The following is a 264,599-nucleotide window of genomic DNA, read 5'->3' on the forward strand; positions in this document are numbered from 1 at the left end:
AAAACCAATTGCAGTGTTGCTAGAACAAGCAACCTGGTCTGGAAAAGCTAGCCCAAAATAAGCAATTTGCCTCACCCAAATAAGCAAAAATAAGCAATTTAATTTTTTCCTTTTGTTGTGGATATATTAGCATAGAAATCATTAGCACACAGTTAATTAACAATTAAGTATTTCGTTTTTAGTCCCTGGATTTCAGCAGCAAAACTTTTGACCTACTGTTGCCAAATTCACAGTGTGATCTATCTGGATGTAAAACTTGGATTTGCACCAAAAACTGTAGTGTGAAAGCATCCTGAAATATCATGACCCTTAAAATTTCATTAAAATACAGCAAAGGCGTAAGTAGCAGGTCTTTAGCGTATAGTTTTACCTTCTCAAAACTACAGTCTCTGCAGAAATTCATTACTCTTAATTAGCATTTCTTTGTAAACAGCATTAACCCTCATCATTTGCCATAGAGGAAAATCTCTGCGGTGCATTTTACACTTACAGTCGCAAACGCAGCAATTTGTTGCAGTTGTTTCTTGTTATTACTTCAGTTGTTCAGAGAGAGAGAGAGAGAGAGGAGGGAAAAATACGAGAGAACATTCCTAGACATTGCTTTGTCTTCACAAACCCACACCCAGACACCTATTATTCACTATTATCTTTTAACAATGAAATTTACTGCCGTTTGTATTGTCTTTAATGCAGCCTGGAGGTAATATCCCATGATTCCCCAGTAGACAGCCACTTCAGTGAGCTCTTTAACTCTCTTTCAACTGCCTTCTCTCATTTATTCATTCATTTTACAATAACATACCCTGAATTTAACAGCCAGCAAAAATCTGTGTTTTTCTTTTATTTAGTATTGTGTGGTGGTTAGGTGTGCTAGCGTGTGTGTTTTGCTTGTTATGTCATGTACTGGGAAAAAACTGTGAGTGTGAGTACAGATGCCAAGTGCTGGTGTTTTTTGTAATAATAAATTATTATTTTGGAAAAAAGAAAAAAAGAAAGTTTTTGCATGAAATTTCTAGATGTGGTAAATGCTATTAAAAGACTAGAATCAATCAAACGATCGATCTTGTCTATCTATTGGTCTGTCTGTCTATAAATTGATATATATTTATTATTTGTATTATGTATTTATACATTTATTATAGCTATATTATAAATCTATAAACTGATATATCTATAGATTGTGTGTGTGTGTATATATATATATATATATATATATATATATATATATATATATATATATATATATATGTATGTATTAAATACAAATATAAATGTCTTTCTATTATTATTATTTTATATTATTAATAAATTATCTTTCTACTATGTATCTATAAATGTATTTATTATCGTTCTATCATATATATATATAAAAGTATTTTATCATCTTTCTATTACATATCTATAAAAGTATTTTATCTTTCATGTATTTATACTTTTATTGTTTCTGTATCTATCATATATTTATACATGTATTAAATTATGTATTTATAAATGCATTTATATCTACCATTATGAAATATTTATAAATATTTATTTTATCTGTATCGCTATTATTATAAATAATTATTCTAGCCTAAAAGTATTATAGTCTGCAATTTAGAAAGACCATATTAATAAAAATGTACAATTATCTAAAAATGTTTTGAATAATAAAATATTTAACAAATTAGCTTGTGGACAGAAACTGATCTCATTTTACCAGCCATTTTAGATATTTTAAAGAGACGTTATTTTAAAAGAATAAGCAATACATAAATTATATAAATAAATAAAAACATACTGAAATTATATAAATAAATATAAACATACTGGAATGAAAAGACTTGATTTACAAGAAAATTGATATTTGACGGCATAGTGCTGCAAAGTGATATGATATACTAAAATTACATTTTGTATTTAAATCCAAAACCCCTTTAAACAACTTTTTTAATACTTGTATGATTATACATGCACTGTTAATGACCTCATATTATTGAGAGACTACATGAAATATTTGTACTTTATAAAATACATTTGTCACATTGCAGAGCTATTTAAGTGAACTGCAATAAATTGCAATCAGCTACAGCATCTAAAATTACACACTTTCTCTTATACATTCATACAAATTTAAACCTAAAATGTGATGTTGAGAAAAAAAAAAAAAAAGACATGTCCATATCATTTGTCAACTACCCAAATGCAGTTCTGCACTAAAAATAACTTCAAGCTATGGTGAATGTATATACACTACCGTTCAAAAGTTTGGGGTCACTTGACTGAAATGTTTCTCATGATCTTAAAAATCTTTTGATCTGAAGGCGTATGCTTAAATGTATGAAATTAGTTTTGTGGACAAAAATATAATTATGCCACCATATTAATTTATTTCATTATAAATCTAAAATTTAATTTAAAAAAAAGTTTTTGAAATTGATGACTTGGACAGAATAATAAAGAAAAGCAGCCAATAAGTGCCCAACATAGATGGGAACTCCTTCAATACTGTTTAAAAAGCATCCCAGGGTGATACCTCAAGAAGTTGGTTGAGAAAATGTCAAGAGTACATTTCTGCAAATTCTAGGCAAAGGGTGAATACTTTGAAGATGCTAAAATATAACACAGTTTTGATTTATTTTGGAATTTTTTAGTCACAAAATTATTCCCATATTTCCATTTCTACTATTCCATAGTTGTGATGACTTTACTATTATTCTAAAATGTGAAAAAATTAAAATAAAGAAAGAATGAGTAAGTGACCCTAAACTTTTGAACGGTAGTGTAACTATATTGCTCCCCTGCTAAACAGCATTTGGCTGAAGCAAAAGGGAGACGTTGTGCAGTGTTGTGTTTTGATGACAGTCAATCGTTCATGGCCATGGTGGCATAATCTGTCCAAACAACTTCAATCTGAAGAGGTCGAGAGTCATCGATCCCGGTCATGGTTCATATTTCATCCCTGGGAACGATGTTTTTATTGACATGGATCTGCTGTTATGGATTATAGGCTTGAGAAAAGACATTTGGGAGAGTATGAAAGCACACCCGGCTCTAATGTCAAGCTTGCATCTTCTCTATATTCGTCCACTCCTCCTTTAATCCTTGTCTTCTTGTTAGCCTTAATCAGATTCAGTGTTTTTAATGGAACATATGCTAATTATTCTGTTTTTTTCTCATTTCCACTGATCAACTAGTCCACAGCAGTGATTGTGTTTCATCATACACTCACCGCAATTCCACCCCTAAAAAAATTCACTAATCATAAATGAAGTACTTTGACTACTTTCCATAAAGCCAGTTAGAGTGGAGAGGACTAATCAAGAGTAGATCAAACGACTCATCTTTAATTGAAGTGCAAACCGCACTTTTCTTTTACCCGCAGAGTAGGGCTAATTCAGGCTCTGGCTCTAAAGGGCCTGCTTCTCTTCCTCAAAGTCCTGCAGGTCCACGCAGTATCGGACAACAGATGAATCGCAGTGGTCGTGGTGGGAAATGTAGTTTTGAAGGCTGCTACTCAATGGCTTTGGGGGGCTGGAGAGTACGAGACTAATTAGGTCAGTTCCTCTGGCAGCTGCAGGTGAGAGGTGCTTATTCGTGTTTGCTTCATGTTGAACACCTCAAGAGACAGCCGGGCTCTAGAGTGTTGGAGCTCTAAATGGATTTCTGGGGTGATATGAGTTTAAGGCTTTTGAAGAGACTACAGAAGCACATCCTTATTACTATTATCCCAGACCCATGTGTACATTTTTGAATTGTAAAACTCTCCTCTTTACCGAATAAAGGTGTGGTCCCATTAGATTTTTAGGATGTGAAAATATTTCAGACTCCGCAACGAATAAGGGCAACAGGATATGATGCCCCATTCTACACTTTGCTGGGTTCAATACAAGTTAAGCTCAATCAACAGCATAATGTTGATCACCACAACAATTTATGTAGACTCTTTACATAAAATGTAAGTCTCTCCAAAGCAAACATCTGGCTTGGTTAGTGTAGGGCACTTACAATAGAAGTGAATGGGGCCAATCCATAAGCATTAAATAAATCACTGTTATAGCCACAAGATGTTAACAATATGCTTGTTAACATGACTTTAGTGTGATAAAATCACTTACTAACCTTTTCTGTTTAAAGTTATGTCCAATTTTACAACTTTGTTGCCATGAAGACATAATGTCAGTGACAAATCATAAGTCTACCTAGAACAGTAGTCCACCACAAAAATTACAATTTAAACAACTTTGCAGCTCAATTAATACACAAGTTTCAACAGAATAATTATTGTAAGTGCTTTTATATATTTTTTATGGCCACAATCTCTTCCATTGTAAGTGCCTCACAGTAACCTTGATTTTTTTATTTTTTATTTTTTTTTAAGAAAAGGAGGGACAAGTCATAATTAATGTTCATGGTAATCAACATTACACCACATGCTATTGATTGATCTGAACTTGTATTGAACCTGGAATATTCCTTTAAGTGTAACGTGTAGTTGCAGCTTGTATAAAAGTGTAATAAAGTAACTCAAAGAACACTGCTGTCAGCTTGTTTTGGATGTGCAGCTGACATAAACAGGGCTTCCACAGTCACGGAAAATTTGGAAATATCAGGGAATTGTGTTTTCCAGGCCAGGAAAAGTCACAGAAATTTATAAAATGTCAAAAGCAATGGAAATTTCTACATAGTGTATACAGTGCTGTGAAAAATATTTGCCCCCATCCTGATTTCTTCTGTTTTTGTCTCATACTAAATTGTTTCAAAAATTCAAGCAAAATGTAACATAAAACAAAGGCAATCTGAGTAAACACAAAATACAGTTTTTAAATGATAATGTTATTTATTGAAGCAAACAAGTTATCCAAAACCAACTGGGCCTGTGTGAAAAAGTATGTAGTTACTAAATCCCCAAATCTATGAAACTGCATTCATAATGGGGTTTAGCTGGACTAGACACACCCATGCCTGATTACTGCCAGCCCTGTTAAATCAAATCAACACCTAAATATAATTTTTTATGCAGCATGAAGTTGGCTAAAAGGTCTCACCCAGTAGCACACTATGCCAAGGTTGAAAGAAATTCCAGAAATAATGAGGAAAAATGTGATTAAAATACATAAGTCTGGGAAGGGTTACAACGCTTTTTCAAAGGCTCTGGGACTCCAAAGAACACAGAGCCATTATCTCCAAATGGAAAAAAAACCTGAGACAGTAGTGAACCTTCCCAGAAGTGGCCGACCTTCCAAAATTCCTCCAAGAGCACAGCGACGACTCATCCAGGAAGTCACAAAAAAGCCAAGGACAACATCCAAGGAACTGCAGGTCTCTCTCGCATCAATAAAAGTCAGTGTTCATGACTATCAGAAAGACACACAAAAATGCCATCCATGGAAGAGTGGCGAGGCGAAAACCACTGCTAACCCAGAAAGACATTAAGGCGCGTCTGAATTTTGCCAAAACACACGTTGATGATCCTCAAAACTTTTGGGAGAATATTCTGGGACTGATGAGTTGAAAGTGGAACTGTTTGGAAGACAGGGGTCCCGTTACATCTGGCATAAATCAAACACAGAATTCCACAAAAAGAACATCATACCTACGGTCAAGCGTGGTGGTGGCAGTGTGATGGTGTGGGGATGCTTCGCTGCTTCAGGGCCAGGGTGACTTGCAGTAATTGAGGGAAACATGAATTCTGCTCTCTATCAGAAAATCCTAAAGGAGAACATCCGGTCATCAGTCTGTGAGTTGAAGCTCAAGTGCAACTGGATTATGCAGCAAGTCAATGATCCAAAGCATAGGAGTAAGTCCACCTCTGAATGGCTCAAAAGAAGCTAAATTAAAGTTTTGGAGTGGCCTAGTCAAAGTCCTGACTTGAACCCGATTAAGATGCTGTGGAAGGACCTTAAATGGGCAGTTCATGCTCAAAAACCCTCCAATGTGGCTGAACTAAAACAGTTCTGCAAAAAAGAGTGGGCCAAAATTCCACCACAGCATTGTGAAAGACTGATTCCGGTTATCGGAAGTGTTTGGTTGCAGTTGTTGCTGCTAAAGGTGGCACAACCAGTTATTAAGTTTAAGGGGGCAGTTAGTTTTCACATGGGTGACATAGATGTTGGATAACTTTTTGCTTCAGTAAAAAAAAAAAAAATCTATATTTGAAAACTGTGTATTTTGTGTTTACTCAGGTTATTTGAAGATCTAAAACAATTTAGTATGAAAAAAACAAAAATGGAAGAAATCAGGAAGGGGCAAATACTTTTTCACAGCGCACTATCTCTATAATTTTTTTTCTAGCTTTTCTCTCCTCTAAAATATTTAAGGAGTTAGATATTGCTCTTGTGAAGTCAAGTCAAACTTGCTCACAAACCATAGTGATGTCCGATTTGTCAGTGAATCATTCTTTTAAGTCAATTTTTAAGTCAGTCTAAATCAGAATGATTTTTAAAAATATGATCCAGAAATCACAAATGCCTGGAAAGGTCATGGTAATTCAAAAAGTCAAAAAATGTGGTAACATTGCATAAAGACTATAGCATGCAGTTGACCCATACAAAATAACATGATAAATATTTTAATAGAAATTATATTTAGTAAAATTAATCGCAATTACAATGTCAAGTGAACTAATTGACAATTATTATGATTTTTGTCATAATCGTGCAGCACTTATGTCAGTCATGCATGAGCATCACCACGCTCATTTGACCAGTTGATATTACTGGCTTTATCTCAATAATCCCCTGAAATTGGATTCTTTCACTTGCGGAAAAAATAAATGAATCATGGCTGACTGCGAATAGCGCATTTTTACAATAACATTGGTAACTGAGAACTTGTTTTTGCGTGATACTGCATCTCTAAGTGGCAGCGCAATATAAACAAATGCTACTGAGTGCAGCTTGAAGGATCTATTTCTGTCTGATCTGACCCTTAAAAGTTCTTTCACTGGTGGAACCTAATGTAGTGGAGTTGATTTAATCATAACAAAGAATACATTTGAGCTGTATTAGACCAGATAATTTAGATGTAACCAAATGAAGCAATTTTCTAAGCTATCTGACACATTTTTACAGTGTAAGGCTGTTTTTAATGAATAAATTATAAATCTCAAATAATCATGAATTAAAAATAAAATACAAATACTATCTATTCCACTTTACAGCAACACTGCAAACCATCCAGCATAAAAGTTTGTGTTGAGCCAAGATGTGAATCCATGATGTTTAGAACCTCTGTTTGACAAATGTCTTGTTGCTGTATGAATTCACAGAACAGAGTTCACCAAACTTGAAATTTGGTACGTAGTGAGACAAAACTTATTGCATCTTGAACATACGTATGAATGGAAGTGAATGGAACACCAAGTCTTGTGTGACCACACTTTCAGTTTGTGTAAGATGTTGTAAGGTGAGTGAGGTAAAGACATGTACCAAAAGTGTACAGTTTGAAGTGTACAGACTATAAAAACTACAGCAAAACGCTTCAAGTTTCCATCTCAGTTTTATTACTCAAAGAAAAGAAAAAACCTACCAGTTTGTCCATAGGGGTGTTATATTCAATGTGGCATGTGCAAGGCTGTGATTAGTGTCTTTTGCCATTTTAAAACAACGTTCAACATCATTGATAGCTGCCAATTTGTGATTACGTTACCTATGGAGTTGCTAGCAATGTTTAAAAATAGATTTGAAGAGGCAGCGTTTTATTTTCAATTGATACGTGTCATTTTTCATCATTGTATTTACAAGCATGCTTGCTTCGGATGTGCATAAGGTTACTTCTCATTTTCTTTTTCGTCACTAAAAATGTCTCCACGTAATAACAATGCCAGAATAGCAAACGCTAAAGCCTTTTTACAAGTCTTTATAAACAAAGGTAAAAACAGAAGGGGAAGTACTGTAATACTGTGTTTATAGCAACATCAAATTAACACTTTTTTTTTTTTATTTTTAAGTTAAGGAGCAATAGAGAAAACTTTGCCGTGGGACAAATTAAGATGTACAAAGAACGTGATTAAAATACAATGGAAAACAAGAAAACCAGATAATAAAATGAACACCAGATAATAAACATGGGGCAGGGAACGACAATAGGTGAGAACAATATTTCTACACTTTCTAAAAAAAAATATACAACAAATTAGAAAAAGGAAACAGGTTGATATAGAGTCCCATTCTTGTAATGACAAAACAACAAATGTAGTTTATTAAAGAAGCACACTTGTCTTATTTGGAGTCCTTTTTACATTGTCCACAAAGAATTTGTCTCTTTTGTCCCAGGATCATGAAGAAGTTCTATGAACAAATTTGTCTAGAGACTCGTCAAGACTGTTGTGCTACTGAGAATCACTGGCGCACAGAATCATGTGGGATCAGCAGATAACACTCAATAATCTAATAATAATAATAATAATAATAATAATAATAATAAAAGGGAGATGAGTTTTAGAGAAATGCAGTGTGCTTCACAGAAAGATAGGTAATTCATCAGGTAATGTAGTTTTATACATAAAAAAAAAAATATTTCAGTCTCAAAAATGTGTGGGATGTAGAAGTAGTCAAAAAAATGAGACTTTTATACAAGTTGGTGTGCGGTGTTGAAAGGTCGCCCACAGCAGTGCTCCAGACACACACACTCACACACGTGTCTCATGAGGACTGCAAACACACTGCACCTCAACACACATACATGTACATACACACTCAAGTCCTGTACACGAGTTTCAGGTGACTGCTGTGCACCTGCACCACTTTGCCTTCGAGAAAAAACCCAACGATCCCCTCATCTGTCTGTGGGGTGATCTGTCTGTCTGTCTGTCTTGGTCGTGGGACTACAGAAGGCAGATGTTCATCTCAGTACATGATGGGAGGTTTGGAGAAGGGTCTGTTTTCTGGAATAAAAGAGGGGGAAAAAACAGTTACTAATCTTATACAAATGAAGTTGCATTGAATTTATTACAATTATAAGCATTATCTCTTACACAGCATATATAATAATTCGTACGAGATGATGAAATAATAAGATTTGGCTCATACGCAAAGGTACGACTTTTACACCAACCTATCGACAAACAGAATTTCCAATCGATACAAAACAGGCATCAAATGTTAACTAGCCTCCTATCCAACACTTTATTTTAAGCACAATTTTTGTTGCTCATTCCATATTTAATTCTGCAATACAATGACTAATGTATTTTAATAACCTGTAATACGCTTCCCTTGTCTCGTTCCAAACCCTGATGTTTCCCTTCCATGCTACACATTGTTTTCCTATTAAAATCATGGTTTTACAATTAGGGTTTGGGTAAGGAGTTGGTCTTTATTGATAAGTTTAGGTTTAGCATTTCAGTTAGGAGATAAACTTGGAAAAAGTAAGAACACTCTTTCCAAACCCAGATGTTTCTCTTTCTTCTGTAGTACACAACAGTGATTTTCCTATTAAAATCATCGTTTGGTTTAGGGTTGGGGTAAGGGCTAAAATCCAAATAATTGAGGCCCACCTGAAAACTCAAAACACTTAACTTTTGCATAAAAATGTTAAAATTCATATTTACACCACCCCTGAGAGAATCATGCCAATACTTTTCAATCATCATAATTAAGAAAGGAACAAAAACAAAGACATTCATGTGTTTTATTGTGAAAACTTAAAGGTGCAGTATGTAAAATTTTTCATGTAATATTTGCACTTTTTTTGCCAATGTGTGAACGGCTTGTAACGCAACTTAAAAAATGAGCCCTTCCCGGACTTCCTAGGTTGCCTATTAAAGCCTGTAGACTGATTTTCATGCGAAGGGAGCGGGTCGCTTTTGTCGGGAAAATCCAAAGGATGTGACATTTATGCGCGTTCCCGAGAGCCTTGCCTCAGACAGAAGCTTCTCTTCCGCTATTCAACAGCGTCAACAGATAGTCTGCAACACTAGGTAACGTTATCTTAGAGATGGAATCCAGCAAACGTCCAGCTCCCAAAATTAGCTAACAGCAAATAAGCTGGCTAGCTAGCTAACGCCGACATAGACTATCGTATAAATGCGATATGTCAGCATGATGTCAGTGAATCACGTTCAGTCTCTTTGTACGTTACGTCATTGTTTTGGTCGATGCTCGCTCGCGTCCCTATGGAGTGTGTGCGCGAGCATGAGCAAAAGGTAGCTGACTTCAGTTCCCTTAATGGCCACAGGTGTCATTAATAACAAGGGTTTCTGAATCTTACATAATGCACCTTTAAGTTTTGAGAATGGATCATGTTGTGTTTGCAGTGGCTGTGAAGCACTAAATACGACAAACAGCCACTCGCTGAGGAGCGGGAGCGCTGCACTTAATCCCAGAGCTCATAGCACACTGTCATACAGGAAGCAGTTCATTAGGACTCGAGTGCTTTTACACATTTAACATGCTCGTTTCCGCAAGCACCAACAGATGAGCCCATATGTATGCAGAACGTAAACAAAACAGCACTCGAGGTACCCAGAAAGCAAGCAAGAGAGAGAGGACAGCGTTTACACCTGTGAATGCTCTCTAGACCAGTGGCTCACAACCAGTTTTGCTTCAGGACTCACATTTTACATAGTGTGTTGGATCGCCACTCAACACCCAATCAAAATTGTTTACTGAACAAAAAAACCAAAATGCCTTTAAAGGAATAGTTCACCTAAAAATGATAATTCTCTCATCATTTACTCACCCTCATGCAGTCTCAAGCTCATATGACTTTCTTCAGCGGAAACACAAACAAAGATATTTTGATGGAGACATGAGGTGAATATATCCATACAATGCCAAAGCCAATGGGGTCCAAGCTCTGAAAAGGACCATATGACTCGAGTGATTTAATCCATGTCTTCTGAAGTGACACAATCGGTTTTGGGTGACACATGTGTACAGTGCTCTGCACATGTGTCAAGCACAAGGATGTGTAATCGAGTGTCAAATCATGATCGCCAATGATAATGCAGATGTCAAGATTTATAGTGAAAAAGGAGTCTGTTCTCACCCAAAAAACGATCGTATTGCTTCAGAAGACATGGGAGTAAACCAGTCGAGTCGTATGGTCCTTTTTGGAGCTTGAAAGTTTTGGACACCATTGACTTGCATTGTATGGATATATTCACATCTCCATCAAAATATCTTTCTTTGTGTTCCACAGAAGAATGAAAGTCATATGAGTTTGAGACAGCATATGGGTGAATAGCCTAAATGATGGGAACATTATCATTTTGGGGTGAACTGTTCCTTTAAAATCAAACATTGACATTTATAGATATTACCCCGAACTGTATAGAACTTTATAGGCCCAATTATGTGCTACAGTAATTTATTAAAATGACACAGGTGTGATTTACCAATCTAACACGGAACACACACACACGGAAAAAAACAAAACAAACATTTACAGCTTTATTATTCTTGGTTAATGTAAATTTCAAAATATAATAATCCATTAATGCATTATGAACCAACAAACTAAAAATGAACAATTGTTTTTAAAAGATTAATAAATGCTGTAACAACATTGTTCATTGTTATTTTACGATACCTAATGCCTTTACTTATTTTAACAGATAGAACCTTATTGTAAAGTGCTACCAATAAACTTCATTCAAGATAGATCTCTGAAAACATGTCGTAATATCTTTTTGCTTTTAAAGAAAAAATAATCTTATTTTAAGGCTGTTTAGCAATTTTATTTGAAAACAAAACAAAAATACTTAAGAAATATTTTTTTGCAGTGTATTGTTGAGTTTATTGGACGCATGGCCTTTGTCAACAACTAAAGATGTGCGACGTGTTTTCTCCCTTTTAAAAGTGACATTTATTTAATCTCTTATTCAAATCATGCACACATATGGTTTCCCTGCTGTCCGTGACCCTACCAGAACAGATCTGCCACCCACCAATTAATGAAACTGCCTTAGACCACCCCAAATCTATAAACTTTTAATCATGACTTTGGAAAATGCAATTGGTCAAAAGGTTATATGAAAGTTACATTTTGACTGGTGTTTTGAGAAACAGTCTGTAAATGTAGTGAGTGCTTTCTCATGTACAGCATGCTTTGTTCATAAACATACATGGAGCGTGCATGCTAAATGCAGGAATGTGTGTGCCGTATAAATACATCACATATGACATTCATATTACACATGAATTATAATGTAAGACTGGCACATTGAGGTCTGCTAGAGATTGAGAGATGCTGTGAAGACATAAATACAAGGGTGGTATTTCACTTGCTCTGAAATATGAGATACAAGTAATATCCTCAAGTGCTATTAATTGAGTCCGATGGCTGACAGCAGACTAAATCTGCCATGATGAAGCTGCACCCAGGAGACAGAGGTGTAGATAGTTTGTACACTTAAGACAGAGACCTGACAGTGCAGTACACTATCAGTTTAGTTACACAGGGGCTGGGCCAACATACTAATATTAAATGCTTTATTAAAAACCATACAATAAATCATACAGTAAATTGAGCTAAAATCCTATTTTGATAATCGATTAAGCTTTCATTTACTTGTTCGATTAATTGGAAAAAGGCAAATTATACTTCCAACATTTTATGAAAAACATGTTATCTTGTCCTATGTTCTTCTTCAAACTATGCAAATTTAAGGCTATAAAAAAAATGTAAATGTTCAGTATACATTTTGTGAACAAATATCTAAAATATTATAACTTTCTTTAAAACATGCAGTATATTTATATATATGCATATTTGTGTTAAATAAAATGTTAAAACATAATAGTACAGACCCAAGTAATGGATAATGACCAATGTTTGGTGTAATCTGATTAATGTAATCAGTCACTAATCAAATTACTTTAAGTAAAAAAAGTATTGTAACACATTACATTTAACATTGTTGTAATCAGATTACAGTTACTGAATTCCAGTTTAGATAAATACTTTTAAGTATATTACTTGGGTTAAACATTTCTAAAATTATTTATGTATAAAACATTTAAAACTTGAATTTGTATGTTCATATATATGTCTGTTTGTGTTTCTGTGACAGCTGAAGGGTGTGTGACAATGGAGGAAAAATAGACATTATTTTGAGTTCGTTGAGCGGGAAAAAGTGTTTTAAAAAAGAAACTTAAAAGTAATGTAATCAGAAATGTGATTACTTTTCGCTAAAGGAGTAATTTTTAGGTTACTTTTGAGTAATTTACCCAACACTTATAAAGACATTGACGTAATTTTTTATTTATTTTATTTTGTTGATTAATTTGTGCAACTTCCTCACTAGAGTCACCCAGTGGCGAATTCTCAGGGCCAGCAAAGTCTTCTCATGCCAAATAAATAAATATTTTTCATCCTTTCATTCTCAATCACCTTTTTGCCTATGTATTTTTAATCGCTTTCCACTCTTAATCTACAAACAAATAGAGAAAAACGAAAAGTTTATCCAGTCAGAATTTATTCCTTGATGCGTACAAGCAAAGTGTGAAAACTGTTTCACAAATCACATGCAGTGCAAAAAAATTTCAAAGCAGCGAGTGAGTCTGAGCTCCACCCCCTCAGGCCTTCAGAATTTCCACAGAATCCCTAAACAGTACAAATGAATGGGCAACTAAAGTCAGATTGTCAGATTCATCAGCCAATCAGATTGATTTATTGGTTCTTGGTGGGTGTGATCTTTAGGATATGTCCTAGTTGAGGCCTTCTAGCTGGCCTTGAGTGACGCAATCACGCTTTAAGTGATGTACGTAATTTGAAAGCGAAGAGCGCGAGATCTTGCTGATGAGTCGACTGCCGCTATCGCCGTTGAGAAAGAGATCCTTATGGATTTAAAAACTTAATATGTTCTGCATGATCATGTGATTGCTTAATTTATTAAACAGGAAAGTAGGGCTGATTTTCACTTCAAGTAAATTGGTAAGTGCTTTTTGCATTGTTATAGCAACATCAGGAGATTTCTAAGTGTAAATTAGGCTGCTTGAGGATTCAATGTCGGATCAAGTTTTGAAAGTAGTGCTGCGTTCCATTCAACTCGGCAAGTCGGATTTTACAACTTCCTACTAGGAAAAGTGCAATGGAATGCATCTTGAAGTCAGAATTACAACTTGTAGGCTTGTGCAGAAATTCTCAACTCTGAATTCGCCGAGACGTAGGGGCATGATGTCACACAAACATGTCGACACTCAGGAAGATATACAAAGTAAGTGATAAACATTCACTTTAAGTAATATCGATAAATGTGTTCGTTTCCTCATTACATGATATTAAAGCTTGTTTAACAAACGCTGCAGAAACAGGTGTATAAAACATAATCTCTTTTGATAATCGTACACCTGTAGCACAAATGCTAGAGCTGCAGCATTGTTTATCATTTGGGTTGCTAGGAGACAGCTCTAATGAGAGTCGAACCCCTGCTAAGCTAATGGGAGCGTTGCAGTTCCGAATATCGTGGAATGGAATGCATTTATGGTCGGAGATCTCAAGTGGGAATATCCCACATCCAACTTGAATAGAACGCAGCATAACCGTGTACCCTGATGAGATGAAATGAAGTGTATTGCAAGCAACATTTAAATCACAAATATTACTAGATAGATTTTTTCCAGGTATTATAGACCTCCTTGGTAGATTCATATGAAAAATTATGATTTTTGAATGTCTGTTCGGGAGACGTTCATTTCACAAAACAGTCATTAAATTAGGCTTGCGTGAGCATTAAGTGTCATTTCAAGTTCTGGTTTTCGTGCGTGGACGTGTTTTTAAAATGTCAATTGGTATTACTAGTTAGCTGCGACATAATGTATGATGCCCAAAGGCATAGGGTGTCTTATTAATTGTGAAACTGTGTTTTCTTAATGGCATGAATCACACTGAAGGCCTAGACGTTAAATGCACGGCCCGCCACTGGCGTCACCAGACAAAATGTAAAAAATAGACTGTTTTCAAACAGGTTTTCTGAACACCCCCCTCCCCCCCTCTTTTTTTTCCCCCATTGGTTTGCCCCAAAACTAAAGCAGTCGGTTGAGCCAATGTTGCTGTGATCGGGATGATTAAACAAACAGAGTAATGCTTTAAAAAAGCCACAGAGTTACTCATCCTTGAGTTTCATCCTCATTAGATCACAGCACGATGCCAATTAGTAGGTCAAAAGCTTTAGGATATGAATGGCACTGTATATGTAATAAGCACAGTGCATATGGATGTGGAAAAGGTCACAGTGAATCTACACAAATCATTTTTGCCCTGACTGTTGGCACATCTGCAGAATACTGCAGAAAAATGTACATATGGTAAAATGTGTTAAAAGGAATTAAGCACAACATTCTTACTGGTAGCTGAAAGCAAAATATTTAATAAACGAACACACAATGGGTTAAGTGTAGAACGCTGCAAAAGACACACGTTTAGACCGTTTGAAAACTGTGTTTTCAGTTTCTTAATGTCATCGTTTTCAAGTATTCAGTAATGGAAAGCATTTTTGGTGGAAGAAAATACTGTTCCAGTGTGGATAAGAGGCATAAACGTAGCAAAATCAATGGGTAAATTGACATACATTTTCACATTCAAGACAACTGGGTGATTTAAATATGAATGGATTTAAGACAGGGCTCTATATTTACTTTTTTAGGTGTTAGCACTGATGCTAGTGAACTGAAAAATTTATCAGCACACATTCAAATTTATAAGCACACAGAAGAGTGTGGTTGAAATGATTTTGTTTGTTAAAATTATTTATTACTATTTGTATTATTTACTACTATTTACAGTTTTGATACAATTTCATATTTTTCATGATTTGATATAATTATATTTTTCTATTACTATAAATATTAATTACAAGATAAATCATGGTTGTGCAACAGCCTCATAATTTCCTTGATTGGGCATTTAACCCCCCACCACAGGATATGTATTTCCTTACTTCCTGCTATGTAATAATAATAATAAAAATATATAAAAAAAAAAACAATAATACTTGGGATTTTTAATCATTTTATTATCATATTAATTGTAAAGATTTAAGAATAGACCTCTGAAAAACCCATGTCCATCAACCACTAATCTGAAAAAGCTATTTAGAGGAACACATCCTACGGTGCTTCTCTGAATCTCAGAAACATGCTAAATCCAGTGTTTAAGCTCATCCTTTGGAAATGTAGCAACTAAATGCTCACAGACTTTGAGGGCGAAGCGTAATAATCATTGAGGGCAAACAATAATATTTAGTATTTCAATTTGTCGTCAAATATCATAATTTTTTTAATCGCAAATTTGAGCAAAAGTGTTGCACTCTATAGCCGTGATTTAGGAACAATTTAGACAGAAATTTGTTCTCTGCTTGTTTTGAGATTGAGCACAATTGTAATGACGCATTTTTAGAGCTTTGGGGAAAAACACACTTTCAAGCAGAGTTCAGTTTGCTTCTCCAACACGTTGCGGCTTCTTAATTACATTTTCACCTCACCTTTCTCCTTCAGTTCCCTCTCTCCCTTCACCATTCCACACTTCTCTTAATCGGCTTGTTAAATGATGTCACCTTCTTTTGTGTTCAGCAGTTTTCTGTTAGCACCACTTGTCTTGATTAATCAGAAAAGGCACGGGTCATCGTGATGGCCCAAAACAGAGGTGCAGCCTGAGAATGCGCAAAAAGCTTTTAGCCCGACAAGCACGATCTGGGCAAGGACAATCAAACCTAATGAAATCAGCTGTCACTGCCAAGCTTGCAAAACTGTGAAGTCCGACTTGGGAGAGAAGCATAGGCTAATTAGATTTTTGCCGGCTGTAATGGATAAATGTGGTGAGGCTCGGGGAGGGGCGGAGCGGACAACAGACTTCATACACAAACTCCCCAGGTGGGTCTGCTGCCAGACTTTGAAGCTGATTGTGCACACACCTTTCCTCTTTCAACCTGATGGAACTTCTAGATAAAGAAGTGTAGAGATAAAATGATGATCTGAGACTGTAGGATCATTACACCTTGGGTTTTCGCTTCCTGGACAAAACCGAGCATTCTGTAACCAATTGATTTGATGTGATACATTATTTTAAATATGTTTGTTACATTATTTAGTTTGTTGTTTAAACTGAATTAGGGCTGCATGATTAACAATTTTATTAGCTAATTATTATTTCCCTTGATATTGTAACTTTAATTATTCATTTTGATTAACAGTATCCAAATTATTAAAAAAATTACCAACAATGCTTTTGCTTTGGTACTAAAGCTATGTGTTCGCAGAAGCAAGTGCTCGTAGCAAGCACTCGCGTCTGCGTACGCGTATTTGCATAAAGTATGTTTCTTGCCTTAAGCCCAAAGTATACTTCGTTCAGACGTGAACGCTAGGTGTATGTGAACAGGAAGTGTGACGCAAATTCCATCATCAGCAGAGTGCTTGAGCACTGAACGCATGCGCCCCGTTTTTCTAACCGTGTGTACTCTGAACATTGCTTTCACGAAGAAGCGCTAGAAGATGTAATCACAGATAAACAACACGAGATGAAGGTAGAAACAACCAACAGTGGATGTGCACATCAAAAGCGTGTGTTGAGGAGGTCAGGAGATACCTAGATTTGTATAACTCGAGTCTGAAGGAATACAAAGACATCTTTATCAGTCTATACTCCTGCAGAGAAATAGTTCAGTATCTCAAAGCAGTTGTAGCATGCATGTGAAAGGCTAGTGTTTGACTGCCTTTTAGCCCTGACTATATTCGCGTCAAACCCGAAGTATACTTTGGGCTTTAGTTTACATTTCAGGGACTTTATCATTTATAGCATTTTAATGAAAATGCATGCCTTGAACCCAGCTGAACATTGTGCCAAAGGGGCTGTTCAGACCTAACGTGTTATTGTGCTAAACAAGCTAGATGTAGTGCAACAAATAGAATGCAGGTGTCTTGAAATGTTGAAAGTTTAAGTTCTTTTTAACTTGACACGGAGTGGAAAAAACATTGCGTGCAACGGTATAATAAACATGTAAAAAACATGCAAATGCACGCAAAACAAGGTTGGTGTGCCTAACAATGCCTTTTAGCCCTGACTATATTCATAATATAGCACTGCCTCTTGTATCTTATTCTTTCAATATAAACCCTTGACACAGTGGAAGTGAATTAAATGCAATACTGTAATCAACACTTTTCAAAAATATATATTTTTTTTACTTGTGGCAGCTGTAATCGCAATCTCAAATTATTTACAATTAATTATGTAGCCCTAAATTGAATTTTATTGACTTGAACTGTACTGAACCTTATGGTTTTTTAAAAGGTCTTAAAAGTATTTTATTTTATTTTTTTCTGTTGTAGGGCACTGTATGAACATTACTATATAGAGAGAGAGGTCAAAGAACTGTATCAAAACGATCAGAGAGATTATTTTGCACCTCGTGTTAGCCTCTGCATTATGGGTGCACAGTCTGATCTTTGTGTTTCCTGGTTCTGCTGGTTGCTCTAAAGGTCAGGGGCATTGTGACGGAGCTCTAACACTAATCCCTTCTGTTATGCTTACATTAGTGACAGCTCGACTCTGAGCCTCAGCAGTGTTCAAGCAGACTATGGAATTACATCGAAAGGAGTTAGAGATTGCTTGAATTGAGACAAGACAAGAGTCTAGAATCTGGACAGCACTTTCTTGAACTGGCAATCTCTAATCTGATTGGCTGACTTTAAACAACTTCTTTTTTTTTTTTTTTATTTGTATCAGTCTGCATGGAAATAAAGTCTTGTTACCAACAATGAGTGTATTTGAGGTTGAAATATTCTGTGAGTTTGCCAAATTAATGTTTTCACGCTGGTCTATTATTGTGGTATAATCCATTTCAGATAAACTCACCCCTAAACACCACGTAAAAGCAAAATGAACAGTGGTTTATCGCTTGAAATGTTGGTCAGATAGCTCTTCCCATCTAAGTAGGTGGTTCTTGGCCAGAATAAGCTGCAATGTTGACGAGACCTTTTGCCATTGAGTACTAAACTTTTCTCAAGTCACGAGTTACTTGAAGCCTTATGAGATACGGCAAGTGCATGCTCCATTCTGTCTCCAAGATGTCGGCGTACAAAATAACAATTGATATATTTCTGTGTAGTCTAAGGCTGCATGTCTTTGATCTGCGGGTTTTGTACATCTGTAGTTAAAACTTAAAGACTTTGAAACCTGAGACAGGCCACAGATTTAGAGTACACATTGACTCAACCGGAAAACCTAAGATCACCCGGCGATGACCCCCTCAAACTGTGAGTGAACCCTGAGGCTGTCCCAAAGAGAAAAGACAATATCTACTCTGCAAATGCTTCAGCAGTGCTCTGTTACAGCACCGCTGTCAAAGCCTGAAGAAAAATGGACGTCTCTTTATTTGCAGACTGTGAAATTGGCTATATGGGAGAAAAAACATTTTCACCGTAGCACTTTGCAGCCTATTTCCGCTGCATCTTCTGTAAACATATGTATTTATTCACCTTCCCCCAGCCCCACATTTCAATAAGATGTACAGCAGCGGGTCTTTAATTCGCCATCAGACGTGTTGATAATAGGTCCCATTTATCAAACGCAACTTTGGGCCAGATTTAGGAGGCTGGCTTATAGGGAAAGAGGGAAGACAGATGGAACAGGGATAAGAATGAAACTGTATGAGTGTGTGCAGAATGGGTATAAAGCGCAAATACATCTTGGGGAAAAGAAGCGTGAAAGGCAGATGTGAAAGCACCAGTTTGTAATCTCCCTCCTGAAAGAGTTGGACATCTTCAAAGGGGTTCAGTAAGACGTAAGGCAAGTTCAGGGATTGACTCTGGTTACTTTCTGGAAGTTTTGTGAAGGATGATGGGGGTTAAGCCCCAATCTGGGACCATATGTACAGCACATGGCTGTTGGCATCTACCCTTCATTTAAACTTTTAAACATCCTCAGAGGATTACAACAGCTGATGGTATGATTTCAAGTCTTTAGTAGACAGTAACTCGTAAGTGTTATACAAATAGAGCACAACAGTCTGGTTTTGGAAGTAAAAATCCCATTCATTTTCCCATAGGCGAGGTTGTAATTGATGGTATATGCTTCAGCTGAAGCTATAAGTCTGTGTTATTTCAACTTCATTTTTAAATTGTGTTTAATAGCAGAATTTCTAGTGAAGGATAATACTACTCATGATCCAGCAGAGAAAGATCCACCAATAAGAGAATTGGCTAGTTGCATATGACAGCCATGTTGATTTTCGGTTTAGTGAGTGTGGGCATAGTCAATTCCGGTTTCGCAGGGCGCCAGTCAAGAGGCGCACATTCAAACTGGTGCAATCTGCATTCATGCTGCTGATAGAGACCATTTCCATTGTCTCTTATCATGTCTCCTTTGGAAGTCTCCCCTCACAGCAACAATAACTAAGCGAACGTCACTAAAGCCCTGCTCGCACCGCGACCTGATTTCATTCATTTTTAATGAGCGCTCGTACAGCCGAAAGTGAGCATGCATACAGCTGTATCGTGGGAGCTCAGAGGCACCATCTTGCGCACCGAGCCAATTGCGGCCAACTTAGTGTGCCATATAAGCTCTGCAGTGACCGCTCACTCCCATGACACACTGTGGATGATGCAATCGGTCTCCCTATGCTCTTAAACTACTTGTAGTTCATTCCCTCATGAAAAATGTTAAGTTTACAGTCTTGTACCTTTTTGTCATTTTGTTCAGTTTTCAACCACTTGTTGAATATTTCAACCTCACAGGAAAAACTTATGGGAAAACCCCTTCCGTGGACTCTTATAAGTATAAAAAATACATGCACTCACAAATATTGGGTAAAAAATTATAAATTTTTCTATATTATCCTATTTTACCTATACTTTTCAGTATTGAATGAAATGTTTATTTCTTGTTGCCATTCAATCTGAGATTTACTTCTTTATGAAGGATAAATGCAATATCATCTTAGAAAAAAAAAGGTATCTTAGAAGAATTTAGGCTGCTTACTAGTAGAGATATGCCGATAATTGGTTTGACCGAATTTCTAACCGATATTTACACTTTTCCACTTAATCGGTTATCGGTTCCTTAATATCGGGTTTACCATTAAAGTTGGGCACAGAAGACTACATTACATATAATAAATAAGTGAGGGGCTTTAAACAAGTGTATATTGCAACTAAAACTATTCAAATTAATTCTTTGTAGACTGTGCGATATTAGTTTTGTAAAACAGTTCACCAGAGGTTAGTGATAAATTATTAAGTTGTTAATGTACACAACACAACAATTATCAGTATTGTATCGGTCATTAAAAACCAATATTGGTCTATCTCTACTTACTAGGATCTGGAATAGTAATTTAGTGTGCATTACATATGTGACAAGAAGTAGGGCGTGGACGGGCTGACATGGAGCATGGCCGGCGCTGAATCAGCTGATCAGCGGGAGAGCGAAATAAGGGGCAGCCGGAGACACCGGTTCGGGAGAGAGAGAGACACGTGGCCGTGCTGTGTGTGTTTGTTTTATGTTGTTTAAGTTTATATTTGACATTAAAATTTACATTGACTGTTCTGCCGGTTCCCGCCTCCTCCTTGCCTGTCCTTTAACTGTTACAAGATCCAATATGTATAACTTCTTACCTTGTACAGCTGAGTTCTCCTGCTGGTTGCCGTTATGTTCAGGCTTCACCTCTGGTATCACTGCCTCTGAAACCAAGTAAGCCATTCAGTTAGAGCTTTCGCTACACATCCTTTATCAGTAAAGCATGACATTGAGTTTTTAAAATGGCAACACAAATGCCAGTTGAAGTTTTTTTTAATCTACAAGTACTATAATTTGTGCAGACAATGGGTCTGGTCACGTTAAAGTCAATATAAAATGGCATTCAAAACACATTTAGTTCTGTAATGTGACATGTTTATGACTGAAACAGAATATTCAATGAGGGGAAAAAAATGTAGGGTGGGATTAAATTCTATCCATCAGAAATTTACTGAATTGTGAAAAGTGTGCGTTTATATACCAGAATGGAGTCAGAAGTTAACCGGCATTAAATTACTGCATTAATTACTGGCCTAGAATAGTGCCAAAATAGCTATTTAGTTAATGGTTAACATTAGTTCCAACCTCGGTGACTATTTTGTACTTCTAAAACATTGCAGTTCTGTTTTTGCAGTTCAAAAGAACAAAGCTCACATTTTACACGCATGTACTGTATATAATAGAACATAACAAATTCATATTATGCATATGTTGGGCAATTCCATGGAAATGTCAACCACATCATGGAAAAATAAAAAGATTTAACCAAAGAAACAGCCCCCCCCACCCCCCCCCACCCCACATCATGCAGCATTAATGGATATCATACCAATGTCTCAGAAGTCAAAGTCTGCTGGTTTCAAAGAGTTTTGGATGGTTTCCCTCATCATGTTGCCTATAGCTAAGTGCCACTTTCACAACTTTCACGTCCATTTATGGTGTCTTTTCCACATTAACATGAGAACGAGAAAGAATAAAAATTAAATATCACGTTCTTAGGAGTGCCAACACTTCTACCTTGCTTCTAGTAATTGGCAGATAAATATTGGCAGCAGATACATCACTGCATCCCTAAAGAATATTGTTCTTTGGCATGTGTACTGATGAATCGTGCACAATAAGACCAGGAATGTGTATTAAGAAAGAAAATATGGTAAATTTTGATTTCATGTTGTCTTTAAGTCATAATATGAAATAAGTGTGATTTGGTAATTATTTAAAATGCTACCAAGTCTAGCTAGTTTAGTTGAGTTGAGTTGAAATAATGTAAATCGCAATAAAAAAAAATAAAAAAAATCCACAGCAAAGGCAGCCTTACACGAATAAACAAAGAAGGAGCAGCTTTATGTGAGAAAAGATGTGACATAACGGCAGACATTCAGAGTTCGGCTGTTTTTCTGGCATTCCCCTCTGCTTTCCCAGATGAAAGGCAAAAACAAAAGGCATTTTTCCTATTTAATTCATGTCTAATCAGCCCTGGCCTATTAATTGCCCCAGCACTCCTCAAAACGCTCACAGATGTCTTGCGATTTTTGTTTTCTCCATTCAAATTGTGCTTCTGTTAAGATATTCACAATTAAACAAGTGTAATCAAAACAACAGCGAACAATTAGGAAAATGGATTGGCCTTGATAAGTGTGCACATTTAGAGCGTTTATGATAAACATCAGGCTCCATTTCCCCAGCTGAGATTATGATGCTAATGCATCGCTAATAGTTATGACCGAGACGGAAATACCAGTATCAGCACTGATAAAGAAATATGAGAAAGAACAGAAGGTTGGATGAAAATACTGACGGGCAAAACAAATGGAATTTCTGAACAAGCAGATCTATAAAGATATTGTGAGAGTATATCACAGGATAGACTGGAAAGGGAGATGCAGTACATCTTCACAATAAAATCTAATCAGAACACATTTGAGGTTTAATGTACAGCAATGTGGAGCAAGATTTTCTACCAATTAGATTTCACTCCGGAGCCGGGCTACCCAGTTCTACACCACAGAAATAATAATAATAATAATAATAATAATAATAATAAAAAACAAGTTACCGACTCTGCACAGCCAATTGTCACTCTCTCTAAATGTATCCTTGGGGGCCGTTCACACAGGACGCGATCTTGTGATCAAAAACCGCTAGATGTAGCACAATTAAATGGAACAAAATGCAGGTGTCTTGAGATGTGTTTTAAAAAGTTATTAACCTGACAGGGCACCTTAAAAATGTGACGCTCATGACGTGAGATGATGCAAAACAGTGAGTGACGTGTCGTGACAGTCAAAGATGTCCTCTTCATTTCGCACATCATTTGTATTACTCTGAAAATATTAAGAGCTATGAATGGTCACTAAGTTATTACATTTCTAATATGTATTGAAATATCATGAAATGACACCACAAGCCTTGGATTTTTGTGCATCTGTAGTTTCATTTGATTCAGAAGTTTATCATAAATTTAGGAAAGTACAGAAATTTAAGTTTAGTTAAGTTTATCATAAATTTAGAAGAAAAAATATGTTCACACCGGTTTTATGCACAAATACGTGTAATATACAGTTGAGTGAATCTCATAAAGAGGTGTCCGGGTCATGTTTTACCCCTAAAATCTCAGGACCCTTAAAGTTTTTTTTATATATATATATATATATATATATATATATATATATATATATATATATATATATATATATATATATATATATATATATGTATTTATACATCATGGTAATATTTGTTGTACTGGCTTTAATGAAGTGAAAATTAATTGATTTTAATGTAAAAAAAAACCAAACAAAAAAAACATCAAAACAGTATTTTATTTCTAAAACAGAAAAAAAATTGCTGCAGTAGTAAGACTAAATGAAACAATACTAAATGCACTGAGTTTTGGGGATTGAGGGGAAATGTTCTTAACTGTTCTAACTGTCCTGAAAATCATGTCACAATGCAAAAGTTCTAAGAGTTCTAACAGTAGACTGCAAAAAGTTTTTTTTTTTCTATTGGTTTTGGGGTGAAACGTGACATGTTTCGTGATATTTTCCCAGTTAGTGAATGAGACCCGTTGTTGTGTCAAAGAGCAGAAGCTCACCATTGAGACTCATGCGGAGGCTCTCAGGAGATGTGGCCTGTTTGAGGGCCTGCTCCACCTGCTCTCTCCTTTTGGACTCAAACTCCAAAGCCTCCTGAAGTTTCCTTTTTGCCTTCTTTTCCTTCTTCAGACGCTTCTGAATGGTGGCTAAGGAAGAGAAAAAAGAGGTATGATTAAACATTGAGACGTAAAACACTTCGCTCGTTCAGCATGGTGTCTGAGAACACAAGGAGATGCCAGCGTAGACTGACATTCACAAATTAGACGCTTGAAAGCACTCATTATCACTAGCAAAAAAAAAAACAAACAAAAAAAAACATATGGTGTGCTACATGCAACAGATATCAAAATAGATATATAACATTTTAAGGTCTTTAGACCGTCTTTCACATAATAACATAAATGGAATAATGTAAATGTGCCCTTGTTAGTGGTGCTTTCTAAGGAAAGCATTACTATTATGCAACTAATGCTCCTATTTAGGGAAAAAAAATCCCATAGGAGGGACCTGAGCGATATCAGAGACTATTTAGCAGAGACGGGTCACTTCTATTAAAACGAATGGGAGAAATTGAAACGGTGAATGGATGTAGAAAGGAAGTCCCGCCCTAAAGCTAAAAGAGCAAATACACATCTAGATACACATTTTGCCTGTCAATCAACTCAAGAATGCGCATTAGCTTTACAAGCCAAGAAATTTTAGTTTTTTAGCTTGATCTGAGGTAAAGAAGCACAATTTATGATACCAGTGTTGTCAGATTTTACTGCTGATTTGAAATATGTTCTTTTTGGAGATTTCGGTCTTTCACCATTAAAGTAGATAGGAGCTGCACTAGCATGCCGCTTCTTTACATAGAAAATAGCTGCCCGAGAGCGTTCCAAAGATGGCTGCCGAGTGACCTGACTTGCTAAAAAGACTTTGGTGATATCTGGGGAACAGAATATCATAGAAACGTGAATGTAGTCTCTTTTGAATTGGACGATTAAGAAACCACCCAAAGCACCCTAGTCTTGGAGCAAAGTTTGTCCTTATTGCCCTAACTTCTGCCTTCAATAGAATTGTGACTTAAGTTTTCATGTAACTATTAAATATAGTTCAATAATAAATAAACAAGTTAATATAATCCTACTATGGTGCATTTACGGTCCAACAGAACAGCTGTACACGCACACCTATTACCAACATGTCATCTTAACACAGCATGCTGTTTTCACACAACACAATCTTTGAATATGTGCACACATAATCAAGTTTGTGTATATGTGGATTCACAGCAATTAACAGCCCTTTGAAACATGCATAGTCTGGCAGAAGACCATTAAAACAAGTTCCCTATGCATTCACTCAAAGTGTTAAATGCATGTCCCTTCCTCCTCACACCTCTAATTACTCGCCTTTGATTGGCCAAATCATCCGTCATAAAAAACAAAAAACAAACAAACATGTATTTAAATAACATTAAATGCTACATCAGCTTTGGCTAATAAATTATTGAGGTGTTTGTACACACTGTCAGAGTTGCTATCCAGCTGGATAATTGGCTTAATTTCTTGGCACATTTGGCAGGATTTAAATTGGCAGTAAATCCACTGGTGACACAGTTTGGTTGCGATGTAAGGAGAGAATTGGTGGTGTACACTGATTAATTTACAAGTTGTTTCTGGAGTGCTGTTCATGCATTCATATGTGTACTAAAACCTATTTATGACCTAAAGGGTTACCACACCTTTTAAACAATACCATTTTGCCAGAATGACCAGTCATTCGAGATTATTATTATTTTATAAAGAGATTATTTGAGATGTAAATTGAAAAATTTAGGCCACATTCACACTAATTAGTTTAAGTTTGAAAACTCCATTTTCAGTTTCCTATTGTCAGTTTTCTTCTAAAGTATGTGGCAATGGAGAGCATTTAAGAAATGCTCGATTTTCAGTGGAGAAAAACGCTGTTCCAGTGTGGATAAGAGGCGTAAATGCAGCAAAATCGATACGTTTTATAACAAAAACGTATTATTGTGAACATGGCCTTATATTCATGATTAGCTGATAATTATTTTTGTTATGGCTGATAACAGATGTGGTGGTTGATATTATAAATAGTTTAAAATATACTGATAGAGATTAGAGGTCTGCAACCCAACCCAAGCCTGAGGTTTGTGTCGGTTTTTCAAGTAGCCTATAACTGGTTTTAAAAGAATGGGAGAAATTGGAATGCCCAACAGCTAACGGATATAGAAATGTAAGTCTGCCTTTCAGGTAAAAGAGCCAATCATCTTTTAGATACAGATATCACCTGTCAACTAGCTGAACCTGCCTGACAAATAATTTGATTTAAGCATAATCTGAGGTAAAGAAGCACAGAATATGATACTATTGTTGTCAGATTTTACTGCTGATTTTAAATATGTTCTTTAAAGGTAATCTTGACCAATCATTTTGGAGATTTTAATCTTTCCCCATTTAAATACTGTAACTAGGAGATGTACATTTATGCCGCTTGCTTACATAGAAAATAGTTGCCCAGCCTGCCCGGGAGCGTTCCAAAGATGGCCGCTAAGTGGACTGACTTGCCTTGAGAAGGACTTTGTTCTGGTTTGGTTCGGGTTTGTAATCAATAAAAAACTAAGTTACTATATATATATATATATATATATATATATATATATATATATACACTCACCAACCACTTTATTACATGCACCTGTACACCTACTTATTCATGTGATTATCTAATCAGCCATGTAACAAATCATGCAGATATGGGTCAGGAGCTTCAGTTAATGTTCACATCAACCATCAGAATGAGGAAAAAATGTGATCTCAGTGATTTGGAGTATTTCTGTAACTGCTGATCTCCTGGGATTTTCACACACAGTAGTCTCTAGAGTGTAAAGATAATGGTGCGAAAAACAAAAAACATCCAGTGAGCGGCAGTTCTGTGGACGAAAACAGCTTGTTAATGACAGAGGTCAGAGGAGAATGGCCAGAATGGTCTAAGCTGACAGGAAGGTGAGAGTAGCCCAAATAACCACAAGTGACAACGGTTCTATGCAGAAAAGCATTTCTGGATATACAACACTTCGAACATTGAGGCGGATAGACTATAGCAGCAGAAGACCCCTCCGGGTACTACTACTGTCAGCTATGAACAGGAGACTGAGGCTGCAGTGGGCACAGGCTCACCAAAACTGGACAGTAGACAATTGGAAAAACATCGCCTGGTCTGACGAATCTGGATTTCTGCTACGACATGCAGATGGCCCACTGCAGCCTCACCCTTTCTGTTCTTGGCTGACAGAATGGAACCCAACATGGTCTTCTACTGATGTAGCCCATCCGCCTCAAGGTTTGACAAGTTGTGCATTCTGAGATACTATTCTGCTCACTACAATTGTACAGAGGGGTGATCTGAGTTACCGTAGCCTTTCTGTCAGCTCGAACCAGTCCAGCAATTCTCCATTGACCCCTCTTATCAACAAGGCGTTCACGTCCACAGAACTGCCACTCATTGCTTGTTTTTTTGTTTTTCGTACCATTCTCTTTACACACTAGAGACTGTTGTGCGTGAAAATCCCAGTTACAGAAAAACTCGAACCAGCCTGTCTGGCACCAACAACCATGCCACGGTGGAAATCACTGAGTTCAAATTTATCCCTGATTCTGATGGTTGATGTGAAAATTAACTGAAGCTCCTGACCCATATCTGCATGATTTTATGCATTGTACTGCTGCCAAACGATTGGCTGATTAGATAATCGCATGAATAAGTAGATGTACAGGTGTACCTAATAAAGTGGGCCAGTGAGTGTATATTTTATACTAATATATATATATATATATACACGCACACACACACACACACACACAAATACTGAGTTTTAGTGGTACTTTTAATGGTAGGGTAAGGATTAAGGACATGCAGTAGTTAGTCTACGGGTCAGTCCATCTCAAGTGGTCCAATAATTGTAAAGTTGGTTGCTTGACCATTTTTAATTTTCCAAATTTTTTTTGAGTGATAACCTCTATGTATTGGTATTGCAAAACCACCAGTTTATTAATTTTATTTTACTTGGTTTAACCACAGCTGCCATCTTTGTGTCATGGCACATGGCAAATTTTGGTTAGACAGCTGTTTACAGAAACCTCAATATCTCGGCTCAGGATGGTCCTAGCTCTTTGGAACAAAAACTGATCTCTAGAGCACATTACAAGGTACATTTACATATATATATAAACATTTTGCACATTCTTGTTCCTCAGACTTTGAACTTAAGTCCTAATGTAATGCTCAAGATGCACAAAGTTCCACTTTTAGGGTCAATTTATAATGGGAAGTGTTCAAGTCTCAGTTTGAATTTTTTTAGGGGGTACCTAGGTAAGTATAGTGTGCATGCCGAACATTTCAGGTTTGTGACTACTCTTATTTTTTATTTTTTTAATGGGGGCGAGAAAGTGCAATTTTTTTAAATTCCCCTCACTCTCAGGTTGAATATCTCTGGTGTGGGACAAGATAGGAACCTGAAATTTTCACAGAAACAAGTCCTCTATAGTAAAAAAAAATGTTTTTATTTTTTTATTTTGAGTTTGAGATTCCACTGGTTACAGAACTATGGCTAGCAGAAATCTGGGGAAAAGCCATTATTCATGCATTTTGAGAAGTGAACAGATGTAATACAGTATAAGCATAACAAATAATACAAATGAACAGTATTTTACAGTAATTATGTTTATGATTGACCTACAATAGCTTATGCTTGTCATTGAGGTCTAAAATGTTACTACTTTTGATATTGGCAACAGTGAAGCATGATCTATCACAGTGTTCTTCCAAAAGTTTATAAACAAAAGCGTTTAGTTTTAAGTAACCTTAATGAACTGTATGTGGAGTTTAAAATCAGCACCCAGAGTTAAACATTTTGTGAAATGAGGCCAAAATGGTGTGCTGGCAGGAGCATCTGTAACACAATGTCTGCACACAACATCAGAACATCAAGCTGATGGTTGAGTCAGCAAAGCTAAAAGTGGACTACAATGACCTGCTGGAACTTCTGGTCTGTGACTTAAACAGTTATGACTGCATGCTCAACAAGTGTGACCAGTGTCCAGGTATAGAGGCTTTATTGCAGATGCTTGAAGAGTCAAACAAAGATGACACACTTCCTGATAACATCACCTTTAAGCAGTGAGCTATGACTGACAGAGCAGATATGAACACTGTCATTCTCCCTAGGGAAGAATTTTCTGTTTCTCTGGCTGAGCAACTCAATGCATTAAAGACACACCATTGGTTGAGGACATAAGCGTGGAAAACTGATGTTTTTGTAAAATTCTTCCACCCACCTGGACCAAGAACATCATTCAAAAGGTCTACTGAGGACAAAGTGTGGGTTCCCATGAACATGTTCTCAGAAAACTGACACCCGCCGAATTGACTTCTGCCACCAGACGCTCCCACAACATTTCCGAGAGACTGAGTGAGGAAATCTCACAGCTTCTAATAAAACATGTACATGCAAACATGTAAAATACTGTTCATTTTTGTTATTTGTAATGCTTATATTACATCTGTTCGTTTCTCAAAATGCATGAATAAAAAAGGCTTTCCCCAGATTTCTACTAGCCCTAGCTCTGTAACCAGTGGAATCTCAAACTAAATTTTTTTTTTTTTAAAAGCAGAATGTTACCATAGAGGACTTATACCTGTGAAAATTTCAGGTTCCTATCTGGTCCCGCACCAGAGATATTCAACCCGAAAATGAGGGGAATTTTACATTCTCGCCCCCTTAAAAAAAAAAATAAGAGAAGTTGCAAACCTGAAATCTTCTGCATGCACACTATACTTACCTAGGTACCCCCTAAAAAAAATTAAGTGGAATTAATAAAGTGGAACTTTGAGCAATCTTGAGCATTACATTAGGACTTAAGTTCTAAGTCTAAGGAACAAGAATGTGTAAAATGTTTATATATGTACATGTACCTTGTAATGTCAAGATATTGAGGTTTCCGTAAACATCTGTATAACCAAAATTTGTTGTGCACCATGACACAAAGGTGGCCGTCATGGTTAAACCAAGTAAAATAAAAAAATAAAAATGGTGGTTTTGCAATACCAATACATAGAGGTAATCGCTCCAAAAAAAAAAAAAAAAACTGGAAAATTTTAAATGGTCAAACAACCTGTATTGGACCACTTGATGGGCTGACCCCAACGGTAATTATAATTACCTTTAATTGAAACAATAGATGCCTATGGTATTTCTCCATTTAGTAAATTTGGGTATCTGTGTGTACCTCGGCTGTGCAGTTCAGAGGTGAGTTGTCTCTCCAGACTCTCTCTCATCTCTCTTTCTCTGTACAGCTCCATCTTTAACTCCTTGCGTTCCTGCTGCACCTGTTTCTCCTGCACGCGGGCATTATCCACTGCCACCTTCAGCAGACCCTGTGCCGCCAACATAACAAAACACACACAACAATAAACATACACAAACACGCACGTAATGCACGCTATGCAACATGCATACTGTATATTATACACATTGATATGCATACTATCATACACAAACACACAGTGGTTGTACCTGGATGTTAGTGAGCAATGTCTCGACAGAAGAGAGGCCATCACCAAATAGGAAGGGGGTGGGGAAGCCGGAAGGAAAAGTCTGAGAGCCCAGAGGAAGTTTCTCAAAGACTGGCTTCTGGATGGGCAAAGCCAACTGAGCCTCATCTGAAAACAAACACACCAAGTATAATTGAGTGATTTTATATTATCCAGTCAGCACATACTGTACTGCGTGTTACAGAATAATGGGGGTGTACCGTACTGACATAGTAATTTAGGCCAATACAGATTAGCCGGTAATTTGTTTTTTATTTTTTATTTTTTACGAGGTTAGGGCCAGGTTTGAGATGGGTTTTCAAGTATAACTTCAAGTTTGAGTCAGGTTCAGTTTTTAAATTAATAATAAATAAATACATATATATATATTATTATTGTTATTATTATTATTATAAATATTTGGATAATATGACTAAATTTATTTAATATATAATATATATATATTTTTTTTATGTAACTTGTTTTGCACATGCACTTTCACAGACATGTGCGAACAGTCAAGTTAGTGCTACTTTTCAATTGTTTTTCTATGTAAACACGCTGAATGGACGCCTTTGTGTGCCGCGTTTCATTTTTTTTTTTTTTTTCAGCATCTACCACTATTGCAAATGCATGATGTGATGTTTGTGTTATTTTAACCTCAAAACAATTAACATTCACTGTGAATAACTTCTGAGGCTATATTCATCAGTACTGTTTCATTCTTGTTTTTAAGCAAATATAAAGCACATGCTTGGTTGTATAGTTTGCAATATACATAGACCACACATACACATGCTACAGTGGATCCAAAAAAGGGGAACTATCCTTTCAATCTATTACTTGAATGCACGCACAATCCATGTTTTACTCCTCAAGCCCCGTGCAACCCCTCCCACTCACACAGTGCCAGGCCAAAAACTATTGCCCCACAGCTGTAACAGCTAGAACTGAGACTGAAGAAGAGAAAGAGAGAGAGGCAAAGAGACACAGCAGTCATGATTCACCCCAGCTAATCTGGCCAGGGCCTCTCTCTGCGCACGTTGACACAGCCCGTCCAGAGCTCCCTACGCAAGACAAATAGGACTGCTGGGGTGGGAATTGTGATGACAGTGTATCACGGGTCACATCGATTTCCCTGCTGCGCGCTCTCCCGCGCTCCACCAGATAACCCTGCACTCCTTTCCACCCATTGTTCATACCCCACCTGTCTCACCTGCCATAAATTTTCCCCCCTTCTTCCTCGCCACTGCAAAGGGCATTAACGAAGAGCCAGGTGGAGAGGACGACGACTCCTTTCCTTACAGGTTGACAGTGTGTGATTAAGTTTTTGGTGCCGACTGAAAGTGGCAAGCATATGAAGGTCACACAGATAGAGTGTGAAGAGGAAAGCGCATGAGAGAAAGAGTAATAGGGTGAGAAAAGGGGTGAGTGGAAGGGGACGCTGGAGAGAGAGGTGTGAGGTGAACTGCGAGATAAAACTGCAGAAATGTTAAAAAGCGCATGTGAGGGTGTGTTTCAACAGACACTCCTGTGCATCTGTTCTGTTCCCTCAATTGCAGGCAATTTTGGCATTGTAAATTTCAACAAGTAAACATGACATCCAAACTCTTTTTTTAAAAGCCTCCTGAAGTGAAGGCGATGTTTCAGGAGGGCAGAAGTCAGACTGAATCTGAACTCACAATTCAGTGGAGTAAAAAAAAAAAATGTAATCTTAGAGGGAAAATAGAACCTATAAATCCAAATTGTTACTGTTTATGCAAACCTGATTACTTCCTGGTTTTAGCACGGGTCTCCCAAGCTGCTGATGCAAGGCTCTTTCAGTCATGTCACAGGAGAAACTGATGCAAAAAAGTCAAATGGGAGATGCCGCTTGTCAGTAACTCATTCGGAAGCAACATGCTGACTTCCTGTGTGATTATGTTGGTTGCATTCTGGTCTGGCTCCAGTCTGGTATCAAACATCCACTTTATCATGATGCAGTCAATTCCTGATAGATAAAATCCCGCACACTCATACGCCACATTATGGAAATAAAGTGGGTTGTGAATGCAGTTTCATGTTGACTTAAAGGACTGGGTCCTTATCAACACCACCTCAACATTTTGTAGTTATTTGTCGCTATACCAGCAGGGGACTCAAATTCAAGCACAGGGAACTAAAAACTATACATCTCAGGTCAATATAAAGGTAGAAAGGAGGTTAATGGCCTCAGGCTCTTGAAAGCCCTGTCCTCCTGCTGGCCCCTGCACACCTAATTGCAAGTCCCTTTTAAACGACAGATTTATCTTGCTGCAGCTGCTGATAGTGCTCACTTCAATTCATTTTATTCCATCCAGCAAAGAGGGTGGAAGAGCCCTCGGCCCATGACATTTACAAAGTGCCCCCGTTCTGTCTCCCCTCACTGTATTGTGCACGAGTAATGATACTGTGTGGGTATGTACGCAGGTGAGTGCTAGGCCAAGCACAATGGGATCTGTTTATTTGTAGGGTTCGTTGGATTATTTATTTTTTATTTTTTTCCTCTGGGCAGAATACAATACAGCACAGAAGTCATTTTTTGCAAATGTAAACATTTTTACAAGATGCAAGTATCGGAATACTTAAAAATAACTGACCAGTAGAACGAAACAAACACATTCATCCACTCAACACTGTGAAAACACCCCCAGCTGAGAGTACAAAGTGAACAAACAGATGAATAAATAAACTAACAAAATGGAGGGAAGTGCTTTTTTTCTTTTTACTGACCATTGCAATCAATAATTCATCTATCAGACCTTTTATTTGCTGTCAACTAAAAATAAAGACAATATGAAGTTACTGGAAAAAGCTTTCTTACCGGTCAGAAACAAAGAAACTCGAGTGCCGCCTTGGCCATCAGAGAGAAAAAATAGGGAATGGAAAAGAAAGGTGGAAAAAGGAGAGGGGCACAGCTTTGGTTCAAGATTAGCTTGCAGACCGGAAAGCTTCTTTTAGAAAAAAAGTGCAGAGGTTTAAATGCTTGTATGATTTCAAAGCAATCCATTATAAAATAAAATCATTTCTACATTTCTTCCTTGTTCATTGTCGCATGCAAGTCATACACTGATACACAGCTCCTCGCATCTCTCCCTTACAATGACTTCTTAGTGGGTGTACGCCCTTCAGCAAAGAGACGTATATACAAACATATTTCATGTTTCTAGATCAATTCTACATGAATAATACTATTTTAAGATCTTAATGGAGGTCAAAAGACAGAGCCACAGTCCAGGATTTGAAAACTCTACCTCATCATGTCTCTTCCTCAAACATTTCCTCTGAAGACACATTTTGCTTAACAAGTTTCTTGAGATAATTTCCACCTTCACAGAGAAGGTGGCTCCTGCAGCATGTTCCATATGGATGAACAGATGCCGGGGATTGGAACAAGAGAAAGAAGGCTATCTCCCTCAGCGCCTTTAACCCTGATGTGATTTTCTTGCCCTCACATATTTGTTAGTTTTTATTTTGTACATGTGTCATAGGGGATGTCTCCTGAATATTCAAAGGGATCCAATTAGGGGGTAATTTAGTGTGTGTCTAAGGGGCAGTGTTTTTGTCAGGTACGCGTACATGAACGCACACGCGCAAACACTCTAATATAGGTTTGTTTACACAAAGATTTACATATGAAGATCAAGGCACAGCACTAATCACCATAATTGCAAATGTAAATGTTAAAAGATGGGCATCGGCTAATTATGAGGTTGTTTTGAACGTGAAATGTGAGGCCTTTTTTAATAACATCAAAATGAGAGGAAATATTAGTGACAAGTGTATAGTACAGCAGAAGCAAAAAGTTGTAGGTGCTGACTTTGGTATAAATTTAGCTTAGGCCCTGTTTGGCTCTGTTTAGATTAGGTTAAAGGGATAGTTCACCCTATAATAAAAATTCTCTCATTATATACTCACTCTCATAATATCCCAGGTGTTTATGACTTTCTTTCTTCACCAGAACACATTTGATGAAAAATATCTTAGCTCAGAAGGTCCTTAAAATGCAAGTGAATGGAGATTTCTCCTTTGAAGCTCCAAAAATCACAGACAGTCAGCATAAATGTCATCCATACGACACCAGATGTCTTCTAAAGCGACACGATTGCTTTTGGTGCAAAAACAGATTAATATTTAAGTACTTTTTAACTATAATCAAATGCTTCCAGTAAGCTTCACGAGAGGGTGGTCTCTAATGTGACGTATTTGCGTTGCCATTATACCGATGTAATCTCGTGTTCTCAACTCGAATGAGACATCCAGGATAAGCACAAAAAAGCACCATTGTGAGTAAAGAAACAGATACAGATCTAAACCAAACCAACAAAGCTGCTGTACAGCGTTCCTCCTTCTCACTTGTAAACAGCATTCCTCTTCCGGCTGTGACACATCTGCATCAGTTCTCGCGTGTTTCAAATGCCAATGCGATTACATCACACGCGTGTACCGCTGCAGAACGAAAGCATGATTTAGTTAAAAAAAGTACTTAAATATTTATCTTTTTCGCACCAAAAGCAATCGTGTCGCTTTAGAAGACATTAATGTAACAGCTGGTGTCATATGGATGACGTTTATGCTGCCTTAAAGATGAGGGCTATTTGAGTGACTCTCACGAAAACATGTCCATGTAATTTCACCCCAAAATTAAAAGAAAAATGATAGTTAAATTTCAACACTGAACATTTAATAATTTCAAATCTTATTCGTCAGGTTTTACTAAACATCATAATTGTTCCCATGTCAGGTTAAGTGAGTATCTATTACTTGATCTGAATGTGTTGTGCATCTGGAAGAATGATTGAACCACTGGAACCACAAATGTTAGAGGAGTAAGCAATAATGACAAATCATAATGTAAAGAGAGAAAAAACAAGAGGGAGCTAAAGAAGTAAAAGCTGAGAAAATAAAGGTGAGATTAAACTAATGAGCAGAACAAGACAATATCAGATATTCTATCCGAAGCTGATAGCACATGGACTCTGATGGTGCATTAGCCCACTAGACGAAAGAGCTTTAGAGAGACAGATTGCCCCTCTGCCAGCTACACATTTATTCCCAACAAGATGGCAGTGTTTGACAGGAGGCACCAGGGGAGCCCTAAAGCATGGGATCCAAATGCCTGGGTGGTATTTATAGCTGTGAGAAACAGTCCAATCAGAGCCAACTCACACAGGATAAACTAGACAGAAGAAAACCCTAGAGGAACAACTCATGGATACCCAAACACACAGAGATGTTTAGTGCCCAGTCTATATGATTTTGCTATAGTTTACATAATGATAAGGAATTGAATGTACTTGTGAAAAATACCACATGTCAGATCTTTTGAGTCACTGATAATTTGGATACAGACAAAAACAATTCTTCAGCTTGTTGGCTTGAATGCTGTAGCTGTTTTATGAAACTAAAATGCATGGAACCTGGAAGGCCGCTACAATGAAAATGTAATGATATGCACCACCTTGCTACCGCTAAAGTATAACTGATGTTATTGTACATTATCACAACTCTAACAACTCTTTGGCTGAAATTGATTCAATCATGTACAGTGGTTCCACTTGTTTGAAATTAATTTTCTTGAATTAAAATTACCCTATAATTTTTTATTTGAATAATTCAAGTAGAGGGAACCTAACTGGATCAAGTAAACCCAACAAAATGCAGGCTCATCAAAATAACTCAGATGAAACTCTTTTAGAGATATGCTAGCTAGAGCCAGAAAATGTTAGCATGCTAAATACATGCGGGTAGGAAGCACTACTGAGTGCAACTTGGTCACTATGCTTTGGTAGCACAGCAATTGATCAGTGGATAAAACAATATGTAGGATACTCAAAATGTATTGGTCCTCAACCTCAAAACTCCACTCTTCAACATGACATTTGGGGGTAACCCCCCAAAACTACAACACAACAGACATCATTCTAAATCACAACATAAAACATTAAAATTTATCAATTTTGCACAGACACATAAAATATAACTTAATTTTAACATGCAAAACTTGCTGGGAACTAGAAATTATCTGTCCAGTTTCAGTTAACCAAACAAAAATATGTTGTCACAAAGCAAATGGGTTAAGTAAAGCTAACATGTCGCCTTTTTTTTTTCTTTTTTTTTTTTTTTTTAAATCAACTCTTGGTCCCTTGATTACATGATTTATAATTTTTTTATTGTTATTATTTACTTACATATATTTTTTTGAGTAATATGAACATGGTAGGATTAAGTAAAACTGATAATAGTGAAAGTTCTTTTTTTTATTTTTTATCTTTTTATTTTATTTATTTTTTTTTGTCAACATTCAAAAGGTCAGATTTCCTTGCATTGATGCACACACGATGTTTTTTTGAACATTCTAAAATTATGCAGCTGGAATAACCAGGATTATCAGGATCAAATTGAGAATTTGAATACTGATGTAAAAGAATCTTCGGCATGTTGACTTGTCACTTGCTGTAACGAAAATGTAACTGCCGCCAAACTGCAAGCGATATTAACACCAAAGTCAGAGGTAATATAACACAGGGTGCGCTCCCTATCACCTCTTAATTTCAACTTCAAAAAATTCTCCAGGGTTACACTTCCAAAACTTGAGGTCCACAGGACCCCTGATGCACTGGAGCACGGAATAACAAGCTACATTGAAACCAGGCCCCCCAAAAAGGAAATGCACAAAGCACTTAATGAGCTCAATCAAAGCACAGGACCAATGTTTGTTAGTGAACCCCCATGATACACACACATACACAAAAAAGATGAAAGCAAGACAATAAAAAGCCAAAGCAGTAATAGGTTGAAGGAGGAAGTGAATGAGAGGGCATTAGTGTATATTACATTTTGACAGCCATATGTGGACTAGACCGCAGAATAAGTTCTGGCTGTTTTGGAAGAAACTGTAAAAGATGGCTGGAATGTAAAAATGTTCTAACTTTTTTAAACTATGAAAACAAAGAACAAACAAAATGAATCTGAGAGCATTCTCGCTTATCTCTGACGTGTAAGAAACAACAAGCGAGGGCAATTTAAACGAACAAATACACCTGCAAATAAACAGGAAAGTAAACAAACTAGAAAGGAGGCCAGGCTGCATATTCCTGACACTCCAGCCCTGAGCCTAATGAATATGTGTACATGAAATGAGCCTTAATGAGTGCTTCCTTCTCCCCCAATTAGCATGTGAAGAGCAGTAGGTGGAATATTAAATGAGAGGAATACTAGGTCAACACTGCAGCCCTTAACCTGAGCGCAGGAGGAATGGACCTGCAAGATGAACGTGTCTCCAGAGACACAAAAGAGAACCGGAGATGCCAACGAGAAAGTTTAGCGCATCCATTCTGAAGTTCTTTCATTTCTTTATTAGGAACTGTGAACCCATTTGTAACCTATTTTATGGGACACTGCGATTGGAAGATCAAACAAAAACAAAAAAATATCTTTAAAGATACCATGATATCATGGGGGGGAATTGTGGAACACAAAATGTTACCACAACATGTTTGTTACCTTTGAAACCATCTATACTTCAAAGCTAACAGACTCCCTAAAAGTTGACAATAAAACTAAAATAAAAACTAAAAATAATAATAATCATTTACTTTTAGAAATAGTTCACCCAAAAATGAAAATGTTGGTAAGTCATGGTAATGTAGTTACAGTAAGTCACTTAAATAGAAGTGAATGAGGCCAGTCCACAAACATAAAAGGAATATTCCGGGTTTAATGCAAGTTTAATACAATTACTAATTGTTTAAACTTTTCTCAAAAATACATATGTGTACATACATGTTGCTGACATTATTGTAGCACAATTTGTGCTGAATACAGTATAATTTGACTTTTGCGATTAATATGGTGTAAGTAACTGAAATAAGCACAAATGTCAGGGCATGTCAAAACATCTCCAGGATCCAAAAAATGCCTCAGACTCCAGAGGGTTAAGCTCAATCGACAGCATTTGTGGCACAATATTGATTACCACAAAAATATTTGACTTGCCCCTCCTTTTCTTTAATAAAAGCAAAACACAGGGTTACAGTGAGACGCAATGGAAGTGAATGTGACCAGTCCATAAATGTTAAAATACATGTTAACATGATTTTATTGTGATAAAATCACTTAAACTTTTCTGTGGAAAGTTACAGCCAATTTTACAACTTTGTTGCCATGACGAAGTAACACAGTAAACACAAAAACCCTAAAACGACTGTAAAAACAACAATTTAAACAACCTTACAGCTGAAATAATGTACAAGTTTAAACAGAAGAATTAATGTAAGTGCTTTTATTAAATTATAAGCTTCACATTCTGCCTTTAAACCCTCCAAAAATTGTCCTCAGTCACTTCCATTGTAACACACATTTTTGCTTTTATAGAGAAAAGGAGGGACTTGTCAAAATTATTTTTTGTGGTAATCGACAGTATGCCACAAATGCTGTAGATTGAGCTTAACTTGTATTAAACCCTGAATATTCCTTTAAAATACACACAGTTTCAAGTATAGCCACAAGACGTAAACGTAATGGCCTACATGTTAACATGATTTTAGTGTGATAAAATCAGGGATTTACTGGCGTTACGCTGTTTACCAGATTACAGGGTTTACTGGTGTTACGTTGCCATGATAACAAAGATGTAATATTGAATATAACTTTACACAGATAAGATAAATAAGCCTTTTTTTTTTTATCAGACTAAAATCATGTTAACATGTATATTGTTTACATCTTGTGGCTATACTTTTGAAACAGTGTGTACTTGAATGCTTACGGATTGGCCCCATTGACTTCCACTGTGCCTCACTGTAACTGTGGTTTTTGCTTTTTTTTAAATAAACAAGGGATGAGTCAAAATTATTTTTGTGGTAATTAACATTATGCCGCAAATGCTGTTCATTGAGCTTAACTTATACTGAATCTGTAATATTTAGAAAAGAATTTAGATTTAAGAAATAAGTAATATGATGACAGAGTTTTCATTTTTGTGTGATCTAAGTAGCTTTGGGTAATAGCGACCATACAACTGATCATTTACATTATTTAATACTGGAGCTGGCTTGTGAGACTTTCTTTTATCAGTATGAGTATCTCTGTTAGCCTTGGGGCAACTTCAGATGTGATACTGACACCGTTAGCATGCACAGGAGACTGAGCAAGCCTGAGAGACAAAAACCTGTTCCAACTTTTCTCTCAGAACCAGAGCAGAACACGAGCACCTGTCCTCACCCCTCTCTTTCTCTCTGCCTTCATTTCTGTGTGTGTGTGTGAGAGAGAGAGAGAGGATATAGTGAGCGCTATCATTTATCACTTGTGTTCTCGTCCAAAAATGTCGCTTTTGTGGGGTGACTTTCAACCGTGCTAACCTTGCCCCAAATTGCTAACAGTAACAGCTTACTTTTTCAACACTGATCTTACTTGCCTAATATTTGTTCCTCATCTTTAACACAAAGTGAAACACTGCGTGCTGTAAGCAGACCCTCAATCCCTCCAGCCAAAGAGCTCTTGAGGGCCACTGGGGCCCCACAAAGGGTCTTGGTTTAATTAAACCATCACAAATGCACTTAGAACAGCAATCAACGTAATGATCAAAAAGGGTCTTCAAAGCCCGTGGATGGTCCCCTTTGCACATATCAGAAGGAGGAGCTTGTGAATAAACAAACAGCAATGAAAGTTAAAAATACGAGGCTCAAAAAAGCCGAGCACATGCAGTTTGACGGCCGATCCCTGACTTGGACCATGGTCAAGCGATTGCGGCTGAACGAGAGGTTCCTTTTACGTTTGTTGTGACTTATTTACCAGCACGATTATCTCAAAGGGTGAAACAATGGCACAAATTTCTATCAGAAATCATTACAGGCCATTTCAAATAATTTCCGCGCAGTTAATTTCATAATAGAGCAGGGAAAAATTGATTGTAACCAGATGCCACAGATCTACTCTGGAAAACTGGACAGAGCAATTACACAGCACAAAGTCTTGGCCTACCCACGCCTTTTCTCTCTCAAACACACACACACCAACGTTATGCTAAGTGCTTCTATTGCCAAAGTGCTCCACATCAGGTTAAGCCAAATACATTAGCACATTATCATACAACACGTATGATAGACTGCAAACCAGTCTTTGTTTAGAATGAAGTGATTTTTTTTTTTTTTTTTTTAAGACAAAAAGCTAGAAAAATAACCAGGAAAACTGCAACATTTTGGTGTCTGTGTAGCATGTCATTATGTTGGACAAAGTGTTCAAAATGTGAAATAAGTGTGATGCTGCTGTTGTAGCTACTGTAAACATTAGTTTATGATGCAAATATTGATAAAATGTTACTAATAGTGTTTCCTTCACAACTTACTATGTACAGATACCATCTATCATACAATCTAGAACTAGTTAATTTGAGCAAGTCAATTCATGGCTATCTTTGAGATGGAATACTACAATACTTGGTAGATACTGCATGCTGCCTACTATATTTTAAACAGTATGTGAAACAGGATGCAGTATGCAATGATAAACATTTTGTTTAGAATAGTAGTGTGCTACATTGTTGTCACATGAACTTACTACGATGCATATTTAAATCAGTGTGGTATCCAGTCATCATAAAAAAAACAACTTTTTTTTATTTTATTATTCAGCATCTTATGTTATAAATATCAAATATGTACACTACCGGTCAAAACTTTTGAAACACTTACTCATTCTTTATTATAATTTTTTTCACATTTTAGAATAATAGTAAAGTCATTAAAACTATGAAATAACATAAATGGTACTATGGAAATTATGTTGTGACTAAACAAAATCCAAAATAAATCAAAACTGTGTTATATTTTAGCATCTTGAAAGTAGTCACCCTTTGCCTAGATTTTGCAGACATGTACTCTTGACATTTTCTCAACCAACTTCTTGAGGTATCACCCTGGGATGCTTTTTAAACAGTATTGAAGGAGTTCCCATCTATGTTGGGCACTTATTGGCTACTTTTCTTTATTATTTGGTCCAAGTCATCAATTTCAAAAACTTTTTTTTAAATTAAATTTTAGTTTTATAATGAAATAAATTAATTTCAAACATTTACTAAGCACACGCCTTCAGATCAAAAGATTTTTAAGATCATGAGAAACATTTCAGTCAAGTGTTTCAAAACTTTTGAACGGTAGTGTATTTAATAAATATTAAAAATATTAGCATCAAATATTTAATAACTTGATTTTATAAATGTTTTATTATTCCAATTTTTATTATAAATAAAAAACTTATTTAAAAAGAAAAATATAAAATATGTAATTATTAAACAATATACAGTAATAAGTTAGTAGTTAAGTAGTACCACATTTTTATATGATCAATGTAAAATATTTATGTATTAAAATTTTACTTTTAATATTACTATAAAATATTTAATAAAATGTAAATATATACAAATATTAAAGATTTTGAAATATTTATTATAAATATGTCCAGAGTTTTGGCAGTGTAATGTAACAATGAGTTAAAGGGATAGTTCACCCAAAAATGAAAAATCTCTCATAATTTACTCACCCCACTGACATCCCATATGTGTATGACTTTCTTCCTTCTGGTGAACACAAATTATGATTTTTAGAAGAATATTTTAGCTCTGTAGGTCCATACAATGCAAGTGAATGGGTGCCAAAAGTTTGAAACTCCAACATCCACATAAAGGGAGCATTAAAGTAATCCATACAATTCCAGTGGTTAAAACCATGTTCAGACATTATATGATAGGTGTAGGTGAGAAACAGATTAATATCTAAGTCAGTTTTTACCATAAATTCTTGTCCCTGCCCAGTAGGGGGCGATATGCATGAAGAATGTGAATCAGCAAAAACAGAAGGAGAAAGTGAAAGTGAAGGGAGAAGGACTTAAATATTGATCTGTTTCTCACACACACCATAATATCACATAAGAAGATGTGGATTTATCCACCAGAGTCGTCTTGACTACTTTTATGTTGCCCTTATGTGGATTCTGGAGCTTCAAAATTTTGGCACCCATTCACTTGTATTGTATGGACCTACAGAGCTCAAATATTCTTCTAAAATCTTCACTTGTGTTCTGCAGAAGAAAGAAAGTCAAGCACATCTGGGATGGCATGAGGGTGAGTAAATGATGAGAGAATATTCATTTTTGGGTGGACTAACCCTTTAAGAAGTAGGTATTAAAAACTGATATCACTTTTGGTTCATTTAATACACTAGAAATGTAAGGTGAAGTCGAGCACATTACATTGTGGGATACAGTATCACACACAGTGTGCTCTGGTTGTATACTACTAATTTTTGCAAATGTCCAGTAGTGGGCCATTCGGGTATTCCATACATACAGAAAATGTGAATACTATGCACAGCATTTAGTTTACATCACAGCAGTTTACCACAATTTACTACTAGCTATTTCTAGTCAGAAGTAGATGATATTAAGAGAAGGAATTTCTCATTCTAGAGAGCATTTTATTGGACACTAATTTTGTACGTGCAAGATGCATCATCAATATTTTTAGTCTGTTTTCCCAGAAGAGCAACACTGTGAATTTTACGTTTGTGTATCTACTAAAAGATTATTTTGTGAATATTAGGCAGGTGGTTTTAATGTTGTGGCTGATCGGTGTAAATATAATTTTGACTGAGGTCTCTAATTAGAATAAACGATTTTCTTACATATGTTTTATGTGGCTTTGTTACACTTTTCCACAAAGGCCTGTGAGAATCAGTGGCCTGATTGTAAGATTAATGTTAGTATGAACTAAAATGGTTTGCATATGAACCAAAGCCATACAGAATAATATCATAATTTCCTTTCGCTCTTTAATGGACGAAAGGAGAGACCCTGCCTGCAGTGAGAGCAGCTCCTGTTGGCATTCAACCAGCCCTGAGTGAAAGAGAGGTAAAGAGAAGGAGTGATTTATGGAGAGGTAGAGAGGGGGTTCACTTGCCAAAGTCCCATTGAAACACAGTGCTCCTGGCCCCGGGCTTCACCATTCATCACCACGTACCACCACGTCACTTTGTTTATCATCACCGCTACACGCACACACAGGCCAAACAGTGTTTAAAATTCAACGGCCCTTTCGTGAGGATTCTGAAAAATGGGCGCCGTGTAATCTGTGTTTGTGAGTCTGATCTTTTTCGGAAAGATTAGTAGATGTTACCAAAATGTAAGGAAAGCTAAGGCAAGCATCACTATCAATAATACTCAAATTTAGGGTTAGGGATTTGAACAAACCCCTAATCCTAAGAATTAAATTTAATGGTGCATAACGTGCCCTACACGTTTGTGTTACAGACATAAATTATACCTTAAATTGTGAGGTTTGTTAAGGAGAGATCAGACTTACAATTTTCAACTGGTGGACCATCAAATGTGCAAAAAAAATCCCATAGACTTACACTGAAGGCGGGACCCGAGCCACTGGCAACAGAAAGCAACAGTCTGGTTCCAGAAATAAAAATCCCATTCATTTCTCCACAGGCAAACTGATTTTTGACAATAACTAATAAACCTTTAAGAACAGACCTACCGTGAGCTCCGTGGTATATACTTACGTTGCCATGATGTGCTACAAGTGATGCAATCAAGTCTCCCTACACTCTTAAACTACTTTTATATTTGCATATATCATTTTGTGATAAAAAATAAAATACTGTATATCACTTCTATACTTATCAAAAACTTTAAATCAATAGTTTTTATTTTTCCATCTTTAAAAAATAAAAACTGTTGTTCTTTAAAATGCAGAAAGTACGGTTAACTACACTGCATCTGGTAACATGGCTGGTTCTAACGCACTTCTCCTTCATTAGCTTATCATTTGATGAACTGCTATATTTGTTTACCGCCTGCTGTCTGTGGGTGGTAATAGTTAACTGTATTAGGTGAATACTGTAGCGCTTAGTTTTGCGAATAGGGCACAATCTACTGTATAATAGACCTACTGTAATTTATAGAGATCAACCGATTTGATTGTTTTGCAGATTAATTGGCACGAATAGTTCCTTTTAAAACTATACACAAAAATGAGTGATGGTAGTTCGCCGATAGTTTTTTATTTTAGCCAGCGTTAGAGGGCTTAGGAGTATGACTGCAGACTTTGGAGGTAAAATATAAATAATCACTGACACCTCTTGGGGATTTGTGTATCTACACCAATCAGCCACAACATTAAAATTAACACTTGCCTAATATTGTGTAGGTCCCCCTTGTACCGCCAAGACAGTGCCAACCCACATCTCAGATTAGCATTCTGAGATGATATTCTTCTCACCACAATTGTAGAGCGGTTATCTGAGTTACCGTAGACTTTGTCAGTTCAAACCAGTCTGGCCATTCTCTGTTGACCTCTCTCATCCATCCACAGAACTGTTGCTCACCGGATGTTTTTTGTTTTTGGGACCATTCCGAGTAAATTCTAGAGACTGTTGTGTGTAAAAATCCCAGGAGATCAGCAGAAATACTCAAATCAGCCCATCTGGCATCAACAATCATCCATGCGATTATCTATTCAGCCAATCGTGTGGCAGCAGTACAGTGCATAAAATCATGCAGATACGGGTCAGGAGCTTCAGTTAATGTTCACATCAACCATCAGAATGGGGAACAAATTCGATCTCAGTGATTTGGAGCGTGGCATGATTTTCTCCACATCATGTACAGTAAGTGCTACTTTTACAACTTTCATGTCAGCAACAGTGGTTTTTCCTCAATGTGAAAGTGACAAAGAATAGGATTTAAATATAACATGTTCTGAGGAGTGCCAACCCTTCTACATTATGTAGCTATTATTATTTCTGGATTGAGTATTTAAATTCACAGTTTATAAAGAGTGTTTGGTCTCCAAAAAACTGTAATATTATCACATTGCTTTATCTCTGTGACTGATTTAGACCGGGCAGAACTGTAGACCTAACGGCACATACATAAAGTTAACCATTATTGTTATTCTTCCTGTCAAAATTTCAATGACATCTGTGACTAATCAGTGCTGGCAAGTGACCATGGAATAAGCGGGATAATCTACAGCTAGGTGTGCGATTTGAATGCACTTTGCACAGGCAACCACCCTCCACTTCACGTTGTGCATTCAAATCGTTAAATGCACACCTAGCCGTGGATTATCCCTCACATATTTACTTTATAGTGTTTTATAGCAGTTGGTTGTAGATGATTGTAACAGTGCATATTTGGATTTCCTTTTTTTGTGAGCAGCTGGGAGCCCAGACATTTCAAAATAAGAGTCACAGGTGTACTTTGGGAGTCCTGCGTTATGCACAAAATCGTATTTATTTTCTGGTTATTATTGGGATTTTGGTCATACAATAATCTGCATCTGAGATTTCATTCAATTTGGACTCTTGTAGCCTCTATGTCTGGACCGCACTTGACCAAGGATATTGTGATACACATTCAATATATACATTTAAAAAAACTATCAGGAAATCAATTGGTAATCAGCTTTCTTCAATCACCTTAGTTATTGGTACCGACAAAATCCAATATCGGTCGACCTAATAATTTACATAGAAAGGATGTGTGTTTGTGCCTAAAAGAATGACAGTTACTTAAAATACTTAAAATACTCACAGTGCAGTGAAATTTTAGTGCATTTCATGCCTGCTTAAAAGGAATTGCAGCTGAATAAGATGCAGGGGTTCACACTAAAATAGCATACTGATGTGTCCCAACTGTTCAGTTAATTCGACCGTAAGCTTCTACACACAGGTATTAAACAAAGGCTTGAACAATGGATGAAAACATCAAGTGTATGTGCGCACATGGACATTGACCTACGCCATTTCCACAAAGTCCAGCTATATTTTCTCGACCCTACAGTAAATGCTGTGAGCTGCACTTCCGAAAACAGGAGCACTTTGCGGTATTCACGCATTATGTGTGTGTGTGTGTGTTGGGGTGGATTCTTTTCCAGACACATTAATAAAATATGGTCTGAGGCCAGGTGCACATTGAATCTCTTTAAGAGAGCCTGGGGGCATCTTTTCATCGTCTCCTCCCAGCAGCACTGCGTGCGTGTGTGTGTGTTTGCGGCCGCCACCTGCTATACCAACACACACACCTGAATGGAATACACAAGCTACGCTCCAGAAACAGTGCCCACACACACCATGACATCCGACATTGCAGCTCGCACACACCTGCGTATCTTTATGTGTCGTGGAAAAAGAAAAAAACAAACACTTTCTTATAATGATGAATTACACACTTAGCCACTCTAACAGCTCTTTTACATGAGCACATACACCACACGCCGTAAATATGAACTTCATACATGTTCAGTTAAGCTCCTAATTAAGTCATTAATTAAACAAGAAGTGCTGTGACGCTGATACGCCGCCAGTCTGAGCCAACACGGGTATAAATTTAACTAACGAGCTTTCGGTCTGCATTAAAACGTCATGGTGGCACATGATTTCAGTACACTTGGCAGCGTATCTATGAATCAGCTGCAGTTTACTACATTATTCCTGTTTAGACATTAGTCTACACGTTACACCATGTCCAAACCAGGCGTGAAAAAATAAAGTGCAGAGCTTTGTCCCAAAAAGCTGTAAACACAACATTTGACAAGGCATTTCGTCAGCTGCTTGGTTTCAGTTTTTGTAGTATCATGCTGGGTAGCTCCACCCACTAACAAATCCCATTTGTCCAAAATCCGACTCCACTGAGCAATATATTGCACATCAAATATGTTCTGATTGGCTGGGATTGGGTGCGTTCCATTCTGAAGTGATCATCTCTATAGCCTTTTCCTTTGGAAGACTTCATTTATGCCATTTGAAACGTGTAATTGGTAACTAGTGGCAATGTTAATTCCAGATATCTATAATGTTATTATAACTAGTCAGAAAGCTTTTTAAGGTAACTTTAATTACTTTTCAGTTTATTGATATCTGAAATCTATTTTCAGATAATTGTAATATCAAATCTGCCATGTTGAATTGTTTTTGAGATATCAAAAATGAGCATTTTTACTAATGATTCAATGGTTGATATCAGAAATGATCATTTGTACTAGTAATAAGTGCATAGCTGATATGTGAAATTGGAATTTTAACTAGTAAGAAATTAATTATAGATACGTTATTGTGTTTTAAACAGGAGAGAATTTCCACTAGTTTCATTGTGAAAATGCAGCTACAGATATAAAAAATAACGGCTTTAAGTGGCTGATATTCCATTTTTTATATCAAAAATTGATATTTTCTGAATTAATTACGTAATTTTTTATATCAATAATTAATGTTTAATTTATACTAGTGCAAATGTCATTACTGATATTATTTTTTTTTTTCACAGTTAGCATTTTATCTAGTGAAAACTAAATTATAGATCTATATAATTCATATCCTGCACATGTCTAAATGTCACAAGGGCTTGCGATACACTTGCGATTTAGATGTAATGCGGCGGGTGGTAAACATTAAAAGACACAAACATAGGACTAACCTTTCTCTTTAAGGATTTTCTTCATGTTGATGCCAGTGTCTCGTTCTGGAAGTTCTCCATCAGTCGGGTTCAGAACTTCAAACATGGGTTAAAGGAGAGTGCATCCATTAAAAAAGTGTATGTATACTCATATATGTTTGTGTTATTTTGCATTACATTGCTTCATGTGGCAGGTGCGGTCGCACCAGTGCAGATTATAGTTTGTGAGCAGGACGTTAATGCGGAAAATAAAAATGACTGAACTACACAGAATTACAATACAAAATTCCAAAACAAATAATCACCACACAAAAATCATTGCGTCTGCAAGAGGTCCTCAGTAATATAGTTTCTGAAGTGTGTGTGTGTATACTGACCCAGGCGTTCAGGGCTCTGTGTGTGTGGGTTCGGGGAGCTGGACACACTACTGCTGGGATGAGAGGAGGGCTGTGATCCGGGGCGAGGGGTGTCCTCCAAAGAAGGAGCAGGAGACGGACTGTCCTGCACACACTCCTAACACATTCACACATTCTGCTCACATATTCAGTTTACACAGTGATTTTAACAATTGTGATCTTTCTTATGCCATCATTTCTTTATTTGAATTTTTTTAAGTAAAATCACAAATGAGATGTACCATATTTAATATCTCAATTGATTCTCGAAGACAGCTATAAGATTACATAGAAAGGTGTTCACTGCTTCTTGGATGTTTCTCGTAAGGAAAATACCCCAATAATCTAAAATGTGACTCCTCTAGGGTTTCAGAAAAGATCAGTGCTGTGCTCAGATTTGCCAGGATACCAAAGTCTGCAATCAAATGCAAGAGATTTCAAAATGAACTTGCATATCAATATGAACCAATTTTTATTTCTCCCATTTGAATGTCAGGAGAAACATCTGAGACAACGTTGATACTTGAAACATTCAGTACTGTATGTGAGATTTTTCCCCATAGTAAACAAAACATAGGTGCAGAAGCTAGCACTGCTTTTGAAATGATATTTCGAGTGTGTGTCTGTGTATGTGCGTGACAGTGAATGAGTGCGTTTGTGTACTTATCGTAGTGTTGGGACAAAATTGTCTCCAAAAGTGAGCTAAGTCTGACAAAACCTCCCTTTAGGGACATTCAGAGATGTCCTTATTTGGAAATAACTATACATTTTGTTTTCTTTTTTTCTAAAAAGGCAAAAAATATACATATATATTTTACGGTTTGGGTTTGGCGTATAGTAATAATAATTAGCTTTATATAAAACAATAGATGCATATGGCATGTCCCCATTTAGACAGCAAAGTTAATCTGCGTGTGTACTGTACGCCCCGGGCTATTCCTGCATCTTATAGAAACACACAAGTTTCCTCATCATAGAGTAAACTGACAGAGCTTCTCACACTCTCTTCTCAGGGGGAACATGGCAGAGAGATAACAGCTAATGTTTGTCTTGAAACTCTGCATCTAATATTCCCTAATACACACTCCACCCGGACCCAACACACAACATTTATTCTGTTATTGCTCCACTGAGTATTTCAAATCAAACTCTCTCTTGTAGAAATTAAGATGCTTATGGTATACGGCTCACTCTCCCAGGTGTTAAATGTCTTGTAGAGCGAGGCAGACTTGTATCTAACGTGTCACTGGAGCAAGACAGCAATCCAAGAGGATGTGCAATTCTCTGAATGATTTGCTGTGCGCACGTTCAAAATTAGCTGACTCTGATACTGTCTACATGACAGGTCTGAGGGTATATTAGTTTGCCTGTAAAAGAGAGTCATAGGCTTTGTTCACACCATGGTTATAGATTTGAATTTTTATTTTTATTTAATTGTTACTTTTAGTTGGATTTTCCAACCTACAGTTTGAGCAGTTTCAGTTTAATTTGAGCTCTTTCAATGGTTTCTAGTTTTAGTTTTTCAGTAGATTTAGTCTTTTAAGTTTAGGTTTCTATTTTCGTGACTGCGCTAGGCACAGTGCAACGTGCAAAGACAGTGCACAACATCTTATCTCATTTTTGTGGGGGGCGCTAATTCTAAGTGCAATTTTTGTGCCAGCTCAAAGCGCAAGTGGTAGGGTGGGAGTGTTTATGCAATCTGTGGGTGTATGCACACAACCTGTGTGTGTTTTGTATGTTAATAAATTGGCGCAAAGCACAATTTGCTATTTTCCTGCTAAACAGGTCATTGTGATAATACGTTTCAATACCACATGTTTTCAGCGCAAAGTCTAAAATCAGTTCCTACATTTGCAGTTTGGAGAATTCACCAGCAGGTGGTAATAAAGTTTTATGTTCCACTAGATTTTCAATCACTGTTATTGCCATTTTATGAAACAAAACTGTATCAAATTTGTGTTTCTAGAGGTGATGGTTTATTTTTCAATTATTGAAAATCGTATTTATGATCTGTAATTTGTATTGGTATTTTTCCACCTCTTGTCATAGAGTGATTTTTAAGTCACTGCAAAAAGGGGCCGGTAAAAAGAAGTTGGAGTGGGCAAAATGTTTGGATTTGGGGAGGTGGTAATATATCATTTTTTTGACCACTTCGTTATTTTGATTATATTTTCGTTTCGTTTGAAGTGTAATTTGAATTTTGAAATATTCTTGCTTTCATGTTTACGTGTTTCAATAAATTAATTAAATTTTTAAAGCAAAATCGGGCAGTAGAAGTGAAGTGCATGCAAAAAACAATAAAGAAGAAAAAAACAATCCCTCGATCCACAGCCTAGCCTGAAAGCCCGATACAATCACTGTTAATACTAGCCAGGATTTGTGTGTCTGTAAATCAATTTGATTAATAACACTTACGTTCTCTATAATTTAACGTAGCCTACGTATAAGTCCTGATAAGAACATTTTCCATATGTATAAAAGGAGCATGTCACCAGAAATATGCCAGACATTACACAAGGACGCAGTTAATGCACAAAAGAATGCATGAAAGAAGTCCATATTTCTATTCTTCTAATTGACTGCATAAAGCCCATTTACACTACCAATTTCTTATGAATGTGCTGTTTTTGTTTATATCACAGGTGCTTGACAGGGAATGGACTATATAATTGGACTCAGACGTGCAATAACCGGAGAAGAATTACATTAAATTTAGTTGCACTTGACTCAGCCCATTAGGGCTTTGTGCGTACAATTTCACCAAGCCCACTTGCGCCTAAACTTAGCGCATGATTGCATGAAAATACCAAAACTTAATGGGCATGTCCACTGACTTTGCGCATATGACACATTGCATAGCGCTGCGCTTAGCACTCTTAAAACAGGACACTTAGTATTTAAGGGCAGTCAATGTTTCATGTGTTAACTGATATAATTTTAATGTTTTATGCTGTTAAAGGAATAGTTCACCTTAAAATTTACATTTTGACATCCTTTACTAACCCTCATTTCATTCCAAACCTGTAATACTTTGTTTCTTCTGTTAAACACGAGGAGAAATTTTGCAAGAATGTTGACGCAGCTCTTTTTTTTTTCCTTACAATGAAAGTGAATTGTGACTGAGGCTGTCAGTCTCCAACATTCTGCCTAACATGTTTTGTGTTTCACAGAACAGATATAGGCATACAGGTTATGATGACAGAATTTTCCTTTCTGTGTGCACTATCCCTTTAAATTTCTCAGGGCCATTTAGTGTTACCACTATCTAGTGTCATTTTCATGTTTAATGGAGGCGGGTTGTATAGGTTTTCATTTGAAAATATACTGTGTATCAGAAACTACAATTAATTTGTGGTCATTTGTATTTTACTTAGTTTGGGATTCATGACAATATATTAAGTTTTAGTTTTTCAGTTATGTTTTTATTTTACTTAATGGAAATATTTTTATAAAAAAATTCCATCCTATCTTTCCACACTGACAGCTACTTTCAGTTGTTGTATGAGAAAGTCTCTTGGCATCATGCTGGTGTTCGCATTACTATAGCAACTGATGTAGATACACCGGATATTGACTACTCTGTCTGATCAAACTTATCCGATTTCATCATTTACTAAATGAACAGTCAGTTGTAAAAAGATCAGATTTGAAAAACAATTAAGATTTGTGTGCAGTGCAAACAAATCCATAATAAATGAGTGAAAATGATGCTTGTATCTTTTCTGCCACTAAAGCCACAGGTATTCCAGACAAACTTTATGGTTGTGTGTGTTACCTTGATGACAGACTGGCCCGCTCTGGACAGGGGGCTGTGCATCTGAGCGGCTGCGGCCATGTTGGCGATGGTATTCAGGTGGTTCATCTGGTTCATCGCCATGGCAACAGAGGCAGGCGGCAGACTGACGGGCAGCAGGGGGTGGGGCATCATCATAAACGGCAGGTCCAGCCCTGAGAGAGACAGACAGAGGAAGAGACAGTGTGTAACTTTTTACATGTTAAAATACTTTCTCTTATCCCAGCTTAATATGCAGAGACAACTAGAAGTATGCAATTTGTAAGTTAATGTTTTCAAACACTGTAAACACTGTGTCTCTGTGGCACTATAAAAAAATCCCTTGTTTGTTTTGAACAACCCGTCCAGCCTGACACTAGAACATTGACTCAACCAATTTCATGAGTTGGGGTGGGACTATCTGTTTATTGGTTCAACAGAAGACAGGTGGCGTATTTGAAAGGCTGTTTGAAAACACAATTTGTTTGTTTTTGCAATTCCTTTTGGTGGCGCTAATAGCACAGAAATTACACACTTCATCTTTAAAATATAAAACTACATTTGTAGTGCAGTTGTAAGAATACAGTAGTAGAATTTGATTATTTTAATTAAATTAATTAAAATTATAATTCAATTATAATTTTATAATTATAAATTATATAATAATTATTATTTAATATTATTTAACAATTATACTGTATAATATAATAGTTTAAGGGAGGAATTAACCAATAATATCACTTTTCACAAGGGATAAATTAAAGTCCCACCCCACAATATTTGTCACTGAATATTCTGGGAGGAAAAAAGGTCACATTGCGGAAATTAAAAATATTGTGAATGCCATTTCATGTTGTCTATAAACACACACAAAAAAATATCAAAACAAATATGAAAATGATTTCATAGGCATGAACAAAGAAAAAAGCAGACAACAGAGAACAGACAAATCCTTGAACGGGACAATACAACACTAGCATGACATTTGCAGCTGATAAATCGGACAGCACTGAATCAATGCACCTGGTTATAAAATGAATGAGTGAATGTGATTAATGAATGACTCACGGTTAGCCAGGAGATGGCTCTGCTGTAGGGAAGAGAGATGAGACCCTGAGAGGCCGTGCTGAGCAGAGAGGCCGGCGTGAGCCAGACCATGCTGGGCTGCAGAGGAAGGGGGGGACTGGAGTTTCTCTTTATCCCAAGAAGACTCACTACCGCCTGGGGACAGCAGAGACATAGAGAGGGCAGACTGAGTGGAAGAGAGCCTGGATGTCTATAAAGAGCCTGAACTCCACAGTTTTCCAGTATGTTGCAATGTGTAATCAGAAGACCAGATCAGAGTAGAATATGGACAAAATCCATTGGAGGTAAGGACAAGACAACAGGATTTTCCATGCTCTTTTAATATAAAACCCTTGATGTACTCAGAAGTCCAATTCTTCATAGTTCATAGTAAAATGATGACTGAGACTGTCATTCGGGCCAATATCTTTGAGTTTGGAACTATCCCTTTAAAGGGTTAATCCTGCTGCCAATCACTCTGCGCTCATCCCAGAGCAGGTGACATCTGGGAATTAATAACTGGAATGAAATGCAGCAGAAAAGCTCGTCGTGAGGTGCCATAAAACAACTTAAGTTGAATTAGCTGAGAGAAGAGCGAGACCGAGTGAGCGAGCGCAAAGCGGAGGAGAGGAAATCATTGTCTAATTCTGCCTAATAAGCAACGGAGGTCCTACGAGTGATCCAGCAGATGGTGTTTTTGCAACAGATTGCAGTGAGTGATTCTTTTAATAATAATGCGAATTAAAATCTCTCTCTGTAGAATGCGGGGGCGCCGTTCATCAGGGAGCCATTTGAACGAGCACGAGAAAACAGCCTGATAAAATAATGGCTGTGCCCAAACACCTGAGGCCGAACCGGAGCACGTGCATACGTGTTTGTGTGTGATGAGTGGGGCGACTGATGAAACATAAAACGATGAGGGAGAACCAGGCATTCATGACATCTGATATCAGTAAACAATCCATCAGCAATACACATCCTGTGTAATGAAGTCATAACAGCATTTGAACTGCTTTAGAATGAATTGTGAAAGCCATCACTGCATAATGATGCATAAATATCACTTTAATCAGTTCGAGTCTCCCTTGAAAATGATGGAAAATTATAAAATATATGTAACCATAAACTGAACAACATTCCATACCGTATTTCCGTGAATTGCTTTGTAATCTTCTTCTAAAATGTATTCTTATATTTTATAAATATTCCCACCGGTACTGTTGTTCCATAAAGATGCAGTAAAACATTTATTGTTTATGTTTCAAGGCACTGTAAAAGATTTTTAAATAAAAAGTTGAATAATAAACATTTTATTTTCACAATTTTATCATTGATATTATTATCATTCTATTTTGTCCATATATTTACAGTATTATTTTTTATAGTTAAACTAGTACAGTATGATGCCAAGGTCATGGGTTCTATTTAATTGAATTATTAATTATTCCATTCTTCTTCTTTATCTTATTATTATTTAGTGTTCCTATAGCTCAGGTCATGGGTTTGATTTAGTTTTATTAATAATAATAAATCAATTATTATTATTATTATTATTATTATTATTATTTCGATTACTACTACAACTACTTCTACTCAGTAGCGGATTCAGGCATGGGCGACATGTGCAGTTGCCCAGGGCGGCGACATCTTGCGGGGGGGCGGCACGAGGCACTCATACAGACACCCCCCCCCACAGTCAACAATGCAACGCCTCAAAGGGCGTATTGAGGCGAGTTTTGCCCAAGGCACCATACAACCCCCCGCCCCGGTAACAACTTTTAAACAATCCCCCCCCACAACAACTTTGGGGGCCTTATGAAGCGGGTTTCGCACAGGTCACCATACAAGATAGAACCGCCACTGCTTCTACTATTATTATTATTATTATTATTTTTATTATCATCATCAGCGGTTGACCAATCAGATTTTGCCGATACCGATAACTAAGATGGAGGATTTGTTAAATGTTAAAACATTTTCTTAGTCTTTCCTTACTGTGACAGGCACAGACAGAGGCCATAAGAGTCCAAATTGAGTAAAATCCCAGATGCGTGTTTTTTTTCTTCTTTGCATTCAAAATCTAAATAATAACCAGAAAAATAAAATAAAAATTTGATGCATAATGTGGGAATTTCAACTATAAACAAGCCCAAAATACACCAGGGACTCTTATTTTGAAATGTATGTGCACACAGCTCACACAAACGCAAAAGGGAAACAAAAAATGCACTTACAATCATCTACAATGTATTATAATAGAAACACTTAAAGTAAACATAGTCATATGGGCTAAAATATACTGTATGAGCAATAATTCATCAACAGTAGATCATCATTCATTTATAATAGATCATCAGCGATCGCTTGTCAAATGTCCACAATTCCGCTATTATAAAATACTTTTTTCCCTTTTCTATATCGACGCTATTAGTCAAAATCGAAATAATTTAACAATAAATAAAGTTATAGAAATAAATGTTCAATAATGTCCTCTTCTTTCTTTCTTTTTTTTTTTCAAACATTTCGTATTAATTAACGTGATTTAGTTTATAAACAGTGATTGTGATGGAGACTTGGCTCTATTACAATCATCTATTTGTACATTTTCAACAAATTAAGCCTTTTATGACCTTTGTACTAATCAGATGAAGAGTTTTGGCCACAGAGGAACAAAAAGGAAAAAAAACAAACTATCAGCAACTATCTGCATGTAATTTTACCGATAACCGATCAAAAAACAAATATCGGCACAGATTAATCTGTAAACTCGATATATTGGTCAACCTTTAATTATTATTATTGTTTATTGTTCCTGTAGCTCAGCTGGTAGAGCATGATGCTAGCAATGCTAAGGTTATGGGTTCAATTACCTGGGAACACACATACTGACAATGTATATTTTGGAAAACAATTGAAAAACAGTGTATATGGATGCAAAAAAAGGTTTGGTGTGAATAGCCCCTTAATTGCGAGTATATGTGTACATGCAGTATGTACAGTATATACAGTATAATGTCAATAACTGCTTTTGACAATGTAAGGCTTGTTTTTTTGTTTCTGTTTTTTTTTTTTTCATGGCAATAAAGCCACTTGAATTATAGACACAGAGGAACAGAGAGCAAAAGTGCTTGCATTGCAAATTCCACCTGACCTATATTTGCTCTTGTCTAATGTAATTCATTTCTGAACATACAGTACATGCAGATCTCAAAGGTCCTGTGTTTTAGTCTAGGTGTTAAATGTGGATGTACGCATAAGTTTGTCTCACACTGGTCAACACTATCTGCAAACGGCCTCCAGAACAGACATGTTTCAGAGAGATGAACACATCTCTACACGTCTAAATCGGCATTTCTCTGTTGTATTACATACAGTATACAATAATTTACAGATCTGACCTCCGTGACAGGCTAACTGCAGTGGAAGTTGGATGTCTGTGTGAATGTGAGTGTGCATGCAGTATATTAGAGCTAGTGCAGAGCTGAACTATACACAGCTCCGGTGCTGATGGCCCATTTGGGTTCGGTCCAAGAGCTCCTCTTGAATTGGCTGCTAAAGTAATTAGCCTAAAAGTGATGCTAGCCAGGAGAGAGAGAGAGTCTGTTTCTCTGTCCTGTCCAGCCGTCAGTCATGCTTTGCAAATATGTCCATCACTGCGTTGCTCCTTAACCACACGCTGACAGAGATGCTTAACTGCATCATTTTTATAAAGTCTGCCGTAATTACGACACGCATGCATGGGCACATTCATGGAAACACTATTACCCATACACAGTACAACACTTTCCCCAATTTTAACACAATTAGATGAACAACTTTATAAAACGGATAGGTACGCTTCTAAAATCTGAGAGGATGAGCCTTGTTTGAAGTCATTGTAAGATAGGAATATATTGTACCAGTGTCTACACATAAGCTGAATTAATATTATCTAGCAAATTCCACATATCTATCATTATCTACAATAACGAACAACTGTACATTACTTGTGGAAATAACTGTTAATTGTGATTATTATTATAAATAAAGGGCTCTTCAATTGGTGTGTGGACAGTTATCCCATCAACGTGTGCAAATCCAACAGCTTTTGCTGTTGCACACTGTCTCCGTATTTTTGTCCGTGTCTCCCGCTTAACGCGTTTAGATGTGTGTGTGTGTGTGTGTGTGTGTGTATATGCATATACATATATATACAGGTGCATCTCAATAAATTAGAATGTCATGGAAAAGTTCATTTATTTCAGTAATTCAACTCAAATTGTGAAACTCGTGTATTAAATAAATTCAATGCACACAGACTGAAGTAGTTTAAGTCTTTGGTTCTTTTAATTGTGATGATTTTGGCTCACATTTAACAAAAACCCACCAATTCACTATCTCAAAAAATTAGAATACATCATAAGACCAATAAAAAAAACATTTTTAGTGAATTTTTGGCCTTCTGGAAAGTATGTTCATTTACTGTATATGTACTCAATACTTGGTAGGGGCTCCTTTTGCTTTAATTACTGCCTCAATTCGGCGTGGAGGTGATCAGTTTGTGGCACTGCTGAGGTGGTATGGAAGCCCAGGTTTCTTTGACAGTGGCCTTCAGCTCATCTGCATTTTTTGGTCTCTTGTTTCTCATTTTCCTCTTGACAATACCCCATAGATTCTCTATGGGGTTCAGGTCTGGTGAGTTTGCTGGCCAGTCAAGCACACCAACACCATGGTAATTTAACCAACTTTTGGTGCTTTTGGCAGTGTGGGCAGGTGCCAAATTCTGCTGGAAAATGAAATCAGCATCTTTAAAAAGCTGGTCAGCAGAAGGAAGCCTGAAGTGCTCCAAAATATCTTGGTAAACGGGTGCAGTGACTTTAGTTTTCAAAAAACACAATGGACCAACACCAGCAGATGACATTGCACCCCAAATCATCACAGACTGTGGAAACTTAACACTGGACTTCAAGCAACTTGGGCTATGAGCTTCTCCACCCTTCCTCCAGACTCTAGGACCTTGGTTTCCAAATGAAATACAAAACTTTCTCTCATCTGAAAAGAGGACTTTGGACCACTGGGCAACAGTCCAGTTCTTCTTCTCCTTAGCCCAGGTAAGACGCCTCTGACGTTGTCTGTGGTTCAGGAGTGGCTTGACAAGAGGAATACGACAACTGTAGCCAAATTCCTTGACATGTCTGTGTGTGGTGGCTCTTGATGCCTTGACCCCAGCCTCAGTCCATTCCTTGTGAAGTTCACCCAAATTCTTGAATCGATTTTGCTTGACAATCATAAGGCTGCGGTTCTCTCGGTTGGTTGTGCATCTTTTTCTTCCACACTTTTTCCTTCCACTCAACTTTCTGTTAACATGCTTGGATACAGCACTCTGTGAACAGCCAGCTTCTTTGGCAATGAATGTTTGTGGCTTACCCTCCTTGTGAAGGGTGTCAATGATTGTCTTCTGGACAACTGTCAGATCAGCAGTCTTCCCCATGATTGTGTAGCCTAGTGAACCAAACTGAGAGACCATTTTGAAGGCTCAGGAAAGCTTTGCAGGTGTTTTGAGTTGATTAGCTGATTGGCATGTCACCATATTCTAATTTTTTGAGATAGTGAATTGGTGGGTTTTTGTTAAATGTGAGCCAAAATCATCACAATTAAAAGAACCAAAGACTTAAACTACTTCAGTCTGTGTGCATTGAATTTATTTAATACATGAGTTTCACAATTTGAGTTGAATTACTGAAATAAATGAACTTTTCCATGACATTCTAATTTATTGAGATGCACCTGTATATATATATACAGTGATGTGAAAAAGTATTTCATTTCTTCTATTTTTTTTTCATACTGAATTGTTTTAGATCTTCAAACGAGATATAACATAAAACAAAGGCAACCTGAGTAAACACAAAATAGTTTTCAAATATATATATTTTTTTCACTGAAGCAAAAAAGTTATCCAACACCTATATCACCACCCATAAAAAACTAACTGCACCCTTAAACTTAATAGCTGGTTGTGCCACCTTTAGCAGCAACAACTGCAACCAAACACTTCTGATAACTGGAAATCAGTCTTTCACAATGCTGTGGTGGAATTTTGGTCCACTCTTTTTTGCAGAACTGCTTTAGTTCAGCCATTGGAGGGTTTTCTGCCACAGCATCTCAATCAGGTTCAAGTCAGGACTCAGCCACTCCAAAACTTTCATTTTTGCTTCTTTTGAGCCATTCAGAGGTGGACTTACTCCTATGCTTTGGATCATTGACTTGCTGCATAATCCAGTTGCGCTAGAGCTTCAACTCACAGACTGATGCCTGGACGTTCTCCTTTAGGATTTTCTGGTAGAGAGCAGAATTCATATTTCCCTCAATTACTGCAAGTCACCCTGGCCCTGAAGCAGCAAAGCATCCCCACACCATCACACTACCACCACCACACTTGACCGTAGGTATGATGTTCTTTTTGTGGAATTCTGTGTTTGATTTATGCCAGATGTAACGGGACCCCTGTCTTCCAAACAGTTCCACTTTCAACTCATCAGTCCCAGAATATTCTCCCAAAAGGTTTGAGGATCATCAGCGTGTGTTTTGGCAAAATTCAGACGAGCCTTAATGTCTTTCTGGGTTAGCAGTAGTTTTCGCCTCGCCACTCTTCCATGGATGGCATTTTTGCCAAGTGTCTTTCTGAAAGTGGAGTCATGAACAGTGACCTTTATTGATACGAGAGAGACCTGCAGTTCCTTGGATGTTGTCCTTGGCTTTTTTGTGACTTCCTGGATGAGTCGTCGCTGTGCTCTTGGAGGAATTTTGGAAGGTCGGCCACTTCTGGGAAGGTTCACTACTGTGCAAAGTTTTCTCCATTTGGATATAATGGCTCTCACTGTGGTTCTTTCGAGTCCCAGGGCCTTTGACAAAGCGTTGTAACCCTTCCCTGACTGATGTATTTCAATCATCATTTTCCTCATCATTTCTGGAATTTCTTTCGACCTTGGCCTAGTGTGCTACTGGGTGAGACCTTTTAGCCAACCTCATGCTGCATAAAAAGTTCTATTTAGGTGTTGATTTGATTGAACTGGGCTAGCAGTAATCAGGCATGGGTGTGTCTAGTGCAGCTGAACCCCATTATGAATGCAGTTTCATAGATTTAGTAACTAAGGGGGTAAATACTTTTTTCACACTGGCCCAGTTGGTATTGAATAACTTTTTTGCTTCAATAAATAACATTATCATTTGAAAACTTTGTGTTTACTCAGATTGCCTTTGTTTTATGTAAAATTTTATGCTAAAATGCTTTACATATTTTTTTTTTTTCACATCAATCTACATTCCATACCCCATAATGACAAACCAAAAACTAGATTTTTGATAACTTTGCAAATTTGTTAAAAAGAAAAAACTTAAATATCACACTGACATACTGTAAATATTCAGACCCTTAACTCAGAACTTATTTGAAGCACCTTTGGGAGCAATTACAGCCTCAAGTCTTTTTGGGTATGATACGACAAGCTTTGCAAACCTGAATTTGGGGATTTTCTGCCATTTTTCTCTGCAGATCCTCTCATGCTCTGTCGGGCTCTGGCTGGGCCACTCAAGAACATTCACAGAGTTGTCCCTAAGCCACTCTTGCGTTGTCTTGGCTGTGTGCTTATGGCCATTGTCCTGTTGGAAGGTGAACCTTTGGCCCAGTCTGAGGTCCTGAGCGCTCTGGACCAGGTTTTCATTGAGGATATCTCTGTATTTTGCTGTGTTTAGCTTTCCTCCAACCCTGACCCATTCCCCAGTCTCTGCCGCAGAAAAACAACCCCACAACATGATGCTGCCACCACCATGCTTCACCGTTAGGATGGTTTTGCGCAGGTGATGAGTGGTGCCTGGTTTCCTCCAGACATGACGCTTGAAATTGAGGCCAAACAGTTCAATCTTTGTTTCATCGGACCAGAGAATCTTGTTTCTCACAGAGTGAGAGTCCTCTAGGTACTATTTTGCAAACTCCAAGCGAGCTTTCATGTGTATTGCACTGAGGAGAGGCTTCCGTCTGGCCATTCTGCCATAAAGCCCAGCTCAGCAGAGTGTTGCAGTGATGGTTGTCCTTCTGTAAGTTTCTCCCATCTCCACACATGATCTCTGAAGCTCAACCAGAGTGACCATCGGGTTCTTGGTCACCTCACTTACCAAGGCCCTTCTACCCTGATTGCTCAGTTTGGCCAGGCAGCCAGCTCTAGGAAGAGTCCTGGTTGGTCTAAACTTCTTCCATTTAAGAATTATGGTGGCCACTGTGCTCTTGGGAACCTTCAATGCAGCCAAAATGTTGCAGATGGTCTGAATACTTTCTGAATGCACTATATATATATATATATATATATATATATATATATATATATATTAGGGGTGTAACGGTACACAGAAGTCACGGTTCGGTACGTACCTTGGTTTTGGGGTCACGGTTCGATACGAGTTCGGTACAACAGGAAAAAGCAACAAATCCCAAATGCTAGGTTAATTTTCATTTATTTTGAACAGATAAATTACAGTTTGTTCCACCTAGTGGCATTTAGTCCTCCCCTGAGGTAGTTGGTACAGTACAGCCTCCTTTAGTGTATTAAGCATTAAGCAGTAAACAGAATGCACTCTTGCATAGGCCATATTTTTTTGTAGGGTTGATAAAAAACAAAAGGTATTTGGTCACAATCAGCTACAAAACTGAAAAGCATATCTTGTGTTATAAAAGTACAAAATAAATAGAATAATGAAAAATAAAACTTGTGCATTAGGAGAAGCCATTCTTGTTTTGGGTTGGTGCATAGATGGTCTCTTCTTCTTCTGCTCTTTTTCCTGTTGTGGCAGTTAGCAAACAGCGTTGCATTACCGCGCGTGCCCCCTTCTGGATTAGATTGGAGTGGATCGCCTGTGACTGACTCAGATGTGTTCTTTGTCTGACTGCATGCACCAAACTGTGACGTCAGTACCGTGACGGTTCGGGACGAATACATGTACCGTTACACCCCTAATATATATATATATATACATACATACACACACACTGGTGGCCAAATGTTTGGAATAATGTACAGATTTTGCTGTTTTGGAAGGAAATTGGTGCTTCAAAGTGGCATTCAACTGATCACAAAATATAGTCAGGACATTACTGATGTAAAAACAGCACCATCAGTATTTGAAAAAAGTCATTTTTGATCAAATCTTGACAGGCCTCATTTCCAGCAGCCATCACTCCAACACCTTATCCTTGAGTAATCATGCTAAATTGATCATTTAGTACTAGAAAACCACTTGCCATTATATTAAACACAGCTGAAAGCTATTTGGTTCGTTAAATGAAGCTTAACATTGTCTTTGTGTTTATTTTTGAGTTGCCACAGTATGCAATAGACTGGCATGTCTTAAGGTCAATATTAGGTCAAAAATGGCAAAAAAGAAACGGCTTTCTCTAGAAACTCATCAGTCAATCATTGTTCTGAGGAATGAAGGCTATACAATGCTTAAAATTGCCATAAAACTGAAGATTTCATACAAAGGTGTACACTACAGTCTTCAAAGACAAAGGACAACGAGCTCTAGCAAGGACAGAAAGAGATGTGGAAGGCCAGATGTACAACTAAACAAGAGGATAAGTACATCATCTAGTTTGAGAAATAGACGCCTCACATGACCTCAGCTGACAGCTTCATTGAATTCTACCCGCTCAACACCAGTTTCATGTACAACAGTAAAGAGAAGACTCAGGGGTGCAGGCCTTATGAGAATATTTGCAAAGAAAAAGCCACTTTTGAAACAGAAAAACAAAAAGAAAAGGTTAGAGTGGGCAAAGAAGCACAGACATTGGTCAACAGATAATTGGAAAAGAGTGTTCTGGATCTTAACCCCATTGAGCTTTTGTGGGATCAGCTAGACTGTAAGGTGTGTGAGAAGTGCCCCACAAGACAGCCACATCTATGGCAAGTGCTACAGGAAGTGTGGGGTGAAATGTCACCTGAGTATCTGGACAAACTGACAGCTAGAATACCAAGGATCTGTAAAGCTGTCATTATTGCACGTGGAGGATGTTTTGATGAGATCTCTTTGAAGTAGTTTAAGAAGTTCTGAACAATTTTTTCAAATTGTAATAGTAATTTTTCACGTTATTAATGTCCTGACTATACATTGTGATCAGTGCCACTTTGGTGAATAAAAGTACCAATTTCTTTCCATAAGAGCAAAATCTGTACATTATTCCAAACTTTTGGCTGCCTGTGTGTGTGTGTGTGTGTGTCTGTGTGTGTGTGTGTGTGTGTATGTATATATATATATATATATATATATATATATATATATATATATATATATATATGGTATGAGATGAATTAAAAAAATAAATAAATAAATAAAATCTCAAACACATAACATCCAGTGGCTTTAATGACACTTATTTTAATTTGTGTCAAGTTTTTGTCATCCCTCAAAAACATTAACACCTAAACATTAATATTTACCTCCTGAACACATTCTTGTATGTGATTCACGCTCTCATTCACACATACTCTCTCTCTCTGTCTTTACAGTTTGAGTTTCAGTTAAAGCAGGGATAACATGAAACGGTTTATAAGAGTAATAATAAATGAGACACATACAGTATTACTCCTCAATGAAGCTCTTGTGAGGCCTCCAGGGAAAAATAAACATGGTCATAAGGTCTGATCATGTAGTAATAACCTTTTTGTATTTGCCATAATGGCTGCCTTCTATCTGACATGCAAGCACTGACACAGAAATGTACAATGAACATGATACAAATAGCTGATAATTATTTTGGCAGATGACCAATCTGGTATCTAATATATAATTTATGTATAATGAATAATAAAACAGAAAAATTCAGATTTAATACTATGATGGCCATTATTCTATTCTGATAAATTTACAATGTTTAGCTAAATGAAAAAATAGCATTAATTGCATACTTCAAGTGAAATCGAAATGTTGGAATGTACACTAGAAAATAAAAGTAGAAGATGGATAACTGTTTAGTACTTTGGAAACCTGCTATAGATAAAGATGATGTTTCAATTGGAAAAATAAGCTCCCAAGTCAATATCGGCCAGATCTGGCCAGTCCAAATGATAAAAAAATAAATAAAAATAAAATAAAATTGCAAATATGGATATCCCTACTCCAGATATCCCTTCTGTCTAACTTATTTAATGGATTCATGTGTAATAATAGATGAGAACTAGATGACATTTGTAACAAAAGAAGTAGTATATTGTTTAAAGGGTTAGTTCACCCAAAAATTATCATTCATTTACTCACCCTCATGCCATTCCAGATGTGTATGACTTTCTTCTGCAGAATACAAACAAAGATTTTAAAAAGAATATTTCAGCTCTGTCGGTCCATACAATGTAAGTGAATGGTGATAAGACCTTTGTAGGTCCAAAAATCACAAAGGAAACATATAAGTAATCCACAAGACTCCAGTGGTTAAATCCATGTCTTCAGAAGCAATATGATAGGTGTGGGTGTCCTTTTTTACTCCAAATCTCCACTTTCACTTTTACATCTGAAAGTCACATGTGGTGTCTGTTTAGTTTCACTTTCTCATCACACTTTCAGTAAAAAAAAAAAAAAAAAGGACTTAAATATGGATCTGTTTCTCAACCACACCTATTATATCGCTTCTGAAGATATAGATTTAACCACTGGAGTCATATGGATTACTTTTATGTTTCCATTATGTGATTTTTGGAGCTACAAAGGTCTGGTCACCATTCACTTGCATTGAGGACCTACAGAGCTGAGATATTTTTCTTAAAAATATTTGTTTGTGTTCTGCTGAAGTAAGAAAGTCATGCACATCTGGGATCTGATTTCCCACAGAAATCCTTCATAACAGATGACTGCGGAATGAGTTCCAAAATTGTTATTTGTGTTCGCTATTCACTGAGACACTTCAAAGTTTCCACTTTAAAGGGGTTACTACTTGGCAAAGTATAGGGTTTAATATGACCTATTTCGGATGGTACACATGCTACATTTGTGTGGGAGAGCAATAAAGGCAGTGCCCTGGGTAGGGCTGCACCAGCTCTTTGTAAGGTCTCGCATAAGTTGGGAAGTAAAGTTCAAACTAAGGGCTTAGTAACTATTAGTTAGTTTGTAAATAAGTCTGTGCTTAATTTGGTTGCACCATCTGCTCTCAAGGCAAGACTTAACTAGTAGGTTGTAAGCTCTCCATTGTTGGGCCTCATGTGCTCAGATAGGAGACAAAGGCAGGCCTACACACAGTCATAAAGCCTGACTGCGGCCTGTAGGAACACTCAAAGCCTGATAACACAAAAACGGCGCCAAAATCAAACAAAGGGAGTCCAAACAGACTACAGATCCCATCAAGCCTTGCTCACTTTACACCTAGGTGTGAAATTCTGAAGGATCGAACCCTCAACCCCTATTGGATGAAATGCACAACAGAATGCGTCCTTCAACCATGATGTCATTGAGAGTATAAAACCCCGGAGATTCCTCCTAAGCCTGGCTTCCAGGGTCAGTATTCGCTGCGTCTAGTTGCAGCCCTGCTGCTCCCAGGTGTAGTCTCGCTGCCCACAGAAGTAACGTACGTACCTGAACTTTGGCCATACAATCTCCATCTTGCTGGACAGCTAACAGATCCGAAGGAAACCGCTGAGCAATTTGTGTCTCACCCTTTTGCCTGCAGAAGTGAAGAAAGAAGATTTCTCTTCCTTCTTCAACCGAGTCGACTTCGCTGATATCTCCGCCAACCCGCCGAGAATCAGCTGCCGTACTGCCTGCCGACAGAGCAAGGAAATGGCCTCCCATCATCACCCGAGCTTCAAGGAACCAAGTCGGAGTCAAACGACGGATGAACACACATTCTACCCGTGTCCTCACGAGACTCAGGTAAGAGGTTTACGTCTGGACAGAGATAGATTATTATAGTGTGTTATTCTTGTGTATCAAGGTTATTGCTTGTACAGTTTATGGAACGCCAAGTCTACTCATTGCTAATAATACTTAAGGTATTAATGTAACTTACTGTTACCACAAATGAGATTTGCTGTGTTGTAGTCCAACCACGTTGGAGTGTTTGTGCATTTCCACCATCGCGGGTGGGACCGGCACACTGAGTTTATCCATTAAAGAACCAACGATAGTGGTGGACAGATTACGAGTCATTCACTACGTCTCTGAGTGATAAAAGTAAAGGTTACCGTCTCTCCCACAATCGCTAAACCGGCTTCGGTTACCCTGTTCTCTTTCTCTCGTACTAACTGCACACACACACACTGCTATACTGTCTGGTTATTAGTCCCTGATTCCAGGGTGGTGCCCCGGCAATACTGATTCTTATTAATATTCTATTGATTTTGATAATTGATAGATATCTTTGATGATTTTTGATTTGAAGGATTAATAAGCTAATGTTGATTCTAATGAATGTTCTGTTGATTTTAAAAATGTATAATTATATTTGATAATTATTAATTATTGATAACCAAACCCACTCCTGAACAAAGCCCCAACACCATAAAGTAATGTGTAGTCACATAATATGACGTTTACCTTTATTGATTCAAAAAGCAGCCTTCAAATTTGTACACAGAACTGTTAATAAGCCATGCATTTTAGTTTGATCTTGTTACAGTTGATGTTCAAACCTTGTTTGCTTATGTAACTGTCAGCTGTAATAAATTATATCCCCATTAAAATACGATACGTAATAAAAGTAGATTTGATAAATAGTATTTGCCCTGTGTAAATAACAATATATAGGAACTCTATCTAAAATAAATAAGGGTGATAAATACTAATACACCAGGCTGGAAAAATAGACATTTATTCATTTTAATATACTATATATATATATTTTGAATGTGTTGAAACTTGACACCGGGCGACGCTCCCTGAAAACTGCACCATTAGAATGGTTTCATGCTGAAGAGCCACTTAAAATTAAGTTTTTTTTTTCTTTCTCTCGTAAATGTAAACGAGTGTAAATGTCAACATCATACTGTATGTAGAAAGGATTGAAGCCTGTCATGCAAAACATGAGCTCATTGATGTTATAAAATATCAGTCTGCTTTTTTATTCCAACTGTTACTCCTGGTCAGAGGCTTCCGTAAATATTTAGTTTATACGTAGGGTTACGCTCACCTACACGATCAGCCACAACATTAAAAACACCTGCCTAATTGTGTAGGTCCCCCTCGTGCAGCCAACACAGCGCCAACCCACATCTCATAATAGCATTCTGAGATGATATTCTTCTCACCACAATTGTACAGAGCGGTTATCTGAGTTACCGTAGACTTTGTCAGTTCGAACCAGTCTGGCCATTTTCTGTTGACCTCTCTCATCAACAAGGCATTTCTGTCCACAGAACTGAAACCCACACTGGATGTTTTTTTGTTTTTGACACCATTCAGAGTAAATTCTAGAGACTGTTGTGTGTGAAAATTCCAGGAGATCAGCAGTTACAGAAATACTCAAACCAGCTCATCTGCCACCTGAGCTTGCCCTCACATACAGAGTCCCACCATGCACTGCCTAGAGACTGCAGTAAATGTTTGTGTATGTTAATAATATAACAGTGGCCAGCACATTATCATTAAGGTCAAAAGTGTGGTGAATTAAAAGGCCCACACTGCATGACGAAGCACAAAGTATGGCTCGGAAAATCAATGGCAAAGTACAAAATCAAAAGAAAAGTGTATTCCCTTTGATCAGAGAAATATACAAATATTCTGGTGTTTCTTTGGGTGGGTTATTATTTTTGTGGCCCATGAATCATCTTCTCAGCCATGTTGTTTGGGCTTGTGATGGGTTTAGGGTCTTCATGCCCCCGTTTGAGCGGTCGCATGTGTTGATGTCGGCCCTGTCTGTGTGTGCCATTGTAAACAGAATGTGCATGTTTATCTCTTCAAGCCTCTCTATGGTCAGTGGAAAAGCAGAAAGTGTGCGTGTGTGTTTACTCCACCCCAAACAAAATGCTGGGGCAAACGACTTACTCTCACACACTTAACAACTGCGGCCTTATTTGTACTTGTTTCACAATGTGACTGTAAATTCAGAGTGACAATAAGGTCTCGACAACACTCTATTTAACCTACTGTACATAGTGCAAATGTCTTTTAATAATTGATATCAGACTTTGTGTTTGAAAATGGCTCTTTAAAAATGGTTTTGTGGCAACAATTGCTTATTTAAATGTTTCCATGCTGTTCTAGTCTGGTTTGGTGCTGACTTAGCTGGTAGACCAGCCATGCTTTTTACCAGCAAAATATAGCTAATGAAGCTATTTGACCAAGAAAGTCTTGCTGGTGAAGCAGGTTAAGAATAGGAATGTGCAAAACTAAACATATTCAAAAATGAGCACGTTTACATGCACACCAATACGCTGATTACTCAAAAGAAAAAAAAAAATTCTGACAGGGGGCCTGGGTAGCTCAGCGAGCAAAGATGCTGACTACCACACCTGGAGTGACTCCAGCCAGGGTTCCTTAGCAAACAATTGGCCCGGTTGCTAGGGTGGGTATTGTCACGTTACCTTCCTCATGGTCGCTATGGTGGTTCTTACTCTTGGTGGGGTGCGTGGTGAGTTGTGCGTGGATGCCGTGTTGAATAGCGTGAATAGCCTCCACATGCACTAAGTCTCCGTGGTATCGTGCTCAGTAAGCCATGTGATAGGATGCGCGAGCTGACTCTCTCAGCAGTGGAGGCAACTGAGATTCATCCTCTGCCACCCGGACTGAGGCGAGTAAATGTGCCACCACAAGGAAATCAAGAACATTGTGAATTGGGCATGCCAAATTGGGGAGAAAAGGGGAGAAAAAAATAAATAATTCCATCAATGCAAGAAATCTGTGTTACAGAAGCATGCGCACAACAAGTGTGCACATTGGATAAGCTGGTAAGAATGTCGAATCGGCGTAATGGGCAAAAATCTACCCGTGTCGATCAGTTTATTCTTACGCCATTTATGACCGTAAGGGAATTGGTAAGGGAAAGCCTTCTGATGCATTTACATGACCACACGTTGTTGGCTTATTAAGCGTAATCAGTGTAAGAACATGTATGTAAAACTTTCATTGACTAGTTTGGTCAGTCGCCGACTACCCTAACTACAGTGGTTGCAGTTTCGGAACCCTTCGGGCTACAGGCACAATTTTGGTATCTTCTGAAAGAAGACACTTTGGATTTTAAGTATTATACTGTAAGTACAAAAGCAAAAATGTTAGAAAGCCTACATATATTGGAACTGAAATTTGTAGTGCATAAAATTTCTTATTATATAAAAATATACATTCAGAATGTGCCAGAGCAACCTCAAAAAATCAGTGGTCTCAAAGCCACAAAGTTTTTTTTTCAGTTTTAATTCAAATTCCAAATGCAGAATGGCCACTTTGTTGGCTATTTTTAATAAAATACCTCCTTTTTAAAAAAAAAAACGTAATTTGGAGGCAAGCTCATAATGGTCGTAAGACTCTATGGGAATAGATATTATACCGTTTTACGTCAGAAACACTGTTGGGGTGCATTAGGTGTTGGAGAACGTTTATGCACAATTATTGTCTTGGAAGAATTCTAAAAGGACTAAACGTGCTTCAAGTGTTATGCACTGGACACTTGCCATGGAAAGTTTTCTCGTGTGACGGATTGGATTTATCTGTGGCTCGATTTCATAATGAATGTGTGAATCATAATGCTTTTACATGTTTTCAATTGTATTGTACTCCTGTCTCAAATTATGATATAAATGTTGCTGGAACATTCCAGTAGTAAAACTAAGCTAAACACTTAGACCTTACAAATGATATATACAGTAGTTTTTCAACATTATTAACATTTTTTAATAGTACAGTATACATTAAATGTAAATGTCCCTCAGGTGTAACATTGCGCTTCAGCAAAGCCCTAAAAATCTTTACACCTGTTCTGCGTTCATGAGCACTATAAAAGCTGGTAACTAGTTAACTGATATTAACAAATACAACCTTATTGTAAAATGTTACCGAAAAGCATGTTCACAGTGGCTTGAGTGTTCAAGTGAGAACATGTGCTAAAAGCTAGGGAAGTGCCAATGTTTTGGCCACTGAGAATTATCGGCCAAAAATGCCATTTTCAGTTTTCGGTCGAAAAATAAAAAAGGCAGAACATTTCAACAGAGACTGTTACCTGAAAATCTGATAACAGAAATATTGGCATGGAGAAAAAACTGTATTCAATTGAAATTATCCTGGTTTATTTAACTTTTAATGTAAATGCTGGCTAATAATAGATGATATTTTGACAGTAACACGTTTGCACTTATAGATGAGACATGCATTTTCATTTTGGGGTGAACTATTCTTTTAAAGGGTAATATCTTCTTGAGTGTAAACTTGAAACTCTCCATAATGTGTAGCATGTCAGTGTACACTCTCAAGCCCTAGTATCAATGATAACCAATCACCACACTGAGGTACCATTTGTAAATGTCATTGAGTGCATTTCAAATGACAAACAACTCAAAGAAGGCATACGTGTCCACCAGGTATAGCAACCATGCAGTTTCTTCGGTTCTACCATGTCTATTTAAAACTAAACATACTGTGCGACACACGCATGCATTCATTAATATCGTTAAGCTGACAAACCTTACAGTCTCGTACACACACAGTCCAGGAGCGCATTAACAGCTTGTAGCGGGTACGGGCAGAGGACGGCACGCTGGCACTCTGTTTGTCATATTTCTTGTGGGCCTCGCCATCTGCCGGGGTGGCATTTTCATGGCTGTTTACCCTGACTCCCGCCAAGGAATCATCTGCCACCGTATAATGCAGACCACGAAAAAAAGGGGGTATTAAGTTGGTAATGCAACTGAGACTATTGCTAATTTGGTGTAATTGGGAAGAAATGAAGATAAATGAGGGCGAGAGGAGAGGTAATCAGTACGGCAGGCAGTACAGCTGTGCTTTTGGCCAAACTCAACCCCCCCCCACTCAACCCCCCCTCTGAGCATCACCCCCCGACACGTCACCCCACACTCAACAAGGTGCATGCAAATTCAAACTAATGACAAATGCGCTGGGCTGACACCCACAGGTTATGTGCCTTTTTCAGTTTATGGATTTAAAGTGATGACCTTAACGAATTAATTCTAGAACTTCACCTTAATGGTCTAAAAAGGTAGAAGAAAATGTATTCTAAACAGAAAACAGTGGATCATATCAATACAGAGATGTATCGATATGCTTGAAGGTACGGATGTACAATGTATCTATCAATTTTGGTTTGGGACGATATTGGAGGCAGATGACATCACGTCTTTTTTTTCTTTTTTTTTTCATTTTTTTATTCAGTATACTCTTTTTACATGCCAGATTTCAAAAGTACTAAGGAGTTATTTTTCTTTTCTGCTGTCCATTATAATATTTTGATGTCTGGCTTCACCTGAAGCATGTGATTTTTACAGTATGTACAATGGAAGGCACTTTATAAAGGTCCTAGATCACATCTAATTTTCACAAATATTTCTAGAGTTTTCTGTCTATTAATTTTTTTTTTTTTTGGAAAGATGTATTTTCATTCCTGTCAAAAATCGAATATGCCACTAACAAAATTCATTCAGCATAGAATAAAATAACATTGGCATTATATTGCTTATTGGCCGTAATGTTAAAAGAAATTATGGGCTATCTGCCAAAATATTGGTGTCGAACTTGATGGTCGTCAAGGGTTGTTTCTTAGTACCATAGTGAGAAAGATTGTGATATATCAGATTGTCAATTCTAGTCAAAAACAGACAGTTTGTCTGTAATATACATTTAATTCTCTTTTAAAATATGCATTTGCTTCAAGTTACACCTTGCTTCAACCCCATAAGGATTTTTTTAGAGAGTGTTGCAGTAGGACAGCTGACGAAATTGCCCTCTTTAACCTTGTGAGACCCTGCGTCCTCATGTGTGTACATTATGTTTTGTCTTCGCTACACGCTATGCATAATTTAATTTCATTTAAACTGACTGATCTCAGTTTAGGACACTCTGGGCTGTCATTAAAGGGTTAAACTTGCGAGTCATGTGACAAAACAACATGGCGCAGATCATGGCAAAATTTGTCTTCAGGAGAAATGGCAAAAAAAACTAAATCTGGTTAATAAAAAAATGAATTACGAGTTTACATTTTGAGTCAAAAGACTAGAGTCTCTAGTTTCATCCAATATGCCATTTTGAAAATGTCATTGATTTATCGCAAAATGGCATGCTGTTAAACACAATAACCGCAGACGAGGACTATAGGAAATTTTTTCCCTTAGAAAGCCTATATTTACTGTGCGTAAACATCCGGTCAAAATTCAGTTTCAGGCTGCAGATGATGTTTGGACCACTTAACATGGTTGGCAGACATGGTACAATGGTAATGCAATAGATTCAGATAAGTGATAGATAAGTGATTCGATTTGATGAAATGAAAATTACTGTGTGCGACTGTGAAAAAATATTTATCCGGTGCGAGTGACCAGACTGAAGTAGGGGGTGGGAGAAAACATTTATTCTCTGATGACTCGATACTGAAAACGCGGTAGCGCTGTGGCGCTTATACGTGCGACAGACAGATGTTAGAAACACATGCATATCCTAAAGCCAAGTGCATCCTACAAAACTGATCGCAGACTGGGTGTATCAACCACACACCATTCGTCTCCTAATGAAACTACGATCCCGAAATTACAAACTCGTGCTCATGGCAAAGGGAGAGTTGATTTCATGATTACATGTCAACACAGAACATGAAATACGAGCTTGTGCACGTTATTGCACTAATTTGCACAACAAGGGAAAAAAAAACACCTGAAAATAATGATGAGACAGCGGTTCGGGAGACGTGGGTGATGTTTTTATTTTCAATTTTTTTTTGTCTGCAGCTTCGAATTGTCTTTTACTCCTCTTGCACGCTTTCATTTGCTGTTGCACATTGCCGGTCTCTCGCTCGTTGGGAAGAGTGCACACACCTGACGGATTGTTAGATAAATGTTAAGCAGGTGAGACTTCTACTCGCAGAGCAAACAGATCGAACAGCGCATACGAGATGTTTGATAGATCTTTTAAATAATAATCCTGCTATTCGTGCTGCTTTATCACCTGTGGTGAGGAAATGAAGCTGACATCTGCACTCTCACAGAAGCAGATATCTCATGTAATCAACCTGAAGCTCCAACCTGTAGTTATAGTTAAAATAAAAAATAAAAAGGCCTCGGATATATTTATTCTAATTATAAATGTAATACTATTAAATAAAAATGATTAACAATGCTTTAAACATAAATGTTATTTAACATAATCAGTTGAAATATTTAATTTAATAGCACCGTGTTTTGAAAACCAATTTCTTTCATTTATTTTCTTGTGTAAAGACATCAGTGTTTATCACTTTTTATGATGACAGTACAGCCATTCATAGGCTGTAAATACACTGTACACCAACAAACAGTTACTTGATTTTAGTGTGGATTTTGTAGTTACTGCAATTTTCTCAAAACCTGCTTATAGTTGAGCGAGACCTGTCTGTCACAGAGCAACTTACAGTCTAAGAAACTCAATTTTGGTCAAAATGTAAAAACAGCAGAATAATCAGTAAGATTTTTTTTTTTTAGATGTATCAGAAATAATTTTAAATCGGATCATGACTCCCAGAATCAGATCGAATCGTGAGGTGCATAAGGATTCCTGACCCTAGACTGAAGCTCATAAAGTGTTTTATAGTACCATCGGAATAAAAATCACAACTCCCAAATGCATCTACACTGCGCAATAGTTATATTTCACACTGCAATTGGCTGCTTTTCATCCCTTCATTCAACCAAGCAAGCGTGAAAAAGTTGTGTGAGACGTTTTAGTCAGCTTGAATTAAATGAAAAGCATCAAATTTGACTTCAAAAGGTAAAACTTTATAAAGCCTGGCCAACTGAAATATGCAGCATCTCATTGCTGTACATTGTGTGACATGAACGTTAATTGTGTTTAACAGTGCAGATGTCAAATTAGAGTTCTTAAATACATTTAAGAGGACCACACTTCAAAGACTGAACATTGAGTTTTTGTATATTTTTGTTCACAAAAATACTACTGTTGTTTTTTGCAGACAGCCAGTCAAATTAACTGAAAATTAGGGCTGTCTATTTAACGTGTTAGTTCAGTGCGATTCATTTGATAAAAAATAACGCGTTAAAAAAAGTAACGCAATTAATCATGTCCCTGGACCGTAATAAGGAAGAATCCTGAGAAATTCAAGCTTGAAGTACCACCTGTTTTCTCCAGGGGGCAGTAAGCAAAACTTCAGCTGTATAGTCAACGCACAGCTTATACAGAGAACAAACCAGCATGCGTTGCATTCTTGCATCCAAAACACAGCTTGATGAAGCACAAATCCGAACTATATATGCGATTAATTTGATTAATTAATCAATTAACCGTGAAATTAATTCGATTAAAATTTTTAATCGATTGACAGCCCTACTGAAAATATTAAATTTGGTTTATAAGAATTTAAACTCCTTTGTCAAGACAAAGAATTTTGTCATAATTGATGAGCTCAGTTTTCTCATGCCTTTTTGTGCATGTTATATTGTGGCACACTACAACTGTGCTCCTAAATTTTTGACTGTGCTCCTATTTTTTTTATTTTTTTTTTATTTTTTATTAGGAGCACAAGTGCTAGTTTTTTATTTGTGCTTTTCCAAATACACATTGTTCTAAAGCTGCTTTACAGAAAAGCAGCTGTAATGTCTGTAACATCTGAAAAACATGAATAACCAACACTCCTGAAAACATAATAAACAACATGAAAAAAAATAAAAAAATGATTTTCTAAAGCTTGGTATTATTAAACATTTCACAAATTAGTCCCGCAGTCCACATATGAGGACATCAATTAAGGAAAACGATTTGGCCTTTTTTTAAAAAAAATTTTTATGTTTATTAGGGGCTACTATTTACAAATCAAAAAGGGGAATGGAAAATGCACACTGCAGTCACGCACGGGTCTCAGGAGGTTAAGGGCTTGAGGGCTAGCTTGTCCATGTGTAACATTAAGACATGGTTTACAGTGTTAGGAGTGACATGTGTGTCTATAGCTGCATGTTTTAAGGTTAGGAGGCTGATGGAGGCAGGCATAAATGTGTCTGAGAGTGGCAGCGTGTGTTAGATGCTCTGTAGGTTGCCCGCTGAGCTCTCTATATTCCTCTACACTGTGCCAGACACCCCTCTGGCTGTCCTACTCGCAGTATTCACCCTGCTCGCACAGATGTCCCTACACACACCCTAACGCACCTCACACATTGCAGCCCCCTGAGGAGGACAACCTTCACGGCTATACATCAGTTTCAGCCATCATGGTGATGCGACATCTGCGTGGAACTCGATTGTCACACTGTATGCGAATGTACTGCACTGTGGAATATGATGGAAGTAGATAACAAAAGGGTTGAAATGTGCAAAATTATATATTTTTTAAAATGTACTAGTTGGTGAGCTCCCTGAATGACTAGTTGACTAATTGATCTTAAGGAATCCCTGTATCATTAAGCTGGTTTCACGTTCACCTAACTGTAATTGAAGGTGTTTTTTTAAGAGGTGTTTACATAATTCTAGTGATAAACCAAAGAAATCCAATGATATATGGCCATTTTGAGATTAGAGGAATTGGCTATTGAAAACCCATATCGATAGACTACATCTTCTTTCTTTCAAAAACAGCTAGATAGAATGGAAGCGCAACAAATTCTGTCCTTATCCAATCAATATCAGACTGTGTGTTGATGATGGATCTTTAGAAAATGCAGTTTTTTGTGGTGACAATGCTGTAATTTACATCCAACACCCTACTGAAAAGACCTTTCCAATCTGTTCCTGTACAGTGTGCTGGTTTAGTGCTGGTCTAGATGCTTTTTACCAGCAAAACTGGTGACCAGCATGGTCTCTGGTGAAGATGATTGACCAATGAAAATCTTGCTGGTTAAGCTCATGAAGAATAGCGATGTGCAAAACTACAGATATTCATAATTGACTAGTTGGAGGGTTGCCTGAACAACTAGTTGATTAATTTATCTTAAGAAAGCCCTGAAAAGTTAGGCTGGTTTTGGGTTCACAAAAAATCTAGATAAACTTGGCAACCTCACAAATCAACTAGTCGACTTGTCAACCATCTTGCCCTATCCCTAGAATAGAGGACTCAAGACGGTATATGACGGACCACTGCACTGAGCATACTGCACAGAAGTCACTCTCATGCCAACTACCTTGATATCCATTACCAACGCATTTCCTACTGTAATCAAGCATGATATGATGTTGCTGGAAAGCACTTTGACAAGTCAACCCAAAATATGTTCCCGTTTCATGTTGCACCTAATGCAATACACTGCATCTAATCGCTAACATCCAGGCTGGGCCAGATAGACAGATTTAACACAGAGCATCAGTAAATCTCATTAGGTAGAGCAAATTACTTGCAAACAGCTCTGTAGATGAGATGTTGTGATGACTGAGAAGACTGAGAAGACAAAAGCATGGATGTCTTTACAAGTTTATGAAAACACCTCCACTCAAAGTCCCATAAGAGTGCAGGGAGCTTTGGGTTTTGGGTGCAAAAAAATCTATTTACACGGAATAACAAAGAAGTAATAACGAAGAGGAGAGATCAAGGGGGAAAAAACATATACATTTAAAGTCATTAATTCCCTCCCAGAATAATGAGAGAGCAATCCACCAGAGGCCCAAGGTAAAAGTGTTTGAATTGAAAGTGAAAATTATTAAAGAGCTCTTTTAATGAAGTGTTAATTGCTTTGAGAAGTAGGATGAAGGTCGGAAGAGGGAAACAGCTTTGACAGGAGTGAAGCCACAGCCAAAAACACATTTTCACTCTGATACAAACCTAAACACTACTAGAGGTGGGTGGGGGTGGGTGGGGGTGGGGGGAATGGCTATTTCAAAGTACTGTGATATGTTACCTCACAATACCAATAACGCAAACATTACATTTTTTTTTTTTTTTTTTTTTTTTACATTTTTCACACAAAAAAAAAGAGATTCACCACCACTCGGAGCAAGTGTTAGTGAGAGGATGAAATGTACTATGGCGATAGATCAATGCAAAGTTGATTGACAAAGCCAACATACTGTTATCCTGCAGACATGGTTTAGGGTTTTTCCAAAATCCCTAAACCAAGACCAAAACTTCTGACTGTCCGCACGTGGAGGCTTGTGCTATTCTCCGGGATCCACGCACAACTTACCACACGCCCCATTGAGAGCGAGAACCACTATTCTTGACCATGAGGAGGTTACCCCATGTGACTCTACCCTCCCTAGCAACCCGGCCAATTTGGTTGCTTAGGAGACCAATACTCGCTGAGTTACCCAGGACCCCACTCCTAGTGCTTTCAAGCCACATCCACCAAACTTGGCACAGACCTTCGGACTGTTCTGACTAGGGTTGCTATGACTCTTCTTGATAAGAATTATGATTTTTGCCAAAGTCTTTTAAGCAAGTCTGATCACTCGGTGGACATCTTTGGAACGATGTTTGGAACAAAGTGGCATTCAAGTGCAGCTCCTATTTACTTGAATGGGCAAAGACCGAAATCTCCAAAAATGTTGGACAAGATTACGATCAAAGAGCTTATTTTAAATCAGCAGAAATCAGCATCTTGTGCTTCTTTACCTCATTCCAAGCAAAAAAACTAAATTTTCCCGGCAACAAACAAGTTTAAGCTCATGCACATTCTCAAGTTAATTGACAGGCGATGTCTGTATCTAAAAGGTGATTGGTGAAGGTGACAGGACTTCCATTCAATCCATCCATCCATCCATCCATCCATCCATCAGACAAGGCTTTGTCAAGCAAACACCAAAGTATCTAGTATCCAATCATCGACTGCAATGGTTTTCATGCTACAGTAAACATGCTGGAACAAAGGTACACTAATTCCCTTGCATTGTTTTTTTTTTTACTGATGCTCTACAATATTTCTGTGGCTCTACGACGAGGCAGGAAGTTCAGCATTGCTTTCGCAAAGTACCAAAGTCAAATGAAGATGATGAATAAGTAAAAGATTGCAATATATCACAGTATTGAATGACAATCCTATCATATTGTGACACAGAAAACAACATATTATTTTATGGCCAGATCCCTGCTGATTCCCACCCCTAAACACTATGTAAGAAAAAAGCATTTCAGATTGGGCTGAGATGGTTTAATTTTACTGATCAAGGTAAAACTGAAGTGGACCAAGTACAGAGCCTTGTTGAACACCAAGTGATGAAAAGTTAGGTAAAAGGATTCAACCTAAAAATCTGGGTAAGATTCTGGATCCCACTGCTTCAGTAGTTAAGTTGCTATTCTTGCTGAGGCCTCTCTATTATGAATGTCATATTTATACCTTCACCTCCAGCTGAATATTCAACAACTCATCAGCTTCACTAACTGAGTCCTATATTGTGTTTCTCATGGGCCTTTTGTGCTGCATAAGATGGCACAGTCTTTCACTTACCTTTATCACAGACACACATTAATGGCCATCAGAGAACTCTGTTCTCTTTGAACGGTTTACGGCGACTAGCCTTTGATCATAAGTAGTGCCCGCTTCACAGAAAGCTTGAAAAGATGTCTCTTTGATATCACTCTGCGTTTACATATCAATGAGTGCCTCCGAAGATGGGGGCCCAGGCAACTCTTGTAAGCCACACATTTGGGGAAATGTGGCTAGGAGGAAAAAAATAAAATAAATAAAAGTGCCCGGCTAGACCAGTAAATGTAGATGAAGACTAGCCAGCTCCATCTGGAAACGGACACTCATCAAGTGTTTATCCTCGATGGACTGAGGCTCGTTTGGCTGTTTTGGAGTTGAGAGCCACACGTCTTTGTAGCTTTCATTAGACGTCATTTTGAGGCTCATTTGAAATCAATCCCTCTTCAAGCCCTCATGTCGGCTCCGGTGTCGGGCAGATGAAAAATGAGGCGGGGCTTTGGGGCTCCAGGCGGCCCCTAGTCCGTTAATACAGCATCATCTGGTCAAACGGACGGGCAATTCCCACATCTCATTACCGATAGGAACTGTGGGTCATTATGTGGGATGGATTCCCATTAGCTGAACCGAGGGTTTGAGACTAAATACAGAAGCTTTGGACACAAGCACATACTCACAAGCACTTTCCTCAGCCACTCTTAACCTGTTCATAAACTTCTGGATAAGATAACAGTGTGAGAACTATTTGAAAGAATTGCCCTAGCATGAACACTACTCAGGAAGCAGCATTTTGGATGCATTCAAGGGGTTGACTGCTATTTGGGCAAACTGGGGTCAGAAAAAAGGGGGCAAATGATCATGAGATGATCTAAATGCTAAAGTTTTCATTTCAATGTAGCAGTGACGAAATACATGATGCACTTTAGATTCAGCGGTGAAAGACTGATCATTCTATATCCAAACCTTTTATGCAATTTGTCACTTCTGATGTAAATTAAAGCTGAAGTCTGCAACTTCTGCAGGACTAGTCACCAAACGGATTTGCAAAAATAATTACTGTTTTCAAACAGATTCCAGAAAACGCCTCCAGTATTCTATTGGTTGTACAAACAGATAATCCCAACCCAAACTCACATCATTGGTTGTGCCAATGTTGCTGTGTTGGGCTTGATGGGCCACTCAAACAAATTGAGCCATTTTTGATAGCATCAAAAATCCATCCATAGTGTTACACTTTTTGGTGAAATCAACCTACAAAAGTTTTATTATAGTTGACTCTGCATATTAAGCAGTTTAACGATTACGGATTGACCCCATTCACTTCCATTGTAAGTGCCTCACTGTAACCCAGATTTTTCTTTTCTTTAAATAAATGGAGGGACAAGTCAAAATGAATGATTTTGGTAATCAACATTATGCCACAAATGCTGTCCATTGAGCTCAACTTGTATTGAACCAGAAATATTGCATAAATATCGAAACACTTTTTATAAAGAAGATCTGACATCCCTTTATCTGAGATGGTTCTCAATGGCCCACACTTACTTCCATTCTATAATTGATGACCATTTGCTCAAGGTGTGATCACCTAAATGGTTTGGCAACACCAAAGTTTGGATATTTGTTTGTTTCTCTACTAATCAATCTGTTTAGGTGATGCTTTTATTCTTTTACAGTGAATGACTGTAATTCCCTAAAGGCAATTTCACACTAGAGCTTCTGGTGTGAACCAGAGTCCATGATGTCAGAGTTTGGTTTGTTTGGTTGCTCTTGGAAATGTGGTCTAGGGAAAAGTTCACAATTCAGTTCATGTTTAAAAGCAATCGTCTCAAAAACATATGCCCCCATCTCAATTTATAGTATAATGCATTTTCCATTGCAGTTTGTAATCAAATAAACTAAACTAATAAACTAATCAAATAAAATGTGGCACAATGATGATTTCAATATTAATTTCAAGTTGGAAGCCACGCAATCGAATGCTGCCTTAAAGTGTGAGAGAACTTGTGGTTATTAAATTTGTAGCTAGCGCCTTGGTATATATTATCAACTGGCTTGCTATCCCGAAAAGAAAAGAAATGCATGCATAATATTGTTGTAGCCTAGTAGCTGGATTGATAAAATCAGTTTAGCCTTACTTTGACATTAGCCTCAACAGGTCAAGGTCTGTACTAATGATCAGTGGCATAATGACCATTTAAATATTAAGACATCAACTAAATGTTATATTTGGCTATGTAATGGTGTTGATGGTAGTTTTTTAAACATTCAGGGTTCTTTTCAAAGTTCTTTGTTATCTGTTCATTTAAAGGACATTTTGGTATTTAAAAGGTAATTAAAAAGAGATAAAGTTTATTTATCGTTCAACCAGTTTTTGTAATGTAATTCAATACTGTGATAATACCGTTTACCGTGATAAAAGCTTCAGCAATTATCGTGATGTGAAAATCTGATACCGTCACATGTCTACTTGCAATGCATCTATAGCAGACAAATGCAAATGTTGTTTAAGTTATCATATAAAGTCAATTACTTCAATTGCGCATTTTCTTTTGAGACATTACCTAGATACAGTGGTAAACAGCTGTTGCTAGGTTTCCACCAGCGAGAGGAATCGAACTCTGGTTCAGACCAAGCAATCAAACCCAGTGTGAAAACAGTCTAAATTTGACCTTTAGGGTAAATCATTATAAAATACATTGAGTCATCCCAATGAAAGTAATTCAGGGTCATAATTTGCAGAGATAAAATGTATATGACATATCGCTCTCCTCCCCGAAGAGGAGTCAATTCTCAGTGACATGTTAATTCTGGATGACTGCACGGTCATCTGGAAATTAAGCTAAGGGTGAGCCAGTCAGGAGCAGGTTTAAGCTTCAGCAGTGCAGGGAAGTTGATGCACGGGCCGGTGAGTGAGGATAATGCAGGTCCTTCATATGGTCATCCACTGCATCAGCCATCTGTTTATCTGACAGACTGCCTCCTGACAGACAGGGTGGCTAATCAATGCAGCTATGCTCCACAGGTTTGAACACATACTGCTCAGTTGTTCTTCACGCAAGCTTGTGTGTGCATTACTTGTGTGTGGTTTGCTATTGAAATTTTAAAATGTGCATGTTTGTGTGTTGTAAGACATTTTGCTGACATGTTTCTTTACAGTATGTGTCTCCGTGTCTGTGTGTTTAAGAATGCTCCTCTCCGGCAATGTTCCAGCAAGCAGCTCCTGTCCCAGTTGGGGTGATTTATAGAATATTAATTTCTGAATGCTGGATCTGGGTTAATGTTTCAATAACACATAATTTGGGGGAGATTTATGAAAAGTCAGCATGACAGAGACTTTCAAACAATCTCCAACCTGCAGATCACCTACAGTATACAGCAACAATTTTGACACATTCCTGCTATTGTTTGTCAAATTCTGGCCACATGCGGCGATGTGGCTCTCTGACTTGTGAATGTCATCCTGCATACAAGATGATGGGTGATGATAAATTTCTTATTCTGACCTGTCTGAACTTATTGCTCAGGTTAAAGATATTTCAAAATCTACAAGGAAGATGTGATTGATGATTTTTATATGATTTATATGATTTTTATTAGGTCAAAGGTCTAACAATAACCTGAGAAATCGGCAAAGAATTTTACAGGAACAAATCAGTGACAGAAAAAAAATGGCTTGAAAAAAAAAAACTATTGAAATATGGAAATGATTAATTAGTTTGAATAATTAATTAGGTCAGTACACATTAAATGCAAAGAGCTTTTTGTTTAGAAAGAAGAGTAGTAAGTAACTCTCTACTTATAGTCAATGTACAAATTGTCCAAAATAAATGTTAGAAATGTCACTAGTTTATTGGTTATAATTAAATTCATAATTTCTTCAATCTAATTTATTTGTATAGTTGTATACATTATAAAAATTGACTGAAATTATGTAGAAAATGACACTGGAACTATTACTTAGTAAATCATAAGTTTGATTAGATTCTTTGAGCACAATATTTGAGTAGCTGTGGTGTACCAGTTAGTGGACCTTTACTCCACACGGGTTGAGCCGTGTTGCTCACGTGGGTTATATGGGTTTGAGTCGGGCTTGCCATGCTACAATTTCCTGTCACTCTATCCAATCTACATATCTCTCTAATAACATCAAATAAAAATTATAATGACGAGCACAGGTTACAGCATGTTTACACCAGCTCAAACAAGTGAGCTACTGTAGAACCATGTACAATCAGTTCCTCATAATTCCACGAAGTGTTTGTCTCTAACTAAATGAGAATGTGAGACACATTAACAGCCAGGTATGATCCTAGGACAATTATTTCCTTGTAAATTATCTCTTTCTCTAACCAAACACTGACCCAGGACCCAAGTTCAAAAGGTGAGCTCAACTCTCAGAGAGCGGCTCTGCTCGAGTGAAAGGAAACTGATACTCCTTCACCTCGGCCACAAGATCAACACGGTTCCCTCTTGCCCTTGACACGGACAATATTTTGCATAAAACAAAGGATAGCCAAGATCAGATGATGTCGTTTATGGGAGCTTAGAGGAGAGACAAGTGTCTCCAATTACAGCGGGATTATAGGTTGGGACAGGCAGTCTGTACTAGGGTGAATCTCACAAAACCTGTCAAGAAATCTTATTTCACCCCAAAATAAAAATTGATATTTTTTTTTTAATAAAATGCCTATTTTTATTAATTTTTATTTAGAGACATCATTTAATGACAATAAAGCACATTTTCCCACCAAATTCTCATTAATGTAATGTGAAAAAAATAAAAAAATAATTCATTAATGTAATGCAAAGGGAAAAAAATACTTATTATTATTATTATTATTAACATTATTATTATTTGGTAACATTTTACAACAAGGTTATATTCATTAACTTTAGTTAATGTGTTAAGTAACATGAACTAACAATTAACAATGATTTTTCGCAATATTTATTAATCTTGGTCAATATTAATTGATCAAAATACTATAATTCATTGTTTGTTTATGATAATATAGATTGCATTAAATAATGTTAACATATACAACTTTCAATATAAAAAAAATGTGTATGTTGTAAAAAATGCTATTACAAATGCTATAAAAGTATTTTTTATTATTAGTTCATGTTACTAATAAAGTTAACTAATGTTAATGAATACAAACTTACCTTTTATTATTTGTATTTGTATTATTTAAATTATTTAAATTGTAAAGGTCAACAGTAGGACAGTCCAATCTGATTTAATAAGAGTGACAGTTGCTCTCTGATGAGCAAAAAGCTCTTGAAAGTGTGATGTCAAAATGAAAGGGTAGGCAAGAAACACCGAAAAGAAGAAATAAAAGTGCTGACCGCTCTGGTAGTTAGGGATTTGCAACATACACTCTCTCTCACTCTCTCTCTCTCTCTCTCTGCTCTCTCGCTCTCTCGCTCTCTCGCTCTCTCTCTCTCTCTCTCTCTCTCTCTCTCTCTCTCTCTATCTACTCCTGGTTTTTGCTAACGTGGCAAATCACATGGCTGACAGATTCCCGAGCCCGTTTAAATAATGCATGGGATTTCTATTTTAATTTGTCAGTCGCCCCACAAAAAAATATATCAGTTCTTCTCTGATGTCGTTTGTGACAGTGATTTTGCCTGACCATTCTCCATTACACCAAATAAGCCTCTTTTTTGCTCGCCTATTCTTCCACCGCCATTCCGACAAGAAACATGTTACTATTTTGCTTTTTTCTAACCCTCTCCCACCCGCTCCCATTCTTCCACCTCTTTTTTCTTGTTAACAGGGGGTTTCTGAGCTGTATTCATATTTAAAGACACAATTTCATAGGAGCCCCATTAACTCACTTCGCCCTCTGGAGTGGTTGCAACTGTAGTAGCGTTAACATTGTTCTGTGCCTGGCGTCCACCTCAACCGAAACCACACACCGGCACTGAACTAACTCAGGTGCACTTTGTGCTACTTTACAAAATCAGAAGAGTAGAAAAGTAGAAAGAGTGCTACTTAGAACAAGTTGGTGAGAAGACAACACACTGTATAATTAGGTCAACGAATGTTCGATGGATTCTGCTGGACCAAAATGCTAATTCAGAATGAGCCAAGAATATTAGTCCATACTAGAGGTTGATAGTACTAAGGGCCAGTACTAAGATGCAGTCTTTGGGGGGACATTGTGATCTTTCGGGTGGGCAAGTGGTTGTGTCTTCATTGGACCGAGTGGGGGGTGTCAGAAGTTTCTGGGGGGGGGGGGGGCACAAGGAAATCCTTGTGGGGTAATGGTTATTTTCCACCACCTTAATTGACGGTATCGACCAAATCCAATATCGCTTGACCCTTTAGTCTATATCCTGTTTCATTTATAAGAATGTCTATACAGATCCTCCATTTAGCTAGACTGCAAGGGTTTTTGTTAGAGGTAGACCGATATATCGGTTTTATCGATTAATCGGTGCCGATATTTGCAGATAGTTTTTTCATGTTCCTCTGTGGCCGTTAAAACAACGTAGTTCTACAGTATAACTGCGGCCTCTAGAAGTAAAATAAAAACAATAAAGTGGGGATTTGCTGTTTCTTCATCATTTACATTATTCATCCATATTTTTATCCTCACTTCAATGCATATTTTACTATTTTGATTACTGTAGATAATCAAGTGTTTCAAATTGAAGCGAGGGAATGCAAAGAAAAATGTGCCTATATGGAAATGTGTTCCATCACCACATACTTTTTATTGCCAACTTTATCAGCCAATTAATAGGTTATTGGCCTTTTCCACCACCTTAGTTATTGGTATCGGCAAAATCCACTATTGGCCGACCTCTAGTTTTTGTGTAATTATAAACCAATTGGAACCGATGTACTCTACAGTATTCCCTTGCGTAATTTATTTATTTTAATTTTTTAATGCTACAGAATACATTAATTGATCGACTGGAGTCATGTGGATTAATTTTATGCTGCCTAAATATGCCTTTTGGACCATCAAACAGCCAGCAGCCTGATGGCACCCATTTACTTGCATTGTATGGACAAAAAGAGCTTTGGTTATGCTGAAGAAGGAAAGTCGTAAACATCTGGGATGGCTTAAAGGTAAGTAAATCACAAGAGAATTTTCATTTTTGGGTGAACTAACCCTTTAATACTGTAACACCAGGCCTCTGCTGATTCCCACCTCTACCAAACAGCTTGATTAGACTGTAAGTGAGGGGGTGTCCCAATAACGGAATCAAACAAGCCACTTTGAGGGCTAGTCAAATCTGTTTGGCTCCTTTCAAAAGCACTGCAGCATGGTGTTGTTTTTTTTTTAATTTATTCTGTACTCTCTTCACTCTGCCGGTGAGGGGGGGATATCGTTTGAGCAGACAGAGTGCGAGAGAGAGATTGAAATCAAGCCTATCTGTGCTGACTGCCTGGTGCAGATAGCTCAGGCTTTTTTGTGGCACGATCCACACAGCTGAGGAAAAGCACAGATTAGCCATTTCCCTTTGAAGTTCTCCTTCAAAAAAAAAGAAAAGGGAAACACTTGCCACCAAGAGGGGTCCAAAAACACATCTAACGGGAATGTAAAAAAAAAAAAAAAGGGTGGGGGACCAGAAAAAAGCAAGGAAAAGTAAGAAAGAGAGGAAAACCACTATCAGGACTTTGTAGCTGTCCCTGAGAGAGCCGTGTCTTGGTGGTACACAAGAGAATGAGGTAAAGAAAGAGAGGTGAAAGTTGTGGGACAGCTTCAGAGGGTGTTTGATTAACTTCAGCGATGCAAGAAAGTTAGATCAGATTCCAACATCCCACCCCCCCCCCCAACTCCAAACAAAGAGCAACAACAACCAATCAAATGTATCCTGGGTGTTGTGGCCTGCTTTTGAGGACTTGGGTCTTTAAAAGTGTGCTCCAAAACCCAAAATCTCTCTGGTTCTTCAAAGTCCTTCTGAACTCCAAAGCTTTGGCTCAGAGTGGCCAATTAAAAATCTTTATAACAACTCGAATTGAACAGAAAAATGAAAATTCTACCGCCATTTACTCTTGCCCCTCATGTCTTTCCAAACCCGTATGACTTTCTACCTTTTATGGAACACAAAAGGAGATGTTGGGAAGAATTTTTCAGCCTCTGTTCAACATATAACTAAAACATACAGTGACCACAGACTGTCAAACTCCAAACAGGACAAAAAAAAGCACCAATAAAGTATCATTAAAGTAGTCTTTATCCTGAGCTTTTGACGGGCATATGATAGGTTCCTTTAAGCCAGTCTTAAATATTCAAACTTATCAGATCTTACTCCACATAAACAAGCGCCTACAGTCTTCAGCAGTTCTGGGCCTGTGCTTACTCTGTTTCATAGCCCAATACTGTTGTTCACTCAGCACACTAACATCCGCAAACAGGAGTGAAATTTGACTCGGTCTGATTCTCAGTTTCCATTGATGCAGCTCTCTCTATCTCTCTCATCATCAACATTAGCTCGATCGGCAGCCAGAGTACATTAGAGGATGTTTGATTGAGTGGGAGACACTGACTCTCCCTCTCCTCTCCATCATCGCTCCATCATCTCCACACACCTTCTGCTTCTCTCTGCACGTTGCCATGCAAATGGACTGAATTCAAAGGTGATTTGTATACTGACATGAATTCGCAAACTTTTCTACAAACCATTAAAACATAAATAATCTACAGCAAGGCTAATGAACTACATTTCTTGGCAGAAGATTTGTTTATTCTGATATACTATTAATACATTGTGACATATATGTATTATGAGCCAAATCTGTAATAAAACATAATTTAAAACATGAATTAAATGCCAATTTAATACATCATTTGTCATTTAGAACAGTGTTTCTCTAGTGGTGGGTTGCGGCCCAAAAGCGGGTTGCAGGTCTGTTAAGAAAGGGTCGCGGGCAGAAGGGAAAGAGCAATGCCATGGTTCTCCCTCTATTAACAAGCAAATTTTATTATAATCTCGCATTCGTTGCTTTATACACACTAAATATGCTTCTGATCTGCTCTGCTTTAACCTACTGTATCTCTGGAGCACACGTGTCAACCGGACTTCCCTCGATATCGCGGCGCAGACCACAAAACGAATGCAACCCATTTGAATTCTAGTTAGAATCTTCTAGTTTAAAGCACAAAGGAGGAAGTCAAACATCAAAAAACCAACCCAGTCTCATGAAAATTCATACATATTTTACGAGTTGGCTATTACGTATGATTTCATACAAGTTCGTTCGTGTAATTTGTACGATCTCATCACGTGCAAATGCCCGGGTGTCTAATGCAGAAGTAAGCGCAAGTTTCGCGCACAAGGCATTACGGACATGCTTATTAATATTATGCCCTTACCCAAACCCCTTATCTAAACCTAACCAATCAGTAGAGTGTGTAAACATGATAGGAAGCAAGTAACTGTCGCGTATTAGATGGAAACGATGTCCAGCGACGTCAATGGCTGTAGTGAAAGTCGTACGATATCATACGAATTAGCCAAATTTAGAAAAGTCGTATAAATCCTTACGATTTTGCCGTGAGTGTGTGTAGCAAAAAAACAGTAGACCGTTCCAACATTTAAAACAAATTACACATAATAATCTTACTAAAATTTCTCTCAATTTTACAGTAGCAACAGTAACTGTTGTATTTTGATTTTGTTTTTGTTTTTTTATAGTTTTACATTAAATTATCTTAATCTATCAGGTAGAATCTATTAGACCTCATTTTAATTACAGCTGTGGCAGTTGTGGTTAAAGTTTCTAAATGTGAATAGGCTACTTTTTTGAAGAAAAAAAAAAGAAATACTAAGATGTATTATTATTATTATAATTTAGTATTATTATGACATAAATAACAAAAATTATGTCACATGATGCAAGATATGAGGAAATGTTATACAGGCTACATTAAATACAGGTTATGTTTTGTTTTGTTTTGTTTTTTTGCTATGCAAAATAACAGAGATTGTATGGTAAGAATATTCATAATTTGTATGCTTTTTATTTTGATTGTTTTGTGGTTCATTATTTATTATGACACCATTTTGGTGTTTTAGTTCTAAATGAATTTGACCCCAATTTTACAATTTCTGCAAACTGAAATGACCAGTGAAATGCTGGTATTAATGTGTCCCTCTGCGTATTCAGACACACGCACTGTGTGTTTGTGTGTGTATGGAAGCATTATTGGTCTCTGCAATAACAACGGATGGCATTTGTGTGTGTGTGTGTGTGTGTGTGTGTGTGTGTGTGTGTGTGTGTGTGTGTGTGTGTGTGTGTATGTGTATGGTGATGGTAAAATCACAATCTAAAAGCACAGTCAGGTGGGGAACATTAAAGACATTCATTAGCCTCAATAAAGCACAGCAGAAGGAGAGGAGTGCGTGGGCAAGAACCCATTACTTCAGATCACGTCTGTGTTTTTGTGTGCAAGTGTGTGTGTACTGAGGTGATTAGATTTTGAACATTTCCTAACAGTGCTCTTTATTTTGATATTATGATCATCTATTGCCTGTACTGGTTAGTGACACAAGTGATTTAAAGCTATCGAGTCATGAAAACAGTCAAAGCTAATCGTATCGTGTCCATGAGGGTGAGTAAATGATGACAGAATTTTCATTGTTTGGTAAATTACCCCTTTAAAGTTTTCCCTGAACGTACCAAGTCAAATTAAAGTCTGAATTTTCTTTGTCTGTGTGTGACTCTGACCTGCACTGGAGTTCAGTTCCTCGTTCTCTGATTCTGTACCGTTCTGGCTTCCTGCTCCGTGAATGTTGTTCATGGCCATCAGTTTCATCTTCTGCAGTTTCATAGCTTCTGCCATGGCAGCCGCCGTCAGACCTGTGATGCAAACACACACACATTGGTAAGTGTACTTGGTGACACTGGCTCCATTTCCACCTGGTATTAACATCCATCTGGCGTGATCCGATTGCAAGTGGTCAGCCGAGACAGATTGCTGTTCACCTGGTATCAACAAACGTCTCAAATACATCTCCTGTGACCACTTTGTATAGGATTTTGTTGGGAGTAAGGTCTCTGATTTCGTGACTACACACACCAGTTTATGTCAGTGTTTTGCTGTATGTTGATATCAAGCATGCCGAAGACATTCAGTGTGAAGTCTTGTGCACAATCCCCCCAAAAGTATTTGGACACTTAAGTCACCCTTAGAAATGTATGAATTTCATACAATAGACTACAAACTATCAGATAACACAAGGACACTTTTCAAGCAATACATTTCACAAAAAGATGTTGTTAGGTTTTAAATGGTAAAACAAAGGATATACTGTTTGAAAAAATGAAGGCGATTTACTTTAAGGCACTTTCTGGTTGTCAAACGTTAGTGGAACATGTAAAAACCGTTCATAGCTGGCAAAGTTTCCTTGTTTTGCCGCAATGATAATGAGTTATGTGAGTTGCTTGTCTTTCATTGATGTCTGTGGTGTATCCGGACACAATAGTGTTTATACTACAATTGTCCACATTTGTTTCTTACCACCTTCGAATGTGGTTTAAGTGATTGGATCTTAAAACATTTTGGATGATATTTACACCACAGGGTGCAGGGTTCCCCAAATTTCTATGGACTTTCTACATCACTGGAGAGTTTGACCCTTAATATAGGTTGACCCTTGCCTGAATGTATGCTAGTGTGGTTTGATTATGTTTGCTTGATTTCCCGAGAGCTATAACAAAAATGTCAAAAATTTCCTTTGGAGGATAGAATTCCCCAGAAATATTCTAATTTAAGAGGGTTTTGAGCTAGGTGTTTGAAACCAACAAACAAATGCTGCACAATTAGACATTTGTCTCCAAATCTTATCGGTACTGAGATTTAGCCCTTGTGACAACTAGCCCTGGTCTCCCCAATACGCACACGCAAGCTCTAGTACATGAAACATGCACATTATCAGCCTTGCTTCCTTTAGAAATCAGCCCTCACAGCTGTATTTTGCTGAATGTCATTGTTGTGTTCAGGAAGTGCTCTCTAGAGGGCTTCAGCGCTGGTCCTGACTGCCGCCCACTGGCGGAATGTGGCCCTGTGGAAGAGGAGGGAGGAATCCGCTCCCAAAGGGCTCTCCGCTCGTGGTCCTGTGCTAGTGTATGTATGTGTGTGTGTGTGTGTGTGTCCCATGAGAACCTCCAAAGTGTTACTCACTGTCTCACACACACTTCTGGATCTCTACCATGTGCTCATCAAGGGCTCCTCAGCCCTTGAAGCCATCATCACTCAGCCCAATTAAGCCCCTAATTAATTCAATTAAAACGATGGAGGGACACATTAAGTAATTCATTAAGTTAAGACGCGATGCCTTCTCGCACTCCACCTTCGAATTTTCCCCACAAATCAGGTTGGGTAGAAGTGAAGGCTTTGTCTTTTTCCCCAGGTTCAGACAATGGATGTCACCTTGATCTGATTCATTAAAAAAATTCCTCCAACAGAATACGTGAACTAGCGCAAAAAAGAAGGCCGAAGAAAATTCCTTCATTCTGCGTTTCACGCAGTCGTATAGATTTGAAAGCACTTTTGCTCCCCAGAGGGCCTTGCGATCCCCTGTCGAACACTTATGGATGAAAATGAACAATGTTTTTTTGTTTTGTATTCTGCGACAGCCGGCAAGCCAAATTAACCAGAAAAGTATTCGATCTTGGAAAATACAAGTCGTAGGTATGCTCGACTGTGGTGGGGGGTAAGATAAATGAACCTACTTCTCAGTATGTATAAAAAAAAAAAAAAAAAGACAACTAGCAACTCAGTGTTTTTACGCAGCCAGGCCCGTCCGCCCAAAGCTTTCGGTGAAAACAACCACATTTAAACAAAATGTCAGCATGATTGATTCAATTTATTATGAGTTCGCTTTGTTGCCTAATCCAAAAGAGTTGTCAGCGACGCAGCTGCCCGTGCCTCCAAATGGGACACAAACTCACTCTGGAACGTACAATTAACTGTCAACATAAGACTGGGGTGTGTGTGTGTGTGTGTGTGTGTGTGTGTGTGGCAAAAAAGGCTTCAAAACTCTTTATGAGCTTAAAGGGATGGTTCACCCAAAAATGAAAATTCTGCCATCATTTTCTTTCCCCTGAAGGGGTTGTTCCAAAACCCATATAACTTTCTTCCCTCCGTAGAACACAAAAGGTGATGTTAGGCTGAATGTTATCCACGCTCACCTTTTACTTTCATTGTATGGAAAAAATGTATCATGAAAGTGTATGGTGACTGAGGCTGTCAGTCCTTAACATTCTGCCTCACATCTTCTTTTGTGTTCCACAGATGAAAGGAAGTCATACAAGGTGGATTAGGTTTGGAACAACAAGGGAGAGGGTAAGGAAATAATTTTTCAGTACTATCCCTTTAAATTTCTGGAGTTTTAAAGGTGATTACGAAGCCTAAAGAGTTGATAAAAGTGCACATGAAAAAGAAATCAAGTCAACTTAAGTTAACAATCAGCTTTGTAGGTCCATACAATGCAAGTGAATGGTGTTCAGAAATTTGAAGCTCCAAAAAGCATATAAAGGAAACACAAAAGTCATCCAAAAGACTCCAGTAGTTTAATCCATCTCTTCAAAAGCAATATAATAAGTGTGGGTGAGAAACAGATCAATATTTATTTTTTACTCTAAATCTCCACTTTCACTTTCACATGTGGTGCACATGTGACTTTTAGATGTAAAAGTGAAAGTGGAGATTTAGAGTAAAAAAAATCCAAAAAAGAGTTGTCTTTTCTGTTTAGTTTCACTTTCACATCTGAAAGTGAAAGTTAAAGTGGAGATTTAGAGCAAAAAGGACTTAAATATTGTTCTGTTTCTCACCCACACTTATTAAATCACTTGATTTAAACACTGGAGTCATATGGATTACTTTTATGTAATTTTTTGGAGCCACAAAGGTCTGGTCACCATTCACTTGCATTGTATGTACCTACAGAGCTGAGATATTTTTTCAAAAAAATCTTCATTTGTGTTCTGCAGAAGAAAGTAAGTCATACACATCTGGGATGGCATGAGAGTAAATGATGAGAGTATTTGGTATATTTTAACATTTTGAAAATAATGCTGTTTGTAATTTTAGAATTATTATTCATTTAAACTAGAAGCCATCAAGCTTGACATGTCCATTTCCTTGCGGTGTCCGAAACAATGTTGCATGCTCAAAGCCTGTGACTGCAGCTTTAGTAATGCAATAACATTTTGTAGAAGGGTCTCCGAGTACTTTTCTGAAATAGGTAAGTGCGCAAAAGTGGAAGAGAATGATTCAAACCCATCTTCTATTCATTTCTTGCAGGGTCAATCTCTCTCCTGACTCCTGAAATAAAATGCGCAATCTAAACAAGTACATTTATACAGAATACAAAGAGCATGAAAACAACAGCCACAATTGATGCATTGTCTTATTACATACACACACTATACGCCCCCCCCCCGATACTATGTCAAGGAGAAGCCCGGAGATCAAACGGCGTACGTAACAGTAATTGATGTTTGAGGAGAGTCGCGACCCACGGAAATGGGAGCCGGCGGATGAAAGGCGAGTGCCGTTTTGCAGGGGTGGACAAACAGATTGCTTATTGTTTGCCTTTCATATGGCCCTTCAGATCTACAAGTCTCTCTGCTTCAAACTCCAGCTTTGAACACTCGAGGCCCCGGTGCGAGTCATCACCCCCCCGCTGCATGAATGGAAGGTGCTCGGGCACGTCCCGAGAAGAGGAGAAAACATCTATCCTCCTTTTCTCGCCCGATACTCCCTCGTTCCCGAGATCTGACAGGTCCATCTTGGTTGCTAATGGTTCACCTGGTTTGCAAGTATGGAGGTGAGCCGGCGGGGCGGACGAGGGGCTTTTGTTGTTTTGAGGGGGGTCAGGTATGGGTCGGTCTGGATTCCTCTGCAGTGATGTGCTTGAATTGGCCCTTTTTCATACCTAGACAACAATGTCCCATTTAATTAAAGAGTGGTATGAGAAAAGGTAGATTCCAAAGCAAAGAAAAAATTGATCCGAAGGGGTTTCTTTTGATCTCAGAGTCAGTGAGCGTTACATCAACGGATTCATTTCAGCATTGAGGGCTCTCTGTTTCACTGCGCTTAACTTTGCTGTCTTTACCGCAGTAATAAAACCTTAAAGGCTTGAGTTAAAGACACGGAGCGTGATTGTGGGTTTGGATCGTGATACAGGTCAGCAAATCTTGCTCATTTCGACATCCATTCTTTTTGGTTTATTTCAGAAAAGGGCTAAGATGGCTTTAGATGAGAAATTTAAAGAGGTGAACCTCAAACCACAAATATATTTGAAAGACGAAGTGTAAAATGAAGTCAACAGGTGTTTATATCATTATATAGTGTATTTTAGCATTAATGGAATGCTATATCGACCAATAAGCAAACAGGACCGAAGGGCCCGGGGCCCACTAGGGGACATCAGCAAACTTCCAAGGGGGCTGCAAGATGACTTAAAATTACTTAATTACAAGTTATATTAAGTAATACAACAGTTAGTTCAGGCCCTTGAATCTGATCTGAGCAGCGTTCAATGATTCGTTCAGTGACCATTTCTGAAGATTGCATATTTACTCCAGTAGGTGGCGACAAATATGCATCTTTTATGTTATGAGTGAGTCATTCAATGCTTGACTTAACTGATTGGTTAAAAATTCCGATTTTTAGATTTTTAAATCACTACTGAAACAATGGAAGTGAACACAAATGATTCGTTCACTAATAGAATCACACAAAACACTGATTTGTTTATGACCGAAACACTACTAGTTCAAAACAAGAAAAACATCAGAAACACAACCGTGCTGATATAGAGAACAACAACACTCTCGCTCGTGTGACATTGCTTATGGTGCATTCACGTAATGTCAAAATAACCCTAACTACGAGATTCCAACTCAACTCGACAGTCATGATGGAAAGATCAATATGGCAGCAGCCTCAGCAGTTTAATTAGTATTTCTGTTTCATATACCATTTTATTATAGCTAGTGTTACCTGGATCACTTTCTTTAATATTTAACATTTACCAAGAACATATAGAGATGAATTAATGTAGCAATTAAATATTTTGCTGTCGTCAACAACAAAGCCACACAAGGATAAGTTTTGGCATTATGAGTACTGTCAAAGAAACTAAGAATTTTTATGTCCGAGGACGTGAACAGCTGTGAGTAGAATCTCCAAATTTTCATCTTGTAATTAAAGTAATTCCAACAGGATGTGTCAAGAACACAGCATAACCAATCGAACTTTTAAATGGAAAAATAAATCAAGATTAAGACCTACAACATTTAAACTCAAAGTTCCTAAAACTTCTGGAATTACAAAATTACTTTTGATTCATTATTTTATCTATCAACAGTCTATTAGTTTGGCTTTAAAGGCTTTGAATATTGTCAAAAAAAGATCATTTCCAGTGAACAGCCTTTCTCAGCTTTTGTGAGCAAAAGATTGCAGCTAAACATTATTGTAACGGGTGACGTGTTGAAAGCATATCATTCAAGAGTTTTTTTCTGTACTCTTTTATTTTTTTCTTTTACAAATAAGCTGCTGAATTTATAGAAAATGTATGCAATGAAACATTTCTTCTGTGCAACTAACATATAGTAAGCGTTTGGAGCATGCCAAATATCGCATCTCATTTCTTCTGCTTTAAAAGGTTTTGTGTATATATATTTTAGACTCTCTGTGTCTGTAGGGCCTCGCCTCAGCAAGTCACCAGGCATCCCAACAAATATCTTTTCCCAATACTTCCCAACTAAACATATTCACAACCCCATTTCACACACAAAAAGTGCCAGTTATTGTATGTCCGAAAACATACAAAAGTTAATAGAGAAAATGAAATATGCAGGAAGAGAGAGAAAGAGACAAATAAACAGACAACACAGATTGCCTGTGAGAACAAGCCCAAAGAGATCATGTTTTCCACAAAGGGGGTCAGTCAAGCACTCCCCCCGCTCCATGCAACCAGACGCATTATTGCATTTTGCATTTCTCCTTTTCAGATGAAACGGGGGTAAAAAGAAAAGAAAGGATCTGTCTCGGGGGGAAAAAAGTATCAGATTTGTGCACATATCCTTTGATTTACTCAAGAGTAAATATTACTGTCCAATTTCACGTTGAACAGTTAACCAAGACAGAACAAAAAGATAGAAGGACGGGGGCAGAGAGAGATGGGGGCGGTATACTGTATTTAATTCATCTTTGGAATTTCCGAACGGCAGAACAAGGGATGAGATGAACGCCTGACAAAGGCATATGGCTGCCGGGCGAAACCGGACTCTGGTGCTTTTCAGTGTGTAATGGTGAGAAAGAGAGAGAGAAATGGGGCGCGATGGACGTTGTAAATAAAAGCCCTGATGAATGGTGAGATTTCCGCCTCGTGACCCCACTGTTTGTGTGAAACCCACTGGAGGACTGATAAAACAAAATCTAGGTTGTGTGAAATGAGTTTTTCCAAGGGAGGGTAATGCAATGTTAGAAAATTGAGGCTTTTTTTGTTGTATATGTACGGCTCAAATTAATCTGAACTATTGCGGCCTAGCCTCGCTTTGAAATGAAGTCAGAGTCATTTCAGAGGAAAGACTAATTTGGAGAAATAAGACAACTTGAGTCTTGACCAAAATGGAACAATGGTCTAGCTACTGATTCAAGGTGCATCTAAAGAATAGGGATGGGAAAACACTTCTAAAATAATACTAGAAGTCAATGATTTTCATGACAAATGTGGATTGATTTGCCAACAAATGACTCTTTCAAGCGAGTTGTTTTTAATGACTTGGCCAAAAAGACTCACAAATTAGTCTTAAACTCATGATTAATCGGTTTTAATCTGTTTTACGACTCGATCAATCGCTGATGCTGTTCTTCATTCACTCGTTATGTACCGCATTACAGTTTAAGTTTTTCAAAGGGACGTCGTCCTTATTTACTGACCTGAGATCAGCCCTGCCTGGGTTTGAGGGGTCTGCCTACTCCTGAGTCAGCTCATGAGGGCCAAACAGAGAGAGTCCAATATGAGCAAGACTCTGTAATTACTTTTAATGAAGGCAGATGCTGATGTGGAGTTCTGCCATTATTGGAGCAGAGAAAATATGACGCACACACACACACACACAGCGTGGGAATGAGGGCATTGACGGTCGTACCCATGGGACGGGCAGAGGAGAGGGGTGGACAAAAGAAAAGGCGGCCAGAGAGAAATATTAGATGTTTAGTGTAAGTTTGATTAAACTGTATGTGTGCATTGGTAGACAAGTGAGAAATCAAGACTCAAGGCCATTCAAATCATTAATTGGCAACTGAAAACGAGATAGAGAATGAATTTGCCATCTCTCACTCAATCATGTTTTGTTAGGGATGTAGTACACATGAAGGTTTTTCCCCTGAAGGTGCATATCTGAGAGTCTGTAAGTTGTACGATATCTCTTACATTTAGTGTGTATAATTCTGTGTGTGTACATGAGCAGGTAAGCAGTTGCATACCAATTCACATAGGGTTACCTATACTTCACACTAACCCTGCATTCGAAATCACTACTGTCAAAATATGTACTGTATTTAATGAATGACACACTTCTTGGCCAGTAAAACGGTATGTTCTTTAGGTATGCATGCGAGAAGTATGAATAGATTTCGGATATACTTCATCTGGGCATGCGAGTATTGACCCGTGACCAGAATATATGACGTAATAAAAACTACTGTGAAAATAGTCTACTCTTTAATGAAGGTTTCAAATTTATAATATACTGTGAATCACAGACTAAACTTAAAATGAAGCAATGCTAATTTTAATTATTAGTTTTAGTTAGAGTACTTTTGGAGTCTTTTTTATTATTATGTTTATTTCAGTTAAAGCTGCACTACATAAGGTTTTTTGGATAAAATATTACAAATTGCCATTATTGATTGAGTACATAAACAATCAATGTTCAAAACAATGTCCTTTCCTTACCCCGATTCACTACGGTAAGCCTATAAAAATGATTCGGATATTGAGCTGTTGGGTCCGATTTGACGTGAAATAGCTGGCTTATTTGTTCATCCTTGCGTCATTACGTCATGTCTGTAAACACAGTAAAGAAGTACCAGCTATCATGTTGTGTTCCGGCTGGAGAAACTACATTGTTCAGATCAGTCTCAGGACAGCATCGCACCAGTCTGTAGGATGTCCGTTGTCAAAGTTTTTTACCTGCTATAATGCTTGGATTTGTTTTCTGGTAGGGTTGTTTAAGCTTATATTGGTTGCCATGAATCCTCATTTTATGTTTTTAGTTTAAAGTGTTATTGTGTGCATTGCAATGACATACTATTGTAGTAGTACGGTTCACCTGCATTATCAACTGAGGATGTACAATATAATATACAAATTATAAAGTCTTCCATTGAAATCCTTTCAGCCATATCACAAGTTTCACCTTTTAAATTGATAAGTGTAGTACAATACAAACTTTAATAGTAGATAAAACACTTGAATAATCATATTAAAGCTGCACTATATAAGATATTTTGGTTAAAAATGAACAAATTGCCATTATTGATTGAGTACATCAACAATCAGTGTTCAAAACAATGTCCTTACCTTACCCCGATTTACTACGGTAAGCCTATATAAATTATTTGTATTTTGAGCTGTCTGGTTCGATTTGGTGCAAAATTGCTGGCTTATGATGTACATTCTTGCGTCATTACATCATGTCCGCACACACATGTTCCGGCTGGAGAAACTAACAATGCTGTTCAGCTCAGTTCAGTAACACTCACAGTTCAGGACAGCATCATTGCAGTCTAGATGGATGTTAATCCGTTATGCATCAAGTTGTTTACCTGCTATAATGCTTGGATATGTTTTCTGGTTGTTGAAGCTTATATTGCTTGTCATGCTTTTATGAATCGAACATTACTCGTGTGTTAACCGATCGCAATGTATCCGGTGAAGTTTCTGTGACATGTTTAAAATGTATGACTTCTGAAATTGACTACTTGTAAGTGTTATATTGCATATTTAAGCATATTCTTTTTTTACATTTAATAAAGTATATTTGATCCCCATCATTACTGAATCCTCATTTTATGTGTTTATGTGTTATTGTGTGCATTGCATAGACATGCTATTGTAGTAACTGAGGCTGGACAATATAGAATAAAAATAATAAAATCTTTTATTGAACTCGTATCAGCCATATCACAAGTTTAACCTCTTAAATTGAAAACTATAGTACAATTCAAACATTAATGGTAGATAAAAGACTTGAATAATCCTATTAAGATCTACTGGTGGTGGCTGAGGAGAGTCCCCTGTTCTCTTTGTAAAAGTGTTTGAGTGTAGTGTCAGAAAAGTGATTTAAGTGTCAAATTTAATCGAATATGTAAATAAAAGTGTTGTTTATTTTCATTAAAGCACGTAATATTTCCGTCGCAAATGTTTAATTGTATAACATCAACATGAAAATAGCAGGTTATGACTCCGGCTCCAGTCATGGTCACACACAGGCGATGTCAAGTTAAGCTCAAATTGGGAGATTCATCCACCAGAATAGCAGTGCCAGAACACGACTGACGTAATGTATTCTTCCGCAAATTGCGATGTCGCTACAGAGCACAAAGTTATGTAGTACAAAGTCTATGTAAAAGCACTTTGAGTATATTGTCAGAAAAGCGCTATAAATGTAAAATTAATTCATTTAAAATATGTAATTAAGAGTGTTGTTATCTTCATCAAAGCAAGTAATATTTCAGTTTTAAATGTGTAATCATATAACATAATATTAACATGATAATAGCACATTATGACTCCAGCTCTAAATATCCCCCAGTCATGATCACACACAGGCAATGTCCAGGTAACCTGAAACCATGAGATTCATCCGCGCAGAAGAGCAGTGCCAAAACACAAGTCACGTAAAATGTTCTTCTGCAAATTGCTTGCAATTTTAAGTTTCAACCAGATGTCGCTAGAGAGCACAGAGTTACATAGTGCAGCTTTTCCCAAAATGTTCATATTTCGTTTTCGCTTTAGGTTTTCTCAATAATAAAAACACTGCGTCAGTGATGGGATACTACAGTACATACTTTTAAGTATGCACTCATCTTCCATAGCATGAATGGTCTGGATGTAAACATGAAAATCCACTGGAAAGAGTACACCATCCGGGCTTCTTTTGACATACAACTGTAAGTCAATGTACTATTGTTAAGGATGCACTTATTCTAATCTCAAAAAGTAATAAGAACCGATAGTGTTCAAATTGGGCTGCAGCCAAGTCAATGTTAAGCCAATGTGTGTGTGTTTTCAATGTGATAAAGGAGAGAGATAGCTAATCCACTGTTTTCTCTGGTATCTACAAAACTAAACATTAAAAGGTGACTTAATGTGACGATATGTTTTACATTATAATTGTATCTTGATTTTAATTGTTCTTTGAGTGTGGATGTGTACGGTCCAAGACTGTATTTCATTGAAGTTTTTTTCTTTTTTCCCCCCGTTTGGTGTAAAAGTGCCGACAAAACAGATAAACTGGGCCATAACATTACCCCTCAGCACCCCTCATTTCCTCTCCATTACATTTAAAAAGATTAATATAATCCCTCCTTGTAATTTCTGGGGCAATTATAGGTAAAAGTGGACCAATTTACCACCCACTATATACCAACACAGTTTAAAGTCTAATAGCAGCGCCTTTAATTGTGGTATTGTGTTTTCTAGCATTAATAGGTGCTGAGGTCCATGCGGCCACTGCACACAGGTGTTAATTAACCAATGCAGCAGTGGCAGCTTGCAGTTTTATATTGCATCAAGGTAAAATTACAGCGTGTTATTCTCCTATCAAACAGGAACACGCTGTTAATTAACTCCCTGCTGTTGTAATCTCTTCCTTAGCACTCTCTTTATTTATTTATTATTAGTATAGATTATTTCTGCAAGGAACACATTCTAGTATGTGATATGGCTGCATCCCAAATTACATACTGTACTTCTACTAAGCACTGAAAGTATGTACTTTGCTAGCCATGGTTTTTAATACAGGTTTGAAACAATGTGAGGTTGAGTAAATAATTAAAGAATTTTCAGTTTTGGGTGAACAGTCCCTTTAACTGGGTGGGTTCTGAAAAATGCTGCTAACAGATAAAAAAAGTAATCCATTTGATTGTATTGTATGTACCCTATAGAGGGAACGCATGTGCCTTTGGAGTGTGTAGAGTGGGCAGTGCAGACTGCAGCAGGATTGTGAAGAACTGAGGATGAGATCTGTGATTGGTCTGTGGGCGTCCTGATCTGTACGTGTCATCAACAGGTGCCCTGCAAGAGCGCGGGGTGGTGGGTGGCAGAGGCAGATTAGGTTAATAACTGCCAATGGAGTGTGTGTAATGTGTGTGTGCTTGTGTATATGCATTAGGGCTGGGCAGTTTGATACTATATAAACTGTACAGTCTGACGGTAGAAATGTGTAAGACGGTAGAGATTTCAGCATACAGTTTATACCACAGTATAGAGCAATACATGGTTTTGTACAGTAGTATATGCTGTAAACAACTTTTTGTTGAATTTCCAGCAAAAATAATTGCATTGCAATAAGTTACAGAGATATGAAATTACTCATATCGTTATATACGATTCTGTATATATGCACGCACCTTAAAACACACACCTTTGTTCACCTCTTTATCTATTTTCACATATCAATTCAGTTTGTTCATTTCCATATTTATGTTCTCTCTCTCACACACACACGAACACACAGATACACACAAGCTGCAATCAGCAGTGATTTCGAGGCATCCTTTTAACCCCAGGAACTCGTTAATGTTTCATGGAAAGATCCACTAGAGTCTTCACTGGCCGACTCAGAATCTAACGACTTAGCAGAAATAAATGGGCCAAGTGTTCAAAGAGTAACAAGGCACTGCTCACTGGGCAGAAAGTGAGTGCAGAGCACTTTTCCAACCCCCTCTATTTCTCTCTCTCTGTCTCTCTCGTTTTGTCTTGGGCTCGGGTATTCCACTATTTCTGTCTCTATGTCCACTTTTTTCTTACTATCATCCACCCCCTTCTGAACAAAACATCTGAAAGTGTCTGCGAATATGTCCTTTAATTGTCTCATGCCGTTCCAAACCTGTATGACTTTCTTTCATCAGTGGAAGACAAAAGGAGAAATTCTGAACAATCTTATTTTCCGTACAATGGAAGTAAATGGGGACTGGGGCAGTCAAGCTCCAAAAACAAACCAAAGAGCACCCTGAAAGTAGTCCATAAGACTCGTGCTCTGTATTCCAAGTCTTCTTAAGTTATTTGATAGCTTTGTGTGAGGAACAGACCGAAATTTAAGTTCTTCGCTGGAAATATTCCCCACTGCTGTAGCTCTCAAATCTTATTTGAATGGGTTCTCGCATGTCAACACGGCAAGTTTCATTTCTGGACAACTTTTCTGGTACTTTTAAAGTACTAGGTTTTTTTTATTTCGTTTTCAGAGCCCCTCAGCCGCTAGTCACAACATGCTTTTGTTGTATGGAAAAGAGCAGCATTTTATGTTCCATGGAGGAAAAAAAGTAATAGAGGTTCGGAATGACACAAGGGTTAGTTAATGATGACAGAACTTTTTTTGGGTGAATTATCCCTTTAACATCTGTAATGTGACGTACACGGCAAAAAATTATTTTCAGATTCACACATTTGAATTTTATAACAAAATTCAATTAAATTCAATTGCGTAATCTTTAATAAAATAAAATAAAATAAAAAACAAAATATTTTAGGTTTTATTGTTTTAATTTAGTTAAACATTACGCAATTCAGATTGATGGAATTTTGTAAATCTTAAAAAATACGTTTATTTCCGAGTTAAACAAAATATTTTGTAAGTAAATAATGTAGAACAGGACTTTATTTTATCCATCAGGATTTGTGAAAAGTAGACTATGCATTTATTGGTTAATATTATTTTCTACACAACACAGCTTTGATGACGAAAATGTTTAAAAAAAAATTTTTTTAATGAGGTTATGAAAAGAATCTATTTTCTTTTTTGAAAATAGATGAATCATGCATAATAAGACAAGGAACATTTATTAAGAAAGTAAATGGGGGGGGGGCCTGGGTAGCTCAGTGGTAAAAGACACTGGCTACCACCACTGGAGTTCGCTAGTTCGAATCCCAGGGTGTGCTGAGTGACTCCAGCCAGGTCTCCTAAGCAACCAAATTGGCCCAGTTGCTAGGGTGGGTAGAGTCACATGGGGTAACCTCCTTGTGGTCGCTATAATGTGGTTCATTCTCAGTGGGGCATGTTGAGCACGGATGCCGCGGTGGGTGGCGTGAAGCCTCCACACGCGCTATGTCTCCGTGGCAACGCGCTAAACAAGCCACGTGATAAGATGCGCGGGTTGACGGTCTCAGACACAGAGGCAACTGGGATTCGTCCTCCGCCACCCGGAATGAGGCAAATCACTACACCACCACAAGGACTTAAAAGCGCACTGGGAATTGGGCATTCCAAATTGGGTGAAAAAAAAAAAAAAGAAAGTAAATAGGGATGATTTTGGTTTCATATTGACTTTAAAAAGCATGTGGCTGCTAAAAACCATGTGCAGCACATGAAAAATGTTAAGTTCTCAATGTAAAATTGTAATGCTAAAAAAGCTACAATTTGCCACAGATAACTTCATTTGTCATCAATGTCCTATTGCTGCCTATTATGTTTATGAACTCACATTAACCATGGCTGTTTGATCTGTGCAGAGCATTTGATAAGGATATGATATAACCACACACACACTTTCCATTAAGTTCTGTTTAACTGAGCTAATGATATTTTCTATTCAATAACCTTACATCTAAACATGCATATTGATATGTTCATTAAGACATTATATAGTATGTTTATTAAGATTTTGTTCTCATGGGGACCACAGTGTAGGTAATTACAGGTTTTACTATCTTTGGGGGGAAATTTGGTCTCCACAGCATATTCAAAACACACACACACACACACACACACACAAATATCATATCAAGGTCCACATTACACAACGAGTGTTCAGACAGATTCTGAGAAACAGCACTTCACCTCATATTAATATTAATAATGCTGATCAAAGTTCACATGAACCGTTTAACTCCTGTTCAAGCTAGCTGCTTCAGTTCAGTCTGGAGGTGTGGTAATGTAAACCATGATCATGGTTTTTAGTTCATAAAACCTGACAAAATCATTTATCATGTTTACTCTCCTGTCTCCTTCTTCATGGGATGCATTGCACACCATAAGACATGTTGCATATGCACGTGGTGTATCTTCACTGTACTGAATCTCAGTATGTGCACTGCACACAGTAATGCATACTTGAACTTGCACAACTGCACAGTAACTGTCTTACTTATGTCTTAAAACTGTACCTATTTTATTTTTCCAGTGAAAATTCTATTGTATTCTATTCTACTGTATGTGCTTTAATACAATTTCTGCCTAAAAATGCTGTCTGCAGAGAAAGCCCCATAAGCATGTACCAGGATGGATGGCGTAAAACATTGTTTAAATGCGTAGCAGGAATGGATCATTTTGATTAGTGTGAAATGGAGTTGTTGTAGAGCTGCTGTAAACCTTCGGGCATCATACCTGAAAACATCTTCACATCCACCATAATATTAGCATGTCTTTTTCCTCCCACTTACAAGTGTGTGTCTACAGTATGTGTGTGTGCGCTCATTGAAATGTTGTTGATCTAGATTATTTAAGAGGTAGCCACAGGCATCAACAAAAGCCAAACACAGAGGCAACCAAATAGGTATTATAATCCACTGCATTTGCAGAACCAATTGTGTATTTAACTGGAAATTTACAGTAATGCCAACATTTTTTAATTTTCTGAAGCAAATATGAATGGTGCTCCCAACATATTCCCATGACAACTCGTAAAAATTTGTACGAGATGGCGAAATTGTAAGATATTGTATGACTTGGCATGACTTTTCTTTCCATAGAGACCAACCATTCAAAAAACAGATTTTTAAATTGATTCAATACAGGCATAAAATTAGGGCTGGGTGATACAGCAAAAAAATTTATCACAGTATAATGTTTATATCATTCGGTATCGATAATTATCGATACATTTTAATAACCTTTTTTAAACAAAGACCAGTAGAAAAAAGGTTTGAATTTAACCACTGTATTTTAAATTTACCCATCTATTAAGGCAAACAAAAAAATAATTTTAGTTTTAAGAGTCAAAAACAAAATAAAATGTAAACAAATATCTTCTTTCTTATATCTCATATGAAGATTAAATAAATAAGTGTTAAAGAAACTCTTGAACTTGATAAATAAAATGTTACAAAAATCGTTTGGAGGATTTCTCATAAGGCATTGTTGCCGAGTACCTCTCCATCATGGACTGCTTGTGGGTTGTTTGTTGAGGTGAGATAGATGTAGGTCATTTCGAATGACATGCTGCATATTCCAAAGGGTGGAAACGGTTAAGGTGATGAAATAAGTTGCTTGTGTTTCCATACTTGGCCTTGACGTTCTTGCTAAGCTTACACACAACGGTGTTCTGATGTTGGTCAGACGTAAAGAAACCAAAAAACTGCCACACTGGCGAGCTGACATGTCCTTTTTTATTCCCAATCTTCTCATCGCCGGCAGGCACGGCACTCATTTTCGCATGTGTTCTGAATGTCATATGGCGATGGTGCAACCGAACCCCACAGCAATGCAACTTGTTATTGGCTGTCTGCTTGTCACTCATAGCACGCTCTTTTATCAAGCCATATGATTATGATCCAGGGACGGCGCACACTTGAGGGTTGTTCATGCAACCAAACTTCATGTCTATTTACATTTTAATGCATTTAAGTGAAACTATCAAGCATTATATCGAACATTTTTAATATCGTTATCGATAAAGGTGTACCGTCAATAAATACCGATACCATTTTATCACCCAGCCCTACATAACATTTTTGCTAGCCTCTTATCCAACACTTTAATTTAAGAAAGGACATGTCAGTGAATAAATTTGGTTGCTCATTCCATATTTATTTATGCAACACAAATGACTGGTGTGTCAATAACATTTATTACACTTTCCTCATCTTGTTCCAAACCCAATTTTTTCTTTCCCAGATGTTTTTCCCATTAAAATCAAGGTTAGGTTTAGGGTTTGGGAATGAGGTTAGACTTCATAGTTATGTTTAGGTTTGAGTTAGGGATTAAACTTATATATATACATTCACTACCGGTCAAAAGTTTAGGGTCACTTACTCATTCTTTATTATTATTATTATTCACATTTAAGGATAATAGTAAAGTCATCAAAACTATGGAGAACATAAATGGAAATATGGGAATTATGATGTGACTAAAAAAAAATCCAAAATAAATCAAAACTGTGTTATATTTTAGCATCTTCAAAGTAGTCACACTTTGCCTAGAATTTGCAGACATGTACTCTTGACATTTTCTCAACCAATTTCTTGAGGTATCACCCTGGGATGCTTTTTAAACAGTATTGAAGGAGTTCCCATCTATGTTGGGTGCTTATTAGCTGCTTTTCTTTAGTATTCTGTCCAAGTCATCAATTTCAAAAACTTTTTTTTAATTTTTATAAAATTGTAGTTTTGTAATGAAATAAATTAATATGGTGGCACAATTTTACTTTCGTCTACAAAACTAATTTCAAACATTTAAGCATACGCCTTCAGATCAAAAGATTTTTAAGATCATGAGAAACATTTCAGTCAAGTGACCCCAAACTTTTGAACAGCAGTGTGTATATATATATATATATATATATATATATACACACACACAGGGTATTGCTTTGCGGTTGGATTACACTACACAACTTCTAAAATCTAAACAGAATCTAAAAATACTAGGTATCACACACTTACCGACTATGTAAATGGTTAAAACTGGGCATTACACCCTAAACGACTAAGAATCACAAACTTACGTGGAAACACATGGCCCCATTCTAGAAAATGCATGACAGATGTAAACAAACATGGATGTGTGGTAGTGTTGCCATTAATATTACTGCTTTTCTGTTCCGAGTCTCAAAAGAAATGGGCCGAGCGCATTTGGGTGAAGTCTTGGGTGGAGTTAGAGACGCGAGTTAGAGGTGAGTGCCGTTTAATGTTTTCTCCACTTTGAGCACTTGTTCGCCATCTCAATTTCTTCCTGGTCCAATATTTGCCCACGTGCAGCTGATTTTTATTGGCTGCTCAAAATATGACTTCAGATTTGAGTCGTGAAGCATCAGACACTATGAGATTACCTCTAAAGTCAGCTCTAAAATATAAAATATTTGTGTATATCCTCCGACTAAATAGAATAATTTTACTGTCTGTCCAATTTTTAAGACATTTTTTGGATGTCTTTGGAATCATCTCCGTTTTATATCAGCACGTCCTGACCTTGTATGTGCTCAAACCGTTAATCTTATAAATCTGTTCACAAACTGAACTTTTCGGGTAATGTTACAAATTCTCATTCAGGGGAATAGCAAGTGCTAAATTTAATGGTATTTTCGACCGGGTCATGTTCACACATGACCTCCTAACTGAAAATTGCAGTTAATTTTCTGTAAAAAGGCTGTATGTGTGAAAGTGACTAATATAATATATAAGTACTATATAATTATACTATATAATGTAAGTCTATGGGACATTTTTACCCATATAATCTTATACCAGGTGAATGCTGTGAGTCAGATCGCTTACAAAAGTAAAAGTGCACATCTCCTCAACAAGCTAAACAATTTGAAGTATCATTAATTTCTGTAGCACAAACGATGTGGAATGAGTCACATGCCAAAGTTTAAAACCTAGGGTTAGGGGTTTGTTCAAACACTAAGTCCATGTCTACACTAATCCATTTTCTTGAGGGTCCTAACATTCATTTTCCAAAGTATGAGGTTTGGAGAGCGTTTTAAAAGTTTCCATTATTGGTAGAGGGAAAAGACATTCCAGAATGGATGAGAGGCATAAACGTACCAAAATCAATGTTTTCAAACAAAAATGTTTTAGTGTGGACATTAGAATGAGCAATCATAACAGTGATGCTTGCCACAAGTAATAAATTAGGTCCTTTATAATAAATGGGGTCTGCACAAACATCAGTTTGCAGTCAAAATGAAAATACGTTGGGTAAATTTGGCTTGACAAAAAGATTTGCGTCAGTTTGCACTTTAACGTTCATGCTACGCTCCAAAACGAAACCAGATAATCAGAATGTAAATGCTTTAAATGAAAACTCACTACTGTACTCACTTTCAAGCTAATCTAATGCTTAGCTGATGAATAAATACACAACACGTGAATCTTTTAACAACAGTAAAGTGCTTGTTCTCTTAACACTCCAAATTTCGAGCTAGTGGTAATGGCCTAGACTCGTTAACATTGATAATTGCAGAGGCTCAGGGGTATGACCTCCCTCACTTTTCAAAGGAAGACTGTAGTTGGGTTGTTAAAGACAGACCACCCAATTCTCTTTTTAGACCCCCGGGCATTTAATTTACCACAAGACAGCAAACCGAGAGAGTCCAGACTTCAACAAACAACGGTTTACCTCGAGTAGCATGTGTTCGACAAAACCCTTAACCTCTTTTTAACTACTACCCTGTGGTGGAAACGAGTCATTCACCTCTCCTTCTCTCTTGCTCTCTTTGGTCAAGGCTTTTTGATGGTCTAATCAAGAAAACTACACTTTTTTCCATAAATATGTATTAGCACAGGGAATTACCGTGATTATGGCTGAACTCCTACAGTAATATGGTTTTGATGTGTTTGCCGTTTGTTGAGCATCTATTGTAGTTCATGAAATTGCATGAGAGGCTGTATTGATTAGGATCAATAACATTAGGTGTGAGGTTTTGATTAAAGAAAAATAATGTAAGGAAAATGTCTGTGTTCTCTGAAAGAGTTTCCTGTTTCTGCTTTGGATTTCCTGTAAAGTTTAAAAAAAGTTGAGACAGTATGGAAAATGCTACTAAAACAAAAAGGAGTTATTTGTAAATTCTGTTCACCCTGTGTTATATTAAAAGCACTACAGTTTGATGTTTTATCTTGTGAATATAATTTATATATATATATATATATATATATATATATATATATATATATATATATATATATATATATATATATATACACTGTACACTTATTTCAAATCAGATGATTGCAAAACACTCCACATTCAAGTATTTATCACTGTATAACACCACCATTTCTTCTAACAACACTGAAGACACGAGTTTCAAGTAGAATTTCCTTCATTCATCCATTATGTAAGTCTTCAGCTGCACAATTGTAAGGGGCCTTCGTTGCCGTATTGTGCGCTTCATAATGCACCACACATTCTCAATTGGAGACAGGTCAAGACTGTAGGCATGCCAGTCTAGCACTCACACTCTCTGATTACACAGCCATGCACTTGTAATCCGGGCAGTATGTGGTTTGAAGTTGTTCTAATGGAAAAAGCAGGAACGTCCCTGGAAAAGGCGGCGTCTGGATGGCAGCATATGTTGTTACAAAATTTGTACATATCTGTCTGCATTACTGGAGACATCACAGATGTGCATGTTACCCATGCCATGGGCACTGACACACCCCTGGCCCATACAGACACTGGCTTTTGGACCTGACGCTGATAACAGCTTGGATGGTCCTTTTCCTCTTTGGCCCGGAGAACATAACAGCTGTTTTTTTTTTTTTTTTTTTTAACTATTTGAAATGTGGACTCGTTGGACCAAAAAACACAGTTCCACTGTTCTACTTTCCATCTCAGATGAGTCTGAGCCCAGAGAAGTCGGCGGTGCTTCTGGACAGTGTTGATGTAGGGCTTCTGCTTTGCATTGTAAAGCGGATGCAGCGGTGAATGGTGCTGACTGGCAAAGGTTTATTAAAGTAATCCCAAGCCCATGTTCATGATATCCATTACAAAAGAAAGATGGTTTTTAAGACAGTGACGTCTGAGGGATCGGAGATCACGCGCATTCAGAAGAGGTTTTACAGCAGGACAACGCCAAACCACATCCTGTCCAGATTACGCATTGAGTGCAGGTGCTAGATTAACCCGTCTGCAGTCCTGACCTCCAATTGAGAATGTGTGGCGCATTTTGAAGCGCACAATTCAGCAGCGAAGGCCCCGTACAATTGCGCCACTGAAGACCTGCATAATTAATGGATGAATGGGGGAAAATTCTGCTTGCTAAACTTAACAAACGTGTGTCTTCAATGCCAAAATGCTTAAGTGATATTAGAAGAAACTTGGATATTTCACAGTGGCAAAAACTCGACTGACTCAACTTTTTTGGAGCACGTTGCAATAATCTGATTTGAAATGAGTGTATATTTTCAAAAAACAATTAAATTATAGAGACTTTGCTTTCTAGAAGTCCACAGTGCTAAAAGATAAAGGAACGCCTATATGTATGTTTTTTTTTTTTACACAAGGGGAAAATATAGACCTAGTAATGGTAACATCTGCCATATGCATATCTTCAAAACATTTCTCAAACTGTGCTCAGATACCAAAGACTTTAATCAAAAGTCAGAAAGTTCAATATGAACTCAAGCATTTCTTATTAAACTCTTTCAAGACCAAATGATCTAAGCTATGCTATCGACGTTCATTTTATAGCTCTATACTCTTACTGTTTGTCCATAAATGACTCATTTGCGTCTATTATTGGGTAGTCTGGACTCGTGTTTGACTAAAATAGAGAATGGTAATGATGGAAACCACTGTGGCCGGTCTGAGAGGTACAGACAGAGAGAGAGAGAGGGAGAGAGAGTGACAGAGGGGGGCTTTAAGCCTGTCCAAATGAGTCTAATGTGATTGATGATCTCTCCTCTCTCTCCGTCTGAAAAAGCTCACTTCCGTCATGGGCTGGTACTAGAATGGCCCTCCTACTGAAAGCAAGGTGCATCTGAGAGCTGTAACAATAGTGACAGGCGGGCCGGCCGGGGGTTTGCTCGTAGGATTAGCTCCAATAGCCATAATAATGAAACAAGAGGACCCAAATGAAAACAGTTGGCCGCTGACTGGCGATGGGGCTGATGGGAAGTGGCAGCTCTGCCGCCCCCCGGGCGCCGAATTAGTTTTGCCACTCGATAATTTGACTGATCCACTCCAGTGGCCGAAGAAAGTGTGAGAAAAAAAGAGAGAGTGAGACAGAAAAAGGGATAAAGAGGAAGTGAAAAGGCAGAGCTTTTTATGGTGCTATTTTGCTGCACCTGTTGAGCTCCCTTCAATCACATACAGGCATTTAATGTTGCTCATATGGCACCAAGCAGTTCTAATATACATGGAGAGAGTTATGCTCAGCGTTCCCATTCATCTCAATGGCAGTTGCTCGGGTGGTGCATGAAGCCCTGGAAAATGACGTCCTAGCAACAACAAACGTAGAGATTTGTGCAAAATTGTTGTGTGTTATTAATGCACACTTTATTCCACTTTCTGTTTAATTTAATGAGAAATACTTGAAGCCAACATGACATTTTTTTTATTTGTTGATATTTATATTAATATTTAGCTTATTAAATAAATAAAAAAATACATATTAGCTTTTGCTTTGGTATTGAAAGTGGTATCATGAATTTCGAAATTTCACTGGTATTAGTATCGTTTGCTGAAATTGTAGTATCCTGACAAGCCTAGTCTGGAAAAAAAAAATAATAATAAAAATACTACCCTAGTCTTCATTTCTATTCCCTTTAAAAAAAAAAAAAAAAAAAGAAATCTGTGAAAATATTTCTAAAGAAGCAACTCTAAAGAGATTTTAATCATTCATCAATGTTCTAAAAATTTTACATCTTAGGGATTTTTCCTAAAATATAAATAAAATTTAAAAAAAACAACATGATTGTCAATGCAGTGAGAACGGTCTACAGTCTCTTGAACATAATTTAAGACACAAATAGACTTCTCCTTTACCAGACTGCCTTAATTATACATTTGATTGTTATGCATCGGATATTTGTCTTTTAGCTAGATAATAAAAGCCACAAAGGATAGGCTTCTAGTTAGGATAGTGTCTCTCCCGTGTCTCATGAACAAAGCAAGTAAGAACCTATGTGAAAGAGAAAACGTTGAGCATCAGTCTCTCTGCGTCTCGCTCTGCATGCTGGTGCCGCACTTGAAGGCTAGCCTTTGTGTAACCTTTCTGAATGTTGAAAGCGCGTTTCGCCACTGACTTATTAATTTAGACAAGGTTGCCCTTTTATTCATTTTAATACCAGATTAAGTCAGATCTTGAACTTTGATGTTAAGTAAAAAAAAATAAAAAAAAATAAAAAAAAAAATGGTGCAGATGAGGGCAAAGTCGAGGACAGTGTGTAAAAATTATTGTGACTTTATCGATGCACTATTGACATTCTCCCTTTTTTACCTTTCCTTTTTTACAAGGGGAAGAAGTGTCAGCATGGCCGGTACCTGGCTAACTAGCAGAGTAAGCACTAAAATATCCATTTACATACTGCACTGTCAAAATTAATAAAGCTCTCCGTGGGATGCTGAGACTCTTTGTTTTCTTGGCCCCTTTTTAATGTGTATATCTATTGAAATTCTTTATGAGGTGTCCAGAGTGTGTGTGTGTGTGTGTGTGTGTGTGTGTGTGTGTGTGTGTGTATGTTGATGCCCTTCACATGGAAAACAAGAACTATTTCTGGTAAGCACAAGCTCATTTAGCTGCAGGTGCCCTGATGAGTAATTAACATGGGCAGACTATTCAGACAACCTCTTGATGCTCGATTCTCTGCTTGTTAACAATTTATTAGTACAAAAGTCATTGAAATAATGAAAAACTGTGATCAATATTCTGTATATTGTATATTGCTGTAATTTACACTCACTGATCACTTTATTAGGTACACCTGTACACCTACTTATTCATGCGATTATCTAATCAGCCAATCATGTGCCAGCAGTGTAATGTATAAAATCATGCAGATATGGCTCAGGAGCTTCAGTTAATGTTCACATCAACCATCAGAATGGGGAAAGAAATTGATCTCAATGATTTATGATTGTTAGTGCCAGACGGGCTGGTTTGAGTATTTATGTAACTGCTGATCTCCTGGGATTTTCATGCAAAACAGTCTTTAGAATTTATAGAATTTAGAAATACATTTAAACTCAGTTTTTCACAATTCCTGACATTTAATCATAGAAAACATTCCCTGTCTTAGGTCAGTTAGTATCACTACTTTATATTTAAGAATGTGAAATGTCAGAAAAATAGTAGAGAGAATGATTTATTTCAGCTTCCCAGTGGGTCAGACGTTTACATACACTTTGTTAGTATTTGGTAGCATTGCCTTTAAACTGACTTGGATCAAAAGTTTTGGGTAGCCTTCCACAAACTTCTCACAATAAATTACTGGAATTTTGGCCCATTCCTCCAGACAGAACTGGTATAACTGAGTCAGGTTGGTAGGCCTCCTTGCTCACATGCTTCAACTGTAGTCTGGCTTTTTTATGGCGGATTTGGAGCATTGGCTTCTTCCCTGCTGAGCAGCCTTTCAGGTTATGTTGATATAGGACTTGTTTTACTGTGGATATAGATACTTGTTTACCCGTTTCCTGTAGCATCTTCACAAGGTCCTTTGCTGTTGTTCTGGGATTGATTTGCACTTTTCGTACCAAACTACGTTTATCTCTTGGAGACAGAATGCGTCTCCTTCCTGAGCGGTATGATGGCTGCGTGGTCCCTTGGTGTATATACTTGCGTAATATTGTTTGTGCAGATAAACGTGGTACCTTCAGGTGTTTGGAAACTGCTCCCAAGGATGAAACAGATTTGTGGAGGTCCACAATTTTTTTCTGAGGTCTTGGCTGATTTCCTTTGATTTTCCCATGATGTCAAGCAAAGAGGCACTGAGTTAAGGTAGGCCTTAAAATACTTCCACAGGTACACCTCCAATTGACTCCAGTTAGCTTATCAGAAGCTAATTGGCTAATTGCCTAAAGGCTTGACGTCATTTTCTGGAATTTTCCAAGCTGCTTAAAGGCACAGTTAACTTAGTGTATGTAAACTTCTGACCCACTGGAATTGTGATAAAGTCAAATAAAAGTGAAACAATCTGTCTGTAAACAAGTGTTGGAAAATTTACTAGTGTCATGCACAAAGTAGATGTCCTAAACGACTTGCCATAACTATAGTTTTCAAATATGAAATCTGTGGAGTGGTTAAAAAATTAGTTTTAATGACTTCAACCTAAAGGTGGGTGTACACGGTGCGATTTTCGGCTGTCATGCGAGCTCCCAACCAATTTTTTCTAGTCAGGAGAGATCATGTGGAAATCGTGAGTGCTCGTGTGGTCTTGGCTCGCATCGGGTGAGAGGAATTATGAGCGAAGCTGAGTGGCTTACGAGCAGCTCATGACCTCCCGATAATTTTTAAAAACGTTTAAAAAATTTGGGCCGATTTGCCGATCTACCTGAAGTTGACCAATCAAGAAAAGGTGCTACAACTCACACGATCAATGTAAACTGAGTTCTCATCAAGCTTTTACACATTTGGAGAAAATGGTCATGTTAAAACAGTTTTCCCCATATTATTCATGACCACATCACTGGGAAGGATTCTACAGAAATGCCATGCTGTTCTCTGCTCTTCAAACAAATAATTTGCCATACGGGTTGCACTAGAAAACAATCTTTATCACTCTGATGGACAGAGTTTTCAAATTTCCGTCATGGTCTATTTTTTTTTCATCATACTTGCATTCATTTCAGTTCAAGGCCTACATCTAGGGGGATATAGCATCTGTTATAATTGTATATGCACATGATGTGTGGATATGTGATAGAAGAAAGGATGAAAGTTCTACCTGTCAATCAAATGCTGTGCTAAAACAAGATTTTTAAACTTTGTTGTGAACTCACGGATCTTCTTCAGAATGTCTGCTATCAACATGCAAGCAGTGACACAGATGAGAAGGACGTAGCCTACATCTAAAGCTGAATAATACAGGTAGCCTACTCCACTAAAATAACTCTAAATTCTGCACTAAACGTCATGTTTGCGCTTAAATTAAATCCAAGTATAACCAAAAGAAACGGTGCTCGGATTTTCTGCACTTTCTTTTTAATCTTGTACATTTGATGCACTTTATAATCATGCAGTAACTGGCAGCAACACACAGACATTATGATTGATATATGCAGTCGTAAAATCACATGTTCACAATGTCAAATTCACAATTTCAAATGTTGGAAAGCATTTGTAATAAGTATCCTTTTTTTTTCATCAGCAGATGAGTTTTCAGCTAAAGCAGCCCCCATGCCAGTCTTCTTTTTTATTTCTAAATCGCAAGCTACAAGAAATTAAAGTAATAGCGCGAAAATTATGCGATTGCTCTGGAATTCGCCAGGTCGTAAAGTCGTGTCATGTATGATTGCACCTGTACAATTTTCAGATAAACTGACTCATAACTTGTGCAGGGGCTCACAACCTCCCGAGTGTCTGAACTCGCACTGTGTATGCCTAAGTGTATGTAAACTTCTGACTTCAACTGTGTGTGTGTGTGTATATACACACACACACACACACACACACACACACACACACACACACACACACACACTGGCAGCCAAAAGTTTGGAATAATGTACAGATTTTGCTCTTATGGAAAGAAATTGGTACTTTTATTCACCAAAGTGACACTGATCACAATGTATAGTCAGGACATTAATAAAAAATTACTATTACAATTTGAAAAAATTGTTCAGAACTTCTTAAACTACTTCAAAGAGTTCTCATCAAAAATCCTTCACGTGCAGCAATGACAGCTTTGCAGATCCTTGGTATTTTCAGTTTGTCCAGATACTCAGGTGACATTTCACCCCACACTTCCTGTAGCACTTGCCATAGATGTGACTGTCTTGTCGGGCACTTTTCACGCACCTTACAGTCTAGCTGATCCCACAAAAGCTCAATGGGGTTAAGATCCATAACACTCTTTTCCAATTATCTGTTGTCCAATGTCTGTGTTTCTTTGCCCACTCTAAACTTTTCTTTTTGTTTTTCTGTTTCAAAAGTGGCTTTTTCTTTGCAATTCTTCTCATAAGACCTGCACCCCTGAGTCTTCTCTTTACTGTTGTACATGAAACTGGTGTTGAGCGGGTAGAATTCAATGAAGCTGTCAGCTGAGGACATGTGAGGCGTCTATTTCTCAAACTAGAGACTCTGATGTACTTATCCTCTTGTTTAGTTGTACATCTGGCCTTCCTCATCTCTTTCTGTCCTTGTTATAACCAGTTGTCCTTTGTCTTTGAAGACTGTAGTGTACACCTTTGTCTGAAATCTTCAGTTTTATGGCAATTTCAAGCATTGTATAGCCTTCATTCCTCAAAACAATGATTGACTGATGAGGTTCTAGAGAAAGCTGTTTATTTAATTTTTTTGCTATTTTTGACCTAATATTGACCTTAAGACATGCCAGTCTATTGCATACTGTCACTGTGGCAACTCAAAAACAAACACAATGTTAAGCTTCAGTTAATGAACCAAATAGCTTTCAGCTGTGTTTGATATAATGGCAAGTAATTTTCTAGTACCAAATTAGCAATTTAGCATGATTACTCAAGGATAAAGTGTTGGAGTGATGGCTGCTGGAAATGGGGCCTGTCTAGATTTTATCAAAAATGACTTTTTTCAAATAGTGATGGTGCTGTTTTTTACATCAGTAATGTCCTGACTATACTTTGTGATCAGTTGAATGCCACTTTGGTGAAATAAAGTACCAATTTCCTTCTGAAACAGCAAAATCTCTACATTATTCCAAACTTTTGCCAGTGTGTGTGTGTGTGTGTGTGTGTGTGTATATATATATAAATTCATTACAAGGGCATTTTTTGCACCCACATTTTTTATTTTGGGGGCATTTTTGCCACGAGCCATACAAGGGTTTTTTTTTTATTTTTTTTTTTTTTTTTATTAACATCTTCTTTAAACTCACATAATGTGTGTTATTCATCATTCACTCCTATTTAAGAAATTAGTCATTTCTACCAATACTAATGTATTCTTTAATTGCAAAGACATTGTGAAACAACTATTAGCCTTTTTTCGCAGTGGTAACAAGATTTCTACTCTAACAATATTTCATCCTAAGGTACCCGAGTGAAATATGTCCCTCCGAGGCTTCCTAAAGACGACATCATTTATTTGGGATTAACAAATGTGTATCATTCCGCAGAACTAATCCCACTTTTGTAATCTCTGACGCACACAGATCAACTAGCCTAGCATAAGAGGTTTTAGCATGCGAGTGTGGGATTGATTTTAAGGTGTCGCCGGTGGCGCGAACACACCCGAACAACACACATATGCTCAGACGTTTGTTCTGAACGTGAGTCATTGGCTCCAAACTGTCAATCAAGTTGCTTTTGCTAATTAAGTGGCTAATTATAGAGCTAATGCTGCCGAGCGGCACAATGATAAGGAGGCCAGCGGCTGACAAACAGACAGATGAGTTTCACATCACTTGAGTTCTGTAGGTGGACGTCTTAACAGTTATTAATTCTTCAAAAAATATGTTTGAGGATAAGAAACTTTGAACACGATAAAGCTTGCCGAAACCAGGGGTTTCTTTAAACTGGGGTCTGGGAACTCCCAGGGGGTTGCAAGGGAGTCTTTCGCAAGGGAGAAAAAATTATAAGGAAAAAAGTGTAAAAAATTTGACATTATTTGACATTATTACAATTTCATTCTGAAATCATTAGAATAATCAAAATGATTGTATTGGCAGCTATATACAGCTATAAAATTAAATTGGCATATAATTTCATATATTATGAAATAATATCTTGTTTTTAGAAATAAGAATTTTAATTTACTATTCTTTGTGAAGCTGCTTTGAAACTACAGTATATTGCTTTTCTCAATAAATATAATTATTTAAATTAAAAATGTGTTTATGATATTCTTTTTTAAATTGAATTCAAAATGGTTATCTTCGGGTTTATGCATCTAACATTTCTCCATAATAACAAAGTTACACTCTCAACTTAATAAGAAGTAAATATTTTATCAGATAATAATTTAATAATTTATTTTGGCTTTAGTACAAGGACAATGTAAAAGCCAATTATTTAATTTTGCAAACAAAAAGACTGTATAATATAATGTTTACTACTTTTCTCACAAGGGGATTATTAAATTTGGCATTAAAGCCCTGCATTAAACAGCATAATTAGATATAAATAGAATATCTATTTACACTTGGACACGTCATGTGTTGTTACAGATCGGACAGCTAGCCTATCTGATCATGAAAAGACAAAAAGTGTTAATGCATTTTAAGATGCATATTAGACTGACAGCCATGCGGCCACTCAGACAACCTCAAGGGGAGGTTTGAAATGCATAGAAGACGCCGTTTGTCTGAGCATCCTGATTTAACCATGCATTGACTCAACCAATGACGTTAATTTAAATTTGTTGCAGGGAGTGAGACAGAAGCAGTGGGAACCCAATGGAGAGTAGCCGGGCTTGTCTTTATCACAAGAGCAATGGAAATAAGCACTTAAAGATCTTCTCTCTCTTTCCTTATCACGCTAACTCTCTCCATCCCCGAGCCAGTGTGTGCTCTTGTAATTATGATGTGTTCATTTTTATTTTTTTCACAGGCTCTGCCTGCAATAATGAAGAGCTATTGAGATGTCTCCTGCTAGTGTGTTTGAAGACAGGCAGATCACTCTGTGATAAAAAAAAAATGTAAAAAAGTATAGCCTTCATTAAATGGGGATTGAAGGCCACCCACCTATGCACCTGGGGGATGATGGAGGTCTGTTTATGTGTGAGTGTGTGTATTTTACAGGAGTACTTTGCATTTCATAAATCTGGGGTAAATTATAAAACAATCCCCTCCCCAATTCAGTATACACACCTAAACTTTGTCTAAAATATATAACATATTCAAGAAATGTTCAGGGATGAATACAACTAAAGCTAATACAATAAATTTGTAGCTCAGTTTTACAGGGCAATGTATCCCGTAATGCCCCTAAACTTTCATTGTAAGTGGATTTTTGTGAGCAAGTATTTTTGTTTGTGAGGGATGAGTCAAAACTGCCATCGACGAACGTCACGATTTTCACTAAAAATTATTTAAATTTGGCGTTGTTTTTCTTACCAAAATTGTATGCCTTCAGAACACTTGGTGTATTTTGTAGGGACGGGACGATATATCTAATTTCGATATATTACAAACCAAAAAAAAATCTGAAACCATACTGAGGTAAAACTCGATATTTCGAAATTTGCAACATTGTTTTCTGTCCATCTGATCATAAATAAAATGACCCGTCAAATATCATAATCTCCCTATTGCTTGATTTTAACACTACTGTGATTTTTTTCTGCACTGTTTACAGGGTTCACACAAGGTCCTTAAGTGCTTGAGTTTATCTTTTAGAAATTTAAGTACTGGAATACCTGGAAAATCACCTTGTTTTGATGAAAAGTGCTTGAGATTAAAATTGATCATTTTCTCTGTGTAATGTGGAGTTGGACACCATCAAAGATGAGGCAACTCCACTTTCATTGAATAATGTGTCTTAACATGCTTTCTGTTGTATACAGTCAGATAAAAAAGTAAAAAGAAACATTAATTTTAATCTCACACAGCATGGATGTGCTAAAAAACAGAGAGATTCTTGATATTCGCTGAACCGGCACACTGTAAGGAACCCTTAAAGTGACAGTGCCTTTTTAGTGTTTTTTATACAAATGAATGTAAACTCAATGTTATTACTTGTAAATTTTACAGATTATATATCATTATAATATATACAATTTCATAATATAATATTAATATAATGTAGATTTTTATTTTATTTTTACAAAGCTACATTTTGATTATAATGATGATGACAAACAAATTATTAATATATAAATATTCACTTTCACATACTTTTTTAGGACAGGTTCTGTTCAGTGCTATTGCTTGTTCTGAACCTCATCAGCCTGAATGTACCCCACTATTTTTGAAAGCTTATTTGTTTGTGATCTTTTCTTATAGAGAAAAGTATATGAGAAACTCTTATTTAAACTTTGAGCATTTATATTGTGTATTAAAGAACTTTATTTTAATGAGAAATTATAATTATTATTGCTCAAACATAATTTTGTCCAAAAAATAAACAATTTTCTGTAATATTTTGTCATTTAAGTGTTATTATATAGAATCGAGATTATATCGTGACCCTCATATCATATATCAAACAGAATAGAGAGATAACCATATCGTCCTATCCCAAACATTTAGCACGAAATGCATGAACAACTTTTATGATACTTTGGGTCCTTTTTTATGCTTTAAAGTGAGTCGCTATAAACTGCCATTGTATTGAAAAGACATCTTATGTGTTCTGCATAAGAAAGTCATACAGATTTGGAACGACATGAGGGTGAGTAAATTATGACAATTTTTCAGTTAACTATTTCTTTAAGTGATATTTCAAGCAACATTTCATCACTTATACTTTATTACGAGTTGACATTAAACAAGTATTCCAAGATTAAACTGCCATCACCTTTAAAAAAAGTCACAAACGTGCTAATGACATTGTTCATTCATTCGCTCCCGCAAGTTAAGGCAGTGAGAAGTTACTGACACCCAAGAAATGGTTTGCAAATTACAAGCTTAATTTGTGTTCAACTGTGGATTTATTTTTCAGCTGACTTGTCTGACTGCATATGTTAAAACTGCACGACTGTTCCACTTCAAGATGCATTTGTTAACACATGACTCCTCATGACATTTTACAAATCGTATTGATGATCTGTGCTAAAAAAACAATCCTCTAAAAAATAAGAAAATAAGTTGTTGTACACACACCTTATAAAGCATCCACATGAATGGAAGGTTAAAATGAATGTAAACGCTCACTGGTTCTCGCTGATATCTATATTCCTGACAACACAAAGCTGTAGTCTCTCACAGTTTGAAAGGCTTAGGGTTCATTAGAATGCAAGAGATGAGCTGTGCTGGCCCATATGTCACTAAACAGATCTCCATGTTTTATTTATCCTAGCTTTATTCCTACATACACACACATGCACACACACTTAACCCCTCCAGGCAGAGTGCAAAGCAAGTGACCAGTTCGGAAACAGAAGAAGGAAGTGCGACCCCCACAAAGGTTTCAGGTGGAAAACCAAACATTGTTTCCACAAACCTGTATGACATTCTGCGGAGCAAAAAATCAAATTCAGTGAAGATCCCCCAGCGTCTTTTCAATACAATAGCAAGGGAAAGTGCCTTACTTTAAAAATGTAAATAGAACCCAAAATTGTCATGAAAGTCCAACTTGTTCATTATATTCCAAGTGTTCTGAAGGCATACTTTTATTTTTGTAAAAAAAAAAAAACCTGAATTGAAGTTATTTTATAGCAAAGATTTTGTCGTCCATTGCGCTTTGAGCTTGTTTTTTAGTGGGTCGTGAATTCACACAAGAACTTGTTTTGTTTAGCCCAAAAAACAACCAAAGTTCTTGCGTGAACTAGTGGGAACCACTGTAAACAAGCTGTTGGAACAACATGAGGGTGAGTAAATTATGACAGAATATAGTGGCACAGAGTACTAATTGTACTAAATAATGTAGAAACAGTGGTTTACAACAAGACTCTAGGTACTTGAAAAAGATATCTTGAGTGCTGTGCGCTCGAGAGTGTTTACAGGTGCATGACAGAGCCAGCGGCAGTCTTAAATACTCTGAGTGCGCTGTGTGTTTCTGCACATGTGTGTGTGAGCGTGTTCGGGGAGGGGGGGATAAACAGATGGAGAAACTGCTCCCCAAAGGGACATGCCATTCATCAAAGTCACCAGCTAGGCCTGCAATTGTTTTTACCCACCGAAAAACAGAGAGAGACAGAAAGTGTGTGTGTATGGACAGGTTTGTGTTGTTTTCTACAAGCGTGTATGTATGAGGACGGTGGCAGGGAAAGTGTGTGTGGGAATGTGTGAGTTTGAGAGAGTGTCCTTTCGCAGACATTTCACATCAGTGCCACCCATCAGTTATCGGTTATCAGCGGTTGGCCCAGACTCAGACCCGGAACAGAGAGTGAGCTGGAAACAATGCAAATAAACATTTTCTTGGTTTTCCAGTAAAACTTTCTAAACATCCTTAAAACAAGCAAAATTATAATGGATATTAAAGGAATGTACAAGGTTCAATACCAGTTAAGCTTGATTAACAGCATTTACGGCATAACGTTGATTACAAAAAATAAATAAAATAATAACAATAATAATTTCGACTTGCCCTTTGTTTATATATATATATATATATATATATATATATATATATATATATATATATATATATATATATAAAATAAAAAATAAAAACGATTATAGTAAGTCACTTACAGTGGAAGTGAATGGGGACCAGTTCATAAATGCTAAAAGAACTGTCACAAGATGTTAACAGTATAAATTTTAAAGGGATAGTTCACCCAAAAATGTTAATTCTCTCATCATTTACTCACCCTCATGCCATCCCAGATGTGTATGAATTTCTTTCTTCTGCAGAACATAAATGAAGGTTTTTAGAAGAATATCTCAGCTCTGTTGGTCCTCACAATGCAAGTGAATGGTGACCAGACCTTTGAAGATCCAAAAATGCCTTAAGCAGGCATAAAAGTAATCCATACGACTCCAGTCGTTAAATCCATATTTTCTTAACAATATATTAGGTGAGGGTTAGAAACAGATCAATATTTAATCTTTTTTAATATAAATCTCCAACCTTGACCAGCGCCAACTAGTAGGTGGCTTAATGTGAATGTGAAAATCAATTCCACACTAGAATATGTTAGTGAAAGTGTAGATTTACAGTAAATAAGGATGTTTATATTGATCAGTTTCTCGCCCACACATATAATATCACTTCAGAAGACATGGATTAAACCACTGGAGTCTTATGGATTAATTTTATACTGCCTTTTGGACCTTCAAAGTTCTGGTCACCATTCACTTGCATTGTGAGGAACAACAGAGCTAAAATACTCTTTTAAAAATCTTTGTTTGTGTTTTGCAGAAGAAAGAAAGTCATACACATCTGGGATGACATGAGGGTGAGTAAATGATGAGAGAATTTTCATTTTTGGGTGAACTATCCCTTTAACATGATTTTATTGGGACACAATAACTTCCTAACCTAAATTATGCAATACCAGGATTACAGGGTTTGGATGTTATAACAGCAAAGTTATATTGGATATCGTGTAAATGTAAATGTACAGTAAAAATTTTTATCACACACAAATCGTGTTTACATTTAAAATGTTAACGTCTTGTGGCTATTCTTTTGAAACATATTTTAACGTTTATGCGACTGGCCCCATTCATTTCCATTGTAAGTCACTTACTGTAAGCATTGTTTTTTGGGGTTTTTTAAATAATCAAGTCGAAATGATTCCGCTAGTTGGAATAATTTTGTTATTTTTTTGTAATCAACATTATGCAGCAAATGCTGTTAATTGAGTCTAAATTGCATTGTAACCACGATTTTTGCTGCTTCCTTTTTTTTTTTTTTTTATAAATTGTAGGGACCAGTCAAAATTACTTTTTGTGGTAATCAGTATTATGCCACAAATGCTGTCGATTGAGCTAAACTTGTATTGAATATGGAGTATTCCTTTAAGTCCTGTTTTAATGCCTGCAAAAAATTACAAAAATAACCCACATATTTACAACATGGGGGGAAGATTGATATCGTGATATTCTAGCCGTATTTAGTTGAGATTAGATGCTCTAGTGACCATTTCAATCAATGTATTAAATTAAAGCGTGGGACATAAAGGGTGACACATTGTGTGAAAAATAACCTCTCATAAATGTAGAATATGCCCCTGAAAATCAGTTCCAGGAGGCAAACATTGCCCCTTAATAAAGAAAAATAAATAGTTAATTTCTGGCACTGGTTTAACCATATATTAACCATATGAGGTTCACACTAGCTCTTTCTTGCTCTCATTTTCTCACTCTCACTCTCTCTTTTCTCTACTACATTGCCACAAGCTTCTAATGTTTCTGTCAACAGCAATCCACGAAACTAAATGCAAAAACAAACTTCACAACTACACCTGGTTTATTACCACCCCCTACTTCGTTTAGATGCTCTGTCTTGACATGAAACACAGCAGAGAGCTCGGAAAGAAGAGAAAACGCTTCATTTCTCTAGAGACGTCTTTCTCTAGCTGTTTTTCTTTCTCTGAAGGTGTTGGTGAGCGTTGATATCCTCTACTGAGCGCTGGATCAGTCGAGCCGCCACTTTGTTCTGCCTAATTATGGCATTAGTTGGAAATAACAGCACAAATAGCTGTTAATAATTAAATGACAACTCTGATCAGAATCTGCTGATTTGTTTGTAATGCTGCCATAGAATGCACTAATAGTTAAGATGCCTCAAACGTATAACAAAATCAAATAAACAAGTATGTTTGAAGTGAACTGTATGTATGGCTGCACATTCACTATCAAAATAGTTTTTTTCTTTAGATTTTTTTTTTTAAAGTATATGATTGAACATATCGTTATAGATAGCAAGTTGTTTTTCTTTTTTAATACCAGTTATAATTATTAAAACAGTTATTTCATTTTATGTATTCATTAAAAATACATAATTACTGACTATAATAAGGACAAATGTAATTAGAATCAACACTAAATGATAATTATGCCATTAATAATTCCATTCGTTTCTGTCTCAATTAAAAAGTTGCAAATTAAAACATTTGATTTGAATAATCACAAATGTAGTCATTTTCTTTGATCATTGTGTCCCATTTACAAGTTAAGATTTTCAGCACTGAAGCAGTTAGATACAGTAAAAACTGTATTATTTAAGGTATTTCAAATGGAAAGGCTGTACAATTGCGCAAAATGTCAAACGATGTATGGAAAATGACTGCTTTGAATTGTTTGAGCTGCTTGACTAAATTTGCTTGTGCATTTTGTGCTGTAAGGTGAAGATACAACAGTAAATCAAGAAATGCAAGTGACTGTTTATAATAGTGAACGATTACTCGGCAACAGAGTTAGTTCAGCCACTCGGGTTTCACAATATGTTCATATTGCTGTCACAGAGAATAGATTGAGATTTTCTTAAATGCATTTGGAGGTTATTTCATTTAGCAGTGATGAAATCTCAGGAATCGTGGATTTATGCGCAGAACCACAGCAAGAAAAAAAAATGCAGCATTAAGGACACAATTGGAGGGAATCCAAAAATGTTCCCTCCTTTTCTGTTTATTTGCATAAATAATGCCAGAAACTACCAGCTGGATAAAATCTACTTAAAGTTATTGGCTATATGATATATTTTGTTAGCTATGTGACACCATACAGTATATACAGTATATATATAAACTAAACTTAACTAAACTTTGGATTGTGCAGAAAATCATTGAAGGAACAGTTCACAAAAACTTCAAACTTCGCCAAAATTCTGCCATCATTTACTCACCCTCATGGTGTTCCATACCAGCATCACTGCATGACATTAACATGTATGCGGCGCATTAAGTTTGACATCGATGATGCAGAATGCCATTTGTTTTAAAACATCACGTGACCGATCACAATGTGGCAAATTCAAATAAGCGGAAGCACGAAAGAGCTTTGAGAGCTATGGCGGAGGGAAAGATTTTTAAGTAAATAATGACTTAAATTTCTGTCTTTTCCTCATAGAAAACTATAAAGTTACTTCAGAAGGCTTCAGAAGACTTGAGATATAGCATACAAGTTGTATTGACTACTTTTTTGTTGCTTTTTGTCATTTTTAGAGCTTGACACCCCCGGTCACTATTTACCTTCATTTTATGGAAAAGAGCAGCCTGGACATTCTGCTAAACATCTCCTTTTGAGAGTCATAAAAGAAAAAAAGGTCATAAAGAAAGTCAGGGTTTTTTATTAACATGAGGATAAGTAAATGACGAAAGAATTTAAATATTTGGGTGAACTATTCCTCTAAAAATAAAAAAGAATGACAAAGAAATGCTATGCCACTGGTAGAAATTAATTACCTGTACGATATACCAAGACAGCATCACAAAATAGTTAATCTATGTCCCTATTAACTAACTTTGTTCTCAAATTGCATCACATCCGACAAAGTCAGACGTTTGTTGACGTTGAGGGGATGGCAAACGTCCTGCCATTCCCTGATGAGCAGAGGGATTGAGAGAAATGTGGACGAACATTTTAAAGAGCTCCTTCCCCCCTCCTGGAGTCGCCCAGCAGAAATAACAACAGAGTCATCTAAAATCAATCAGCAGGGCCGGCTAACGGACTGCTCCGGCTACTTCGTACAGCACCAATCGATATGCTCGCTGGCCATTGTGAGAGCTAAATTGCCACTACCATCAGCAATTTAGTGAGCCCAAGTTAAAAGGGAAGGAGTGGAATGCTGGCTTACGGAGTACAACGAACATGACGTGAATGTATTAGAGCAAAGTTAACATTAACGAGCAGTTGGTATGTAACTGTTACTTCACGAGGATAGTGAACATGATATATCAGTGCAAAATATTACAGCATTGAACATAAAATGAGATGTACAATGAGGTTTAAAAGTCCACATAAAAACACTCAAAATCTTGTTTACAGTAAACCTGGAAATAATAACTGTAGAAAGCTTCAGCATTTGAAAAAAATTATAAGTTGTATCAATGTAAACTAAATAAGAATCATTTAAGATTCTTCACTATTTCTACAGTAGGTCACTATTTAATGAACAAATTTGTGACGCTGACCTTGTTAACTCCTTTGTACAAAATGTCAAATTTCCTTGCTTCCACTAAACCAAAATATATGAAGACAAATTAAAATACAGGAGGAACAACATACCAAAATTTAAGGGAACAAACCAAAATAAAGGGGGACAAAAAAACATACAGGGGTACAAAACAAAAATATGGTGGCAAAACAAAATACAGGGGGACAAAACAAAAACTTTGGGGGAAATATAGTGGGACAAAAAATATATGGGGAAAAAACAACTTAAAGGGGGACAAAAGAAAATACATGTGGACAAAACAAAATAGAAGTGGACAAAACAACATATGGGGAAACAAAACAAAATATATGGGGACAAAACAGCATACAGGGGGACAAAAAAAATACAGGTGGACAAAACAAAATACAAATAAAAAAACAGGGGGGCAGGGGGAACCAAATCCAAGGTAAAAAATTTAATATTGGGGGACAAATCATAATATGCGGTGTGGGGGGGGGGGGTATACAACATACAGAAGGATAAAACAAAATACAGGCTGAAAAACAAAATACAGGGGAACAAAACAAACAAAAATATACAGGGACAAAACAAAAAATAGGGGGACAAAACAAAATACAGTGTGGGGGGAAAACGGCAACAAAACAAAATATATTGGACAAAACAAAACACAGGTGGACAAAACAACATACAGGGAGACATAACAAAATATAGGGGGACAAAAAACAGGGGGGAGGGGGAACAAAATCCAATGTACAATATTACATATTGGGGGACAATTGGGGGGGGTATACAACATACAGGAGGACAAAACAAAATACAGGATAAAAAAAAAAAATACATGGGAACAAAACTAAATATAGAGGGAAACAAACCAAAATATACGGGGACAAAACAAAATACAGGGGGACAAAACAAAACACAGAGGGACAAAACAAAATACAGGGTGACAAACAAAAAATTGGGGGACAAAACAAAATATGGGCAAATAAAACAAAATGTAGGAGGAAAAAAATAAAATAAAAAGGGGGACACAACAAAATACTTCACATTTCTGGAATTCAAGTTAATTTTTCAAGTCAAATTTTCTCTCAAATTTGAATGATGATTATACTGTATAATTTGTAATGAAAAAAATAGATTAAGAAAAATAAAGAAAAGCATTTTCACAACTGGAGTTACAACTTTTTAACCCCACAGTACACTTGCATTTTTGCGTGTTTATCAAAACTTAGACGTAAATATAAACATGTTCTCACAAACATGCAGGTGGCGGCCAGTGGTTTGGGATTTTGTTTTAAAGCACTAAAACAATTCTTCTGAAAAGGATTGTATTCAAAAGGCCAGAGAGATGAAAGAGGGATCAAGATAAGAGAGAGCGAGAGAGAAAGCAAATGCATGTGCAGGAAAACAGCAAAGGAGGCTACAGAAATCCAATAGTTTAACCTCTGTTTGAGATGCAGTGGTGGCCAGTGAAGGACAGAGGGGGAAAATCAATATGAGCTGATTTGCAGAAGGTGGAGGAGTGGGAGGAGGAGAGAAAGAAAGAAAAGAGAGAAAGACAACACAGATAAAAAGATAGATTTTTACTTTTTTTTTATCCATGCAAAATTTTCCACCATTATGCTAAGATGTTCTGGGTGGTTGTCAGGACAATGCTAGGTGGTTGCTAAGGTGTTATAGGCAGTTGCTTACAAGCTAAAAAAAAAAAGTAAGTCTCTAAGATATTCTGATCCTTGGTTTAAAAAAAAAAAACCTATCCATAATAATGAGCAATAATAAAAGAGATGCTTTCCATAGCAAACACTACAAACTATCCAGATTCCACCAAAGATAAAATGAAAAATTATAAACTGAAATCGCTCAAGCACAGATGTTACTAAACAATATTTTTACACAAGTGTCTGCTTGGATGCATCATTCATGGCTGGGTGAGGCTGGTATTTTTAGATCTTCCAGGTGTGTGAGCAGTACGAGAGGTGGTCTTACCTGTCGGGGAGAGCAGACCTGGAGAAAGCAGGCCATGAACGCTGTGAGAGAGCAAACGTGAGCTGTCCTGCATCGCCACACCGAGAGAACGCTTGGGGGGACGACCAGGCCGAGAACTGGAGAGAGAGATGACAGAGGTGTTTTAATGACATGAAATACATTTTCTGCATTTTTGCATATAGAAGAAAGAAAGTCATGCAGGTTTATAATGATATGAAGATGAGTAAATGACGGATATTCATTTTTTGGTGAAGATCTATTAAGTTATTCAAAAATACATAAAAACAAAACAATTACTTGAATAGACCTCTTCTATGATGAATGTGATTTCGATTTCAGAGTTCAAAGTTGTTTTGATATTTTTTTCTGGAGCTTTAAGTAAAAAATGTCATGTGGTGTAACCGTCTGGAGATGTTGGCATAAATAATGCAGAATAATCTTGCATTATTATTAAAAGAAAAAAGGAGTGAAAAAAATGTGTTTGCCCATTTAGCCAAAAAAATAAAATAAAATAGTTTTTATGGACCCTCAAGACTGTGTGTGAATTTTAAACTTGTGCGACCCCGCATCCTTCATCACACTATGCATAATTCATTTTCATTTAAACCAACTGATTTCAGTTCAGGACACTCTGAACTGTCAGTAAAAGGTTAACTTTTGATGCATCGAGTCATGTGACAAAACAACATGGCGCCCATCTCAGCAGAGTTCGTCTTTGGGAGAAAGTCCAACAAAACTACATCTGGTAAGAAACCTAATTGAGTTTTACATTGAAATCTGTCAAAAGATTAGAGTCTCTAGTTTCATCCGATATGTAATTAAAAAATTGTTTTAAGCAATTTATCGCAAAACGGCTCAATGCTAAACACAATGACGAATGATGTGGACTATAGGGCTATTTTTCCTAAGAAATCCTATATTTACTGTGTGTTATCACATTGAAAATCAATTAAAAATGCTGAAAAAATCTAGAAAATGTTGCTTTCAGAGGCTTTATATGGAGTTAGGATGAAAATAAGGTGCATTTCGAACTGATCTGAGACCAGCAGACAGACAGCACACTGGGAGGTTAAGTCATTCACTACATAGGCAGCAAGGGAGCATCCTATAGCTTTCCTATGCAGCCAAGTGCATTCATTCCAAACTTCCAACCAAAAGTTCACTTTCAGGCTGCAGATGATGTTTGCAAAACTCAACATGTTTGGTAGACATGGGGCAATAATAATCAGTACTTAGATTCAGAATTTATAATGCAACATTTTATTTTAACATGGTTGGCAATGATTGGGCAATGTTGGCCATTACTTGTATCAGAATTTATATATATACACTGGCGGCCAAAAGTTTGGAATAATGTACAGATTTTGCTCTTATGGAAAGAAATTGGTACTTTTATTCTCCAAAGTGGCATTCAACTGATCACAATGTATAGTCAGGACATTAATAACGTGAAAAATTACTATTACAATTTGAAAAAAATTTTCAGAAGTTCTTAAACTACTTCAAAGAGTTCTCATCAAAACATCCTCCACGTGCAGTAATGACAGCTTTGCAGATCCTTGGTATTCTAGCTGTCAGTTTGTCCAGATACTCAGGTGACATTTCACCCGACACTTCCTGTAGCACTTGCCATAGATGTGACTGTCTTGTCGGGCACTTTTCACACATCTTACAGTCTAGCTGATCCCACAAAAGCTCAATGGGGTTAAGATCCATAACACTCTTTTCCAATGATCTGTTGTCCAATGTCTGTGTTTCTTTGCCCACTCTAACCTTTTCTTTTTGTTTTTCTGTTTCAAAAGTGGCTTTTTCTTTGCAAATATTCTCATAAGGCCTGCACCCCTGAATCTTCTCTTTACTGTTGTACATGAAACTGGTGTTGAGCGGGTAGAATTCAATGAAGCTGTCAGCTGAGGACATGTGAGGTGTCTATTTCTCAAACTAGAGACTCTGATGTACTTATCCTCTTGTTTAGTTGTACATCTGGCCTTCCTCATCTCTTTCTGTCCTTGTTAGAGCCAGTTGTCCTTTGTCTTTTAAGACTGTAGTGTACACCTCTGTATGAAATCTTCAGTTTTTTGGCAATTTTAAGCACTGTATAGCCTTCATTCCTCAAAACAATGATTGACGAGTTTCTAGAGAAAACTGTTTCTTTTTTGCCATTTTTGACCTAATATTGACCTTTAGACATGCCAGTCTATTGCATACTGGGGCAACTCAAAAACAAACACAAAGACAATGTTAAGCTTCATTTAATGAACCAAATAGCTTTCAACAGTGTTTGATATAATGGCAAGTGATTTTCTAGCACCAAATTAGCAATTTAGCATGATTACTCAAGGATAAGGTGTTGGAGTGATGACTGCTGGAAATGGGGCCTGTCAAGATTTGATCAAAAATGATTTTTTCAAATAGTGATGGTGCTGTTTTTTACATCGGTAATGTCCTGACTATACTTTGTGATCAGTTGAATGCCACTTTGGTGAAATAAAGTACAAATTTCTTTCCGAAACAGCAAAATCTCTACATTATTCCAAACTTTTGCCACCAGTGTGTATACATATATATATATATATATATATATATATATATATAATAATATGTATGTATAGAAATCACGCAGACTGTGTTGCACTAGTCACCATAGCCTATATAAATCGTTTTGATGCTGTGGATAAAAAGTGTCTGCAAAATGAATATATGCAAATTAATTACTTTCTCCAGAGGGGCACGATGCACCATAGCAGCTCAGGATGGCAAAGGGGCAGTCACATCTATGTGCACATCCCTGGTAGTGTGCTACTGTTTTGGGAATGTTACTTACAGATAATGATGATCACTGCTTTTGTTTTACCGAATGTGGTATGCTGCCAGCAATAATCTGCCCGTTGTTTACATGCATATTTTTGATTACTGTCAGTTTAAGTGCCAACGATGCGAAGTTGTGGGTGGGAGGGGCAGCACCCCCACCCCTATTCACAACTCTTTCACGCCCAGCGGACACAAAACAATCTAGCCCACTGTCTAAACTGAATTATACTGTAACACACACGCAGACACTCAAAGAAGTGTTCAACCGCTGATTTTTCATTCAGTTGTATATAGCTTACATTTTTATTTTTTAATATGGAAATTTTACCTTGGTCCAGACCTCGGTGACCTCATTGCTGGTTACGGCCATGTTTGTAAAAAAGTATTTTGCCTTGAAATAATATGTTTGAAAACTTTGTTAAATTATTGATTAAGTTGTGTACAATCTCACGTATTTAAGGAGCAAGGAAAGTATTTTAATACCTTTTAATAGAGAGTAACACCCCATGACATTTTTAAAGTAATGTTTTTTGTTTTTTGTAGAAAATGCACACCAAAAAAAATTATTTAAGCCTATTTTTAAAGATTTATGCATTTCAATTTCATAACAAAATGTCATTAAATTGAATTGTGTAATTTTTATCAAAATTAAATTAATAAAACTTTACTTCGGTTTATTTTTATTTTGTTAAATATTGCTCAATTCAGTATAAAAAAAATGTAATTATATTAAAAAAAATTTTTGAGTGTATAAATGTTTATCAAAAATGTATGAAACCATCATGGACACAAAGATTGCAGGTGTATGAACTTGAAATGTGTGTTTTAAACAAGATTTAAAGAATATTTCTTAATACCACACCCTCCATCTTTTCTTGTTGAAAATCCTGTTGCAAAAATGTTAGTAGTAATTATTAGTAAGGATTATTAGTCAAATAGGTTGAGAATGCCGTTTCACATCGACTTCATATGAAACATCCACAACCATTTCACACCATTTCATACTCTCTCTCTCTGACACATCAAACAAACTCTAATCAAACATACGGTTACACATCATCCTCTGTCACGTTACAAATACGAACAAGCACAGTGCAAAATTCTCTCCCAATAACGTCGAACACACATTTGACAAATTATTCAACCCAAAACATACAAACACTTATCTCTCACACTCCTCTGTGAGACGGGCTTTCAAAGAGACAGGTACATGACAGTCCGAACCTCGCACAAGGGTGCTGGCGGAGCAAAATAAGCCAGAAAAGCAAAATGCTAATTTTACTGCTGCATATCATTGGATCGTGTCCAAGTACATCAAGTAGCAAGTGTTTTCCATCGTTCTATTAATACTGCAGCACTAACAAACACAAACAGAAGCAGAATCACCAATTAACTTATAATCGCAGCAAAAAAAAAAAAAAAAAAAAAAAGGGTGGTCAGTGGCAGCAGAATTAATAAATCGTTAGCTGATGATGGTGTGTTTGTGTAAACATAACAACAACAACATCTTTTGTCCTTGAAAAGGACACCAAGCACACCTGCAAAAGGACATTTAATCAACTGGTTTTTTTTTAACTGGTGTAGTTAAATTAATTGACTTTAGAAATGTTTTGACTCATTCGATTACATACAGATGTTTCAGTTACAATAAAGTCACCCATAGCAGAGTGTGATAGCAGAGTAGACAAAATATTTAATTTGATGTGCCGTTCATTCAGCCTACGAAACATTTTTAAAAAACTGGATTTTTCTGTATTGTCAGTGTTTCGCCAGCTAAGCGAACACCATGAGCAAACTAATTTCTGTGTATTGTTTGTTAATCCATTCACACATAAATTGGGTAACACATTTACAATTTTACAGTGTCCATGTAACACATATTACGTGTTACTATTAATAATGACCACGGTAATAACAATAACAATATGTAAGTACAAGAAGCTCTAAAAAATAATTACACAGCGACTACATGGAGTTCATTACTATTACTCCGTAATTACCTACAGTATCATGAACACTAAAATAAAATGTGTCCAATTGTTGCAAACAATTCTATGCAATAATGTTTGTAACAACAAATTTATGAACGATTACACAAAATTTGATTGCTTGTGCTTAATAAATGAGTTAAAATTTTTTATACTTTTGGATGCCTATGTGTCGTTTGCTTAAAGGTGCTGTAAGCATTTTTTCATGGAAAGGTATGCAAAGAAAAAAAAAGATATTAATGAACTGAGTGTGCTGAGATATCTCAGCGGTCTCTGTGACAGCTGTAGACTTTGTAAACAGCAAACAAAAATGTGTCTGTGAACCGAGGACATTGACACTTTTCACTTGTCAATCATTTTGCTCGTTCTCATTTGAAGCGGATCATTGAGGCTATGATTCATAATGTTTGTCAGCTGAGGGCACTATTGTGCCACTGTTGAATTTGACAGCCACAGGAATAAACAAAGCTGCTCTTTTGCTCAGTTTTTTTCTCAAAATTATCTTTGGAGGGCGGGGTTTCGGAACGAAGGGGGCATGGCTAATTCAACGGCTCAGTCACTTGAAAGCTTCAGAACAATAAAATTGGTTACAGCACCTTTAAGCAATGAAACAGTGACAATGCGTCATTCCAAAAAGTCTATTGATATCCCCAGCCTGATCTCATGAAAATTACGTAACTGTGGTGACCTATTTATTTTATTAGAAAAAAAAAAGTATTATGGTATATGAAAATATAAAAAGATAGATGATTTTATGTGGTTCCTTACGTATATTGTGAAAGTTCAGATGTGTAATGTCCACTGTGTGGCGCAAATAGAGTTATATTTTTACTAAAACAGATGATATTAATGCTCTATCGAGTTTTGAACAAATGAGCAAAACCTACCTCCCTATCCTAAACCTAACCGATAATGTCATAAAAAGTAAATGTGACATGAACAACTCAATTGCTAAATCAGCCATGTCATTTCGTGCTTCTATGACAGTGTTGACTCCAGCCTGGTCTCATGAAATTTCTGTGAGCAATGCAACATTTTTGCATAACTCAAATTACATGCTTAAACGTTTGGCTGCAGTTTTCAAGTGAAATGTCCAGTGGAGGGCACCAAAACAGAGCAAAATGAGGTTGTAATCAGATGAGATTTTTAAAGTGAATTTTAGATGGACATTTTAAAGCTAGGGTGTGCAATTTTTTCCAGAAACATTTTTTGTTATACTGCTTGAAAGTCTCTTCACATCCTGATAGCAATCAATAATTTAATTGGTCTAAATGTAAAAAAATATATATCTTCTGTGGAAGGGACAGGACTAAAAAATGATTGACCAATCATTGCATTCGGTCCGAATGTAATTATAGGATGTCCTTCCTGTCTGTCAATCTATATTTGCATACCGCCGCACAACTTGTTCGCGCAGAAAATCATACGTCATCAGCGCAGGTTCCTTGACGCTGTGCAGAGCGAGCAAAAAATAAATAAATAAATAAATAACTTATGACATTATATTATTGCGAAATGTGATGTTTTTACCTTTTTTTAAACAGTTTTTTCTTTTTTTTTTTTTTTATTAAAACATAATAACAGTAAATAAGTTGTTTACGTTCATTATTATTGTAATGTCTAACCTGTGAATGAGACATGAGGTAATCTGAAACCGTTGCGATCGATTCCACCTACACGTCTCTCCTCCTGGCGCTTAGACTATGCACTGTGTATGTGTTCATGTGTGATAGAGGAGGCGTGGCTTTGGAGACACCTCTGAAGCGAGGGCAGGCTCTATGTTTTCAAAGCTAGCTTGCTAACTGCTAGCCACTCTGGATTACACACCCTAGCTTTAATAAGTAAAACATACCTCCCTAACCTAAAAATGTACCCTAAACCTGACCAATAGTGTCCAAAAAGATAAATAAGAGTTTAACAAAACAGACATCCTTACCCTTGACCAACACCTAACCCTAACCGAAATGCAGTGTTTTAAAATGCAAATTTGAAATAAAATAAAAAATAAAACACACATGAACTGATGCAACCACGTAACTTTGTGTCGCTTTTATGTCACTTTCACTTTCCTGCATCTTTGGCTGGATTTGATCCACGGCCATCGAACCCAAAGTCCAACACTCAGTCGGAGCTACCAAGCAAGCTGAAGGTATTGGAATAAGTGTATACATGTAGGTGGGTCTGTAATAGAAGTGTTAAAATGTTTCATTTTTCAAATCATGCATTTAAGTAAAAGTGTTTTGATATCATAACATAGCGGGTGGTGAATAATAGAGTGAAAAATACGTTTTTATAAAGTCAGAATCAGCAATTGTACTTGTGATTTGTGTGACAATGATTAAAACACACAATTGGGGCCTGGGTAGCTCAGTGGTAAAATACGCTGGCTACCACCCCTGGAGTTCGCTAGCTCGCTAGTTCGAATTCCAGGGCATGCTGAGTGACTCCAGCCAGTTCTCCTAAGCAACCAAGCTGGCCCGGTTGCTAGGGAGGGTAGAGTCACATGGGGTAAACTCCTCGTGGTCGCTATAATGTGGTTCGTTCTCAGTGGGGCGCGTAGTGAGTTGAGCATGGATGCCGCGGTGGATGGCGTGAAGCCTCCACACCCGCTATGTCTCCGTGGCAACGCGCTCAACAAGCCACGTGATAAGATGTGCGGGTTGACGATCTCAGAAGCGGAGGCAACTGGGATTCGTCCTCCGCCAACCGGACTGAGGCAAATCACAATGCGACCACGAGGACTTAAAAGCACATTGGGAACTGGGCATTCCAAATTGGGAGAAAAAGGAGAAAAATCAAAAAAACAAAAAAAAAACTTAAAGCATAAAAACTTCTTGCAGTTTTACCATGTTGACTGCTATTCATTGTTAAGCACAGCAAGCTATAATCACTCAAAAACACTCTCCGAGCAGTGGCGTCTCTCAATTATTTTGAGAATTGCGTCTCCCATCAAAACCACCACCACTAAAAATTTTAATGCTAGTCGACCGCACTAATCGACTATTCGGCTGTTGAATGACTAGTTGATTAGTCGACCACCATGGCACATCCCTAACATCCCTAAAAATGCTCTGCGCTGGATTATATTATTCGCTAAAAGACAGCCTCCCTCTAAATCCTTAGTTATGTGCAAATTTGTTTGTTTCTAAGCATCTAAATTTCACAAACTGAAGCAATGCTGCAGTCAGACGACTCCAATAAATGGCATATTCACTACTGGACAAGCAGATCAATGGTAAACTTCAAACAACCCCTTCAGTGTCCAGCTTTTTCCATATGTCACTAAACAGACTTACCCCTTTCACTGTCCCAGAGTTCCCTATTTGACTCACTAGTTGTTGACAAGCTTGTCTTGATCCATGGCAAATGGGAAGCATTGCGGACCATCACATTACTAATCCAATTAAAAACTATGAACAGTGGAGTGTGGTGAAAAAGAGAGGCAATCAACATGAATCACTTGAACTGTTGTAGTGCCTGTAAGTGGAGAGCAGTCAATGGCGTTAACTGTACTGTTAAAAAAAAAAAAAAAAAAAAACGACAGCAGACAGTTTGCCAGAGCACTATTTCATTGTAGTGCTGATAAAATAAATTATTCTGGAACAGTTTAACAAACTATTTTTTTGTTTTGTTTACAATCTTGTTCATAAGTGGGATTGGTCCGCTTGAAAGTCACAAAAGCTGCTGCTAATGTTTCAAGTGTGTAGTTTCTATACCACTAGATGTACCACACGGAACTGTTGTCAAAAAGGTTTCCAAAACACTCTCCATATTCCATTGGTCAGTCAAACACATAGTCCCGCCCCAAACTCACACCATTGGCTGAGCCAATGTATAGGAAAAGCAGCATGAACATTCTTTAAAAAAAAAAAAAAAAATATGGGATTGGAAAGACATTAGGTTATAGAAATAACAATGGAAATAAAACTTTTGGTTGAACTTTTTTTCTTTTCTTTTTTTTAAAGGTCTGAGCTTGTTTGGTCAGTGGTCATCTGTTTCAAAGTTGATTTTTATATCATTCTGACAAAAGCTGCACTAAAAAACAATCAATTACCTCAGTGTTCCGATAACACGTCTCCATTTCCTTAGAGGAAAGCGAATTAGAGAACAACATAGTTGGGCAGCAAATGATTCTGTGGGGTTAACTTAGTGCAGGAAGACAAATCAGCTACAGTAAATGCCAAAAGATTCTGCCTTTGAAGACGACAACTACAAATCTCAAATCACACATCAGCGACTGTTAGAGACACTTAAGGAAATGTTTCCGCCAGCGCTTGAAACCTGGTGCAAAACAGCAGTTTCCTCTGACAGTCTACGTAACTGTGTTTGTAGAGGAACGAATAGTTTAATTTTTCCCTCATTTGGAGCATCCAACTCACATGCTTCTTTCATGCATTCCTGGGCGAGGCATGCCCATAGAACAAGATCGGAAAAAATGTCCACGCTGGAGTCGCTAGAACTCTGCAGTCAGGCGATTGCGCGGGAACAGGCAATTGACTCCCGTGGGACTCTTAAAGCTATTTTCTTATTTAGATCAACTTTGACTGGGTATTGTTAAAGGCCAAGCCATTCTTTCCTCGCTTGTGACAGGTGCTTCCTTTATATAAAACCCATCCTTTCATTTTCAAGAGCGCTTTTGGAAAGGTACAGTCATCATGTGCTCAAACAAAGTTTCAGAAAGGGTCCTGGAAATTCTGATTGTAAGGAAATATGTGACTTGGTATGAACACTATTTAGAACAAGGATGTGGTTTTAAGTTGTGCATCAACTGACAACTACTTTGACCACTAATTAATCTTACAATTATTTGCTTGATTAATCGGATAAAGATTTTGAATGGTTGACTGAAAGCTGCGTATAAGTCAAGTCACCACCCTGTGAACTTCAGTCAATCTGACTGTAACTGAGCCTTTTACACTCTGAGAATTCCCTGGTTTAGAAATATTTTTCATGTCCCTTTCCCACTCGCAGGCACGATACTCATGTGTGTTCTCTACAGCCGCGACAGACAGTGAAGAGCTGTGAGTATACAGTCACACACACACACACATACACACACACACACACACACACACACACACACACACACATACATATTCTCTTCTCTCATTCCTTTATCCCATTGGGCTGAAGAAACAGATGGCAGTGAAAAGTCATTCACACGTTACTGCACGTTCCACATGCCAGAGAAGAAAACCCTGTCAGTGCGCTCGTCTCAACCAATCACTCTGCTCAAATCCCTCGTGACAGCACCGCACTCTGCTGGAGAATAAACTGGGTTACTAAGCACTTTTTATTCCCTCCCAGTTTCATAAATGTGCCCTTGTCATCTTTTAAATGGCCTTATTCAATATCCATGAGCAGACGATGTAGAAAGGGGGTGGGGGGGACCACGTTAAAGTTCTGAGTTAAGTGATTCAAACCACACCCATTTGGGTGAGTTGAACTGCCATGGCTGGAGAGTCTAAGAGCTTTAAAGCAAGGGCGTAGCCAAGAAATAACTTTTGGGTGGGCCTCCATATAAATGGATGGGCCACGTTTTCACCCCAATTTTTTTAACCACATTTTCCTTAACAATTGACTTTGTAAATGTGCTCTTTTTTATCTTTTAAATGGCCTTATACAATATTCAAGATCAGACAACTCCTCAGAATTTTCATGTGGCCCCGCCTCCTCCTTTTCTACTACATATGAAGTTCTGGGCTAGATGTTTCAAGCCCTGCCCCTTTTGATGAGTGGGTGTGGCCTACATATCTAAGAGCTTCCAAGTTTGCTTTATTCTTCTCTTTTGGCATAACTTGTTCAAAATAATGATTAGTCCTAAAACTAGTAAAGGCCGATAGTTGGGCCGTGGATAGACGAGGGGTGAGAAAATCAGATTTCTAAAATTAAAATGACAAGCTGTGGTAGCTTTGCCACATGGAAGTTTTGAGCTAGTTTAATCGAGACACACCCCCTTACTATAAGCGGGCGTGGTTGAAGAGTCTAAAACCTTGTTTGTGGAATCAAAGTTTGTTGTAATCTTCGCTTTTGGCATAATTTATTCATAATAATAATATTTAGTCCAAAAAAGAGTAAAGGGCACAAGTTGGACTGTGTAAATTGTAACGTTGTCATCTTTTAAATGGCCTTATTCAATAATCATGAACAGCTGACACCTGCTTGGTTAGCTAAGACAGTGTAGTTGAAAAGGAGGGGGTGGGCCGCATTTAAGTTCTGGGCTAGGTGTCCCAAACCACACCCCTTTTTAAGAAATTTTATTTTCAAAATTATAATGTAAAACAGTCTAAACAACAAAACAGTACCTTTACCAGATGCAGTTCTGAGCAAGGTGTTTCAAACCACACCCCTTGAACTGGCAGTGGCTTAATGTAAGTGTTTGAAACATTGTTTGCGGGATCAAAGTTTGTTACAATCTCTCTTCTGGCGAGACTTGTACATATTGATACAGTATTTAGACCAAAAATGAGTTAAGGGCAAAAGTTGGACAGAGAATTGTGTAACTGTACTCTTGTCATCTTTTAAACTGCCTTATTTAATATTCATGAGCAAGCGACACCTGCTTGTCTAGTTGAGTCAATGAAGTAGAAAAGAAAGAAGAAAGGGGCAGGGCCACATTAAGTAGTTCTAGGCTAGATGTTTCAAGCCATGACCCTTTTCTGATGAGTATTCCATTTGAACATTTGTATTAAACTTCTCTTTTGGTCAGACTAGTTCATAATAATTAGTGAACATAGAAAAAGTGAGAACTGGACCATGGCTAGATGGAGGGTGAGAAACCTAAATCAGTTTTCAAAAATTATAATGGAAAACCGTTTTAACAACAACAAAGAGGACAGATTTACCACACTGAACTTCTAAGCTAGTTGTATCAAGTCATGCCCCTTTATTATGAGTGGGTGTGTCTTAAGTGCCTTAGATACGTGGCCTTGTTTTTGCGGAATCAAAGTTGGTTTTAATCTTCTCTTTTGGCGAGACATGTTCATAATAATATTTGGTCCAAAAAGGAGTAAAGGGCAGAAGTTGGACCATTGCTGGAGGGGGGGCTGGGGCAAGAAAACAAAATCAGATTTCCAAAATTATAATGGAAAACGTTTTAAACAACAACAAAGACGGCAGCTGAGGCAAGAGAAAAATGTACAAGTCAGGGTGCCTTTGAAGATGTTTAATTAAAATCTAATCCTGCATTCTTAAAGGCTCACATAAATTAAGCTGTCAGTCAGGAGATTTATGCATTCACATTTGCATATTGCATACAATTCATCAATTACTCATGTTTGAAAGGCTTGAGTATCCCAGGGAGAGGAGCTACCAGTGTGCCAGCACTGAGAGAAAGAGAGAGAGACAGTGAGAGAGAGACAGAGAGAGAGAATGATGGGGCTCCTGGTACCCACTGATGCCCAAGATGAGTCAGTCTCCATATGTCCATGCATTCAACCAATACTACTGAAATCCTTTCTCGTGCACATACTGCACATACACTGTGCTTGAAGCTGTCTTGTCTCAAACTGCCATAAACTAAAGCTCTATTCTCACTTTCAAAACAGTATTGATTTTAGTCCACACTTTGCTCTAGTCTAAGGTCACCTTTCATTTTATTCAGATGCAAATATTAAAACAATTGAGTTACAAGGGGCTAGAACTGTAATTTTCAAAAATGTAACATTTAGATACCATGATCTATAATTTTCATGTAAGATTTGGATATCACATCTCTATTGTTATTCTCAAATGGATTGTTGTTTATTATTTCAAACAATCGAAACCAACTATTTTTCTGCCAAATTAAAGATGAATTTCAATACAGACAAGGTCAATTCATGACAAGGTATGTTAGTCATCACTCTTTCTTCTAAAACCATCCAATATTGCTCAGATTAAAGGCCAATGCTTTTAATTTTGTAGAGGTGATTTGGCTGTGTTGGGCTGTTGTTTTTCCCACAGGCTTGTCTCACACTGTGTTCCATTATCTTGATTGCAGTTGTCACATGAAGACTATTGTTAACCATAACTAGTGGTTTCGCTGTAGGGTTGATGCAAGCCAAGTACAGGGCAGCCAAGAAGAAATTGGACAACTGTCTCCAACCACCTACTTGTTGGCAAGTTGAATTTCGAAGTGGCTGTAATGTTTATATGATGATTTTTTTATTTTTACTGTCATTCAGCCAAACATCTCGTATTGTGTTAAATAAAAGAAAGTCATACGTGTTTGAGTAAATGATCACATTTTATTTTTTGGGTAAACTATCCCTTTAATAATCCCTGGCCAAGTAAAACTTGTAAAAGATGCAAAAATTTTAAGGGAACCAAACAAAGACTTAACAGACACCTGTTATGTTATTAGACCTACAGTGTAACCTCAAGTATATTAGTGAAATTATAGAAAATTGGAGGCCTGTCTCTTTACTTATATTTGATTATAAAATTCCAAATATCTTTTGTGGAGTGGGTCGTAATTGAGATCATAACAGATGACCTCAGATGAGTTAATGACTGTAAACAAAGGTGTGTTTTTCAAAATGCAACTATAAATGGTGACTCCTGGGATGTCAACGTCAAAGGTCAATCGCTCAGAGCGATGGAGTCCCATTTATGTGGCATCTTTTCTTGTGTGTGTACTTTACACATACACACGCTGACCTGAGCACAGCACCAGACCTCCAAGCCTGTCTCACAATGTTGCTTTTGTTCTGCATTATTAACTAGAGAATTCCTCTGCTTCAAGTTTTTATTAAAAAACCTGGTGTGACTGTGTGCAAGGAACCGTTTCAAAAAGGGTGAACATGTTCATCCATCCCAGGAGTTCAATTCTAATAAGCACTACAAGTATGCACTGCGCTGGGGATGGAAAAGTACATACTTTTGAGTGTGTACTAAGCTAGAACCCCGTATTGGGACATACTGTACAATTGCATCTTAATACTACAGTCCCCTTGTTGTAACTGTTTGTGCTTGCAAGTAAGTGTTAGCATCAAGCTAAAATCATTGCTTTAAATTTAGTTAAAGTTAGTTTTGATGCACGTTTGATGAATTGACTTCAAAGCCATGGCAAAATACTCGTATACAGTGTGCTTACTTGTGCATCTATATATACATTCTATATATACTGTATGCGGCAGGTAGGCAAGCCAAATTATCTCCACGTGAATACAGGATGCTTGAGCATTTTAAGTGCTTCAGAACGGGGGTTCCCCTCAAGCGTTTCGCTGTCCAACTGGGGCATGTTTGCGCTTCAATATGGGACACAAAGCCTTCAATACAAGATTTTTTGAGTGTCTTGCCACTAAAATACAAGACAATAAGCAAAAATTGTGACATCCTGGCTAATAAAGGACAGTTGGCTACTGTAGCGCAAAAATGTCTACATTGCATGGTAACCAAACACAGTTTACTGTTAGGCTAATTTACTATATTACTTGCCAGAATAATTGTTCATTTTGATTCTTAATATAACTATATTTAACTATTTACTGAACATATCCTTTTTCATAGTGCTGTTGTCTGTTGTACTGCTCTTCACATTGTGCCTTAGAACCTCTTTTTATATGGTAAAATTACTGTAACACAGGGCCTCTGCCGGCTTATTACTTTATTATAAAATGGATAGTTCAGACTGCGCTGAGAGTTCCAATCCGTGTAAAATTAGTACAAACACACACCTGGAACCACACATTCTACATTAAATTTAAGGCCACGTCCAGACTAATACATTTTCGTTTGCTAATTGCTTTATTGAAAATTAACCTCTAGATTAATTCATGCAAAAACTGCAGTGACAGCTTCGGTCTCATCACAGAAACACGAAAAACTGAAAAGAAAAAAGGTAAAAATCAAAGGAAGCATCTCCCGAAGAAGAATCTGCACTCCTGGATTTCTTTAAGTGCTGCCTCTGTCTGACACCGTGTAGCTTTTAGCTTAAGTAACCGCCGATCATAATTTTTCCCTCCTTCTCTCAGCAATGCCACTACAGAGCTACTGATGGTATTGAATAAATGTCAGATGTCTTCCCCCCTGCTGTCCTCTGCTCTGAGAGAGAGAGAGAGAGAGAGCGAGAGAGAGGTGTTGCCTTATTCATGGTGGGTTGGGCGGGTGAGGGGGAGAGAGGGAGAGTTTGTTTGTGAGCCATTATCTTCAGCCATCAATCAAATCCGAGGAGCACATGACATCAGCCATCATTTGATTGCACACGGGAGCCTGTGTGTATATGAATATCCATAACAATATGGACGTCCAGTAAGATGATCTTTATTTCTAAATGACACAGAAGGCCTTGACAAATGCAGCTAAACAATTATTCAGCAGGCCTGCATGGAATTTGTGCCTGCAGAATTCTGCAGAAAACCCTACAGATTTATGAACATATGTCATGCACGAGGTTTGACACGCCTTGCATGTACGATTATTAAATATTTTGGTTAATTTTATTGTGCGCTCAGCTACCATTAAATAGTGTATTACTCTCAGCTATTATTGAGAATGTAGTATTCTTTAAATATTTACCAATTCGATTAGATTCCGATTCACAAGGTCTTGATTCATTTTCGATTTGATTAGATTCTGTTTCAATTGGATGTATTTTGGTAATAATGTCAAATTTATGGGCGTATGATAGACATTCTCTCTCAGCTAACGCTGTAAATTATGACGAGAAACTTCTAGCTTGGTACATTATGAAAAATATTAATTAAAAAAGTTAACAGGGGCCAAACAATGCAGTTCAATTGCAATATATTTAACAGATATAATAATCGACACAACCAAAACTGAAGTAAATTTATAGCAAAAGTAAATGATCGATCTCAGGATAGTTCATGATCACGATAAATTCGATAATGTATACTTTTACAAAGCCCTACTCCTGTATATCGCCATATTTAAAAACATTTCACAGAATTGCAGAGATTTTGAAACGAGTCATCCAGACGAACTGCAAAAATGTTCTAAAATGAATCAGACAATGCTAAATTGTTCATTAAAGTCTGTAATATATTCTCTGTAACAGTTTCTAATAAGGTTAAAAAAATCTGTTAACATTAGGTACCATGAGCAAATAATTAACAATATAATTTTACAACATTAATTATTCTTTGTTAATGTTAGACAATACAATTGATCATTGTTAGTTCATGTTAGTTTATAGTGCATTAACTAATGTTAAGAAATATAACTTTTGAAAATGTATTAGTATATGTTGAAATTAACATTAACTCAGAATAATAAATGCTGTAAAAGTATTGTTCATTGTTAGTTAATGTTAACTAATATTATTAACTAATGTTAACAAATGGAACCGTATTGCAAAGTGTTACCATCTTTTCCCACACGCTATATAAAAAAGTAGAAACTGAATAAAGGATAATTAACCGACAGTTTTCTTCCAAGAACTTTCATTTACAAATGTCTGAATGATTATCTGATTCATTACTGAGGGTTCCTGTATAGTTCAGCAATACAGTATATGACTGCATTACTGCATTTAAATGTCTAATTTGTCCAATTTGTGTCTAAATGAAGACATACAGTACCATAGACGTTCATAATTTTTATTTTTATATTAAATGTAAATACTACAGACTAACCCAAACTCTAATCCTACCCCTAAAAGGTTTTTTTAAACAAAAACAAAGGAATTAGAATGCTACTGATCCTGAAGCATTTCCGGTATCATTACCGGATCCTTTAAATAAGGCTCTGAGCTTACATATTTTCTCAAAGAACATCAAAAGTTTACCTGAAGTGACTCATCCAGGCATGTTATCATTACCGAGCGTCTATGCGAGAGAGGCGATGAAATTATATCGTAGTTTAGGTGCTCACATTTATTTCCTCAGCAGGAATATGAAATTGCTTCTATTATAATCAATGAAGTCGTTCAATGAATCTGTCTGTATCTACGGACAAGGTAAGCCTCACACACTGCTATGCTATGATATCAAAGCACTTTAAAACATCATTTGAAAAACTATAAATTTTAACGCTTGTATTACAGACTCACCAACATTTACACACTTATTCCAACATGATTAGCTTGCATGGTTGCTCACCTCATAGAGTGTTGGACTTTGAACTTGGGAATCTGCAGTTCAAGACCAGCCAAGCATTTAAGCTGAGACGAGATAACGTGGTTGCTTCAGAAAATGTGCTTTTCATTTTGCTTTTTGTTTCTGGACACTATCTGTTATGCTTAGGTGTTGTTTAAGGGTAAGGATGTCTGTTTTGCTCACCTCTAATTTGCTTTTAGGACACTATTGATTTAGTTTAGGTTAAAGATTTAGGTTAGCGAGGTTCATTTTACTCATTAAAACCTCCATCTAATATTCACCTTAAAAATCTTGTCTCATTACGACACCATTTCACTTGCTTTTGGTGCGAACCCCCCCCCCCATCCCCCCCAAATGTTGCCATGGTCACGTAATGTTCATGAGATCAGGGGCCTGTTGTATAAACATAGTCATTAACTTAAAGGTGCTATATATACAATTTTTACTGTACTAAATCATAAAATGACCATAACATGTCATTAGAGAATTAGGAAACATGCTAAGTTGAAATACTGGCTTCTCCGATAACAATGCTACAGCCAGTATATTCTACTTGAAGTTTCCATTCCGGGCCGGAATTTCTGTTTATGTTTTGACCTGTGTGATCTCGCCCACTGCCCACTCACCAATAGTATTTAGACACCACCGGATTGCCAGATTTGAACAAGTTCTCAGGCAAACAACACTGCGTGCTGCAGCCATGGAAGCCAGCAAACGAACTGGATCAGAGATAACAGATTCCACCCGACATAAAAAGCCTCACCATCCGTCTAAAAACCACCATGACCAGAGGCATAGTAAAACAAGGATAAATATTGGAGATGCCTTTGGAAGATGGAGACAGCTTAAAGCCCAGAAATCCTTTAAAACAGATGCTGAGTTGGCTAATTTGTCTGTTGCGTGTCCTCATTCTGGCAACCCGCATGAGCTTCGAGTCTGGGGCGGGGCAGACAACTCTCCAATATTTTGAATTTGGACTGCAGTACCCATTTCAAACGCTTGTTGTCAATCTTACATATAGCACTTTTAAGACTTTGTCTAACAATTAGTCTGACTAGCTAAAGACGCCATAGAAAGCCTGTTGCATAAAACAAGCTCACAGTTGTCTTTACAAAGACATCGCATTGCATTGTGGGAAAAATAAGACACCAAACGACTTAAAAAAAAATGGCCGACTGTGGACGCTCAATACAGTTTTGATTGGCTGAAAATATTTGCTTATTAGAAGAATACAATGCTTCAAAATTGATTCTAATTAACAAATATTGTGATTTTAACTCAAATATTAAAAAACACAAGAAATGTTGTTACCATCGTTGAAGTCTCAACTCAAGTCTCTCTCAGGCCTCAACTGAAGCTCCCACCAGCTCAGCTGACGGTTATTTTCCATGGCAATATGGAATGTAACAAAGGTTAGCCTAGTAGTATGCAGTCTTACATTTTGATCTTAAATTATACCGATCTAAATTTTTATGCAACTTACCGAAAAAGTTCTAACTTGTAAGACTAGTCTAAAACAGTTTTATGCAACCGGCCACAGGCTATTTCATGTCGTATTAAAAGCCTCCATCAGTACTTGTGTTCCAGCTGAATTCAGTTTAATCCTTAGATGTGCCTACTTCCTTTTTCTAGCTCTCCATCTCTCTGTCTCTACAAGTCTGTATTGACTGAGCTGAACATGTGATAAGCCTGTGATTTAGCACATGAAGGAATGGACAGAGAGAAAGAGATAGAGGGATGGGAAAGAGGAAGGAGAGGCTGTCGTCACTTGACAGCTCATTGAGATACAACTCAATATGCGGCTCTTAAAAATAGCAGCTCTCTGATAAACAGCGCACTCTCCATTTAACCCATAGCGCAGAAGCACATATGAGCTCGTGGACACAATGTGCCCGACTGTGCTTAAGACGTGATAGATTCAAAGCATCTCAGCAATGAGACCCGCTCTGATAGCCTGTTAACGGTGAGCGGACGCACATGTCGAGGCCTCCGTTGTGTGAGAGAAAACAGACAGAGAGATACCTTATCTCAATTCACTCTCTCTCTCACACACACACACACCATCTTCACATGTCTGTCTGTTTTTCCCATGCTGTTCAACACACACAAGCACACAAGGTAAACACATACATATCAGTCTGTAAGTTTTATCTCTTTCTCCATTCCACCTGTTTCTCAGTCTCACTCCATCCAACACTTTATCTTTCTCTTATACTCTTTTATAGCTGTACATGGGAGTCTGTTTTGTAATGTCACATGCCATGAACAAGTCACACATTCTTATTGGCTGATATTCATCAAATCTGGGTGGGTTTGTCGAATGATGGTTTAGCATAGGACAGATGTTGCCTGTAATTCTGTCAAGGCCAGTCTTGCATATTTCAAAGCATGGCTGCATTCCAATAGGAGCCAACAGGTAGGTAAGGTGTAAAGTGACAGTATGAGTGTGGAAGACAAGCAGTGTAAGTCCAAACACACTAACTTTAGAGATAAGCAGATTACATTATCAACCATCCACACCTACTATACGACAGATCATTTATAAAGATGCACCACAGAGACAAGTAGTGGTCTAGTGACATGTGTTTTTTAGTTTTTGCCAAACTTATAGCAATGCAGATATATAAGAGAAGAATGGACGACATAATGTAATTCTGTAATACAATGCAATATAATATTATCAATCCATAAAATGTTTTAACTAATTAATCGCACAGTTTTCTATGATGAATTATATTATACATTGAGGCAAGTATGCATGCCATAAAATCCTTGGAAATGCTGTAATTAAAGGTTGGGCAAAATCTCCTGCCGTTTTACAGTGGACTATTGAATCATTACTAGGGCTATCAATTTAACACGTAAATTCAGTGCGATTAATTGTATAAAAAATAACGCGTTAAAAAAATAAACGTAATTAATCATGTCCCTGGACCGTAATAAGGAAGTACAAGCTTGAAGTACCACCTGTTTTCTCCAGGGGGCAGTAAGCAAAACTTTAGCTGTATAGGCAATGCACAGCTTATACAGAGAACAAACCAACCCTTCAGAGAGCAGACAGCACAACACCAGCATGCATTGCATTCTTGCATCCAAAACACAGCTTGATGGAGCACAAATTTGAACTAAGGGATCTCAAGACGTGTTCTTCTAAGTATTAATCTATGTTTAACTTGGCACAGCGACCTAAAGATGGTATGTTTATGACGCGAAGCAACCAAAGTGTGACGCTCCAAAAGCATCCGTCTGATGCAGGTGTGTACTGACGGGTCCTTAGACGAGCCCTCATAATACATTTCTGACTGAATGACAAATTCACATGCAAAAATGGCTTGCTGTATGCCAATGATTGGCTTATGTTCAATAATATGCATATAAACAATACACTGGATTCTAAAGCCGCTTTTTGAATTGTATTATCAATGCTTAACTCCTCAGCCACAACAATGTAATGCATTTTAATTATCTGAATATGTTTATAACATTATATATATATAATTTGTAAATATTTAAAGATAACTATTTATAATTATTTCATCATTGTATATTGAATTATTCTGATTTGAGGGGCTTTCTCAGCAAATATTTATATATGCGATTAATTCCATTAATTAATCAGGACACCATGTAACTAATTTTATTAAAAATATTAATCGATTGACAGCCCTAATTATTACATATATATTAATAATAATAAGAATTATTATATATATATATATTGTATATTTCAAGATTTTACAATAAGGTTGTATTCCTTAACACAAGTTAATGCACTAGATAACTAGTTACCATTTACTAACCTTGGTTCATTTTCAATTCTACCTTTACTAATATATATTTGTTTTTTGCATTAATGTAAAAACTAAAGTAATTTATTTTAAGATTTTATAATTCCTTACATAAGTTAATACAATAGTGAACTAGTTACTATTTATTAACTTTCGATAATGTTCATTTCTACATTTACTAATACATACTAATGTATAATATTACTAATATATTAATATTTTGCATAAAAGTAATGCAAAAACTAATGTAATCATTCATTTTAACATTGGACAATAAGGTTGAATTACTTAATGTTAATTAGTACAATAGTTAACTAGTTAGCATTTATTAACCTTGGTTGATGTTATTTTCTACATATACTAATATTTTTACATTAAAAGGTGTACACATGAAGTTGTATACATATTTGTACAAGTTGTATATGTATTTGTTAATGCAATATGAACTAACATGACCAATAGTCAATATAGTATTTTGTTAAATGGACAATAAACTGGTTTAATAAATGCTGTAAAAAACATTGTTCATTATTAGTTAAAGATACCTAATAAATTAACTAATGTTAACAAATAGAAATGTGTTGTACAGTGAACAACATTTAACAATATTTCATATGTAAATAATTTTTAATTAAATATAATTTAAAATAATATTTGTAACAGGACACGTACACTTCCAACATCTGTTGATTAGCCAATCAGGTTCATTATTTGGCAAAAGAATAAAAAAAAAGTGATCAACATAGTCTTGTACAAGCCAACTGATATTCCGCCTTCTTGTACTAATATTACAACTTGTCATAAAACTGGGTAAAAAGTTGCAGACCCACATTATAATGAGAGATGGCTTGACCTGATAAATCATAATGTTTAAGCAAAAGCAATCGTTGTTACATTTTTTTAAGCTGTTCTCTTTCTATTCTCAACTGAAATAACAGGACCACTCATAATCAAGGCCTTTAAGGTAAATAAATATAAAATAACTTGCATTACAAGTTCGAGTGCAACAAGTACATTTGGTCATGTTGATTCAAACTCGATGAGTGTGAAATATGAGCTCACTATTACTTGATTACTGGCTCTTTGCCGACAACACAACTGTACGTTAAATGGTCCACTGAAAACAGCAAACAGAGTAGATAGCGAAATGCTTTGAACCTTGCCACAAACAAACAGTCAGTACAATACATGAACACTTTCCCTATATACCCTCTCAAGTTTCAAATCCCACTCAATTAAATTAGATCTGCTTCCCGTAATTCTGCCACTCTCAGTGCCAAAGCTGGCAGCAATCGGCTTTCTTCCTCTCTGCCACAGAAGCTCTTCCCTTCCACTGTGTCTTTGTGGAACCCGGCGGGCTGGATGATGTATGTGTGGGGGGGAGTTTGCCTTCAGACAATAGTGAGGGCTGGCACTTAGCTGTATGCGGATTAAATGCTCTGACATTATCAACACGCCTGCTGAATCCATGCAGGGGGCGGTGGAACAGGGGTCGGCAAGACGCAGATCAAACTTTCTATCCCCAATGCTCTGCGTCTCACCGTGGATTACTGTCACTCAGCGCCGAGAGAGAGAGAAGAAGAGGCGAGAGAGGAGGCGAGGGAGGGTTACTCTCATTTATTTAATAATCTGTTTCAAAACAGCAGAGGGAGGGAAAATGTCATGGGAAGATGTAAACATGAAGAGCCGGTGGACCTTGTACCTACAAACAGAGTGCTGTCCAAATTTAACAAGTCCTTTTCTACATCTACACGAGGACTAAAAAAGTTGATGGGCTTCCTTCTCTGTTTGTTCTGGTTTAGGCTTTTAAATTTCAGTACTTTTTTCTAAACATATGATTAGAACAGATTAAAATACCACTGAAGTTCCCATGAGAAAATGTAGCAGGCAGAACAAGCCTTACAAAGTGACAAATAAGGTGCTTTTAAACCCACCATGGGCCCACCAAGTCAAGTATTTTTTTTTCTCCCCTTTTTCTCCCCAATGTGGAATGCCCAATTCCCAGTGTGCTCTAAGTCCTCGTGGTGGCGTAGTGACTCACCTCAATCCAGGTGGTGGAGGACGAATCTCAGTTGCCTCCGCATCTGACCTGTCAATCCGTGCATCTTATCACATGGCTTGTTGAGCGTGTTACCGCTGAGACATAACGCGTGTGGAGGCTTCACGCTATTCTCTGCGGCATCCACGCACAACTCACCACGTGCCCCACCAAGAGCGAACCACATTATAGTGACCACGTGGAGGTTACCCCATGTGGCTCTACCCTCCCTAGCAAATGGGCCAATTTGGTTGCTTAGGAGACCTGGCTGGAGTCACTCAGCACGCCCTGGATTCAAACTCGCGACTCCAGGGGTGGTAGCAAAGTCAAGACTACCTGAGCTACCCAGGCCCCCCGAAGTCAAGTATTAAGAAAGTAAATCGGGTCAATTTTATTTAGTGTCATCTTTAAGTACGCCATATGGTGGAGCTTTTACTTTGACAACATGACATCACTGGATTTTAACCTATCAGGTTGTAGGAGACAAAGTGAATCTCTCTTTGATCTTTCAGGTGAAACCGTTCACACTTTAGGCCTCACATCAAGAAAACTCGTAATGCATTAACCTTTACTTTAACCAGCACCTTTCTTACATGTGGTAACAGAACTAAAATAAAAAGCCAAAAAAGTTGAGCCAAATGCTTTCGATGATCAAGAGTAATGATTTTAGTAGATTATCATCACATTACAAGAAGCCGTATTCAATGCGAGGAAAGCTTTAGGGTGCAGGGCTGGGGCAATAAGTCGGGATAAGGGACTGTTTACATGGCCGGGGTGAAAGGTCACAGGTCGGGCTCAAGACACACAAGCCCAATTGACACAGTAACCTTACTGAGTTGTTACAGAGGCAGCTGCCAGGCATTCGATCCTGTGGCGTGTTTTTTATACCATGAGCTGCAGAGAATTGATAAATTGTTAAATTAATCCCTATGCACACATTTGGAATTGCAATGCTTTTCGCTCAATCAGAGGGGTCACCCTGACCATGCTTTTTGTTTTAGGCAGATTGTAGCAGCTTGACTTGATTAAATGCATTTGAACCTTTTAGCTGAATACAGTTCCATTCATACTGTACTGAGGAGATGGAGGCAAAACATAAAATGATCCGCTCTATGTAAAGTCACACACAGAACTGTGCACACAGTGAATAAATGACAAGTACATTTAAGGAGGATAGGAAAAAGGACCTGTTTATAAGAGACAAACTGTGGGATATGTTTAGCAAAAAAAAATTTTTTTTAAAGTGTGCATTTCTTTTTAAAATGTGTAGAAATAATTAAACTGTTTTCTACAAAAAGAAGATATTAACATTTAAATGAAACCATACACAAATGATAAAAGAAACTATACTATATATTGTGCTCATAATATCTGCTTATTTGAACGTCATTTTAACAAACACTGATCTATTTTCGTTTGAAAACCCTGTTTTCAGTCTACTAACGTCATTGTTTTCCAAAGTATGCGATAATGGAGAGCATTTTTGAAAGTCTCTGTTTTCTATGGAGGAAAACGCCATTCTATTGTGGCTAAGAGGTGCAAACATAGTACATAGTATTCAAATGTACACTTATTAGTGTGGACGTAGTCTAAAAGAATTGCTGACCCAAAAATGAAAATTCGGTCATAAAATTACTCACTCTCATGTCATTCAAAACCTGCATGGCTTGCTTTCTCTTCACTTTATAGCTTAAAAGTGGACCCAAAAGTATCATAAAAGTAGTCATGAAACTTGTGTGTCATATTTAAAGTCTTCTGAAGGCATACTAAAGGATTTGCTGCAAAACAACCCATGTTACATAAGAATTTGCGATGTTTAGCGCTAAAAACAATGCAAGTTCTCATATAAACACTGTGAACGATCATCTCTTATAGCACTAAATGGAAGTCAAGATGTCACTGAAAAATGACTTGCATTTCGTATGCCTTCAAAAAGACTTGGAATATGATGCAAAAGTCGCATAGACCACTTATATGATTTGGATTCTTTTTAAGCTTTAAAGTAAGTCTCTATCAACTGCCATTGTTTTAATATTTAACAAGACTGACCAGAACGTTTATTAAAAGGATAGTTCACCCAAAAAAGAAAATTCTCTAATTATTTACTCACCCTCATGATATCCCAGGTGTGTATGACTTTCAATCTTCACCAGAACACATTTGAAGAAAATTTGAAAAATATCTTAGCTCAGTAGGTCCTTAAAATGCAAGAAGCTCCAAAAATCACAGACAGTCAGCATAAACGTCATCGATACAACTTTAGCGGTTACATTAATGTCTTCTAAAGTGACACGATCGCTTTTGGTGCGAAAAATATCAATATTTAAGTCCTTTTTAACTCTAAATCATTGCTTCCAGCAAGCGGTCTCTCGTGTGACGTATTTGCGTTGCCATGATACAGAGGTAATCTCACATTCTCCTCTCGGTTGAGACATCCAGGATAAGCACACAAACACACCATTGTGAGTAAAGAAACAGATAAATACAGATATAAACCAAAACCAACCAAGCTACTGTACAGCGTTCCTCCTTCTCATTTGTAAACAGCGCTCCTCTTCCGGCTGTGACGCATGTGCGTACACACGTGCATACCGCTGCTGACCGGAAACATGGTTTAGAGTTAAAAAAAGTACTTTTAAAAGCGTCGTGTCGCTTTAGAAGACATTAATTTAACCGCTGGAGTCGTATCGATGACGTTTATGCTAACTGATTTTTCGAGCTTCAAAAGTCTGATCACCATCCACTTGCATTTTAAGGACCTACTGAGCTAAGATATTTTTCTAATTTTCTTCAAATGTGTTCTGCAGAAGAAAGAAAGTCATACACACCTGGGATATCATGACGGTGAGTAAATACTGAGAAAATTTTCTTTTTATGGTGAACTATCCCTTTAAGACATCATTTTTTCTGTTACGCATATGAAAGTAAGTCATACAGGTTTGGAATGACGTGTGGGTAAATTATGGCAGAATTTTCATTTTTGAATCAACTATTCCTTTAATTATATGCACACTTAATAAAACAGTTGGCAGCTTGCACTGTGCTATCTACAGTAGATGCATGTTTAGTTCAAGTTTGATAAGCGACTAATCTTCATGCTATAACAGGTCACCATGGCAATGGCCATCTAATCAATTTCCTGTGCTCGCCGGAGTATCCTGAGTGGCCATAAACGTTCATTAGCTTTGCACTGCAATGGGCAAGATGCTGGGAGAATTAGGGCTGGGCGATCTGGCTTCAGAATTGATATCTCGATATTTTTCAGCAAATTGACGATATTCAATATATATCTCGATAATTATGTTTTTGCTCTGAAATAGCATAAAAGTGTGTTTTTTTTTGTTGTTGTTTTTTTTTAAATCAGAGGAACCATCATTTAATCTTAATCTAAAAAAAGGTATTAAATAAAAATCGGTTTAAAAATGATGAAGGTGTATTTCCCACAGTTTTTCAATTAACACAAGGCAGAGTAAAATGTAATCATTTTCATTGATTTGCACATTTCTACTTATATTTAACATACAATCATATATGGAAGCTTAATAAAAATCTTATTTACCTTCATATATTTTTACTAAAACATTTTTCTTTGTGAATGAACAAGGTGTGCAAAACTACTGGAAACCAGATGAATATTGCATCGTACTAAATTATTATTGTGGAACCCAGTCAAGTTTATTAATATAATATAATACTGAATTATTATTATTTTCAGGATAATAAGATTTGATAAAAATAAATAAATATATTTCTGTCCTATTTACTTCACCCTAAACTGTTTTTTTTTATTTTGACACTGCAAGTGCAGTCATGTGTATTTCACCTCCATCAGGAGCTTTTATTATGAAAAGGAAAGTGCAAAGTTTGTTTGACCGTTAAGTGTTTCGCATCTTGTGAACCGCTGTCAAAATCTCCTTTACTGTTCTGCGTTTGTAGATTTGTATAATAACTTAATAGCGGTTATGTTTGGAATTGCACGAATGCTTGAACTGGCAGTACTTCACAATGCAGGTGAACTGCGCTACAAACACATGCACATGAGCCCCGCTGCACCCACGCGTGCACACAGATCAGCGCGTCGCTGGTTCATTCTGAAGCGCACACAGACCATGTTTATCTGTCTTTAATCACAGCCTTTGCCAGTTAAATAATCACATATGATCATTTCTCCATTTTGATGTTATTTTGATTAATTATACAGTCCTGAAGGATCATGAAATTAGTCTACTGAAGCACTCTATGAAACTTAATGATAAAAAAAAAGGCTCATTAAAATCATCGCGATATTCACGATATTTTACATCATCAGCAAAATCAAAGCGATTATATCCTGGATATTCGATGTATCGCCCAGCCCTAGGGAAAAAACAGCTAAAGTTGGTCGAAACGTGCTACATCCTTCATATTACAGGATTACGTTATGTGTTGTGCTCAAACACACATAGACGCACACACAGGCGATCACTCACTTTAATTCCGACAAGAGACAGAAAAAAATCCCCTCTGTATTCTGAATTACGAGCGCTTCACTTTGCTCTCACGAGCAGCACCTACCAGACATGCTCTAATTTGATGTAGGCCGAAGCGGAAAATCAATAGCGGGATATGAGAGTGGATTTTTGTCCTATCAAAAGATGCCACTGATGCTCGTCACTTTGCTTGAAACATTCCTCTTTTAAAGGCCTTTCCAATTAAACTAATGGTTTCTCCTGTTGAATGAGTATTTGTTCAGACTGGAGTGGAACTGGCTGCTATGAGCCAAAATGGAGCAGTGAAGAACATATCACTGTTTAATGAAAACATAAATGGGGTTTGTCAACATTACGGCACAATGTGTTACTCAATATAGTCGACTTGCAATTAAAGAACAGCAGATTCAATTTAAATACATGAGTGTATTTGCAACCACTCAAAGCTGCCTGGTGTCTTAACTTGGCAACATTTTTGCAAATGAAGTCACACGTTTCCCAGTGAAATGTTCAGCAGGGGGCGCCAAAAGCGAGTGAAATGATGTTGTAATCAGACAAGGTTTTTAAGGTGAATATTAGATGGAGGTTTTAATGTGTAAAATGTACCACCCTAACCTACAACTTTACCCTAAATCTAACAAATAGTGATCTAAAATCAAATAAGGTGAAAAAAAAAAACATACATCCTTATCCTAAACCAACACCTAAACCTAACCGATAGTGTCCAAAAACAAAATGAGAAATGAAAAGTACATTTTGGGATGCAACCACGTCATCTCGTGAAGCTACTATGACACTTACGTCTCACGTATCAGCTTGCGTGCTTGACTGGTCTCGAACCATGTACTTCAGAATCCAAATTCCAATGTTCTATCAGGCCAGCAACCGCGGAAGCTAATCACACTGGAATAAGTGTGTAAATGTAGGTGAGTCTGTAATACAAGCGCTGTAAAAAATGTCCGTAATTTTAACGGTAAAAGACTGTAAAAATGCAAAGGTAAAAAGAAAAAATTAATGGGTAGTTACCTTAAAATATACGGTATATATAATATATTTAAAAAGGCAATAAATGAAGTTTTATGGTAAAATATTGTAAAAATTAAATGTTTAGTTTTTAGATGTAAAAAGTATGATTTTCCTATATAATTAACGCTAAAAATGTATATTATGTTTAACAAGAGAATACATGTACTTTTTACAGTAAATTATTGTTAATTTATGGTAAAAACCAATAATCGGGCATTCCCAGAATTCCCTGCATGACCCAGTTCATTTCATAATATTTTACGGGAATAGTTATGTTTCTTCTTATTTTTAATATCAGTTATGTACTTCGGGGTGTTCTGTGTTATATTTGATGTAGTTTAGTTAATGTTTATTGCATTATTTTAATTTCACATGTGTTACCCTGATGATGTTTAGTGTTTGTGTGAGTGACACTGACTCACTATTGTCTCCACATGTTTATTGGTCATTGCTCCTGAAAGAGCCTCTATTGATGAACTTGATTCCATCATGTGACCTTATGTAGTTACTACGGTGATTAACAATACATTATAAAGTGAAAAGTAGATTTTTACAGTTTCAGGAGGTTAATATCAAGTTTATTATTTAATAATATAAACTGTAATGCATTGTAAAATATACAGGCATCAAAATTACATCCCATAAAGCCTGAAACGTGGTTACTGTATTTTTTACGGTGAATTTCTGGCAACCAAAGCTGCCAGTTATTTACTGGAAATTTAACAGGATTTTTTTTTTTTTACAATGGGCATTCAAATGTATCATTTTTCAAATTATGCTTTACAGTGTTTCGATTTCATAACATAGCAGTGTGTGGGTAATAGAGAGAAAAATAAGTGTTAATAAAGTCATAATTAGCACTTGTACTCGTGATTTGTGTGAAAGTGAATAAAACACACAGTTGTTATAGCGACTCTAGTGTTAATTTCAACTGTAAACTGCGAGAAAGTGTAGAATGTGGCATGTAAATGTCAGTTTGCAAAAATATTCTTTCATTCTATAAGACTAGGTTGGCTCAAAGTGCATTATTGCAACACACCGCAATTACACTCCCTGTGTCAGACACACACTTTTTAATGTCTAGTTCTCTTCAGTTTGTCCCCTGTCAGCAGGGCTAAGCGCTGACCCCACGTTTGGCCCGCCTGTCAACTTCCTGCTAAGGCTAAACACACCGGGCCAGCACAAAACCTCCTTCAATGCATTTAAACTTCACTGACCTTTTCCTTTCGATGAAAGTGAATGGTGACCACAGCTGTCTCTGGTCCCCATCCACTATCAATGTATCTAAGTGAGTGCCAGACTAACTTGATGCACTATACAGAACATGCTTGGTCTTGCTGTTATTTACAGTTATCTCAAAATCAAATCCTGGCATGATCATTACATCAACACGTTAAAAACACCTTTTTACCAGGGATTTTTAATATGCAGAAGTCTTCTTACATTGTGAAATTAACATACACATTATATCACCGTCGAATCACACAGTGAAGCATTTATGCCCAGATTATCAAAAGCAGCTTGCATCCTTATTTGCACACCCCGCAGGTATGTGTTCTGCCTGCACTGTAAATACATGTATGTTCTGATTAACGCAGCCACATGCGAATGGTTAAGCAGGCCGCCGTAATGCAGACCAGACGGTACGGATTCCTGTACAGTCTTAAATGGACACATGTTTAAAATGGATCCTTTTGAAGTTGCCAAACAATGTGCAATATCAGGAAACAAGCTGTGTGCATGAGACTGGAATGAGGAGCGAGAGGGAAGCGTTCGGGACACACACACACACACACACACACACACACACACTTAGCAAGCCTGTGGGTAAAAGTAACACAATGAAACATGAAAAAGACTCCAGTCCCCATTAAGCCAGAGATCACAAGACAACGTGTATGTATGCATGCGTGCATGTCTGTAAGACGCTTTCGCCAAATGTACGGTATATCACTTAATGTACGGTATATCCTTGTCTTTAACAGTCCTCACGGCAAATATAACACTCTGGATGCATTCATACTCTGTCTTTCTATCTAACTGGCTTTATCTCTTGCAGACAAACACTCACGCACACACAAGGGATGGCTCTCGTGGTGAAAGCAGGGCTATTTTTGTGCGGGTAGCCGAGCACTTGGTTTGCTTTAATCAGTAGTGTATTGTTAGCTATGGGCTGATGCGAGGCAGGAGGGCCTGGTTGGAGAAAGACAGAAAAAAGGAAGCCACACTACTCTTAACAGTCTTAAACACTCCTAAATCATAAATATCACTGAGGAGACCGGGGCTTGTTGACACATGTGAAGTTGTCACAAGGGCTTTATCTTAGGAACTATAAAGTTTGAGTTAAAAGTCCAGTTCACAAATATGTGTTTTCTCTAGCAGAGTTTTTGCATGTTGGATTCAAACACCTAGTTAAAAATGATTAAATTTGAACAAAAAATTGTGAATTCCAAAATTCCCAAAAATTAATTACAATTTCAATATCATCATGTTTTTGATATAAGTCTTGGATAAACAAGTGTGCACAATAAAATCACACAAGCATGGCATGTGTTATCTATAATGAAGGTAGATTTAACTGAAAGACTGAACTGCATTCTCAGTATATTTTTTCATAAATGTCAAATTATTATTGGGGCAAGTTGTCACTTTTTTAATTGCTATAAATGTATAATACTTTATTAATTAACAGTCATAGAAGCAAAACACTGATGACGTATTTATGTACACTATATGGCCAAAACTTTGTGGACACCCCCTTCTAATTAACGAATTTGGTCACTCCATTAAATCCAGTAAAGAAAAATCTTAATGTTTCTTTATGTAATGGCTTGGGCTTTGTGTGCTTCCAAATTTGTGGCAACTGTTTGGGGATAGCCCTTTTCTGTTCCAGCATGACAATGCCCCTGTCAACAAAGTGAGGTCCATAAAGAAATGGTTTAATGTGTCTGGCGTGGAAGAAATTGACTGGCCTGCACAAAGCCCAGACCTGAACCCCACTGATCACTTTTGGGGTGAACTGGAACAGCAGCTGTAAATCAGGCCCCATCGACCAACATCAGTTCCTGACCTCACTGATAGCCTTGTGTCTGAATGACAGCAAATCCCTGCAGCCATGTTACTAAATACAGTATAATGGAAAGCCTTCCCAAAAGAGTGGAAACTGTTATTACAGCAAAGGGGGAAATTGATGACTAAGGTTTTGAAATCTAATGTTCATCAAGCACATATGGTGTCCACAAACTTTTGGCCATATAGTGTATTTTATCAAGTCTTTTTCCTCCTTGAGCATGTTGCCAGATTTTTTCACTGCTTATGTGGTTCAATGGTATTTATGGAGGTGAATTTCAATCTTGCGGCATTATTATTGACACATGGTAACTGAGGCGTGATTAATTGGTTTACGTTAAAATGTCATTCTGTTGCCTTTATTTAAATGTGTGTCTTTCCTCTATTGTGGCATTTGAACAGTTCACACACGCATACATTAAAAAGTCGATAGCATATCCCTCCATGACCACACCCTTATTAAAAAACACACATCATAAATAACGTACTCACATCCCCAAGAAACAACCACAATTTCTCGCCTATTAACATTCTGTGCAGTGCTAATGTCGACTTTTAGAAACATGAATTAATCTTTTTCATTAACGTGTGTAACAGATCTTATGAGGACCGTCCCCCTCGACCTGCACGCATGAACACTTATCTGCCAAGAGTGTTCTTTAATTTAGCGAGTCTGAACTGTCAAGAGGGCACTGCGGGAAATCAAGCTCAGTCTGTGTGCTTGTCGACAATCTAGATTAAAAACACTGCACTATCTGTGTGGCGATGTTTGTTTTTTTTTTCAGGACTGCAAAGTATGGGGTCATACTGGTTTTGAACAACATCAGGTTGTAAATTATCACAGAATTTTCCATTTTTAGTGAACTATGTCTTGAAAGTAGGACCCAAAGTCATCAAGCACATCTCCTTCTAGATCCACTCCCTCTCCTGCCTTCTCGCTCTTGTTCTTCCCAACTTATTGCTCAGTAGAGTGCATTTTAGCACATGGATCGATGCTCAGTTCTGTAGTTAACCGTGCACTGTAATGCAAATGCAGAGGCGCATTGATCGACAGGATCTCGCCCACACCTCTGCCGCTGTCCCCGCAAGGGCACTCCTTCACCTCCGCAGCAATCCGATAAACGTCCCGGCTACGACGATTGCTGTGTGCGCTGGGCTTTCAAAGTGCCGCTTCAGCACTACGGCCAGCTGCACGAACGAGGCAGCAGGAGAGAGAGAGATGTCAAGACTTTCAGTGGTGTACAGGGAGGTGAGGAGAGACAGATGAAGGCAGTGGAGTGGGCGAGAGGTGTAAACTCGAGATGAATATAAAGTAAGTTTTAAGTAATTACAGCTTAGATGGCAAAGTCTAATTTCATAGCAATTAGTGGAATGACTTATCAGTGCGATCTTCACAGTGGATTGCTAAAATGAAGCTGCACCAATCGCTTAAAACACACCATTTAGAATGGCATCAATCGCTGAGAGAGAGATTAAAACACTTCGCTATCGAAAAGAGTAGATTGAGTTTCTAAAAATCTCCTGTGCCTCAAAAGCTTAAGATCTCAAGATGTCAACTTATCACGCTGAGCAGAACTAGACAGAATTGAGAGAAACCAAGTGAGCCTTCTCAGAAATGTAGGCGTGAATTTGCTTTAAGTCGTAGGGACAGTGGCGCCGGAACAATTTCTGAAAATTGGTTATGCTCAATATTTTAAAATTATCTTTTGCCGTTTCGATCTTTGTATCTTTGTACTTGTCAGTAAAAAATATCTAACTATTCTTAAAACAAGATAAATGCACCTGGTAAGCAGCACTACTAAAGATATTAAATGTGTATTTTATTTTTTTATTTTCTGGTCGATACGATGGAATGTACGTTGAAAAAATCGGTGTGGATGCAGCAATGGCACAAAAGCAAAAGTTATTTGGTTCCAGATGCCTTTAAAGAAATACCCCACTCCCAGGCATATTTATGGGTGAATGGTACATTTGTTCCTTAATCGAAGGTTTCCAAAAGCAGGGGGAATGTCGAGATATAGTGAGTGGTATTCGGCCTGTCATGTGATCTCAACATGGCGCAGTCCATGAGAGTGCACCCACCTCAATGTTGAAAATAATAATAGCTATTTCTAGAAGACTGATTTGACTAGAGCCTTCGTCTCTTGTCAGCGTACATAATTTGAAAAATATTTCAAAAATACAATTAACTTATTTGTGTAAAACTTTTATAATTAGCCAAAAAATTACTCACTGCACATTTAAGAATGAAGAATTGAATTGGTAAACAAGAATGATTGCTCCCACAAATCACATGAAATGCGGACTTAGTAGGGTAGCCAATCGTGCTAGGGCAGTGCACCCCTACATTTTCCTTGTGCCCCCTATCAGACGAAAGGAAAACCTATTGCCCACCCTAAAGGTCAAAATGCTCCCCCAAAGATCGCATCCTATTACCAGTCCTGTTGCCAACTGTTCCTTATTAAATGAAATGAAGACGTCCCATGCCACATTTAAGAGACAAAATGCTTAAAGGGATAGTTCACCCAAAAATAAAAAGTCTCTCATTATTTACTCACCCTCATGCCATCCCAGATGTGACTTTCTTTGTTCAGCAGAACACAAACAAAGATTTTTAGAAGAATATTTCAGCTTTGTAGGTCCATACAGTGCAAGTGAATGGTGACCAGACCTTTGTAGCTCCAAAAATCACGTAAAGGAAACATAAAAGCAATCCGTAGAATTCCAGTGGTTAAATCCATGTCTTCAGAAGCAATATAATAGGTGTAGGTGAGAAACAGAACAATATTTAAGTCTTTTTTTTTTTTTTTTTTTACTCTAAATTTCCACTTTTCAGATGTGAAAGTGAAACTAAACAGGCACCACATGTGACTTTCAGATTTTAAATTTTGTAGTAAAAAACGACTTACATTTTGATCTGTTTCTCACCCACACTTAGCATATGGATTCTGAAGATATGGATTTAACTACTGGAATCTTATAGATTACTTCTATGTTTCCTTTATGTGATTTTTGGAGCTACAAAGTTCTGGTCACCATTCATTTGCATTGTATGTACCTACACAGCTGAAATATTCTTCTAAAATTCTTTGTTTGTATTCTGCTGAAGAAAGAAAGTCATACACATCTGGGATGACATGAGGGTGAGTAAATGATGAGAGAATTTTCATTTTTGGGTGAACTATCCTTTTAAGGGGTATGATGGCAGAACGTCCAGTATTGAAGCAACAAAATGCTCAAAGGTCCTGTAATCATGTGGTGAAAAGTTGGCAACCCTAAATAATAGTCACTCAATGTGCTATTTAAATTGTTGTTTGTATATTTTTGTGCATTTTATTTCTGATAATAATGTTATTAAACGTTATAGTTTTGATTTGGAAAAGAGCAAATAACAATTCAATTTTGACTTGTAAATGAGCAAACACTCAACTACAAACCTGATCTTCAAATCAAGCATTACACACTGCAAGAATCATATTCTTAATGAGTTTTTTATTACTTGTGTTCCAATGTAGATAAATTTGGCTATGGCAAAAAGCGGTCATGTCTGCTCCTTAAATGACGTATGTATGATCAGAACACTTGCTTAACTTTTTAGCTTTGAAAACCTGCCATCAAACCAGCAAACTGTGGAAGGCTTTCGTCTCGCAAGCGATGACACAGAAGGCCCCACTTTGTCACTTCCCCTAACCCCAGAATTCTTCAGTGCATTAGAACATATTTGGTTCAATTCACAACTATCAATCTTTGAGTAAGGGCATAAATTGAAAGCAGAGCAAGAGTCTTACACACCTCAGAGTGGTTCCATATGTGGCCAACAACTGAAGGCCCCTAAAAACCTCAGGCCGCTCCTAATTCACCCCTGCTGGTTCCTCTCCAGTCAGCAGTGGGATATCCCAGCCTGATCAAGCAACTTTATATCAGTGTTGATTTTAACCTCGGCCATAAACCTTTATCAATAGGTTTTACTCAAGGGTTTTTGCTATTGCTGCTAAGAAATATACAGAATAACCTGCTCTTTAACTTTACAGTAGAGTTTTAAATGCCCTTTCATGCAAACAGCACAGTTAAACATTTGGATTAGAGCTCTAGGGTTAGTAAAAAAAAAAGACTTAACATACAGTATAAGCCTTCCTGGAAGCCAGCTGGGCCCACATAGCAGGATATGGACTTAAATGTACTGTATAGATCATATATAGTACATTTATTGCGCAGTAATACAGAGAATAAAACAAAGTTGTTTCCTGAACACTGATTGGTAAAAACAGTGTTCCAGTCATGGTAATATACAAAGTACAGCAACAGACATGATGTGAAACACTGTATTGCTTAAATATTAAATAAACGGGAGAACGGTCTCAAACCTACAATAATGCGTTTACAGTTATAACAAGTTTATAGTGCAATGCTACAGCGCATCCCGAAACTCAAAGTATAATGATCAATAATTCCTAAAAAGCAAATTTTTCCTAAATTAACACATTTCGGTATTTTTAGCCAAGAAGTGAATTTTGCTGCCAACACAGGTAACTGTTTTGGCTCACATTTTAATGAGAATGTGTTTATGCAATCTAAGATTAAGCCAAGCATTTATAGGGATGTTTAAGAGTACTTAGTTGGCAACGGCTTCTGTAAATCTTTTATATAATCTCCTGATATTGTAACCCTGAAAGATCAGCAAGCATCCTCTTTGCATCCTCTTTGCTCTTGCACTCCTGTCCTCTATACCTCCGCTCAATTCAATTACAATTCCCTACACAAACGAGCACAACAGCCATTCATTTTCTTCTTTTTGCTCTTTCATCCTCCTGTTTTAGCATAGACAGGGCTTATGGAAATGAGCTCTTCTCTGCCACTGAGGGTTGCCAAGCCATGCGCCCCAGTGTAATGTCACCCCACTTAAAGACTATGTAAACAGCATTATCGGCACGTTTGCACGACGCGCCGCGACCCCTAAGCATTCACCGCAAGGTCAGGGTGGGCAGGCAGAGGTGCGGTGGGGGGGGTGCAAAGAGGGCGGCAACTTGCACCTGAAAAACACAAAACTCAAGCCAAGTATTGTAGTAATAACAAGCACAAGCAAACACAAAATAAAGGCAATCAAGAACCTCTCAATTTGCCACTGTGTGTTCTTCTATAAAAAATAAATAATAAATAAAAACCTGTGACAGTCAATCATATTTCCAACAGTCCAAAAACACACACACACACACACGCACACACACACACACACACACAAAAAGACCCTTGACACTATGTATTTGGGTTTTAGTTACTAAACACCTCAATCAAACAGAAGTCAAAGGAAATAAAAGTCACAAATGACATCTCTTTAATATCGTAAGTGTTTCTCCAAGACAGCAATGAGATTAAATGGAGAGTGAATGGAGACTTTTGATAATTCTCCTGCTTCTCATGTTTCTCACTTAAGAAAAAGACAAACTTTCTCCTCCAGAGTTTCAAAAGAGATCTCAACAATATCTCAAACAAACTGAGCTCAGATTTGCAAGATACCAAATTCTGCAATCGGCGATTTTAATATAAGCATGTTTGTTCAACTTTGGGCACTTTTAACACTGTGGATTTGTAAGTAATGTCTTGTCAAAAAAAATAAATAAAAAATTGTCTGGCTGCTAGGGCTGCAACTAACGATTATTTTGATAATCGATTAATCTAACGATTATTAGAACCGTTATTCGACTATTCGCCGATTATTGCAACGATTAATCATTAGCTCTTAACTGATCATTCAGCTTGTGCCCCGACTTAAAAGGTTGTATTAAACATGCTTACTAAAATTAAAGAGGACAAAATCATCTTTTAAAAATACCTCTAAGTGACATTCACTGAATTAAAGGGGAAAAAAATACTTTAAGTTGAATTCAGTAAAGAAATTCACTGCAAAAAATCCTATTGTTATCAAGTCTTTTTGTCTTGTTTTCCATTTAAAATGGTCTACAAATACTTAAAACAAGATTCATTTACTTGAGAAGCAACATATAAGATATTTAGACTTGCTATAAGAAAATGTATCCTAAATATATATTTATTTTGTATATAAGTGTATTTTTTCACTTGGTTATACTTCTGCAAGTGCAGTAAAGACAAAATACACTGATATTCAAGATCTGTTCTCTAAAAGCAAGTCTAAATATCTTATTTGCTTCTTCTCAGGTGAATGCATCTTTTTTTAAAGGATTTTTAGATATTTGAAAATATTAGTATTTTTAATATTATATACAACATTCTCAGATAACAATTTTTTCTTCTGCAGTATAGCTGCTAAAGTAAATGTACATTGTTTTAAAGGAGTTTTAGATATTTATATTGGAAAACAAGCCAAAACAAATACAAATCAAAAACGTATTTTGTTGCCGTGTATAATGGGGTGAAGACTACCCTCTCTCACCTTTCTGTTCACTTCAATTCATATTTAACTCACAAAAAAACAAACTCTCTCTTATTAATAAAGCTGCGTATTGCCAATTTTCTTCACGCTAAGAAATGCACAGTGACATATATTATGATTCATTAAGCTGCGAGCCATCAAGTTATAATCTAGCTGCATTAAGCGTTTCGGAGTTTGTAGTTATTTACATGATCTGCTTCCATATTACTTGAACTTTAATAAAGCTATAACGCATTAAATATAACTGCATTAAAGATGTAACGTTTCCTTTAAAGACGCTCAAAATGCAAGTTTTGCTTCAGCTCCGGCTTCACTTATTCCACAACAAGAGTGCTTCTGTATTTACTTATTTTGTATTTTTGCATTATAATTCCCTCATACTTTGTGATCTACATCACCTGAAGATGTGAATGTTTAGAGTGCATCTGGACTGTAAGCTGTGTTTTCTTCCTCTCCTCAGTCAGGCGAGAGCTGCAGTGCATCATTAGAATTTAATGTGATCTCATGTTACGTTAAATGAGATCAAACGACTATTTGAGCCCTACTGGCTGCTAACAATGTCCAACAGTGTATATACATGCATCACAGGAGATTTATGTAATATTGTCATTTTTTTATTTTTCTTCTGAAAATCATGATTCACATCTTAAATTTGGAAATTACGTTGATGGAAATTACATTTTTAACATTTCTGACATCTGTTTATTTCACTCTTTGTTTAGATTTTCATTGTTTTAAACATGTAATAATTTGTATTTTAATGATGGATTTTTATAGTTATATATTGAAAGTCTGAGTTTGGGACAAGGCCAAAACAGTAAAATAAAAGCACCAAAAATAAATGATGAAGGCCTAGTAAAACCTTACCAAGTCAGTTTTAATGAGACCTTCATATAACAAAAATAAAAAGTTTAAATCTTTTCATCTTAATAAAAATCAACCCCTGGGACATACATGTGCCAGAAGTTTAAGAGACACCCATAAACTAAAACATTTCTCATCAAATTCTTCCTAGAATAAGTATCTGTTCTAAGCAATTCACACTAAATGTATAGCTCTGTACTCTTACTGTTCAACAACATTTGTCTCATGTGTGTCCATTTTTATTTCTCCTAAAGAATTAAACATCTGAGACAAAGTTGAACCTAACCGAAAACTCCATTAAGTTTCAAAAGCAATGTAAGAGCAACCTCTGAGCAATAACATTTTCCTCTGTGTATCGTCTAGTTGTCTAATTAAATTGCATTTATCTTTTACCCCCTTCAATCCACAACATATCACTAATACCACTTCCATTTTTCTCTCTTCTCCTCCAGAAAAAAAGGGAAAAATCAGCCCGTTTCATCCGTGTCCAGGAGCACTTGTGTGACACAATAAAAGTATCTGAGGCCCCTACCTGGGCCCCTGACTGCCTGAATGGCTGTTGTGCTCATTAGCTGCCATGGCGACGCCTGGGCCGGCGAATATCATTTGAGCTGCGGCCGGGCACAAAAGCACCTCCAATTAAATGTCAATAATTTAACAAATCCTTTGAACTCCTCACAGCTTCATGTTTACAGGGGCTTACAAGAACCCTGGAGCGCCATTGTCTCATTATCTCCGCTAGCCACAGGAGAGATAGAGGGAGGGAAAGAGAGAGATAGAAAGAAAAATTTTAAGAGTGGTGGTTGAAAGGACACACGGTGAGAGGGGTGCTGGAGAGCATTCTCCAAAGTTTAGACAGGGGATATCTGGGAAATTAAGTTCATTTGTGGTTTTGCTAAGGCGAGCATCACTATTACTTTTGCTCATACTTAGGGTTAGGGATTTGAAAAAACCCAGAAACATACTTTACGCAAGTATGTGTATGCAGATGCGAGCGTCTGGCCAATGCATTGACAATGAGCGGCCCGTTTGAACATGCTTAACGTGCGTTCTTGCGTTACTGTGGCAGTAACAAACCTCAGTACTCAAGGGGGCGATAGAGTTACCTTCGAAAGTCTGTGACATTTTACTGGATTTGTTATTATTCAGGTAAATTGCTATAAATAAATATATTGACTTTAACTTACTTACTCAGCAATATTCTCTTCAAACTGTTGCTTCGCCATGACAGAAGTTGACTTGAAAAAAAACTCAACGTAGAAGCAGGCCATTCACACTAACGTCCTCTGTAGCACCCCTTGTGGAAACGCTGACAATGCAACACGTACTTGCACTGTTATTAATTGAACTGAATTGCGGTCTGACACATTTTGGAACACAACAATGCACAAAATCGAGCTTGCAGAGCTAGAAGCTTCAGCGTTCATGTAGTTGCGTAGAGCATGTTTCGGCCATAAGAATTAAACATGGGTGTGTGTTTTGTCTAATACCTTATTTGTTATTTGAAAGTAATTTAAATAATACTTCAAATTGTGCTTTTCTAAGTGATCGGATTCATGATTTTCACCTGGCAGGTGAATAAAACGGTCTTAGGTAAATCTCTTAGGGGCTGTCCGCACAGAATATGCTCTTGCGTTCAGAATGAAGGGGTCTCAAGACGTGTTTTTAAAAGTTAAACTTCTTTTAACTTGACCCGGGATCTTAAAATGCTGCGACTATGGCACAAGATGCTAAAAAAGCAGCAAGATGCATAGCAATGGTGAAACAGTCATGTCTAACACGTTCACGAAGACAAACCATTTAAAAATTTGCATGGACAAACAGAACTATGCGTTCTGAGTGAACGGCTGCTTAAACTTACACTGGACCAGAATATTATACCAGGGCAGAATAACTTCATCCAGTAAGCAACCACTTAGAACACCTTAGCAACAGTATAGCAACATCTTGGCAACCACCCACAACACTTAGAATCATGCTACTGAGTTTTGCATGGGCAAGAACGACACGTTTTCTTCAGAGAATGTAAAACTCTCATTTGGCATGTACTCTCCCTACAACGCAATATCCTGTTGACTTTGTTAACTTCCTTTAGCCTGTGAAGAATCAAATGGTGCGAGGCTGTTAATGAAATCAACAGCTTCCTGGACTTGGTCATGCAGGAGAGAAAAAGGCTCTCGACGTGGCTTCTTTCACAAGTTTTAGCTTGTGAAATTTCATTATAAATTGTACTTGAAATCTGCCATAAATAGAATATCAAATAACATTCATACACCTTTGTTCTAAATTACAGTAACAGCCACCGAGCATGTAAAAGATGTTTCTATGGTGTCTTTTCAAGTCAACGACCTGGTAATTTGGCATTTTCTGTACAGGAACTTTTTCACATATCCAATAGTAAAATCGCAACTAAGAATGGATTTCAAAACGACAGCGTCTTCTTTGTAATTTGTGTTTCTGAATCTATGATCACATTTGGTCCTGTGGACTGTTGGACAAAAGACCCTCAAAACACACTTTTCTACTAACACTATCCAACAGTGGACATACATGTACTGCATCACAGAAGAATTTGGGCATTTCTGTTTTTGTAAAGTCTTGAACATCTACACGACAATGTCACTTCCATACAGCTAAGATTATGTAGTGTGTTCAATATCATTCATTATGGTGGAAATTACTTTTTCTTACAACTTACAAAATTACAGCTTGATTGGAAATGTTGCCCAATAAAATATTCTGTTCACAAGTGATATTTACCTTGCTTTTTCTCTGTTTTGTTTTTTCTTTGTTTTTTTACTTTTGTCTATTTGGTTAACAAGTACATTAATTTTTTTGAAAAAACAGGGCAAAATTGTTTGGTATTGTATAGTGAAAATGACGCCACAACTGTTGAACAGTTGCATTTTAAAAATATATATATATATATATATATATATATATATATATATATATATATATATATATACAGTGTATACACCGATCAGCCACAACATTAAAACCACCTGCCTAATATTGTGTAGGTCCCTCTCGTGCAGCCAAAACAGTGCCAACCCGCATCTCAGAATAGCGTTCTGAGATTCTATTCTTCTCAATTGTACAGAGCGATTATCTGAGTTACCGTAGACTTTGTCAGTTCAAACCAGTCTGGCTATTCTCTGTTAACCTTTCTCATCAACAAAGCATTTCTGTTCACAGAACTGCCACTCACTGGATGTTTTTTGTTTCTGGCACCATTTTAGAGACTGTTGTGCGTGAAAATCCCAGGAGATCAGCAGTTACAGAAATACTCAAACCAGCCTGTCTGGTTCAACTGAGCTGTCAGTTTGTCCAGATACTCAGCTGACATTTCACCCCACGCTTCCTGTAGCACTTGCCATAGATGTGGCTGTCTTGTCGGGCACTTCTCACGCACCTTACAGTCTAGCTGATCCCACAAAAGCTCAATGGGGTTAAGATCCAGAACACTCTTTTCCAATTATCTGTTGCCCAATGTCTGTGTTTCTTTGCTCACTCTAACCTTTTCTTTTTGTTTTTCTGTTTCAAAAGTGGCTTTTTCTTTGCAATTCTTCCCATAAGGCCTGCACCCCTGAGTCTTCTCTTTACTGTTGTACATGAAACTGGTGTTGAGTGGGTAGAATTCAATGAAGCTGTCAGCTGAGGACATGTGAGGCGTCTATTTCTTAAACTAGAGACTCTGATGTACTTATCCTCTTGTTTAGTTGTACATCTGGCCTTCCACATCTCTTTCTGTCCTTGTTAGAGCCAGTTGTCCTTTGTCTTTGAAGACTGTAGTGTACACGTTTGTAAGAAATGTTCAATGTCAAGCATTGTATAGCCTTCATTTCTCAAAACAATGATTGACTGACGAGTTTCTAGAGAAAGCTGTTTCTTTTTTGCCATTTTTGACCTAATATTGACCTTAAGACATGCCAGTCTATTGCATACTGTGGCAACTCAAAAACAAACACAAAGACAATGTTAAGCTTAATTTAATGAACCAAACAGCTTTCAGCTGTGTTTGATAAAATGGCAAGTAATTTTCTAGTACCGAATTAGCAATTTAGCATGATTACTCAAGGATAAGGTGTTGGAGTGATGGCTGCTGTAAATGGGGCCTGTCATGATTTGATCAAAATAATTTTTTCAAATAGTGATGGTGCTGTTTTTTACATCAGTAATGTCCTGACTATACTTTGTGATCAGTTGAATGCCACTTTGGTGAATTAAAGTACCAATTTCCTTCCAAAACAGCAAAATCTCTACATTTTTCCAAACTTTTGGCCGCCAGTGTGTGTGTATATATATATACACACATATAAAAATATTTATTATAATATTTATTATTTATTATGTGAAAATGATTTTTATATATATATATATATATATATATATATATATATATATATATATATATATATATATATAAATCATTTTCACATAATAAATAATAAATATTATAATAAATATTTTTTCACTCTGCTTATATCACCATAGTTTTAAACACATAATAATTCATAGTATATATAGAAATATATTCATAGTTTGATACGAAAAGTCTGGGTCTGGGACAAGGGGTCTGTACATAAAAATCTGTACATTAAAGACATTTGAAAAGTAGCTAAATTAAATGATGATGGCATGGTAAGAAGTTTTCAAGACAGTTTTAATGTGACTTGAGATCTGTAAGTTTTAATAAAAATCAACCCCTGGGACAAAAAAGTACCTGAAGTTTGAAAAAAACCCTGATTACAAAGCTTTCAGGCTGGATACACGTCCACCGGTACACACAAGCATGAGGATTGTGAGTAAGAACTTGAACTATTTCACTGATGTAGCAGCCGTGACCCTGTGCTCTGCCAGTGACACTACTATAAGCATGCAGTTCGGTTCACTTTGAAATCCAGGGACAAGTTCAGTCCGTCTGAAACACAAAGAAGGTTTTCTCTGCAAACACTGTGAAAGGAGTGGGACAAATGGATTAGGAAAACAACACCCCTCCTTTCCTCCGTGCATCCAACCCTCAGCTAACCCAATAAAAGTCCAACAAATCAAAAGCCTCAAGATTTCCTGACTCCCGTCCCTGGCCAAACTTTTATATCTCTGTTTACTGGGATTTGTTCCTTATTACAAAATGATTTCTGTCTCCAAACATGCACAGATTACTCAGCAAGTACGAGCCGGGGTCATCCCTGAACACAGGGCCAATGAGGAAAACACAAAACAGTCATGTGATATGAAAAGAAAATAATGCAAAGACTGCTGTTCGATTGTGTTGTGTTTTTGTCTAAAGCAATTAAAGTGATTGTTCAGCCAAAAATGAAAAATCATTTACTCACAGTAATGTCTTCCATGGAACACAAAAGGATGTTAAGCAGACTGATTCAGTCACCATTCACTTCCATTGTATGAAAAAAAAAAAAAAAAGATTAAATGAAAGGGAATGGGGACTGAGACTAACATACTGCCTAAGGGGCCGTTCAGACCAAATTCATTCTTGCACTTCTAAAAAGTTATATGCAGCACAATGAATAGTCTCAAGAAATGTTTTTTGCAGGCAATGTTTCACACAGTGTCAAAAAATACAGCATTCCTGTGTAAGATGCTGAAAAATGTGAGACGTGGCGCAATGGGCCAAGGTGTCCATCTAGCACATGTTTACATAGAAAAACAATTAAAAAACAGCACAGACAAAATGTTAGAAACTGACAGCCTCAGTCACCATTCCCTTTCATTGTGTGGAAAAAAGATTCAATGGAAGTGAATGGTGACTGAGACTAACATTCTACCTAAAATCTTCTTTATGTATGGAAGAAAAAAAAAGTCAGGCATAAGGGTGTGAATTTTAATTTTTGGGTGAACTATCCCTTTAAGACAGCTGTTTTTTTTTATTGTATTTTATAGTATTTATAGAAAACAAAGAGAAAGAGTGTTTTAAAAAAGTACTGAACTTATAGAGTGAGAGGGAGGCGAAGTGGAAAAAAAGGAGAAAAGATGCAGTGGCTGCACAATCTAAACATTGACCGACCCGTGTTTTTCTTGCAAAGCCCGCTTTCAGAGAGATTTGAACTTAATTGATTCCTTTTTACACAAATACATTGTTGGAATGCCAGTGATGAAAAGGGCCATGCAGGGGTCAGCGGGACACAGCGGTACAGGGTAGAGACAGACCAGACAGAACAGGACAGACAGACAGATGGACAAACTGACAGACAGGCAGGCAGAGGATGCTGATATAGATTTACTGTCCACCTGCTCCGTCAGTGCTTATCTTAATTCTTTTCTCAGTTATATGCACTTGCGCATTAGGTTGGAAAGCGATGCAATGAAAGTGAATGGTGACTGAGGCTATGCCTTACATCCTTTGTGCTCCACAGAAGAAAGGATGTCAAACAGGTTTGGAACAACATGAGGGTGAATAAATTATAATTAAATGGTTACTTATTTCAGAAAAATAAATAAATTTGAGGGCACAAATTTTCATAAAAACGTAAGCAAATTTATTCAATTGCATCCTTCTACTTGTTAGTTAGCCTCCATGGGGTGCTGTGCAGTGATGTACACAGTAGCTCAAAGTCCAAGCTGTTTATTAGCCTATATTGTATATTTTAGCACCGCTGAAACACTGTATTGACCAATCAGCATCCAGGACCAGAACTTCCCATTTTAGAATTAAAGACAGAGATACATTTAAATGCATGTTAATATCTCGCTGGTAAATACAAATCTTTTGTGGCAAAAATCAGATACTTTAAGGAATAGTTCACCCAAAATAAAATTTCTCTCAACATTTAGTCAACCATATGACATCCCTGATGTGTATGACTTTCTTTCTTCTGCAGAACACAAAATAAGATATTTCGAAGAATATTTCAGCTCTGTAGGTGCATACAATGCAAGTGAACGGTGATCAAACTGTTGAAGCTCAAAAAGCACAGAAAGGCAGCATAAAAGTTATCTATATGACTCCAGTGATTTAATCCATGTCTTCTGAAGTTAACCAATCGATTTTGGGTGAGAACACACCAAAATATAACTCCTTTTTCACTGTACATCTTGCCATTGCAGTCTCTAGGAACAATCATGATTTCAAGCTTGATTACACTTCCTAGTGCTTGACGCATGCTCAGAGTGCTAGGAAGTGTAATCGAGCTTGCGATCATGACCACCAAGGAGACTTCCTTTGTCAAGATTTGTAGTGAAAAAGAAGTTACAAGGGAGTTGGTCTGTTTTCACCCAGTGGTGGTGGCGGCGTAGTGGGCTAAAGCACATAACTGGTAATCAGAAGGTTGCCAGTTCAATCCCCACAGCCACCATCATTGTGTCCTTGAGCAAGGCACTTAACTCAAGGTTGCTCCAGGGGAACTGTCCCTGTAATAAGTGCACTGTAAGTTGCTTTGGATAAAAGCGTCTGCCAAATATGTAAATGTAAAACCAATTGGATTGCTTCAGAAGGCATGGATTAAATCACTGGAGTCACATGTATTACTTTTTTGCTACATTTATATGCACCCAAAAGTGATTTTTTTGGAGCTTCAAAGTTCTGGTCACCATTCACTTGCATTGTATGGACCTACAGAGCTGAAATATTCTTCTAAAAAAAAGTGAATGAAGAAGTTATGGAATTATATGGGTGGAGGCTAATGGAAAATACAGCAATTCTTTATTAGTTTACGTCACAATGGTTTTTATTATTATAAATAAGATATCAAATGCTCCAAGTTCATGCTTCAAGTAGCTTGAAAACATGTCCACCTGTGTGCCTCGTATCAATGACAATTGCCCTGTCCTCTGGGGCACATCAGTGTGTTTGTATGTGTCCCACCCTATTATAGCCCAAGGACATCAGCACGGCCCTCTGTAACTTAACACTTATGTAAAATAACACTACATGTATTATTTATGCTAACATGATGGAGCAGTTGAAAACAGCCAGGAATACAGGCACCTACGAAAATGATGACCAAACACAGAAAGAGTCGTGAATTATTGAAGTGGCCATCAGCTGCGTTTTAGCAGGGCAGTGGCATGCTGAATAAGGTGCTGACTGAAAATCTTCAATGTCTTGCAATGGTGCTAAAAGGTTAGGACTAGACTTCGGGTTATTCACTATATACTGTAGGCCTAATATCAGTGTTGAGGAAGCTACTTTGATACTCTAGTTTGCTAAGCTACAGTTACTCGTAATTTAAAGTTCAGTCTTTTAATTTCAACTACAGTCAAGTGAACCTTTCAAAAAAGTAGTTAGCTGCATTACAAGTAACTAACAAAAAGTAGCTAATTAAAGCTATTACAGGAGTCAATATATTTAATTACTCAACATGATCACAGAGGAAATCAGCATGTAGCTTCCGAAAGTTCATATACTCAGAAATCAACCTCAATCAGTCAGCATTCCCCTATCAGACATTTTTTAAACGAGCTCTGGTCCCATTGGAACCAGGAGGTAATCACCTTCACATAAACAATGGCGAGCGCGATTCGGAGGTTGAATTTTGCTCTAAAATGAAATTTTTACTTCACTGATGTAAAGGTTTAGGGTTTGGGTTAAGGGGGTAGATTTAAAAAACATGTATTGCTGTTGACTGTATTGCATCATTTCCACAACAAAACTTTTGCCGTGGACTTTTCACCCAGAAACTGGAGCTTACACGTGCTCATACGTTCAACAACACTTCCAGCTTTGGCCACTGAGGGGCAGTGATTTGAATCGGTTGTATAGTTGAGTGCACAATAACTGTAACCAAAAACATTCTGTCATAGCATTTTTTCACACTTCACCACTAAATGTTGTAAAATAACTATTTAGAAAACAGCTGGGCTACTAGAAAGCTACTGAAAAATGTAGTTGAATTAGCAGTGTCACTATTTTAAAGTGTAATATGAAGAGCCATTCATAGGTTAATTTTCTTGAAAAACTGTAAACACTGTGTCTCTGTGGCACTATAATAATTCCTCTTTTTGTTTGAACGGCCCGTCCAGCCCTTCACAACAACATTGACTCAACCAATGGGGTGAGTTGGGGGTGGGACTATCTGTTTGTTCCATCAACAGCAGACAGGGCGCATATTTGAAAAACTGTTTGAAAACAATGTTTATTTTTGCAATTCCATTCTGTGCAGAAATGACACACTTCAGCTTTAAGTAACTTACTAATACTGATAAATACAGTATTAGGAGTTTTGGTATGATTATGTTTCTTTACAAATATGTTGTTACATTTCAGTTACATGTATCTAACGGTGCCTTTTACACCTTTTCAGAAAAGTATTCTGTTCGGTAATCTAGTCTGCTCCTAATGCAGTAATGCAGTTCAGAAATGGCTGCATAAGATGGTCAAATTCTATTATTTTAATCTAATATCAACAGGGCCAGCCATATAAACATCCTTTTGTAACTATACTGCTACTGCTGGGATAACACGCTTTTATTCCCCAGCCCATTTCCCTCAGCTCTGGACAATCTGAACACAAAGGTGGACCTCTGGTTGGAATTTATGGCTCTGTGACTATGGTGAACACCACAAAAGCTTCTAATGTCACCCCTCATAAATGACCCTGTGAGGCTACCCTGCTGGAAAAAAAAACAATTGTTTTGCTGGTTTTAGATGGTTTAAACTGGTCTCCCAACCTGACAAGATGGTGCACTGTTGGTTTCAACTGAAAAGTGCCCAAAACCCCTCTAAAATCAGACACCTGACCAAGTAAGACCAGCCAACCAGCTTAGGCTGGATATTGCAGTTTTTCCGCTGGGTAAAAACAAAACTAGATGCCTTGTTCATAAACTGAGAGTATTAGAAATACTAATGCGGATGAAAGTTAGTAAGAATTGGCCAGTGTTACTTTATTATGCTAAACAGATGGTCGTCCAGCTCTTTGGAGGATGACTAAATGAATAAATAAACAAATACAAGACCGTTTTGTTTTTGCAGAAAGTTTATCCAGCGTGGCCAGAATTAATGCTGTCCACAAAAGAGTCCCGACAGACAGAGCATGAAATGGGAATGGTGGGGTGTGGGAAAAGAGACAACGAAAGAGAGGCTCCCATCTATTGTTTTCATTGTCTGAGTTCAGAAACTGGAATGAGAGCCGAGAATAGGGGGGTAGAGTGCGAGAGAGAGCAGAGAAGCACCCTGAATCCACATAAACGCTCTTAACACGTAGTGCAAAGATGAATTACAGGTATCCATTTAGGCTAAACAGCTGGGGTGATGATGGGGGAAGGGGAATAGAAGAATTAAAGGAGGAAAAAGAGGAGAGGAAGAAATGTTAAACATCAGTTCTTATTTAATATTAATTCCCTGTCTGACCCATCCCTGCCCTGAAGAACTCTACTGAATCAGTTTATGGGCCTAGAAAGAGGATTTGAATCACTCTAGCAAACAAACAAGCAGCAATACGCTCAGGAGGAACTAAGTGAACAGACATCAGCTATATATAACCGGCCAGACATCACAGTTGTTAATCATGCAAAAGTAACAAAAATGTCAAACATTGAAATGGATTATTATTATTATTAATTTATTAAATCCAAACAATATGTCACTGTAGAAAATACATTGTCAGTAAAGTGGCATCTGCCTAATTCGCTAACTTCTGCCAAGTGACCGATGAACTTGTGCCAAAATATCACAGAGTTTGATAGGACATATCACCTTTAACGTCAACAAAAAAACAAAAAATCTGGGAGAATATAGCGTTTCTTCTTTCTATAAAAGATAAGCCTATTTATGGTTGTCCCCTATCAGAACAGACCTGCAACCCATTTTTGGGGCACGACCCAACAGTTTAGAACCACTGGATTGGATCGGAATGGCTGTGCCAAGTCGTGTCCAACCAGATCAAATGAAAATTGCTTTACAAACACATTCAAAAAGTGTGCTGGAATTCTGGTAAGAATTTTTGAACCTCAACTACCCAAGACTATCAGCATCCGGTTTGCAGCTTTCAAAAACTAGCATGTCAATCGCTCTTGGTGCAATTGCCAAAGACTTGTACCCAACTAACTTCTCTGATCAAACCATACTCGGAAAGTAGCTTCACACAAGGAAAAAAAAAGTGAATGATTAAATTTTACAGCTCATTACTCGGACAAAAGAGGAATCGACTCTGGCGGGGAAGAGGATTAGTGGTGAAATGAAGCCAGTGATATCTAGTAGGGGCCATTATCTTGCCCAGTTATCTGGATGGCGCGATAAGTAAATAACCATTGCAAGAGTAACCCTGAGGGATGTAGAATCAAAAAGCGCTCCGATTAGCATAATCTCTCTTGTCTTTCACAGGAGTCTCGCTCTCCCCCTTTGCACATGGTTGGAGGAAACTATGTTCTTTCTCTAGAAACTCTGTCAGGCAGAGATAGAAGAACTTATGTAAGCAGAACTAACTGATATCTGCGAATATCAAAGGGGTATCTCTCAAATCACTTTCAATTTGCACCACTTTTTTTAATTAGCGTTTTAAGCAGTATCTTTGGTGGAGTGTTTGACAATAAAGTGCGATAGACAGTTCCTCAAAAGATGACACTCTAAAGCCACGGGAGTGGAAAGAGATGAGTTACCTAGAAATTTAAACGAAAATGTCACCCCAAAATGAAAATTCGCTCATTATTTATACACGTTTTTTATTTTTCTTCCATGAAATGCAAAAGGTGAATTGTTGAATATCCTGGGAACTCTTCTCCATATAATGAAAGTGAATGAGTAACAATAAAGTGACAAAAAAGTACCATAAAAGTATGAAAACAGTGGCCCATACCATGTGTACAGTATATAAGTCTTCCAAAGCCATACGACAGCTTTGTGTGCCGAACAGACCGAAATTGAGTTCATTAGTGAAGTTGTGATGTCCGATTCAGGAACAAATTGTTCTTTTGAGTCAGATCTTTTCAATTAATCGGTTGATCAAGTTCACAAAACTGAATTTTTCATTCACAAATAGGGTTGCCACCCATCCTATAAAATACAGGATTGTCCCATATTTAAAGATGAAGTGTTGCGTCACATATTGAATCAATACAGGACGCAATTTGTGGGTAAGGGACCATCTGAAAAGTCCACACATTGTGCTAAAACGTACTAGAACTATGGAGGGTGTATTAAGAGACCATCTGAAAACATAAGCACCAACACTACCACCCCCCACAGCCCCCCTCCAACAACTCTAGAGAGAGTCCCATATTTTAGTACTTCAAAAGTGGTTACCCTATTCACAAATCTAACTGATTCAGCTCTTGTGTTTAACTTAAGCGTTAAAATCTATCAGGTTGCAGCGGTAATCAGCCCACTGAAGAGAAAGATTATTACAACATTGAAGAGAAGAAAGACCTAAATTTGGGTGTGGTCCTCACACAAAGCTATTGTATGTTGCATGGATAAATTTAATTAGAATTTTTATAAGGGATGAACTGAAATTAAAATGTATGCTTGGTACCGATTTTAACAAAAACCACAGGCCGATACTGATATTTTGTCACTTACCTTATTTTGTCATCAGATCTCAGTTTTGCTTAGGAATAAGGCTTTAAAAAATGTGCAAAGGAACAATAAACTTTTTAACAACAATTCATTTTCACTGAACATGGATTGGATCTGTTGAACACAAGATAGGCCAAAATTTTAAGAGAGTCACAATGAAATATTATTATGACCAATATGCTATTATATATTTGTTAAATATATTTAATATTTAATATATTTAATAGAAATGTATTTAAACGGATAAATATCGGTGGCCGATACATCAGTGCATCCTTAATTTTTATGGTGCTTATTTTGACATTTTTGAGCATGACAGCCCCAGTTCTTATTTATTAAAAATATCATGTAATAGAGTGGCCAGGATATTCTTCAAAAATTCAAAAATGGCCGATCTATAACTTTAAGGTGACAAATCAGCCCTCAATGCAATTATTGCGTCTAGTAGCAAAATGTACCAACTGGTACTCATTTTTTGCCAAAGGCTCACAAGTACTGAGGAAAACACAAATGACATCAGACTTTCACGGCCGCCTTCGCTCTATATATAAATTTCAAAGCGGAGCACTGGAAAGGAGAAAAGGTTAGACGGGAAAAGGGTGAACACGTCGTGTTTCCTGTACCGGGCCTCAATCAGAGGGAATGGACAGATTAGTGAATTGATTCAGCAGGCGTGTTTACCCAAGAGCGCAGAAATTTCCCTTCCCTTGCACCATGCTCTTATCTATATTATTCCAGTTTGTTTTTAACAAACAGCAGACTTGTAATAACTGTGGGGGCCACTGCTTGCTTAACGTTTGCAAATAAATGGCCATAAAGCATTTAATTTCAGACTTTTTAACTGTCAGTAATAAATATTTTCAGATAATAACTGAAGGTGAAGTTGGCTTTATGGCACTGTAAATTAGCTCCCAGTTTTATCAGCATATTCGCAAGCTGTTTCACTAGCACACAGATGTCATAATAACGTCCTGAAGAATAACCTTGTTGTTCCAGCGATTGTGCTGTACTCCTATTGCCCAGGGAGCTGTTATGCACAAGCTCGCCAGTCGTCTCGTGAATCTTTTAACTGTTTAGTGAGCGGCTTGCATAGAGGACAGCCGAATTGCCCCAGGCGTGACTGTCAAACCAGCCATTACTCTCCCGTTGACTCCCATTCTCTTTCAGGCCTTGTGTTGTGAAGGTTTTTCTCTTATAATTCACCCACATTAGCCCTTCTAACTACACATCCCCACCCTCTCCACTCCTACACCCAAATAAAAGACGAATGAGTGCTCGTCAATGGGGCGGCTACTTGGACAGACAATATTCTCATGCATTTTTCTGTGTCGCATACTTGGATCCAGTCAGTGAGAATGCCAATAGTCAGCCAGCGTTGGGGGGGGGAGGCTTAGTTGAGACTTCACATGTCTATGATTAATGAAAATAAAATACGATGGGGAGCGAGTCGCCACCCCTGTTCGCCCCCAGAAGGCTTAGGTTTGTGTGGAAGCAGCGGCGTGATAATTACTGATAAATCCGTGGTCTCAATGAAGTGCACTTTCCCTAATCTCACTGGAAAAATCACAAAAGGTCCAGCTCTCTTGCTCCGACACTTGACAGCGCTGGTCTTCGCCCTAATTTCTGTTGGCCTGCGGCAGGCAGACAGCATCTATTGTCAGAAGCCACTCAGCGGCAAAAAGGAATCAGGACGCATTTTTGGCCTGGCTAATTTCTATTGTGTGACCAGCACATGATGGCCTATGTCCATCTCTTTTTACATGGTGTCTCATCTTATGCAGCAACCAAGCTGTTGTTTACGAATCCTGCTGAAAAGACCAGGATATGTTGCATTTTGTTGTTTGGGTTTCTTAACTAGCTTAACCAGTAAGACTAGGGATGGGAATCGTAAGGAACTTTCTTAGTAAATTTTGAGTCAGACATGACGAAATTTTTGATTCACTAAAAAGAACCAACTGATTACAGTCATTCGTTCAGGAGGAAGTGCTGTTTTTGCCTTTGCTTTTGCTTTGTAGATTCCAAAAAATTGGTAATTCGTTCAGGAATCAGACTAAACTGGCCACGCTTTCCTGTATGTTTCTCGCTGTAGATTCAAAAAGAACCGGCTCATAGGAGTCATTTGTTATGGAATCAGGCTGCATTGGTAGCACTGTAGGTTTGGTGCTGTTATTCAAAAGAACCGGCTCATAAGAGTCATTCATTGAGAAATCAGACTACACTGGTCATGCTGTACTGTATGTTTCTTGCTGTAGATTCAAACGAACCAACTCATAAGAGTAATTCGTTCAGGAATCGGGCTGCATTGGTAGCACTGTAGGTTTGGTGCTGTTGATTCAAAAGGATCGGCTCATAAGAGTCATTCGTTCAGGGATTGGTCTGCTTTGGTAGTGCTGTAGGTTTGGTTCTGTTGATTCAAAAGAACCAGCTCATAAGAGTCATTCGTTCAGGAATTGGGCTGCATTGGTAGCGCTGTAGGTTTGGTTCTATTGATTCAAAAGAATCGGCTCATAAGAGTCATTCATTGAGAAATCAGACTACACTGGTCATGCTGTACTGTGTTTCTTGCTGTAGATTCAAACGAACTAGCTCATAAGAGTCATTAATTCAGGAATCGGCCTAAATTGGACGGCTGTTTGTTTTGTGCTGTAGATTCAAAAGAATCAGCTCATGAGAGTAATTCGTTCTGGAATTGGAGTACTCTGGTCATACTGTGTGTTTCGCTCTGTAGATTCAAATGAACTGACTCATAAGAGTCATTCATTCAGGAATTGGACTGCGCTGTATGTTTTGTGCTGTAGATTCAAAAGAATCGGCTCATAAGAGGCATTCGTTCGGGAATCAGACTACACTGTTTGCGCTGTTTGTTTTGTTCTGTAGATTCAAAAGAATCGGCTCATAAGAGTCATTCGTTTGGGAAACAAACTACAGTGGCCACCCTGTATGTTTCGGTCTGTAGATTCAAAAGAATCGGCTCATAAGAGGCATTCGTTCGGGAATCAGACTACACTGTTTGCGCTGTTTGTTTTGTTCTGTAGATTCAAAAGAATCGGCTCATAAGAGTCATTCGTTTGGGAAACAAACTACAGTGGCCACCCTGTATGTTTCGGTCTGTAGATTCAAAAGAATCGGCTCATAAGAGTAATTCGTTTGAGAAACAAACTACACTGGCCACCCTGTATGTTTTGCTCTGTAGATTCAAATGAACCGGCTCATTAGAGTAATTCGATTGTGAATCGGACTACACTGGTTGCACTGAATGTTTTGTTCAGCAGAATCAAAAGAACCAGATCATAAGAGTCATTTTTCAAGAATCGGGCTACACTGGTCGTGCTGCATGTTTCACCCTGCAGATTCAAATGAACCGGCTGATAAAAGTAATTTGCTCGGGAAACAGACTAAACCGTTAACACTGTATGTTTTGTGCTGCTGATTCAATAGCGGTGTTGCAGTGCTGCTGAACAGTAGTGCAAGAAACACTCTCAGAGTATTTTAGCACAATGTCACATCCGCAACAGCCAAAGACTGCAAGTTCGAGAAATGGCAACGGAAACAAAAGTCATGAAATTCATTCAGTTCCATTTTTTATTTTTTTAAATAGAACCAGTTCTGAATAAGAACAGGTTCTCTCGGTTCCCAACCCTAAGCAAGACAATCAGGACCAGTTTTGTTGGTGAACTACTCTACCGTCTAGACCAGCACCAAACAATGGAATTTCATGAACAACATGAGAGAGAGTAGATTTTTCATTCTTTCTTCTACCTCGTTGAGATATGTGTGCAAATTTGTGTTTTGACAGAGATAATAACTACAAAACCACTAGTTTAACAGTTCTGCAAGAATCCCTGAGAGAACAAGTTTTGTTTGAATGCCACATGCTCTTACACTGTGTATGTTTCCCCTCTCGAACTGAACACAGAAACTTTCTCCTTTAAGAAGAGTGTGACTGTGTGAAAAATAGATGTCAGTGGTGTTTTTTGACCATGGCTGCTGTTTTCATTTACACACACACACTCACACACTCTTGAGATCCCCAGGTTGTGTATATGCATGGGGAAGGTGGGGAGTGTCACGCTGGTCAACATTTCTTGAGGATTATTTGATTAATGCCGAGGGCTGCAGTGTGTTTAGACAGGGTCACGACCCCTGGGCATCCATTTAATCAAATCTCCCTTTTTCTCAGCTCACCCAGAGGAGGTCAAAACTAATACTGCTTGCCCTGCCTCCCTTTCTCTCTTCCTCAAGCTTTAAATGTTTGAAATAGAGTTGAAAAGGAGGTGTGTATGCATGTATGGGTGTGTGTGTCCGAGAGACCAGTGGCCGTATTACAGAAACATCCCAACTGCAGAATCGTTTCTTACCACTTTAGCAACCATATCAGAATCCTAACTTGAACTTGTCCAATCTTAAAACTTAAGATAGGTAGTTAATACGGCGCCAGGTGTATAATGAAACTTGTGAGAAAGGGTTGGTTTGTGTGTGTGTTTACATAGATATAATTTAGGGACAACATTGTCCCTAGAATTAAGTTTAATCTGACAAAAACTCATCCTTAGGACATTTAACATGAATAATTATTCATAAATGACTAACTTTATTTAAAAAAATAGGATAAGTATTTTTATAAAAAAGGGGTTAGTCCATAGTAATAATAATGTCAATGGTATGTCCTCATTTACAAAAAATAAAAAAATAAAAATAAAAAAATAAAATAACTTTCTCAATTATAGTAAGTATATGTAAACATCCTTAAAACAAGATATATTTACTTGAGAAGCAAAATTGCATATACTTCTTAATATACTGATAAGTTTATTTTATTTTTATTTATTTATTTATTCATTCATTTATTTTGTATTTTCAGCATTTTGCCAATAAGGTAAGAAAAAGAAACTTAATTCAAGATACAGTATATTATCTGAAAACAAGTCTTATTATCTTATTCATTTAATTCAAGTAAATTTAAGTTGTTTCAAATATGTTTAGACATTTTTGAAAACAAGACAAAAAATACTTAATTCAAGTCAAAATCTTGGTAAACAAGTCATATTATCTTACAAAAGTTTCGTTCAAATAAATATATCTTGTTTCCAATTTTTATATATATTTTTACTGGAAAACAAGACAAAAAAACTGAATTCAAGATACAGTTTATTCTCTAAAAACTAGTTTTACCAAGTTTTATTCAAGTAAATATATATTGTTTCAATTTCTCTTAGATATTTTTACTGGAAAGCAAAACAAAAATACTTGAAGGGTATTTTTTTTTTTACATATAAGAGTTTATTGTATTATAAAAACATACTGTAAGTTTCAGAACTCAAAACTTCCTCCTAACTGCAAAAAGTGCATTTGTTGAAACCAAGCTGCCAAAACAACTCATTCTCTACTTCCTCCACATTGTGATGTCACACTGTGGTAGACATTTGCATCTGACCACCTCCGCAACAATACATCAACGCCTGCTTTACCTGATCACTTCTGTAGTCCCGCCCAGTAGCGGTGAGCAGTGAGATGGCAATGAGTGAGCAGGTCAGTCAAGAGCAGAGAGCCAATCATAACAGTGGGCATTTACTGTCAAATCTTAGAGGAGACAGTGACAGAGGGTCAGAATGAGGGTGGAAAATGATCATGTTTTACAAATATATGTAAATTTACAAAGCTGTTGATTATAAATGGAAGTGATTTAGTGTGTCGAGTTGCTTTGCATGGACTGCATTGTAAGTCTGTTTCTTGAAAGTTAGTAAAACTTTTAGTTTGTGTATGAACGTCGAGCGTCTTCGTCCACCCCCACCCATACATTCCTATCTGGCCACCAGGGAGTCCCTGACCTCCGGAGAGAGCAGAAGCCCTTATTCAGCGAGATATTACTTAGTCCTTTATTCCTCCACTCCAATAGTGACACTTCAGCGTAAAACCGCCTTTCTTCCTCCACTCTGCTCGCCTCTTTGAATACATTAGCCCTTTCGGAAAAAAAATACACGCTAACAATCCTTTTGTTAATGATATGCTTATTTACCTGCTGCTGTCTGCATCAACACTCCGTCCACACTCACCTTACCTGTGCTTGCTGCTGATGTCATCAAAATTTTTAACCAATAGTGCAATATTAACATTTCCCTTGACTCTCTACTCTTCGGGTTCCTCCGTGTATCCCCCCCCCCCCCCCCTGTTCCCCCCCCCCCACACTTTGAACAAGCCAATTACCCTGCTGGCCCGAGCCAATTACACAGTATTTGTTCAGGAGTTTTCAATAATGCTCTCTCTGTCTCTCTCTCTCTCTCTCTCTCTCTCTCTCTCATGCGCATACACTCACAAAGGTTTTCAAAAGGTTTGAGCTGTAATTGCCAACTATTGATCAGCATAAACTATGAGCTAAATGAAATGTTGTTGTGTACAGGGGGATTTGATATGACACGGGTCTCTTTGGTAATGGCGTCAGCATAAAATTCAAATAATTGCCTTGTACGAATTACATGCATCTCGCAGTCTTCGCTTTTAATTAAATCTTTACACCGAAGTTACGAACATTAATCTTTAAAAGATGCAACATTATGGCACCTGCACCAAGCTAAAAAATTTCTAAAAATAGTAAACATCTCTGCATGTAAATGTTCATGTAAAGAGTTATGAAACTAACTACTGTATAGAAAGTTAAATATGTAATATTTCTTCAGCTCTTTGAATATACTTCAGCTCTTTTTGACAGTAAATAACAAGGGTTTCATGATATTGTTATAGAAATGTCAGTGCCACATAAAATTGTTAAAAACTGTATTATCTGAAAAGTAAAATGTAAAATTAAATCAAAGTATAAACGTTTATTCTGATAGTACATCCAAAATCAGTCATATATATATATATATATATATATATATATATATATATATATACACACAATATATACATGTATGTATGTATGTATGTATGTATGTATATATATATACACACACACACACACACACACACACACACACACACACACAGCATATATATTTATTCATTAATTTATTTAAATATTTTTTACTGATTTTGTACATACTATCAGAGTAAACTTCTATACTTTTTATACATACACACCATTTCCATTGTATGATGTGTACAGTATATATATTTTTTGGGCATTGTATCATGCCAATTCTTGGTAAAATGTACACAAGTACTATGACAATATCATGGACATTTAGATGTGTAGCATGTTAGTACCCAACTATTCTTCAGATTACCTCGAAGTACCATGTGAATCATGGTAATTATACATAATTAGGATTATCATTCACTGTCAACTGTTTTTTTTAAATCATGCCATGGCAAAACTTGGTAAAAAAAAAAAAAAAAAAAATATATATATATATATATATATATATATATATATATATATATATATATATATATATATATATATATATACTGTATGTATATATATATATATATATATATAAATATAATTTTTTTTTTTTTTTTTTTACGTGTATCATGGCAAAACTATGCATTTTTGGACATGTAAGTACTTTGGAGTACCATATAAATGCCATGGTACATAAATATGGTGATCATTCAGTACTGTGGCACCATTACCTACTATTCTATGACAACAGCACTTTTTGCAAAGGGTACTTCAAATAAATAATTTACTACATAGGGGTTCAGTGGACAAAAAAGATTGGAAACCCCTAATCTAGATGTATCCTTTTGATATAAAAGCGGTTACTGTGGGACAGTGATACCAGTCAAAGATCTAAAGTGTGTGTTTGTATATGAGACACACACAGGGGGAATAAGAGAGATGTCCAGGCTGCTTGACTACATTTATTAAGGGTGCAGGTGCAAGCCTGTCTCATATTCAATCTCTCTCACACACACGCACTCATACACACGGCTCCATTCACACCAACACGCACAACCCTGGGGTACGGCAGGTCACGGCTATGAGTGACATGGCTGAGACTGAGGGACACACACACACACACACACACACACACACACACACACATTGTGTCCCGACTCCAGATTAAATTCCTTTAAACGTGGGAGGTGTACCATCCACATGACCCTTATTTAATTAAAAATCACAGGAGTGGCCCAAAAGAGAATCTTTCATTTTGTGCACACAGTACAGCAACAAGAAACAAATTCACTATGAGGTGAGAGATGAGGAAAACACACTCTTTCTGTTCCCTATTTGATGATGTGCACATTAAACTTGTGCAGAAATGTTCAGTTTTGATAGGAAACAGCTTAACGTGTTGTGTTGCGTATTTCTATTAAATTTTCTCTCTGATACATGTCATTTTGTAATTTACAATGTATTTGACAAACTATAATACACTGAAAAAAAAATGAAGGATAGTTTAGTGCAGTAAAATTAATAATCTGTCATCGTTTACTCACCCTTATGTCGTTCCAAACCCATATGACTTCCTTTATTCTGTGGAACATAAAATCTTTTTTCCATTCAATGAAAATGAATGGTGACTGCGACTTACATCTAACATCTTTGCATCTCCTTTTGTATTTCATGCAATAAAGTCATACAGTTTTGTAACAACATGAGGGTAAACTAACCCTTTAATGCTTTGAAACCCACTTGGATGATTTTTAGGGAATTACTTTTTAATAGCACAAACGAATGCACAAAGAGCTAAGCCTCAAATTACTGATAGTTGTTTGTTTTTTCATGGCATCCTGCAGTACTTTAATCACTTTTTCCGAGTCCTGTATTTGTACCACCCAAGCAGACAGGATGGGACAATTAATTAACTTTAATACCATTGCGAGGAATAACAGGATGTTTTCAAACACAATGCCGTTGGAGCAAAGAAAGCCTATTGTTTAAGAGCGCAATTGTTCTGCCACCGAATACAGATGACAAGAAATAGGTATATTTAAGTCCGAAGGAACAAATGCATCCAGCAAGTTTTTCTTTTTCCTGAGATCGATCTGAGACAAAGCTTTGGGAATGAACTGTCCCTTAAGACAATTAAACAGTTGGTGTGCATTTAGCTCAGCTGCATCTCTTCCAGCTTTCTAATCAATTTTGTTAATCTTGGTTTAGAAATAGTACAAAAGTATGTTTTAATCTAAAGAAAGTACAGGAATGCACCAAAATCAAAATGTGTGTGCCAATACCGATATCCAGTTATTTAGAACAACATCTGCCAATACCAATAGTTGGTGATTCTCTTTTTTATTAGGGTTGCAAAATTCCGGGAATTTTCAAAGTTGGAAACTTCCCATGGGAATTAACGGGAATATATGGGAATTAACGGGAATTAATAGGAATAAACTGGAAATTTACTAAATTGCAAGTTAGCCTATAACAGGGAATTTAAATGTTGTTGAAAAAAAAAATATCTTGCAGCATAATCTTGGTTAAAACAACCAGATTTAATGCAAATTCAGTTGAATTTCTACCCTGTGCATTCCTCAATCACATGCACACAGCACACTACTTACTGCAGGCTACTTACTACAGCAGGACTATAGAAGCCACACTACTGCATTTGAGCCCAAGGACTACATTCAGTCAAGTAAGTTTTGATGATATTACTAGGGTAAATACATTTGATCTATGGTATTAAAGTTTAACTAGCAATTACTAAATCAAAATGTGTTTGTACAGAAGCTAGCTAGCCAGTAAATCAGATATGCTAAATGTAAGCTAGCTAACACCATTTCATTGACAATTTAAGAGGCTAGCTAACATGGTGCTAGCTAGCTCAACTATGATGCTGTTTCTTCTGCCTTCTGCTAGCCAGTTTTCTGTTATCATACAAGAATGTAAGTTATAGTCTGATTTAGCATGCTGATTGAGGAGTGTTCATCTATTCATCTAGCCTATTTCTATTCATGTCCAGCATCAGTTGTAAAATATTTTTACAGTTCCAGAATATTCCAATTGTTTAGCTAACTATTTATATATCTGTGTATGGCATTGCATTAGTGTTTTTTTACAAGCTTTTTTTCTAATCTTATTCTACAGAACAATGCCACATGCGCCATCTGATGTGTGGATACATTTCACCTCAGCCAATGTAGAAGGAAAGACCTATGTTAAGAGTGCCACAAAGATGCAGCAGCATATAGCCAAGTGCCCAAAGTTTTTTCCGATATTTCCACAATTCTCCAGCTTAACTTCCCATGGAACGTTTCTGGAAAGTTTCCAGAAATTTACCAGAAATTTTCCGGCCCTTTGCAACCCTATTTTTTATGCTACCTTGTTTTAAATCACTTATAATTAATTACACAACTAAACAGGAAATAATCTGCCCTGTTCTTCGGCTGTTTTTAAACAATAGGCTGATATCAGAGAGCAAAGATAATTCCTTTTATCGGCTGATACCGGTATTTGGCCGATATATTTGTGCATCATTATAATAGGTAAATAAAAATTATTAAATGCAAAGACTTTCATTTTAATTACCCATAGGGCAGCAAAATCTATTTAAAAAATTTTTTATTTTATTTTTTTATCTGATACCGATATTTGGACGATATATCGGTGCATTGCTAAAAATAAAAAGGGATTTTATTATTAAAATAAAATTATTGAATGCGACAACTTTAATTGTAACTACCTATAGGGGGGGAAAATACAATAGATAACACCTTAATATCTCAACTGTTTCTCCTAGACAGCAACATGGATTAAATAGAGAGAAAACGTCCTGGTTACTTACATAACATCTGTTCCCTGATGGAGGGAACGAGACGTTGTGTTGATGTAGTGACACTAGGGGTCAGTCTTGGGAGCCCGAAACGGCCCTTGGGAGCCCTTTGATAAAAGGCCAATAAAAATTGGTGATTTTTTGGTATTTGCATACCACTCCCCCGAACATACGGGTATAAAAGGAGCTGGTATGCAACCACTCATTCAGGTTTTGTGCTGAGGAGCCGAGACAAGGTCCCGGCCATTTCAGCGGGTAGTCCAGCGTTGTGGCAGGAGGGACGCAACGTCTTGTTCCCTCCATCAGGGAACGAAGGTTACACAAGTAACCAGAACGTTCCCTATCTGTCACTCACTCGACGTTGTGTCGATGTAGTGACACTAGGGTTCCCTATACGAAACACCACAACTGGCTGAACTGTGTTACGTGAACTGGCGGTGTGTGACGGGCAGACCACTGTGTGCCTCGTAGCCAGCGCACCAGGCCGACACGTAACCTCCCCCAACGCTGTTATGAGTGTCGAATGGCCCTTCGGGGACAAGTCAACTGACCAAAAGATAGAGACAGTCTAGCCCAGTCGTGGACACCGCAGAGACCACACCCCACCCGGGGGGTTGGGGGGGGGTATTTGAGTGGAAATACGTCACATGGTCTTGCCGAGCTTTGTCAGAAGTATGTCATGTGGAGAAGTCCCATGGTAGGTCCTACCCTACAGGGGAGGAGTTTCTACAAACATGGTGACTGGGGCAGAGGGGCCTCTGCCCAAGTAAGACGCAGTTTACCAACAGGGAAACGAATTAGCGGAAGATAAATGTCGCATGGTGTTACCTATGGGGGAACCAACACATGCGGAACACCTACCCCAGTACAGGGCTTAGTTAGCACATGTACTGAGCCGGCAGCGAGTTTCTCCGCGAACTCGCCTGCCACAGGGCTCAGAGGAAATCATCCAGGGAACACAGTTTGTGAACACTACTGGGAATCAACAGCGCACGTCTTCAGCTCAGGGGAGGTGAAAGGCGCTATGCACAAGCGATACACCCGGCCAGCTGTCCCAAACTTACCTGCTTGTGCCTGCCACTACACGGGACAAACCGGTTCCACCCGGAGATTGTAGAACCTCGCAAAGGTGTTGGGTGTTGCCCAGCCCGCTGCTCTGCAAATGTCTGTTAGAGAGGCGACACTGGTCAAGGCCCAGGAGGCCGCCACACTCCTGGTAGAATGGGCTCGTAGCCCTGCTCAGGGTGGCACGTCCTGGGCATGATATGCCATTGTTATGGCATCAATGACCCAGTGGGCGATCCTCTGCTTGGAGGCAGCGCTTCCTTTCCGCTGTCCACCAAGCAGACAAAGAGCTGCTCAGAGACTCTAAAGCTCTGCGTGCGATCCAAATAGATGCGTAAAGCGCGCACCGGACACAGCAACGTCAGGGCTGGGTCTGCCTCCTCCTGGGGCAGCGCTTGCAGGTTCACCACCTGATCCCTAAAAAGGGGTTGTGGGAACCTTGGGCACATAGCCCGGTCGGGGTCTCAGGATCACGTGAGAGTAGCCCGGACCGAACTCCAGGCACGTTTCACTGACAGAAAACGCTTGCAGGTCTCCTACCCTCTTGATGGAAGTGAGCGCAGTCAGGAGGGCAGTCTTTAAAGAGAGTGCCTTAAGCTCAGCTGACTGCAGGGGTTCAAAGGGGGCTCTCCGTAGACCCCTGAAACTACAAAGAGGTCCCATGAGGGAATGAGGCACGGTCTGAAGGGATTCAACCTCCTGGCACTTCTCAGGAACCTGATGATCAGGTCGTGCTTCCCTAAGGACTTACCATCCACTGTGTCGTGGTGTGCTGCTATAGCAGCTACATACACCTTCAAGGTGGAGGGGGACAGCTGCCCTTCCAACCTCTCCTGCAGGAAGGAATGCACCGATCCGACTGCGCATCTCTGGGGGTCTTCGTGTCGGGAAGAACACCACTTAGCGAACAGACGCCACTTCAAGGCATACAGGCGCCTCGTAGAGGGGGCCCTAGCCTGAGTGATCGTGTCTACCACGTGGGTGGTAGACCACTTAAGTCTTCTGCGTCCCGTCCAGGGGCCAGACATGGAGATTCCAGAGGTCTGGTCGCGGGTGCCAGATGGTGCCCCGTCCCTGAGAATGAAGGTCCTTCCTCAAGGGAATTCACCGGGGGGGGCTGTCGCGAGGAGCGTGAGATCCGAGAACCACGTCTGGGTGGGCCAGTAGGAACTGCTCCTCGTCCTCCCTGACCTTGCACAGGGTCTGTGCAAGTAGGCTTATTGGGGGAAATGCATATTTGCGTAGTCCAGGGGGCCAGCTGTGTGCCAGCGCATCCGCTGAAGTGTTGAGGTTGCCCGGGATGTGAGTGGCTCACAGCGACTTGAGGTGCTGCTGACTCCAGAGGAGACGGCGGGCGAGTTGTGACATACAATGGGAGCGTAAACCGCCTTGACGGTTGATATATGCTACCGTTGCCGTGTTGTCTGTCCGAACTAACACATGCTTGCCCTGGATCAACGGCCGAAACCTCCGCAAGGCGAGCAGAATTGCTAGCAACTCGAGGCAATTGATGTGCCAACGTAGCTGCGGGCCCGTCCAGGAGCCGGAGGCTGCGTGCCCGTTGCATACAGCGCCCCAGCCCGTTTTGGAGGCGTCTGTCATAACCACGATGCGCCTGGAGACCTGCTCTAGGGGAAAAATCTGCCCATAGAAATGTGAAGTCGGTCCAAGGGCTGAAGAGGCGGTGACAGACCGGCGTGATGGGAGCCCGTGTCAGGTGGTGGTGCTCTGCGGGCATAGGTGCACCGCGAGCGCCTTATCCACCGGAGGGATCGCCGAATAGCCCCTGGCCGCCCCACCATCGAGGGTAGTGAAGGTGAGGGAGCTGAAAGATCGGGACCAGGCAGTAAAAGGTGCCTCCCATGACCTTGTCAGCTCCTCGTGCACTTCCGGGAAGAAAGGAACTGGGGCGGGGCGACCGTACCCAAGGGGGGGAGCCCAGCTTTCTTACGAAGGCAAGCCGCGACCGCAACGTTGCCATGGTCATGTTCTCGCAATGAGTACATGATCCATCCACGAATGCTGTCTCCATGTGGGTAGCGCCCAGACACGAAAGACAGCGATCGTGACCATCAGAAGACGAGAGATAACAACCAACGAATAAATGAATGAATGAACCAACGAATGAATAACACACAAACGGAAAGGCATCTTTAAAAAGATGCGTCTTTAAAAAGACGTTCCGTGTGTGCCGCTCTTTTAGAGAAATATACTCTTTTATTTCTGCCGAAGTGCCCAGGGGCGTTCTCTGCAGTGCACCAGCGCAGAGGAGGGAGAAGTCGCTGAAATGCGCCGTCAGATCCGGCAGAGGTGAATGAACAGCCGTGGGAATTCAGCTCAGTGAACATCGTCCGTTCGGAAAATCTGAATGAGTGGTTGCATACCAGCTCCTTTTATACCCGTATGTTCGGGGGAGTGGTATGCAAATACCACTCGCCAATTTTCATTGCCGTTTTATCAAAGACCAGAGGTGTTTCGGGCTCCCAAGAGTGACCCCTTGTGTCACTACATCGACACAACATCGAGTGAGTGACAGATAGGGAACTGAGACATTTGCTTAAGTTTTCTGCTTCCCAGACTCTTTTCCTGGAGAAAAAAAAAACACCTAGTAATCTCATGTTAGCCTTCTCTACAATTTCAGAAGAGATCTGCAATAAGACATCAGATATTTCTATATGAACTCAACGACATAGTCGCATGACAACTCATAATCACTCATACGAGACAGTACAACTCGTACAACTTGGCTCGTTCGAAAAGGTAGAAAAGGGTAGAAAAGTGTGCCTTAAGCTAAAGAAAGTAGGAATGCATCAAAATCTAAATATGTGTGGTGATACCGATATCCTATTATTTAGAACAGCATCTGCCGATATCAATAGTTGGTAGTTCTGCTTTTTATGCCACCTTATTTCAAGTCACTGATAATTATTAAACAGCTAAACAGGTAATGATCAGTCCTTATCTTCGGCTGTTTTTAAACAATAGGCTGATGTCCGATCGCACAGATAATTGCTTTTATCGGCATATCCCGATATTTGGCCGATATATCTGTGCATCACTTTAATTGCAACTACCCATAGAAAAGATAAATCACAATAGAAATCTCCTTAATTTTTCAATTGTTTCTCATAGACAGCAACAGACATTAAATGGAGAGAAAACATTTGCTTACACTTTCTGGTTCTCAAATTCTTCTCCTAAAAAAACAACAACAAAAAAAACACCCTAGTAATCTCAAGCCTTCTCTACAGTTTCAGAAGAGATCTGCAATAAGATGTCAGATATTTCAATATGAACTCAACAACATAATCTCATGACAACTCAAAATAATTCATATGAAATGGCAAAATTGTAATTTATATCGTACAACTTGGCTCGTACAAAAAGGTACGACTTTTATTCCCATAGGGACCAACCAATCAACAGATTTTCAAATTGATGCAATACACTTTACGGTAGGAAATGTCAGCAAAAAATGGAATGTTTACTCATTTAATATTTATTTATGCAATACAAATGACTGATGTATGTCAATAACCTGCAATACTATTCCTTCATCTCGTTCCAAACCCTGATGTTCCTCTTCAGTGGTGCACAACAGTAATTTTCCTTTTAAAATCATAGTTTGGTTTAGAGTATGGGTAAGGGGTTAGACTTTATAGTTAGGTTTAGGTTTAGGTAAACATGTTAAAATTAGTAAAAATAATTATAACATTGTTCATTGGTTCGTTTTAGAAGAAACATTTTATCCAAAGTTGATATTTAAATGAAATATACTGTACGTGAGACCTCCATTAAGTCTATGAAAGAGCATCATCAGAGCAATAAAATTTTCCTCGGGATGCTTTTGTAAGGGAGTATGAGTACTTTAAAAGCAGACAACACAAAATACAAACACTAAATACAGTGGAAGAGTTTCCAAGGTAGTTAATAAACCATGTGTCTGAGATCTGACAAGTCAAATGCTTTCTGTAGCCTTTGAACCACATCTTCACAAAAGAAGGAAAAGCACATGCAATCTCACACACATAGTCTGTAATATTTTCACTAGTACACATCAAACATAATGCATTAATTCCCTAATTGAGTCGCCCTCTCCAGCCAAGCGACGACACTTGTTCTCCATGCTTCGTTCTCTTTCCCTCGTTTTTTTGCTCCTTCATTTTAATAAATTTCTTGTTGGGGCTGCCACGACGCACACAGATAGACAGCGTGATTTGGTGGTGTTGTTTAATTTGATTTGCTGTAATTAATTTGCCCCGTGCGCAGAGACAAGTCGGAGGTGTGCATATTTGCGGCTGCACGTGTGTGCGTGCGTGTATGCGACCTAATGGCATGAGTGCATGAAATAAATCATTTCTGTCAGAGTCTACCACTCACTTTAATTAAAAGCATGCCGCTCTATAGAAGACAATTACGGCAGCGATTGTGACAAAGAGGTGTATTAAGCTGGACCAAATGTCAAAGCATGCATTATCTGCTGCCGAAGGCCTGAGGGAGGAATGCGACGCAGCACCTGTTTCTAAAAAAAGAGTGCTGTTCGCGCACCTCTCAGGAGTGTGTGTGTGTGTGTGTGAAGTGGACGTTTCTCTTAACCCCCATCAATGGCAAATTTTTCAGTCTGTGACACCATGACCTTGTCTGTGTCTCTTTTTTCATTCATGTGGACTGCTGTCTCATACTGGACAGAGAGGGGCCAATCTACTCAACAGCTGAACAGAAAAATCTGCATCTATTCACTAACCACCCGCAATCCAGTTCAACCAGATGCAATCACAGCTGAAGTAGCGCTTCGCCATGAGTATTTAAATTACATCATTGTCTTTCTGTTTGGCACAAACATGCCTTCTTTCCATGTAAATTAGGCTCATTATAGATTGCGTTTTTTCCCCCCACAAAACTTCAAGCTATTTGTCCCGTGCAACTGACATAACATCTTTAAAGCCAGAGGAAAGCAGGCTGTAAACTGAGGGGCCAATTCACAGAAAAATGTTGCTAAATTTGTGCAAAAACCTGCATTTTATTTACTAAACAGCCGCAATTCAGTTTAATCAGGCGTAATCAATTGCACTTTGACTACATGTGGCCTGGTGACATGGGGAGCCTACTACAGTAAGTTTCTCTATGGCAGTGTTTCAAAACTTTTTTTGTCTTTTTGTCTTATGTGCCCCAAACATCCCCGCTAAACACAAGTACCCCTTCATTGACATCAAACCAAAAATGTGTTCCTTTTAACTCATATTATTACTGAATATAATTTAGCATTATCATTAATATTATTCAACTAAGTCAACTAAACAATTGATACAATTGAAACAAATGATACAATTAAAGTCATACCAATTGATACTGTGTGTGAAAAAAAGACTCACCAAGTAGCACATATATTCTGTCTTCCACACACACATACACTGACCAGACGCTTTATTAGGTACACTGTACATCTACTGTCATGCGATTATCTAATCAGCCAATCATGTGGCAGCAGTGGAATGTATAAAATCATGCAGATATGGGTCAGGATATTCAGTTAATGTTCACATCAACCATCAGAATGGGGAAAAAATGTGATCTCAGTGATTTGGACTGTGGCATGAGTGTTGGTGCCAGATGGGCTGGTTTGAGTATTTCTGTAACTGCTAATCACTGCTGCCAAACAATTGGCTGAATAGATAATTGCATTTTTCCTTAAAAAGGAACAAAAAAACAATAATGTTTTTTTTGTTTGTTTGTTTGTTTTTTTTACAAAGCAAAATCAAAATCTTTCTAAAGGGACTTGCTTAAGAACACATACCCCTGGTTTGGATCAGGTGTTTGTGGTTCTACAGTGAGTGTGTATAAAAATGCGTGTTTGCTCTTACCTGATGTGAGAAACACACAGCGAACACACAGGACAGATCACCACATGAAAAAAGAGAGAAAACAGCAAGATGAGAATACAAACAATTATACACCGATCAGCCACAACATTAAAACCACCTGCCTAATATTGTGTAGGTCCCCCTCGTGCCGCTAAAACAGCACCAACCCGCATCTCAGAATAGCATTCTGCGATTCTATTCTTCTCACCACAATTGTACAGAGCAGTTATCTGAATTACAGTAGTCTTTGTCTGTTTTGGTGGCACAAGGGGGGCCTACAAAATATTAGGCAGGTGGTTTTAATGTTGAGGCTGATTGATATATGTGAATACATATGTCAACTGTGCATTATAAAATGTAAAGTTAAAAACACCAGGCAATAATTTACAGCACTGGTATTAAAAATTGGTTGATTTTCTGTGTGTGTGTGTGTGTGTGTGTTACTTTAGTTTCTGTCCCAGAGGAGGGACTGTAAATGTTCATGAGCAACAGTGGTTTGATAACGTAACAGAGAAGTTTAATAACATTCGGTTCCACATCAGAAGCAAATTATTTCATTTTCTGCACAAGAACCAGTCAATTAAACATTTAATCATGAATTTCTGTGTAACAACTGACAAGATACATAAAACGGCATTTGCAATCCATTTTACTTCCATAATGTGAAGTGTTTCCAAAGGGAAACGGGATATTCAATGTTGAAAAACATGTTGGACGCGACTTAATTTTACCCATCAAGAATTATTATCAAAATGGAAAGTTTCAGAGGTGGACTACATTGTTACATTTTGATGAAAGACTGACATAAAAACTTTTTTTTTTTCTTTGGAATAACGTGCACTTATGAATTTCGCAATAAATGCGGGCATCAAGAAGTCGAACTCATGCTGAGACGAGCCAGTCGCAATAAGACCTGGAGCAAATATTAAGAAAGCAAACAGGGTCAATTTTGATTTCTTGTTAATTATAAAATGATGCAGAAAAACCAGGGTGCAGAGAATTACAAATGTCACACTCAAAGAAGTGGACAAGTGTTTAACTGCAACCTTTCACACACACACACACATACACACAACAAAATATTTTATTTACACATCCCTTTTTCACTCTATTGATCCATCTTGATTTTTAAAGGCATCTTTAAATAGTTAAGTTAAAGCTGCTCTTCACAAGTCTGGATTTTCTTCTTTATTTTTAATTTTGCATTGCTACAAACTATTGGCAAGTGTAAACAATTTACATTTTTGGATACTAAACTACACTCTAAAAAAAAGATGGTTCTTCAATGGTTCTTTACTGACCTTAATAGTTCTATTTAGAACCATATCTTCCTGAAGAACCCTTTTGTGCTGAAATGGTTCTTTGCATTGGGCATTAGGGGTCCTGTATTCCTGCCCTTTTGGTTTTTGAATATTTTTAATATGTCAAATTCTTTCAAAGCCACGCAATGCATCATTGATTCACTCACAGCACTGGAATCCTGGCAGCTCATCTGACCAATTTCACAGACTCAACACTCTCCACAAGTAAACTTTAGTCAAGTCAAGTCAAGTCAAGTCATTTTTATTTTTATAGCGCCTTTCACAACACACATCGTTTCAAAGCATCTTTAAAGAAAAACATGCATTAACAGTAAATGAAACCGTTAAATAATAATTGTATTTAGAACCCCAGTGAGCAAGCCGAAGGCGACTGTGGCAAGGAACACAATCTCTATAAGATGTTGGCTAATGGAGAAAAATAACCTTGGGAGAAACCAGGCTCACTGTGAGGGCCAGTTCCCCTCTGGCTAAACAGCATAAATATAATGCCAATATTAGTTTTTTTGTGTGTAGTGCAAGTCATGGTTTAAACTTAGTAAACTAAGGGTACGTTTACATGACAACGATGTACTAAAAATGGAAACATTTTTCCTTTGCGTTTTTGAAAAGTTTTGCGTACAGACGACAACGTTGTCAAAACGATCCCCGTTCACACGGATCCGCGAAAATGACTAAAAACTCTGTATTATGCATGCCAGGCCAGTACTTGGCGATGTCACTTTGTAAAGAAACACTATGCGCCTGCGCACATAAGCATTCTTCCACAGAGCGGTGAATACAAACAATGAAGATGGCGATCGCTGGTCGTAGTAGTGATGCAGTAAATCTACACTTTGCTGGAGAAGCGTCAATAAACTCAAAATCTTGAGCAGCACAAACACATTCCTGTAGTCCGCCATTGTAGTTTTGAATGTCTCGCATGTTGTTTTGAAGTACTTGAAGAATTTGAAGAAGGCCTATAGACTGAACACGTAATACACGTGCGTATGACGTCATCGTTTTCACAAATTCGCGTTTTTGTATGTTTATACGGAGACGATAACGCCATCGTTTTCAAAAACGTGCACTTTGAAACCCGTTTTCAAAAGTTTGCGTTTTCAGGCCCCAAAACGCCATTGTCGTGTAAACGAACAGCCAAAACGCATAAAACGTTTTCAGTTTTTAGTTGAAAATGTTGTCGTGTAAACGGCCCCTAAGTAAGTGTTAAGTGCCAATGTTTAAACTAAAAGATTTTGTAAGAACTGTAAGATTAATGACTAATGTCTTCGAAGTGCATCCTGGATTAACTGCAAAAGTTCATATAGATGCATTGTCCTTTGTTAGTTGGCTGATGAAGGCTTTTGTTGGCAATTTATTAATCATTTGAACAAGGTGATGCAGGCCGAGATCAGTGATGTGCTTCGCAGTTCAACCGGCCAGTAATTTATATATAAAACTTTATATGTTGCTAAAACACTTGAACCATTATTAGTTTTAGCAGGAAAGTTATCAGGGACAAAATATCCCATTAGCTCAGTTAAATGGAAGTTAGCATTTGCTTATTTTTCTTTCGCTTCACTCGCTGTTTTTGAAAGTGAAACCATGGCGAATTTAAAGTTTACAGTTTATCATAAATGTGTTGTTTGGGAGTAAGAGGTTGGCCAAATCTGAAGTCATGGTTTAAACTTTTGTTTAAACCATGATTTTTAACACTTTTGTTACCGCTATGGCTGTGACTGTTTGTGTTGGGGAGATTGCATTTTCTCAGCTCCTTCATGTCATCAAAATTCAAGACGAGTATACAGACTACAACTGTATGGCGGAGCTTTCCACAAGCTGTTACTATTTTAAGCATTTGTATGACTAATTGCGTAAAATCATTTTACTCATTGCAACATGTCCTCTATGCATTCAAAAAGTTTTACTCAGAGCTTCTTAACCTTAGATTTAGAAATGTAGCCCTACATAGTGCAAATAAAACCTGCATCAAGATATTTTTAATAATCTTGAAGGGAATTCATAAAGATAGAACCTAGAGCTCTTGACATCTGTTTTTTCTCTCCCTGCAGGGCATGAGACTGATGGACCAGCTTTAATCACAGAACGAATGAAACTGCCTGTTATCAGACAACAGACAATTTTGTCACTGCTAGATAAAGGCAGCACAGCACATCGGTAAGTGTTTGCAAAAGGTTGAGCAAGTCCATATTAAGCTATTTACATTTGAACCTTTACAAACTAAAACTTTCTGTAACTTGTGGTTTCCTACTCATAAGATTCCTTTCTATTTTTTTTTTCTTTTTTTTTTAAGATCTCAACCAGAACATGCAAGTGTGATCAACCAAGAAGTGAGATGTGATTTAGTCATTTTCTTTCAAATACTGACATTATGTCCTGAAAAAGAAGGTAATTTGGGGTTTTTATTGTGATTTCAGGTATCCTTCCCACCTGCTGAGTCATTGTCTGCTCTGATAAAAGCATATGCTTGCCTTAAAGCTATCAGATTATGGGAGTTTAAAGTTCTCCTTTTTATCTCTTTCTTTTTTATATAGCTATTTTGCTATTGATTTATACACTGTAATTATTTATTACAATGTAATTTCTTTGTTTCAAGGTTTACAGTTAAAAAGCAGCTGTGTTCGGTGAGGATACTTTTATGATGAAGACATCATAGAGGATTGTGCAGATATCTATTTTGTGTTTCCATGGGACTCTTGCTCTTCTTTGAAGGATTGGTTGTCAGTATGAAAGAAAAATATTCTCTATATAAAAGATGAAAGGATGTACAAGTTTCTATCCCAGTCTTAATGTGTGGAGCAATGTAGGGGTCTGCTATTTCATTTGCATATGCATTTATTGACTCTTTAACACTGTTGCATTTTTGTATGTACTGTATTTATTAATGTGAATGATTTAGCATTTGGAATTACTTAATCACATTCATTTATTAATGTTTTCAGCTAATGATTGCTGAAAAGCACTGCTATTGTTTCTAAAATTTTTCATTTAAATAGAAATTAAAAGTACTTAACTGACACACATGCCTTGTATTTATTTGTTTGTTTATTTGTTTATATTTAATATAAAACCATAATTGAGACTGTAGTATTTTATTGGAAGCAGATATATACTGTAGAGAGGTAAAAAACAAAAAAAACTCCTTGCATCAAAAAAGATGTTTACAGCACTATTGAGGTTCTATATAGCACTTTCAAATGAAGGTTCTTTATGAAACCTTTAAAAAAGGATTCTACTTGGCACCAAAAAGGGTTCTACTATTGTTACAAGCCGAATAACCCTTATTTGGTACTATTTAGAACCATTTTTCTTAAGAGTGTAGCTGTATAGTAACTAGGGAACCATTGAAGAATTCTTTATTCTGCTGATGATTATTATTCTAAAATAAAAAAAAGTAACTTTTCAACATTGGTGTCTTTTATTATAGGCTATTGCTTTTCATGTTGTGCCAAATAACAGCCCTTAAACAAGGTAAAATCACTGTGATGCGAAGCTTTGAGTGACTTATTGTTTTATTTTACTCTTTCAAAAGTTTATAACTACACAATATGATGCTGGACTGGTAATTACATTTTAAGTTGGTGACAATCTACTGACTTTATAATGACATCACTTCACTTTAATATTTAAACTGTTAAACATGGCTTTGTTGTAAATGTGAACATACTCATTCTTTGAACCTTATTATAATCCATTTGCAAAGCACAAACTGTAATCTGCTTGGCAACTGCCCTCACTCAGCGACTTTATTTGAAAGCCAAATCTTTCTGAACTCGTCTCGAGGTGACGTGAAAACTTTCCGCGCGGCCCTAAAATAATTAAGAACCACTTTGTGAGTGACAAGCGCACAATGCTCTATAGGAAATTAATCTCATAACTTGTTCAGCGTTTTGACAACGCTGTTGCCTAACAGCTCAGATTAAGGGAGACACCATCCAATTATGTGTCAGTGTTAGCAGGCAAATAATAGCACTCATCATTTTGAGAACTATTGTTGAGGAAGAAATGCCGAACAATGCGAAGGACTACATTTTGGACGGAAACGGCACTGAAGCGAGAGGCTCTTGACAGGAGAGGCGTGAAACTGCTACATCTGTCACAGGAATTCTGCCGAAGCTCTTTTAACGGTAACGCTCGCATTTTGCTTCGCCGAGAACAATTGTAGCCCACGGACCATAGAGGTATGGTAATCAAACAGTACAAACTTCTCTTTCTCTTCCCAGTCTCGGAATGGCGGGCGGAGCAGCTACCTGCCAGTCAATTGACGGCGAATGTGTATCGTGGCCTGATGTTACAATTAAACTATCCTGTAAGACATTCATGGACCTGCTGACAAGCACGTTCGCATTATGACAAGGTGGTCAGATGTTTGAGACTTATTCGTAAAGCTGCTATTAGGGAGGACCTGACAAATCAAGCGAGGAACACAAACACATAAAAGCACTTTGTGGGCGTACTGGGCCGAGATATTTCAAAGCTGTGTTCAAAAGTTGAAAACAGTCTTTAAATTTCTAACTTTTAAAGAGTGCCACTTTCTGTCTCTTATGAAATATGTTAAAATTACATTAAGGGGGAGGGTTAACTTGTTTCGTTTAAAGGTGCGGTCACTCATACCTTTGAACGGCAAAATAAGCAAAAAAATAACTGCCAAGCAGCCTCTTTTTATGCTGCACTTATACTCGGGGAAAGTGAAGTTAAAAAGAAACTCAACCCTAAAATGATATCCTTGTCCATTGTGAATATTCATTGTAGTTGTGTACGAAGCACCACTCACAAAGAGGTCACTGCCAAACCAAACAACTTCCCATTGGTCAACGCGGCGATTTCACCAGAAGTTCACCAAACTTTAACTCAACGCGAAATACTCGAGGGGAAATTCTTCTTTGCCAACGGAAGTCCATCGCATGAAATTCACGATTGCGTGGATTTCCATTGAGATGACTGTATTTCACCTATGAAATTTCGCCGTGCAAAGGTATGTGTGACCGTGCCTTAAGGCTGTTTTCACACTTATTTTTCTTGCTTGGTCAGAACCCGAGTTTGATTCGCAATTCCCTCCCTTAAAGATCTCATTGTACGTTTGGACCCGAATATCGATAAATGTGCATCATCAATGTACAGTGTTGGGTAAGTAACTCAAAAAGAGTAATTACTAGTAATTGCTACTCTAAAATTGTAATCAGATTACTGACTTTACTGATTACTTAATCGGAAAAGTAATCACATTACTTTCTAAAACACTTTTCGCTATTGTTTCTCTGCTCACCGTAAATATGTCTATTTATTTTTCGTTCATTTGCTCATTAGGAGGCGCTCAAACTTCACCCGCCACAAAACACAAACAAGTGTACATATTAATGCAATTCATGTTTTAAATGTCTTCTACATATAATATTATTTTAGAAATGTGTATCCTGATTATAGTATTTAAAATTAATTCACTTTAAAGTCAGTAACTGTAATCTGACAAGTATTTGCAATGTAATGCACTGCACTACTTTTTGTACTATAAAAGTAACTGATTACAGTAAATAAATTATTTGTAATTAGAGTACACTGAACACTGTAAACATACTAGCGGCAGCTGTTTAGCAACATAAGATGGCAGTTTACTGTAGCATTAACTACTTGTCGCGCAAAACGGCGTTTGCATTTGTTTGCTGCAGATACATTGTAATGGATGTGAAAATCGCGAGCTGGTTTTCAAAGGCGCTTTTTGCGGCAACAAACAGCTGTGAGAAATGCATTATAAATAATGTGACGGGAGCATGCAAATTAAACATCATCAAGGGGGGTTCACTTCCGCGAGTTAAGACTGTTTGCTTTCATACCAATTGCAAACTGCACCCCAGACCGTCTTTTCAAGCAGAGTGCAGTATTCTGGTACGCACCAGAGATACACCTTAATACCAACCAAACAAACCGAACTGTGACATCAGACACACTCTGGTCACATCCACACTAATACATTTTAATTCGAAAACCCAAGAATTTCGCTAGGTTTCCGCCTCTCATCCACACTATTACAGCATTTTCCTCCACCAAAAACTGAGCATTTCGAAAACACTCCATTTCCGCGTACTTTGAAAAACGATGACGTTAGGAAACTGAAAACAGTTTTCAAACGAGAACGGTTTAGTGTGGACGTGGCCTCGGGACCAAACCAAATGTTCTAGTGTTAAAGCACCCTAAAAGTGTATTAGTCCTAAATGATATTAAACAAGCTGGCACAAATGGCATAAATTTCAATAATAACTTATTCCATAACTACCACTGAGTTTTTCGACTTATAATGTGTAGTTGCATTCTATTGAATTCTCATTATTATGAACACTTACAATTCATCATCATACAGCCAGCTTTATCATCCATCAAATACTACATTTGCATTTAAGTTCTCTGGGCCCCTGGCTACAGAGTCCATCTCTTAAACACTGTCCCCCTGAGGTCCCCTCTGGCCCCTCCGGCCTGGCGACAGCAGAAGAAATGAGGGTAAAGAAGATTCTATTACAGATGACAAAAGACCCCGACCTCCGGTAAGCTCTATTATTTAACATACATAATAAGCCAGATCCTGATTTGTCAAAAAAGACAAAAGATGTGAGTGGTGACCTGAAAAATTTGCATTTGGACATCCTAAAAACTTTGGGTGTTTGTTAACTTTGAGAGTTGGAATGGAAATTTGCAGCTTAAGTTGCTAAAATAATCCAAGGACAAACACAAGTATTTGACAAACAACATGTACATGAACACTTTTTTTCATGGAAAATGTAGGTTCAAATTTATCTATGGGTGTTTCTTCAACTTTGGGGACTTTTAGCCATGTAGATTTCAAGAAAGTAAAATCCTGTTAAAACATTTTTCACACTCATAATGTCCAACTGTGTTTGTGCATGCATCACAGGAGATTCATGTCATTTTTGTCTTTTTATTTTTTATTTATGAAAATCATGGAAATTCCCACCACAGTGTAACTTCCTGCACATCACAAATTCTGTTTTGTGTTTAATAGAATTCTATGATGAAAATTATGGTGATGGAAATTACGTTAAACTAGCATTTTTGAGATATAATGTCCTACTTTGCCTTTGTCTTGCTAAGGCTAATTTCATAGGAAACATTTTATGTATCCTAAATACACACAATTACATTGTATTTTCACACTTTTTGCAAACTTTTGCAAAATTACAGCTTGATTGGAAGTGATACCCAATTAAAATAGTCTGATCACAAGTGATATTTTCTTTAAACTGATACTTTTCTTGACTTGGTTAAAGAGTACACAAACTAAAAAATAAAATAAATAAATACAAATTGTGTCAAAGTTGTTTGATGTGGTGGAAATGATGCAACAACAGCGGCAGAAAGTTTTTTTGAAAAATAGACAAATCATTTTCACACATTAATTATTTAAATTATTTGTATTTTTACAATGGATTTTTATAGTTTAATATTGAAAGACATTAAAGAAAGTACCCCAAAAAATGTGTAAAAAAAAAAAAAAAATGTATCGCATGTCACAGCAGGATGCGTCACGTCAACTGTGCAAGTACACATCAATATTTCTCTTCTCAAGAGTGCAAAGAAAAAAAAAACTCTCACAAATCATCCTAAACAGAGACTTTCACACATCAGGTCAAGGCCACATACCGAATATGCATGTTATGGGCAGATTCATTCTGCTTTCCATTTTAAGGAAAAAATAAAAAGTATTAAATGGCCAATTTCCTGTATATGCCCTGCAAAACTACATTCATAAACATTTTCAGTTATAAATAACAAGCAAAATGCAGTTTGAGATTTAAATGGAGTATCATATGCCACACTGCAGAACACGTCATGTCAACTGCACAAGTGCTGGTGAGAAAAAGCAACTCACAAAACAAACTAAACAGTAGTGGTAACTTCTGAATAACAGTTCAAGCCCACATATGCATGCCATGCACAGACACAGTCGCATTCTGCTTCCTATTTCACAAAAAAAAGGAAGTATTAGATGGTCAATTTCCTGTACATGCCCTCGTGGACGGCTTACCCTTCTACCTTCACATATCTGACCACTCCCTGAACTGTGACCATAGGGCAGAGTGGAAAAGAGAAAGGAGATAGATAACACGCCAGCGAGAGAGAGAGAGAGAGTTACTGCAGCTCTTTCAAAGGTGAACTCTATCTGTGCTGCTGCTATAGTGAGCGCAGGCGGGTAATAAAGAACGCCGGGCCTGACAAGGAAGGTCTGGGCGCAGGTGTTAAATCAGGCAGTGAGGAGGGCAGCCGTATGCGCGGCTGATTTATGGGCCCTTCCAACCCGTGTGTTTTAAATGTGACCTTGCGTACACACTAACCCTGACCCGCTTCTTTCCTTGCCCATTTTACCATAGTCTTCTGCTCAAATAGACACGCTTTCATTCCTATGCAATACTCTACATATGGACGTGTCAGCGTATGATGCGGAATATGTATATGTTTATGACTCTAGTGTCCTTCAACTGAAGAGGATAGATGCGCTGGAGTTGTGCGAGAGGGAGTGAGATGCATGAACGCATGCATGCATTTGTATGCATGCGCTTGTGTCTTATGCAGCTATGAGGGTTTGATTTGCATGTTGCTTGATGCATCTCTGAATGTTTGTGATATGCTGAAAATGTGAATATGAGTTGGACATTTCAGATCAATTCATGTTATTTGATGCATCTCTGGGTGTTTGTGACCTGCTGAAAAAATGTGTGCTGAAAAAAGGGGTGACCAAAAAAAAAAAAAATCATTTTTAAAAACACTAAAAACAAAATCAATAGTTTTAAATGCTACATTATTATAATGTATTGAGAACAGCTAAAGATTAAGATTAACAGTATTAAGTTGTTCCCTATCTGTCACTCACTCGACGTTGTGTCGATGTAGTGACACTAGGGGTCACTCTTGGGAGCCCCAAACACCTCTGATTTTGAAAAAAGACCAATGGGAATGGGCGAGTGGAATTTGCAAGCCACTCCCCCGGACATACGAGTATAAAAGGAGCTGGTATGCAACCACTCATTCAGATTTTCTCTTCGGAGCCGAGCGGTTGTGTTCAGTGAGCTGAATTACTCTGCCGATCCATTCACCTCGAAAAGCTGTTGGATTTATGGTGCATTACAGCAGCTTCTCCCTCTCTTGCACTGCTGAAGTGCAGAGAACACCCCTGGGTGCTTCAGCAGCTAAAAGAGTATATTCTTCCTACTAAAAGAATATATTTTCCCTTCTAAAAGAGTGGCATTAACGGAGAGCGTCTTTTTAAAGATGCCTCTCCGTTTGTGTGTATTTCCTGGTTGCGGTTGTTACCTCTCCGCTTCCGATGGCCACGATCGCGGTCTTACATGCTTGGGCTCTGCCCACACGGAGACAGCGTTCGTGGACAGCTCATGTTCTCACTGCGAGAGCGTGACCATGGCAACGTCGTGGTTTTTCCTTCATTAGTGGGAAAGACCACCCCAGCGGCTCCCCGCCTCGGTCCTTCTACCTATGGGTTTGAGGCCGCGTCGGTCAGCACTGGGGGCGATTTGGGGACCCCAATGGGAGCCACTCCGCCAGGTAACTCCCCACGGACCTCCCATTCCCCAGTACTCTCATTTGACCCGCTGGGATGAGACCCCCGGCTCGTCTCAGGGCGAGTTTGCGATCTCGTTTCGGCGCTCACGAAGTGGATGAGCTCTCGATTGCAGCATCGGAGAGCGGGCTGTCCAGTCTGACGGTGAGGACTCGACTGTGCTCCCACCTTTGGGTGTGGTTGCCCAGTCGCAGCCTGACGCGCAGCTGGCAACCATGCTTGCCCGGGTGGCTGTGTGTGTCGGGTTGGAGTGGAACCCTCCACCCCCCTGAACACTCACAACCTGATAATTGGTTCCTGGGTCTGGAGTGCTGCTCATGGACGCGCCCTGCCCTGGTCTCCCAGGTCAGCCTGTTCGGCGACACCGTCAAGGACTTCGCCCAGCAGTTCTCGGCGGTGAAACAGCAGAAGGAGGCTATTAAGCACATCTTACATCGGCGCTGCTCAAGACCTCGCACCTCGTCTGCTCGTCGCCAAGGGCGTCACAACAACCGTCCGACGCAATTGTCCCCTTGGTCCCCCTCGCTCGGAGCTTGGGGGCGTGGCTCAAGCTCCCCAACCAGTCGCGGTGGTTGATCAGGACCGTCCGACTCGGCTACGCGATTCAGTTCGCCAGGTGCCCACCCAGGTTCAACGGCCCTGCCTGCGGGGACTGCTACCCTTCTGTGGAAGGGTGCGATAGAGCCTGTTCCTCTGGCCGAGATGAAGAAAGGGTTTTACAGCCCCTACTTCATCGTACCAAAGAAAGGCGGTGGGTTGCAGCCAATCTTGGACCTGCGAGTACTGAACTGGGCTTTGCACAGACTCCTGTTCAAAAATGCATTCTAGTGAGCGTCCGGCATCAAGATTGGTTTGCGGCAGTAGACCTGAAGGACACGTACTTCCACGTCTCGGTTTTACCTCGACACAGACCCTTCCTGCAGTTTGCTTTCGAGGGCCGGGCATACCAGTACAAGGTCCTCCCCTTCGGCCTGTCCTTGTCCCCTCGCATCTTCACAAAGGTCGCAGAGGTAGCCCTTGCCACGCTAAGGGAAGTGGGCGTCCGCATCCTCAACTATCTCAACAACTGGCTAATCCTAGCTCACTCTCGGGATGTGTTGTGTGTGTACAGGGACCTGGTGCTCATGCACCTCAGCCGACTGGGGCTTTGGGTCAACTGGGAAAAGAGTAAGCTCTCCCCGGCTCAGAGCATCTCTTTTCTCGGCTTGGAGTTGGACTCAGTCTCGATGACGGCACGCCTCACAAACAAGCGCGCACAGTCGGTGCTGAACTGTCTGAAGGCGTTCAGACGGAGGACAGCGGTTCCACTGAAACTTCCACTGAGGCTCCTGGGGCATATGGCATCCTCAGCGGTGGCCACACCGCTCGGGTTAATGCATATGAGACCGCTTCAGCACTGGCTTCAGAGTCCCGAGATGGGCATGGCGCCGCAGGACACATCGCGTGGTTGTCACGCCGATCTGTCGCCACCTCTTCAGCCCTTGGACCGACCTTGCATTTCTACGGGCAGGGGTTTCCCAAAAGTAGGTCCCCAGGCACATCGTGGTTACGATGGACGCCTCCAAGATGGGCTGGGGCACTGTATGCAATGGGCACACAGCCACCGGCTCCTGGACTGGCCCGTGGCTGCGTTGGCACATCAACTGCCTCGAGTTGTTGGCAGTACTGCTTGCCCTGCGGAGGTTCCTGCCGTTGATCCAAGGCAAGCATGTGTTGGTCCAGATAAACAACATGGCGACGGTAGTGTACATCAACCATCAAGGCGGTCTATGCTTCCATTGCATGTCACAACTCGCCTGCCATCTCCTCTGGAGTCAGCAGCGCCTCAAGTCGCTGTGAGCCACTCACATTCCGGGCGACCTCAACACCGCGGTGGATGCGCTGTCACGATAGGTTACGCTCAGGGGAGAGTGGAGACTCCACCCCCAGGTGGTCCAGCTGATTTGGAGTCGATTCGGTCGAGCACAGGTAGACCTGTTTGCTTCCCGGGTATCCTCCCACTGCCTGCTTTGGTATGCCCTGACCGAGGCACCCCTCGGTATAGATGCGCTGGCACATAGCTGGCCCCCGGGACTACGCAAATATGTGTTTCCCCCATTGAGCCTACTTGCACAGACCCTGTGCAAAGTCAGGGAGGACGAGGAGCAGGTCGTCCTAGTAGCACCCTTCTGGCCCACCCAGACGTGGTTCTCGGACATCACACTCCTCGCGAATTCCCCTGAGGAAGGACCTTCTTTCTCATTCTTTCGAAGACCCCCAGAGATGCGCAGTTGGATCGGTGCTTTCTTTCCTGCAGGAGAGGCTGGAGGGGTGGCTGTCCCCCTCCACCTTGAAGGTGTATGTAGCCGCCATTTCAGCACATCACGATGCAGTGGATGGTAAGTATTTGGGGAAGCACGACTCGATCATCAGGTTCCTGAGAGGTGCTAGGAGGTTGAATCCCTCCAGACTGCACTTCATCCCCTCGTGGGACCTCTCTGTAGTCCTTTGGGTTCTACAGGGAGCTACCTTTGAGCCCTTGGAGTCAGTTGAGCTTAATGCACTCTCTTTGAAGACTGCCCTCCTGACTGCGCTCACTCCCATCAAGAGGATAGGGGACCTGCAGGCATTCTCTCTCTCTGTCATTCTCTGATCCTGAGACCCCAACCAGGCTGTGTGCCAAAGGTTCCCACGACCCCTTTTAGGGATCAGGTAGTGAACCTGCAAGCACTGCCCCAGGAGGAGGCAGACCCAGCCTTGGCGTTGCTGTGTCTGGTGCATGCTTTATGCATCTATTTGGATCGCATGCAGAGCTTTAAAAGGTCCGAGCAGCTCTTTGTCTGCTTTGGTGGACAGCGGAAAGGAAGCACTGTCTCCAAACAGAGGATCACCCTCTGGGTCGTTGACACCATCGTGATGGCATATCACGCTCAGGACGTGCTGCCCCCCATGGGGTTATGAGCCCACTCTACTAGGAGTGTGGCAGCCTCCTGAGCCCTGACCAGTGGCGCCTCTTTGGCAGACATCTGCAGAGCAGCAGGCTGGGCAACACCCAACACCTTTGCGAGATTCTACAATCTCCGGGTTGAGCCGGTCTCGTCCTGTGTATTGTCAGGTACGAGTAGGTAAGTTCCGGGACAGCTGGCCGGGTGTACCGCTTGTGCATAGCACCTTTCCCCTCCCTTGAGGTGAAGATGTCATGTTCACAAGCTGTGATCCCTGGATGACTTTCTCCCCTTAGCCCTGTGGCAGATGAGTTTGTGAAGAAACTCGCTGCCGGCCCAGTACGCGTGTGGATTAGGCCCTGTACTGGGATAGGTGCTCCACATGTGCTGGTTCCCTGTAGGTGACCCCATGTGATATCTTTCGCTAAATCGTTTCCCTGTCGGTAAACTGCGTCTTCCTTGGGCAGAGGCCCCTCTGCCCCCGGTCACCATGTTTGTAGAAACTCCTCCCCCCTTGGGTAGGATCTACCATGGGACATCTCCACATGACATACTTCCGATAAGACTCGGTAAGACCATGTGACATATTTCCACTCAAATACCCCCCCCCCCCTTCTCTCGGTGGGGTGTGGTCTCTGCAGTGTCTTCCCCTTGGGAGTGACACCCCCCGACGTAGACACTTATGGCCCCCAGTCGGTTAACAAATTCCACTCTTTTTGGGGAGAAAAAAGAGGAAAAGAGGCCACGGCTGGGCTAGCCTGTCCCTATTTGTTGGGTAGTCAACTTGTTCCCGAAGGACCGTTCGATGCTCATAAGAGCGTTGGAGGAGGTTACGTGACAGCCTGGTGCGCTGGCTACGAGGCACACAGCAGTCTGCCCATCTCGCACCGCCAGTCCACGTAACACAGTTCAGCTAGTTGTGGTGTTTTGTATAGGGACCACTAGTGTCACTACATCGACACAACGTCGAGTGAGTGACAGATATGGAACGTCCTGGTTATTTTCGTAACCTCCGTTCCCTGATGGAGGGAACGACACGTTGTGTCCCTCTTGCCACAATACTGAACTACCCGCTGAAATGGCCAGTACCTTGTCTCGACTCCTCAGCACAAAACCTGAATGAGTGGTTGCATACCAGCTCCTTTTATACCCATATGTCCGGGGCAGTGGCATGCAAATTCCACTCGCCAATTCCCATTGGCCTTTTTTCAAAATCAGAGGTGTTTGGGGCTCCCAAGAGTGACACCTAGTGTCACTACATCGACACAACGTCTCATTCCCTCCATCAGGGAACGGAGGTTACATAAGTAACCAGGACGTTACTGTTTTTAAAGATTAACTTTAAGTTAGCACTAAATGACAGAAAAAGTCATCTAAATCTAAAAATAGTTGGGGAAAAAGTGTCAACAATTCTATCCTATAATGGCTGATAAATATCCAGTATCAACTGACCACAATAAACGTTTAAAAAAAAATCACTAATATAACTTATGGGCCTCTAGTAGCACCAATCGGAAATCCACTCAAATGGCACAGGTTCTTGCGTGTAGGCATGCACTTATATTACAATTTTGGCAAACCGATAAGCCAAAATTACTTTAATGTTATGGCTGATTACAATAAATTGATGATATTAAAAATCTGTACTATTTTGTTTAAAAGATTACAAATAAAACACACTAAAAATTAAAAGCAATAGTTTATCGGAATTTTGGCATAATTAAAATGTGTTAAAAAAAATAAAATTTACTTTGAGATCTGCTAAAGATGATGTTAAACAGTGTTACATTGTTAGTAATATTAATGATAAACCAAGTAACCACTAGATGACATCAAAAGTAATCTACATAAATCTAAAAATAGGTGGAAAAGAGTGTCCACAATTAAATGTCCAATAACAGCTGAAAAATATTCAGTATCGACTGATCAACTGAAAAAAATCCCTAATATCAGCTGATAACCAATGTTATCATAATATATTGCAAATACATGTGACATTTTAAGACCGTTACAATTTACTTAATGCACAGTCTATGATGCTATGAAAAAAATTTCAGAAAATTTCAGACTGTTTCATATTACTTCATGTTATGCATGTGATATCCTGAAAATAAATGCGTGTATGTGCGTATGTAAGAGAGAAAGTGTTTATGCTGAAAGCTTGCATGCACTAGCGTCTCCCGCATTTGGCGAATGGGATGCAGAGATAACCATTTGTACATCAGATTAGATAAAGTTAACACCATCGGCGCAGATAACTCCACTTCATATATTTCACCGTACAGCTGTGCCAAATGTATCAGTCAGTCATCCAGTTATGAAGATCTGAGCTGCATCTATACAACGAGCTCTCGTAGGCCAAACGTCCTGACACACTCGGAATATCAAACAGGCAGCATGCATACACTGCACGGGGGTGACTGAAGGAAACTTTGAGGGGAAAATTAATGAGCTGAAATGGTTATAAGGGATATTAGCACAGATGTGAGCATCCCGAGGTACACATTCCCCAAAAATGCACGGACTCTTGTTCCCATGTGTAGCCGGTGAGCGCTATGGGCGGTACAGGGCTCGTAAAAGATGGATCGTGCCTTCCGTTGGGTTTTTGGGTCGGGTTTATGGCAGGTGAAAGTGTGTGAACAGTTCTCCTGTGACTTGCAGTCTGTGTCCATGCCAGCATGTCCAGTGCCAGTCTTGCAGATCACTGGCGCTAAGGGTATGTCTTGCTGCAGACTGGTAAATTTACAAAGCACACACTCACAGCATGCAGATTAGCGTGCTGTTTAAATGTGAGAAAACACAGTTTTGTTCATTTAAGCACAGGTATATTCTAGAGCTGTCAAAATGTACGCGTTAACACATGCAATACATTTAAAATGTTTAGCACATTACTTTTTCACAATTGCGATTAACGCATTTACTAATTTTCTCATTAGATTCTGATGTTTTATTCAGCTCTGTGTGAGTTCTAAACACTGGTTGGAATGACGGGAATCATGTGAATTCCATATCCAAAGTGGACAGCCAGTTTATTGAGTTATTGTCTATTGACTCCCAAAAGAAGAGTTATTGACTCCCAAAAGAAAGAACTGATTCTGAACACCTGAAACAAGTCGTTAGTAATTCCAGACTTACTCCTGTACTAACCTACGTAATTTGGTATCAAAAACCCCGCCTCTGGTCTTCATTGGCTGCTCGCGAACAGCTTTGACCCGCCCTCAAACACTACACTAAGCGGTAGACCAATCACAACAGACTGGGACATCTGACCAATCAGAGCAGAGTAGGCTCTCTGAAAGGAGGAGTTTAGAATGAATCCTTTAGAATGGATCATCGAACAAGTCGTTTTTGACACTGAAAAAAAAAAAAAAAGGTAATGCTGCAATTTAAATTATGAGCAAATTAAAGTGTTTTTTGACCTTGTATGCATGTAAATCTATTGTATGAGACCTTTAAAACAAAATTAGGCACGTTTAAAAACCATAATAGGTGCTCTTTAAATAAGCATTGCAATGAATATACAATCTATGGGGACTAGTTCTTTCAATTAGTCAACCTTCCATCTAGACTTTGGGGAAACGTTTAATGTTACATGAATTGGTGCTATTTTTGAGCTTTTTATATCTTTACACTGTGGAAGGCTTTGTTTGGAAAATGTTAATAAAGCATTATGGTTAATTTTGTAAGAAGGAAATACATTTTGAAAGGAAGAAGTATATACAGTATATGCTTGTGACGAGGAGAAGGGCAGCGCCAGTGCCTCTTCCTCATCACAATGCTATACAAAAATTTCAGCACTTTCAAAATCTGTGATTAATCGCGATTAACTATGAAAAATTATGTGATTAATCACGATTAAAAATGTGAATCGACTGACATCACTAATATCCTCAAACAAAAGTCAAATATTCTAATTTTGAATCAACACCTCATTTGTCTCTTTTAAAGGTGAAGTGTGCAACTTCTGCGCCACTAGCGGCACCAATCGGAATTACAAGAATAATTACTGTTTCCAAAAAGATTTCCCAAACACTCTACTAGTACTACAACCCCTTCTGCCCCGTACCGTCTTTGCTTGCACATATTCAAACATGTTGCACCAAGTTTGACGTCAATGATAGCATACAGCATTAGTTCTTGCAGCCAGTTGTGACAAGCCAAGTTTGAATATGAGCAAGCGCTAATGAGATTTGACAGCTAAAGGGGGAGGGTTAGATTTAAATTCCGGTCTGTTCCTCACACAAAGCTATCGTATGGTTTTAGAAGACTTGGAATATAGCAAACAAGTCTTATGGAATGACATGAGGATAAGTAAATGATCACAGAATTTTCACTTTTGGGTGAACACACTGAAAAAAATGACATACTTCACCTTTGAATTATACATTAACGACTTTCGAGTTTTCTCAACAATTAGGTGCAGTTATGACTCGCTTGGGTGGCCATGATATTCTTGCTACTGTGTGTGTTTATGAATTCTTATCTGAAAGTAGACATTTCATCTGATAAGGCTTTCGCACAGAGAAATAAAAGCTCATCAGAACAGCAGAGTTTTAAGTGTATTGTGCAATACTGTCTTTCTAAAGTTTAACGGAAATGACAGACAAGACAAATCAAGTCAAACTTCTCTGCCTCTTTCAGAAAATACACGTGGTACAGAAGTGGCAGAACTCTCAGAGGGCAAAAAAGAAGTTCCTCTTTATTTCACATCAGTCAAGGGACCACAAAATAAGTTTAACATAATTTTTTTCATGTCAACTGAACACAGAAAATTACTAATGTTGACGCTTATCTTGTGATGGCATGATCTCACAATTGAATATGTCTTTCATCGCTGTTTCTAGCAGTTTAAAGGAATAGCTCATCCAAAAATGGGTAATAAACCTGTGCAAACACAAGACACATCATGCCAGGTTTTCTGTCAATGACACCAAACTCACGTTTGGTTCTCATGTGTCTTGTAACCGACCATTACGTGCCAAGTTTGAATATGCAGAATTACAAAGAAGGTTTCATTTTCAATGAATAACGATTTTCGTTTCTGTTTGGTTCTGGACATTTCTGTATGTTCTTCAGGAAAAGCTGTTGTATGGCTTCAGAACATGTGAAATATAGTGCATGAGTCAAATGGACTCTTGCTTTTTATGACATTTTTGGAGCCCTACAGCCCCTAGTCACTGCCTGCTTTTGTTGTATAAAAAAAGAGCAGTGTGAATATTCTTCTAAATTTCTTGTTTTACATTCCACAGAAGAACGAAAATATAACAAGTTTGGAATGACAGAATTTCTTTATGGATTAACCTTTACTTTAAATAAGAGATTACATGTCATAAATGATAAGATCCAGCATTAGCTGTTCAATGAGTCATTTATTGATTGAGTTGATGGATTTTTATGTAGCTGATGGGCGTCCACTCAATGGACCTGATGCTCTTTTTTTAATAGATGGGGGTTAACATGGCTCTATTAATTGCCTCTTGTGTTTATCGCATGCAAACGGCATCATTCACACACATATGAGTCATGAGATACATTCCCTCGATGCTCATCATTATCACCTTTAACATTCCTAACCATAAGTCATACCAGCTGTATCGTTCCAATGACAGTATCAGCCAAAGCTTTCAACAGCTCCGGCAGCAAATAATTAAAGACCATTATTTACCTTCCGTGAGATGAGCAGCTATCTCGCACCTCTATGTTTTCAACCTTTCCTCCCCCCATTTCCTTCTCTAATATAATATATATTGTGTTATATAATAACGATATAACTATATAATAGATGTTGAAATAATATAAAATATATTTAAATGTCCACGAAAGTCCAATTTGGCAATATTTGTGCTGTCTTCAGACCTGTATGAACTTTTCCTGGGACTTGGCATGGATTCAAAGCAATTTTTGATGTTGTTCTTGATATCGTTTCACGGGTGTTTTCCCATCCACCGGCATTGTTTCCTACTGCTGATGATCACAAATATGGCGGCTGCGAGGAAAAAGTGATGTCACTGAAGCAGGTCAATAGTGTGCATGAATATCGGCAGACCAATATTTCGGCCGAAATTCAACTTCGAATATTAAGATTATCTGCTTCTGAGCAATATTAACCTAATTTCAATTTTGATAAAATAACCAAATATCAGATGATTTATCTAAATCAATTTTGGCTGATATATCGGTCAGAAGCCAATAATCTTAAAATGACCAAGTATTGGCTGTTTATTATTGGCTTCTGACTAAAACGCCATTTTGATAAATCAGCCGATATTTGGTCATTTTAAGATTATCGGCTTCTGACTGATTTATCATCCAAAATTTGATATTCCTAAATCAGCCTTTATTTGGTCATTTTAATATTACAGGCTTCTGACTGAAATACTGGCCAAAACAGATACCTTGTGTCTAACAACAGCCTTGACAATGAATGAAAAACATTTACTTTTTCAATTATTTTTTCATTTTGAGTAAATGCTGTGTAACACAAGTGTTCATTTAATATAAAAAATTGAATTTACCTCTTATTTGAATCATTAAATGTAATCATTTATAGCAGAGCACCATTATATGAGACATCGGCCACCCTGTACTCTAGATATCGGCATCAGACACTGAAAAACACGTAAACTACAAGTTATCAGCCGATTATGATTATCTTAAAATGGCCAAATATTGGCCGATTTATCAGCCTGGCCAATCACTAATGCAGTCAAATGTCAAATGAACTTAAAAAGACAAAACACATCCAACATTGTCTGATTAATGTCCTAGCAATTAGTGCATGTGCTCTGACACATTAAGCCATGGTGCTCATTATAACGACGTGAGTTTGAATCCGGCTCCCAACATTGTCCGATCTTGTTCCCTCCTCATCATTTCCAGTCCTCTCTCTGCTACTACAATATACTATAAATAAAAATGGCAAAACGGTTAATCCGAAACTGCCTTAGGTAATTTTATAGCGATCAACACCAAGGTATTAAACAGTACAACCCATTGAACAGACTGTACAACTATCCTTCACAGCCTTAATTAGTTTGCGAAAAATTAAACATGGCGTCTACTCTAACTAACGCCTATGAGTTGTTTAGAACTCATGGCCTTGTTTGGTGCCTTTTGCTGCCACTAAAGACGTTTTCACTCAGTTCCCTGGTGTTCCCGTCGGTCCCACGGCAGAGCTGGGGAGCGTATGTGTCTCAATCATGGCTCAATTACAGCCTCCTCGCCTCAGTATGAGAGATCGGTTATGAATACACAACCGCCGCCACCAATCACCATAACCACTGCTCTCATTACCATCCCTTTAACCAGAGCGATTATTACCCTTTTATTAATGGCGAGAGACCCGAGAGGCAGATTGGAGAGAGAGACGATGAAAGAAAGGAGATACAGCGGCACGCAGTAAACGAGTGTCAGGTTCGGTGCACACACTGAAAAATTAAACCAATTAGGAGTGCCGTTTGGAGCCCCTCCGTTCGCATTCCTCTCCAAGCCACTGAACAGCTCCGAGGAGGGAGAAAGAGGTAGAGGGACAGAGAGGGAGGAAAAGAAAGAGCGCTGCACTCCATTCTGTCATGCTTGGTGAAGAGCAGAGAAGAGCGAGCGAGAGAGAGCAAACGTTGCTGCGGAGAGGCAGATTAAAAGCAATCTATATCCACATAAATCATTGATTAAATGAATCATGAAATTAATATGTAAATTGTGTGTTTAACCTCTATTTATATACCACTGTCTGTCATCGTAGCGTAAATCTAAAACTAATTGCGATTTCTCAGTGAGCCTGGGAAACTGCAAGACACAGACAAGGAGTGTTAGGAGAGAGAGGGGTAAAAGTCTGACATATTTATTAACAAAACATTCAGCTACATCAACTTACTCATTAACAGCAGTATTAAGGGAGAGCGGTAAGAAAACAACACAGTTTGTGCTGCATCAGCAGTCTGACTATAACAAACGTAGGAGAAATTCCTTTCTGCCCCACAAGACAACAGTTTAACGGGAAAAAAAGTTGTTTATAGTTGTCCGACGAGAGGCAATTACATTTATGATATATATGCAGTATTTACAAACCGTAAAAAGTATGACAACTATTTACAGTTTGCAAATACAGTATTAACCTAAAAATTATGCTTCGTGCTGCAGTAACGTCCAGATTAATTTACTGTATCTACCACATTACATTAGTTTACACCAACAAAAATAATTTTAAGTGTTAGTTCAGGTAGAAATAGCACCTTAAGGTTACACTTTTTCCAGTGTGATAAATCCAATGTGAACGCAAACAATAAGCTGACTGACTCCCGCATCTGTGTATGTGTCTCTCAGACAGACACATTGTTTAGGGGCCCCATCAGCCGCACTCTAAGCAGTGATGTTGTGTGCCTGTGTGATATTGTGCGTGTGGGTGGGTGATATAGGTGAGGTGGAGTGATGGGATCGGAGACCCTTCCTGCCCCGTCTGACATAAACCACACTCCGGACAGTCCAACGGGCCACAGAGGACCCTGATTTATAGATGGGCGAAAGGCAGGACAGCCGTGGTGATCTTTCAATAAAACATCAAAAAAAAGCTCTGACCCATCCATTACCCACAAACCCCGGTGGAACAGGTGTGTCAGGTGAGCCTGCCATCCCTAACACTGCAATCTCACACAAAGGCACCAAGGGAAAAGTCAGGATGAGTGTGTGTACAGTTGAATTACAGCACAGTGAGAAAGACAGAGAAAGAAGAGAGAGAACAAGGTCTAAACTACTATTAAATTCAATAATGCTGATGTTTCATTGATCGTAAGTTCAAAAGCTATACTTTTAATGAGGTCTGCAACAACTAATCAATAAAATTGACAATAATAATAGTAGATAATGAATGTCATTATCGATTAATTTAGTCTATTCTCATTTAAACTTTTTTTTTTTGCACACAGTGTATAGTGTACATTTCTTTTACAACAAATAACATGTGTTTTAAATAAATATTACATTTGACTTCTTTATCCAAATAACTGATTAAACAAACCAAACAAATAATCGACAGATTAAGGTTCAGGAATAAGGAATATTCCTGGTTCAATACAAGTTAAGCTTAATCGACAGCATTTGTGGCAAAATGTTGATTACCACAAAACTTCATTTCCACTTGTCCCTCCTTTTCTTCAAAAAAAGCAAAAATGTACCATGACAACAATGGAAGTGAATGGGGCCAATCTGTAAACGTTCAAATACTTTTCAAATATATACAGTAGCTACAAGATGTAAACAATATGCGTGTGTAACAAATCACTAGCTCTCTTACGGAGGAGGAAGTGAGACCAGGTAAACAGTTGACGTAAATCTTTTATTTACAATGCTTTTCAGCGTTCTACACAAAGGTTTACTTTTCAGCACAACCATCACACACACACACAAGACTGCTGCGTGCGTCGCTCTCTCTCCCTCTGGCGGTCTGGACTGCCCCTTTTATCCCTCTCAGCTCTCACAGCGAACACAAACAGCTGTTAGAGATAATTTCCCACAGGTGTCAATCCTTACCGTTCTCACTCCCCCGGCCACAGACATCGCTCAGCCACGCCCCCATCACCATAGCGTGTTTGTTAACATGATTTCAGTGAGATAAAATCCCTAACCTTCTCTGTGTAAAGTTATATCCAATTTTATAACAACGTTGCCATGATGATGTAATGCCGTAAAAACTATGATTTAAAAAACTTTACAACTCAAATAATAAATGTTTTAACTGAAATGTATGTAATATATATATATACAGTATATAGGCTATATATTAATGTTTAAATTAAATAATAAGCTTCACATTTCTGCCTTTAAAACCTCCAAAAATTGGCCCCACTCACTTCCATTGTAAGTGCCTTTTCCTGTACACTTAATTTTTCTTTTTTTAAAGGGGTCATGAAATGGAAAATCACATTTTCCTTGATATTAAGACATAACTGTACTATAAAAACATACTGTAAATTTCAGAACTCAAAACTTAATCCCCAGTCTAAAAAGATAATTTATAGTTCCCACCTGTTTGAAACATCTCATTTTGAAAACTGTGTGTTCGTGACATCACGAGACATTGCTCAGTTGTATTTACACGCCCACCCCAACACGTGTCATCACACCCTTGGCCCCGCCCAGAGGCCCTCATTTACTATTGTAAACAGAGAGGGAAAGAGACAGGCTTAGTGTGACCAACTATTCCTAAGCACCAAAACGGACCCATCTGGACTATTTTGAAGTTTGTTGTGCATATAACATGCATTACACAGACATCTTTGACGGTTGTCGTGTTTATCACGCCACTTTTAAAAGATACGGTGTCAGTTACAACTCAGAAAAGGAGACTCCGTTCGGCTTCATTCAGCTGCTCTGCGTCTTGCTGTTCTTGCACACATTTGTGCTATTCTCAGTTGTTGGTGTATGTAAACAAGCACTAGCTGGACGGCTTTGACCATTTGGATGCGTTTCTGGTGATCTGCATTATGTTTTCTTATGTTTAGGACTGTGTATGTGTGGCTAATATCAGCGTTGACTGCTTGTAAACCAGTCATAATACAATTCAGGATTTGCAAAGGAACTGTAAAACCATGAGTAAACAGTTTCATTCATGAATATTTCATATGTCTTGACTGTGTGATTGTTTATAGTCCTGAGTGTTAACAGGTGTGCTTGAGTGAAGTTTAATATATTTGGATGCAATGTGTTGGATGTGCATTATGTGCAAACCCTAAAATTTAGTTTTATAATGTTGTGGAGAGCTTGTTTATTCTCTTCCGATTGAGTGGCTGAGGCCACATCTGAGCGTTTGAGACAGAGGGACAGAGACAGGTTGGAAAATTATCATTTATTACTAAATTATTAACATTTTGGTGCAAAAAAAAAAATTACTGACCTTATCAGTGGATGTCAGAGAAGATAATAACATTATATTAAAAAAATAGCATTTTATGACCCCTTTAAAGAAAAAGAGGGACAAGTTTGTGTTAATCAACTTTATGCCACTAAAATAGCAGTTGCAGCACTTGTTGTACACTGCATTAAGAAAAGAATTAGACAAAATGTAGAATGACATAAGTTTTAAATAAAAAGTTGGAAATCAAATTTGTTTACTTTATCCAATTTATTCATCGAACAAATAATCGACAGATTAATTGATAATCTAAATAGCTGTCATTTGCAGCACTAATATGAAGCAATAACAGGAAATCTACGTGTGAAACGTTTGCATGAGGTTGTTGGTGTTCATCAGATTACTGATATACTGTATGTTTCTATATTTTTAAAACTGAATTATTCAGCAAATATCCTGTTTTCTTGCAAACTTTTACTCAATTACACTGAATTCAGTTATATAATACAATTATGTAATTATTATAATAAAACATTAATGATGGTGTTGATCATTTACAATTGTTTAATCTACAATGTGTTACTGACAATGTCTTGTGTCTTACTTTTCATAAAGGCACAGAAAGTTAAAAAAAGGACTGATCTGAAAGTTAATATTTAGTCTAGTATGGAGAGGTTTCTTAATGGTAACTCTTTACAATCAGGCTGCATTTGTTAACATGCATTAGGAATCATAAACTAACAATGAACAATACATTTTTACAGCATTTATTAATCTTGGTAAATGTTCATGTCATTGTCATTGATAGTTGTTAGTTCATAAGGCATTAACTAATGTTAAATTAAAAAATGTATTAGTATATGTAGAAATTAACATTAATCTAGATTATTAAGTGTAAAAGTATCATTCATTGATGGTTCATGTTAGCTAATGTTATGAACTAATGTTAACAAATACAGCCTTGCATCATGGGATACGCTCCGTCCACAAAGGCAACGTGGAGTACAGAAAGGTGAAATACAACGTATGTCTGACAAGAATGCAGCACAACGTGGGCACACACACACTCAGAGCTACTTTTTGATATGTTATTTGATACATGCACTAAACTGCAGGCAGATCACTGTCAGTGTGTCTTCAAAAGAGACCAATAAAGCGTTATGCATGCTCTCCCCCTTGTTTCCCTAATTCACTTCATTTCATTTTAACTATCCGTAACAATCTGGCGAGACATTACCCTGTAATGAAACCACACAGGGCCTGATTGTTTTCATCAGAGATACCAAACTGCCTCATCTACACACACACTTACGCATGACACCATTCCTCATGACAGAAACAATATTTACACACTGTTTTCAGACATACACACCCACTGACCTTACAGCAAAAAGAGGTAGTTGTGTATTATGATTGTGAAAAGATCAATGTAACAAAATTATCGAGTCAACTAAAATCAAGCAAATCCTCGTCTTTGAAAAAATTTGCATTTTTGTTTGACCACACATGCATGTCAACATTTAAGACACATAGACAGAGTTTACACAAATATCTAAGGCCTGTAAAATGCTGTTATTAGGGTGTGCCGTGGGAGCGGCCTTTAACTATTTCACTGATTGGATGCAGGCCTATCCAATGATGCGTCTCCGTGAGGCATTTTTGAGACACAGACATCATAATGGTGAATAAACAACCCCATAACCTGCTTCATAGTGTGGTTCCAATTTACAGTCCCGTATACATGCTTAGCATGTTTCCAATCAGGCCTGGGGCAGCTATTAACGGGAACTATCTAAAAAAATGAGAATGGAAAACACATAAATGAAACTGTTATTGAGCATGTCCATGATTCACATTTAGGACCATTTGAATATTTTTAAAACTAAGAGGCAAATTAAATGCAATGCAACTCAAAGCAGTTTGAATAGTTTCTGAAAAATTTGACAAAGGTTTCCCATCTGAATTACTCTGTTTTGGAGTTCAAATGTCATTATAAATCAGAGTCGCCAACTCTCAATTCAAATCAACGTTCAGCATCCGTTGAATTCTGCTGTTATGTGTAAAGTTGCAACGTTGTTTGTTAAACTAAACAGCCAACAGTTAGGCTGACTATATTACTTGGTAGAATAATTGTGCATTTCAATTACTTTTACTAATCATTTTTAGAATTTATTAGGGCTGGGGGGGGGAATCGGTTTTCTGAATAATCACTGTTTTCATTTGAATGGTCCTGAAATCAATTCTTAAAATGACAAGATTGATCTTTCACTCTATGCCAGGAGAAACTACACAAAAGAGAATCTTACGTATCACTTTTTATTTATTCTCATTTCGGTACCCGCGCGTTGTTTGACTGACTGACAGTCGGCTTCCTTCTGTGCGTTTATGAGCGCGTGTGCTCTGAGAGCCCTCGCGGAGCGGCAGTGACGCGGATTACGTGCTTAATTTATAAATGACATTTTTTAAATATCTCAAAAATGCTGGTCCGTGTTAGGAATTCATGTAAACATGGTCATTTATGTCTAAAATAAACATAAAGGAACAAAAAAGCAGATTTGTATCCAAATACCGAACTTGAAGTGTAAACGCAGCCTGTGTAATATATTGTTTTTGTTACATTTCATTTCTTTTTTTGAATGTTTACATGAATACTTGATACTGCTGTTAAAATTTCAAGCACTGTTTTTTTTTAAAAAAAATTTCTTTGTTCTGTTATTTTTATTTGTTCTATTGCTTGTAATTTGATTCTTTGTTATTATTTTATTACTGACTGTTTACTTGTCTTGAATCATTACTTGAGAACTTGAAACAATGTTTACTCAAATTAGTTAGTATTTTGTTTTGGTGTCGAAATTGGTGTTGAGAATTATCAAATTGCTTTTTATATGTAAGCTACATGAACATTATAACTATAATATTCCGCAAACATAATCGAATTGAATCGAAATCGAAATCTGATCAAATCACGAGCTTGCGAATCGGAATCTAATCAGGAAATCTGTATAGATACTCAGCCCTATTATTTTTATACAACATTGATGTCATTTTGTATATTCCTGTTGCTGCAGTTTAATAAAAGCTTTGCAGTGGTAAAATGGTTGTAACACACGGCATCCCTCTTTTGGCTTGTTGCTTTACTTGCAATGTGTGCATAAACATAAAAATGTAATATTGAAGAAGTTTATATTGTAAATTTACAGATTATTTTCTTTTGACAACAGACGTAAAGTCTTGTACAACGAAGTGCCGCATATGCAACTGCACCGATGCAGTAAGCTACTGTATAGAGATTACCAATTGATCCCAACACAATGATTCAAGTAAACGGTCAGAAGATAAAAATAAAAAAAAACCAGTATGAGAGAGAGACAAGGCAAACAGTTCACGAGGGTTAGGCGGTCCCACATCACCACATTAACTATAAAAATAAGTCACAAATATATTCATACATTCCTAAAATTAAAAACACACTGCGTACAGTACAGCCTTATCACTCATAACACTCACATCACAACAAATCTGACAAATCTGTCTAGAATAAATGTACTTCCTGTAGATTTCTACTAATATAATATGAAGAGAGTAGCGCTCAGATTTCCTGGGTGGATCATATATGTGACCATTGCCGTAGCTAATGGCATGAAAGGTGGTAAGGTTTCTAGGGGCCTACAGGTCCAGGGGGGCCCACAACAAATTATTTTCACATGAAAGTGGCCCAGAGCAATATACAGTCAGGGGTCCGAGAATTCCTTGCTACAGCCCAGTCTGTGACACATTTAAAAAGTTATACTGACTTTTTCTGCTTTGATGCAGGCTTCAGGATGAGGGTATATAGGAGGGTGTGTGGGGGTAATCGGAGCTAGGCTGCCCAGGGCAGACAGAGCACCAGAACTGGCCATGATGTCATCACATACCCAAGGCTTTTCCTGATTTATCCCAGACACAGAGAGGCTCACATACACTCAAACACTCACCTCCACAGTATCTTCCCATTGCATTCCACCTTGCATCCTTTCATCTTTACTTCTTTTAATATTCCAGAGCAAACAGATGTTTCTAGGTTAATGCAACATGACATCAATGTACCTTCAGTCTGTCAACGCATATCAAACAAACTCGCTCTGAAAATCCAGTTGCGAGTCCTGAGAGTCACTTCGCTAGAGAATGTGGTTGCCAATCTCTTTCATAGCTAAACAACTGCGTATGAATAGAACCATATTTAGCACTTCAAATAGGACTGACAACTGTTTCCTGCTGGTGTTTGAATGCACCAATGGAGTGGTATGCTATCGTTAATAAGATTGTTGAAGACCATTGTCGACATTAAGTGTTTTTCTATGCACGACCTTACATTGATTATTCCTAAAAAGCCCACAACATCATAAGGTCATAACCAGTTTAAGCAAAAACCGATCAACATACTTACATTTCCGCCCATTACCCCGATTTTGCGTAACATGTAAACACATTTACTGCCGTTCATATCGGCTTGTTGTGCGAATGACTTTACTTTTTAACGTCAAAATCAGAGAGCAGTCCCATGTGAACGCGGATGCGTGTCATTCACTAAGTTCCGCACATTCCCCAGCACTTTGTGTTTGTTTCTTACATATTTGGGCTCATTTTGTGCTTTCAGCTACAAATGAAATGCTATGTATTGAAAAACAAAACTATATTCTAAACTATTGATAGTACTAAAGGTTTAAATCTATCTGCATTTAAAATGTATTTGAAGTACTATTACATGTTAGAGAGAACAGAAACGACATGTTTTTGTGAAAATGGACAAAATTTGTGAGCTTTTTTAAGATTAATTGATTAATTATATTAATTATATTAATTATACATATATATATATATATATATATATATATATATATATATATATATATATAGTTAGTATAATATGACTTAGTGAATATTACTGTATATATGTAACTGTTGTGCGTTTATGCTATAGCTTAAAGTGTATTTTATTTATTTTTATTTTATTTACTTATTTTTATTTTGGAAGAAAGAAGAGCTGCATGGTGGTCTAAGGATTATATAAATTCTTTAATAGAATATATATATATATATATATATATATATATATATTTTTTTTTTTTTTTTTTTTTTTTTGCATTATTTGTAAGTGTCATTTGTTGTTGGGTTTTCTTTTTTCTTACTGTATTTTTTGTAATATTGTTTGTGTACATTTCTTTTTTGTTGTATGTGCAATGTGAAAAAAATGCTATAAGTGCTGAGAAAAGTTTCAACTATATCTGATACATTTCAATGCATTCTGCAGAATTCCCTGAAAATCTACAGTACACAGAAAATTAATTAGAAAAATGTCTGTAGAATCTGTCATGGACGACTTCATTAGTGAATTTGCGCTCCTTCAGAACAAAAGCAACTTGAGACAAAAAAAAAAAAAGTATATTAAAGCACACAATTTCAATCAATTTTCCCTGTTTTTAATTTGCCTTATTTACTAAAGTGATCTCATGTGTCTGAAGGCTACTACTCATTTCAAGCCCTGATTAGTGTAAAACAAACAAAACTAGGGTCATTCTGATATTGAGCTCTGTTTTCCTGGCAAAAAACACATGAGGTATCTTATATGGCCAACAAAAAGTGGGGCAGCACCTTGTTCTTCAGGTGAACCCATCTGCCCAAACTAGATTGAGGGGGGTAAAGCAGCGAATTATTGCCTCCAGATGTGGAAGGCAATAGCAAACGCTCTTCTGACAAGGAAAAAACACGACTTTGCCTTTTCCTCAGATCTCCACATCTTTCAAGTGCATCAAACGTTCACTTGAGCTCGACTATCATTACCGCAACCTCTTCGTTCTGGCGCAAACGGACCAACAGCTGCTAGCTCGCAGGAACAGGGCATGCAGTGGAAAATGTCATAAAATATTAATCGCATGCTTGGGATGCTAGTTATCGCATCCTCGACCAGCTTCAGTTCCCCCTAGCGCAGCGTGGCTCCCGCCACCCGAGTGAGCTGATGCTTAATGTCAAACCAAACTATTAAAGTGGCGGAAAATATTATGAACTCTTGAAAATGGATTAGATGGGGCTAAAGTTTCAAGGCCTTTAAAATACTTAAGGAATCTGCTCTAATCGTCTCCTCGCCGCCAACTCTGCGACAACAGACAATAGAGGGGCGGAGGGGAGTGCAAACACCAGCTCTTCCGGTAAAAACTACTTTGCAAATTTTAGTGTCACTTTCAATTTTCTGCTTCCTGCTTCTCCCCGAATCCCTATCCAAAAACAAGCATTTAAAACATCAGTCCTAATTAGATGATTAGTGCTTGGAAGGAGATAAGTCATTTGCATAATTCAATCATAAGAGTTAGAGATACATATTTCCATGTTCGTTTGTACAGTTATCTCGGCTGTCCTGGGGGCTGTGATACTAATGTGATTAAACAATACTCTTGCATGGGGCCTAGTGACCTCCATTAAAGCACTGCTAGAGGCAAAGCAAAAATTAATTTTAGGAGACAATCAATTTTATTCTACATGACTGTAATAAATATAGCCCTGCTGCAGATGTGTCATTAAGCTCAGGAGGAGACTTTCCCAAAGTCAAAATGACACTTGCTCTCTCTTTTTTTCCTCTGCAGGTCTGTAGATGGTGAGCCGAGTGTGTCATTTTTCCTCTTGTGAGATTCTTGACAGGCCATTTCCATCTGTCTGTTTTAACCTCTTATATGTATCTCTCATTTCTCTCTGATTCTCTCTGCCACATAGCTGCTCATCACCGAACACCTGCTATTTCTCATCCCCGTCGAGACTGTATATTTTAAGAGCTAACTTCATAATTGCAGCTTCCAAATGGTCCACACAAATGGTTTGATGAGTCTGAGTGTTAAAGGGATGGTTCACCCAAAATTGACATTTCTGTCATCGTCATGTTGTTCCAAACCTGTATGACTTTCTGTGGAATACATAAGGAGATGATAGGCAGTATGTCATTCTGCCTGACATGTCCCTTTAAGAGTTAACTTCATAATTGCAACTTTTAAATGATCCTCAAATATCATATAACAAGTCTGAGTGTTAATATCTAATTAAATTTTTGTGCATATTCACATATCAGCCTACAAAATTTGGTTTCGTGATTTCCCCACGTAAGGATTCAAGTAGCACATTTCCATCACTAATTGACCACATGTGTCTTTGCTTTGCCTCTAATTCATTGGTTACGCATGGGACTAGTTATTAAAGCGCTGTGGCTTGGAACAGGCACCCGCCAATATTAATGAGAACTCACATGGCCACAAGTTGTTTTTTAAGAGCCTGTCAGCAGTTAAGCACTTGCCGAGAGAACGAAGGCTCAATAAGACCAGCTGCCCACTTGCAATTGTAAAATTTGAGTACCGTGTTTATTTACTATGAAGAACAAAACATCTGACACTGGAAGGTCCCAGTTATCTATCTATCTATCTACCTATCTGTCGTGGCCCCCAAAAAATTATATGGACACTTAAAGGATTAGTTCACCCATAAATGAAAATTCTCTCATCATTTACTCACACTCATGCCATTCCAGATGTGTATGACTTTCTTCTGCAGAACACAGATGAAGATTTTTTGAAGAATATTTCATCTCTGTAGGTCCATACAATGCAAGTGAATGGTGACCAGAACTTTGAAGCTCCACAAAGCACATAAAGGCAGCATAAAAGTAATCTATAGACTGCAGTGGTTAAATCCATGTCTTCAGCAGCAATATGATAGGTGTGGGTGATAAATAGATAAAAAAGTCATTTTTTACTATAAATCTCCACCTTTGACCAGGCCCTGACTAGTTAGTGGCGTTATGCATGAAGAATGTGAATCGCCAAAAAATAAAAGTAGACGACTATGGAAGTGAAAGTGAATATTAATAGTAAAAAAAGGACTTAAATATTGATCTGTTTCTCACCCACACTTAGCATATGGCTTCTGAAGACATGGATTAAACCACTGGAGTCTTATGCATTGCTTTTATGCTGCCTTTATGTGATTTTTAAAGTTTCAAAGTTCTGGCCACCATTCACTTGCATTGTATGTACCTACAGAGCTGAAATATTCTTCTAAAAATCTTTGTTTATGTTCTGCAGAAGAAAGAAAGTCATGCACGTCTGGGATGGCATGAGGGTGAGTAAATGATGAGAGAATTTTCATTTTTGGGTGAACTATTCCTTTAAGCCACACTTAAATGTCATTGCATTAGATAATAAAATATCAAACCAAGAGGCATTTATTATAAAAAAAGATGGCAAAAATACTTGTTGCAAGCAATGTTGGGTTTTAAATTATAAAACATAAGATATACGGTTCAAAATGACGGAAAATTTGACACTTTCAGGTTGCCATTGTTAGTGGAACATGTGATGAACTACTTCACCAGTGGTTGCTCTGCTAGGACACCTGTGTTAATTTGAGGGAACTGATTTTTACATCAACAATAAATCACCGTGGGACCACTTAGTTAAATGTCATTGCAAAAATGGCTCAGAGTATTCATGCATTTTGAAGTGTGGCATAAGTGTCCAAATACTTTTAGGGCCACTGTTTAAAAAATATAATAGCCAGACAAACAGACCTAATAGGCCATCTCATCTCAATTTGTTCTCAGGTACAACCTGGCACTGAAGCTGCTCTAGATACATCAGGTTATCTTAATTCATAATTTACTGTACAGAAAGGGTAAAGGGAAGAGAAAATCTGCAACAACAACAAAAAAAAAGATAACCCAGAAAAAAAGGAAAATGTATAATTAATGGCTGACATTAAGGTGCGCTGAAGGAAGAGTGACAATCTGAGGAGATGTGATGAGACAGCGGGGTGTCTCGGGCAGCGTCAGAGGCCTCGGGCGAAGTCACGGGCGCTTAGCTGCTGTCCTTATGGACCGGGCGCGCGAACGGAGAGACTTTGGAGACGCGCGGTCACGCAATGGTGCGCGCACTCCTGGCAGGAAATGTAAAGGCGTAATTAATTAGAAATATGCGGCTGTCTGCGTATTTTATGTTTATCAATATGTTTACGTTTGAAAGTTTACATATGTAATGTTCAAACTTGCCTTTCTTTTTTAAAACCAGACAAAAATCAATCACAAGTGGTTAGACTCTAATTCAAATTAATACGGAACATCCTTCTTTATAAAGGTGTCAAATTGTGCATTTTAGGGAATCTTTCAAACGCAGTACTTTGAGGCACAGTGTGATAGTAGCTCGCGCCTGGGGCAACGATGGGAATTAGACACGTTTTAAATTAATGACTAAAAAAAGCAAATCGCTTCAAGAGACGAAAAAAAATATGACAGGCTTTCGAACAAGTAATGCGTTTTATGATTTAAGTTGACAATTCCTGCAACTCCTGCTAAAGGGCGACTGGCATTAATGCACGCAGGGACGTTCTCTTTGATGATGTTATTCGCATGAATTAACTCTGCGATATATATTAGTGGACAAGAGCTTTCTGCACCTTTTCTATTTTTGTGTGTGTACTTGCACTTGGTGAAAAAAAAAAAAAAAAAAAAAAAAAAACAGTTTAACTAATCCGATCCACCTTTGCGAAGAGGCAGGAGAACAAGCACAGATGTTCATCTCTAATGTAATTCCCATTCAATTTCCTAAGTGCAGTCCCCAAGTGCAAACTAGTTTAGCGTTATGTTTAGCTTGCAAATTCTTTTTAATAAATAATTAATGCATTAAAATCCCGGAGATCAATTGCGAGCTGAGAAATCATAAAAGCGGGCCGTAAGTGGCGAGTTTGTTTGCTGATATGGAGCTTTTCTGTGCGTTTCTGCGTGGCCGAACATTTTTTTAGGCTGTGTTTCAAAACCTAGTGAGCTGTCTAACCTGGGCAGCACTTTGCAGCCTATCGGAACGCGCCTATGATGCCTAAAAATGCAGGACGCGTCCTTGCGTCGCCTCTTTTTTTCTTCTTCTTTTTTTTTATTTATTATTATTTATTTATTTTATTTTATTTATTTTTTTGTCTAATTGTTGTTCACACCAAACGCGTCCTTGTGCCAAAAAAAATCTAGACGCAGCGCCAAACAGATAAAGTTCTTTTTAACCTGTCATGGCGTCTAAAAGACGCGGAGCTCCTGTGCGTGACGCGGCGCGACGGTCAAAGCTGTCTGCTTAGCGCATGTTTACATAGAAAACAACTGTCACCAAAACGCGTCAGATCGACGTTTTTGGTCGCTAAGCCGAGTCTTGCCGTTTATGAGAGTTGCGAGATTTTATTTGTATTATTTTAAAGAAAGAAAGCAGCTCACTAGGTTTTGAGACAGCCTTTAATGTCTTAAGGCACTTGCGTCGCCGTGACCGTCCCGTGCAAACTGATGCAAAAAAACAAAAAATGTTCCCAGCTTAGTCCTTTTGCCAATGAGACTGTGCTGAAGGAGGAGGAGGAGGAGGAGGAGGGGAGGGGAGGGGAGGAGAGGGGGCGGGCTGGGGGGGGGGGGTGGAGGAGGGAGGAGGAGGCGAGGGGCCAGCGCGCACATTAGTTTCAGCCATCTGGTAGTAGGACGGTGGATGATGTTTAAATCTGACTATAAAGGCGATGCTTTGGGAAGGTGAACTGTAAAGCAACGATGCCGAGGAGCAAATTCAATTTCAGGGGGGCCCATTGCTCGTGCAATTTCATTATCCGACCGTATGCTGCAATCTGACTGAGGAGTGAAAAGCGCAGCGTTCCGCACCTCACTCTCTTATTGTCCATTTGCCTGGACTCAAATTAAACAAAATAATGTTGTAAAACTGCCTCTCTCTCTCTCTGCCTCCCTCTCTCTCTCTCTCTCTCTCTCTCTCTCTCTCTCTCTCTCTCTCTCTCTCTGCTCTCTCTTTCTCTTCTAATTAGATGCGCACGGCAGATTGATTCGGAACTGCGCGAAACCCAATAAAGTGGCGGGGGATTCTTCTGGAGGTTGTGCTGGGGATGTTAAAAGGTTAATTACCGAACCTTGCCCAGAATGGCCATCTGGATATGCGCTCTCTCTCCCTCTCTCTCTCTCTCTCTCCCTTCTACACATATGCACGCCTCTCCACGCGTACCCGCGCGCACATTCACCCTTTGCGTCTTGCTGGCGCGCAAAAGTGTACTTTGAGACCACGTTTCTGAATCAACTTGGCTGCTTTTTTTAATGCCCGACCTCTTACCGGTAAATAAAAATTAAGCTTAACCTATCTTGTAAATTTTTAAGCAGAAACTTTACCATAAAATAGGCTTATATTTCCAATAGCTCTCATACTGTATCTAAATTATTATTATTATTATTATTATTATTATTATTATTATTATTAATAGGCTAGTGGGCCTATCATTATTAACACTTACAGAATCAGCTAAATGTCATTCGCAATTAATAATTACATAAAATGCGTAGGCTGCTGTGGATTTCTGAACAAATAATTTGTAGCCTATATTGTGACTGTCATTTCAGCACAAACATACTCCACTTTTAATTAATAACACATAATTAGAATTTGTTTATGTGGATGATAAGGGTCTTTAAAAAGGTGCACTGCTCCCTTTCCACCACACCAGCCACACACACACACACACACACACAAGCTGACATTGCTGGAGGAGCCTGAGAACACTAATGCATCTGTCATGATAACAAGCTAAGAATAACATCTCCTCACCAAACAGAGCCACAGATCCAGGAGAGGTGATTCACTGATTTAAGCAACATGGCCCAACACCAAATGAGGCATTGGACATCATCCAGACAAATAGTGTTTTAAACAAGAATTCCAAAACTCAGAAGAGATTTGATCCAGGATATGGCACTAGTTAAAAGCGCATTAAATGATATTGATGTTTATTCATGTAAGCCTAAATCACTGGTGCAGATAGAAGAAAAATGCAAAGTGCAACTGAAATCTGACCAAAATGTGACCCCAAGTCCAAAGTACTGTCACTGTATTGGGACCTGCAATTTTGCATTAATACTAAAATGAAAAATAAATAAATAAATAAATAAATTCAAAGGTCTCAAGCTTAAAACAATACATATTTAGTGTAAAGTAATCAATAAAGTGTAATTAGTTGGTTCACATAACAAAATGTTCTGATAAAGACTAACTAAACAAAAAGTTTGAACATATAGGGTACTTAAAAGAAGATATAAAGTAATGCGTGGTGAAGTTTTTGCCTATTAAGGTTGTGATCAGTGCAGATGTTTTGGTTATGGCTGTTAAAAATCCATTTTAATCCAATTATTTTAAAGTTTCAATGCAGTGTAAATACAGATTTTTAGGAAGTTAAATGTGCCATTAATCTGAAAGATTTTAAAGTCACTTTCTTAAGTATGGTAAGTAAAAAGTCTGGCTGTTGAATTACTATAAATGTTTAAATGTATCTTTTTAGTTTGCTGGAATTATAAAATAAACTTCATCTAGTGATCAGCGGGTAAAAGAGATTATATGAGAAAGATTATTGCTTTACCCTTGAGAGACCTGTCACTTATTAAGTTTTATTAATATCACTGTACTATTGTTACTTTTGCTCAGGACAATTAAGGCTGCTATTGGTGTTCAATGGATAAAAGGTTAAAACTGCAGGTGGTTTAGCAGAAACATTTTAATGGAAAGGATCTTATATCAGAATGTTTTTCATTATAGAAAAGTAAATCTTTTTAGTGCCACTTTTAATAACTCTCTTTAATAAATCCATAACATATATTATTACTTTGTATAATGCTTAAATGGTTAGCTAATACAGCAGTCAGTAATGCTTTGGTAACACTTTACAATAAGGTTCCATTTGTTAACATTAGTTAATGCATTAGTTATCATGAATAAACAACGAACAATATATATATTTTACAGCATTATAATAATAATCTTGTTAAAGTTAGTTAATAAAAATACAATTGTTCACTGTTAGTTCATGTTAGTTCATAGTGCATTAACTAATGTTAAGAAATACAACTTTTGAAAATGTATTATGTGGAAATTACCACTTACTAAGATGAATAAATATTTGCTCATTATTGAGCAGTATTGCTCATTGTAAGTTCATGTTAACTAATATTGTTAATTAATGTTAACAAATGGAACAGTGTTGTAAAATATTTGCTTGATTAGTTCAAGTACACTCAAAAATAAATGACATGAACAATTAATTCATATAAATCATATGCATTCGTTTTGGAATGTGCAAATCTGTCAAGAATGTTTATGACATATACTTGTTAATGACTTATTAACGACAGTTATTCTAAAGTGCAACACCAAAGTTTAGTTGGATTCAACTTAGGAAGAACATCAGTCTCCACAACCGAGTGTAAATGCATGGTGTGAAATATGTGAGTATCTATGTGGTATAACCCTTGCCTGGCATTGGTGCAGTCGTTATAAAGCGCCTCGAAGTCTTTTCTGGTGATGAGTTTGCACCGGTTCACGCCCGGCTGAATGGCCCCGAGTCCCCGCAGGATCCGCACCTGCTCCACCGTGCACACCACCGGACATATATCCAGCCGCTTCAGCTTGGTGTAGACGGTGTGCAGCCCGCCGACCAGGTGCTTCAAGAACAGGTCAAACACCTGCGGGAGGCAGATGAGCTCCTGACCGTCCACGGTGAACGAGGCCACTTTCACCCCGTGCACCTCTACCATCTTACACTCGTTATTGTTCACACCGCCGGGGCCGTTCCCGTTAGCGCTGATGCCGCCGCCGGTGCCGGTGATGAAAGAGTTGATCATGCTGCTGGTCAGTCGCGGGGACTCGGCCGGGCTGGAGTACAGCGAGTCAGGACGGAACAGGCTGCTCGAGCCTCCGGGAGTGGAGGTCGGTGAAAGCACCGGAGGAGTTGCTGATACGGCCATAGTTTTTGTGAAGTTTCCTCCTTTCCACACCTTTGAGTCGCTTTCGCTCTCTCAAGCACACCTTTGCTGGTTCCTCGCACTGGTGTCTCTCATGCGTCTCCGGTAGCGAGTGCTGATAATCTGTAATGTGCAACTACCTTCCTCGCGAGTGAGTGAGATGAATAGAGGAGTATCGCACTCTAGCATTCAATTAGCCAGCCCACTCCAGGCTTGAGTGACAGCTCCCTCAGCCAATAAGGAGAGGGAAAGCACACGCCTTTAAATCCAATTGGCTATGTGAAAGTAATGGGCGGGGACACGTGTTATCAGCATCTATTGAACTTCTCAAATTGTTGTTCACATTAGATGTACATAGGCTTATTTTATTCGTTTCTTTCGCTTTCAGTTAGCACCTTTATCATTTTGGTAGCACTATTAATGACTTTCATAAGGCATTGACTTTATGTTGCTAAACTGTGATTCATATATTTTAATAAATTATTATTTAAAATAGTATGAACTACTGATATGTTAAGCATCATGTAATGTTTGTTACTGTAAAATAATATTCCATTTCATGTGATTTGATATGCTAATTGTGAATGATTATTGTTTGTCTTTACTGTAAGATAACTTAAGAAAAGTTGAATTTCACTTAAATTAACTGTAATTCATCAATAAGTCATTAATCAACTTAATTATCTTATTGCTAAACATCATTAATGTAAATTTTGATTGATATATTTTCATATATACTTTATTTTTTTTTAAAAGACCATAACTATTACTGATCTGTAAAGTTTTAATGAAGTTTTAAAATAATATACAATTATTTTGGAACTTTATAATAGTTTATGACAGTCATGACTCATGGCTTTTGAGGTTTTTACCTTTATAGTATTTATTTTATTTACTATGTCACTACACCAATATTATCATAATACTGTTAGATTTCTTAGCGTGTAATGACAGACAAATATCCATTTAAACAGCTGTCCTGAGTCTGTCCTTCCATACCAATGATGACCACCAGTGCTCTACATAATCAATAATGCAGCCTGGCCTTCAGATTGTGATCCACAGCCTTCATTTCAACTTACAATTACATTAACACTGCTTAATTTATGATTAGGTTGATTGTATGAACTATGACCAAAAGTTTGATGACTTAAAACATTATTTATTTTTTGCCATTTGGCATTGCAATCAAGGGCCAACATATCACTGATGTTTGCTGAATAATTTGCACAAACTAAGCTGAACTAACTTTACTGTCTAAGCTTTGCGTAAGTAGTCCAATTGTTTTTTAATATTGTCTTAGGTAACTTAGTCTTTTGATGAGTCATGCATTTTATAAACATTCTGCTTAGTTTGAAGAGGCTACTATGGTTAAGCATTGTTGTTTAGATTCTTGTAATTTAGTCAAAAAACCTGACAGCTCACAGCTCATGACTTAAATTGAATCTGCAAGTTCCTCAATATAATTTTGCTCAAAGATGCTGGTGTTTGTTTACTTGCAGTTAAATTCACTGTATAAGCCCCTCTGAAATTGTAGATAGTGCATGACTCATTTACAGTATATTGAACAGCGGTTGTTCATTACAATTTAGTACAGAAAGATGAGTTTTGAAAGGGTGACGACAGCTGTCAGTAGGTGGCTTGCACAGACCCAACACTTACAGTGCCGTATTAATATATTACAGTATATATTAATATATAAGTATGATACAAGTTTTATATTTATATATACGTAATATTTACTTTGAATATTTGTAGCATTTTAAAGATTCAAGTATTGCAAAATAATTGCAAAATTTTGTGAAATTAGCTGTAAAAATAAAGGGCATCTTGTGGAGCACTTGCTTCTGTTTCACATAAGACAATAGAAGACTGAGCACAAGCTGGTCCTGAATAAATTATTTAATCAGTTACAATAATGACAATTGTGCATGTGCACAGTTTTATTTTTTACTCTGTGCTTGTGCATTGTGGGATTTAAATGTATCCAAGTGGCTCGAGTGTTTTGACTACGTTCACCAAAATTCATTCTGATCCATTTAATGATTCATTCAGTGACCATTTCTGGTGATGCCAGGTGGTGACAAATGAGTGTCTTGTGTGAAATGAGTTAGTCACTGAATCAACGATCAAAAGATAATTTTAATCCTTTAAAATGTGTATGTCTGCAGACCTACAAAGAGACTTTAGTTGAGGTTTTAAACATTAAAAGAACAAAGCAAATCTATCATTTCCCTTCAGTTTGTGAGCTGCTGACATGACTTTTATCAAAAGACAACAATAATACTGTAATCTTATAGTGCTACAATTTACAGTGAAGTTTTTGGTGTTACTCAGAGGACAGGATATAATAATTATAATGAGATTCAATAACGTCCGTACATTTTCATGTATAAAAAAGCGTGTCTATATATCTGTTCAATTCAGTAAAATGCCAAAGTGTTCTAAGAACACAGCAGATCTATTTTTTTCCTATAGTTTGTCAACTGCACACCAACATAGAGGTAAAAAACAGAAGCTGATATTAAAAATAGCTTTACATATTTAACACAGATCTAGTAATCTGCTTAAATTGGCAAAAACAACCAAATCAAACTATTACCTCACAAACATAATAAAAAATCTTAACTTAATGAAAACTCATGCGCTGATATACAACTGGTCAGCCACAACATTTAAACCACCAACCAAAATAGTGCCAACCCGCATCTCAGAATAGCATTCTGAGATGCTATTCTTCTCACCACAATTGTACAGTGTGGTAATCTGAGTTTCCGTAGACTTTGTCAGTTCGAACCAGTCTGGCCATTCTCTGTTGACCTCTCTCATCAACAAGGCATTCCTGTCCACAGAACTGCCGCTCACTGGATGTTTTTTGTTTTTGGCACCATTCAGAGTAAATTCTTGAGACTGATGTGTGTGAAAATCCCAGGAGATCAGCAGTTACAGAAATACTCAAACCAGTCCATCTGGCACCAACAATCATGCCACGGTCCAAATTTTTCCCCCATTCTGATGGTTGATGTGAACATTAACTGAAGCTCCTGACCCGTATCTGCCTGATTTTATGCACTGCACTTCTCCCACATGATTGGCTGATTAGATAATCACATGGATGATTGTCTGTGCCAGGTGGGCTGCTTTGAGTATTTCTGTAACTGCTGGTCTCCTGAGATTTTCACACACAACAGTTTCTAGAATTTACTCAGCATGGTGCCAAAAACAAACAACATCCAGTGAGCGGCAGTTCTGTGGATGGAAATGCCTTGTTAATGAGAGAAGTCAAAGGAGAATGGCCAGACTGGTTCGAACTGACAAATCTACGGTAACTCAGATAACTGCTTTGTACAACTGTGATGAGAAGAATAGCATCTCAGAATGCTATTCTGAAATGCGGGTTGGCGCTGTTTTGCGACACAAGGGGGACCTACACAATATTTCTCATGGTCCTGTCACTCTGTCAGTCTGGGTTTTTGTCTGACAGGACCGTGGCATCATCATTCCATGTCTGTCTTGTGTTTTGTTGTCTGTCTTTATGTGTGAGCGCACGGTTTCGGTTGTATTCCCTGCCGTGCGCTCTTCGGTCTCTCTTGTTTCATGGTGTCTTGGTCCTGACTTCCTGTCTGGTTCGGTTTCGGTCTGTGTCGGGATCCAGACACTCGTGCTCCATGTCTGTCTGTTATTGACGTGGGTGCATCGCACTTATGTCATCTTGGCAGCATGCACTCGCATCAAGAGTTGCGTTGCGCGCCCGGGTCGCAAGATGTCTTCATGTTGTGCTGAGGTTCTGTCACTTCGGTCTAAAGTGTGGCCGAACTCTCACACAGGTATCCTGTCTTGTTTTTGTCACCTGTTGCATGCATCACATGGCATTTGCCTCACGATGTACGCTCAGGTTTCATTTAGTGTGAGAATGCGTGGCATTGTTTTGTTTGGCATTGCTACACATTCTTTCATCTTGTTTGTCGGTTGGCATGGGCATATATTGCCTTATTGCCTTGGTGATGTGCGCTCATGCCATTCGTTTTGTCTTGTGAGAGCACGTGGTTTTGTTTTGTTTCTGTATCGTGGTGTGTCTCTTTGTTTTACGTCATACCCCACCTCCTTGTTTGCCCATTATTAGTTTATTAGTCACACCTGCCCTGTCTTGTTAACCTGTTGGTTTCTCTCCCTATTTTAGTCACCTTGTGTTTGCTGTCCAGTGCCTGTTCATCTTGTTTCCAGTCTAGTTTGTTCTCCCTTGTCAGTCATGCCATTCGGTCTTGATACCCTTTCCATGGTTCCTGTTTTCCAGTCCAGCTGGTCCTGTTCCCTGTTTCCCCTGCCCAGCCTGGATTATTTACTTTGTGTTTTTCCCCTTTGCGGTAGTTTGTGTTTGTTTTCCCCCCTTGTGGGAGTTTTTGTTCCTTTTGTTGTATTAAATAATTTTTTTGGTGGGGTTCTGCCTCTGCATTCCGTGACAGAACGAACTGGCATGATGGACCTAGCTGAGTTTTTTTCCCTTCAACTAGTTCTCCTGCTCACCAGCGTGCAGATCACCTAAAGAGACTGCACGGGGTACGGCAGAAGGTCAAGTCCATGTGGGGGTATTCCCTTGAGTTTTTATCATTTATCATGGTCTGGGGTACAATCAGACCTGCCTAATCGATCTCTTTTGGGCAGATCTGAATGAACCATTTAGATCTTGTGTCCCAGATCGGGATGGTGATGGAGGTTTTCTCGAGGCAGTCAGGCAAGTTATGAAATGGGATGAGCTTATTTCAGCCTGTGCCTTGGAGGACTTCCATTCCTCATCCCAACACGAGGACGAGGGCACCCCACACAGAAGTGGATGCCTCGCCCAAGCCCACGGCTGCGGACCACCAGGAGGTGGAGGCTACTACAGCAGCATTGCCCCTCACCGCCCCGAAGAGGAGGACAAGGGCACCTACTCCTCATGCGCCAACGTTTCCACTGCTGCTGTCAGCGCCCCGCTTGCCACGGTCAATGAGACAGTGCCCACGCTGGCCACGGTCAATAAGCCAGCACCCATGCCGGCCACAGTCAATGAGCCAGCACCCATGCCTGCCATGGTCAATGAGCCAGCACCCACACCTGCCATGATCAACGAGCCAGCGCCCATGCCTGCTACGGTCTATGAGCCAGTTCCTGAAGCCTCATCCATCCCAGAGTCAGTGCCTGAAGCCTCGTCCGTCCTAGAGCCAGCGCCTGAAGCCTCGTCCGTCCCAGAGCCAGCGCCTGAAGCCTCATCTGTCCCAGAACCAGCGCCTGAAGCCTTGTCTATCTTAGAGCCAGTGCCTGAAGCCTCGTCCATCCCAGAGACAGCGCCTGAAGCCTCGTCCATCTTAGAGCCAGTGCCTGAAGTCTCGTCCATCCCAGAGCAAGTGCCTGAAGCCTCTTCCATCCTTGACCCAGTGCCGGAAGCCTCGACCGCCCCAGAACCAGTGCCTGAAGCTTCGGCCGTCCCAGTGCCAGCATCCTCAGTCACGAAGGCCGTTCCCATAGCAGTGCTCCCGGCTGCCTGGAAGAGGAGCAGGAGAAGGGCTCCTGCTCCCCAGTCACTGCCAGTGCTCCCAACCACGGATGCCGTTCCCCAGTTGCTGCTAGCACTCCCGGCCACGGAGGCCATTCCCCTGTCACTACCAGTGCCCATGACCACGGAGGTCATTCCCCTGTCTCTGCCAGTGGTCACAGCCATGAATGCTGTTCCCCAGTCACTGCCAGTGCTCCCGGCCATGGAGGCCGTTCCCCTGTCACTACCAGTGCCCATGACCACGGAGGTCATTCTCCTGTCTCTGCCGGTGCTCACAGCCACGAAGGCTGTTCTCCTGTCACTGCCAGCTCTCCCAGCCACGGAGGCCATTCCCCAGTCGCTGCCAGTGCTCCCGGCCACGGAGGCTGTTCCCCTGTCACTGCCAGTGACCACAGCCACAGAGGTCATTCCCCTGTCACTGCCAGTGTTCACAGCCATGAAGGCCGTTCCCCTGTCACTGCCAGTGCCCATGATCACGGAGGTCGTTCACTTGTCACTGCCAGCGCTCCCAGCCACAGAGGCCGTTCCCCTGTCACTGCCAGTGCTCACGGCCATGGAGGCCATTCCCCAGTCTTTGCCAGTGTTCACGGCCACGGAGGCCATTCCCATGCCACGGCCAGTGCCCGAGCCTTCCACGGCTCCACCCCCTGAGCCGTTCCCTTCTGAACCCTGTCCAGTGGCCAGGATTAATGCATTTTTATTCATATGATCTGTAATATCACACCACAATATTCATAAATAAAAGTTATGATACAATTACACAATTGGTAACACTTTACAATAAAGTTATTTGTTAACATTAGTTAACAAAATTAGTTAACATGAATTAACAATTATACTTTTACAGCATTTATTAATCTTAGTAAATGTTAATTTCAACATACTAGTATAGATTAAAAAAAAATCAAAAGTTGTATATAACATTAGTTAATGCACTATGAACTAACATGAACTAACAATGAACAATTCTGTTTTTATAAACTAATATTGACAAAGATTAATAAATACTGTAAAAATATATTGTTAATTGTTTGATCATGATACCCAATACATTAATGCATGTTAACAAATTGAACCTTATTGTAAAGTGTTCACACACTATTTAATTTATATTTAAGCTATTGTGCCAAATTACTGCATCAATTAACGTAATTTATACTGAAAGTGAAAATTATATTATACTGCAAATAGAAAACAATAAACTAATATTGATCACTATTAGACTAATTGTATGGTTAAAGTAAGAGTCACTATGTTAAGAAATATAATTTATGATCGTTCACTCCAGGATTTGATGTGAATCTGGAGTATCATCAATTGTCATATTATATTAACTTGTAATATCACAGAGGGCTATACTTTATCTAGCAAAATGAATCAAAAGAATTACATGTGTAATACAATCGGAAACAGGGACCTTGCAAAGCAAGTGCTGGTCTATGGCTTGTGAATATTCACCCTCATTGTGGTCGATATAACTTAAAATACACGTTGTTAAACCCCTTCTTCCTTTTACTGGATGGAGCAACAGCTTCGTGTCTAAATGTGTGATGGATATTGTCCAGTGTCATCCACAGAAACTTGTGTAAATAACACGTGTGTAAAGTAATTTTCCCCCAAGTCGTCTCGCCAGGATTTATAGCGTAGGATGAAATTGTTTCCGGCACTGCGCCGGAAGTAAGTGTGCCCCCTGAGGCAAAACGTGGAAGTGACCGTGCATAGAGTCCATTAGATTGTCTGACTGACATCCATTTACTTAAGGGTTGTTTTGGCTCATGACGCTCACCTGTGATTGGCTGGATGGTTGCTCAATCAGCCCAAAGTAACAAAACGCAAATAATACTGTATACAAAACCACCATTTGGACTCGGTATGGGTTTAGCTTGGAAAAGTGTGGGGGACAAAAAACGTGTCCCCCACATCCCCCATGGCTGCTACACCCTGTATAAAAATATTGTAGATAAAACAAACCTGTACATTATGTTTAAACTGTCTCATTATCTCTCACAACTGTGCATTGCAGTAAGAGACTCAATCTCTTTTAATCTCAAACTGGTTAAAAAAAAAATGAAATAAATCTTATTTTTATTACTAATGTAATTTGTACAGTTTTTCACAATTGCTAAGACACATTTCTTGAAACCTTCACCCATTTTTTCACAACTTTAAACACAAAACCAAATCTTCAAACTAAATTCATAAAACACCTGACTCTTCTGGCAAAATCAAACAATCGCCTCAAAACCATTACATCTGTGCTCAAAATCAAACAATCCTTTCAAATCATACACACAGCCAGTCAATAAATAAACATTACAGAGCATTCATTAGACACTTCATCAAAAATGGAGAACACAGGGTCCAGGGCATGTTGTTACAGATTTTTATTTGATTTTTTTTTACAGTTTTTCCCAATTGTTTACACACGTTTGCTGAATCTTTGGCCCATTGTCCCAAAACTCTAAACACAAAACACAAAACCACAAACATAAAACTCGACAAATCTCTAGCAAAGCAAATGCTGCATTCAAAATGTTTTATCTCATTCCAAATTTTGTTTTGCATCAAATTGATACACACACACACACACACACACACACACACGTCAAATGAATAGATCAGTCTACCAACCAACAACACACTGATTTGCTCAACACAAAACAGTATTACACTATAGCCAGTTGTAAAAGATTGTTACAGTAATGTATACCTACTCATATATACATAAATAAACACACACAAATGCAATACAGTAACAAAAACATTGTCATTTATTTCTAAAATGCAGTATTTTTGAACACGTGTGTTTTGTATGCAACACTTTCCACATTCAACAGGAGAAAACCAGGAAAAACATTCAGTAAGATTAAACGTTTTCTGTACAAAAATCTAAAATGAAAGTGGCTCATTCTTTCAAAAGTCTAAACACAAAAAGACAAAAACACTTGCAAAATGTAAGAAAAAATAAATTTTGGTCTGGCCACAGCATCTCACCTACATCACAAGCGATGTTCTCCCTGGCTAAACAGCGGGGAAAGAATCTTCTGGAGTGACGGATCCAGCCGCCGAAAGCCCCCACATCAACTTCACCACATACATCCTCCATTGCCTGGAGAAGTGACATGCGTGCGAGAGGATGGCGGTCATACACCTTCCATCGCCATAATGATAAAAACTCTTTAATTGGGTTTAGGAATGGGGAATATGATGGGAGGTATAAAACAATAAACTGTGGGTGGTCGATGAACCAGTTATGGACCAGAGCAGCCCGGTGGAAACTCACATTGTCCCAGACGACAACATACCTGGGCTGCACTGGCCCACCCCTCTTCTCGGCTGGAATGAGGATGCCATGTAGTGTATCCAGGAATGTAATGAGAAGGGCAGAGTTGTAGGGACCAAGGTTGGCATGGTGATGGAGGACGCCTTGCTGGCTAACGGCTGCGCACATGGTGATATTCCCTCCACGCTGTCCAGGGACATTCACAATGGCACGGTGGCCAGTAATGTTCCGTTCCCGTCCCCATATCCTTCTTTTGGCTAGGTTGAATCCAGCCTCATCAATGTAAATATAAATGTGCTGAATTGCAGTGGCATCCAGCTCCAAGACTCTCTGAAACTGACAACAAGAAAATATGTGAAATAGGCCTAGAGCAGTCAATATGGTGAGGCACAATGCAATGGAGTACTGTACTGTAATGTGTCTATACAATGGTGATATGATTAATTCACAGTATAGTACTTACTTGCACATGTTCATAGTACTGTTCTTTAACCCTCTCTGAGTTTCGCTCAAATGGCACCCAGTAGACCTGTTAATCCGGACTTGGTTGCACTGTACTACACGGTCCAGTGTAGACAAGCCCACCTGGTGAATGTTATTGAATATTGTGTTGTCTGCAATTATTTGGTTCTGGATTTCTCGTAGTCTAATGGTATTGTTTGCCACCACCATGTTCACAATAGCAGTCTCCTGTTCTGGTGTGAACAGCCGGTGTCTTCAACCATGGCCTGGCTGTCTCTCAGTTCTGCAGAAGATCCACAAATATGATATGATTGGTTACAGCAAGCTAAAATAATCTCTTTTCTTTCAATATGAAATGACATTCCTGTAACATTGGCCAACAATCACTGAGTAACATAGGCCTACCAATATGTCAGACTGCAGTATACTACAGTATACATACATAAAGAGCATAATGTAGATGGTAGGTAACTTACCGGTTCTCATTTCTGAATGTAGGGATGACAGATACAACCGTGTAGGGGCTCAGGTTGGGCTGAACTCTCTGCCCAGCCTCCCTCATACTCAATCCATGGTTGAGCACATGGTCAACCAATGTGGCCCTGATCTCATCTGAGACAACTGTCCTTCCTTGTCCTTCCTTGTCCTCCTCTTCCTTCTCTTACTCTCACTCCTTCACTTCTAGCTCTTGCTTTACTGTTGACTTCCATTTTCCTCCAAAACAGGAGAGCTCATCTGTCTCATCTGTGGCCTTTTATAGTGCTAAAGCTCTGATTTCTAAGTGAACAATTCAGCAAATAGTGTTTACACCTGTGAGGAGTGGGTGTTGCCAGTTGGTGTATAGAGCTTGGCATTGCGATTAGCATTGCTTTCCAAAGGGACTAAAGAGATTTTAATTTTGAATGTTGTGCCTAATGTAGAGAACTGTGTGTAGTGTCTTGCAAAAAATGTGATTGTGACGAGGAGGAGGGCGGGGCCGGGCCGTGACTATGCATGCCCAGCCCTGCCCTCCTCCTCGTCACAGTGATATAGAATTGAAAACTGAGTGTAAAGCCGGAATTGTGCTTGCAATTTTGCAGACTTGGTATAGGGATTTGGCACATGAGTTTCAGGTTTCGGTGATTGCGTTTCAAATTCCAATTTTAGTGTATAAACAATTGGGAAAAACTGTAATTGTAGATAGTAAACACATTTTGAAAACAAAAAAGTATAGTAATCACAACTTAGTACAGTGAATATATTGTATACTGTAAGTACTGCAAGTAATACAATATTGAATGTCTGTATATTCAGCACCTGCATACTGTAAAATAAAGCAGTCCAACAGCAAAAGCCCAAAGAACAAAGAACACTCTAACTGAAAAGCACATTACAGTACACTCAAAAATGTTGTGCAACTGCAAAATCAAAGTCCATGAGAGATTAATTCTGCCCCAGCATCACGTCTCCGTGCTGGGTCCGGCCAGGAGACTTTGTCCACATCACAGGCAAAGTTGTCCTTTGCCAGGCATCGGGGGAAAATCCCTCTGGTGTGCCGGATCCAGCCTTGACAATACTCCACACCTATGTCATCACAAGCCAATTCCATTGCCTGTAAGAGATTTTCCCTGGTATATGGGTTACAAACGTATACGCATACAGTAAAAATAGTAATGTATGTTACTACTTTACATTAAAAAAAAAATCTGTACTGAATCAAATGTATACAGTAAACTTTCAATGACCAAAATACAGTAAAAAGAAACAATTACCTGTTCTCTTCTCTGAATGTTCTGATTATGGTGGCCACAGTGAATCTGCTCAAATTGGGTTGTACTCTTTGTCCTGCTTCCCTCATTGTCATTGTCATTGTCCATAAACAAGAACGTGGTCTATCACAGTTGCCCGAATTTCAGATGAAATTACTGTTCTTGATCTTGCTCTTACTCGTCCTCGTACTCTTCCTCCTCGTCCACCACCTCTTGCACGTACTCTTCCTCCTCTGCCTCTCAGATTGTTTCCATCCATTGTCGGTCTCAACATTCAACGCACCTGTGCCACATGTGCACTCTGAACGGGCGTATATTGTGCACAGTTCGTTTGATCACATCACTAGAAACAAGTGTGATCAATTTTGAGTCATTGTGTGTAAACAATGACAACTGTGTTGTAGTTGTGTTTAACTTTTGCTGCCCGTATTTACCGTTTTGCAAGTTCATCACAGTGCAAAATGAGTTTTAGTGAGTGAGAATGTGTTTAGAGTTTTGCAAAAAAGAGTGGATGAGATTTGCAAAAGGTGTCTAACTACCTGAACTTGTTTAAGGTTTTGCCAAAAGAGAGAGTGATTCGACAAATGGGTTTAGGCCACTGAGCAATTGGTTCAGAGAATGGGGTTTCGTGTTTTAGCAATTAAGAAAAACCGTAATAGTAACACATTTGTTTATTTTTTCCTATTATAATATATTATCTAATTGTGAACCACTTAGTGAAGCAAATGCGAACAACTGTAAATGAGAATCTTTATACGGCTCAAAAAAGTCATTGTAAAATTAATATAGGGATCATGCTTAACCTTTGAGCCCTTGCAACTTTTCTAGGAAGATTAATATTTTAATGAGTGCCTAAATGCCATGCAAATTCTGCCAAGTACCAGCTGAAATTAAAAAGCTAGGTGGCAATCTGGAAAATTAGATACATATTTTACTACCTTTCATTCACACCTCAACCCTCGTCTTATATTTAATCTTAATGAATACCTGATTAACATACCTGGCCCTGCAGGCACACACGTGCACCGCCCCCTCCACCCACCCCTTCAGTACCGCCCTAGTGCTCCCAAAGCATATTCACAATGTCTGCACACATACTGTATGTAATGGACTTATTTATATACACTATCATATGTTAATGCTAGTGTAATCAGCCTTATATTTACACACTGAGTTTAATGTTATGATTCAATAAAAGAAAAGAAGAAGAGAGAAGAAGAGGAGAAGAGAAGAGTAAAGAAGAGACTAGAGGAGAGGAGAGGAGAGGAGACGAGACGAGAGGAGATGAGTGGAGAGGAGAGGAGATGAGATGAGACGAGCTGAGACGAGACAAGAAGAGAAGAGAAGAGAAGAGAAGAGAAGAGAAGAGAAGAGAAGAGAAGAGAAGAGATCAAATGGATGAGGCATAGTGAGACACAGAGGAATATACAGTAGATCTAATATGTATGAGTTGGAGCAGCAGACTGGCCATGTTTTAGTAGCATCAGTCTTTTCTTCTTGTGTAAAATATTACAGAGAGGCCAAAAGCAGATCACCAGCCCCTCTTGATGTAATGAAATGCTTCTGCATAAATTTGCACCTTAAGCAAATCAATAACAACAATAAATTACAACTGATTTTAATTGAATGTTGTTTCTAATTTTATTGTCACTCCTGATAAATATTTATGTCTATTACAGCATTTTAAATTCATTACGCTCCCACATTGTTTTCACTCGATGAATTGCTACATACATCAGCAGTGCAGTAATCCATTTAGGCTGTGACACATGCCAAAAAGTTGCCTGACTCTTAATTTAGGGTAAAATATCACCCTTTAATGCCACTTAAGAACAGCCAAGCTGTCACTTGAGTATGCTCGAGAATTTCTCAGAGAAAGCCACCACACATGATTTAAGGACACTCTTCTCACACCTGCTGCCAAATCACGGGTGACTGGATCTTTTTGTGAGAGCCTCGCATTGTCTAAGACACATTTACTGTGTCCACGGCACTGTCCATCAACAAAAATTACTCTGGGAGAAAAGTAGCTCAAAGAGGTTAACTGTTTCGGTCACCTCAGAGTGAAACATGTTATTTCATTTTTCAACTCCTGGTTTGTGCTGCCTTCAGCGCTTTGAATGAGTGATGTGGACTGATGATAATGGTGTGTGTTACATACAAGGTTCTTTTGTGGCATAAAGTGCTTGGTGGAATCTCAAGGTGACCTGATTCATTAAATAAAATGCTTCTTGGGTAAATCTGTAAAAACGCCTAGATAACATTTCACCCCAAAATCAAAAGACAAAAAAGAAGACATTATGTATGTATAAAAATCCTCATTAACACAGTGCGTCTGGATATATTAATTTGAGATATGGACTTTCCTACTATTTTCTATGATGAGTCACAGTATAGTTTCCCATTTATGATGTATAAAAATGTTATATTTTAAAAATTCATCTTTTTTTTATTATTATAATAATATGAATGAGGTTTTTTTGCATTACAGTAATCAGAAATCAGAAAATGTATGTATTTGTAATGAAAATAATGTCACAATGTAAGTCCTAAAAGGCATTGTTTTCTTTAAGCAAAACATAATGTATTACTTTTTTCTTTTGATTTGGGGGTGAAATATGCTCCAGACATGTTCTTGAAAGGTTTTCTTTCAGGTCTGCTGACCTACATGACATAAAATGATACCTGCTGTTACTCAATCTTGTGGCATGACTATTTACGTGTATGTTTATCATTGCTGATATGAAGTCATCAGCCCAGTTCTGCAAATCATCCATGTGTTCACATACTGAAACACTCTGATAACTAATCTCTAATTTAATTTATATTTATGGTGAGATTTATAAAGCAATAATGTTCTCGTGGACTTTTCATTTGGAGAGTTTATGAGGGGCCTGGCAGATGGTGTCATTCTGCGCTGCTTTGCTAGCGCTCACCTCTCTTTACTCAAGATGGCCACTCTTAAAGAGAGCAGAGTGAATAAATGAAATGAACTGTGAAGTCTCCTTGAATTCCACTTCAAAGTTATAGTTAAGTGTGAGAAACTTTGCCACAGTATTTGAAAATCACTAACTGAACGTGTGCCTAATCTGTAAACAAACACCGGCTGCAATGGAAGCAACGTTTTGCAAGTTTTTTTCATAGTCCCTGAATATGTCATTTTGCTCATGTTTCTTTGTGCATATTGTGTACATGGGTGTTTCTTAAACCTTTTAGCATTGTGGACTTCTAGAAAGCAGGGTCGTAATCGCAATATATACATTGTCCCCCCAATAATCAGATATGGCCAGATTGTCCACCCTGATAATTGATATCTTTGTTGCTGTTCTGCTGCAGTTCATTATGCACCGCTGTCTAATTGTCATTAAGTTGATGCAGGAATAACATAAAGGTTTAAAAATGTTTCATTTTTACCATGCTCAGTTGTCTAACACTGCTTGTCAATGTCATTTGAGATAGCCAATCAACAGGGATGGGGGTTGACGGAATACATGTAATGGGAATATGTATTTAAATACAAAATATAAGTAACTGTATTCCACTACATTTACAATTCAAACCATTGGTAATTAGAATACAGTTACATTCAAAAAGTATTTTGATTACTGAAGAGATTACTTTGCATTTTATTGTCATTTGTTTCATTTCATATTTAGTCCTTTCAGATGGAAAACATTTATACATATAAATGATGCGATCCAAAGTGCATTTGAACAGCGGTGAAACACTTTCTTATGATGTGTTACATTCATACGAGCAGACAGAGAAGTAATTTTGAAGTTTAGAGCAGAAGAAATAGAAGTAAACCTTGTGTAAATTGGCAGCTTTACGCTAATCTAAAATGCTATTTCTAGCCATTTTACATGCACATGTTACCAGGCACGATCATATTTTTTTATCAAGAAAATTCACGTTAGATCATAATTTCTATTTTTCTAGTAAGACCTTTGATATTAGGGCAAAAATCTTATTCTTGATAATCATTTTTGTATTGTTTTCCTGTAAAAATATCAAATTATCCTTAAAACAAGATCAGTTTGATTTGTTTTAGAAACAACACTGCATAAGATATTTCGGTTTTTCAGAGATGTATTTTTAACATGTGTATTTTGTCTTACTGTACTGGCAGAGTTTTTATAGTCAAAACAAGTGAAAAAATCTACCAGTACTGAAGAAGTAATCCAAAGTATTTAGAATACGTTACTGACCTTGAGTAATCTAACAAAATACATTACCAATTACATTTTACAGCATGTATTCTGTAATCTGTAGTGGAATACATTTCAAAAGTAACCCTCCCAACCCTGCCAATCAAATCGATGAAGGCGGGACTCAAGTTTAAGACATTAAGCAGGAACCTCGTGGATTATTCCAGCGCCGTGCATCAGCAAGCGGTTCAGGTTAAGAGTGTCAGTGTCATGTAAGATGTAAGTGTCTAACTAAACATGCAATATTTTACTGAAATGTTTTACTGACCGGCATTAATTTCCAAGGGTGTAAACTATTCATCATTTGGCGAAATTCGCCGTTTTGAATTTAAAATATGCCATGTACAGTACGTGATTTGTATGTCATTCATAACTGTGAATGTTAAAACATTAACAGAGTCGTTTTCAGCTAATCAGGCTTAAGATAAAGAGCAAATGTGTGTATATCGTAGAGGAATTGAATGAATATGGTAATCTGGCAGGAGTGTTCAACACATGACATCGCGACATGAAGTAGCTTTTTAGAAAATTCTCTTGGCATTGTCTAAGAAAATTGTCTATCTATCTATCTATCTATCTATCTATCTATATATATATATATATATATATATAAATAAAAAAAAACAAAGTAAAGCATTTTCACCCTCAGATCAGAACTAGAACATGGTAAGACCTGTGACTTGAGGCTTCCATTGAGTTTTTAGGTTGTGACAATGACAGTGACATATTATTACACTTTTTACACACAAAACTGCTTACACACAAAATCCTTACTTGTCACACAATTTCTGAAACCTGACACTCAAATACCAGAACCACACACCAAATCTGCAAAACCATACACTAATTCTCGGCCTTCGACTCAGTTTTCAATTTCATAAAACACTTTTTGCAAAACACAACACACAATTCCCTATGTAACACACAAAATCTAACAGGAAGTATCTTGATTTCCTTTTCAAACACAACCAATCAAAATGCCACACTAATTCATCAGTGCCTCACACTAACTCCTCACATGTGCAAACACTCATTGCTTTACTTAACACCAACCAATCATGGCTTTAGAATAGGCCTATAAATAGGCCAAAGGTCAAGTTATAGGTTTTGAACAATGGATGCAAACAATGCAGACAGAGTAAGGGGAGTTGGAGGGAGAGCCAGAGGATGAGGCAGAGTTCGAATTAGAGGAGGAGGAGGAGGAGTTGGAAGGGGAGCAAGGGGAGGAAGAGGATGAGTCGGACAGGGAAGAGGAGGAGGACCAAGACCAGGAACAAGAAGAGTGGTCTCTGATGAGATTAGGGCTACTGACAGAGAGTCCAGCCTAATTTGAGTCGATTTACAATGGCGGGTATAATTCGAACCTTTAGAAATGAGAACAGTTATGTAACAATCTACTGTAATGTACACATGTTCTAATGTACACATAATAGCTATTTCAGCATAACATACGGTATACTATAATACATATATTTTAGCACCCATGCATCCATTTACTGTAGTGCACTGCATGATTGGTCACAGTCTGGTGGGTTATCATACTGTACAGCTGACTGTAAGAAAACATTCTGACTATATTGTATAAAATAGTATATATTATGTTACAGTTTATGGCACACAATCACACTGTTCTTGAATCTTCTACAGAGTGGAAAGGCGAAGGTTTCATGGTGGGCGAGGTCACATGTTCACTGAAGAGCAAGAGACTGAATTATCGTGAATTTGGTTGTGGCCAATAATGCTATAACAATTTGCCAAATACGCAGTCATATCCTTAATGATGCCACAATTTTGGCTAACATAAATGCTGTGAGCCCCTCAACAATACATCGTGTCCTCCAGAAAAATCAACCGAGAATGAAACAGCTGTACAGGGTCCCATTTGAAAGGAACTGTGACAGAGTCAAGAACCTTCGACATGACTTTGTGGATGTATGCATACAACACTTTCTCCAATATTGCACCTACCAAGTCAGGCTATTGGGTTGTGCATATACTGATTTACATATTCTTTTGTCTTTTACAGAGAATTTTGGAGATGGATGCCCATGCCATCGTCCATGAATACATTTATGTGGATGAGGTGGGCTTCAATCTCAGAAGAAGGGGGAGAAATGTCATTGGACAAAGGGCCATTGTCAATGTCCCTGAACAACGTGGCGGAAACATTATAATGTGTGCTGCAATTACACAGAATGGTGTCCTGCACCATCATGCCACACTTGGCCCCTATAACACTGATCACATCATACATTTTCTGGATGCTGTTCATGATATGCTTGTTCAAGGCCTGCAGAATGAAGACCAGGCAAGATTTGTCATCATCTGGGATAATGTCAGCTTTCATCGCGCCCATCAGGTCCAAAACTGGTTTGTTACACCATCCCCATTTTTCTGTTGTTTACCTGCCTCCATATTCACCATTTCTAAACCCTATTGAGGAATTTTTCTCCATGGCGCTGGAAAGTGTATGATCGTCGTCCCTATGTCAACATGACACTTCTCCAGGCAATGGAGGAGGCATGTGGAGACACTGACGCTGCCTCCATCCAAGGTTGGATACGCCATACAAGGAGGTTCTTTCCACGGTGTCTGGCAAGAGAGAACATAGCATGTGACGTGGATGAAGTATTGTGGCCGAACCCGGCCCGGAGGAGAGATGGACCCTAGATACAGCCAACCATCTCGCCCACCAACACACACACACCATTCCTTTGGAATAATCACCTTTTTCAAAATTATGTTTGGTTTCTGTCCAACTACACATGGTTGATGTATTTTCTTTTGTACTGTATAATACTGTATTCACAACCACAAATGCTTTCAGTAAAAAAAATAGTTTGGTTTCAATTTTGCTTTCGTGTTTACCGTGAATTTTTCAACATCTCTCTGCCAATTACTTTACCTCTTGTACAGAAACGTACATAGGAGCTCATGAAAGAAGAGCTTTAGGTTTTGAATAACAGTGTGTATATGATATCCAAAAATCTAATAATATGGCAAAGGTGTTTGCAACGTAAGACAAATGTTTGCTTTTGAGATGTGTTTGTGATATTTTGAATGCAGTGCTTCATTTGGCAAGAGATGTGAGGCATTTTGTGTGTGCAGTTCTTGGATTTGTGTGTAAAGTTTTGGGGAAAAAAAAAAGAGGCAAAGTTTTGAAAATGTGTGTAAGCAGTCAAAGAAAACTGTAATAGCCTACAAATTTTATTAAGTAATAATTTAAAATCAGTTTAAGATTTTCTAAATGTATGTCTTTAATTCAGATTTTTATACAGCATCTCCAAAGAGTCCCCTTTAAAAGAGACTTTTATTTTGAGTATGTCTTTTTCAGGTTTGTCCTCCAAAAATGTAAAAGTGTAGTTCACCTAAAAAATTTAAAATGTACTTTTACTCATTAATTTACTCACCCTTATGTTGTTCAAAACCCATATGCTGCTACTTTTTCTTGGAACATAAAAATTGATATTTTAAGCAGCTCAATTCCATAGATAAACAGTTTATAGTGAGCAGGATCTGTCAAGCTTCAAAAAGGGCAAATACTGTAAAGCACTACTAAAGGTTCATTATAAAGACATTATGACAGTAGTCCATATGACTCGTGCAATATATTCTAAGCTTTCTGGGGCCACACAACAGCTATGTGTTGTATGGACTACTTCTAAGATATTTTGATAATGATTTTTTTTTTTTTCTCTCTCTCTTTGGACCTTGACAGCAGTGGTCAACATGAACCGTTAGGGTTCTTGAAGAAAAGATGTGTCAAGATTCTACTGGGAGGAAAAAACAATGAGGGACAACTTAAGGGCAGTAAATAATTTGTGTATTTTTTTTCTAGCCAGCTGACACAGTCATGTAATTTTACAGATACATCAATGATGAAAAAGTCTAGGAATTATATTCATCTTTTCTTTGGGACAGCACAAAAAAGAAAGAAAAGATGACTAAAACAGTCAATAGCAATGCTAGCAATGCAGCCACAGTGTTTGTCTTGCACTGTGTGGACTTAATACATGCATCTTTTAAAACCAAACATTTTACAATTTTAGCCTTAATCGCATTTCAAGCCTTTATTCAGAAAATTATTGCATTCAGCGCTTTTACTATATAAAAGGACCAAAAGGACCATTATATTGTGACCTCAACACCTGTGATCCCCCACCCCCAAAATGGTTTGGTCCCCCACAATGTTCAAGACATGGTTACGGCTTGCTATAAAGTAATGTCTGGTTAATAAAATATGCCTCTTGATTTGATTCTGTATTGTTTTTCATTAAATTATATGGTAAAATGATACTGATGGAAATTTTAAAAAAAAGATTTGTTGTTGAAAAAATAGCTGCCTTTGTCTTGCTCAGGCTAATTTCATAGCTAATGTACTATGTATCCTAAATACACATAATCAAATTATATTTTCAAACTTTTTTTTGTATAATTTACAGCTTGACTGGAAATGACACCCAATACAAATATTCTGCTCAAAAGTGATATTTACCTTGAGGTTATTGTATTGTTTTTTTTTCTTCAAACATCACTTGTCTCATATTTCATCTCAAGCATGCTCTTCACTGACATGTTTGATGACTTGGTTTACAGGTACTTTGTTTGGAGCATAATTTTTGGTGTGATGAAAATAATGCCACAACTGTGATAGAAATCATTTTCACACAATATATATTGAAAAGGTTCATGTTTACTTACATTTTTTTTTTTAATTATCATAGTTTTAAACTTGTAATAATTTTTATTTTTATAATGAATTTTCATGGTTTGATATTGTCTGGGTCTGTTTCAAGGCTGAAGTAAAATCCATACATGAAAGGCATTTGAAAAGTACTAAAAGTAAATTATGAATTCCTGGTAAAAAGTTTTCAAGTCAGTTTTAATGTGACCTAGATGTCACAAAAAGAAAAAAGTTAAAATATGTTTCTTTTGAATAAAAGTTTTTGAATCACCTGTATGTACTATACTGTATATGTACATATTGTATATGTAAATATATATTTCAATTTATTTTGTTATTATTGTTGAATTCCTTTTTATTTTGTCTGTTTATGTCATTATGTCAGCATGTCAGCATCATGTGAAATTCTTTGCACTTTTGTACTTCATGCATAAAGTCTGAAGACTAAGTCTAAAGTCTCTGTAGACATGAGGTCACAAATTCCCATAACTGTATACTCTTTCCTTGTCCAAATCCCTTTTTACTCAACATTAACTCTCTAAAGTGCTTGTACAGTGTAACAGCTAAGTAGAACGTGGGAGGAACTGTCCTTGGGGACAGTCTTAAAAGTATTATCAGGCAACAAAACAGCAAATATTCTCTCCAAACACAGAATGCCATGAATGAGGACTCCATCTCCAACGGTTTTTAGAAGCGAGGATCAAAGCCAGTGGAACTCACAGAAGACTACCGCTAAATGTGTGGGCTCTTGCAAGATAAATAGCGCTTGATTCTTGCAGAAAGCACTGTAGTGTTTTCGCCTTGATTTTGCTTTCAAAACCAGCCAGGAAAAGATGCCTATGAGCATACAGGGTGATGGCACATGATGAAACCCCACACAAAATGATTTCAATCCACACAGGATTTGCTTTTAATTTTTTTTCCCCAGATATAAAAAGAGCTGTATTCCCCAGAGAACAAGCCGTTGACATGAAGACACCCCTCCGTCACAAATGCTCAGACAAACTCTCTTGTTAAATGCATCCCTGGTGCATCAGATATGAGGGAGGGAGAGAGAAAGCAACAGAAGAAAAAAGGGCTCTTCTCTTGTAAGCCATCTGTCTTGTTTGCGCTGTTGTTTTAAGCATGGACAAGACGTGCTTAAAAAAAAGCCAACTAAAGAAGATCAAGTGTCACAAGTCTGTCTTATTTGAATCTATAAACACCTGTCATTCTGGTCTAAGAAATAAGTACAAATGACAAAGTCTGTGATGTTGAACTCAAAAAAGCTGCAGAAAAGAGAAGTCTACAAGGTTATCGATGCTGCCGCTTTCTGTTTTGGGAGATATGGTCAGCGCTCTTTGTTTACAAATGACCTATAATGAAAAAAAAACATTAGATCTGCAGAATGCAGAAAATATAAAACAGGCTCTCCATATCATGCTTACACAAGATGATTTTTCAAAACCCTTGAATGGCGATGAATAAAGCCACTGAAACATCTGGAACATGCAGATAGGAATACTGAGAGAATAGAGAAAGCTGCTCTGAAATATATTCTCTGGTGCATTCTGGCATATCTCAAGATAAGGAGAATGTTCTTGAAATATACAAATTGCAAGTGGGCTACTCTTTAAGCTTCTAAATAAAGGCATTTGTTTTGTTTCAAGAGCAAATGGTTCAGAAGCTTACCTTGGAGATATGGTGCAATCGTTTGATTTGATTTGATGAAATTATGAAATCATCAAATATTTCTATCCACATTAACCGTTTTATGCATGCCTAATGACCCGGGACCTCATTCCACCCGTTGCACCTCATCCATTTTTTTGGGAGTTATGCCCACACCTCTTTAGTACTCTTCAACCTTTCTCTTCTGAATAGTGTAATGACAAAAAAAAAAAAAGAGAGAGAGAATATTTGCAAAAAAATTGCAAGAAATATATTTTTATAACTGCTTACTTACCAAAAATGTACAGGGTCATTAAAGACCCGAGATATGTAATATGTCACTTTTTTTGTTGTTGTTGCACTTCCATAAATCATATTTCATAAATCATTAAGTAAACTATAGCAAGTGTAACACATGACTTGTGTCTCATGACATTTCGGTGTGGAAGTATCATTTCTTTAATAAATGAAAAATACAACATCAAGCTATATCAGAATATATTCCATTCTATTATTTTTGAATTGTCTTGAAAATGTTTTTGAAAATTTGACACTTTCTGGACATTTTGTATATTCATTTGTGATAGATATACGTGGCAGGTCGCTAAAGACCCGAGGTATGTAATAATGTTCCCTTTCAAGTCACTTCTCTGCTGCATCAGTTGCTGATGCTTTAGGAAGCTCCATCCAGGAGTGACAATCTCTGAAACCCTTTAGAATCACGCCAATTTATTGGCAGATAGCACTTGATGCTCCACCCCAATGCTTGCATCATTGCAAGCATATAAGGTGGTACATGGCGCTTATCTGATCATAATTTTCTCCTTCAGGGTCATGATGTCATGTGTTAAACACCCGAAACTTCCCTACGTCATTTGATCTGCACACCTTCACAACGAGTGGATAGTTTCTATTTCCCTGTGGAGCTCTGATGAACAGACAACACTGCACTTCAATGAGTGTGCAAATCTCAGCGGGTGACAGCGTATCCTTTTATTGAATGTGTTTCATAACGCTATTGCATTGTGATTTGTGTGTGTGTCTTTACTGCACCAAAGCACAAAGAGCTGTTTGCTTAACGATGTCTCTTTCAAAATGGTGTTTTGCAAATGTTTTGCAATGTTTCTCACCATGGGAACATTATATTCCCCTGTCTGATGGGCACAAGTGCTGTGTTATTTGTCTGGGCTAGGCTCACGCAGAGGCAGTGCTCGATGAGACTGACTGTGTTCACACTAGAGCACAGAGGATTTGAGGAGGATTTGTCGTGGATGCAAGCCTATCGTGCCTTCACGCTTACATTTCAAACGTCATTGCCCATCGAGTTTGCCCGTGATGACCTGCGCCCCACTATTTATGTGCATGGTACGATCATGTTTGCCAGTTATGATGAAGATGGGGTTGCTATATCGATTGCAGTGTTTGAAGGTGAGGCCTGGTCTTTCTTGGCCGATGAGTTTGCGATTATTTTTCCCAGAGGGGATGAAAACCATGTGAAAATCTCTGACAATGAGCTGACACATGTCATCTACCAAGCAGTCGAAAACTTGAGTGGCAAATTCCGAGTGTGCCCAAGCGTTCTCGGCTTGATGATAGTTTTTTACCTAGCTGGCAGCCTTCATGACGCTTGACCATGCTAAGCAGAGGAATAGCAGCCCAGCTGTGCCCCTCCTTTGCACCAGGTTGGAAGACCAGACCCAGTCACATTTCCAAGCCTTGCAGACTTACATTTGCGCCCTTAGGCAAGGCTCAATTTGACAAATATATGGGTCAAGGACAAAGCTGTGTTGCTCCACAGGCACTTTCACCGAGTGCTTTCACTGAGTGGTTCCAAGCAGCTAAAAATCAGTCGCAAGCCTACAAACACATCTTGACGAGATGGTGATTCTGTAACCGACTCACTCATGCTCCTCCTCTGGGCAATGTCCCTCCAAACAAAGTGCCCCCACTGCTCCGTCTCCCAAGAAGATGGAGACTGAGCCAGCAGTTAGGTCTCAGCAGCCTAGGCCTAAGCATTAACATCTAAGCAGCATCTCTTGTCCCAGTGGAAAGACTCCTTCTAGGCAAGGACAGCATTTCTGATGGTTCAAGAACCAAGTATGGACCACAGCTCAAAAACCTGTTCTATCTGGCTCCAAAGAAGGCTCGGACCACTCCTCTGTGTCCCTGCAGAGTTTCCCTCGCTCTCCCGACTGGTTGCAAGGATCGAGAAGATTGTCAAAAAATTGTCACATTCCAATAAAACATTTACGCCCCGTTGCAAATGCTCGGTACAAATGTGTGCACAGAAAAGAGATTATTTCCAATTACCCATGTCAAAAGCCATGTCACCCATGTCCCCTAAGGTGGGTGGTGTTCAGTACCCGGTGGACACAGGTGGGCTCCTGTGTCCTCTAGCCTGTTACATGGACGTGTAGTGCGCTCTTCAAGGCATTTCCAGCTGGATGTCGAACACAGTCGAGCAAGGCTATGTGCTTCAGTCCACGAGGCATTCGCCTTGTTTTAAGTGCGTTATAACCTCCACTGTGCAAGTGCGGTATGCACCGTTCTTTTGCTAAGAGGTACACATTTTCCTCACCAAGGATGCGATAGAGGCGGTACCGGTGTGAAATGTGGGTTTTACAGCGGTTACTTCCTTGTCACCAAAAAGGACAGCGGGCTGCACCCTATTCTGGACTTGAGAAGCTTGAATCGGACATTCACGGGTCAACTGGGTGAATAGTGTGTTGGTGCCCAGCCATCAGGTTTCCTTTTAAGGAATGAAAATCGACTCGGCGACCATATTGGCGCACCTGACCGACAATTGCACTCAGTCTATCCTCTGGTGCCTGATGACTTTCAAGCTATGGAGAGTTTTTTTGCTGAAAAGGTTACAGCGGGCCTTGGGGTTGATGCTTTGCATCAGGGTGATACACAGGGGAAATGGAGACCTTTTCCTCAGACAGTTCTGATGTTTTTGGAAGCTGTTCGGAGAAGCTGAGGTGGAGCTGTTTGCCTCCCCGAAGACCAAGCACTGTCGCCTCTGGTACTCCAAGACTCAGGCTTCAATGGGCTTGGATGCCCTAGCACACAAGTGGTCAGCTAAATGCAAATATGTGTTCCCTCCCGTTCATTTCATCAAATGTTGTGCAAAGTCCTGGAAGACAGGGAAACCATGCTGTTGATTGCGACAGAGTTGTCCAACCTCCCATGGTTTTTGGAGCTGTTGGAGGATTCCACTGAGGAGGGATCTGCTCTCCCATGCAAAAAGAATGTTATGGCATCCACATACAGAGCTGCAGAAGCTTCACTTCTGGCCCCTGAAAAGTGCTTGTCTGACACAGACAGACTGTCGCAGCCAGTGCTCGGCACCATATTACAGGCCAGAGCCCCCTCTATAAGGTGAGTTTGAATTGGAGTTTTCGCTGACTGGTGTTCCTTCCCTGTTGAGGATCCAGCACTTTGCCCTGTGCAGCCAATACTTCACTTCCTGCAGAAGAGTTTTTAATGTATGACTTACTCCATCCAAGCTCAAGGTATATTTTGCTGTTATAGCGACTGGCCACGAACCCTATGTGGTTTGTCAGTAGGCAAACACCCCTCAGTCGTTACATTTTTGCAAGATTTGAGATGGCTGAGACTATCCCAGTTTGGGACATGCTGCTTGTGCTAAATGTGCTTACAGGTACCCCATTTGAGCCACACGATACAGTAAGCTTACGCATACTCTCTAAAGACTGCGGTGCTTCTTGATAGCTGATAGGTACTTTATTGATCCCCTATGGGAAAATCTTGCTTTGACTTCAGTTAAATGCATTGGGGACCTTCAGGCCTTATTGGCCAATGACTGTTGCTTGGAGTTTTGATCGGGCTTGACAAAGTTCTCAAGCCTAAGGAAGGTTATGTGTCCAAGGTTTTGGCCACTCCCTTCAGGGCTTGGGTTGTTGCCTTACAAGTTTCCTCTCCTCCTCCGTTCATATCGAATGAGGCACAAAACTGCACATGCTCTGTCCTGTGAGGGCGCTACACATGTACATTGACTGTACGAGTCAAACGAAACTGACGGATCAGCTCTTTGTCTGCTTTGGAGGTCGCTCAAAAGGTTTGGCCTTCCCAAAGCAAAGGCTTTCTCACTGGGTTGTCAATGCCATTGCGCTCGCTTGTGATTTGCAAGGCATACAGTGTCCTATGAGTGTAAAAGCCCTTTCTACTATGAGCATGGCATCCTTCTGGGCATGGTCTAAGGGAGTGTCCAGAGGACATCATTCTTAGCTGCGGGGTGGGCTTCCCCTAACACCTACGCCAGGCTCTACAACTTGGATGTCTCTTCACTCTCTTCCCAGGTTCTGGTTGCGAAGGAGGGCTAATATTTCAACGTTCAGTACCTATAGCTAGTGCATTGCATCTTGACTAACTGGTCTTTGGACTGTGTCATTCTTAATGCTATCAGCGTCTACCGAATGTTAATGTCCTACTACCCTGTTTGCTAGAGACATTATGTCAGTTGGCAGTCATGGACCATCCTGTGTCTTCCTCACCACAGTGTTAATGTATATAGCTTGCATTTTTTCACTACCTGGTTGGTTAGTGTTACTGCCACTGCTCTACCTTAAATGGTTATTTTTATCCTCCCCTATCCTATAAGCAATATGAAGGGGAGGTTCTGTCGATGCCTTTAACTAACCTACTGGCTAGTAGGCATTGCTTGTGCATGCGGATCAGTAGCACAGTGTGATGGGATATGATTCCCATAGCATCAGCAACTGATGCAGCCTCAAAATGACTGACTTGAAAGGGAATGGAATGGCTACAACTGTAACCCTGGTTCCCTGAAAGGAGGAACAAGACGCTGTATATGCTGGTCACACTACTGAAGATGTGCTTTCTTCACTTCAGTCAAAATCCTGATTAGATAAGCGCGATGATGAGTGCATCACGGTGGAGCATCAAGCGCTATCTGGCAATAAATTGCGGTAATTCTAAAGGGCTTCAGAGATCCTCACTCCTAGATGGAGCTTCCCATTGCATCAGCAACTGACACAGCATCCCATTCCCTCCTCTCAGGGAACCAGGGTTACAGTTGTAACCGCACTATTTGGCAAAACACCTATGCATTTAATGATTAAAGAAATGTTCCGGGTTTAACACAAGTTAAGCATCTGTGACATTACCACAGAAAATAATTTCATCCCTCAGTTTGTAAAAACAAGCAAATGAAAATACAGTTATACATTTACAATATAAATCTATGGGGCAAGCCAATGCACTCGGATAAACATTAAAATACACACAGTTTTGGAAGTACAGTCAGACTTATAAAGTATGTGTTAACATGAGACTAATGCAATAAAATCGCTCATACATGACCATGTAAAACTCACCCATGGATACCAGAAAAAGACGTGACAAAGTAACTGTCACAAGGTTCAATGAATGAGGAAGCGGGAGACGGTGATGAACAGATGCTGCATGTGCCACTGCTAATCATTACTATAAATAATGATGTCATCCAAATAGGCAGCGGCATACGCAGCATGCGGTCTGAAGACCCTGTCCATAAGACGCTGAAACATAACCGATCGAGCAGTTCACCAATACGAAGCATTGGATAAGCATCACATATCGACACCGCATTAACTTTCCTATAATCCACACAGAACCGGATCGAGTTCTGTGGGATTCTTCTATTACCCCATATCGAGCATGGCCTTTTATTCTTCCTGTTCTTCCTGTTTCTTGTGTTCGGGTAAGCAGTAGGGACGACTACGTACCACTACCTCTGGGGTTGTCTTGATATGATGTTTTATGAGATAAGTGCGGCATGGGAAAGGCGAGAACACAACAGAGAAATTCTTTTGCAACCTGGCAACCTCTGTATGTTGTGACGGCGAGAGGTGGTCTCCACAAGTGACTGGGGTGAAGTGATTGGCTTTTAGATTCACCTCCGGTCCGAGCTCCTCCCTCTCCAGAACTACCTTCACCAGCGACACGGGGACCACCTCTCTCCATGGTTTTAGGAGGTTGAGGTGGTAGATCTGACTTGCCCCACTCCTATCCATACGGACCACCTCATGGTTGACTTCCTCAACTCGCCGTGTGATCTCAAAGGGCCTTTGCTACTTCGTGAGTAATTTCAAGCTCGATGTGGGCTGCAATACAAGGACCTTATTTCCTGGTGCAAATTCCCAAAGCCGAGCTCCCTGATATACAGCAGGGACAGACGTTCTTGCACCTGTTACAAATTCTCCTGTGATAGATGCCCCAATGTGTGGAGTTTTTCTCTCAGGTTGAGAACGTATTGAATTTCATTTTTACTCTGTGAAGGTCCCTCCTCCCAATTTTTCTTCATGACGTCTAACACGCCACGGGGTTAATGCCCATACAACAATTAAAACGGGGAAAATCCGAAGAGGCTTGTGGACCTCTCAAACTGCAGATAACACTTCGAGTGGTTCGAGTCACTTATCCCAATTCCGAGCATCTTCGTACACAAACTTACAAATCATATTTTTTAAGGTCTGATTAAATTGTTCAACCAAGCCATCTGTTTGTGGGTCGTACACGCATGTTCGAATCGACTTAACCCCCAGTAATTCGTATAGTTTGTGTAGTGTACATGACATAAAATTAGAGCCCTGATCAGTGAGAATTTATTTTGGAATCCCCACTCAGGAGATAATTTTAAAGAGTGCCTCCGCAACACTATGTGCTGAGATGTTGCGCAGTGGCACTGCTTCTGGATATCGCATTGCATAATCCACCAGGACTAACGCAAAGCAATGGCCACGTGCTGTCCGTTCTAATGGCCCTACAAAGTCCATGCCAATACATTTGAAAGGAACCTCAATCAACGGAAGCGGCGCAAAGGCGCTTTTGGAGTGGCCGGCAGATTCACCAGCTGACATTCAAGGCATGCACCACCGGCGAACAT

At 38.1% G+C, this 264,599-nt stretch overlaps 1 protein-coding gene across 1 annotated transcript; it reads right to left on the reverse strand.

Moving 5' to 3' along the window:
• Nucleotides 1–7,460: 7,460 nt before the first annotated feature.
• Nucleotides 7,461–236,257, reverse strand: LOC127431053 (dachshund homolog 2-like). Its single transcript, XM_051681278.1, has 12 exons — nt 235,634–236,257; nt 129,063–129,178; nt 90,033–90,164; nt 53,844–53,996; nt 52,779–52,951; nt 48,986–49,121; nt 48,630–48,704; nt 31,114–31,259; nt 30,827–30,974; nt 24,533–24,679; nt 21,537–21,602; nt 7,461–8,866 (listed from the first exon to the last, which is right to left on the reverse strand). Exons 1-12 carry the CDS (start codon nt 236,122–236,124, stop codon nt 8,829–8,831), a joined length of 1,821 nt encoding a protein of 606 aa, XP_051537238.1. The 5' UTR covers nt 236,125–236,257; the 3' UTR covers nt 7,461–8,828.
• Nucleotides 236,258–264,599: the final 28,342 nt, after the last annotated feature.

Source organism: Myxocyprinus asiaticus, chromosome 40, assembly GCF_019703515.2.
Source record: "Myxocyprinus asiaticus isolate MX2 ecotype Aquarium Trade chromosome 40, UBuf_Myxa_2, whole genome shotgun sequence".
NCBI lineage: Eukaryota > Metazoa > Chordata > Actinopteri > Cypriniformes > Catostomidae > Myxocyprinus > Myxocyprinus asiaticus.

What these genes read in the sequence shown, in the direction of transcription:
- LOC127431053 (XM_051681278.1), bottom strand. Translation starts at nt 236,124, where the DNA reads ATGGCCGTATCAGCAACTCCTCCGGTGCTTTCACCGACCTCCACTCCC. An exon ending in CATTGCTCACTAACATCCAG is followed by an intron (nt 30,975 to 31,113) that starts GTACAACCACTG and finishes TTGGCGGCACAG; the next exon opens with GGTCTGCTGAAGGTGGCAGT. An exon ending in CCTCCGCATGAGTCTCAATG is followed by an intron (nt 21,603 to 24,532) that starts GTGAGCTTCTGC and finishes ACTTGGTTTCAG; the next exon opens with AGGCAGTGATACCAGAGGTG.